This window comes from Miniopterus natalensis, chromosome 14 (assembly GCF_054644295.1).
Source record: "Miniopterus natalensis isolate mMinNat1 chromosome 14, mMinNat1.hap1, whole genome shotgun sequence".
NCBI lineage: Eukaryota > Metazoa > Chordata > Mammalia > Chiroptera > Miniopteridae > Miniopterus > Miniopterus natalensis.
Window position 1 is genome coordinate 19,845,811 of NC_142094.1, and position 237,781 is coordinate 20,083,591.

Here is a 237,781-nt window from a genome sequence, read left to right on the forward strand (position 1 = left end):
CCGATCAATCACTCATCATTGGTGTTTCTATCTCTCTCTCCCTTCCTCTCTCTGAAATCAATAAAAACATATAAAAAATTTAAAAAGGACTATGAGAGAAGGGACCTTGTCTATTTTGTTCATTGCTGAATCCTCAGTGCCTACTGTCAATATTTGTTAAGTGAACAAATGTTTGGAATATTTTTGTAAGTATCCAACTTTATCATGCTCACCACAGAAATAAACCAAGCAGAAGACACTGTTTAAAAATAAGCTATTTATTATACAAAAGGAAACCTGAGAAAACAGAAAATAGCAACACTTGAAGTAATAAAAGTATCAACCCCATGCTCTACCCCCTCTCCAGCAGCACAAGTAAAACTGATTTCTATCAGAAACTTCTACCGCCAATAAAACCCCAAGCTTGCTGCTGTATACAGAGCAGGCTGTGCTCCAAACCAGAGAAAATTCACATTGCTTGCTTTCTCCATAGGGAAAGTGAAGCCTTTAGTTGATAAGTTCCACGTGGCTATTCCTGGTTCTGCTTTCCCTTATGGAAATATAGCACCTGGTTTACCCTGCTCTTTTGTGAATACTTTTATGGCAATAGGAATAAAGGAAAAAAGTCTGGGAAGTACTGACCACAAAGTAGGCATGAGTCTCTAGTCACAATAATTCATAAACAACTAGCCCACTTTGTACATAAAAGTGCTAAGGAATGCCAATGTGAACTGGTGTAATTAGACAGGAAAGGTAAGGATAATTCTACACCTTGCCTAACCATCACTTATCCTTTTTACTGCCCATAATGAAATTTAAGTCCTAACCTTAGTCTGCAGTTGGGTACTAGTATTTTGCACTATAAGTCAGCATTTGTATTTGAATAGATTGCAAACTTAGAAATCAGAGCCCTGAATTTGACTTCTTTTGTGGGTCCCTACAGTATCAAATTTTAATGTATTTAAAAAAAATTTTTTTTTGATTTATTGATTTTAGAGAGGGGAAGGGAGGGACGGAGAGAGAGAGAACAAGAGAAACATAGATTTGTTGTTCCACTTATTTGTGCATTCATTGGTTGATTGTTATATGTGCCCTGACTGGGGATCAAACCCCAAACCTTGGTGTATTGGGACGATGCTCTAACTAACTGGGCTACCCAGCCAGGGCTAATGTAAGTATTTTTGAAGGTCTGTCCTTAACTCTTTTTCTTTTCTGCAAAAGAGCAAATAGGTTAAGCAAATTTTCCATGCTGTTATGAAGGGCATTTTTAATTAAAGAATAGAATGAAAAAAGAAGCACCCTGCCAGTAAAATCCAGCCTAAATAATACCTTTCCTTGGCCACATCCTTAGATGTTACAATATTAAAGGTAGGACCCTAGTTGTTGAGGCATCTACATATATATGTATTTTTATATGTGGTGATAAATATATACATACATTCAAACTAATTTTCCACCAGATATATTGATAAGCTGTGGAACTTCTGTGGTGATAATTCATTAATACAACTTTACAACCAGGGAGCTCTAAGGGCCAAGTTATTCTTCCCTGTTCTACTGCCCCAGAAAAAACTAATGACCTCCCTGCCCATTAAGCTGTGTCTTCAAATCAGCAATAGAAGGGTTTGGCTACACCCCCAAATCTAACAGCTTTTTATTTAGCCAGCCACTGTGGTGGCTTAAATCTCTTGCCTCACTTCTCATCCCCTTGACCTTGGGTGGGCTCCACAAAATGTAGTCTCAGAAATACTATAAAGTTGTATAAAAGGGTATCAGTAATAGAATGAATGAAGCCAGAATATTCATCCCAATTAAAATGAAAAGTGCTACAGAATACGAGGTAATTACTAGAGCTATATTGCTGGGCTGCTTTTTCCACCATAATTTCATGACTCTCTGGCGGAAATGGGACTTTTGTAACATATAAAAATAATAAAACAGGGAAGACTTCATTAGACAGAAAAGAACAAAGACCTATAAAATGTTTCACTTTGATTCACACTTGCCTATTTTAATATTTCAAAATCATTATATATATAAAGCTGTCAAGTCTATAGCTAGTTTAATGCAAGAAAGAATGTGGGAATGGTGGGAAGGCTGCTGCATCTTCATCAGTAATTGTGGAAAACTAGGAAAGAAAAAAACATTTAAAATAAAAAGTTTGACATGAAAGTCCTGGTAAATGATATAAAAAATACAACTCCAGAGAACCAGAATACAACCCACCAGGAGTTTTGCTTCACCACCAGCATAACAGTTTATAAAGCAGAAGATCTGGAAAAAAGAAAGCATACTAAATAATCAGGGGTTTGAGGAGCAGCGCACAAGCAGTCTTACCTCATCTGGGGCCAGTATTAAGGTGCTGTTCTAATCATAATCGAGATGAAATGACTAGGACATAAGTCGTGCCTTAAAAATTCTGTTGATCAGCTCCTTCAATCAAATGGGTGTTTCAGGCTTGTTTTCCACTGTCCAAGAACTGGATGCCTTCATCTCTCCTTGAGGAGAGGCCCTGTTACCACAGGCTGAGACCCCGGCTACACTTCATTAGGATAAAATGTCAGTGGATATAACTGGAATCCCTTGAATTCATGATAAGACTATGTTCATTAGGGGTTCGTGCAGCAGATGCCCCTCGTGTCCTGTGGTAGAATGACTTCCATCTCCTTAACTCGACCAAGTTAAAAGCTCTTGTGGGATATTTAGAGATTTTGGTTCCTTTTCAGGAAGATCTCATGTAGGTAATCCCAAAATTTCCTCTGTTGTGTCTCGTTGTTGTGGATCATGGCAGTGAGAGCTTCCCCCTGGTCCAGACCTTGCCAATAATCTTGCAGCCACATCTCCTTCCAGCTGAAATATCAAAATGGGGGGTGGGTTATGCAACCTCAGCACAACTATGGAGCCAACAAAATGTTGAGATACAGTGGTCTCTGGCTAGCACAGGGCTCTGCTTCAAACGGAAGGAATGTGAAGTAAATCCAGTACTAGTTCAGGTGACAGTAAACCACAAACACGAATATATCACACAGCCCAATTAATGAGTTCAGCTTCCCAAATGTGGAGGGAGTTCAAAGGCAGCGGCAGGGGCCAGATTAGGGAAGCAGTTGTTATTTAGATGGTTGCCTTTAAAAAATATATTTTTATTGATTTCAGAGATAGGAAGGGAAAGAGAATCATCAGTGATGAGTCATTATCAGCTGCCTCCTGGCGTGCCCTCTTCTGGGGATCAAGCCAGCAGTCCCATGCCTGGGAATCATTCTGAGATCTCCTGGATCAGATGGTTGGTTGCCTTTTAGGTTGCACCTTTGTTTCAATAATCAAAATGAAGGTGCAACAGCATCCAGGGTCCAGATTAAGACACACCTGAATTTATTAAATGTTTACATTGTTTTACACTTTTCCTCTAGTAAATCATAATACTATGTTCAGCATAAACTAGATACAAATTACTTGATGGAGGACTTCATTTCCATGACCAAACTGTGCCAGTAGCACATATAAACAGCCCTCTGCTGCCATCTACTGTCAATGTCAGTCTCTGCAGGCCAATCTAGCAACCAAATTTAATTATCTTTTACTGCCTCTCCCCTAACAGGTGTGTTTTGCTGCAAGTGGCTTCAATAATTTCCCGCTCCACCTCCCATGCTGACCTTGTTCCCCCCACTGCTACCACATTCTGCCATCTACTGCAGTAGCCTCACTTCCCTTCTGATGCACATTGCCCACCATTGTTAATTCTCTTTTTGAAAGAATTTCCCCTATTCTGTCTAGGGTTTACGTAAAATTTATCATCCAAATCAGCATACTTTTAAGAGTGAAAGGACGTGCTATTAGTAATTATGCCAGGTTAACGTGTGTGACCCTGACTATTGCAGATATTCTTCCCTCAAAATACTCACCTTTGCATTCCTCATCCCCACCCCTACCATATATACAAATACAAAAGGTGCCCAATAAATAGCTGAATTGATTTTCAGGACAGTACAATTCCTGAGCTTGGTATTCGGGCTATGTATATCCTGGCCCCACTTTATCTGCCCAACTTTGTCTCTCCCTCATGACTTCTCTGAACAAGCCCTCTGCTCTGGTTGAAACCTTTTTTAAGTTACTATTGCAAAGGTCCACATAAGCTGATTTTCATATGTTGTTGCCTTGAATTATATTCTACATCTTTACTGAGCTTTTTTAGTTTGTTTTATATCCTCAGCTAGACTCTTGACACTTTAAAGACAGAGTGAGCCCTTCTCATAATTTCCTTATACAACAGCCCCTCAGCACCTAGTGCCAATTCATTGCCCACAGAAGCAAGTAAATAAATCATTTTATTTGATGGCTGCAGGGAATCCCTTACCTGTCACTCTCAGGAATCTCTTCCATACTGCCAAAGCCAGGTGTTGGCATTGGGCAGTCCATGTGTGAGGGCTGGGCAATGTGAGGCTCAGGGAAAGGGATGTCCCCAGGAGAGGCTGCGTGGGCTTTCTCGGCATCCAGCCTAGCCAGTTCATGATCACAAACGAAACACTCGAAGCCATTGAGATAGTTGGGCAATAAAGGATCATTCACTCCCCACTCCCGATGCTTCAGACTATTCAGAAGGAACTGGTTGGTGATGCCCCCAGGATGTTTGTATGCCAGATATTTCATATATTCCTCATCATTCTTGTCCAGAAAGTCAATAAACTCTGCCAGCTTCTGAGGTGACTCAAAGTCATCAATGAGGATGATGGAGTGATTGTTGGGCATCCAGTCCCTCACAGAGGGAGAGCCGCGATACACAGGCACAGCACCAAGGTGCATGGGGCGCCACAGTTTTTCTGTCATGTAGTCGTCACAGATAGCATTTTCGAGGGCCAAATGGAACTTATAGCGGGACAAGAAGGCCAAGAGCTCTGGATCCTCGGTGGTGGCTGTGGCTGTGTCCTGTAACCGTGGAGTGGGCAGCTCCCGATTTTGCAGGCATTTCCCGTATGAGTCCACCTGAGCAGGGTAGAATACAGGTCAAGAGGGGTCGGCACGTCGGCCCGGACACCAGGGGTCCTGGCCTCAGCCCGGCGCGCCCCCACCCCTCCCAGTCCCGCCACGCCCGCACCCACCGGGATGTAGCGCATGAGCTCGCGCACGTAGCGGTCCCGGTCCGCAGGCACATCACAGTGCGACTGCAGATAGAGCAGCGGCGCGTAGCCGCGGCGGCGCCACTCCGCACGCTCCTGGAGCGGAGGCGCCGGGCGGCGCAGATAAGCAGTCCCGGGCAGCCACTGCAAGGGCAGCGGGTAGTCCGAGTGGCGGCTGAAGGTGGCGGTGATATTAAAGAGGCGGATGCCTGGGCCGTGGCTCAGCACGAAGTTGTTGAGGGGCGACTCCTCGTGCAGCAGCGCCCAGCTCTGATGCCCCAGACGGGGCAGTGGCGCCTCAGACGCGCGAAAGTCGGTGCCATAGAAGAGCAGCGCGCGCGTGCGCAAGTCCTTCCGCACCCGTCGGTCCCGGGACGCCACGCACGCGCCGCGCGCACACTCGATGCGCTCCGAGTCACCCGGGAAGTGGGGAAACAGCCCTGGGCTCCACCACAGCAGCACCGGCAAGTCCGCTGCTTCCCCCCTCCCTGGCCACGGGGTCTCCGGACTGCGCGCCACCCCCACTGAGCCCAGCGCCGAGGGCGGCCGGAAAACCGTGCCATCCCACGGCTCCGCCCACTCCGCCTCCCCACCGGTCTCCCCCTCAGTCATGGGCCCAGAGCGGCTGGGCGCACAGACACTAAGCACTCCCAGAGCGGCAAGCACAGCCCGGTTGCGGCCAACCGCCATGTCCACTCTGGCAGCCAAATCCCTTCAGACAGCACTAGACACCGCCCCGCGCTAAGTCGTGACCGGAACCAGGCAGTAGGCTGCTGCTGGGGGATTGTGGCGCATGCGCAGTTCCTCTCAGCCGTCCACTTCCTGGGAGCGACTCCGCTAAGTAGAAAGGACCGGAGGGCAAGTGATACGTTGCCGGTAAAAATGAGGCTGCTGGTTACATCTTAATTTAGTTTATTTCTTTACAAATTAAAGATGCATTGAAAAATAAACCAATGAAGAGAATGAGAGGTCCAGAGCAGGGGCATCGCAGGCTGGGAGCAGGCAATTCTGGCCAACATCAAACCTAGCCCTTGTCCTGCTCCAGCCAGTTCGGGTTGGAAGATAACTGTCAGCCACTCTATCAATACGAAAGCCCGAGTGGTGTCCCGGGAGGAGAGAACAGAGCTCTGGCCACCTCTGTCTCTCTCCCCAACAACCCCCAGCTTGGAGAAGCAGTTTCCAGTGGGAGCTCAGAGTGGGATGTGGGCTGGCTCTGTGAGGTATTGCAAGTTGATTACCGAGCTTCCTACAGAACCATCCAGTGCTGGGGCTTCTCCAGCTGGAAAGGAGGCTGGTACCTCTCTCCCAGGTGTTAATATACTTTGCAACTCAGTTCCCAGGCTCATTCACCTCTGACAACTTGCCTCTATCGACGGAGTGATCAATCATTGCAGGAGAACAAAAGCAGTGGAAGCTGAGAAAGCTAATCAACCACCCTCAATAATTTTGACTTGGCTGCTGACTTCCAGGCCCAAGAAGGACCAACCAATTTTCTCTCCACTACCTAAGGTCTATACCCCAGCTCTTGTGCATCTGTATGTTTTATCCCTAATATAGGAAGTTGTTGATGGCACTGAGCTGAATTAGCCTCTCCAGCCATAGTAACCCTGGGATCCCCGCTCTTTCCTGCCTGTTCCCTCTTCTTGGAGGTTGGTACAAAGGGACATGATATCGCCCAGGGTCTGGGTGCCTCCAAATCCCCCAACACCAAATCATATACAGTGAACTTAGAAACTACATTCATTACAACAGGATTAGCAGGAAAAGAAGGGCAAAGTGAGGAGATAGGGGCACCTTCCATCAGCAGGACATGACAGAGTAGGAGATACTTGAGCCCAGAAAGAAGGTGTCTCTTTATACCTCTCCCTCCCCCCAAATAGACTGAGGTCAGCTTACATGACTTATAAGATATGGAACTGTCCTGGTTTCCCTGCTACCCTGGGGTACTTTCTGGAAGCTGGCCTGGGAACCTATGCCATTTACCCACTTGCTCTAGCTCAGTAGCTGCCGAATCTCCTTGTGCATATGACAGAGAAAGTCCACATAGGATGCTCCCCCACTCAGGCTCTTGTCTTCCACCAGGAAGTGTTTGAACAGCATCTCCAGCTTGTCCTCCTGTTTCACCACGATAAGCTATGGCCAGAACACAGGGTCATGAGGCAGAGCCAGTGGGAAGTCAACATCCCCTGAAATCCCATTACCCAGCCACTTACTCTCCACCCCCCTTCCAGGTGAGGACCTGACAAGGTAAAAAAAATCCAACATTCAGATCAGTGTTACCTTCATGTACCGCGATCTCTGTGCCCTTAAGCTATCAATGAGGCCTCGCACCTTCTTGGACAGCGGATTATCCAGAACTGGCAGAATACTCTGGAACACAAAATTCATTTATCCTTATGGCAAAGTACTCTGAGTCCAGTCAATATGGGGCAGCACAGATTTATGCATTATGAAACAAGGAAGCCTGGGAAGAATGACAGCACCCTCCCTGCCCTCCTAGTGTTCCCCGCTGTTTAAGGGGACTAGCACAATAACTTTATTGGTTCCTACACAAAACACATTTCCACACCCACATTCTCCTTGATGCCCTGCCCTTACCAAGCCACTGGTGATCTGACTGAAGGAGGAGACACTGAAAAGACTCTGGACAACACCCTGTTGGACACCTGCTCCCACCCAGATGAAAAGGTTGAGCCCATTCTCCAACAAATATATATCCCCGTTGCTTAGACGCTCTTCTGATGCTCTAATTGCTGGTGGTTCAGTGGTACTCTCAATGGGAGACTTTGTCTAGACAAAAGGAAGGGGGGAGAATATTACTGAAGACCCTAAGACACATTTACTGCCCACCCTCCCACACACAAAAATTTCAGAAAGCTAAAGTGCCTCAGTAATTCTATCTGTGAAAATTATATCAGATAACAGGTAAAAACAAATTCATTAATGTCAGACACAGATAATATGAATCTTTCCTGTCCTTCTATGATGCCCCTTTATCAGTACAATTTCTCACACTCTAGCCCTCAGTCGCACCAAAGGTAGGAGCCGAGGATAGAAGAAGACATTGGTCTCAGCCACGTCCATGGAGGTAACCAGCTGTCGGACATAGGCACGGTCATCAGTAGTGACTTCAGCTCCAGGCTGCAGGACATCACTCTTCAACACACAGTTCAGGTAAACTGGGAGTAGCTTCATGCACTCAGGAAGGATCAACTGAAGGGGGTTATCAAAATAAAATCAATAATGATGAGAAATCCCTCCCAAATGCAAACATTTATCCCAATAACTCTTCCAACATGCTTGCCCCACCTGTCCTGCAGAGGAGGGACTGGCACAGTTCTTTCTGTAACAAGCCAGGATCTGGGCACACTGGGTGATAAGAGTGTCACGAACAGTCTTCACAGGGCTGTTCAAGACTCCCCGGTATGCTGGATGGGAAACAGAAATAGCACAGTCACTGGTCAGGCACTCCATTACATGTACCTTCCTACCATCACATCTATCTGGGAATGCCGAACCGTTGACCATCACCTTTTTCAGCCCAAATCCCACCCTGCCCTGCCTCTATCCTCACCAAACTTGGCCATGTAGTTGATGAGTGTGTCAGTCTCACAGTTTCGATACAGATCAGCTAGCTGGGTGCAGCAGTTCAGGGCCAAGTTGTGTATGCGGAGCCGTCGCTGCCCTGCACAGCTGGTATAGAGCAGAGCACACTAGGGGAAGAGAGAAAAGGGGAGCTCACATTCCTCCCTCACCAAAGCCCTCTGGAAAACCGCCCCTTTGCTATATCATTAAACTAGAGGAAAGACATAAGCCATCCCTTCCCATGCCTCTTCTAGTTCTCTCTACCCACCTCTCACCCTCTTCCCTGTAGCCTTTTTATATCCAGTGAAATGACACCTGAGACTTCCTCCCCAGCCCCTGCCTCCCGCCTGCCACCTGCAGGAGGGCTCCACTCTCTTCATTAAGCCGATCATCATGCTTGAATTCCACGGTCACCGTCTTGTCTCCATCCAGTCCAGCCAGCTCCACATCTGTTGTATTGCTCATGTAGAAAGCCCCAAAGAAATCTACAGCACGGATACCTGAGGCCACATGGACAGGGTCAGGGCTAAAGGTATGACAAGTGCCACTTACCTCCCTCCCAGATTTAGCCCCCCACCTGCTCTTCTTCAACCAGGACTGACCGGTGCTCGTCCGGACTCGCATCACAGCATCAAAGCCAACAACCTTCTGTACATCCCGACGCAGATCACTCATGAACCGCTCCTGGTCATTCTCTACCTGCAGCCCCCAAGGCCCAAAGTCACATCACATAATATCCTGCAGACAAGCTCCCTATACCCCCTCCACTCTACAAACTGCTGAATCATAATAACAATAACAGTGAAGATGATAATAATAATAGCTCTTAAGCACATTACATTCCAGGTACCACACCAAATGCTTTATATATAATTACTTAATCCTGATGACAAGTCCTAATTAATAAGTATTAAAATCCCATTTTACAGATAAAACAAAGGATAAAATATAAGTAATTTCCCTGAGGTCATATAGCTAGCTAGTAAGTGGTGGGACCAGAATATTAACCCAGGACTGATTCTAAGCCCCACACTCTCAACCACTACACTCATGGCTCTCTTCTTTACACCTTGCGGTCTTCTCCTCTAACACTATTCCTATTAATGAGTCAATAGCTAAAGACATGTAGGCAAACATTCCCAGTCCTGCTTCCACGTGCCACCCAGAGTCCCATGCCATACCTGAAAGCAAGCATATTTGTAGACAGAGCCACCAGTGAGCTGGGGTACAACAGAGAGCGTGGCCACATCCACATACTGGTTAGGGAAGAGGAAGAGGTCTACACAGCAACCTTGGGCCACACACTCTTTGGCCAGGGTCTGATAAGCACCTGTCTGAGGCTGGAACAGAGTCTGGGGAGCAACAGAAGAAAATTTTCCAATATCTCAACTCCACCCTATTTGAGAACTGAATATGTTATATGGGGTAATGAAATGTAAACTTCAGATCTACTCATAGGAGTTTGTAATAGAAGGAGAATGGTCTCTTTTTTAAAAAATAAAAAAAAAAGAGAGATTCTACCTAGGACTTTGGGATGAGGTGGGATAGAAAGGTGGGGAGCAGTGGAGAAGGTTGGTAGTCATGGATGTGACATGTGAAAGGGTAGAGTATCGAGTGCGAGTCCCCCTCAAGAAAATTAAGATTATATTGCACTGTGAAGAGTTAACACCCTCCTCCCCGTCTCCCAGTCCCATACCTTCTCCTTGTCTGTGTTGATCAACTTCCTGTCATCTCTATTCTTCAGTTTCCCTGGGGCCTCTGCAATGGGCAGGGAGGTGTGGAATAGAAACAGCTTCCCTGCACATTCGGCAGCCTAGGAAAGAAGAGAGGACTACTTGTTTATTCTGTCCCTTATTCATCTATTATTCATTCATCCCCTCCCTTGTCATTTATTTAGTGCCAGCTATGTCAGACAGGCTGACTCACTGGACAGTCGTCAATCACTGAAGAAAAGGGTTGTATCGCAGAGAATACAATGGCCAGAGGAAAGTGAGGCAGAGGAGGTTGCTGGGGACTCTAGCCTTACCTTCAGTGCCTCCATCCCAGCCTGGATAACTGGGGCAAATACTGTCTCTGTCTCTCTTGTGTCTGCAAACATTTCTGGAATCTGATCCAATAAGCTGAAGAGACAGGTGATGAGAGGCAATCAAAATTGCTATCCAGATTCCAGAGTTCTCAAAATTCCCTGAAGAGTTATCTGGCCCCCAGACTCTGAAAACTCCTGAAGCACAGCTCCTGTCCTTCTGCTGACCTCCCCTGCTCAACTCTCTGGCTTTCTATGGTGGTACCCACCCCACCCCCACAATCTGGCTCTTACCTGGTGATGACTGCCCGAGACTCATTGACATTGACCAGGAAGCCATCCAGTAGTGGCACAAACATGTCAGCCACATCAGATACAACCATCATCTGTGGCTGGGCCAATGAGCTCTTCACATTGTAGAAGTGGAGCACCTTATTATAGGTGACAAACCCAACTCGGATTGCTGACTCTTCTGCTCCACTCTCCCTGTAGAAGGTGACATTGTTACCCAGATCTGTCACCTCCACCACTGAGTTTCATGACATCAGGCTCCACCTGCTGTCAACCAAGACACCCAACCACCCCAAATCATTATGCAAAGGAAGCACCTGAGCTCCCTCTCACCTAGGTAGAAAGTCTAACAGTGACTTGAGCTCCTCACAGAGGAGCCTAACAAGACCACTCCTGATGGCATTGTAGGAGACATCAATCATGAAGATGAAGGCAGGAGGGCTGGGGAACTTATTGTTCTGCAAAGGAAAGAAATGTTGGGGGGAGAGGAGTATTGGTAAGCAGGCCAGTTGATTAGAGAGAAGTCGACATCAAGGGGAGAAAGAAGGGGTAAGGGAAATGATCACAGCAATTCTTAGCTGTCTCATTGTCCTCCATCCACTGCTCCTCCCCATGTTATCTTCTCTCACCTTGCAGTAATCTACAGTGGCCAAGAATTCATAAGAGCCCAGGGATAGCTCAGGACGGTCATAAGCATCCACACGTTTGCCGGTATGATCCAGATGTTGAAAATACTGGGGGGGAACTGTGGGGAGCATGGCAGAGTATTATTCAGAGGTCCACTCTCAATCTTAGTAAGTCTGGCCCTGACTGAGCTCATTCTACTGCTCCATATCCCCTTATGTGTCCTACTTCCCCAGTTCCTAGATAACAGATCCTCATCTATCTAACTAGAAAGAGAACACTGAAGATGCAATCCAGATCTTTCCCCAGTCCAAGCCACTGTGAACATACCATCATTGATACAGCTGCAAAAACAGCACTGGAAGCGCCTCCCTCCCTCAATGAACTGCATGAAAGGGCACATGTATGCTTTGCAGCGATTGCAGCGCAAAGGGCCAGATTCCCCATGGTCGACAACATACGGTGAAGCCTAAGGAGCAAAGGGAAGTGCTCAGACATACAGGGAAGATACAGTGGGTTTAGATATGTGGCAATAGATGAGAAAGAACCATCTGGAGGGAGAAGTCATGGCTCAGATATTTGACCTGGGGAGGGAGTCCAGTTAAGGGGAATGAAGACAAATGATGAGGGTACTAGTCACAGAAATATCCCTGAGTCTAAATTCCATAGTTCCCTCTCCTTACTCCCCATCTCCAAAATGTCACTTCTTGAAGGAGAAAGGACTGTGAAACTAGCCCTACTAAGCCAGGGGCTGCCATGGGCCTATGAGGAGAAAGCCAAAAAATTACCTAGGATTCTCATTTCTGGCCCTATCTTCAGTCCCCTTCACTCTTGCCTAGGGATCTTGACTCCTGCTTCCTTCCTCAGCCAAGTATCTATGACACTTGTCCTCCTCATCCCTGGGTTTATATGATACATACTGATGCCCCAGGCAGATGTCACCCTACATATAAATACCAGCAGCCAAGTGTCCAAGCATTCCCATTGAGATCCAGAAAGAGAAAAACACAGTAAGACAGAGAAGCAGGATATAAAGTGAGCCTTGAGCTTCCAGTAATAGAGAAATCCACCCTAAGCTTGATAAGCTAGGCATGAACATGAGGGTAGAGCAGTTGCCAAACACTTTCTTTTTTCATGCTGATTTCAAGAGCTGTGGTGACAGATCAGGGCCCATGCCAGGTAAGAGAAGGACTAATGGATCCTAATTTACCTTTTTTTCTTATATGCTGTCCTAACATCCCTAACCTACCAGGGATGATAGGATAGCATGTAAGAAAAAATAGAATGATGTGCTTCAGAGGCTCCTCTATCCAGCTGTCTCCTCAATCCAGCTGTCTCTTCCCCGACAAGTTGACCCTGTCTCTTTTCATATTGTTTGTTTCCCCTATGGACCCTGCTCCCATTCAGAAATTTCTTGGGCTTTTGCTCTTATCCCTACCACCCTCTTAAGGCATGAGCCCTGGGATAGAAAGCTATTGAAGATAGTCTCCCATCCCACCCAACCAAGACTTCTTCTATTTTGACTTCCAGAATCTTATCTAGGAAGAAGTCTTATTCCCCTTCCCTCCCTCCCTTTTGTTATATCCTGACTTACCTCTTCTGGGGGCAGCCTTGCCAACGGCTTGATGACAGCTGCCAGGGGCACCTGAGCCTGCTTAGCCATGTCAGATGTGCAAGGTATATTATAGGATGTGCATCGAATGTATCGGGGACTTGCATTTCCTGAAGGAGGTAGAAAACCTGAGTCAGATCACAGAATCCCTCCAGTTAACCAGCTCTCCATTGCTGACCCACCCCATCACCCCCATAAACGCTAGAGCTGAGGGTGGCTTTTTTCCCCCTAGAGACCAATGAGGGACTGGTCTTTGATTAAAGACTGACAAAAACCCCATCTGTAAGTTGATAATCTTGGAGTAAAAGTCCCTACAGGGAGGAGTTAATGCCCTTCTCACCTTGGTCTTTCACTAGGAAGTTGGTGGTAACTAAGGGTGGCACCTGGCCCCGTACTCCAGTAACAAATGGCTCTGAACCCCGGTTGTTCCTGTCATCCTCAATAACCTGAATCTGTAGGGAAAAGTGAACTGAGTGAGGTGACAGAAGAAAAGGGAGTACCAGGTCCCAGAGAGCCAGGACAAAGGGTGAAGCTGCAGCACAGAAACAAGTAATTTGCCAAGGAACACCTCATGCACCAAGCCTGCTCTCCTTCTGGAGACCATATAAAATGCTATAATGCCAATCTTCTGCTCTACAATTAGCAGCAAAATGCTGGACAGGCAACACCAAGAATGGGCTGCTTTATTAATCGCCCAAACTCTCAATCAATAATAATCACCCCTTTTCCCCCCTAACTCCAGGACAGCTTCCCCCCTAACTCCAGAAACCTTCAAACATGATCAGATTTCATTTCCCTCCCCCATCAAGCCTACCCCATTCCCCTTTGCCCCCAAGACACATTCTGAGTCAGAGCAGGAAAACAGACAACAATAACCATGTAAAAATGAATCTACCTGGAATGACTCTACATTCAATGGAAATAGAAGGGACAGGGTAAGGAGAGGATTAAACAGCCAGAAATGATCAGGTAAGGTGAGGAAGTGGGTGCTGCCTGTGTTCAGGTGAGCATCAATGTATAACTATGGGAGAAGAGGGTAAGTACCCATTCCTTACAGCCCAATTCTCAGTCTCCCACATTTTGACAACCCAGCAAAGCGGGGGGGAAATTTTTTCTGCAAAGCTGGTAATCAGATCTTTGTGTAGGCTGATGACCTTGGTCAATTCCTTCAAGATGAGTTTGGTAAAACCAGAAAAAGTAAAGGGGGAATATCCCATAACAGAAGGAGTTGAAGCTTAGAAACATATCAGAGCCAAACAGACTCTCCACATGAGAAGTGGCTCACACCTTCCCAAACCAGCAGTCCCTTTCCCCGTAAGAAATGCCAGTATCCCAAACTTGTACACTCATAGCCACCTACACAAATGTTTCTCCACAAGCTGTAGACAGTTCAAACCCAAAGGGGGAGGGTTTACTGCTCACCTTTGTCCTGTTCCATCAAATGCCACATGCAGGCTCCTGGAGGAGCCAGCAGGACAAACACCAAAGCTGAACATGCCACCTGACCCCACCCTTAGAGCCTGACCTTCCACCACCCCATACGGAAGGCACCGCTAGCAGCTTGCTACTTCTTCATTACATGGTGAATTGGGGCATGCACATCCTTCTAGTTTATAAAAGCGAGGTCTAAAAGGACTAAGGGAAAAGAGGCTGGAGAGGGATGGACATGGTGGATGAGGTGAAGATGAGGTCACAGGCATGCATGGGTGGCACTAACACAGGATGACACGCGCACACACACCCCCACCCTCTGCACTTACGGGACTAGGAATGGCATCAGGGTCTATTCTGTGCCTGGTTTTCTGCTGAGGAGGCAGCTCATTGAGTTGCTTTTTAGTATTTTAATAATAAAGGCAGCAGGGGAATGCAGGGAGGGAGACAAAAGAACAAGAAGCAGATGTTACTTCTCTCAACCCTGTGAGTTAGACATGAAGAGCTGGAGCCCAGCTCGTCCTGCTGAAATCAGGCTCTCTCTAGATCAGAAATTCCAAATCTTTCTGGCCCAGCAGAGGCCTTAATGGCTTAGACTACGATGTAGAAAAATAGGGAGAAGGGCATAGAGGAGGCAAGCAGGGGTTATACAGAAGGGTTGACTGGGATAAATCTTAAGGAAGAAGGGGATATTCCCTCCAAAAGGCCAAACCTCCCACCTAAGGACTATTCTAATGCTGAAAGAAGCCTCCCTTCACATGCGCCAGACTCTCCTTCTCACTAAAGGACGGGAAAGGAAGGGGGCTGCTTAATCCTTTCAGGTCCCCCATAGCCAACAAGTTCCCTCACCCTACTATTCCCCAAAGGAAGAGGGAAGAGAACAGAATGGAATATGACAATGGCTAAGCATGGTGAGGTAACTGACATAGCAAATGTTGCAGACAGCACTATAAAGTGGCCCCCACTTGGGAGTACAGTCCCAGCCTCTATTCTGAGTATGATAAGGCAGGCCTGAGGATTCTGATGGCTCTAAGGATGAGATTCACCCTCTTCCTGGAGAAGCCGCTTCCCCAAACTGCCCTTGTAAACTGTAGATCACTTTTCTCACACAGGAGCCTAGCAAACAAAACTACTAAAGGCTTTCTCCTAAAACTGTCCAAGTAGGGGCAGAGAGAAAACAGTGAGGCTTTCCTTCTCTTAACATCTAACACCAGATAATACCCACTAGCTCTACCTATTAAGAAGGCTGCTGTCCTACTATATCTAAGAGGACAAGACCTGGACACAGCCTCTACTCCACAGAAGGGGCAGAGGTTACCACGCTATGTCCAATAATTGACAGAATGCAGCGCTCAACCCAGAGCTCTACTGACACTGCTGATCACTCCTGGCTTCCCTTCCTTTCTTGTCCAGCTATGCAGTAGAAGTGCCACAAAAGACTTCTGGGGCCCCAAGTTGCAATTCAGAGTCAAAAATTACACCTAGTTTCTACACCTATAAGATGAATGAACAGGGAAAATAATCAGAAAATGCTGGCAAACATCTCATCTAGGTTGAGTCACTTATCTGGCAGCCACAAACTCCCTGCCCAGGACCACATAAGTATCTACTTACCGGGCTAGGGATGGCATCAGGATCCAGGCGCTTAGGAGGCAGTGGCTGAGGAGGCCCAGGTTGATTGCCAAAAGTGGGTGCTCCTGGGTAGGGACTTCCATAATTGGGCTGAGGGCCCCGGGGTGGTCCAAAGGAACCTGAGAGACAAGGACACAAGGTTGATGAACTAAAAATCCCCTCTCTTGCCCGGCCAGCGTGGCTCAGCAGTTGAGCATCGACCTATGATCCAGGAGATCGAGGTTGAATTCCCGGTCAGTGTACACGCCTGGGTTGCAAGCTCGATCCCCAGTGGGGTGTGTGCAGGAGGCAGCCCATCAATGACTCTCTCATCACTGATGTTTCTATGTCTCTCTCCCCCTCTCCCTTCCTCTCTCTGAAATCAATAAAGATTTTTTTTTTTTTTTTAAATCCCCTCTCTTCTTAAGGCCTCAGGTAAATGACTAGACTCCTATAAATGTAGACTTATGAGGCAGAGTAATGACTGTTCAAAGAAAAACCACACTGTCTGAACTGTGAGAATAAATAATGTCTTACAACCTCTATATCCTAGTAATAATACCCTGAAGCTGTCCATACAGTTCACCACTTAGCAAGCAATACTAAAAGCAAACAAACAAACAAACATCTGAATAGCTGAAACCTTTGGCTCCTAGACAGAAGTTGGGAAAAACTCACCATTTTGTTGTAGCTGATAGCCTGGCTGCTGGGAGGAGTGCATAGGGGGCGGTGGTCCTGGGGGCCCAGCCATCTGGGTACCAGGGTGCAGAGTTTGAGGAGGAGGTGAGGACACATGGTTGGGCTGGTTCACTGGGGGTCCCCCAAAACTCTGTCCAGACAGGGGTGGACCAGTCATCGAAGGCATCCGAGGACCCCCTGAAGCTTGGGGTGTGAAGCTGGAGGCCTGCTGTGGGGCAGATCGCTGGGGAGGCTGGGCCCCAGAATGACCTTGGGCCTGGCTAAGGGGAGGAGCCTGGCCTTGAGGATAGGAACCATACAGACCAGAGTTAGGGAAACTTCCTGAGGCTGAGGCCAGTGATGTTGGTGGGCCTGAAAAGTAGAAAAGGTAGAATCAGAACCCCCATCATTCTGCCTCCTTGTTTAGTAAATCACATACCGGAGCAGGAGGTGGGGGGAAGCAGGAATGCCTGTCCCAGTTACTCAGAAACAAGGAATAAAAGGGATTAACATATACCCTCACAGCCTGATGCTTCCAAAAAAAGGGAAAACAGTAACACTCCTATTGTGACAGCTACTCACCATAGCCCAACCCTGAAGGGGGAGGGGCTGGGGTCGCAGCACCACTGATCTGCATTCCAGCCAGCTGAGCAGTCACCTGTGCACTTGTTGGGGGAGGGCCATACGGCTGAAGCACAGTTGGCTGGCTGACCACAGGGGCCAATGGGGCTGACCCAAATGGCTGAGACCCAGGGAGCCTGTGAAGAGAAGGCAGGCAGTTAAGGACTAGTGGGCTGGGACACTCTTCAAAGTTGGCAGGAACTCCACATCATATAGGAAGCTATATTGTTTTACAGTATCTTACTCTCATCCTGGTCTCTTTTACAGCTTCATACTTTTGTATATTTGCAGATAAATTACATTCCTGATGATCTATTCTGTGATTATTCATGACAAATCTTGTTTTCCATTAGGTTCACTCCACAAACACATGCCAACCACCCTCAGATCAAATATTATTTACTCTGCTCCTTAGAGTATCACCTCCTTTGCCTCAAACCTTTGTTGACCAACCACCTCAGTTTTGTAATTAGAAGCCCTAAAGGAGCTGAAAGGGAAGGTGCACAGAAGTATTAACACAAAAGACATTTAATAAATGTGGGATCAAATGAATGAAGTTTGATTAACTTTTTTTAATATATTTTTTTATTGAGTTCAGAGAGAAGAGAGAGGGAGAGAGAAAGATAGAAACATCAATGAGAGTCATTGGTCAGCTGCCTCCTGCACACCCCCCACTGGGGATGGAGCCACCAACCCCGGCAGGTGTTCTGACTGGGAATCGAACTGTAACTTCCTGGTTCATAGGTCAATGCTCAACCACTAAGCCATGCTGGCTGGGCTGATTGTTTAAGTTTTAAACCAAAGTATTTATTACTTTATCCTGGGAAAGGTGTTAGAAAGATCTATAAGATTAGAGGAGCACGTCTGCTAGTTTGGCATTCTGTACTAATCATAAAGATGTGCAAACTCCACCAGGAAAGGACTAGAGAAACAGGACATAAACCAGGTAGACTTCTAGCTGGGTCAATCTAGCAAAGCTTCATTACTTGGATAGCTATGTTGGACAGTCCCATGGTATCAGATAGCACATTAAAATATAAATACAGGCCCTGGCCAGTGTGGCTCAGTTGTTTGGAGCATTGTCCTGTACACCAAAGGGTTGCGGGTTTAATTCCTGGTCAGGGCGCATCCCCAGGTTGCAGATCCTGGGATTGTGGGTTCAATCCCTGGTCAGGGTGTGTATGGGACGCAACTGATCGATGTTTCTCTCTCTCTCCTTCCCTCTCTTTCTAAAATCAATTTTTAAAACTCTTTTAATATAAATACAAAATCATTCCAATATCACTGCATACCAAATAGCAACTTGCACTACAGAAATTTACAACATAAAGTATTATACGCAAGCTCCTGGGATTTCAAGAATGAATCAAATTCTTCACAATGGTTTATTATACTGAAATTCTGATTTATCCTTCTTGTTTATTTTGTCTCTACTGAATAACTGGTACTTTATTATATTTGGTCAGCTTCTATTAGTCCTGTAGTTTAACACTTTTTATTCATTCATTCAAGTAGTATTTTCTAAGTGTTATGCTAGTGAATCTTACCTCCTTAAGCTCTTTTTGGGGCTTTGCAGTTTTGTCTTCCATGGCACCAAACATACTGTTAGCCCCATGGCAGATGCTCATAAGTCCTTGTCAGAATAATCATGTGCCACAGTCCTACTCCATTAATAATTATGTGCCACAGTCCTACTCTATCAACTACCCAATGTTATTGTCACATGCCCTAGTAATAATAAACCAACATCTGTACATGTATTTGTATATAGCTTTACAACTTACAAAGCATTTCTAAGTGCTTTAATATAATCCTCACAATAAAATAATGAGGGAGATAAAGCAGATAAAAAACTAAGAATACAGTGGCAGAGCAAGCTAAAACTAGAGCCCAGACCTGATTCTTAGTCCAAAGTACTTTATTTTTAAATTGTGAAATATAACATATATAGAAAAAATACATTAAACATATATGTACTGTTGAATAATTGTAATTCAAACACCCATGTAACCAAAATGAAATCAAGAAATAGATGCCTGGCCGGGCGTGGCTCAGCAGTTGAGCGTCGACCTAGGATCCAGGAGATCAGGGTTTGATTCCTGGTCAGGGCACATGCCCAGGTTGTGGGCTCGATCAATGACTCTCTCATCATTGATGTTTCTGTCTCTCTCTCTCCCTCTCCTTTCTTTTTTCTGAAATCAATAAAGATATATTAAAAAAGAAAAAAAAGAAATAGAATACACTAGCATTCAAAGGCCCTCTGTGTCTCTCCTCCATCATAGCCCTCTCTCTTATCCCAGAGGTAACTACTTTCCTAACTTCCTAATAATCATTCCCTTGTCTTTAAAACAATATAGTGCAGTTTTGTCAGTTTTTTCAACTTTTCTAAACAGAATCACATCATATGTACTCTGGGTTTTGCTTCCTTTGTTCAACCATATGCTTATGAAATTCATCTATGCTGTAATTCATCACTAAATGTTATTCCACTAAATAAACATGCTACAATTTACTTAAGCATTTTAATATAGATGGGTACTTGGGTCTTCCCAATTTTTGGGTATTACAAATCATGTTGCTATGAACAAATATACAATTAACTTGTTTACATGTGTGAGTTTTTCTAAGGCATATAATTATGAGTGAAATTACTGGATTATAGAGTATGCACATCTTCAGTTTTAACAGATAATTCCAAATTATTTTCCCAAAGTTGTACTTATTTGCATCTGAACACTAGTGGATAAGAGTTCCTGTTACCCCATATCTGTAGTAATATCTTGTATTGTCAGACTTTTTAATTTTGCCAGTCTGATGGACACACAAGAGAATCCTGCTGTGGTTTTTAAATTTGTGTATGTGTGTGTTTTCATCATTTATGAGGTTCAAAGTGTGGGCTTTTATTTTATTTCCCATTGACATACAATATTATATTAGTTTCAGGTATACAACACAGTGATTAGACATTTATATACCTTAGGAGTGATCAGCCTGGTAAGTCTAGTACCATATATAGGTATTACAATATTGACTATATTCCCTATGCTGTATATACTTTATATCCTGTAACTGTTTTTATAACTGGCAATTTGTACTTCTTAATCCCTTTCACCTTTTTCACCCATCCTCCCAACCCCCCTCCCATCTGGCAATCATCAGTGAACAGCCTTTTAATATGTTCTTTGGCCATTAGTATCTCTTCTTTTGTAAAATACCTATTCTGATTTTTGTCTATTATTTTTTCAACTGGATTGACTTTTTCTTTTTGATTAAGAAGTTGGAGCCCGGCCGGGCATGGCTCAGCTATTGAGCGTCGACCTAGGATCCAGGGGATCAGGGTTCGATTCCCAGTCAGGGCACATGCCCGGGTTGCGGGCTACAGCTGATCACTGACTCTCTCATCGCTGATGTTTCTATCCCTCTCTCTCCCTCTCCTTTCCTCTCTCTGAAATCAATAAAGATATATTAAAAAAAAAAAAAGAAGTTGGAGTTCTTTACATACTCTAGACACTATTTTATGTGTTTATGACTATTTTTTAAAAATATGTCTTTATTGATTTTAGAGAGAAGAAGGGAGAGGAGGAGAGAGAAAGAAACATCAATGATGAGAGAGTCATTGAGGCAACCTGGGCATATGCCCTGACTGGGAATTGAACCTCCATCTCCTGGATCATAGGTCGATGTTCAACCGCTGAGCCACGCCAACTGGGCTATGTCTATTTTATGTGTAAATATCTTTTTTCCATTCTGGAACTTGTCTTTAGAATGCACTTTCCATTCAATGTCTCTCTCCTTCTGATCATTCCCATCAGCACAAAAACATACCAATATCTCAAAAAATAACCAATATGGTGAAAACAACCCAAATGTCCACCAGGGGATAAATGGATAAACAAAATGTGGTATTATATCCACATAATGAAATATTAGTTGGCCATAAAAAGGAAAGAAGTACTGATACATACTGCAATATAGATAAACATTGAAAACATTATGCTAAATGAAAGAAGTCAGTTACAAAGTATCACATAGTATATGATTCCAGTCATATGAATGTCCAAATAGGGAAATCAATAGAGACAGAAAATAATTAATGGTTACTTAGAGTTGGGGGTGTGGGGAATTGCAGGAATAGCTACACAGTTGTAGCTACTTAGCTAAAGGATATGGTGTTTCTTCTTGACATGAAAAAAATGTTCTAAAACTGGCTGTGATGATAGTTGCACATAACTGTGAATACAGTAAAAACCTGAATTGTACACTTTAAATTCACATGGTATGTAAATTATCTCCATGAAGTTGTGTTTTTTTAAATCCAATCAAATAAAATTGCCCTAAAACCTCACACCCACCTCAAGCTTCTGCACCTCTTTTTAGCCAAACATTACAAAAGAATTGCTGTCTCTACTTTAATTACTATTTCTCTGCCTCTTTAAAGCTCCTTCTTTCTGGGTTCATTTTTCTTTTTTTCCTTAGCAGTTTTCTCAACCAGAGTCTATACACTGTAAACTCTCAATCTTTGTCTGAAAATGTCTGTATTGGCCCTCTCTTTTAGCTAGGTATGTAATTCCTCGTTGATAATTATATTCCCTTAATGCTTTCAAGGTACTATTCTACTATCTGCTCTCCTTGAATAGTCTCTATTTATTCTAATCAATATTGTTTTTCCTGAGAATCTCTTACAGACTGGGTTGAAGGAGTGTGGTTGTTTCACATTTGCTTCTGGAAGGTATTCCAATGATATTGCCATCCAAGATCTTTTCTTTTTATTAAAAAAAAGCTTTGAGATATAATTTTCATACCATCAAATTCACTCCTTTTAAGTGTACAATTCACAATTTTTAGTAAATTTATAGTGTTGTGCAACCATCACCAAAATCCACCTTTAGAACATTCTCACGACTCCAAAAAGATACCTTACATCCATTTGCAGTCCCAAAATACCCCCCACCCCTCACCCCAAGTTATCCACAGCCAGCCAGAAGAAACAGGATTCTCCCTCTTCCAATGTGCAGATTATATTCTAGTCTCTCTGTTCATGGAAGGTGCAGCCCAGGTCCAGACTTCATAAACAAGGTCTTCATTCCAAACCTCAGCTCAGAAAAGCAAAAAGATTGATCCCTCATCCCCAGTACCTGCTTAAACTTAAGTCCCCAGATCTCAAGATGATAATTCCCACCCTCTGCCAAGGCAACCACAGTGTCAGCTTACCACTCTCATTTTCAGTCCCCACTTGGAGTGTCTAGCACTTGAGAGTTTCACTTTCTTTCTTTTAAGCTTGATTATGGACTTGAAAAAAAATTTTGTTTCTCTTTCTTTTCTCCTTTCTAGATGTTTGTAGCAAATGGCTTTTCAGGTTATATTAATCTACTACCTAGCTGAAACTCTTTGACCCACTCAACTAAACAGCGTCTTCATATCTCCACTGAAACTACATATGTCAGTGACACCAAACCTTGCCAGACCCAATGGCTAATCCTTAGTCTGCATCTTAGCTTTCAGCAGCAAATGACACAGCTAATTACTCTTGCTTTCCTGAAATTCTTTCTTCATCTAGTTTCAAGATGCCACACTCTCCTGGCTAATCTCCTACCTCACTACTGTTCTTTCTCACTATCCTCTGACTTCTTTTTAAATGCTGATAAGCTCCAAGGTTCAGTATTCAATTCTATTCTTTACTCTCAATGTTCATTTTCTAAGTGATTTCATCTAGTCCCATAGCTTTAAATAATATATCTATACTGAAGACCTCTAAATGTGTATCTTGTCCTGACATCATTCCTGAGCTGCAGTATATACAACTGCCCACTCATTATCTCTACTTGGTAACTAGTAGCTTTTTCTTTTTATTTCTATATATTTCAAAATCTACTCTGCTGTCTTGCCAGAAGTCTCCCAGCTATTAGCTTTCTTAAATCTATAATGTACAAAATAAAACCCCTGATTCCCCCCCACAAAAATCTGCTCCTTCTCAAGTATTTCTCACTTCAGTAAATACCACCCAGTTTCTTAAGCCAACAAGAGACATCCAGAATTCCCCTTTTTCTATCTAACTGACTCTGCCTTCAAAATGTATCCCAAATCTATTTCTCACACCTCTAACACTACCATCCTAAACCAAACCAAAATCATCTCTTACCTGAATTACTGCAACAACCTAACAGGACTTTCTACTTCTACTATTGAATCCAGGAAAGTGACCTCTTTTTTAAAATAAATAAGGTAAAACATATATATACCCATATATATAATTAAAAAAATATTTTTCAAAAATTATTAGAGAATGGGAAAAGCATATGCAAAATTTTTCAAGTAATTTTTTTTCAAGTAATATTTTTAGTAATCACATTTGTGATAGTGTTAGTATTGTTGTACTAAGACTGTTGTGTGTAACAGGGGTAAAATAAATAAGAAACTGTGGTATATTCTAATATTCTAATTCCATCATCCCTATGGCCTTAAGAACCAAGATTCCTGGTGTGGAAGAAGAGATATAGATATAATACAGAGGTCAAGTAAAGGCTCTGTAGTCTGCAGTTTGAATTGGAAGTACAAATTTAAAATAATGAGGTATTTTACCTTTAATATATGTAAATATGTATTTCTTTACTATGTCCACTGAAAAGGCCTAGAAAGCGACTAATCAGGTAGCAATGAACACTCCTAGTGCCCAGATTACAGTAAAAAATATCATTTCTGCTCTGACTGGTGTGGCTCAGTGGTAGAGCGTCTGCCCATACACCAAAGGGTCACAGGTTCAATTCCCCGTCAAGGGCACATACCTGGACTGCACATTCATTCCCGAGGTCAGGGCATGTGTGGGAGGCAACCAATTGATATGTTTCTCTCACATCGATGTTTCTCTTTCTCTTTCACTGTCCCCCCACCCCTCCCTCCCTTTCACTGTATCTCAAAATCAATGGGAAAAAATATCCTTGGATGATAAATATCCTTTATTAACAATATACATATATATCATCTCTCACCCACAAAATAAAGGATTTCTTGGGAAAATGGCTAATTCCTGGTCTCGGGCATAACATGTATAAGCCTGGAACATCTTATCATACTTAAAGATTGCTAGGATCATGTCAAAATCGGTCAAAGATGGAACATTTTCAACTTCAATAATGATGATGATTACAGTGAATTGAAACCCATCAAATATGTCTAAATCTATAAATTCATAATGATATTAAAAAGAATTGGTCACCTTCAGTAGATAACAGTGTACCAATTCACTCTCTCGAAAACTGGTAAATAAAGGTAAAGAATCAAGCATTTATCCTACATGAGTTGCACAGCTGGTAACCAAATAACAGATGACAAGAATTGTCTATAATGGTAGTCAAACAAATAAGTGAAAAAGAAACAAAGGAATTAGAGTATCACCATTTTGTAAATCCAACAAATTAATATACCTAGGCATTAAGCATCAACAATTCCTAACATCACAAAACAAGAAAGACAAGATATTATATGCCTCCTGTAGTCTTGCCCCACACTATCCAAAGGGATAAAACTTGGATCCAGTCTCTATATTCAGCTTCCAATTTGCAGGAAATACAGAGGAAAGAGGAACACATTCAACTGCAACATGAATATACAACCAGGAGAATCCAGACTGTGGGAAACTCTTCAGGTCAATTGGCTTAGGTTCTTCAATGATAAACAGTAAGAAAAAGATAGAGTAGTAACCTACAGACTTAAAAGACACATCAAGTTGCTTTTCTTGTTTGCGTGTTGATTTTTTTTGTTAATCTTCACTGGAGGAGATATATATATATATTTTAGAGAGAGTGGAAGGGAGGGAGGGAGAGGTGTACGAAGAGAGTAAAAGAGAGAGAGAAACACAGAGAGGGAGAGAGACATCCATGTGAGACACATCAATTGGTTGCATCCTGCAGGAATCAAACCTTGACCCTTTGGTGCGCAGATCAACAAACTCTAACCACTGAGCCACACCAGCCATGGCTTGTTTTTGTTTTTAATAGGCAAAATTAAACTGTGGTATCTAGGAAAAGTCCCTTTAAGTGTAAACTGTTTTTAAAAACACAAGAAAATGGTTACCATAAAAGTTAGGATAATGGTTATTTAGTGGGGGAGGGAGAGTTATGATTTAATTGGGCACATGGAATGGGCTTTTGGGTATGTGGCAGAGTTCTATTTCTTAATCTGGGTTGCAGTTACAAGGGGGTTCACTTTATAATTTATTAAGCCATACATTTGTCTTAATAATGTATGGCTTAAGACAACAAACAAACATAAAAACTTTTTTGTATGTTTTATATTACAGTGAAAATATACAATGCATAAATAAACAAATAGTGGGAACATTACTACCAGCTTAAAACTCTCCAATGGCTTCTCACAGCAACTAAAATCAAATTTAAACTTCTTAATATGGCTTACAAAGCACTGCATAATATGGCTCCTGCCTATGTTTCCACTTTCTCTCCTCTACTCTCCACTATTGCTAGCCACATTGGCCTTCTTGCTCTTCCTCACATCCACCAAATTAATTTCTCCATCGAGACCTTTGCACTTGTTGTGCCCTCTATGACACTCTTCCTCCAGACCTTTGGAGAGCTCCCTTCATCATTTCACTGAGGTTTCAAATATCACTTCAGAGAGGCTCTCCTTGATGAATGTATTTAAAACAGCTTCCTACTTCCTCACCAGTCATTCTTTATATCCTTACTCTGTTTTATTTCTTATTTATATTTGTCTACTTGTCACCTCCTGTGTACTCCACTAGATAGTAAGCTCAATGAAGGCATAGACTTATTCTGTTTTGTTTACTGCTTCATCTCCAGCTTCTAGAATAATGTCTGACACATAATAGTACAAAATAAATACTTTTTGAGTGGATGAATGAATGAATGAATTCCCTATACTGCTCCCAGAGTATTCCAACATACAGGGTTAGGGAGAACTTCTCAAGATCTTTCTCCAAGCTTGCATTCAATGCTAAAAATGTACATTCTAGATGCCCAATAAAAATGTCAGAAAGCGACTCTTCCATTACTACACATCCTACCCACAGTTATACAGATCATGCACCACCAGTTTTCATCATTTAAATGGTTTCCCCTGCCCCTTTTTAAATGATTATAATAACAATATACTGGCCTTGATGAATAATGAAAGCTTTCAAAGAATGACATATATGGTTTTGAGTATCTTTTCTTTCATAACTGGTCACACCTGAACTTAGCCAATAAGTCCTACCAAATACCTGATCTAGAGGAAAGGGGGAAGGAAGTCAGAGGAGACAAATAATCCTGAGGTCCCTTCTTCCTGTTTCTCCCTTAGGGTAGGCTCAGTAGAGCTGAAATAATTATTAAAGATATATGTCTAGTCAGGAAAAAAACTCAGGTTCAAAGAAAGAGAAAGAATATGTAAAAGAACACAAGTACTAAGACAGGTCAATAACCCACAGAGTGGACTGTAGCAGCACCTATAACCCAGAAAAATAAAAACAAAATGCAAAAAGGTGGAGGAAAGAGAAAAAGGGATCTAAAAAGAAAGGCAAAGAGAAGGGATTACACAAAACAAAAACAAAACTCATAAACACAGACAATAATATGGTGATTATAAGAGGGAAAGGTGTGTGGGGGTGGGGTAGAAGAGGGTAAAGGGGGGATAATAAATGGTGATAGACTGAGACCTGACTTGGGGTGGTGGGCACATAATACAATATAAAGCTGATGTATTATAGAACTGTACACCTGAAGCCTATATAATTTTATTAACCAATGTCACCCCAATAAATTCAATAAAAAAGAAAAAAGATTGTTAAATTCACAGAGAAAAAAATAAGGTGAAATAAATAAATAAAAGGCAAAGAAAAGGAAATGGGCCCTCATACATTCCTAATCTTTCCAGTTTCATCAGACCAATTTTAGGTTGACCCAAGTACATACCTTTGCATTTGAACAGTGGAGCTAGGCCCATTCTGTACATCTCCTTGGCCAAACTGGCCATATGCACCCTGGCCACAAGAGGCCTGTGCTGTTGAGGCTGGAGGGGCCCCTGAAGAAGGTGGAGCTCTTGACATACCTGAGGGTAAAGGACAGAAACTAAGTGATTGGGAAATAACTTTCTCCTCTACCCTGATCAATGAGTGCAAAGCAAGAATCAATAAGCACAGAACTTCAGTAGCCCAATACCATAGCTTTGTAATTAAAAGGACACCATCAACATGCAAACTACAGCAGATTCTGAACACTGACGACCAATCAGAGAGCCTCCACTCTCCTAGACAGGTTATACTACAAGTGAAGCTGTAGTCAGGGCTACAGAATGTAGGGCCTTCCTATGATCACCATATACTTACTCTCACTTAATCCAGGACAGCCTAATGTTCTCACCTTAGACTAAAAGTCAATCCTTTTAAGGAAAAAGATCATACTCCAAAAATTAGAAACTTAGAAGATATATGAGAAAAGTGGCTCAGAAAATGACCGAGTAATACACTGAACTAGGCTGTCAAGAAAGGCACCTCTTGGGGAGACTATTCTGCCAACCTCCTCTTCATATATTCTACTTATCCTAATCTTCTTCTTTTCATCCACTTCTCCCAACAGCACATGGCTCAGGAAAGTGTTCCAATAGGTTGGAGACTTTGTTTCCACCCAACAGTTCAGTCAGGTGGCCCGCCCTCCCATTAGTGCTGCCACCTATGTCTTCACAAAAACTGGACTCCATCCTTTCTGCTCATCAGAGCTGCCATCACAGCTATTTCTACTAGCCCCAATCATCCTTCCTGCATACTGTCCCCAACCATCCTTCCCACATGAAATGCAGGAACAAAGCAATTAGTTACTTGACATATCACTTTGGAAACAATGCTGACCCCTGTACAAACATTGGTTTTTCTTTTGCTCTGCCCTCGGCAGAGATTATACACTACAGAACCTGCCTACAGGAACATTACTAATCTGAACCTGCTCACTAGGAATCACAAACCAGGTACATTTTCCTCTCAATAACAAAGCTTCCTCTCGAGGCAATGCCAAACTCCATCTTGATAAACCAGGACTTGACAGATCAGAGGTGGACTCTGTTCAGCCAAAGTCCCAACCCAGAGTAAGTGTCTCTGGAAACCTGAGACGTAATCTCACCATTTCATGATTTTTCCCCCAAAGTTATAATTTAAATGGTAATGTTTCTTTTCCCAAATCTCACCTATGCCTCCTTGGTCCCATATCCCTTCACGAGATTTACTTTCTTAAAAAGCATAAAGCGTTTGGCATACCCTAAGTCCTCAACTAGCCTAACCAAAGATATACTGCTAACAGTTTTCTAAAAGTCCTTATGGCCTGGCCAGGCGTGGCTCAGCGGTTGAGCATCCACCTAGGAGCCAGGCGATCAGGGTTCGATTCCCGGGTTGTGGGCTCGATCAATGACTCTCTCATCATTGATGTTTCTATCTCTCTCTCCCTCTCCTTTCCTCCCTCTGAAATCAATAAAGATATATTTAAAAATAAATAAATAAATAAATAAATAAATAAATAAATAAATATAAAAGTCCTTATGGATAATCTGTAGAGTACTAGAGTAATCTGTAAAGTAAAAGACAAAATACTGATTTTAAGGCAGAACCAGATAAAGTCTTCTCTTATTGCCCTAATATTATAGAACCTCTCAGTTTTCTGTTATTGCCTTGATATTACAGAGCCTCTAAGAATCAGAGGAAATTCAAGCAAAGGGAAGGAATGGTGTCAGCAAAGATATGACAGGCACAAAAACTCAGGCACACAAACACCATACTTTTCATCCATGAACTAGCTTCCCATGTCCCAACAGAACAGTCCGTCCAATGAGAGGTATTATCAATACATATGAGGAACGTCCAGCGAGAGTGGCTCGGTTGAGCATCACCCTATGCACCTTTCACTGAAAGGTTGCTGGTTCAATCCCAGTCAGGGCACATAACCTGGGTTGTGGGTTCGATCCCCAGTTAGGGCAAGTGTGGAAGGCAGCTAAAGGATCTTTCTCCTTCTCCCTCCTTCTCTCCCCCACTCCCTCCCTTCCTCTCTCTATAAGCATGTCCTCCGGTGAGGATTAAAATATATATATATGGAACAAGTGATTTCAGGTAGACTTTAGGTCAACAGGAAATATTCAGTCCTGGTCATAGGCTCTGAAGAAGCTGTAACCATAACCCTTCCATCCATCTGTAAACAACGCAGCCAGGTGAGGTTGCACAGGGTGACACCCTCAGGAAATGAACTGCCTTTGAGCATGGAAGATGTGTTCCCACTTGATGTCTTAAGACAGGAAGACAGTCACCTTATGTAAAAACAGGGAAGGGCAGACTACCCAGGGAGGGGCTCTCAGTGACCAAGAGCCAGATTCATGTTCCTCAATCCGTCACCCCAACTCTCTAGACAATTTTGGTAGGGCAATACAACCCAACCTAAAGACTACTGATTCCCCTCCTTACATCAAAGGAAACTTGGAAACAAACCTGGGGGAGGTGCTTGCTGATAGCCTGGTACTGGCCCATTGTAGGCTCCATATGAGTTGGGAGGGGCTGTGGACCCTGGTTGCCCACCATAGCTGGATTGATGATACCCTGGGTAGACAGGCTGGGGCTGCCCAAACGGTGGCACAGGTGGAGCTGACTGGTTGACGTTCATTATGAGAGCATCCCCAACTTGGTCTCACCTATTAGATAAGAGAGAAGAAATTAGTCAAAATCAAATCTCGAAACAGATCAGCTATAGAGAGTAGGAAGTAGAGACAAAAAAAGGACTGACATTATTACGCAGTGATCAGCCTAATCATTCCCACACTCCACAGGATCTTTGTAATTTTCTGCCCCAACCAGTAGCCAGATTACCTCCCCAAAGTAAGGATTTTGTTACTCTGAACCCCATGCTTTGTCACTGCCAAGAGGGTATAAATTTCAACTTCAGATAAGTCCACTGGAATGGAACAGCAGCCTCCATGCCCCAGTGGTATAATTTCTAGTGTCTAGACATACAAGGAGTCCTGCCACTGATGAACTATTGTGATATTACAGGTAAATGAAACAGTGTTCCCACTTTCCATTCATTCACTCTAGCATCCTTTCATTCAACAAACACTGAATGCCCTCCAATGTGCTAGTCATTTTTAATCACTCAGGCTACATGTCTAAAGCAGATCAGATAAATTCCGTGCCCTTCAAAAGGCAAATTTCAGAGGAACTGACTAAAGAAATGACATTCTTTGGCTAAACTACAAAAATCCAAATGCTACTCCATCTCCAATCTTCCCCCAAAAAGAATGTGTGTACCTTAGAACTGAAGCATTAGAATAACTAAATGTAAAGGACATCTGAAAACTCTAGCAAGGTACCAGGTCAGAACTGAGTGGAGGCCAGGCACAAAAAACTTCTCACAATAACCTAGGAAAATAATTCAAGGATCAGCAGCAAGGTTAGATTTCATGGAAAAAAGATCATTCACCTTATCCATGAAGCAGAGGGACTAGGAGTATTCCAAATCCCAATGCACTCCTCCAACTCTCCTGTTTCTGCTCTCTATATACTTGTCATGAATCTAGGCTACCACCAAAATTATTACGATCTTGCCCAGCAACAGAAGGATGAATTAGAGGCCCTTTTTTGGGTCCTTCCAAGAACAGGACTACTGGATCACATCTACTTTAAACAGCCTTGTCATTCCAACTATCCTATTGACAGAAGGGACCCAGGAAGCAGGAGAGCTCACAGCTACTGCAGTGGAACGATGAACCTCTTCCCTTTGCTAGGAAATATCATCTTGAGTAAAGAAAAGCTGAGATGGTCCTGGACTAGAATTCTTTAAACTCAGAGCCATCTCAGGCGTTGTTCTTCCAAATCCTAAACCTTACACAGGTCACAAGACTAAGCTTGACAGGTTTTTCCCTCCCTTCATCTTCCTAAAGTCAGTGTAGGGCTGGGGGTGGGAGGAAAGGAGCTTCTTCTCCGGGAAATAATTCCCTCAAACACACCCAAGAGTTTTGGAGCAGGCTCAGGTTTCCACTCCCCTCTGGGTGGACGGTCGAGGGTGACAACCCAGGGGGCGGGGCAAGCTTTCTAGAAGTCTGAAAGGAGTCGAGCTGCGGAGGCTGGGGGCGCCGGGGACCAAGACCGAGAAGCCAAGGGAGGCTCTCGGGCCACGAAGAAGGGGATGATCCACTAAGCACGAAGATGGAGCGTCTTGCGCCCTTCAGCAGGCTCCGGGCAGGAAGCGGGAGCCGGAATCTGGGCCGGGAGGTGAGAAAGGAGGGTACGGTCTAAGACTGATCCTGGATTGCGGATGCGTGAGGTGAGGGTCTCTCACCCGGCCCCGCCCCCGGGCTCCTCCCTTCCTTCTCAGACAGAACTCCGATCTGGCAGAACCCTGGCCTCTCCTCTTCATTCCTACCCACCAACCTCCCGATGCCACTCCTCACCCGGCTCCAGATCCAGGCTCGACTTCGTTCCTAACGTCAAGGCTCCCAGGCTCCACTTCCGGTTCCGAGGGGCTGCAGTGTCGCCCCCGGAAGTTCCACCCCCACGCTCCGGGACCGGTCCACTCCTTCTGCCACGTCTGCACCGGCATGCGCCCAGGAACCCGGATGCTGCGCATGCGCCACTTCCTTTACTCAGCAGGACCGCCCCTTGGGCGGCTCCGCAGATTCTTACTCTTTTGCGCCCTTTTTTTTTTTTTTTTTTTCCCCCACCCAAATGTCCTGGTCGCTTTACGGTCCCACCAGCTGAGAAGCGATTGAAAAGACTAAGTCAAACTATCTTTAGTAACAACCCCTCAATGGCCTATGACATGGTAGTGACCTCCGATCTAGAGTCCGTAGCCACTTCCTGCCGACCCTTGACCCCACTGATTTCCGTCTTCGGGGTGGTTCTCACCCTTGACCTTTGCCAGACTTCATGTGTTCGAGTTCTGGCTCTGCAATTCGCTCTCTTGGGCAACTTAATCTCTCCCTCAGTTTCTTTCTTCTGTAAAATGGAGAGAATATTAAATGCTCTTCTAATAGCTTGTTGCCCTTCAATAGTCACGTAGATTTCCTGGCACCGGAGTAAGCACTCAGGGAAAGTCAGCTGTTATTAACCACTTTTACACAGCGCCTTGGTTCAGATGCAGAGCTGTGGAGGAGCCAGGTGGTCTCTGCTCTCAGAATGCCCTCAGCATGGGGAAGAGCTACCGTTTCTGGAGTAATTATTATTACCCCGAAGGTGTAACAACAATTGTAGCTAATATTCCTACGATTTTTAGAAATATACATGACCTCATTTAATCCTTTCAACAATGCTCATTCATTTAATAATTATCTTTGCGCACTGCTGTACACAAAAGTTATTCTCTCATATTGTTGATGGTAAATATTAGTTATTCTGAGACACAGAGTGGTTCATACATTGAAAAATTGCACTTGTAGCCTGTGCTGGAAGCTGTACTCGTCACTGAGCGTGCTTTAGTAAATGAGCAGATTGTTCCTGTCGTTTATAGTCGAGGTCAGTGATTCTCAAAGTGTGATCCTGGGATCAATGGTATCAGGACCACCTGACAACCTGTTAGAAATGCAAACCTCAGACCCACCCTAGACATATAGAATCAGAAAGTCTGGAGGCGGGCCCAGCGAGCTATGGTTCAGCAGGCTCCCCAGAGGATTCCTTTCACACTCTGAAGATTGAGACCCACTTGCACAAAGGCACCCTAGGCTGGGACCTTTGCTAAGCATTTTACATACAAGTTTATCCCATTTAACTCACATCAGCATATGCAAGTTGGTATCCTCCATGTTAAGTAAGGTTGCACCCCTACCCCTTAGGTAGGAGTCCTAAGTTTGGTTTCTTGATGGAGGCTGACCCGTTGCATTTTACTGCTTTCTGTATCCTGCTATGGTTCTCAATCTTGGTTACATATTAGAATAATCTGTGGTGCTTTTTATTTATTTGTTAGTTTGTTTTTTAAATTTTTTAAATTGATTTTTAGAGAGAGAGGAAGGAAGAGGGACAGAGAGTGAGAAAAACAAACATCGATGTGAAAACAAAACATCAATTGGCTGCCTCCTGCACACCCCCTACCTGAGATCGAACCTGAAACCTGGGCATGTGCCCTGACCAGGAATCAAACCAGCAACTTTTCCGTACACAGGAGGATGCCCAACCAACTGAAGCACACCAGCCAGGGTATCTGTGGTGCTTTTTAAACTTTTTTTTTTTTTTTTTAATATATCTTTATTGATTTCAGAGAGAGGAAAGGAGAGGGAGAGAGAGAGATAGAAACATCAATGATGAGAGAGTCACTAATCGGCTGCCCCCTGCACTCCCCCCCCCCCAACTGGGGATCGAGCCCACAACCCAGGCATGTGCCCTGACCGGGAATCAAACCCTGATCGCCTGGATCCTAGATCCTGGCTCAACCAATGAGCCATGCCCGGCCGGGCTGTGGTGCTTTTTAAAATGTCGATATCAGGAACCAGACCATTAAAATCAGAATCCCTAAGGCTGAGGCCTAAGAAAAATACACACACACACACACATATATATATATAGATTGATAGACTTTTTTCATTACACAATCATCTAATTCTATATGCTGTCTTATTTTAGGGAACCAGTAGCTTTAAAAGTTTTCCAGGTGATTCCAATGTGCATTGAGGGTTAAATTAAAGCCACTGGTATAGCACTATGGCTTACATGTAGCTAACATGTAATAAATGTTTGAATAGTGAATGAATGGATATTTAGATACTCTTTTTACTGATGAGGTAAAGTAATTGCCCAAGGTCACTCCAAGTCCAGATCTGATTCTGTATCCCAGGTGTTTTCTATGACTACATACACCAAGGCAAACAGCATTTGACACACTAGCAGAACAGCTATTCCAGGAAACGCTGTAGCCTTTAATAATTACAGCACCATAACATTATGTTTTATAACAGAGATCTCGTAACATAGGGCACATTCATGTAATGGAAACCTAAAAATAAGTAGGGATTTTATTATTACCATGGGTTGGCATGTTTATGCACACCTATCTGTATTCACCTTTCCATGACCACCTATGTATTGTAAGAGGTAATTTAATTTAGCAAACATTTATTGAGCACTATTTACATCTGTCATTGTTCTGTGGGCTGTTAATTGGCTGTTGCACACAGTCTTTGCCTTCAAGTTTCTCACAATCTAAGAGAGAGACAGGCATATAAACAAACTATAATATTGGCTGAGAAATACAACAATAGAAATATGTTGATACATCTGTTGCCCAGAAAAGAAAGGCCTATTGTATAGGTAGGGAGTCAGAAGATGGGCATGAAAGGCTTTATGGAACAGTCAACAGTTCAGCTGGGGCAAAGCTGATCAGAATTCCCCTAAATTGCACCCAGCACTGCAGTGGGATATAGATCTCCATTTTGATTAATAGGTAGATTCACGTAGGAAGGGGCACTCTTTTCTTGGAAACTTGAGAACTTGTGGGACAAACCCAGCCATTCCTCGCTCTGGAATTGAAGCCCCTGCTGCTCCCACTTTGAAATGAGCTTTGGGGGAAAGCAGTTGGAATTAGCCCATGATCCTATCAGGGAAGCCACAGTCCCTGAAAAGGTGTACATGAGTTATAGAGCCCCGAGAGCTAGTACTCGGAGTCCTGAGTGAAAGGCCCCTGCAGGAGAATGGGGGACAGGAGAGGGCAGAAGTTTTTACTATAATTAGCTCTGGGAGTAGTTCAGCTGAGGGAGGGAGAGGAGTACAGCCGGCAACTATTTTGAGCACAACTTCGATTGACAGGACACGTGTGCTGGACTGTACTGATCCCAGGGCCAAGCTGCCTGCCTGTGGTGTGTGGTGTGTGGTGTGTGGTGTGGGGGGGAAGGCCTGGGGCAGCAGGAGCAGGACAGCCAGACAGGCCGGACGGGGTACCAGCACCTCTACTTCTCTCCCTGGGACACTGTCCAGACTCTTAGGGCCATAGGCCAACCTGAGCGATGGGTGCGGAGAAGGAGGTGCTGGTCACACTGTCAGGGGGAGCCCCCTGGGGCTTCCGACTTCAGGGTGGGGCCGAGCAGAGGAAACCCTTACAGGTGTCCAAGGTAAGGGAAAGTCCCTACATTGAGGTTTCAGGGAAAGGGGGAACCCAAGGGAACCTGGGAAGAGTCCTGTGGTGGCATATGGGGGAGAAGTGGGGAGCTGTGAAGAGGAGTGGGGGTGGGCAGGTGGGCAGGGAAGCATGCTAAAGTTCGGCGGGGGGACCAGCGTGTGAGCACAGGCTTCCTGTGGGGGTGGGGGCTATTGGAAAAGGCTATTGGTTTTTGGCAGCAAAGAAAGACTGTCTCAGTTCCCTGCAGCACCTTAGCAGCAGAGGCCCAGGCCTGGCCACCCAGTCTTGACTCTCCTGGGTCTGTGCCTCTACCACAAACTCCAGGAATGTAGGGAAGGTTCTAATTTCTCTCTAACTAAACTGATATGTGATGAGCTGATGCTGTCTTGCCCAGCCCAGCCCAGCCCAGCCCAGCCTAGCCCTGCCCTGCCCTGCCCTGCCCTGCCCTGCCCAGCCCATGCCTTCAGTACTCCTCTTTTCCTACGCCAGATCCTTTCTCACTAGGCAAGACTCTTTTTTTGGTGCTAGGAGGGTAATGGCAAGATCTGTCCTGTCAGATGAAGTTGCTATCCTTTTGGTTTCACCGTACAGGCTTACTTTTCTCAGCTGTAAAATGTGGGTAATAATGGCACCTACTTCATAGAACCATTCTAAGGATTAAATGCAATAATACATGTAGAGTGCTTAGCACCATGCCTAACATTTAGTAAGCGCTCAGTAAATGATAGCCACCAGGGCACACACGCACACACACAATCACAGTCTCCCAGAATTTGCAGGACTCCCTCCACTCTGGAATACTGTTCTAAAATTGTGACTATGTAGATAGATAAGAGTGCCTCGGATTCCAAGGCCTGGGAGAGAACTACTGGCTAGTATAGATACTGCCCTTAGAGGAAAACCTTGTAAAGCCACCATTTCTGGTTCCTGGCCCTTCCCCCCTAGCCCTCTCATTCGGTGATTACCCTACTTCCCCTCATGTAATGTATTACTCCCTCCACTCTGCACCTTCTGCCCTCTAGGAAGGCCCCTGAACTGCAGTCCCATACCCCCTCCACCCTTTCTTAGCCTGCGAAGTAAAATCCCTCCCACACATGGCTCCTTCCTGTCCTAACTCCTTGCATTCTGCATCTCCTTGGAGCCCCCCTCACCTACAGTCTCTCCTCCAACACCTTCTCAGATCCGAAGACGGAGCCAGGCTGGCAGAGCAGGACTCCGAGAGAGGGACCAGCTTTTGGCCATCAATGGGGTCTCCTGCACCAGTCTCTCTCATGCCAGCGCCATGAGCCTCATTGATGCCTCAGGGAATCAACTTGTCCTCACTGTGCAGAGGTATGGACTCCTCTCAACCCAACCCACCCGGTCCCCCTCGTCCAGAGCTCCCACTGCCTGACTTTCCTCTGTGTATCCCTGGCCTGGCTTCAGCGACTAACAAGAACCTGTTTCTGCTTATGAGTTAGTGATGCAGTATAGATGTTAGTGTGGGCCTCCCAAACGGCTTGGGTGTATCTGTAACCTAGGGATGGGTGTCAAGTGGGTATCTGAGTGTGGGGGCCTCCTTCAACCCCTGCCTGTCTCATTACCATCTCCCTGAAAGCCATTTCCACTCACAGCCCTCCGAGCACATCTTGTCTCCTTCCCAGTTTGTCTTCAGATCGCCACTCTTCCCAGCTCATTCCACCTACATCCCCTCTCTCCCCGAACCTCGCCCCCCCCACCAGGCCGCTCTAGCTGTGGGCCGTGCAGCCCATTTCTCAAGTTCTCTCATCTCCCCAGGGTAGAAGATGAAGGGCCTTTGAGGTCTCCACCCCCCGGTGAGCTTCAGGTGCTGTCACCCTTGTCTCCGCTGAGTCCTGAGCCCCCTGGTGCTCCAGTTCCCCAGCCTCTTCAGCCCGGGAGCCTCCTCTCACCCCCTGACAGTGAGGCTTACTACGGAGAAACAGACAGCGATGCTGATGGCCCTGCCACCCAGGAGAAGCCCCGCCGCCCCCGCCGCCGAGGCCCCGCAAGGCCCTCCCCTCCGGGAGCCCCACCTGATGAGGTCTACCTGTCTGACAGCCCTGCAGAGCTGGCACTTGCTGTGCCTGGTCCTTCCAACCAGGGTGACAGCCGTGTGAGCTCCCCATCTTCGGAGAATGGGACAGCCCTTAAGCCACCCCCAGCTGAGGCCCTGCTGTTGCCCCATGGTCCCCTCCGGCCTGGCCCTCATCTCATCCCTATGGTGGGGCCTGTTTCCCACCCGGTGGCAGAAGATCTTACTACCACCTACACCGAGAAGGCCAAGCAAGCCAGTGAGTGCCTGAACCCTTTTTCCCTAGCCAGGATCTTTTAATCTGAGCCCTAAATCTCCCCCTTCATAACCTTGGATATAGTCTTGGGGACAAGTGGAGAAGACTGATGAGTAGGAGAGGGAAATCATTATTCTGCTGTTTGAACTAGTGGGGTAAAAAGGTACAGGTGGTTCCACCCAACCCAGAAACAGGGTAAGTAGGGAAGTTGGAAAGGGACATGAATCACTGAGGGGTTTGCTTGTTGCTGCTATAATTTTGCTGGGTGCCAGATATAGGGCAGGGAAGTATTTTGAAGCAGGGTATGGCTTCAGGGGCTCTTTGGTGTTAATTGTAGGCATAAAGTCAGAGCTACCTTTGACATCTGTAAGTTCAATCAGGACTCCTGGGGCTGGGAGGCTATGAGATAGTCATGAGTTCCTAGGAAGTGGTAGAGGGAGGGATCTTCAACTCTTTATCTCAGGCAAGATTGTATAGGCCTGGGCAGAAAAAAACCAGTTCCGCTTATCTCAAGCTCTCTGCTATTTTTGATGTGAGCTACAGAACGAGGTCTAAGAGTGAACCTTCTCCCTGTCCTGTGCCTCCCATGCCTCTCCCCAGAGCCCTTTCTTGTCTCCTTGGAAATCTCAGGATCACCCCTGTAGTTCTTATCTCTCATTCCTCCCCTCCGCCATTCTGACTCATGATCCATAGAATTTTGTGTCTCTAAGTCTGGACTAGAGGCTAAGGACAGGACAGTTTAGAGTCTGACATCCCTGAGAATGTCCAATAGACCACAAAGAAATTCCAGATGCATGCCCAGGATCCCATGCTTATCCCCAATTCTCATTTTAGCAATCTCCCTTTCCATCATGCTGGGTGAGACTGTAGTTAGTGACTTAGGGATATTTTTATCCAAGCAGACCTCATTGTCCAGTGGGGTGGAGTGGGGGGAAGGGTAGGCAGGTGCCCACGTCTATCACACCGGGGCTTGTGGAGCAGGCCAGAGAAGGGAGGGGGACAGGCTCCAAAAATAGCATAGTGAGCTCATTCAGCTGCCAGCTCTGGGGACAAGACAAAGGGGCTTTAAAAGGCATGGGGGGTGGCTCAAGCTGGTCCTGCTCCAGCCAACACTGCCTTTCTCAGCATGGAAACCTTTGAGCCCATCAGCCAAGAGCCCCTCAGCCAAGCCAGCTCCAACAAAGCCCCAGGCCCAGTTCCTGAGCTACAGGATCCATTCTATGCAGGTACCACCCTCCCATAGCCAAGAGAGTTCTGGCTTCTAGAATGCAGGGGAAGACATCAGCAGTTTAGGAAGGGAGATCCCTGGGAAGGGTCTTACTCCCTTAGCTGTTTCTCCTTTTTGCCTTCCTCTTCTATCCTTTCTAAGGAAAATTTCACAAACCCTTTCTCAGAATGGGCTGATGCTATGGTCACGTGCCAGAGGGGTTTGTGACCACATGAGCTACAGAAGACTCAAGGGGAGAGAGTGTGTATGAGAGAGAAGTGTGAATAATCTATGAATATATTAAGGCCTGTATGTGGGAGCCTATGGGAGAAAATGTGTGAGCAAGGAAGTGGCTGTATACAGGTGTAGCTCGTGTCAAGAGTTTTGATAGTAATGGTTACTCACAGTGGAACTTATGGCTACTGTTAAATGCTAAATTTACCTACATTATCTCACTTAATCCGCATAGCAACCCTATGAGGTAGCTGTTATCATTCTCACTTACAGATGAGGAAACTGAACTTCAATGAAGTGAAGTAATTCTCCCCAAACCGAACACCTAAGCCGAACTCTGGCTCTAACGTGTCTCTCTCATTCACAGTACTCTTCTGTGGTATAAATGTCGGGATGGGCACAATTGAGAGCCCTAGTTGGAAAGGAGCTTGGTATCTTGAGTAAAAATTAGATGGAATTTTGAGAATTTTTTTAGGAGGAACTGGGGATCATGGGTCAGAGAGTCCAAGGCAGGGTCCCAGCAGCAGGGCAGCCTCTCTCACTTCCGGGCTCCACCTCCCAGGCCCCACATGGCATGGGAAGCCCTGCCCTGCCTCCCCCTTAGTATATAATTCTTTCGTGCCTGCCTGGTAGTGGCTACCTGAGCTCTCTACCTAGAAGGCTGGCCCCTAAAGGAGACTACCCCACTCCCACCCTCGGCTGGGGGAAAAGGTGAATATATTTAGTCTGTGACCTTGAGGTAGCCTAATGATTTGGGGGACTGCCTCGGAGAGCAGCACTCTGGCTTTTCCCGCATCTCGGATCTGACGCTAACCTTGGCTGTAAGTAGCAGGGGTGTGAGGCCCAGAGGAGTGAGCGGCAGGGGTGTGAGGTACAGAAGAGTGCCTGGCACTTGGAAGGCCAACATCGGCTCTAAAATTTTGTTCAAACTGTTAGGAAAGGGGGAACTTTGGGAAAAACGGTCACCTGGAGTGTGCATGCGTGTGAATATATTTAAGTGACTCTATGTGTTTTTGTGTAAATACACGTGTGGACCGAACTAGGGCATATATAACCTGGGGATCCATAAATGAGAGAGAAAAGTACAGGAGAAAATATGCCCACAGCTGGCTTTTACTAGCCCCATAGTCTTGTTGAAATGATGTGTAGTGGGAGTTATTTTTATGAATGTATATAATGTGGACTGCATGATGGAGGTGGAATTGTGAATGAAGATCCTCGTTGCTAAGGATCCTTTGTGTCCTTATCATAGGGGTAAGGGAGTAAGTCCCAGACTTTCTGAGAGGCGCCCTAATGTGGTCTCTGTGGTGAGAGAAAAGTGTCCCTTCTCATCTTTTCTCTCCCTGGAACCTGCCCCATTTTTCTGCCTGGGAAGTGGACCCCCCAACCCCACCCCACCCCTCCATTGTCAGCCAGGAACAGAGGGAGGCAGGGGAGGAATGGGGGGGGGGTAGGAGCCCATCTCTGGGGAGATGGGAGCAGCGTAGGGGGAGGAGAGGGGAACTGTGGTCGCAGTGGTGTGCCTTCCTTTTAACTGTCCTTGGCTTCACCTTTCACCCTCCAATCTGCTCCCGAGTCAGAGGACTTCGCACAGGCAGGAGACGCCGTGGGTCGGGCCAGTGAGAAGGCAGGAGGTGGGGGGCCGGGGGCGGGAGCCCTGGGAAACAGGACGGGGGGGCTCACCGCACTTTCCCCCGGCCCCCTCAGAACTGCAGCGGGCAGAGAGCCTTCAAGAGAAGAGTGTGAAGGAGGCCAAGACCAAATGCCGAACGATCGCATCCCTGCTAACCGCGGCCCCCAACCCCCACTCCAAGGGCGTGCTTATGTTTAAGAAAAGGCGGCAGAGGGCCAAGAAGTACACCCTGGTGAGCTTCGGGTCTGCGGCTGGGACGGGCGCCGAGGAGGAAGAGGACGGGGTCCCCCCGACGAGCGAGTCCGAGCTGGACGAGGAGGCCTTCTCCGACGCCCGCAGCCTCACCAACCAGTCCGACTGGGACAGCCCCTATCTGGACATGGAGCTGGCCAGGCCGGGCTCGGGCGCGGCGGAGGGCCGGGGCCAGGGCGCGGGCCCGGCCGGGCAGCTGACCGAGGCCTCGGGCAGGGGCGTCCAGCTCTTCGAGCAGCAGCGCCAGCGCGCGGCCTCCAGCTCCCAGGAGCCGGCGGGGGGCGGTCCGGCCGCCGAGCTCGACGGGCGGGGCCCGCAGTCGCCCCCTAGGGCCCGGAGCGCTCCGCCCGAGGCGGCGGCGCTGCCCCCGTCGCCGGGCCCTTTAGCCAGCCCCAGGCCCCTCCTCCCCGGCGGTGGAGCCCCTTCCCCAGCCCCGAGCATCTTCAACAGGTCAGCCAGGCCCTTTACCCCGGGCTTGCAGGTGCAGCGGCCAGGTACCACCTCGGTTATTTTCCGGCCCGTGGCCCCCAAGAGGACGAACGAAAGCCTGGGAAGCCTCAGCCCCGCCCCGCCCCCTTTCCTGTCCTCTCCTCAGGGCTCCGCCCCTCTGCCCAGCTTCACCTCGGGGGTCCCCAGCCACCTGTCAGCCTCCAGTTCCCCCAGCACCCCACGCTCTTCAGGTCCCGTGACGGCCACCAGCTCCCTGTATATCCCAGCCCCCAATCGTCCCGTGACGCCAGGCGGGGCCGCAGAGCCCCCCGCTCCCCCTAGCACGGCTGCCATGACCTCCACCGCTTCCATCTTCCTGTCGGCGCCTCCGCGACCCGCTGCGCGCCCCGAGGCGCCCGCCGCAGGCCCCGCGGCCGCCGAGCCCCCCAGCGCTCGCGAGCAGCGCATCTCGGTGCCCGCCGTGCGCACGGGCATCCTCCAGGAGGCGCGGCGGCGGGGCACCCGGAAGCAGATGTTCCGGCCGGGAAACGAGGAGACGAGGAACTCGCCCAACCCCGAGCTCCTGTCGCTGGTGCAGAACCTGGATGAAAAACCCCGGGCCGGGGGCGCGGAATCGGGCCCTGAGGAGGATGCGCTGAGCCTCGGGGCCGAAGCCTGCAACTTCATGCAGCCACCAGGGGGCAGGAGTTACAAGACCCCGCCTCACGTGGCACCGAAAACCCCGCCCCCCGTGGCTCCCAAGACCCCGCCCCCGATGCCTCCTAAGACTCCACCCCCCGTGGCTCCTAAGCCCTCGGCGCGGGGGTTCCCTGATGGGCTGGTGAACGGGGCGGCCCCCTCTGCGGGGATCCCTGAGCCGCCCAGGCTGCAGGGAAGGGGTGGGGAGTTATTTGCCAAGCGGCAAAGCCGAGCAGACAGGTATGTGGTGGAAGCTACGCCCAGTCCCGGCCTTGGCCCTCGGCCCCGCAGCCCTTCTCCTACTCCCTCGCTGCCCCCTTCCTGGAAATACTCACCCAACATCCGTGCCCCACCGCCTATTGCCTACAACCCACTGCTCTCACCTTTTTTCCCCCAAGCTGCCCGAACTCTCCCTAATAAGGCCCAATCCCAGGGGCCGCGGGCAACCCCCAAGCAGGGCATCAAGGCTCTGGATTTCATGCGGCACCAGCCCTACCAACTTAAAACTGCAATGTTCTGTTTTGATGAGGCTCCCCAGACTCCTGGCCCCACCTCCTCAGGGCCCCCCAAAACTGCCCGAATCCAGGAGATCCGCCGATTTTCCACTCCAGCACCCCAGCCCACTGCAGAGCCCCTGGCCCCCACTGTGCTTGCCCCTCGAGCAGCCACTACATTGGATGAGCCCATCTGGAGGGCAGAGCTGGCCTCAGTCCCTGTCCTGAGCCCAGCCCCTCCTCCAGAATCTCCCAGGGGTCTTGGGGCCTCCCCCAGCTCCTGTGGCTTCCAGGTAGCCAGGCCTCGTTTTTCAGCCACCAAAACGGGATTGCAGGCTCATGTGTGGAGGCCTGGGGCAGGCCACCACTGAGCAGGGCACAGCTCCCAGGACCAAGGAGAGGTGGAACATCCAGTTCCTAAAGTCGCTTCTCCTGCCCAATGCACCGCCCCTCTCAGGCATCTGGAGGTTAAATTCCCTCCTGCCAGAGATAGTTTTGGAGTTGGTATCCCATCCCCCACTTCTTCCAGACTCCCAACCTCTCTGTTGCTTTCCAACCTAATATTTCTGCTTTGGTATCTGTGTTTCTCTTTGTCTCTGTAGTTTCTTGCCCAGATCTCTGTCTCTATCTCTAGGTCTCTCCACCCATATTCCCCCACTGGTCTCTATTTCTCTACTCTGTTCTGTTCTCTGTGAGCCTCATAACATTCAATGAGAGGCACAGGGAGAAGCTACCACTGAGAGCTCAAGCAAGAAGCTCCCCACCAGGCCGGCAGCAAAGGAACTGAATTGATTCTTGTTTGCACAGTTACTCTCTACTCACCTTTCCCAAACTTGGTTGGCATATACCTAGGCGTGTATGTGTGCCAGTGTGTGTGTGTGTGCGTGCACAGATGTGCTCTTCTGTCTGAGGCAAGAGTAAGAGGAGAGATCTAAATAAAGATCTAGTGTGGGTCTCACCCTTGCGCTGACGAAAGCAGGGTGAGATAACCCCGCAGGCAGAGTCTAGTGGGGAGAAAGATTCACTAGAGTTAAAAACTAGCATCTGTAGCTGGTATACAGCATCTTGTGAAAGTTATGGAGTATGAGAAGGCTTGAAGGACCAAGGCAGTTTGTATGGGCTGAGTTATACCCGCTAGATCAGGAATTGAACTCAGAATTCTGTTCTGCCGGATTTCAGACAGCAACTTGAGAGGCCCATGATGAGCAGCAAGCACCCAAGGAGTGAACAAAAAGAAAAAGTTCTTCTGAGAGTGAACAAATCATGGGCTTCATTTCCTCATAAACCTAAGACAGACAGAAAGAAGAGAGCCATGGGGTGGAAACTGAGGCAGAACTGGGAGCAGAGCAGAAGTTAATGAAATTGATTGAGCCACAAAGAAGAGCATGGTGAGAGAGTGAGAATGCAGTGTTGGCAGAGAGTAAATTTAGGTAACAAGAAACCAACTGTGTACAAGAGGAGGGTTGGGGGAAATGTGATGGAGAAGAATGTATTTGTTAGGGTGAAGTGGATGATGGTGGGGGGATGTGAGAGTATATGCTGAGTGTTGAAAAAACAGTTGGAATCTGTGCTACCTCCTTTGAGCCTATCCCTCTGTCTTCTGCACCGTGTCCTGACTACCAGGGAAAGGGCAAGGAAACACCCAGAGCCAAACCTCTTTGTATTCCTAATCCATCCCTCACACCCTAGCTCTTGTTCCTTTCCAGCTTCAGGTCCTGACCCCTGATCCTAGAGGAGTGTAGACTCCCCTCTCACCCATGACTACCAAGGGTCACATTTGCTGCTTGATCTGGAAACTGATCATTTCCTTTGCATATTGGGTGTGAGTCACAGTACTTTTGTTTGTGCACAAGAATAAACTTATACCCCACACTTTCTGTTGCTGTCATCTCTTCTAGGTTTATACCCAAATCCTGATCTCTTCTTGATCGGTCACTCCTTCCCCTGATCTCCTGATTCCTGATCTCCTTCTCCATTCCTGCCCTCCTGTTTTCACCCTTTTCCCTTTACCCCAGATTTCTTGCTCTTCTTTACCAATTCTGTCCCATTTCTGTTTAGCCACTTCCACCACTCCCCTTGATTCCCTCTCCCCACATTCCCCATCCAGAGTCTCCCCCTTTCAATCTCCTGCTCCATACTTCCCAAGCTAAGAGAAGTTGGAAAGGCCTTCTGAGCCTTTGCCATCAACATTTCCTAGCTCCCTGGAGGACGCAACCATGTTTCCATGGGAAAACAATGGTTGGAGGTGAAGGTGGGGTGGGAGGGGGAATAACAACAGAGAGGACAGATAGTGAGGATTGAGACTAATAAAGAAGAGAAGGCACGAGAGGCAAACTAGAATTAAAGATTTCTGAGAAGGAAAGTGCCTTTGCTTCGATTTTACCAGCAGGGGGCAAATTTGTGCCATTAACCAGGCTCAGGACCCAGATGCTCCTAAGTACACAGAATTCCAAAGGAAGGGCCCAGAGAGCACAAGGTGAGTATTCTGTCTTTCGCCCACTTGGCAGTTTTAGGTAATCAGTCACAGGAGACCAAAATTTTAGTTTGTTTTTGTTTTTGAGAGGAGGATGGTAGTGATGATGAAGTCACTGTTTACTATTTATGTTTTTTCTTCTAATTGCTTCTTTGGGTTGGGAGGAAATGGAGAAGGAAGACAAAAGATGAGGGATCTAGAGGCTAAACTGGTCTGGAAAGAGGCCAACTACAGAAAACTGGAAGCCCTTTCAGCCCCTAGCCTGAACCTGAAAAGTTTAGGATGGGAAAAGGGCATGTCAGGAGGAATGGAGAGTTCACAGAGGGACAGGGGAGTATTCTGGGAGCTACCAAAGCCACTTCTTAAAGCAGCCACAACAGGGTGGCTCCAGGACCTAAGCAGGAGGTAGAGAAGGATCAAGGGTGTTCATGGAGCGACTGAGGGAGGGGCTGGGCAAATGACAGGCTTCTCACAAGAGGGCTCTAAAGCTAGTGCTCCTGCCCAGACGTTCTTCTGGAACAATGCACACGGGACAGTCCAGATCCTATGGGGGGGGGTGTTCCTTTGAAGAAAAGTCTAAGTAGGAATCTCAGAGAGTAAGGCCTTGGCAGATCAGAGCCTTCATGGACTTCTCAGAGAGATATCAACATCTATCCTGCAGAGTAGGCTGAACTGAGCACCCCAACAGCAAATGGGGGTGAAAAGGCAGAAGTCGGTCAAGTCTTTCCCACATCTTCTCTTACAGCTTAAGAAGCACTGGGTTTGGTTAATTTTGTCCCTTAATCTGCTAAGATCTGGCCCTTCCAGAGGAAAGATCAACCCACCCAGGAACTTTCAAAGAGTAGTTCCACTGTGAACAGACTTCCCTTTCCCAAACACAGAGCCATAAGCGTTCCCACCCCCAAAATGCACCCACATGTCCTTCCAGCTGTGGCCTAGATGGGCTCTGAGTGGCTCTCCGGACATGTTCTCCCACTCTGAATTCCTGTCTACCACTTGCTGCCTGCCTCCTCTCTCCTCAGTTTTCAATTTCTCCCTCAATGCTTCTGTGGATCTCAGACTCTATGTGTCAAGCGAAAGGGAGTCCCTGGGCAGATTGATCCAGGGAGATTAGTGGGAGAATCCCAAAGGCCTTTCCTACGTTCCTGAGCCTCTGGGCAAAGAGGGCGGGATCTTGGTTCCAGGGTCTCAGTACCCCGTGCCATTTGAGCTGCTTGCGCTCATCATCTCTATTAATAACCACCCCCCTCCCCCACGGCCAGTGCTTCCCCCACGCCTGCCCAGCTCGGGTTCTCCAGTCACAGCGCTCAGTCCTCCTGAGCTGCTGGGCCCCAGGGAGAGCTGACCACCGCCTGAGCAACCGGTAAGTCTCCAACTCTATGACCAGAGGGGCTGGAGACCATTCTGTTGGCTGTTGTGTCTGTGCGGAATAGTGACCCTTGATCCTGGGGTGGTTGCCCTCTCCCCCGTCTATGCTCAGCTCCCAGCTGTCCAGTTCAGGGGAGCCACAGAGAGTTGGAAGGAGAGGGGCCCAGGAGGATGGGGTGAATAGAGATATTGGGGAGGCACTGGAGGAATGAGAAGGGGGTCTAAGGGGCTGGATAGAAGAAAACCTCGTTGAGGCTGAGAGGTACCGGGGGAGTCCATTTAGCAGTTCCTGGACTCTGACCTCAGCAGACCCCACTAAGTTAGTGAACTGCAGATGTGTTGTGAGACAGGACTCTGCAGAAGACAACATTTTTGCTGGTCGCCAACTTCTGTCAAGGAGGAACTGGTCCGTATCTTTCCCAGCTTGTCCCCCTTCACTGCCAGATGCCATTATTATGTTCCTGTCCTCTCTCAAATTCCCACTGCTATGGTATTGCTGAGTTGACATGCATCGAGGTTCAAATGTCCTCTGACCCACCCCCCTTCTCCAATTCTGGGGTCTGGGGCAGGAGTGACTGAACAGGAACAGGGAGCACTGCTGTGACCTCCCAGGCCACATTCCAGCTGGCCCAATGGAGGAGCAACAACCTCTCCTTCCTATGGAGAATGTTTCTGGCTGGATCTCAAGCCTGGCAGAACATTTTTCTGCCCCCTTGGGGACTGGGGAAGACTGAGGAGAGACCAGAGCTCGGGATGACAGCCCTAATCTGAGATCCCCATGCAAATAAAAACTTCAGATCATGCCGATGAAACCTGGGTGCATTGTCCTGCCTATGTGTTATTTGTTTTAGCCCCTGGCCCCCCATACACACTGTGTTCCGAATGCGTGCACCAGCACTTTGTAAAACAGCTGCAAAGAGGTTGGGAGAAAGTAGGAGCAAAGGCTTCATCCATAGTTTCTGCCCCGCCTCCCAAGAGAAGAAAACTCCCTAAAGCAGTGAGTTTTCGCCATTTGAGGGAATATATATTTCTTTGAAAATCTAATGAAATTTTGTTCCCTGGAGCTCTTGACTCCAGGTTAAGCAGTGCTGCCTTACTGTAGACACTCACCCTTCCCAATCACCCTTCTCTGTTCATCTTTCGACTCCCCCTTCCCCTCCCATCCAGGCTGAATCCACCTCCACAATGCCACTCTCAGGAACCCCAGCCCCCAATAAAAAGAGGAAACCTAGCAAGCTGATCATGGAACTCACTGGAGGTATGGCATGTTTGCACCTGCCTAGCATGGGGCTTCTTATTAAGGGTATCAGTCCCAGAAATATCATAAGATTATATATATCTTAGGGTGAAGAGATAAGAGGGATTCAGGGGTAGGGTGGGGTGAGGGATGGTGTGGTGGGACAGGAGAAAGTATTCAACATTAACTACTCACCTTTCCACACTTTTCACCTTGTAATATGAGACAATAATATCCCTGCCATATTACCCAGTGTAAGTCCAGGACTACGGGACCCACAGGTCAGTGAGGTATGTTTAAGGAAGAAAATATATACAATGGAAACTGGCACAGAGTTAGGTCTCAATAAATGGTTAATCTCCTTACTTATTTCCCCAAAGCTAGGAAGCCTGTGTATGTATTTAAAATGGAAAACTGCACAGACTGTTTGCAGCCAGAGTTCACTGAGGGGAAGAGTAGGGAAGGGAGGTAAGGCAGGAGTCTATACTATGGTGGCCAATTCCACACGGTGTTGGCCTTTGGACTTTCCCCCAGGCTACAGTTTCCCCAGTGGCTTCCATCTATGATGTACTTTATCTGCCCTATAACGCCATGCCAATGTCCCCTTCACTCCATTCATTTTCTCTAGTATTTCCACTATCTCCACTCTGTACCCCAGTTCCCATGCATTGTCTCCAACTTCAAACCCAGGAAATCAAAATCCCTCACAAACTAGACAGAGTTTGATCGGACATCGCGGACAGCATCTGCTTCCCTTAGCAGTCTCTGCTGGGACACACACACTTAGTTATGGATGGCATCTGTATTCTGAGCCCAGAAAACCCTACTTTCCTCTTTCCCTTGCCTCTTCCTCCCCACCTCCCTAAAAGGTGGACAGGAGAGCTCGGGCCTGAACCTGGGCAAGAAGATCAGTGTCCCAAGGGATGTGATGTTGGAGGAGCTGTCACTGCTCACTAACCGGGGCTCTAAGATGTTCAAACTGCGGCAGATGCGGGTGGAGAAATTTATCTATGAAAACCACCCCGATGTCTTCTCTGACAGCTCAATGGTGAGTTCGGAACTTTACTACTCTCAAAGCCTAGTGCCCCTCCTGAAAGTTTCTTGGTAGGCCCTGAGTCTCCAAAATACCACCAACCTTCCCTTCCTGCCAATTTAAAAGCCCATCAAAACCCCCAGATATAGTGAGTCCCCAACAGCTCCAGGGTGAGTTACAGCCCACCTCTGGAACTCAGTCTCTATCTCAGAGCTAATGAAGGTGGGTGGGGAGTACCACACCCTCAGGGAGAAAATTCCTTCCCAGTATGGGTTAGTGTTAAAGATAGGGTTGCCAGATAAAACAGAGGAAGCCCAGCCCTGTGTTTTAAAGTTGAGATACACACAAATAATTTTTTAGTAAAGCATGTCCCATTCAATATTTTAGACATAAGCATAAAAATTTTTTTAAAAACCCTAGACACTTAAATTAAAATTTCAGATACACAATAAATGCTTTTTTTAGTATAAGTATGTCCTCCAAAAGAATTGGGACATAAAAATTAAATTAAAATTTAAAATATAGGACACTCATTTAAATTTGAATTTCCGATATACAATGGATACTCTCATATATAAATATGTCCCATGCAATATTTGTGGCATATTTATACTAAAAAAGTATTTGTTGTGTATCTAAGATTCAAATTTAGCCAGTGTCCTATAACCTTATATGCTAAATCTGGAGACCCTAGAAAGAGTTAAATGAATTTTTATAGCCATCCCTTCTTGAGCCACTCTTTTATCTAAGGACCCCAGCTGTGGGGACTGACACTATCCTTGAGACCCTATGTTCCCTAATCAGGATCCTTCAGAGAAAGAGAAGTCGGGATTGGAGAGGGGCCAGGCACAAGATGTTATAGCCGAGAAGGAGGGCATCTTCTCCATTTCCTTTCCCCTCTACCTTTCCTGGGCAGCCAGGGGAGAGTGGAAATAGATGTCATTGGCCTTTATGTAGAAGCAGAGTAAAAATGCTGAGCCAGTTATATCTAACTTTAGGAGACCAAAAGCCCTCCTTCCTGCCTGGGTCTGGTTACACTGGGTGGAGCAAGGAGATGTGCACGATGGGTGGCCAGTAGAGCCTCCTGAAGGAGTTGGTGGGTTATTTTTAGGCTTAGGAACTGAATCTAGTGTTGCTCTTTTGGCCACCCTTCTTTCCCACTATAGTTTCACCGCCAGGAAGTCCTGGTCCAATAGGCACCAAGAGGAGAGAGGGAGAGGAAGAGAGAAAAGAATTCTATCTGTTAGACAAGATGAGGAGGGGGAGGGGACAGAGATCTCTGTAGTTCTTCAAAATAAGGCTGGGCTCTCCATGCCAAAGCTATATCTCAAATTTTAGTTGGTCAGAAGTCTTGGTCCTCTTTGGCTTGGTAAGGATGGGACAGAGGAGTCTTGAGAATGAGTTGTCACCATCCTAAGTTATAACTGGAGGAACTGAGCCCAGGGGTTCCTACCCCTTACGGAGGGTTTCATTCCTCCTAGGCAGGCTATCCACTATCCATCTATTGGACGGGAGAACCTTAGAGGATTCAGTGTCTTCTGGTTGGCCATTGTCTCTGATCATATCTTCCTTGGTGTGCAAGCCTGTGTCTTTGTATATTTCCCATACTCATTGTTAACATGCCCTTCACTCTGTCCTTGTCTTTCAGGATCACTTCCAGAAGTTCCTTCCCACAGTGGGGGGACAGCTGGGCACAGCTGGTGAGGGATTCTCCTACAGCAAGGGCAGTGGTGGAGGCGAGGCAATGGGAAGTGGCTCTGCTGGACAGTATGGCTCTGACCAACAGCACCATCAGGGCCCTGGGTCTGGATCTGGATCTGGGGGTACAGGTGGCCTGGGGGCCCAGACTGGCAGAGGAGGAGCTGATGGAACAGCAGGGGTTGGCGATACAGGAACAGGCAAGTATTCTCACCCAAGAGTAATGTGTCTGGTCCCTAGACCAGTGGTATCCCTAGGAATGAGGCCTCGATTGGGTGTAGGGAGAAGGGGAGCCTGACACATCTTAATGGACTTTCTGGGCCCAGGAAAATAGAAAGATGTGTCTATTTCACCCAGAAGCCTTGTTTCTTAGTCACCTTTCTGGTTTTTCAGTTTAAGAGACAGATCTGACTCCAGGCTTTCATTATTCCACAAACCTCATACAATTACCAGGAGGACTTTATACCTTTGGCCCCTGGCCTCAGCAGCTTCCCTTGTGCAGGGGTGTGAAACTAACTTCCCTTGGTTACTAACTGCTATTATTTGACTTCCTTTTCTCTCCCATGGCTGCTAGGAGACCAGGCAGGTGGAGAAGGAAAACATATCACCGTGTTCAAGACCTATATTTCCCCATGGGAGAGAGCCATGGGGGTTGACCCCCAGCAAAAAGTAGAACTTGGCATTGACCTGCTGGCTTATGGGGCCAAAGCTGAACTCCCCCAATATAAGTCCTTCAACAGGTAGGGGTGATGGGGAAGGAACTGGTTGCATCTCAGTGTGTGGCACTGTGTCCTTAGTTGGGATGAAGACTTGGCTTCAAATGTTTCAGGAGGCATGGGAAGAACATGGGAGACCTAACTGAAGGCCTTTGCTCTTTTCACTCTAGCTCAGAGAAACAGCAAAATATGATGAAAGAAAAATTTGCCAAGAGGCAGGGCTTGAATTTTTGTTCATAGGCCTCTTATTAGCTGTGTGGACATGGGAAAGTCGCCCTTCTTCTGAGCCTTGGTTGCCTTGACTATAAATACTATATTATACATTTAAAGTCCTATTGAGGCTTCTTTTATTCAAGGTTAGGATTCCATTGCTGTTCCTGCAGTATGGTTCTAGTCCTTTATACCCTACTTTAATAAGGCTTAAGTATCTGTTCTTTTGACATTGGGCTTCTCTAGAGCATGGATAGTAAATTTGTGTGAAAGCAAGATAGGGAAGTGCTAGAAAAGCGCTTTTTCATTTGGTCCCAAGGAGCCTGGACTTTCCAGGAAATGTTCATTCCTCTCATCTAGACCATGTATTATCCACTGAAGGTAAGGTAGGGGTTCTATGTTGAAATTTAAGGTAGCCTCAGACCCTTGGGTCTACGGTGTTTGGGGTTACTTTCTCTAAAATGCTGGTTTGGGTTACAACTACTCATGAGGCTATCTAGTACCTAGACTCCTTTTCTCATATTAGCTTTGGGAAACCAGGAAAACCAAGAGCGGGAATGAGAGGCTAATGGAGGAGAACAGGAGTGCAGAAGCAACCTCAAACTAGAACCATAGACTCCCCCATCTTCAAACAGAGTAACTTCTCACTGGTAAAGCTCTGTCCCTTTTGTTCTGGTGTTTAATGAAATAATGTGTTCCTTTTCAGGACAGCAATGCCTTATGGAGGATATGAGAAGGCATCCAAACGCATGACCTTCCAGATGCCCAAGTTTGACCTGGGGCCCCTGCTGAATGAACCCTTGGTCCTCTACAACCAGAGCTTCTCCAACAGGCCTTCTTTCAATCGAACCCCTATTCCCTGGCTGAGCTCCGGAGAGCCTGTAGACTACAGTGTGGATATTGGAATTCCCTTGGATGGAGAAACAGAGGAGCTGTGAGGTGTTTCCTCCTCTACTTTGCACCAAGTTTCCCCTCTCTGGTTCCAATTTGGAGAGGGAATGCTGGGCAGGATACCTCCGCCTCCATACCTTTTGGGAATGGAGGGTGAAAGGAGGGAGAAATCTGCCTTTCCATCTTTCACTCTGAGTCCTACTCCAAGCGTCCGTCCTCACCAACTCAGAGCTCCCCTTCCACTTGCTCTGTATGAAACATGCTCTTTCATGGAATTTGCTCTGCCACCGGTAATGGTCAATAAACTTCAAGGAAATGAACTCATTTTTCCTCTGATATTTGAGTGCAGACGAAAACAATGCACAAAGACTAATTAAAGTTACATACTAAACACTCATTCAAATTTCAAAACCAAACCTGAGCTCTGGTTACTTACACACCCACACCCACACCCACGAAACCACATTCATAGGTGTCTACGAAGACATACTTATTCAATAGTGCATAAAGCAAATAATCATGCACGAACACATGTGCTAGCCTATACATGGGCACAGCTAAGAAGCTATTGTGTGCTGTGGTTAGGGAATAGGTGTTGGTGACCTTGCTCTTAGTTTTCTTTATGTAGCTGATTAGGAATTGGGATAATCAGGATTACCCAATTTTACAGAACTAGAACATGCCATAAAATTTCCAGATGACACCAGAGTGGGTTTAGAAATATATGTGTCAAAGGTTATAGATTCCCAAAAGGATGAGATAGAATAGGGAGCCATGGTGGAATCCAGAAAGAAGCAGGAGAAACCAGCTGCAGTTATCGTATGCGTGGCTCTGGATGAACACAGCAAGAAAAGACCTAAGGGTCACAGGGGCACAGCGGTGGTGCCGAGAAAGTGCTATAACTGGGAAGAAACAATGAGAGCCAATAGGAATGAGTAATAGTACTCTTTGGCTTTACTTTTTTTTTCTTTTCAATTACAGTTTACGTTCAACATTATTTTGTATTAGTTCAGGAGTATAGCATAGTGGTTAGACACTCATATACTTCACAAAGTGTTCCCCCAATATTTCCAGTAGCCACCTGGTACCATACATAGTTATTATGATATTACTGACTCTTTCCTATGCTGTACTTTACATCCCTGGGACTACTAACATTACTCTTTTTATTGATTTCAAGCATGGGGTTTCTTTAGAATCCCAGGACTTACTACTATGTTCCACAAAGTGAGAGTGATGCAAACCAGGACAAATAAATGACTTAGCCCTGGGTGGTTTGGCTCAGTAGTTGGAGAGTTGGCCCATGGGTTGAAGGGTCCAGGGTTTGATTCCAGTCAGGGGCACATACCTTGGTTGCAGGCTCAATCTCCAGCCCTGGCTAGGGCATGTGCGGAGGCAACCAATCGATGTGTCTCTCTCATGTTGATGTTTCTCTCTGTTTCCCTCCCTCCCCCTTCTGCTCTCTCTGAAAAGCAATGGAAAAATTGTCCTTGGGTGAGGATTTTAAAAAAAAGAAAAAGAAATGACCTAATAAGTTCTGGGAAAATAAATTCTGAGAGCTGGTTGAAGTCAGCCAACTTCTTGTGCCATTAAAGATTGTATTAAGTTGCTAGACTCTGCATAAGCTGATTCAATTTTCATAAATCTTGGGTCACGTGACACTTACCCTGGTAACTTTCCTTTACAACCTAAATAACTTCCAGGGGATTCATACTTTCTGTAAAGTTGTACACAAAACTCTTCCTGTATGCATTTTTCTAAGGAATGTGTTGTCATAGTTTGGATTTCTCCCCAAAGAGACCCTGAAACAAAAATTTGGATGCTAATAGTTAATTTGGGAGGTGATCCCAGAATTCAAGAAGTGTAACGGAGTGAGACGATCACCAAAAAAAGGTGGCCTGGGGCAATTAGGGCTGAATCCCATTGGGGACTCAGAAAAATATGGTTCAAAGTGTGGTCCATGGACTGGCAGCATGATTATCTCTTGGGAGCTTGGTTAAAAGTACAAACTCAAGAATCGATGGCTTATTAAGCTCTTGAGATGATTCCTATGTGTTGGTAAATTTTGAGAAACACTATAGTAGATCATACTTCAGAATTGCCCCATTGAGGGGGTAGGGAACTGGAGTTTTTAGCCTCCAAATCCCATCTCTCATTGGTTGCAGATTGCTATCAGGAATGTTAACTCTGCTGGCAATTCCAGACAAAGGTGAAGTTGGAAGCTACGGGCTTGTTCAAGATCTGTCTACCAAAGCTGTAGTAAAGTCTGAGGTGGATTGAGGGAATATGGGTAGGGAAAGAATCTGGCTAAGGGCCATAGCTTTCATCAAATTTTCATGTTTAAAAGTCTGTGAGCCCACCCCAAAATTAAGGACAAATGTTTGTTGAGTGCCTCTATATACCAGGTATTAGGTCAGACATCGGAGGTACAAAGACAAATAACACATGCGACAAAGAGACTTCACAGCCAACCATAAAATAATTATTAAATGCCTACTCTTAAGGTTGGGATAAAAAGAAAATTCCAGGGTCTGCTAGTAAACAACTCTAAAAACCTAGAAACGTAATTTTTCCAAGCTGAGAATGTCTGAAATCTTAAATATAACAACAACAAAAAAATCATGATACAAGTTTACTAATTTACAGGGAGCCCAGGTTGGTTGTGAAATTATTTCCTTAGTAGAAAAGTCTACTTGAAAGTCAAATTATTATCAGAAGTTGCAATGGTGGTCTAATGCATTAAAGTGCATACTTGTACAGGATCCAGCTGGAAATCCAGTCAAATCCTCAAGCTTTGCATTTGCCTGGACATTATTCTTCTGTTAAAACACTTTCTTCACAAATGGTTCATACATTTGAATACCACAGTTCACAGAAGCCACACATTGGCAGCAGAGCTATCTGTCTATTCTGCTCATGCACATCTTCTGTTTGCCATTGCTGTTTTAAACCTCAGGAGAGTTTTAAACTCAGGAGCTCAGGAGAGCTCCCTTTTAGATATGAGCATGTGCTCTCTAGTGGGTCCTAGTCCCCAATACTACCTATTGTTTTACACCAGGCCATCTTTTTTTTGTTACTTGCCTAGCCTCTGCAGTCATTCGAGTTAGCAACTCCAATGGTTCCTTTTACATAAACCATATGCCCATAATACTGTGTCCCTAAAATAACCCAGATAGCTCATTCCCTAGCTGAGGGTCCAGGGCTTTGCTGCCTAATACTGTTGTCACTAGCTACATATGGCTGGCTACCGAGTGCTTAAAATGTGCCTAGTCCGAATTGAGATGCTCTGTAAATATAAACACTGGATTTTGAGAACTTAGTATGAAAAAAAAAGAATGGAAATTACCCAATTAATAATTAAAATATTGCTTACATGTTGAAATGATATTTTGACTATGTTGGGTTAAAAATAACTAAAATTAATTTCATATTTATTACTTTTTAAAAATGAAGCTGAGATTTTTAAGTTGCATAGTGGGGCTCATAATATATTTCTACTGGATAGCACTGGTCTAGACTATGAGAGCTATTCAGGGGCTTTGAGAAAAGAAAATGAATTCTCTATTTATTTCTATTTCCTTATTTGTTCCCCTCTGTTTTATTCTTCCTTGTCGACCAACGTTAAGTCCACCTTCTGTTCCCAGATGCTACTCAGTCTGCGTATAAAGTTGTCTGAGAGCCCCGCGGGTGTCGCTCAGGGGTTGAGCGCGGACCCACGACCCACCCCATCCGGGCTTAGGGCTGGAGACCCTGGTCAGGGCACATGCGAGTTTCAGGCCCGATCCCCGAAAGGGGGCTGCAGGAGGCAGCCGATGGATGATTCAGCATTGTTTCTTTCTCTTGCTCCCTCTTCCTTCCTCTCTTTGAAATAAATAAAAACATATTTTAAAAAATAATAAAAAACCCCCAGCCGGGTGGCTCAGGGGTTGAGCATCCACCTATGACCCAGGAGGCTGAGGTTGATTTCGGGTCAGGGCACATGCCCGGGTTGCAGGCTCCATCCCCAGTAGGGGGCGTGCAGGAGGCAGCCCATCAATGACTCTCATCACTGACGTTTCTATCCCTCTCCCTTCTCCCTGTCTCTGAAATCAATAGACATATTAAAAATAATAATAATAATAAAGTTGTCTGAGAGCCGAGAGACAAAGCCCTACAGCTGTGTTGAGTCACTAAGGACGTGTCGGCCGGGCAGCAAGCAACACGTGCGAAGTTGAAACGACCCAAGGAGATCCCCTTCCGCATTCAAACACCTGTGTTTATGTTCCACTAAAAACGCACACCCACGTTTATTTCCTATTTTGGTCCGGCAAACTGATGGGGGTGTGGCCCTCGCGGATAATCATAAACATTTCTGTGGAACCAAGTGCCATTTGCAAATCGGTGTAGGGGAAGAACGGATGAAAACTTCCTGAAGGAAGGGAACGAGGAGATGGGAAGGTCGATTTCGGTCTCGCTCGTTCCATCTCTACTCGGCCTGCAGAAGGGAACTGCCGGGTAAACGGGGCTTCAGCTAAAGGCGACACTGCTCTAAGTTTGAGGCACTTGGGAAAAGAAGGCCACATCCCTAAAGTTATTACAGGGCGGGGTTCCCTATACTAACACCCCCCACCCCAGCCCGCCCAGCCCGCCCAGCCCGCTGTAGTTTCCCGACTCTTCCGCCAGCTCAAGATGCCAACTAGCTCTCGCCCACTATCAGCCCTACGCACGCCATCCCTGAAACGCCGCGCGGCCGCCATTTTACAGTAACTATCGCGAGATAAACTTCGCGGCCTGGAGCCTGACTCATTTACTTTCCTGCGAGAGGCTCCTCTAGGGTGTTCTCGCCGTAGTGGTGGAAAGTGTCGCGAGAGCTGGTTGCCTTGGCTCCCTGTAGCTATAGCAGCCGCGGCGGTTGAGGATGCGGCGGCAGAAGCGGTGAGTGCGACACCCTCAGGGGGGCGGGGCTGGAGGTAATGGGGTGCAGGGGGTAGAGCCTGGGGGGTGGTGGGGAAGGTCAGGTCGCGGGAGGAATGGGCCCGAGTGTGACGTTTGGGGAAGGACCCGGGTCCAGTGGGTCCAGGGACAGGCGCCGGTCTGCGCTCGGGCACTCGGGGAGGGCTGCTCCGCTGGGAAGTCCAGAGGGAGGGACCCGGGTGTAGCAGGGTTCAAGGAGCAGGGACCGGGGCGTGGAAGCTTGTCTGTGGTGGGAGTCGTGGGGCTCAAGGGACTGAGAATTGGATAGAGGGCAGGAATAAGTGGGCAGAAATGGGGTACAGCTAGGAGGAGGGCATGTTGAATGGGAGCACAGAGGTTGGGCCCGGTGTACTTTGCAGTGTGTGCGTGAGTGTGAGACACACCTTCGCAGGTCCCGGGGGTCCGCCTGAGGCTGGTCCCAGACTTGAACGGCGCCAGGACCTAGGTCCTAAGTGGCTTGGCGGGAATGGTGACGTCCCGGACCTTCACCATCCCCCCGCCCCTCCAGCGAAACGCGCCGCGGGCTCTGAGCTGTGAAAGGAGGTTCCTGGTGAGCTAGTGTTAGTCGGTGCAGAGACCGTGAGTGGGGTAATGAATGATTGCTGCTCTGAAATGAAGTGTGGGGTGGGAGCCGGAGAGACATTTTTGAGAAGAAAAAAAAACAAAAACGCACAGAACACTCAGGATGTTCTTCTTCTAGAGCGTATTGAGTTGGAGGAAGGGGGTGTGTGCTGAGATCACATTTCTTCCCAGATTCATTCAAGTGCAGGATCCTTTACGGTGCATTTATTAAATTACGTACGCAGAGTAAAATCCGTTTAGATGACACAGTGAAAGAATGTGCAGCAGGACACTTAAACCTTCCACGAATGTAATTTAAAAACGAAGAAAAGTGTTTTTTTATTGCCGCAGTACCAGGCTCAACACTAGGGATAGTTTTAGTTACTTGAATATAAAACCTAGCAGTGTGTTCCCTAAGTGTACCTAGTCAGGTTATTTGCCTTTTAAGAAATGGATGAGGGTGTATTTTAGAAGACCGCACATGTTTTGAATATCTATCAATCTGAAGTAAAAGGAGTCAGTCTCCCAGGAGTTAAAATAACCAAGAGGGCAAAACATTAGTCTCTGAGTCTCAAGGACTGTTTTCTGGAAACAGGTTTGAACTGCTTTTCTCATTAACTCGTATTTCTAGTGAAAACAATGAAATCATAAAAATGATTTCAATCTACAGACACAGCTTTCTGATAATTTTGCTCACTATCTTTTGTAGGTATAAATTTGCAGGGGAGAAACCCCTCTTTTGATTATGTAACTGGATTTTTCCATATTGAGGTTCACAAATTCATTAATTAGAATAATGGCTTTTAAATCCTTCTAGAGCTAGCCTTGATGTGGTCATTGAAGCTATTTATTTGATTTGTGTTGGACTAAAACTTTTAATTTGTAGCTTTAGCAGCTACACTTTAAAGTGCTTTTTTGAGGCAAGAGAAAGCTTATGTGGCTGGGTTCAAGAGATTTCTGCATGAATCCATTAACAAGCTTTACTGAGTTCTTATTATGTGTAGAGCACTGTGTGTAAGACATTGCGGAGTGGGGGTGGGGGCGTGGGGGGAGATTAATTCATTTATCCATTCCACAAACATTTATTGAGACCTATTTTGTGTTTGATTACTAAGCCTTCAGGATACCGATACAAGTAAGCCTTGCTCTGCCTTGAAATTGCCCAGAGCCTAGAAAGGGAGAGTGATAGAGAAACAAATAATTACAATGTAATAAAACACAATATATGAACACAGACTCATGCAACAAGGTTTTGGCCATGAGTAGTTTACATACTATAGTTGACAAGACTAAAAAGAAACAAAGAATTTAAAACATTACAAAATATTAAGCAAATTCTGAACTCTCTGATGGATCAGTAAAACATATAACATTTCTCAGAAGAAATAAAAGATTGGAAGCTTGAGAAAATTCACAGGGCAGCTTATAATTTAATAGTCTTTTAAAAGTACTCTTTAAACATAAATATCACTGAACATTCTTAAGTCAATAATAATAATAAGCATAATAGCTGACATTTATTGAGTGATTATTAATATGCCAGGCACATTATCTCATTTTATTTTCATAGCACTCGACTCTTCAGCTGGTACTAATACTTCAATTTTAAAGATAAGAAAACTGAAGATAAAAAAATTAAAGAAGTTGCCAAAGATCACAGAACTAGTAAATGTCAGATTAGGGATTAGAGTTAGAAATATATGTGATTGGAAAAGCCTAAGCAAGATTCCTTTCTTTTGCAAGGGGGCAGCCTTGAGATGGGGAAAGGAGGGCAGAGGTTGAAGGTGGAATTGGCCAGAAGACCAGAATTTAATCTGTGTCTTTATTCATAGATTTTCCTTTCTCAAATATTTGCACTACATATGGGGAATGAATTTGAATATTACTGGGATGCTAAATATGAAGTTTAAGTTGAGTAAGTTACCATATTCATGTTGTATATAATTGCCTAGGGAGCAATGCTTGGGAAAATAATTATAACAAGCAATTGTTAACATTTGTAGGCTTCCAGAAAGTGATCATTTTTTATTCTTTATTTAAAAAATTTTTTTATCTTAATTGTTGGAAGTATTACTGATGTCCCCCTTTTTCCCCCCATTGACCTCTTCCACCCCACATCCCCCCCCCCCCAGCCTTCACCACACTATTGTTTGTGTCCATGGGTTATGCATATATGCATAAAAGTTCTTTGATTAATCTCTCCCCACCCTCTCCCCTGCCCCCACCTTCCCTCTGAGATTCATCATTCTGTTTCATGCTTCTATGTCTCTGGATCTATTTTGTTCCTCAGTCTATTTTGTTTATTAGATTCCACATATGAGTGAGATAATGTAAAACTGAATTGGGAAGAATCAGAGAACCTGAATAGGCCAATAACAACTGATGAAATTGAAGCAGTAATAAAAAAACTCCCAGGAAACAAAAGCCCTGGTCTGGATGGCTTCATAGGGAAGCTTTCTAATTCTTTCAGTTGTAGGGTTAGATAGTTTACTAAAAATTTTTCTTGCTTTTTGAGGTAGGCCTGCAGTGCTATGAACTTCCCTCTTAGGACTGCTTTCACTGTGTTCCATAGATTTTGGGTTGTTGTGTGTAAATTTTCATTTGTTTCCAGGAAGTTTTTGATTTCTTTCTTGATCTTATTGGTAACCCATTCATTGTTTAATAACATGCTATTTAGCCTCCATGTGTTTGAATGTTTTTGAGTGTTTTTACTGTAGTTGATTTCTAATGTCATGCCATTGTGATCTGAGATGCTTGATAAGATTTCAATCTTCTTGAACTTGTAGAGACTGGTTTTGTGTCCTAACATGTGGTCTATCTTTGCGAATGACCCATATGCATTTGAGAGGAATGTATATTCTGCAGCCTTGGGGTGAAAAGCTCTATAAATATCAATTAAATCCATCTGATCTAGTGTGCTATTTAGAGTCATGATTTCTGTGTTGCCTTTTTGTCTGGAACATCTATCCAGTGAAGTCAGTAAGGTGTTAAAGTCCATGACTATGACTGTTGATCGCTCCCTTAAAGTCCTTAAGGTTATTATTGATAGGTCCTTATTTATTGCCATTTTAATTCTTTATGCCTATGTTTCTCTCTCTCATTTCTTCTTATTACAGCAGTCCCTTTAACATTTCCTGCAATGCTGGTTTGGTGGTGATAAACTCCTTTAGCCTTTTTTTGTCTGGAAAGCTCTTTATTTCACCATCTATTTTGAATGATAACCTTGCTGGAGAGAGTAGTCTTGGTTTCAGAACTTTGTTTTGTATTACCTTGAATACTTCATGCCATTCCCTTCTGGCCTGTAGAGTTTCTGATGAGAAGTCAGCTGACAGCTTTATGGGAGCTCCTTTGTAGTTAACAGATTGATTTTCTCTTGCTGCCTTTAATATTCTCTCTTTGTCTTGAATTTTTGGCATTTTAATTATGATGTGTCTGGGCTTGGGCCTCTTTGGATTCTTCTTGCTTGGGACTCTCTGTGTCTCCTGAACTTGTGTGACTTTTTCCTTCACCAGGTTAGGGAAATTTTCTTCCACTATTTCTTTAAACAGGTTCTCTAACCCTTGTTTACTTTCGACCTCCTCTGGCATTCCTATGACATGAACACTGTTACGTTTCATGTTGTCCCACAGCTCCCTTAGACTGTCCTTCTATTTTTCAATTGTTTTTTCTTTTTGGATCTCTAATTGAGTGATTTTTTTCTTCCCTGTCTTTTAATTCCCTGATCCGATCCTCAGTTTCCTCTAATCTGCTGTTTATTCCTTCCAGTGTATTCTTTATTTCTGCTATGTCATTCTTCATTTCTGACTGGTCATTTTGCATAGTTTCCATATCTTTGTTCATGCTGTTGAGCATCCTTACAATCAGTATCCTGAACTCTATATCTGATAGATTGCTTATCTCCGTTTCAATTTAGCTCTTTTTCTGGAAACTTCTCTTGTTCCTTCATTTGGGGCTTGTTTTTTTGTCTCCCCATTTTGTCTGCCTGTTTGGGTTTGTTTCTATGAATTAGGTAGGCCTGCTAGGACTCTCAGTCTTTTTGTAAGGCCTCTGGTGCAGGCCAGTGTCAGACGCTGTTTGTGACTAGCTTTGAATACTGTTTCGAGCTATTAACAACCCTCGGCTTGAGGTCTCCTCTCCTGGGACTGGGTTTGGACAGGACCAAGACATACACCAAAGTGTGCTCTTCCAACCCCCAGGTCCAGAAGCAGATCAGGCAAAGACTCAAAGCACTCTGAGGTCTGCCTCTGTCTGCAGGCTGATTGATCTGATTCTCTTAATGAGCCTCAGGCTGTAGAAACTCCATGGGATAGGAAGAGAGGTTTTCCAGCAGGGTGGGCCAGTTGCTTCCCCCACCCCAGGTGAAAGCAGCAAAATGTCTGCCTGAGAAAGGTGTCCTCTGCAGTATGGGGGGATCACTCTGCACAGGAATCCAGAGGGATGCCCTCTGAGCTCTCTTTCAAGAGCCCACCACCGTAGATTCTCCTCACACAGCTCCAGTCCACTCTGCCCTCCCTCTGCTGGAGCCCAAGACAAGTGGCTGAGTATGAAACTTTGTGGGTTGGCTCTTTAAGAGGGTGCCTGCATTTCTGGCTATCTCTCCCTGGCCGACAGAAACCTGGCTGCTTTTCACAGCCAGATGTTATGTGGGCTCATTCTCAGTTCTAGTGCTTTTGGAGATTTAGACCCCAGAGTCCTCAGTGGGAACCCCCCACAGCTGAGATATCCCTGTGGACTTTCAGCTGCTGCCTGTGGGAGCCCAGCCAGCCTTCGCACCTCCGCACTTCCTACTGGTCTCTATGTGGTCTCCACTTTTCCTCCTTGCTTATGAGGGGTGCTCTCCAGCTCATCTTCGGTTGCAGTTGATTATTCAGGATGGCTTTTCTATATTTTATTTGTAATTCCAGTTTGGTCCTGGGAGAGTGTCAGTGTAGCTTCCACTCAGTCTGCTGCTATCTGAAAGTGATTATTTTAACAGTGAAAATGGTTATCTATATTCATATATATAGCAAATGTTATCATAGAAGACTTTAAGGGATTAAGTCATTTTATTATACTGTAGTTTTATGTATTGAGAAAAATGTATATACGTATCATATATTTATATATTTGTTTTCAGATATGTATTTGTATATTTACTTCTTTAAGCTCCTGTTTCAAAACCTAAAATGTGATTTCTGGTTGAAATTCAAATTTTATATCTTAGTACATGGTTTCTTTAAAAATCTAAGTGAGAATAAGAAATACCATCAGTGAACTTTTGATACTTAGTTCTAGACTTAGTTGAATGCTTAGAGGTTAACCAGTACAATTCATTCCTTGTATGTTCAGGAAACTAAATCCTAGAGAATATTTAAATGACTTGCCCAAAGTCACACAGCTACAGTGTTCCAGATGTCTTGATTGCCACTTAAGTGTTTCTTCTACTGTACCACATTGCCAAATTATATTTAATAATTGCTGTACATAGAGTTTTAGATGCTCTCAGCTAATTTTGGGAAACCAGTGTTGTCAGGAGGCTATTGATGGATGGCAGAGTACAAACTGATTACTTGTTTCCCTTATATTGTACATTTACTCCTACTTATATTAGGATAAATGCATTCAGGTAAATTATTCAAATGCTTCTGACATTTGGTTTGTTGTAGTATTACTGTTTCATTTTTCTGTATCCAGCTGCATTGGCTGGCTCATTTAATAAATATTTGTGTGTCTTATAAAAAAAGTGGAGAGGGTTATAACAATGTTGTAATACATAATATTCCTAAGAAATACATGCAGATTTGAAGGTGAATCTGAGATGTAGTTTTATTTCATTGAGTTGACTTTGTGCAGGCCCTTATAGTAGGCTGGGCGCTTATGGGTGTTTTTTTTTTGGGGGGGGGCACGACTTATTTTTGAGGCATTGAGACATTTTTCCAAGAAAGGTTTAGAGCAAGAGAATGAGATAAAGGGAAGAGTCTTGAGGGCTGAAAATGGAACTTACTCTCCAGGAGGGTTTAAAACTGAAAGAGCAGTTAACGTGTGAAGAGGGATAATGGTCTACAATCATTCTTGAACTTTCACCCTCCTCAAGAGAGCCTGAAGACCTTTCTTCTACTTTGATACACATACCATCTGGAAAGATTCTATCCATTTACACTCCTCCAGGGATGGGTGGGAAAAGTATTATTTTCTCAGCACTTATATTAGCAATAGTAAATAGACATTGAACAAACCAAAAACAATTTACATGATAGGTGAAAACTGGCATCTCGTTTTAAATTTCCATATCTTTTTTTTTTTTTTTTTAATGTTTTTATTGATTTCAGAGAGAGGAAGGGAGAGGGAGAGAGAAATAGAAACATCAATGATGAGAGTCATTGATAGGCTGCCTCCTACACGCCCCCACTGGGGACCTAGCCTGAAACCTGGGCATGTACCCTGACTGGGAATCTAACCACGACCTCCTGCATGGCTGGGCCCATTTCTTTTCTTCTTTTTTAAAAATTTCTTTTAATTTTTTAACCCTCACCCAAGGATATGTTTACTGATTTTTAGAGGAAGGGAGGGAGAGAGAGAGGGAGAGAGAGACAGAGAGAGAAACACCTATGCGAGAGAGAAACATCTGTTGCCTCCGCTACGCACCCCAACCTGGGATGGAACCTTATTTATTGAATATCCCATCCCTTTCTTCACTGATGTGAAATCATATCTTCATCGTGCTCTAAAATGCCATGTATACATATGTATGTGTATTTGTTTCTGACTCTCCCTGTTCTTTTCAGTTGATCTATCTGTTTATTTCTGGGCCAATATCACCCAGTTTTAATTATTGTTGATTTATAATGTGTTTGAAGGTCCGGTTTCTTCTGTCTTAGAACATATGTAGTAACAGATTTTTTTTTTCTTTCAGAAACAGGCTTTTAAGTTTCATCACAAACAAAAATTCTGTTGGGATTGTAATTGAGATTTATCACAACAAACAGATTACTTTATGGGAACATTTATAATGTCAATACTTTCCACTTAGAAAAGCATATTCTCTTTATTCACCTTAAAAAAATTCTTCAGAAAAGTCTATAATTATCTTCATATTGATCTTGTACATGTTTAATTTCTATGTATTTTTTAATTCATTAAAGTTGGGATCTTTTACCTCATGACATTTAAAAAATTGATTATTGCTGGCATATAGAACAGTTATTGATTCTTCTATGTTGATCCTGAATTGGGTTACCTTGCTAAAATTTTAAATTAAGTATAATAATTTTTCATTTGATTTTTTTGGATTTTCAAGATTTTCTAGCTATTCATATCTTTGCCAGTTTTCATTTTGGCATATGCAGTGCTTCCTGATTTGGACATGTTTTAAAGCTATAATAAAAATATTAATCCTTTATCATCTAGCTTGCAATGTTTTTTATTTTTCTATTTGTTTTTATGGGACACCTCTTGACAATCAGTGAGTAACATTAGAATGGGCTAATGATTTGATGTGATGTTATCTTAACAATAGGAAAGTTCTAAGAGGGTTAGAATTCTTTAAACCAAGTCTTATGAATAAAACTATGAATTAAAATGAGAGAGGGAAAATCCCACTTCTGGTACAAATGAGATTTGATTATAAAATCTAAAAACTCATTTAATCTTATTTAGAGTGATTTGCCATCTGAGTTAAAGGAGTTGAATTTAAAGTTGGGGATAAGATAGCTTAATAAAATGATCAGATTGAAAATCTACAATAGAATATATAAATAATAATTGTATCTCATTTAATCATATATAGAGAGAAAACTAGTTTTTCTGATTATTGTTATGCTTGGGGGAAAAATTCTTTAGGAGCAATGTCCCCTCACAGCTCTCTTCTCAAGGGAAACCCTGACATGTGGACATTCCTGAGGTTAGCGTTATGAGGGAGGCTGGTATAATAGAACATGGGCACTGGAATGAAAGAAAACTTGGGTTCCATTCCCTTTGTCAGTTATTGGCACTGTGATCTTCAGCTCATTAAGTCATATCCTCATCTGTAAAATAAGGTGTTCAAAAATGGTAGCTATTATTAATTTTCAGACTATGATATATCACATCAAATAGTATCTACTGCTCAAAATTGATATTGCTGTAAAGCTCCATTACATGGTACAAATATTCGATGAAAACGAATGCATGCTATAACTTAAAGGGTCAGAATTCATCTGTTTGCTGCTGAATCAGTAATACAGACCCAGTCAGATTAGGGGTTAAGACAACTAAGCACCTAGTATGGAGGCTAAAAAAATATATAATACTTTTCCTTCTCCTTTCTCAGTTCTTCTAGCTGGGCTAATCAAATCAACAGAGACAGATTAACAGGAGAAAATAAAATTTTAGTACATGCACATGGGGAATTCATATAAGCATGAAAATTCCAAAGACAGTGAGGTAAAATTGGGTATATATGGCATTTTGGACAAAGGAGAAAAGAGAGGGAATAGGGTCTTGGATTTCAAAAGTAAGAATGGCCATTTATAGGTAATTGAGGAAGAGCAGAACATACATGGCAGGTCAGTTTTTGCTAGGCCACTCAGAAACAATGGGACAATGGAGGTGTGGGGGTGTGGGGGAATGGTATACAGCTAATAGACCCAGCCTGAAGCCCTCCCTCCTATTTACCATGCTCAGTTCAAATTAGGCTGAGGCGAACATCCTAAGATTTCTTTCCTGAAGCAGGTTTTTCTATCTGAATCTCTTGGGTAGAAAGGGAAGAGGGTCAAAGATTTTTTTCTGAGTCTTTTGTTTCTTAATAACCAGCTTGAAATCAATATCCCAAAAGGCAAAACTTTTGGTCCCCTTCACTAGGATTAGGACCACCTAGAAGCATGTTAGAAATGCAGAATTAGAATCTGCATTTTTAATTAGATCCCCAGGTGATTCATATACACCTTAAAGTCTGTAAAGCAGCGATGTGATGTACAGTATCTAAAGGAATGTGGTAACTTCTAGATCAAAGGTCCAGTTAGCAGTTCTGATGAAACAGCAGCAGGAGTTGAGATGATAGGAGCTATAGAAAATTAAGCAGGTTGTCCCAGTGTGGTTTATTCACCTAGGACCTACTCAACAAAGTGAGGGATACAGGGGATATCAAGGAGAGAGGGCTGGCAAAATCCTGCTTGGGTGTCTGGCTACCAGTCAAGGGGCTTGGCATCTAGAGCAACAGCTTTAGTCTCTGCAGGAATCTAGACTGGCTGTGTGTTGAATATGGAGGCCACTAGCCACATGTGGCTATTAAAATTAAATAAAAGTAAAAATTCAGTTCCTCAGTCATACTAGCCATGTTTTGGGTGCACAATAGTCACCTTTGGTTGCTATATTGCACAGCTCAGATATCAAATATTTCCATCGTTGCAGAAAGTTCTGAGAGGAATAGGCAGAGATACCAAGATGGGATGTCTGCCTTAAAGGCTGGGTCAAAATGGCTATGTATAGAAGGTAGGGGAAATTCATGAGTTGCTACTGGTCACACACCTAACTCTGCACCCCATTCCAGATCCTTTCCATTGCTGATAGCCGCTAAGTTCCCTGTCCTATTTAGGTTTGGATGTGCCTGCAAGTGAAAGCCATCAACTGAAAGGTAAGGGAAGGCAGAGGCTGACAAGGAAAATGTCTGGGAACTGTGAGTTGAAAGGGGTTTTCCAGACATAAAAGAACATTGGGAAAGGTAGGAATGGTTGGATATGGAGTTGGGAAAATGACATGACTTGCTAAAAGGAGCAGTTAGTTGTTAGAAAAACCATATTGCTCCCAGAAGAAAAAATACTGAAAATTAATTCTAATGTTCAAGTTAATGCAAAGCGAGTCACCAACTTGATCACATCTTCACTAAAATTTTTAAGTTGGCCTATCAATATAAAAAATATGGACACATTTTACACTATTTAATGAGAATTAATTGAAAACTAGAATTTATTTTGAGGTTCACTTTTCAGTCTTTTCCCCCAGAGAGTACATCTATAGAAAAGGCTATCCAAATTCTATTTATTTTTGTTTTGGAGATAGTGCTGTATAGTAAATTTGTGTGTTTCTCTCTCTTTCTCCCTCTCCCTTTCCCTCCCTTTCCCTCTCTCCTCTCTCTCTCTCCCTCCCCCGCCCCTCTTTTTTTAAAAAAATATTTTTATTGGTTTCAGAGAGAGAGAAAGGGAGAGGGAGAGAGAGAGATAGAAACATCAATGATGAGAATCATTGATTGGTTGTCTCCTGCACACCCCCTACTGGGGATCAAGCCTGCAACCCAGGCATGTGTCCTGGCTGGGAATCGAACCATGATCTCCTGGATCATAGGCTGATGATCAACCACTGAGCCACACCAGCTGGCTCCCTCTTTCTCTTTATTGATGATTTATATTAGATACATACATGAATATTTATATGAATGGAGTATGTACACAAATGTTTTTAATCTTCTGTTCTTCTCTAAGAGTTTCTCTTATTTCTTTAAGTTTGGCTATATAAATGTTCATTATAGACAAGTGGCATTTAAGAAAAAGTTATTACATTCATTACTTAGTTTTTTGCAAATTGCAAGTATAGACCTGTCATTGTTGGTATGCAACAAATGAATTTTTCTGAAATCCATGTTTCAGTATTTTAGCACTTTCTGTTAGCAGTACCTTCCTGTACCATATTGAAAGCAAGAAACATGTTCTACAAAGCACATTTTTCAAATAGCATTTGAGTTTTTAAATTAAAAGAGAAGCCAAGGATAAGACTATCATTGGACTCATGCAAAATATATTTTTGTCAGTCTTATTTTGACCTGTGTGTAGGTTCATTTTTTTCTAAGATGTGAAACAAAGGTTTTCAATATAAAGTAGGTAGGAAGTCAATAACTTATTTGCAATTTCCAGAAAAAATAAATTTTATTTTCTCCTGAAAAGAAATTTCTGAATAAATATCTTTGAGATAATTTAGTAGTTTCATAGTCAGATTTGTAGAAAAATTCATTCACTGTAAAAACAGAACTTTCTTCCTTATTTGTGTTCCATTGTCTCATTCCTGACTTGGGCTCAGCTCTTGATTCTCTGTGAAGATCCGTTTCCTTTTGGATGTTGACCCCAGGTCAAAGCTGTATGATGCCAAAAGGAGATAAATTCCTTAATCCTCTTTTGCCATTTCTTTTAGCCCCTTATTTATCTCAACTTGTGGTCATTTAAGGCCAGAAAGGTGTGAACAATTGAGAATTTCATCATGTGTTCTTTCAGTGTTGGAGAACCCAGAGAGAGGCAATATCATTTTAGTCTTGGAGTTTCACTCTTCTTGGGGCTCACCCAGTCTAAGGAAACCAATAGTTATTTGATAGAATTAAAATAAGAAATTTCGTAATTACAAAGGTAAGTTTTAGACACCTCAGAGTTTTAAGAGTATCTACTGATATTGAGAACACATGTTTATTGAAAGGTTAAGGTTGTTGGTGCGCAGGTAGGCTAAATAGCCATCTCAGATGGGTGAATAAAGAAAATTTATTAAAAGAGGATGGGGATATCCAAAGGGAAGGGCTACACAGCACTGAGCCAAAGGGTAGTGGGTCCGTGATGGCAGCAAAAATATACGTGGGACAGTGGAACAAGAAAGAACATAGAAGCCACAGGAGAACCTAGGCCGGGCTGCTTTGGCTCTCTGAGAAGTCAGAGAGAGAGAAGGGGGACTTAGAGACGCATTCAGGGGGTAAGCTCGGAACAAGCTGCCACTGCCCATTGCTCCCCTGGTTGCAAATCTCCTGGGGTTTCCTCTGAGGGATGGAGATGGCGCTGGGTCCTTTGTCCTGAGCCTATTTATCTCTTTATTGCAGGCAGGAATCTTAGAGGAGGTCTCAGGCGAGTGTCTCAATAGAATATTCATCAGCTTCCCAGGTGTGCTCTTTCAGGGTCGTGGTCTCCACTGATTGGTGGGTGCCAGGGCAGGGGTCATTAGTCACTGTATCTGTTCCCGAGGCAGCCACTTGTCTGGTTTCCATGCTTATCTGGGCCTAGAACTGAAGTACAACTGAGGCCTAGATGTTATCTTTAGGGAGGAAACGCTCAGAGGGTCTAAACCACATGACTAGGGATATGCTGGGGGAGGATAGGTTACCCTGGGACAAGGTTCTTGTTTTCCCAGTTTCCCCCTTGCTAGGCACCCAGGGCATCCTGCCCTGGTGAGTCTCTGTACCTGGGTTTCTGTTACCCAACTCTGTTACCTGGGTTTCTGTATCTGGCCTATCTAACATTTCTATTATTTGTGCTTTATCAATCAACCAATGTTTAAACTGCGATTTTCTACATAGCAAGTTATTTAGAGTAGGAAATCTGTATGAACCAAACTCTGGCCATGATTTTAATTGAGAGAAGTATAGAAGTCTGAATTAGTGTTGTCTTTTTCTACTTCTCCTCTAAAAAGTCATGAAAATAAATAACTCCCTTTTTAAGTTCACTTTGGAGTTCTTATTTCACAATGATTTCCATCCTTTTTATTCCTTTCAGTAGATAGTTACTAAGCACATGTTTTAAAAATAACAGTTTTGTTGAGATGTAATTCATATGCTATACAATTCACCCCTTTAAAGTGTACAGTTAAAAAGTTCTTATTTTATTTATGAAGTTGTTCAACTGTCATTATAATCAATTTTATTACATTTTTATCTCCCCACAAGGAAATCGTATATCCATTAACAGTCACTCTGCATTCCCACCCCCAGCCCTTGGAAACCACTCTTTTATTTCTTTCTCTAGATTTACCTATTTCTAGATATTTCATATAAATGGAATCATAAAATATCAATATGTGGTCTTCTGTGACTGTCATCTTTCACTCATTATAATATTTTCAAAGTTCATCCATGCAATGGCATGTATCAGTATTTTGTTCCTGATATGGCCAAAAAAATTCTGTACTACATTTTATGAATATAACATATTATATTTATCCATTCATCAGTTGATAGATATTTGGGTTGTTTCCATTTTTTTGGCTGTTGTTAATAATGCTGCTATGAACATGGGTATACAATGATCTGAGACCCTGCTTTCAATTCTTTTGGATATATACCCAGAAGTAGAATTGCTGAATCATATTTGAAATTTCTTGAGGAATTTCCATACCATTTTCCATAGTGACTAACCCATTTTACATTCCCACCAGCAGTGCACAGGTGTTTCAGTTTGTCCACATCCTCATCAACAGTTGTTACATTATTTATTTATTTATTTATTTATTTATTTATTTATTAAATATATCTTTATTGATTTCAGAGAGAGGAAAGGAGAGGGAGAGAGATAGAAACATCAATGATGAGAGTCACTGATCGAGCCCGCAACCCAGGCATGTGCCGTGACCCGGAGTCGAACCCTGATCACCTGGATCCTAGGTCGACACTCAATCGCTGAGCCACGCCCGGCACATTTATTTTTTTGATAGTAGCCATCCTAATGGATATGAGATAGTATCTCATTGTGGTTTTGCCTTGCATTTCCCTAATGACTTGTGATGTTGAGCATCTTTTCATGTGCTTATTGGCCATTTGTATATCTTCTTTGGAGAAAAGTCTATTCAAGTTGTTTGTGCACTTTTAAATTGGTTGATGTTAAGTTGTTGGAGTTCTTTATATATTCTGGATATTAACTCCTTATCAGACAACTGATTGACAAATATTTTCTCCTATTCTGTGGGTTGCCTTCTCACTGTGTTGATTGTGTCTTTGATGTGCAGAAGTTCTCTTTTTTTGTTTTTAAAATTTTATTATTATTTAAGTCATTTAAAAAGAACAATACAGTAAGCTTTCTTGTATTCACTATCCAGGAAACTAAACATTATTAAATTAGTTGAAAGCTCCTAGCTTTCCCATTCTTCTCTTTTTTTAATCCTAAACCGAGGATATGTTTATTGATTTTTTTTTTAGAGAGAAAGAGAGAGAGAGAAACATTGATATGAGAAACAGCCATCGGTTGCCTCCAATGCTTGCCCCAGCAGGGGTTTGAACCAGCAACCTAGATATGTGCCCTGACTGGGAATCAAACCTGCAACCTTTGGTGCATGGGATGATGCGTCCAGCCATCTGAGCCACCCATCCAGGGAAGGTTTCCCCTTCTTAATTGCAAGTCCCTTGCTATCTCTCGAAGGTAACCACTAATGAATCTGATGTTTCTCTGACTAGTTTATACTCCTTAGTCATCCTGTTAATGTGTTAGAAGCTTATCATAGAAGTAAAAACACCACAGAAGTCCTGTGGAAGATTAATGTGGGAAGGATTCTTTCTCAGGTTTTATTTTATTTATTTATTTTAGTTTAAAGCCCAGTTCAGCACCCTATTAAAGATTGTTGTATATAATAGGTGCACAAAAATATCTGTTGAATGATTGTTTGGTACATAGATACTTCTGATTGAAGATATCTAGTACCAATATTACATCATTTGAAATGAAGTCTGCACATCTTTTGGGTTAGGATTATTATGTGCTTTACCAATAAACAGACAACTATGGCAGAGTAAATGATTACTTAGAAGCAGTGAAACTGAGGAGCAAACTTGTGTTTGCAGGATTTAGCTCTAACTACGTGGCACATTTAGCTGGCTGGGTTAGTTGAGATGTGTAGACAGGACAAACAGTAAGAGAGATGTGGAAGCATTATGTTCCTGGTTCAGGAGAATGAGTTGTAAACTCTGAGAAGGGGGGTGATTCTGGGCAAGGACTTGTTGAAACAAACAATGCAATGTCCACAAGGTAGTGGCGAAGAGTCCGAGCTCTATTATAGCTGGAAATTAAATCCTTCTCTAGTGACGTTATCATAGGAGAAGCAGCTGCTGCTGCAGCCACTGCCGCCTGAACTTGGCTGTGTGAAGAGGCAAGAGCAGGAAATGATTATATGGCACTGGGCGTGTAGGGAAGGGCCTGTTCTGGCTCTGGGCAAGTGGCTGCACAGGTTGTAGGTGTCACTTTAAACACACAAAAACCTGCTTGCTGGGGGAGGAGCACCTTCCTGAGGATCAGGTGCGCGTCTGAAGGGATGAGCTCATCCTTCTAACCAGACCTGCTCTAGACGCTGAGTGAGTGTTTTCTTAACTGCGAGTCCTACAGCTGGGAGAAGCAGGAAATGGTTGAAGCTTCAGGTACTTTGTGAGTAGCAAAAAATATGGACGCTTTTTTGGGACCCTTGAAATGTGTGGCTGTGAATATCAGGTTGAAGGTGACACACATGCACACTCAGTCTTTCTCTCAATTGAGGATTGCAGTGAAGTGTATGGTGGGTTGAAGAAAGCTTTGGTGGTTCTAACTTTATTCCAGTGATTCTTTTTGAGGTGACTTAATAATTTGTTTCCTATACTGTCTTGTTTGGTTTTGCTGTTTTGGAAAATAAGAATCCTGGGGGTTTACCCTGGCTGGGTAGTTCAGTTGGTTAGAGTGTTGTCCACATATGCAAAGGTTGCCGGTTCGATCCCTGGTTAGGGTACATACAATAATCAACCAATGAATGTATAAATAAGTGGAACAACAAATCGATGTCTCTCTCTCTCTCTCTCTTTCTCTCTCTCTCTCTGGGTCTCTCTGTCTCTGTCTCTCTCAAATCAATCAATTAAAAAAATTTAAAAGAGAATCCTGGGGGCTCTTTTTCAATTTCCAAGTATCTTTATGACTTTTTTTGAGCTTTGGTTGATGGTACTTACCCCCCTTTTGAAGTCCACTGTGCTGGATTTCATAGCCCTATTCATGATTCTATTTTGTTTTGTTTTAATTTACCTAAACTATTCACTTTAAGTAAGCCCCTTTTAAATGAAATCAGTTTTAAAAAGAAATATCAATTATTTGTTATTTTTTATTAAATGTTTACTTTGAGATAATTCTAGATTCACATGGAGTTAGAGAGATCTGTTGTATGCCTTACCCAGTTTCCCCAGTGGTAACATCTTGCAAAACTGAAGCGCAATACAACAAGGATATTGACATTGATACAGTGAAGGCACAGAATATTTTCATCACAGGATCTATATTATTGCTCTTTTATAGCCACACCCATTTCTTTTGTACCTCACCCCCTCCTTAACCCCTGTCAACCACTAAAAAAAATAAATAAATTTTTAAGCAAGAAATTTTAAGTGCAATTTTCAGTAGTTTTGTATTGGAGTCCAAATGGCTTATGAAAGAAGCCCTAGACTGCAATAAGAGATTTTGGTTCATTGTAGCTCTCTGACCTTGGGCAAAGAACTTTAATTTTTCTGTGCTTCAGTTTCCTTATGTATAAAATGGGATAATGGTATATTAATTTTTATCTTATTTATAAGGTTTTTTTTAGAAATTATAAAGTTCTTTTAAAAAATAAGTACTATGTATATACAACAAAGAATTCCAGAAGGATTATGGATTTAAAACATGCATTGTAAAATAATAAAGCTTCTAGAAAAAATGTGAGACAATATCCTCATGACCTTTGGAAGAAAAAAAAAGTACTATGTAGATTATTATTGGCAGCAAGAACAATAGTTTTCAAAATCAAAAGTATATTCCAAATTGTAAACTAGAAATTATAGCCCATTATGGTAAGACTGAGCATTTAAAAATAAATTTAAGTCTTAAGTTTCAATTGAACTTCAGAGTGCTGAATTAACTAGCTAATGATCTCAGAGCCACTGTTGTTAATCTTTGAGAAATGATAAAAACCAGAGAGACAAATGTTCTGATATACAAAATGAGGAAAGTAGTTGGAAAACTACAAACCTGTAAAAATTGATATTAATTCCTGGGAAAATTCAATTACAAATGATTAAACAGATGATTTGGAGTATTAAACAAAAAGAGTTAGCATGAGCCCTGGCCAGTGTGGCTCAGTTGGTTGAGTGTCATCCCATGCACTGAAAGGTTGCCGGTTTGATCCTGGTCAGGGCACATACCCAGCTTGTGGGTTCGATCCCCACTCAGGTGCCTCCCGATTTGTGTTTCTCTCTCACATCGATGTTTCTCTCCCTCCCTCCTTCTCCTCCCTTCCCCTCTCTCTAAAAAGTCAATAAAAAAATACTTTTAAAAGTATCTTAAAAAAAAGAGCATGGGTTTATTTATCATAACAAATTCCTTCTGTTTCTATTCTTGAATCCTATACTTCTATTTCTATTTAGAATTATGAGGTTAGTAGATCAGGGGATTGTTCTAGTTATAGATATAATCCTGCCGTTTCATATTCCTTCATGATACATTTGTGGTTGATGTATAATAAAATATGGTTTGGTTGATTAAATGAATGCATAAAAGATTGAATAACTGTCCCCACTTAGACTCGTAATTTCACCAGGAAAGTCTCTGGTGGATTATCTTTGGACTTTGGATAGAGTATAAATTTAAAAAAACATGTTAATCAGATATGTAATTTGCAAAGCTGTAAGTGTAGTTAATATGACAGATGATGAATAAAGCCTAACAGTTATATCCATAGGATGAAATCATGGGCTCAAATTGAAATTAAATTTAACAGGGATAAGCCCTATGTTTAAGTTCAAAATCTCAAATGCTTAAGAACAGCATGAGGAAGAGCTGGTTGGGCAGCAGTTCATATGAAAAATAGCTGGGAAGTTTGGTTAATCACAAATGTAGCAGGAACTGCCTATGCGATATGGCTGCTAAAAACACCTTCAGCTATAGTAACAGGAGTTTATTCAGGTCACAAAAGCATTGGTTCCAATATATTTTTGTACTAGATTGGAAACACATTTTGCATATTGGTTTATTTAAATGGACACTGACAAAGTTGAGAGCATTCCAAGGAAGGCACACAGAACCATAAATGGTCTGAAAATCATTTGTATAGGAAACTGTTGGGATTTGGGGAAGGGAGTGTTAAGAAATTTTAAAACATCAAAAAAATATATGACAAATACTCATAGTCCTACTAGAATTAACCACATTAACATCTGTTTTTCTTCTCCTCTGTCTTAGAAATAAAACACTACAGATAAAGCCAAACCCCCTTCCCTCTCCTTCCCTACAAGGAACTCTTATTTTTATCAAAGAAATACATGTGCATAGTTTAAAAAATTCAAATAGTGTTATGCCCTGGCTGGGTGGCTCAGTTGGTTGGAGCCTTCTGTACATCAAAAGGTTGAGGGTTTGGTTCCCGGTCAGGGTACATACTTAGGTTGTGGGTTCCATCCCTGGTTGGGGCATGTAGGATTCCATCCAGGATTCCGTTCCACATTACATTTACTTGTCATATCTCCTAGGTTCCTCTTGGCTGTGACAATTTCTTAGACTTGCCTTGTTTATGTTTTGAGGAAATTGGTCAAGTATTTATAGGGTGCCCCTCTATTGGGATTTATCTGATGTTTTTCTCATGATTAGACTGGAGTTATGAGGTTTTGGGTGGAAAATTACAGAAATACAGTGTCAATCTCATTACATCATATCAAAGGTACATATTATTGACATGATTTATCATTATTGATAATGATCTTGATTGGCTGACTGAGGTTGTCCACTAAAGTTACTCTTCCCCTACCCCTCTTCCATACTATATATACTCTTCGGAAGGAAGTCTTCATGCACAGCCCACACTTAAGGAGTGAGATTTATGTTCCCCATGCTAGAGGTGGAGTATCTGTATATCTTATTTGGAATTCTTCTTCAAGGGAGATTTGTTTATCTTCCCTATTTATATATTTAATATTTTCTTTATATCAGTATGGACTTGTAGATATTTATGTGTTAGGTTATAATTCAATATTAATTTTGTTTTTGCTCAAGTTGTTTCAGATTTGTCCATTGGGATCTCCTTTTATCATCTTCTGTGTTCTTTGACATACCTCTATCAATTTAAGATTTTTGTTTTGTTTTTAGCATTTCATTACTTTCTGACGTTAGAAGATGCTTTGTATATCTCATATATTTCCTGTCCCAGTCCTAGAATCGGCCATTTTCCCTAGGAACCTTGGTTCCTTTTATTGAAGAATAGTATTAGAAACTAAGATCTTGGCTCTGTGTGTGCTTGTTGCAACTGGGGTGTCATTGATTCTAAGAACTCTCAGCTGACAGAGTAAGTAAATATATCTATATATCTATATCTGTATCTATATCATCTATGTCTATATATCTATATCCATGTCCATGTCCATATCTATATCCATATCCATCTATATCATCTATCTGTAAATATTTCCATGTGTAACCATCTGTATCTATATTGAGCTAGAACAATTTCATATTTTAGCTCTAATTCATTACCACGTGGATCATTTTAGCCTTTTCTCTCTGCTTATCTGTAACCTCCCATTTCAAAAGTGAGAAACCTTCCCTCATCTGCCATTCACTGACTTAATTGCTCAGTTCCTGTACACATGTTTAGTGATTTCAGAATTGTTAACCTGTACACCTGTGGGAAACAGCTTTATTAGCTAGAGTTAAGTGCTAGTGTATAGTTCCTTGTGCCTTTAGTCTTACAGACTCCAGGCATTTCCAAAGTTGCTTAGGTCAGTACCTTTATCTACTACCCCCTTCAGTGAGGTTATTTCATACATTTATATTTTTTAATATGGAAAACTTCAAACATAAAGTAAGGAGAAGAATATAATGAACCTACATGTACTCATCACCAGCTTCATGAATTTTTAAATACATGGTCAATCGTGTTTCATTTATACTCCCTCCTATTCTCTACCCTACTCAACCCATTATTATTTTGAAGTAAATCCCATACATATTATTTTACCTGTAACTATTCCCAAGTGAGATTTACTATAATTTAACCAGTTCCTTATTGACAGATACTTAGTTTTTATTTGTTACAAACAGTGTAGCTAGACATTGCATTGTACATTTATGTTTGAAAACTGCAGGGTAAATTTCTAGAAGTTGAATTGTTGAAACAAAGGGTATAAGCATTTAAAAATTGAGAAATACTGTCAAATTTATTCATTTATTATAAATATATCTTTATTGATTCCAGAGAGAAGGGGAGAGAGAGAGAGATAGAGAGAGAGAGAGAGAAACATCAATGATGAGAGAGTCGTCATTGATTGGTTGCCTCCTGTACGCCCCCAGCTGGGGATCGATCCCACAACACGGGAATGTGTCCTGACCTGGAATGGAACTGTGATCTCCTAGATCCTAGGTCGATGCTCAACCACTAAGCCATGCCTGGCTGGGCTGTCAAATTTATTTTATGCCTACCAAGAGTGAGTGAGATGTCCGGCTTGCTCGGCATGACTCAGCAGTTGAGCATCGACCTAGGATCCAGGAGATCGGGGTTCGATTCCCGGTCAGGACACATGCCCGGGTTGCAGGCTAGGCAGCCAATCAATGACTCTCCCATCATTGATGTTTCTATCTCTCTCTCTCCCTCTCCTTTCCTCTCTCTGAAATCAATAAAGATATGTTAAAAAATAAATAAATAAAATTTATTAAAAAAAAAAAAAGTGAATGAGAATTTACCCCTCTTTACACCATCACCTTATCATCCAGCTTTTAAATTGGCAATCTGAGATATAAAAAACAATATGTATTTTTCTTTTGCATTTCTTTAATTATGAATGCGATAGGACATTTTTTCTGTCTTTATTGGTTATCTATTTTTTTCTTTCTGTGAATTGCACATTTAAATTTTTGCTTGTTTAAGAAAAGAAAAGAAATTGTTACAAAAAACCAATTTCTTTTCCCAAAACCATTAATACTATGCTGTCATGGACCCCCAACCTCTACTCCCAGTTTAGATCACTAACTCAGGAGTGGTGCTTAAGTCTTTTTAATGAAGGTAAATACTGGCTCATTTCTCCCCCTTTCCTTTGGCTCCCTTTTTACCCACCAAAGGTTCATTAGCTCTCTGTTTCTGTATTTTCAGATTGTTTATCAAACAGATGGTTTTAAGTCAGCTTCTAAGTAAGTACTCTAGGGAAACATGCCCAGAAAGTAACAGGAAGGATTTCTACAGATATGTGGGGGAATGTTTGTAATTATTTAGCCAAGGGTGTGCCCAGCTAGTATCACTTCAGCCTGCCTTGTTCATCTGTTCTGTCTTTTCAGCCAAACACAGACATGTACTCTGAGTTTTGCTGCTGTGCCATTTTGGTGGCATTTTCAACCTTATTTTTGTCAAAGTGAGTTATCTGTGTCCATATACTTTGGACATATGTACAATCAGTAGTATTACTGTTGGCTTCTTGATTAGGGAGATGGTGATTGCATTCTGTCCTGAATTAAATGACAATGCACTGACAGCCTGATTTTCTTTGCTTATGTATTTTTAAAAACTATTCAAAATCTGTATGCACAGAAGTTGAATGCCAAGCATTTGAAGCCATCTAGTTTTACCAGGTGGCAGCTGCTGTTGTTTATGGGGACCTAATTTAAACCACACACATGAAACAGGGTGGCCTTGTTTTGCAAAAAGGAAAACTGTGATTTTTTAAAAAAATAACAGCTTTATTGAGATATGATTTACAAATCGTACAATTCATCCATTTAAAGTGTACAATTCAATGGTTATTAATATATTCACAGAGTTGAACAGCCATCACCACAATCAATTTTAGAACATTTCTATTACCCCCAAAAGAAACACTGTACCTATTAGCAGTTATTTTCCATTTTCTTTACACCTCCTCTCACCCCTAGGCAAACACTAATCTACTTTCTGTCTATAATTTGCCTATTCTAGACATTTCATATAATTTTAATCATATAACAGGTGGTCTTTTGTGATCAGCTTCTTTCACTTAGCATAATGTTTTCAAGGTTCATATTTGTTGTAGCATGTATTATTCTTCATTCTTATTATGGCTGAATGATATTCCACCATATGAATAACCACATTTTATTTATCCATCAGTTGATATATATTTGAATTTCCACTTTTTGGCTTCATGAATAATGCTGCTATGCACATTGGTGTGTAAGTTTCTGAGTGAACATAAGTTTTAATTTCTCTTAGCATATATCTAGGAGTAGCATTGCTGGGTTATATGGTAACTCTATGTTTAATCATTTGAACATTTGCCAGACTGTTTTCAAAAGTGGCTGCACCATTTTACATTTTCACCAGCAGTATAGGAGGGTTCAGATTTCTCCACATTCGTGTCAACATTGCGGTTTTGATTTTCATTGCGTTGTTTTAATTTAATTAACCTGTTTGTTTATTATTATTGTGGGGGAGGAAGAAATTTTCCTTTACCCTTATAGCTTCTTCCATAAGAATTGACAAAAGGCAGATTGATAAATATTAATTAAATTAACCAAATTTAATTGCATATGTACATTTGGAAACCCCCTATTTATGAGAGGTTCAGAGACAAAAAGTTAAAATGAGATATACTTGGCAGTCTGAGCTTAAGGATGAGGTAAGGCTCCTGAGGCTCCAGAGGGCAGGAATGTCATTCTTAGGACAATAAGAAGAGCAGAAGTTCAGTAATTAGATGTTTGCCCTGCCCTATAGATAGGTCATAAAAAGTTATTTCTCATAATAACCCTTACTATGAGCAAGGCCCCCAATTGAAATTCTTTAAGGGAGAGGTAAAATTCCTCTTGGGCCTTCAGGGTCTTGACTGCCTTCAGCTCAAAATAATCCAATGCCAAGGTAGCACATCTTGGGGAGGCCTGTTCTGAACCCCTTCATTATTAATAGACTATTTTTTAGAACCATTTTAGATATACAGAAAAATTGAGTGGATAGCAGAGAGAGTTCCCATATGCCCCCATTCCAACAGTTTCCCTTATTATTAACATCTTACATTAGCATGATATATTTGTTGCAATTAAGGAACCATATTGATATGTTATTACTAGCTAAAGTCCGTAGTTTATTCAGATTTCTTCTGTTTTTACCTAATGTCTTTTTTCTGTTCTAAGTTTCCATCTAAAATTCCACATTACTTGTCATGTCTCCTTAGGCTCCTCTTAGCTATAGCAGTTTCTCACACTTTGTTTTTGATGACTCTGACAGTTTTGAGAAGTACTGGTCAAACATTTTGTAGGATACCCCTCTGTTGGAGTTTATCTGATATTTCTCTCATGATTAGACTAGGGTTATCAGTTTTCGGGAGGAAGATCACAGAGATACAATGCCATTCTCACCACATCATATCAAGGGTACATATTATCAACATGATTTATTATTGTTAATATTGACCTTGATAGCCTGGCTAAAGCACTAGTTGTTAGGATTCTCTACTATAAAGTCACTCTTCCTGCCTCTCTTCATACTCTGCTGTTGAGCAGCTTTTCATGTGCATGTTATCCATTTGTATATCTTTGGAGAAATCTATGTTAAGATCCTTTTTTTAATTGGGGTTTTTAAAAATACCAACTTTATTTATTTATTTATTTATTTATTTATTTATTTATTTTTATTTATTTATTAAAAAAATACCAACTTTAAAATTGGGCTGTTTTTATTATTTAATGTGAGAGTTCTTTATATATTCTAAATACAAGTTCCTTACAAGATATACAATTTGCAAATATTTCTTCCCATTATCTGGGGTGTCTTATTACTTTTTGATGGTATCTGTTGAAGCATAAAAGTTTTAATTTTGATGAAGTAAAATTTATCTATTTTTTCTTTTGCTGCTTGTGTCATATCTAAGACTTTACGTAAACCAAGGTCATGAAGATACATGCTTATATTTTCTTTATTTTTTAAAATATATTTTTATTGATTTTAGAGAGAGAGAAAGGGAGAGGGAGAGAGATATATTGATGTGAGAGAGAAGCATCTATTAGTTGCCTCCCACATGCACCCTGACTGGGGATGGAACCCACAACCTGGATATGTGCCCTGGCCAGGAGTCGAACCAGTGACCTTTCAGTACATAGGACGATGCTCAACCAAATGAGCCACACCGGCCAGGGCTTTTATTTTCTTCTACAAGTTTTATAGTTTTAGCTCTTTCATTTGGATTTAATTTTCCAATTTGACTTCTGCTGTGGAGCCACTCAGCTCCTGTCTTTACTGCCAAAACAAGCATTATCATTAGCATTTCAGAAATAAAACCCAATAATAATGGTTTTGCTTTGGGCTTACTCCAGGAGGGAGTCACCTTTGTTTTTCCTAGAGAAATTCTGTTTGTCTTTTAAGCAAAATGTTCTTTCATTAAACTGAACATTCTGCAGTATCCTGCCCTGCTTGCTAATGGAGACCAATAATGAAAGGTTGTGGGAATCTGACCAGGTAGGACTTTTTAGCCTGTGTTCTTTCATTCCCCCTCTCCATTTCTCTTAATTGCTTTATTTAAGTCTTAGAGGTAGTTTCTTCCTGCTAATATTATTTATATTTTTTCAGAGGCCTTTGTCTATTATAGTCAAAAGTGGGCTATTAGGGTATAACACTGCCTGCAAAGTACTTGAAATAATATGAAAAGTTTTGTTGAAGCACAGTTGTTTCAAAGTACTGCTGTAATTAGTAATCCAACTTTAGAATCCCTGGACATTTAAACATGACATCTTTAGACTGAGCATAAATGAGTCAGGAGGCTTTGCTAAAATGAAAAATAGCCAAGTTTTATTCACAGGTCTTAGGATTTGCAAATCAAAAACAATACCTGGTAACTAACACCCAGAAGGCTCTGAAGGAAAAAGAAAAGTTGAAATTTCTTATAGTTAGAAAATACACTGTTAAGAAGAATCAGTCCTGCATTCTTAGCCTTTGGATTAGTCTGAGATGGTAATCTTTCAGATGTCCAGTGGTCTGAATAATAGATGCTAGGTGGTCCGGACACATGGACATTTTTCCCTAGGTTCTCCATAGGTTTATCTATAGGATTTATATGTATCTCCACGCATTGATGTGTGAACAACAAAGGGACTACATGGCAGGCCTGAGAAGCTCAGTAACCAAAAGTAATTACACAGGATGATATGATTATAAATTCCTAACTGGGCAGGTCATGTTGGGTAGTCATGTCCCAGGTATATGCTTCCTTAGAAAAGGTTAATCTTTACCTTAAGTGAGCACTGTCCATTGTTTTTGTGCATCTAAGATTACATACTCTTGGAATGTCAGTAATTACCTTTTCCAGACTTTTCTGAGGCATAAATGTTGGTGGTTAAATGGCACCAGGTGTTAGACCTCTGTTCAGCAACCTTGGTACTTGAGTTCTGGCTAAGACAGAATTCAGAGCCAAGACTCAAACTATAAGAGAAATTTTATTTAGAAAGTCAAAGAGGTAGAAGAAGTGAGCCACAGAAGAAGTGGGCTCAGGAAACAAGTTACAGAAAGAAGGGCCCTTGGAGCTTAGGAGAGACGGAGATATGCACCTTGAGAGATGAAAGAGGGAGGAAAAGCACAGGCATGCTCTGGAAAAAGAGTTTGAGGACACCCTGTGTCCCTGTCTTAAGGGCTTTTACCTGGAGGTCTCAGGGGAGGATCTCAATAGAATAGTCACCAGCTTTCCAGGTGTGCCTCCCGAGGGTCATGGTCTCCACTGGTTGGTTGGTGCCAGGACAGGGGGTCATTAGTTAATGCAGCTGGTCCTGATGTCGGCCATGGTGTTACTCTGTCTGATTTTGCTGCTTCTCTGGGTATGGACCTGAAACACAGCTGCGGCCTAGATGTTATCTTCAGGGGTTAATGTTTAAGGGAGTGGTCCTACAAGGGCTTGTAGTTTTGCCCATTGCTAGGCACCCGGGGCTCTTCATCCTGGTGACCCTCTGCACCTGGCCTGTGGTTCCTACTCTGTTCATGCCTATCTACCTGCCTACTACATAACCACCTGTGCAAGGACTCCTCATTGTTATCTTGCTGCCCCATACCATCTCTATTTACTATAAATGTTAAATGTTAACTATCCCTACCCACCAGTGTAAAACAAGCATGTATCTTTCCATTTTAGAGATTTCCCCACTTTGCTTTCTCCCACCTCCTTAATCTTAATTAATCTTAACTACCAATGGATAGCATGTAACCTTCCTTATGTTTTCCCCTTTGATTCTAAATGTATAAAATGAACTGCAAAACTGCCATTCTCTAGAGCATTTTCTCAATTCCTTGAGATTTTGCTTCCAGGCCAGTCCTTAATGTATTTGTTTTTTAGTTCTTTTTGTTTGTTTGTTTGTTTTTTGTTTTGGTTTGTTTTCTGCTGACACATGTATAACTGAGAAGTTCAAATGTTTAAGACCTCAGGCTGGTTAAAGTAAAATAGAATCTGTTCCTCATGCTTTAGCCCTTTCAGCCAATTTTATTGGGCTGACTATACAGGCTCCAGTTTAAGTCAGCTTAGCTATACTGATTTCATCTTATTTCCTTCACTCATTACTTTAATCTAAAACCATATATATCACTCTCCCTCCTGACCTACCAGTCATGCCCACAAAAACTTCCCTAAAGGCAGTTTGGCAAGTTGGCACTTACCTAGCACAGATCTCCAGTTACTCTATTTTGGGTGCAGAGGCTCAGTGCTTGATGCAGAGTTCTCTCTATATATGAGACAGAATCTGCTGTACAGTCTTAAAAAGGAAATAAGAAATGTCCCGAAATAACTTATGCAAGGAAGAATGTATGAGAGTTTTATGTGAAGTATTTTCTGAGGGGCTTCAAAAGAGATTATAGTATATTAGGGTGAGATTTCCCTGTGGGTCACCTACCTTGCTTGGCTGAGATTTGGAAAGTCGTGTTACCTAGTTGCATTGTAACCAGAGTTGAAGCTCTGTAACTGCCCCAGTACTCTAGTTTTATTTGATTAGTTGTATAAAAAATATATAACCATCTATTAATGACTTGGAGAGCTTGACATTTTTCTTTGCATTTAGCACTGATCAGTAGAGATCCTGTGTTTCACACTTTGAAATGGCAGTAATAGCCTCATCCCCACCCAGCCCTAGACCTGAGTTAAGAATGCTAATGTTAGTGAAAGAAAAGGAATAATATCCTCTTTAAAAATATATTTTTATTTATTTTTACTTATTGACTTTAGAGACAGAGAGAAAGGGAGAGAGAGAGAAAGAGAAACATCGATTTGTTGTTCCACTTATTTATCCATTCATTGGTTGATTCCTGTATGTGCCCTGCCCACAACCTTGGCATATCGGGACGATGTTCTAACCAACTGAGCTACCTGGCCAGGGCTTCTTTTTCCTTTAAAAAAAAATTTGGGGGGGATATTTCTTTGTTGCCAAAGGACTACTTTAATTTAATATATTGTTAAAATGTAAGAGCTTAATTAGTTTTGGGGCAGTGCCTATATCTGTTTAATTTTACCAATAAATCTTAATTAAATCTTTTTTAAAAATCATATATATATTTTTTTAACCTATAGAAATACAACAGACCTTCATATTTGGCAAGGATTCTGCTGTTGAGTTTTTTCATCAGTATGCTTATAAAACAACTCCTTTCAATAAAGCTGTTTTATAATTGGGAGTGATACATAGAAGGGTGTGTGTTGGTCCTCTGGGGCCTTTGTGCTCTGCCTACAAATGTAAGTTCTGGGCTGACTGATCACATGTTTGGGGGCAGGACCCTGCCTGCTGTTTGTTTTTGGTGATATAACTTGGCCTCTTCCCTGAGAGAGGGGTGGAGATCTTTCACTGTCCTCGCCTTTGGGACTGGGAACATTTGACATCCTATGCATTTAAAAATTGATTCTTGAACCCAACAGCTCAGTTTACACACTATTTTTCGTTGAGTGTGTCTTGTTTAAGAGAGTTGGGGAAATTTTGCCTGTTAAAATGATTTAAGTCCTGACAGTCTTGGAATTCTGAATTAAGGATTCAAATAATGACTTTGTTTTAGTTACTCGCCAAAGCACTGTGAAAGTGTCTTTTAGTGCGCCTTTTGACTGCAGTGTAAAGGACTGTTTTTACTGCTGGCCCTCCTTTTGGAAGCAGCTGCCACCCTGCAAACCTTATTGTTATACTGCTGACCTTTGTCATCAGGAATGCTTCTGGAGGAAACAGCCTCCTAATTGTTTTTGTTAAGCCTCTATGAAGTTTGTGATATGTCCTTTCAAGTTACTTTTGGTTAGTTTCTTAAGTTTACTTTGTTTGCATTTAATTGGGGGCTCCACCTTTTTAGTTTTATCATGAATTGTCAGTGCCAGTTCCTGGTAGATGGTAAAAAGAATTGCTCTCTCCCTGTTACCCTGTTCTGTGGGAAACCTTTGTGGTTTAGATTCACAGTTTCCCATTGTTGCTAGCTGCAGTTGTCTCCTCCCTCCCTACCCTTCCCTCCCCACAGCTCTAGCTCTTCTCTTGTTCCTCCCCATTCCTGTATCCCTTGCCCCACAGATGCCCTTGTGAGTGCTGGAGCCTTTTGCTGGAGGTTATGTGCTTTAAGGTAAATATCTTTCTTGTGGTAAAACTGGGTCAACGAGTAATGTAGGGAACTCGTCAGTTTTTGTGAAGTGTTGCTTTTAACACCAACATTTCAAAATTTGAAACTGAAGTTTTAGGACTCTCTTAACTTTCAGGAGGCTTCTTCATGCTGACTGTTGTTTCCGCTCTTTTCTTTTCTGTTTCAATTATTAAGGCTTTGGTAATTTGATTTTTATTGTTGGTTTAAAAAGCCCTTCCCATAGATTTTCTTGAGCTTGTTACATTTAAAGGCAAGGGTTTGGGGGTTTAGTATTTTAAATTTCCTTCAAATTGAAGGTTATTTGTGATTTCTTTATACTTATTTTCAGTATTAACATACTGATAAAAGTAATAACAAAGAAAAGATCTTATTTTGTGGCTAAGGTGGAAAGTAGCATTTATTTCCAGAATCAGAATGATTCTTTTTTCCTCTTAGCAGAATGTTGTTGGCAAAATTCACTAAGATTTTGGCAATATGTTGTCAAGTCTGGGAAATGGTTTTCTGAGTACTTCAGGATAACAGATGCTTCTGGGAATTATTTTTCGGAAGTTAGATTTGTTCATTAGCACATGCTCCCTTGAGGCGTGAGATCTATAATCCTTTTGAAAGTTAAATATTTAATGTTTGGTGTTCAGATTAAGTCAAATAACACTTTCATGTCATTCTGTTTTCTTGGATTACATGTTTTGATCCTCAGCTAAAACAGAAACTGTGTGTGTGTTATTTTTGACGTAGAATGGATGGTACTGTGGTATTTCAAGGAGTTGTAAGTTGGAGCCTTGGGTTCTCCAGAAGTACTGCTAATTAAATGCCATTTTCATGGTAGACATTGTAAGAGAAAACTTGTTTATGGGATTTTATTGCTGTTCAATAGTGATTTCCTAAGCTCCTATGTGGCAGGTATTAGTTCCTATGCTAAGTGCTTTGCTTCTAATTCCCACTACAGCCCTGCCAGGTAGGCAGTATTATCCCTCTAAAAAGCAGTCATGCATAGTAGAAAGAACATGGGGTGTTCTTTTTTTCAAAATGAGGAAAATAATCCCTGTTTGGTAGATTAACTGTGAGAATTAAAGGATATACCATTTGTCTAGTGCCTAGCACTGAGTTGGTGGTCACTAAATGGTGGCTACTATTATTATAATTTTACAGCTGAAAGAGCTGGAGAGGCTAAGTAACTTGCTAAAGGTCTCTTGGTTTTAAGTGATAGAGCTAGGATTTGAACTGGCTCAAAAGCTGGAATCTGGTATGTTTTTGCTTGAGTATTGTGAAGGCTTTTAGAGTAGATTTCAATGGATCCTGCCCATCATTCTACCTCCTTCTCCTACAGAGGAGGGTTTTTTTCTAGATGCCCTTCTTTCCCTGGTATCCCCTATCACCTTCCCAGTCATGTGCTTGGTGTGTCACACTGGGGTTGCTTGTGCCATTCAGTACCAGTGTTCTCCCAGCAGAAATGAGTCAAGCCAGTGCAGTCAGTGGCTTCCCTTCCTATTTTCCTCTTGTAGAGCCATCATGCTTTCATTATTGTTTGAGATGAAATAATTTGGGTAGTGATGTGTTTATAATGATTCATAAATAGTGCATAGTTGCAACCAAGCGTTTAAATTAAAAAGCCTTAGTGGTTTAAATATTAGGAAAAAAATCTCTTGTTCTAAATTATTGAACCAGAGGATAATATAGGGCAATGTTATGGAACTCAGTTATCATTTTGCTATCCTGGGGCCTAATATAGTTACTATTGATTTGCTTTCTTTTAACCACAGCTGTTAACTGGTTTTCTGGTATTAGCAATCTGTTTGAGAAAAAATGTTGTGTTTGTCCTACTGGTCATAGAGTATCTTTCTTCCATAGACCTTTTGGAAACACAAGATACTGAATTAGGTATGATATGAATCAGACAGTAGATTAATGGAAGAGAGAGAGAGATGACTGATCATGCTTATAAACTAAGTTATCTCTAAACCAACAAATGTGTTTCACAACATGTAGTTCTCCATTTATTCTTTTATTGAACAAGTATTGAGCCTCTGTTGAGTGTAGTCTACGCTGTAGTCTAATAAAGTACTGATTAATAAAGTTCCTGGGAGGGAGAGGTTACCCAGTTGGTGGGTGAGTGGTATTTAGACAATCCTTTGGAAAATGAATTGACTATTCCTTCCTGCTAGAGTATGACTATCATTAATATCTATTACTATAAGTTGCCAGCAGAATGGCTTCTTCAAACAGGTTTGCTGAGTGAAAAAGATTACTAGAATTTGGTAGGACTGGGAAGATTGGGGTGGGGAACAAGGTAATATAGACAGAACAAAACTTTTTCTGTGTTTTAAGGGGAATAGTGGTAGATGAAATTGGAAATGTGCATGGGTTAAGGTTGTGGAAGGCCAAGGAGGTTTTTTGTTTGTTTTTTTGTTTGTTTGTTTTTTAAGATATTTTTATTGATTTCAGAGAGAGGAAAGGAGAGGGATAGAAAGATAGAAACATCAATGATGAGAGAGTCATTGATCGGCTGCCTCCTGCACACTCCTGACTGGGGATCCAGCCCGCAGCCTGGGCATGTGCCTTGACTGGAAATCGAACCGCAATCTCCTGGATCTTAGGTCGATGCTCAACCACTGAGCCATGCCCTGCTGGGCTGTTTGTTTTTAATAATTAAAATTCTGTTGTTGTTGATTTTAGAGAGAGGAAGGGGGGAAGAGAGAGAGAGAGACATCGATCACCCCAACCAGGGATCAAACTTGCAACCTGGGTATGTGTCCTGACCAGGAATTGAACCCGTCACCTTTTGGTGTATAGGACAATGCTCCAACCAACAGAGCCACACTAGCCAGGGCAAGGCCAAGGAGTTTTGACAGTATTTCATCACTAAAGTTTTCTGAGCTAAATAGTGATTGATTAGCATTTGCTCTTGGCAGTATTTTACTTTATTTATTTTATTTTTATTTTTTAAAATATATCTTTATTGATTTCAGAGAGAGGAAAGGAGAAGGAGAGAGAGAGATAGAAACATCAATGATGAGAGAGTCATTGATGGAGCCCACAACCCGGGCATGTGCCCTGACCAGGAATCGAACCCGGATCACCTGGATCCTAGGTTGACACTCAACCGCTGAGCCACACCCGGCCAGGCTCTTGGCAGTATTTTATAGATAGGATTAAAAGAGGAAGAACAGTTTGGAAATTATCTTAATACTCTAGATGAATTGTATTGAGACTGCATTATTTTTAGAATACATTTTCCCTTATTTAGATATTGCTTTGGGTTCATGCTATCAATTATAGTTTAATTTTATGGAATTTGTATGGTAAGTTTATGGATGTGTTTGTAAGAGAAAGGGAGAAGAAGGGAGAAAGGATGGGGATAGGGGTGGCCAGTCATCATACTCATAGCTGCTCTTTATGGAGCTCTTCTTTTGTACCTGGCCCTAAGTATTTTGCACATATAATTTGTTGACTATGCTTAACAAATTGCATTTATTATAGATAGTAAGTGACCTGAAAGTGATGGAGCAGGATTGGAATACAGATGATGATAATGATTCTTCTGCTGCTTCTTCGTCATCATCGTCATTGTCAAAACATTTAAGCCTCACTAAATACCAGGCACTGGGCTAACTATGCATATGCTATACATTATTTCATAAATTTGCATAATAATCTTATGAGATGGGTCTTATTTACTAGTCCTACTTTGCTGATGTAGTACCTGAGAGACTTCAATGCTGATTCAATAACTTGGTTAAGATGACACGATTATTAGGTGATAGAGTCCAGACCTGTTCTACTTTGCTAACTCTGAGTCCCTAATTCTAACTCTGGGTTCCTAAGTTGTATAATTCACATTATGTTCTTTGGGAATGTACACCTTGGATCTCCACTGTAAGCATGGTGTTTCCTGAGGCTATGCAATATGGTTGGCCCTGCAGAGGCTGCACTTTTTTTTTATTATTTTTTAAAATTTTTATTTATTGATTTGGGAGAGAGAGTTATCAATTTGTTGTTCCACTTATTTATGCATTCATTGGTTGAGGCTTGTCTGTGCCCTGACTGGGGATCGAACCCACAGCCTTGAGGTATTGGGATGTTCTAACCAACTGAGCTACCCAGCCAGGGCCTCAGAGGTTGCACTTTTAACCATATGCTCTTTCTACTATCATGGTGCCTTCCTTAGATAAGTCAGTAAATTATCTACAGCTCTGGATCTTCATAAGGAGGGGCTAAGTAGCCTCCAATTGTCATTTCTTAGTTCTTAAAGTTTGTCACTTGTAACAAAGTGAAACATGTCTTGTTTTTTAATTTTGTTTTTCTAATTAGTTTTGGACAAATTTGTTGTAAATGAGGCATTTTTCTAAGTTCTTATAGAAGGAAAAATAAACCTTTCTGTCCTTTATCAGTATACAATTCTTTTTTTTTTTTTTTTTTTAGCATACAATTCTTGTTGTACATGATGTAATAATCTGAAGCTGCCAAAGACCAGTCCTCAGGAAATCATTTGAGTTGAGTAACTGTGTTCAGTGGAGAGTTTGAGATAACCAGCCCATGAATCAACAAATCACTTAGGTTTTTTTATGGTTGTAGATGCTTATCTCTCTTTATTTTCAAGCTTGAATCAGAAGGAAGTATTGATTCAGTTGATATAATCTCCATTAGAAACATTTGTCTGCAGTATCTCAAACCAAATATGGACATTTTGGGGCCTCTTTTATTTATGAAGAGTCACAATTTATCGGGATGTTGGAATTGGTTTTTCTAGGTACTTACCCCTCAAACAGAAAGTTTTCTCTTTTAGTTAAACTTTTAAGATTCAATGTCTATTATATTCAACCTTTTTGGAATAAAAGGATGCTCTTAAGGAATATGTAATGTTATATAATCTAGTCCATGTACACAGATAACTGTAACATGGGGGAGGATGGGAATGCTGTAATGTAAGCCCCACATGCACTGAGAGCACAGAAGATGACATAAATGAAGAAAATGGGAAGGTGAGAGGGAGAGAATCTGAGAACGCTTTTGGTGCAGCTGTTCCTTGTATGATATTATTTTTAAAAAGAAAAGGAGAGGAAAGGCACTCCAGGTAGAGGCACTATTAGAGCCAAAGCACTGAGGAAATAGAGGGCAGAGTGTATTGATTATACAAAAAAGAGCTGAGTGTACCTGGTGTGGAGGATGAGTGAGAGGCACATTATAGGTGCTAGGTGAAATGTCTGATCAATGAGTGAGTGAGTAGAAGATGTAGCTAGAAATGGAGGTAATGTCTAATGATTCTCACATTTGTGCAGGTGCTAGACATTTAATTCAATCTGATAGAATATGTGAATATAAAAAATATGTGAATGTAAAAAACTCAAGAACATGAGTCAGTTTTTTAAAAAGCTGTCAAAATAGGTCTGATTGACTGCTTTGGTTTTTTTTTCTTCCTTTAAGTTTGTTATTTGTTTATGTTTTTGCCCTGTTAGCAGTAGAATAGGTGGACATGAAAAAATTTTGAAAAAGAAACTTGTGAAAAATCTATCCATTGCCCTGGCCAGGTGGCTCGGTTGGTTGGAGCATCGTCCCGAACACCAGAAAGGTTGCAAGTTTGACTCCCAGTCAGGGCACATACCTAAGTTGTGGGTTTGATCCTGGTCAGGGTGTGTACAGGGAGGCAGCCAATCAATGTTTTTCTCTCACATTGATGTTTCTCTCTCTGTCTCTGTCTCTGTCTCCCCCCCCCCCCTTCCTCTCTCTCTGAAAAAAACAATAAACATATATCCTCAGGTGAGGATTAAAAAACAAACAAACAAATAAATAAATAAAGCATGCATATTTTAAAACTCCATCCATTAATATCCCCCCTTGTGAAGATTTTTGAAAAGGGGAGTGACATGGTATTTTAGGAGTCCTCTGGTAGTCACATGTAGGATTGGAGGCCTGGCAAAGTCGGTAATATAGTGTAGTACTCCAGAGGAGGTGAGGATTAGGACCTTAGCAGCGGCAGCAGTGAGGATTGAATAGAAATCCCTATCTGGTCCCTTATTACTAAATAGGAAATAGTTACCTGTTAAACAGCTTTCATATTGTTAGGATATTAGGTGTCTCGATGATTGGTTACCTCTGGTCCAGAGTCCTTCCATCTATTTTTAGGGACAATGAGTTTAAATTCCAATTTTAGTTTTACTTTCAGTAAGGAAATTATAAATTATAGATAATTTATCTATGAATTATAGATAATTTAGAAAATAGAGAAAAGGGAACAAAATCCATAATTCCCTCAACCTAATGAGATCCCTGTTTTTTACATTTACTTATTGTTGATCTTGTAGATTTAAAAACTTTTCTAACAGTTCATTCTAGGTACAGCAAGTTCTGTAAAACAGGCTACTGAACTAATAACACTTAACCCATTAACTGCTGTTCTGTGATATTAAACATGATAAACCCAGAGATTTCATACGAAGCCTTCACTGGACTGTAGTTTACCACTGTCAATGTCTCCTCTTTTCCTATAAATCTTAGTCTACTTACTTTTATACATTTAGATATTAATTTCCTAAATTCCTCTATTTTTTATTTTTTTATCCAGAAGTGTATTTTATTTTATTTTTTAAAATTTATCTTTATTGTTGAAAGTATTACAAATGTCCCTCACTATCTCCATTTCTGTGTTTCCTACCTCTTTGTTAAAGTTCTCACTAAGTTTCTCTGTTCATCCCGAGTTCATCGAACATCCTCATAGCCAGTGTTTTGAACTCCGCATCTGATAGATTGCTTGTCTCCAATTTGTTTAGTTCTGTTTTTGAAGGTTTGTTGCGTTCTTTCATTTGGAACCTGTTTCTTTCTCTTCTCATTTTGGCTGCCTCCCTGTGTTTGTTTTATGTATTAGGTAGAACTGCTATGTCTTCTGGTCTTGGTAGAGGGGCTTTGTGTAATAGATGTCCTATAGGGCCCAATGGCACAGCCTCCCTAGTCACCTGAGCTGGGTGCTTCAAGTGTGCCCCTCCTGTGAGCTATGTGCACCCATCTCTTGTAGTTGAGCCTTGATTGCTGTTGGCATGTGAATGGGAGGAATTCACCCCTAGGTTGATGGGCTGCGAGGACTGGCCAGGACTACCAGGAGGAGCAGGACTTGCTTCAGTAGGGCTCTGGTACCTGATAAATCCACCCCCTTGAGTGTGTCACTCGTGGAGGTGGTTGAGTGGCACTCCAGCGTGGTCTGAATCTGACCACCTGGTCTGCTGCCTATGGGGCCTCCTGGGAGATGCAGACCAAAGTCAGCCGCTGTTTGTGCCCTGCTCGAGGCCACCCTGCATGAGCTACAGAGTGATTTGTAGATGGCTGCTACTTGTGCTGGGCTTGGAGATGCCCGGGAGAGACACCAAGCTATAAACTGAGGCCAGCTGCCACTAGCACCAGGCCTGGGCCACTTAGCAAGAGGCACTGGGGTATACTGAGGCCAGATACTGAGGGCATACTTATTTGGGGTTTGTAAACCTTTGAGAGATTTTAGTAAAGTCCAAAGCATGAGCCAAGAAAGGTTATTTGTATGGGAAAGCCACTGGAAACTGCTTGGGTAGACCTGCCAGTTGGGTGAGGCGGGGTCTCAGGAATCACCAGGGCTGGCAAACAGTGTTAACCAGGTTGATGAAGACTCAGACATGGCGCCCGCCTGCCAGCTCTGTTGGAAGAGAGCTAAGCATAGGAACAATGGCCCCTGCCAGCACTTCTGTCTGGGAGAAAGCCATCCCTGGAGCCCTCACTCCAGAGCCAGACTATTCAGTTCTTCCCTGTATGTCCTTCATGCCTTTCAACCTGCTGCCTGAGCGCTGGAGCTCAGAGGGAGTGAGTCCAAGTAAGTCCATATGTGGTCCCTGTAAGAAAAAGGCCTGGGATTCAGCAGCCCTTGTCTTATTCAGCCACCATCCCTCTTGGTATTCTCAGCCAGAAGTTATGGGGACTACTCTTCCTGGTGTTGGAACCCTAGGCTGGAACCCTTTGCTCCTCAGTTGGGGACCTCTGCAGCAGAGATAACCACCACACGTGGATGTGGGACCAGCCCCTTCCAAGTCTGCACCCCTTCTACCAGTCTCCACGTAGCTGCTGCTTTATATTTGTAGTCATAGGACTTTTGTTCAGCTAGACTTCATGTGGTTCTGAATGATGGTTGTTCTGTAGGTTAGTTGTAATTTAGATGTGGTTGTGGGAGGATAGGAGTACACATTACCTATGTTGCCATCTTGACTGGAAGTCTGTATATCTTCTTTAGTGACTTCAGTGTCTGTTCAAATGTTTTCCCTACTTAAGAATATTGAACAATTTTTCTTATTAAGTTTTGAGGAATCTGTGTATATTTTGGATACAAGTCATTTATCCATTATGTGATTTGAAAACATGGTGTTGGCAAAAGTAGGTTTACAGTTGTTCGTATGGAAAATACAATAATTAATAAATAAATAGTACTACAAAGAATAAACTGTGTTTTGCAGACTCACAAATATAAGTCTACTTTTTCTCATCCCCGTGTTTTCTTCCAGTATTTCATTTGTATTCTCATTCTCTCAGCAGTGTCTTACAAAGCATAGATATTCTTAGTAATGAAGTCCAAGTCTATACTTTTTTTTATGGGTTGTGCTTTTGTTGTATTTAAGGAATCTTTGCATAACCAAAGGTCACAAAATTTTCTTCTGTCTTTTAAAACTTTTAGTTTAGGTTTTCCATTTAGGACTAGGACCTAGCCCGGCTGGGCGTGGCTCAGTGGTTGAGCATCGACCTAGGATCTAGGCAGTCTGGGTTCGATTCCCGGTCAGGGCACATGCCCGGGTTGTGGGCTGCAGCCGATCAATGACTCTCATCATTGATGTTTTTATCTCTCTCTCTCCCTCTCCTTTCCTCTCTCTGAAAGCAATAAAGATATATTTAAAAAAAAAAAATAGGACTAGGACCTAAATGATTTCTTTCACTAGTGTTTTGTAGTTTTCAACATATAGGTCCTACATATATTTTGTTACATTTATACCTAGATATTTTATATTTTGTGGTATTGTTGTAAATGGTACTTTAAAAGAATTTCAGTTTCCAGTTGTTCATTGCCAGCATATAGAAACACAATTGACTTTTTAAAAATACTGACTTTGTATTTGGTGACCTTACTGACCTCACTTACTAGTTCTTAGAGGTTATTTTATTTTATTATTTGTGGATTCCTTGGAATTTTAAAATGTAGAACATCATATTGTCTGTAAATAAAAGTAGTTTTATCTCCCATTCCAATATATATTTTTAAAATTTGTTTTTCTTGTCTATTGCACAGGCTAGGGCCTTCGGTGTGGTGTTGAATAGGAGTGGTAATGTTCCCGGAGAATTGAATTTCTGTCACTAGTGGGAGTGGGGTTCTTGGGGTGCCACTGGAATAAGCATTTTCAGAGGCCCCCATGGGAGGATGAGATGTGGTAAAAGGCTTTATTTTCATGGAGTTACATTTTCAGGTTCCAAAGTCCTATTTCCCTTAATCCAGTCCTATAAAAGGTGCAGCTGGGGCTTTAGCAAAGCTAAAAGCAAAGCCATTGTCCAGAGTTTCCGTTCCATGGTGGAGCTGGGTTCGATGTAGCATCAGGCTAGTTAAAGTCCATTAGTCCATTGTGTGGAGTCCACCTGGCTGTCGACCTTGTGGGTTAATGCAGAGCTTGAGAGCCCTGCAAGCCAGGAGTCAAGGGCAAGCAGCAAGAGAGAGAGGGAACTTTCTTTGTTCAGGAGTTAAATATCAAATCTTCCTGGGTGTGCAGAGGCCACATCTATTTTGGCCAGTGACCTGCTCCCAGGTGTGATTGACAGGCAAGCACCTTCCCACATCACCCGGACCTTACTGGGCATGTGTCTAAATTGCAGCTTCCCTTGGCTCCTTTACAGTTATTAATTAATAACTAGGTTATTACAACCTTATCATAAGAGCAGACTTTACCTTGCTTGGGACGTGAAAAAGGTGGAAGTAATCCTATCAAAAACTTATTTTGACTGGCAGCTGATATTGTTCTGCTAAGGAACAATTTAAGCTTTTTACCTTTTAATGTGTAAAATGTACACAAATAAATAATGGTGCATGTTAAAGAGAAATATTATTTAAAAAACTATATCAATGATTTGGAATGGCAAGGGACAGGAAGCCAGAAAAACTTATCTATCCTAATGGTCTAAATGGGGGGTAATTGTGGTATAAACTGGGGTGAAAACAGTTGAAGTAAAAAAGAAGGCTCAATACAGAGCTTTTGAAGGGAGAATTGACAGGCCTTTGTGATGTAGATAGGAAAGGGAGAGAGGGATAGGAAGAAATAAAACACTACAGGTGTTTTAAACCTGGGTATTTGGGGATGCCATTAGTATAGATAAATAAAAATAAATAAATAAATAAATAAATAAATAAATAAATAAATAAATAGTAGAGTCAGAGGAGGAACTATTTTGGAGGTGGGGGGGGTACAGGTAGGGGGAAGGAGATGACCAGATTTGGACATGTTGAACTTGTTACAAAAGTGGGACAATTTGCAGGTAGTTGGTAATTTGGTTTCGGCTTCATAAGATTTGTGATTTATCAGACCAGAAATGATGGTTGAAGCTCTGACAGAGAAGTGGATAAGAACACCATGGGAAGTACTCTAGAAAAGACCAGGAAGGTCTGATTTAAACTTTGGGGAATGCCCACTTTTAATAAAGTAGCAAAGGAAAGGGAAAATGAGCTGTCGCAATAGATCTACTGTCCATTTGTCATTCTTTCATTTTATTCATTCTCTTGTTTTCTTAATTCACCCAATGAATCCAAGACTGTATAGTATCAGGGTAGCCAGAGTTAGGCGCTGCAGGAAAGTTAAGAAGAGGCCTATGGAAAAAAGCCAGTAGGTTTTGAAATTAGGTTTCTTTAGAAAGTGAGTGTTCCATGAAGTAAAAGTGTGCAGTACATGTTCTGATGGTACACAAGGAGAGGCAGCAATTGTAAATTATTAATTGTAGAGACATTTAATAGTGAAAGGTTGAAAAAAATTGTAGGACTGTAGTTATAGGCATTAAGGTCAAGGTGGCCTTTGTTGTTGCTGTTTTGTTTTTTTTAAAGAATATCAGATTATCTCTCTGTGGTTATCTTTAAAGGGAAAAGAGCCCGTAAGGAGGAATGTTTGAAAGGTAATAATAACAATAATTTATATAGCAATTACTGTGTGCAAGCCATTGATATTAGCATTTTGTATCTATTAACTAATTTCAATCCACATAATAAACAATAAGATACTATAGATATGGTTTGGAATTGTTATTGGTGGAAGTGGAGTTCTTGGGGTGCCACGTGGAAAAGAATTTCCTGAGGTCCCCCTGGGAGGATGAGATTTCATGGAAAGCTTTATTGATGGTGTAAAATTAGGGGGGGTTCACCTCCAAGGTCCCATCTCTGTCTGGCTCATCATGGAAGAAGTCCAATCTTGTCTTCAGCAGGGCCAGAATTAGGGTTACTTCCCAGAATTTCTGCTCCACATTAAAGCCCAATCCAGTCTAGCATCCTGTGTGTAGAGTCTGTATGGCCATGGGCCATATGGCTGCTTAAGGCCTCATGGCTGTAGAGGTGAGTGCAGGGTGAGTGTGGTGGGTCACGGAGTAAGAGAAAGAAAGAACAAGAGCATGAGAGTAGGGAACTCATTGGGGATTTTAACCTTCTAAGATTTTGCGGGCTTGTATTTGGGTCTACCCACTAGCCAACCCATTGTTCCCCAGGCTAGAATGACAGACAAGCACCCACCCTAGGTCACCCCAACTTTACTGCGCATGTGTCCATCACCCACTTTGATCCCTTCCCACAGTGACCTGCTTGGAATGGACCAGTGGTTCCCTGGGGAGTAGGAAGCTGTAGCTTCCTGTGGGAGCTGCCCAGGTGACCATGCTTATAATGTGTGGCCTCCACTTTGCTCTCTTCCTGTTATCGATATTAATAACCTAGCTAATTATGACAATAACATAATTATTGACATGTGGAGTGTACCAAGGAATTTAGGTAATTGCCTGTTGATTTATCAGGCAAATATAGTTTCTTAAGTAGATTACAAGTAAACTGCTATATAGAATAACAGAAACTAGAAATGTGAGCAACTTTCCTGGTTAAACTGTTTGGGTATCTCATAGTAAACTTTGACTTCTAACTTTAGGGTTACTTTTGGCTTTAATCACTAGTAATGGGATTACTTACTGTTCCTTCGTTAGAAACTGAGATACTCTTCATGGTTTTTCCGTTTGAATCATTGATTAGTTGAACACGGTCATTCTTTGTTGACCTAAAATGTTACCCTATTCCTTGTAATAGGCTCAGTTGTTTGCCTTTTTTTTTTTTTTTTTAAATATGGAACTCTTCACGAATTTGCATGTCATCCTTGCTCAGGGGCTATGCTAATCCTCCCTGTATCATTCTATTTTTTTTTTTTTTAGTATGTGTGCTGCCGAAGCAAGCACTCAGTTGTTTGCCTTTTTAAGTTAAACTGTTCTTTATGGGTTGATTGATTGATTTTAGAGAAATAGAGAGAGGAAGGGAGAGAGGGAGAAGAGGGAAAAGGGGGGAAAGAGAGAAACATCAATTTGTTGTTCCACTTATTTATTCATTCATTGGTTGATTTCTGTATGTGCCCTGACCAGGGATTGAACCTGAAACCTTGTATCAGGACGATGCTCTAACCAACTGAGCTACTCTGCCAGGGTCTAAACTTCGTATTGTTAAAATAGTTGTAAAATTCAAATGTTTCTCCAAGCACTTGGCTAAATTGTGCTGACATATCACTTATCCTATGTGAGGTCTATTCTTTTCATACAATTAGAAGACTTATTCCTGGTAATTCACAACTTTCAGGAGTCCTGAGGTCCCCAAACCAAAATTTACTTTTTTACTCTTACGGATAGCAGTTCACTCATTAAGTGAGCTTATTTATTGCTTATTTTAAAAACTTGCTAGTAGTTTCACGTGCCTATTGCATTAAATCTCAGCCACTGTGTGAAATAGGTATTGTGCCACTGTTTTACAGACCTGGAAAACCAAGTTCAGGACACCTAAGTAGTTTGGGATTTTACAAAGTAGTAAAAATGTGGAAATTGAACTCACGTCTTCTAACTCTAAGTCTGGTACTAGCCCTCTTTGTATAATATCACTTACTCCTTATAACAGCTTGACATTATACTCTATTTTGAGCTGTCCTTTTCATAGAAATGTATTCAAGTTTTATTCCATTTTTATTTTGTCCTTATATCTATATATTTTTATATATGTTTTTTCTTTCTCTTTTTTAGTTTGGGCTTGCCAGTATCACCTGGCATAATATTATTATCTACCAGGTTAGTAATTTTAGTTATAATTTTGCATTGAATCACTAGTATACATATTGTACAAGGTAATTTTTACATAATTTTAAATTTTTTTATTTTTCAGATATCATTTCCTTGTCAGTTTAAAAACATATAATTTAAAACTCAGAGAAATTGTAAGAAATGGTTCAAAGAATTCCCATATACCCTTTAGCCAGATTTGCCTATTGTTAATGTTTTGCTATATTGATTTGCTTTACCATTTCCTTTTTCTCTCCCTCTTCATATATACATATGAATACATACACCTTCCATATATACTTAAAACACTTTTTTCTTCTGAACCATTTATGAGTAAGCTACTGACATTATGCTTTTTTACCCCTAAATACTTGAGTATTAAGAAGTTCTTTCTCTTCTTCTTTTTAATATGTTTTTAAATTGATTTTTAGAGAGAGAGGAAGGGAGAGGGAGAGAGAGAGAAACATCGATGTGAGAGAGACACAATGATCGGCTGCTTCCCTGATAGGGGAAACAAACCCGAAACCTGGGCATATGCCCTGACCAGGAATTGAACCAGTGACCTTTCTGTGCATGGGACGACGCTCAACCAACTGAGCCACAACGGCCAGGGCATCTTTTTCTTCTTTTAAATAGGTTGTTAGAGCCATATGGGTAGAACTCTTAATTTATTTTCCCATATGTCTTTAGTAGATGACATTGGAAAAGAATTATGTTGTTTGGTGCTAGACCTGCAACTTAAGTGAAATATTTTGTCATCGGTACTTCTTTGGACCATTTGTTACTGCCTCTTCTCTTGGCTTTGTTCTTTTTGGCTCTCACCCATAGTTTCTGACACACCTAGAGCAAATGTGAGAGCTTATTGCCTTACCCTACATAATACTGCCATTCAGAGCCTGAGAATCTTTTTTTTCTGCTACTGCCTATTTTCCCTCTGCTCCCTAAACTCAGGGGTGTGTACATAGGGCAGGCTGAGTTTCAGTAAGCTCCTAATGTGGACACTGGAAACCCCACCTGCCTGCCAAGTCCTTTTGGCTGTGAGCAAAGTGGAGGCTTGGTACTTGTCATTCCTCTGCAGCAGTTGAGCTGAAAGAATGCTGCAGGGCTTGTTGGAAGTTGCTTAGCGGCCTTGAGTGGGGGTGGTGTGAGGGTGTGTGTGTAGAGTTGAGGGTCTTGTGTAGTCTATGTAGGAGACCTGAAATCCTTCCTGGTGCCATGCCAATCATTACGCAGTATTTATTGAGTACTCCTTATGACCAGCACTATGATAGAAACTCTTGGAATAGTATAATAAAATACATAATTAAATCACAATATAATAGGCAAACAATTCTAGCTCTGCCACTTACCAGCTTTGATTTGGGCAAGTTAATGTCTTTAAGCCCCACTTTACTTTCTGTAAAATAAAACTATTAAATCCTACATGATAGGGCTGTTGTGGAGATTGAGTAAAGAATGTAAGTATAGTGTTTAGCACATGTCTGCCACCTGATAGTATTTTATTTCATACAGTCATATTTAGGATTTATGACTGACACCATATAAAACAAATAGAGTAATAAAACAAATAGAGAATAATATGACTCTACAGTGTATAATCAAATACTTAAATTATGGCATGTAAATTATAAATAGTCTGGGAATTTGGAGAAGAGAAAAAACAGTCTTGTGCAACCATTTAATGTTCCTGTGCCTCAATTTTTCCAGTGGACACACTGTTTAAATGCTATGTGATATCCCAGAGAATGCTTAAGGTATTATAGCTTTTTTGGGTTTTTAGGTGGTCTATATGGTGGTGGGAAGGAAGGGAGAAGCTTGGGGAGCTGTTAGAAACCAAATTTGACACTCTTAATTTTTTCCTTATGTGGTCATGGCAGCCTTATAGGAAAGTTTGAAGCTGGAGATTAGAAGCATTACCTTCCAAGGAAGGTGCCTGCTTTGGTATTTTTCCCTGTTGCCTCACTGGCATTTTAATTAGTGAGAAGTAATGTTGGTCAATGGATGCCTCTGATTATAAGCGCCTCAGGTTTAATCTGAGGATTAAGTGATTTGTAGGCCAAATTATCTCTCTGATTTTCTGGCAAAAATATAACATACAAATTGACATGGCAGGAGAAGATTTAGTTCTCTTGGACTAATGTTAAGGACATATGATTTACTTACCATGAGTGTTTTTCTGGGATGGGACATCTTTACTCTGAACAGAGTCCACACTGATAACTTGGCCCTCTTAACTTTAAATAGCCATGAATATGTAAAATACCTTAAAACTTTTCTTTTCTTTACTTACAATATCCAAAATGAACTGTTTCAATTCCTTGTTTGGTATGTACTGACTTGGTAATTTTTTGTAAGCCTGATTTTGGAAAATTTGTATTTGGTTTTTATTTTTGGCCAGATCAACTCTCTTCTCCTTCTAGAAAATTTCAGAGAAGTTTCCCATGAAAGTAAACCTGCTAATACCTTGTTTTCCCCCTCTTTGGTTTCTCCTTTTTGTTGTTGTTAGTTTTTTTCCCCTTGGAATTGTTTGCCAAGGTTTCAGGTTTATAGTGAGAGGTGAGGCAACGTTGATCTTGGCAGAACAGCACAAAGCCAGTAGAGTCATTAAGTGACGCAAGCTTTTGATTTTTTTCTTTCTGTTAAAGCTCTCTGGCACAGCTGGCTATTCTAGTCACAGAGGAAGAGAGGAGAAGAAGTTCTGGGTGGAATGATAGAAGATGTTTGGAGCATATTAAAAAACAGCAGCAGCAACAGCAAATAACCCCACATAATTCAAACAAGCTTCTTAGTTTTTTGGAATCTATGTCAGTTGCTTAGAACTTGAATTTCTACTTCAGAGGATGATGGGACAAGGAATAGAAGGCGAGGAGGGTTGTGTTGGATTCTTGCTTATCTGTCTGCCTCTCCTTCCAGTTGGAAAAATCTTCAATCCACAAGAAGCATTATTAACAAGCCTAAGGAACACATCCTACCCTGATCCTGGATTCTGTTGGAGTTGAGGAGTACAGCCACTTCACCAAGATTTTATGGACGCAGTTCAAGAAAAATAGAAGGAAACAGTACTCAGGAATTTGAGTTTGTATTAGTCCTGTGCCATGTTAAATTTTGGGCATTGTTTGGAGCTCTGTCATGTGGATCTAAGTGGATACCTGCATTCCTTGAACTACATATATATGATGTTTGGAAGGTTGTAAATTCAAAATCTTTCAACATATATTCATTAAATTCTGGATTCTCTTACTGTTAAAGACTTCAGCAGACAGAAACTCCCTCTCCAAAAGACACAAAACCTCCTTTGTGTTTTCAGGCTAAATGTGAACAAATAATGTCTTGGAAGAGAAATTATTTTTCAGGGGGCCGTGGTAGTGTCCAAGGGATGTTTGCTCCTAGAAGCTCAACCTCTATAGCCCCCAGCAAAGGCCTCAGCAATGAGCCTGGACAAAACAGTTGCTTCCTCAATAGTGCCTTGCAGGTAAGGGCAATTTCTTTCTTTTTGGTAAACTTTGACTTTTAGTTGCTGGTGCTGTATTTCTGATAACTCTTTTAAATATAAGACTTGACAGTGTCTGTTTGAGGTCAGCAACCTGAGATCATTTTTAAAGTTTATCTGTGTGATCTTAGGCACGTCACTTTATCTCTTCGAGTCTCAGTGACCTCATTGGTAAAAAGGGGATTAATGTGATAGTGAAATAATAACTGTAACTACTGCTACTTACTTGCCTAAAGGGGAAGAGGTACATGGAGTAGATGATATTACTACTTGTTTATTGATTCTTTTCCTGAACAGGTTCTTCTGTTTCTTTTTTTCTCTTTTGACACTGAGGTGTCTTATCACTCCAGTTGCTTTCCTCTAGTATAGAAAGCAAAATTCTTTCCACAATTCAAAACTTTCTTGTTTCATAATATTATGCTTGTCTCGTTATATTCAGGCTTTCAGCACACACAGAGTCCAGTCTTTGTCCACTCTTCATCTCCTTCTTCTGAGATCACACGTAGTAGCTCATAATTGGTGTCTGGTCAAATATGCTTGAACAGAGCTAGTAGAAAGTAAATTTTCCCTTCTGTTGTTGCTTGCCACCTCAGTGGTCTCAGAATCCCAAAGCTTCTGCCTGCCTGCCTGGTCTGCCTAGTCAGGCCCATGTACCTACCTTGTCTAACTTTCAAGTAATCCCTTTCCTCTCCTTCATGCTTTTCAGAGTAAAAGTAAATGAAAATTTCCACCCAAGATAATTATGCTTTGGTTAAATATTAGTTTTATACCTCAGATTTAATGAGAAAATAAGTTTCAAATGTGAGAAGAAAAGACAAAAGTATTTGATATAAAAAGCATTAGATTTAGGAGACCTGGATTCTGCTTTTTGGCCTTCTCTATACTAGTCTTGTGACCTTGTACAGGTAATAGTATTTCAGTTTCCTCATGCATAATAAAAGAATCTTGTAAAAAAAAAATATTGTCAAGCTTATTTGTTTAATCAAAGTTTCATACTCTGTTTCCAAATTTTTATTTGAAAACATTAAAAAATCCTTTGCTGTGAAAGCCTGTAGAAAGAGTTTAAGTACTTTCACTAATTACTACCACAAATTTCTTGCAATTGAGTGGGGTTGGTTAGTGTTTTTTCCAGGTGATGCATATTAGGTTTTTGAGTGACTTTACAACAATACTTTTGTAAGTTAGAAGCAGGCAAAAAGGGTGTTGATTTAGGTGTGTTTTTGTTTACCTCCTTCCTGGCCATAGTCCTATTTTTATAATTCTGTTTCTTTCTATATTTTCTATCTATACTGTCAGTTGAAACAGTATTTATGACTTTCTGTTCTAATTTCCAGTGCTATATGCTATATGTATACACACATAGATATTTCTACATCCATACTTAAGGATTGTGTCATTGATGGTTTTGGAGTACATACTATAATCATGTTACAAAATTGAAAATAATTGTTTCTCTGAGCTAATATTCTAACTTTTGATGTGAAAGCTGTGTTCGCCACAGCTGTGTTGAACTCATTACATTTGTTTAAAAAGTTGTTACTTACTTGGGAGCAGAGTGTGTTTCAAAAAACTTTTGATGTATATACCTTGAGACACCTGAGTAAGAAGCTCCAGAGGTATTCTGTGATCTGGGGCTCCAGAAGTATAGTGCCTTTTAAATGTTTTCCAGGCAAGAGGAACTCCCTAAGGTATTATGCTATATATTACACCATATCTATTTTAACTGAAGTCCATAGTTTATTCAAATTTCCTTAGTTTTTACCTAGTGTCTGTTTCTATTCCTGGATCCCATCCAGGACACCACATTTACATTTACTTGTCCTGTTTCCTTAGACGCCCCTTGGCTGTGACAGTTTCTTAAAATTTCCTTGTTTTTGATGACCTTGACAATTTTGAAGAGTACTAGTCAAGTATTTCATAGGATGTCATACTGTTTGAACTTGTCTGATGTTTTCCTCATGATTAAAATTGGGGTTATGGGTTTTTAAGAAGAAGGCCATAAAAGTAAAGTGGTTAGAGCATCAGCCTGTGAACTGAAGAGTCCTGTGTTCAATTCCAACCAAGGGCACATGCCTGGGTTGCAGTCTGGATCCCTGACCCCTGTTGGGGCACATGTGATTGGCAACCAATCGATGTGTCTCTCTCACATCGATGTTAATCTCTCTCTCTCTTTCTCTCCCTCCCTCCCTCCCCCTCCCACTCTCTCTGAAAAGCAATGGAAAAAATATCCTCTAGTGAGGATTAAGAAAAAAAAAGTAAAATGCCATTTTCATCACATCATATCAAGGTTATGATTTATCATTGTTGATATCACCTTTATTTTTAATCTATTGACTTAAGGAGGTTACAACTCTCTCCAAAAATTGAGAAGTCTAACAAAGACAAAATTCCACACTGTAATTCATGCTTCTAAATAAGTTTTAAAAATATTCTTGCTTTTTTTGTGGACCATTAAAATAAACTCTTATTCTGCAGCTATTAACACATAAATTTCCTTTTCAGGATCACATTTGATGTATGTCATGCCATATTTTCTGTGTGACTTTCCTTCATGTTCAAATTAATGTCTTTTCCAGAATATGGTCATCTATCCCTCTTGTTAGATGCCTCCTCACCTTTTTTGACACTTAATATACCAGAATGAGCTTTTCTCTTGGGAATAAAGATATCTTCTGCATTCATTACCTATGTTTGTTTGAACTGTTGAATTTAAAATTAAATGGTGGCTCTTTATAGAGTAATGTATTTTCTCTTCTTTGCCAGGTTTTATGGCACTTGGACATCTTCCGACGTAGTTTTAGGCAGCTTACAACTCACAAATGCATGGGAGATTCCTGCATTTTTTGTGCTCTCAAGGTAAGTACTTCAAATTTGTTTCTTCTCACTACCATTAGGTTGTCAAATGACTGATATTGAAGAGGTTTTTGATTAATTAAGGTGATGCTAAAGATTTTGTTACTGAGTTACCTGCTTGTGGTTTAGTGCAAAGGAGGAAACTATGATTAGTTAGTTTTGTTTTTTTTTCATTCAAAGAATTACTACTTGGCTTGAGTAGTCTGTTTTTTAACCTTTTTGCCCATGCAAAAAGGTGACAGGATACTATTCAAATGTGCTTAGGTTTTGAATGTTTAACTAAAAAGTTAATTCTAAATTTTCATTTTGAAAGCATAAAGAACCCAAGTATTCTTAATGTAATTAACTATTGTCTGTCAAATCTAAATTTAGCAACAAATTCTTCCTACTAAAAAAAGCCAGTATTAAAATTTTCCCATTCCGTAATGTTTCCCATTATCACATTTAATAGATTCTTAATACCAGTATTCTACCCCACCTCTGACTGCAAGTTTTTCATTTCTAAATAAAATAAAACTGGGGATTCATTTAGAAACAAAGGAAACAGCCTAAAGTGAGATTTCTGACTTGGAGATTTTAGGTATACTGCTAAAGAGGAAGAAATAGGATGGGTAAGCGGCCAATTTTCCATTACTGTCTCTTTTCCAACATGTAGCTTCTCTGAGTTTTCTTGGTCCAGATATACAGTAGATTATTTGTGGTTGGATGAGTCTGCTTGAGCTCTGAATAAGCTTCCAGAGTCATTTTTCAATCTCATAAAGTCTGAATTCTTGGTTTGTCACAGGGATAGTTGGATGTGATGATTATATGTTTAGTTGCTTTTACATCTTAGAGTAGGAATTGTGACCACAAAATTCAGGAGAATTTCCCAGTAATATTGGTTATTTGCAACAACTGACTCAAAACAATTTTTTGACCAGCATGAGTTTTAAGCCCATGATAAATAGATATCTTTAGAAAGAAATAACTGAGTCTTCTCAACTTTTTGCTACTTGAGTCATAAATATCTTTTTTCTCCACCCTTTGTTTAGAACCACTGTAACTTTTAGCAAAATATAGAATATGCATTATTGGTTAATTGGGAGTTTAAGTATGAAATTTTAATAAAATCAAGTATTTTACAAGTTGTAAGATCTCTTACTATGCCCATTCAGACAGAATTCTATCCAAAAGAGCATTTGGCTTGATTTTCTGTAAGGTACATTGACATTAAATATCTAATTTTAGGTAAACAAGAAATATAGTGGTCCTTTGGTCAGCAAGTCAAAGGGAAGTTTGGTTCATGGCATTAAAACCAAAAAACTAAGACACAATACTTGCTAGAGAGGTTTGACTCCTGAAGAAATCCCTGGTAGAAGAATCTCCTGAAACTAGAAATTCTTTTCTGTACCAGGAAGGGATAATGGAATTTATATGAACCCCTGACATGACTTTGATTAGTCAGGACTATGCCATACTCTCTTCATTGACACTTGTGGGACTTGGGAGAACTGGCTGTCAGTCTTATTATGTTTCATTTTCCAGAGGGACAAATTGTTACGCTAATATAAATCAATATCATTTTATAAGCCAGAGAGATGAAGAAAACCAACCACTAGACTTTATGGGACGCCTGAGATACCCAATACAGAAAGGAAGTTGTTTTCCAACCTGTAGGGGCTGAGGATATATATGGGAGTCTTTGAGAGAAGCAGTTGCTTATGATAGATGGATAAATGGGTTTAGGGGATCAAAGGCTGTATTTTGTGTCTTTGTTCCTTTGAGGATATGTTGGAATACTGGCACTTTCCTCATCACATCACTGTCTATCCATTAGATTTCTTTTTCTTCACTGTCTCTTTTGTTATATTGGGAGTATATTAAAATTTTGATTTCCCCCCCTCCAAAGTGCTTTTCAGTCCCTCAGTGTTATATAAATGTTAAATAATTAGGATCTAGTTTGCTCATACTTCATGTTTTAGATGGCATTGTTTGCATTCTTTTAATTATTATATACTTAATTTGAAAAATTTAAATAGATTTATAATGCAGATGGATTAATTTGACATATAGATGAGCTGAACTTCGTTCTAATAACTGAGAAATTGTAGTTGTTAGAATAGCCATGGTTTCTAAGACATATTTCTTTATTCATACTGGAGGGCTTCATTTTCTGAGAGAAGAGAAAGGATGATGAGAGTATGGAGAAGTAACCCTGGGATGGGCCATCAGCACCTTGGTCCTCCTAACTTTTTAAAAAATATATATTGATTTCAGAGAGAGGGAGGGAGAGGGAGAGGGAGAGAAAGAGTTGAAACATCAATGATGAGAGTCATTGATCGGCAGCCTCCTGCACATCCCCAACTGGGGATCGAGCCCGCAACCCGGGATGTGCCCTGACCGGGAATCAAACTGTGATCCCCTGGATCTTAGGTCAATGCTCAACCGCTGAGCCATGCCCGGCTGGGATAGGATATATCTTTTGTTCCCTACTTTAGAACATGAAAAGAATATATCTATTATTAAACTAGGCTCAAATCAGTATAATAAGGCAAGAAAAACAAAGGAAGGATAAATATTAGAAAGAAAGTTGTTATTTGTAGATGATGTGACTGGCTATTTTAAAAAATATCAGAGAATCTACTGATAAATCAGTAGAGTCAGTAAAGAATTTAGCAGGTGGTTGCTTTTAAGATCAAGGTCTAATATTCAGTTGCATTTCTATATATGTACTGGCAACTAACAGAAAATGCAATTTAAAAAGCTTTTATAGTAGCAACAAAAGATATAAAGTAGATATAAATAAATCTAACAAAAAAGTTACATGACATAAAACCCCAACAGAGATCCAATATAATCATCATCATCATCATCAAGACAACATCCTTGTAACAACTATTTAGGTCAAAATAGAATATCGCCAGTACCATAGACATTCACCCTCTTTTCTTCTCAATCACATCTCCTTTCTCCCAGAGGTAACCACTTTCCTAGTGTTTGTGGTAATCACTTCCTTGTTTTATTTGACAGTTGTACTACCTATGTATCCATTCTTAAGAAATCTAATTTAAAAATTACCTGTTTTTGCCCGGCTGGGCGTGGCTCAGCGGCTGAGCGTCGACCTAGGATCCAAGCGATCGGGCTTTGATTCCTGGTTGGGGCACATGCCCAGGTTGTGGGCTCGATCAATGACTCGCTCATCATTGATGTTTCTATCTCTCTCCCTCCCTCTCCTTTCCTCTCTCTGAAATCAATAAAAATATATTAAAAAAAAAATTGCCTGTTTTTGAAACTTTATTGTAAATGGAATCATTCTGTATAAATTTGTGTGAGTATGTGTATTATTTAGCTCAGTAATATGTTTATAAGATTACCATGTTTGTGCAGGTTGAGTTTGTTCATTTTCATTATTATATGGTATTTTCATTGTGTAAAATAAACCAGCGTTTGTTTATCCATTCTATTGCCAGTAGTCATTTGGATTATTTCCAGTTTTTAATTTTAATTTTATATTTTATTATATTTTATTTAATTATTTTATTTTTTGTTAATTCTTACCTGAGAATATGTTTTTCATTGATTTTTAGAGAGAGTGGAAAGGAGGGAGAGAGAGAGAGAAAGAGAAAGAAACATCGATGTGAGAGAGACACATCAATTGGTTGCTTCCCACACGTGCCCTGACTGGGGTGGGGAACAAACCCAGGCATGTGCCCTTGACTGGGAACTGAACTCGTGACCCTTTGGTTCTCAGGCCAATGTCCTAACCATTGAGCAACACCATCCAGGGCTCCAGTTTTTCTATTTTTTATAAACAATATTGACAAGAACATTCTTATACACATGTACAAATGTGTACACATTTCTATTTCATACATACCCAGGAATGGAATTACTGGATCATAGGTTATGTATATCTTCAACTTTTTAAGATAATGCCAGCTGTTTTCCAATATTTCCACATGTTTTCCAAAGTTGTGGTACTAATGTATACTCTGACCAGCAGGTTTTTCCTGGAAGCTGAGAAAATTCAATTCTGAAATTCATGACAAACAGTGAAGAATAGAGAGGACGCTCTTGAAGAATGACAGCAAAATGAACAACTTCCCTTGTGTTCAGTCAGAGTAGGCTAAGTTATGTTGTGGCAACAAACTAAAATCTCAGTGATAAACATGCAAAAGGTTTATTTCACTCACGTTACTTGTCCACTGCAGGTTAGTAGGAAAACCCTACAGATTATAGTCATTCAGGAATTTAGGGGCCAAAGTAACAACCAAGGTGAATATTCCTAGTTGCTAAGCCAAAGGGAAAAAGAGCTCTGGAGGGCCTCGCATAGGCAGCTTCGTCTGCTTAGCAGGCCACTTCTGCTCATAACTCATTGACCAGAGCTAATCATGCGGCTTTAATGGATCACAAGGGGACCAGGAGTGTGATCCTATTATAATTTTTGAGAGAAGGGAGAGCCAGAAATATTTGGCAAGCAATATTAATGACTACCATACTTTATCAAATATCAAGACATATACACCTGTAGTCATTAAGACAATCTGGTACCAACACAGTATGACTAATAAACCAATGGAACAAAATCAAGACTTCAGAAACAGACATAAGGAAACTTGCTCTTTGCCCTGCCAATCAAAGAAAAAAGTGGACTTTTCAATAAATGGAGCTTAGATAATTGGTTATCCACATGGGGGGGGGGGGGGAGAAAGGAAATTAGATCCCTACCTCATATTATACCAAAATTAAGAATTTCAGATGAATCGAGGACAAAATGTGAAAGGCAAAATTTTTCAAGTTGTAAAAGGAAATATGAGAAAATAACATGACTTCAGGGATAGAGAGGATTTATTAAATAAGTATTAGTACATGCAGATCCAGGGAAAAGCCCTGAGACTGAAAATCTACCTCCATAAGCAGAGGGCAGGGAAAGACCGACGAAAAAGATTGGCCACTCCAGGGAAGTATTTAATAGAGCTTATTAAGGAAACTAACATGTGAGGCATATCTTGGTGGCTGCAAGATGAAATGTATCCGCGTGCCACTTGGCAGGCACCAAATAATTATGTAGGGTAAGAAGGGAGGGATAGTCACAGGCACTAGTACATGAATGCTACCAGGTATGGGAAATTACTTTACATGCTTGACCAGGTCACGACAACAACCTGTTCCAGAAACGAGTACACAGCAGGAGGCAAGGGAGGAGTGCCGATCTATGTCAGAATGAACGTCAATTATAATTAGTCTCTAAGTGGGCTTTGCTGAAAGCAACCTTCTTTCTGGGCCGGGTCCAGCTTGTGGGACAGACAGCGGTCATGTCATGGAACAGCCTTTCCCCCACAATAAGACATGAAAAATACAAAGTGAAAAGTATTGATACATTTTACTACAAAAAAAAAATTCAAAAACTTCTTTTCATCAGATGACTCCATAAAGAGAGTAAAGACAGAAGGCTACAAGCTGGGAGAAAATATCTGCAGTACATATAACCAACAAAGGGCTGGTCCTGAGCACAGAACTTCGGAGAAGAAACCCTATAAGGAATAAGTAAAGGATAAATGTGTCAACAGGAAAATGGGCGAAAGACATAAACAGGCATTAAAAGAAGGATCTGAAAGATGCTTACCCTCTTTAGTAATATAAGAAATGTAAATTAAACCATACCCTTCAGATTAGTAGAGATTTAAAAATCAGATAAAACTGTTACCTAAAAGGCGGAATGAGAATTTACATACGTTGCTGGTTGGAATATAAACTGATGCCACTACTTAGTAAAACAGTTTGTCATTACACTTGTCCAGTAAAATTGAACTAGCATATACCCTACCACTCCATAATTGCACTCCTACATGTATGCTGTGGAAAACTTCCTTGTACATGCATATATACATGCATATATACCAGAAGATATATTTGAGAATGTGCAAAGTAGTAGTAGTTTTTGTGATTACAAAAAAATGAAAACAACCCATTCCAACTATGATCGAATAGATTAAAAAATTATGTTTTATTCCTAGAGTAAAATACTACATAGTAGTGAAAATGAACAGTCTGCAGCTACATGTCAACTTGGATTAATCACAAAACCATTATGCTGAGTGAAAAAAGCAAGTCATGGAAAACTACATAAATTATTATTCCATTAATATACTAATCAAAAACAGGTAAAAATACAGAGCATATTGTTCAGGGATATATACATCTGATAAAACTAGAGAAAAAGGGAGTAATTCACAAAATTCATGATAGTGTTTACCTCTGGAAGATGGGGTGCGGAGGATTAATCAACGGGGGGCCTCAAACTCATTGCTAATTTTTCTGTTTCTCTTTTTTCTTATCCTCACCTGAGGATATTTTTTCCATTGATTTTATAGAGAGAGTAGAAGGGAGGGGAAGAGACAGAGAAAGAGAAACGTTGATGTGAGAGAGACACATTGATTGGTTGCCTCCTGCACGTGCCTGGACCAGGGCCGGGATCCAGCCTGCAACGGAGGTACGTGCCCTTGACAGGAATCAAACCCGGGACCCTTCAGTCCACAGGCTGATGCTCTATCCACTGAGCCAAATAGGCTAGGGCTAATTTTTCTATTTCTTAAATTGGGTGGTGGGCACATGGGCATTTATTTATTATTCTTCGGCTGTATACATGTCATGTTTGTTCTTTATTTCAATGATTATTTTATTATAAATATAAAAACAAGTACTGCCATCATTCTAGAAAGCACACTAAAGTGTAGAGAAAAACCGAAGATTTCCTAATTCTGCCGCAGAGATTGTCATTTCTCTTTATGTTTCCTCTCTGGTCTATTTCTAGTAATAAGTCTTTTTGCTCACTGTTTTAGTAAAAAGAATACTTTTTAAAAGACTCCTAAATTGCTTCTCTGTCTCTAGTGTCTTCCTATTTCATTTGTTCTAACAATACCCTAGAGTTACTCCCTTCTTAAAACCTTAAAGTGGCTCCTAATTGTCCCGTAAATCACTTGAAAATGCATGATTACAGACATTAAAAAAACTTCGTTCTTTTCCCTATTCTTTTCCTTCCCCAGGCACTCTCCATTTCAGCTGTGATAGCAGATGGCGCAGTTGCTGTGGCTACCTCTTAGACATTACGGATGTCATTTACTTTGCCTGGATCCCTTGGCACCCAAGACCATAACCTAATGATAAACAAAACAGTAACACGTTCCTTTTGATCAAACTACACTCACCTTTCAAAACTCCACTTTAGAAATTTATCTTCTTCATGAAGTTTTAAAAATACCGTCTCTGTCCAGATCCATGCTTGTTTGACTTCACAGTGGTTACCATGGCTGGATGAGTTTTTGGGAAGGTGCCTCAGCTTTTCTTCCCTCTTGGTGTTCCTCACAGTGCCTGGACCATAATAAAAACACTTAACTTTTCTGGGTCCATATATTGTTTTAGTAGGTCTTGGGTTTCAGTTATGGAGTTTTGGGTACTTGCCCGTTTCTTCTCTTTCTCTCTGTCGTTTATGCTCTCTTATTCTTGTTCTAAGAGATTGTCATATAGTGACTTTTGGTCTCATATTTTTTAGTAGGTCTACTAATCTAGGCTTTCATGCCTCATTTAGTAATGGAAGGGTGAGAAGTGTGTGGGGGTGGTGTGTGCAGGGTGGATGGTGGAAAAGATATGCTGAAGGAAAAAGCCTGGGAGTCTGTCAGCAGAGGAGTTATCTGATATCTTGTAGTTAGGTTACATGTTGACTTTGGGGTGTCATAGTGTGGGTGTAATTCTATATATTTTTTCTCTGTAGATGTAATTCTGTATTTTTTTCTCATTTTTTCTCTGCCTCCTATTTAAAAATTAGAGGAATGTTTGATGAGGCTAGTAAGTATTCCTTTTTGCTGGTACTTCATGACCTGTTTGCATTCTTTAATGGTAAGTTTGATACATAAAATATTTATTTCAAAGATTTTTTTCAAAACGGGATACTCCAATCTAATCACCCTTTCCCATATATTATATTACTATTCAAGAGGCTGAATGGTCTGAGTGTCCTTCAGATAATTACATCATAGTGGCATTCTTTTATGAGTTGTTGGATAAAAGTATTCTGTAGTACAGGAACACAATAAACGTAACAACAACAAAACACCCAGGAAACTCCAAAATTCCTGAACTTGAAGTACTTTGTTAAAAACTTGCCAATTCTATGAAGTCTGAATTATTTATGTTAGATCATAATATTTTAGTTCTAAAACCCACTATTAAGGACAAAAAGAAACTCAAACATGTTCTTAGATGAATCAGAAGCTAGACAACTTTCCCTTAATCTGATGTTTGGATGAAGGATTTGCTCTTGCAAGTCTGGTTGAAACCCGTATTCATATATTCCTGCTTTGTCTTTAGTTGTTTACTTTCCTTTGCACCAACCCTTAAAATGCATTGACTGTTGGCCTTATGTGACCACCTTTTGGTTCATGTCTTTATTTAATTTTTTTTTTTCCTTCTGCTCTGTGTGAATGTCTGTCAGTACTCTTGTGGTCTTCACCAAGAACCATAGTATCTGTTGTATCCAGTGCTTGTAATTGCTTTTTGGTAGTTTGTACACAATATTACTGATAATCCATTTCTTTTGGTTCTACAAAATGTACTGGGGGTTTTTCTGTGTTATCTGATACTAAGTCCCTAGAGTACTTTCAGCTGCAGAATCTTGCATAGGAATTTTTAATGATGACTTTCATTAAAAAGACTTTGTGTCAGTATGTCTTTCTGCTTGCTTTGAACTACAGTGCTTTCAACTTTGCCTTAGCAAATAGAAGAGATTCGTGTGCTAATTACCCTGTCCCTTCTAAAATCCTAAATTTATTTCCGACTAGTGTTACTGAAAGATTTTTCCTGACCTCAACTGTTGTCATGCCCTATGGCCCAGAGCTCATAGTTATTATTCATAATGAATGTGCTCTTACACCCCCCCATCCCCAGGGTATCACTTTGCTTTGGTGTTGGCTTATTTCTTTACCTCTGCCGGGGAGGAAATCCGTCCTCTGTACTTAGCATGCCGCAAAGATTTTGTTCTCCTTCCAGGGATTGTGCTAGAGGCTTTGCAGCGCCAGGATGTAGGACACAGTGGTTTTTGTTATAGGCAAAGAAGAATGCTGCATTGATTGATTAAATTCAACACATCTTCTCAATTAGTGATTTTTCTTTTAAGAATGCTAGTGTAAGGCACAAATCCCAGGGAATGGTGGTGGGAGGAAATAGGTTTTCGTATATAAAGTCTCCTGGAACATAAGTCCGTATCTGTAGAACAGTAAGACTGTTCTGAAGGGGCAGGAAAGTCTGTGTTCTGCTGATAGCCCACCTGTTAATTGGGGGGAAATTTGAAAGTTCAGGGAACAAATCCCTCAATATTTTTGAGCATGTTCCATGTAGCTGTTCCTCTATTGGGTACTGAAGCATAAGCACAGGGAGTAAAGTAGTATAAGAAATTATTCACCATTCATGATCAATCCAGTCCTTTTTTTTTTTTTTTTTTTGTAGATTATAGGTATGGAAGGCTCTTCATTATCCTGTGCTCATGACCAGTATCAGAGAAGAGTGGACCCATTATCCTGGACTATTTAAAGCAAGAAATTAGATTTCTAGTATGTTCCCTGGAAATTTTAGCTAGTAATTAACAGTCCTCACAGTATTATGCTAAGTGAAATAAATCAGGCAGAGAAAGACAAATACCATATGATTTCATTTATATGTGGAATCTAAAGAACAAAATAAATGAACAAACAAAACAGAAACAGACTTATAGATACAGAGAACAAACTGAGGGTTGCTAGATGGGAGGGGAATTGGGGGAATGGGTGAAAAAAGTGAAGGAATTAAGAAGCACAAATTGGTAGTTACAAAATAGTCACGGGGATGTAAAGTTCAGCACAGGGAATACAGTCAATAATAACGTAATAACTATGTATGGTGCCAGGTGGGTACTAGAATTATTGGGGGATCACTTTGTAAATTATATAATTGTCTAACTACTATTCTCCACACCTGAAACTAATATAAAATAATATTGAATGTAAACTGTAATTGAAAAATTAAGAATGTAAAACACACACACACACACACACACACAAAACCAGTCTTCACATAAGGAAGATATGTCCTTATGTCTAATGAACATATGACCTGCTTGAGTTGAACTTCCTTGTCTTGCTTACCTATGGGATACAAGCATGTGTGTGTGTGTGTGTGTGTGTGTGTGTGTGTGTGTGTGTGTGTGTGTGTGTGTTTGTGTGTTTGGCTAAGCTTTCTTAGTCTTACAGTCCTAGGAAGCTGTGCCTAAACATTTTCAGCTAATTTAAGCACTGACATAGCTGGGATAATATGAATCTGCGTCCTTTATCCTGTTTAAAATTTGGAGTCCAGGATTCCTCATGACACTCAGAGGGAGGGTATTACTGCAAGGAAAAAATAATAGAGCATCATGATTCTTTCCTTCCCAGAGTTTATGGCAGAACCTGAAACTTACATGATCTCAAAATCTCCGTGTTTGTCCAGAAGGCCCCCTTTTTATTTTTCCTGGGGTAGTGGTTATGGTATTGATTCTCAGAATTTGATGTGAATGCTGTTGGTAATCTATAAGGTCCTTCACTTTTTATCTTAGCAAAAATTAGCAAACTGAATATTATATTTTGTAAAAATATCTACATTAGTTTATGATTTCCCACTAAAAGCAATACCATTCTCTGGTGCATTTGGCTTGTCTCTGCCTTTGTGTGTCTCTGTTCAGTGTCTTGGAGTCTTGGTGTTTCTCTCTACCTGTGTCTATGTCTTTGTGTGTATGTGAGTGTCTGTTTTTTATTGGTAGCAGGAATGAGTGTGATCAGTAGCTTATGATGGTCTTTAACTTCACCATGGCAAGTCCAAAGTATTGGGTTATGAACTGGGTGCAAATAAAGTCCTAAACTCATGGGGAGATATGGCATTGATAACTGAACTGAATTTAATTTAAAGGGACTGAAAGATGATGTGTGGGCAATTTTCTAATCAGAAAGTCCAGAAGGTAGCTATTTTTAGATATAAGGTTAAAGAGTCCTAAGAGAGAAACTAGCCAGCTGTTTTCTGCCTTCCCCAAAGTTGGAGCACAAATTTCTATTAAACTGACTGGATATTTGATGATATTAAGGAATTACTATTACCTTTTTCTGTGTATTGTAATGATATTATGGTTATGTTTTAAATAAAAGAAGTTCTTAGGTTTCAGAGGCGTATTCTCAAATATTTACAGATGAATACCATCTGCAATTTGCTTCAAAATGATCTGGGAGTGGGGTAAATGGGAGGGTGGTATATATGAAATGAGATTGGCCCCTGGCTGATAATTGTTGAGGATGGATGGTAGGTGCATGGGAGTTTATTGTGCTATTTACCCTTGTGAGTTTGAAATTTTTTGCAATAAAATGTTGAATATCCAGTGTTATTGTTTTAGATGCCAAAATGTTAAACAGTTACATATTTTTTCCTCTTGAAAGAGAACATTTAACATTCTTTAGAACACACAAAACTAATGTGAAAGTTCTCTTCCAGGAGTCAGTGACACTGAGGGATTAGCTCCTTTATCTTCTTTTCAGAGGGTTGTGTTTACAGACAGGTTTGACTGGCCACATTTAGGTTTATAATATTTAGGTCTGCGATTTCCAGGAGTTGTGGAGAAAAGGACTAGTTATGAAGCCAAAATGATGAGAGGTTTGGGAAGCCCAGATCAAGAAGAAACCCCTAAGAACTGAATAGAGCGGTGCGTAAAGTGTGTCATGCCTTGCAGAAGGCATTGCTGACACCTTTCGGGGATGAGTTGGACTGCTGACTAGGGCACTTTCCAAACACCTCAGGCCCATACGGCGTCCAATTTAGTGACTGCCCTTCTCCCCATCCTCTGTAATCATGATTTCTTTTAGTTGCAAGGCTGGGAAATTCTGGGATAGAAATAAACAGCTGTTCCCTGCCTAAAGATAAAAGTCTGTGTTTTAGGGGGAAAAACCCCAAAACATAAGCAACAGCTGCATTTGTAGTTGCCAAAGCACAAAGACTTATTTACATGTTTTTTTGCTAATCCAAATAATTATGTGCTCATGTGGGTAGAATTGTTTGTTACTTGATCCGAGAGAGATGGGTGGGGCAGCACCTGCTTTTAGTAATTAAAGTCTTGTTGCTTTTGCACTGCATCCAAGAAAATAGTTAACAAAAAGTAACTTGCCTTTTCCTACAAATGAAAAGGAAGACCTCTTTGGTTTCATCCTGTGAAGAAGAGTAGAGAGAAACCTCAAAGGTGAATTTTCTCTCTTTATTGAAATGAAACCATCAGGGACCCCACAGGCAAAATTCCTTGGTTTTGGTTCTTCCTGCCCTCTCTTCCTCCCTCCATAGGACTCAGCAATTGGAAGAATACCAGTTTTTGTTCCTTATTGGTGCTACCACCTGTTCTTACTGCTGAACTAAATGTTCTTGGCTTTCTTTGGTGTGAACAGGATCTCCCTCTGGGAAAGGTGGGAGGAGGGTGAAAAAGGGAACAGGAGGAGGCCCGTTCCAGCCCTGTGCTCATGTGAGAGGGACACACAGGGGTTAGTGTGCTGCCCTAACAGAGGGGCTTTGTGCTACGGCTTCCTCCAGAGCCGCAGCCCCACAGATGCATGCTGGGCAGGCGCAGGCTGCGTCATCCCTGATACACTCGCTTCTTTCTGACAATAGCAGAGCAAGACCGATAACAAAAATTACCATAAAAAAATAAAGAAGATGCAGGCAGAGCCATTCTGAATGCATCCACATACTCAGTGTGTATGGAAGAAGCTGCCCGTAATTAAGAGGCAAAGCAAGAGTATAGCATGGAGACCATGATGCCAGTGAACACAGGAGCCGGATCTGTTGTTGCATATCCACTGTGGGTGCAGGCAGAGCTCTTAGGTTAGGTTTTCCCCTGTCTGTGCTGAAACCCTTGTTATCTGGGTCATGGGAAATCTTCCTTCCTTGAATAGCAGCAACAGAATGAGAAGACGTTGGTCCTTCCCACCCAGATCTCAGAGACTGGGGAGGCAGCTGAAGTAGAAGCATTTCTGACTCAAGGCCCTTCTTCAGCATAGGTCAGTGGCGGACATGCTCCTTAGTAACCTAAAGTGGCTCTAAAATAAAAATAGCTAACCCTGAGATAGTACTTATCATACTGCCAGGCATTAGTGTAAGATGGAGATATACAGATAACTTATTTAATCCTTAAATAACCCAAGGAGGTAAATACTATTATTAATTCTCTTTTAAAAGAAGAAACTAAAGCCTAGAGAAGATAGGTAACTTGTCCAAGATCATATAAATGGAAGTAATAGGGTTGGGATTTTTAAAATTTTTTAAACTTTTTAAATCCTCACCCGAGGACATTTTTTCCATTGCTTTTCGGGGGGGGGGGGGTTGTCTCCTGCTCGTGTGATGACAGGGGGCGGGGATTGAGTCTACAGCCCACCTACGTCCCCTCGGCCAGAATTGAACCTGGACCCTTCAGTCCGTGGGTAGACACTCTAACTGCTGGTCCAGACCAGCTAGGACTAGGGTTGGGATTTTGAACCCAGATAGTCTGGTTCCAGAGTTCATCCTCTTAACTGTTACACTACACCATCTCTCAGTGGAGCCCTGTTCTTTCTCAAACAGGTTCATCTGAACCGGAGAACACAGAAAGTGATTCAAGTGACTATTTTCTCAATTCTCTTGAGAATGGTAACATAACTAGTACTGTACATGCGAGAGAAGTTAACTCATTAGGAACTGTTGATGCCTTAGAGTATCAGGGCTTGCTTCTTGAGGAAACCCAGTTGAGAAAGACTAAAGGAACTGTAGTTTGCAAATATATTTGTACAGAACTGTTCTGGAACTACTTTACCATTGGTTCATTTTGGAACCAGTTTTGGACTCTGAACAAAAAGGACCAAACCTCACACATCCCTGGCCCTAGAGACAGAGCCTTCATCAGCAGTAATGTTGTACCATTAGCAATTGAGAAGAGCAGCTGGTGGGGATATGACAGTGGTTACTAAGACTTGCCAAGCTTGTGTGACTTTGAGCAGATCAAGTGGTCAGACCACCATCTACTTACAGAAGTAGTTGCTGCTGCTTTCTTGCCTTCATTTCTTTTGTTTGTTCATATTCTCCCAAGTTTCAAAGTCCCGTAGGTCACTTGGCAGATGTCCAGTTGCCCTCTGGGAGCGTTTAACTATAGACCTCGACCTTTCCTTTTGGCCTAGTTTAAGAAGTCACTCATAGATATTCTACTTCCAGCAAAAAATGATGGAAGGCCCTGCCCTGCCTTTATCTGATCTTACAATAGACTTGTGACAAATTTTTAGGTTAATCCAAAATAACTTCGGAGTAATTATAATAGATTTCCCTCCCAGCTCTTAGCTTATTAAATAATACTAAATATGTATTGCTGGTACTGCTTCCTCCACACCATATGAAGTCATTTGTAGGGAAGTAATAGCAGGTTACATAGTAAATGATTCTTGAGCTGCTGTAGGGATGGAAGTTCAGTGTATGAGGAGAAGTGATGCTGGTAAGATAGAACAAGGAAAACTGTGCCTACTTGCAATGAGCAGAATGAGGTTTAGTCCCATTTTGCTCTAACCAGTTACATTACCTTAAGAAAAATGTTCACCTTTTCTAGCTATTTTTTTATCTCCTTAAAAAAAAAGAGAGGGACTTAATAGTATCTTTTCTTAATAAGATCTACCCACATCACATGGTTGATTAATTTGTTCATTCATTCATTTAGGTATTTAAAACTAGTTATTGGTTGCCCTCTGTATGCCAGTACCTTTCAAGGTTCTGGAAATATAGCAGTGAATTAAAGGACAAAAAATTCTGTTCTCATGTCTATATTCTAGAGGGTGCAATCAGACAATAAATGTGTAAAATACATGTCATGGCAGATGGTAATAAGTGCCACAGGGAAAAATAAAACTGGCAAGAGTCGGAGGTATGGGAAGAGGGGTTGGAGTTTGCAATTTTAAATAGGCTGATTGGGAAATACTGTATTGAGAAGATAATATTTGGATAAAAACCTGAAGGGAATGAGTGATTGAGCTACTGAAGGTCAAAATGAGGACTGAAAAATGACCATTCTAGGTGGTGGGCCTTCTATTCTTAGATCACATAGGTAGGTTTATGAAATGGTCTCATTTCTGATCTCATTAGTAAGTCTGAAAAATGACCTTGAGATTTTTTTATATGAAGAATTTCAAGTGAATGACATTGTTTGGCCTGTTGATATGTAGCTCATTGTTGAGTGAGTTGTTAATCTGGATGGTTTAGTGAGGATCTGGGCCATGAGCTGCTGCTGTCAAGGAGCACATTCTAGTTTCTCTGGGTAAGATTCAATACCACTTGAGAACGGGTCATCAAGCCAGGTGCCACTTGTTGCTACTCTTTGTTTCCATTCTGCAGACATAACACTCATCATTGTTTCAGATGTAGGTAAAGATGGAGAAGATTGATACATTTAATTACACCCAAATAAAAAACTGCTTCACATAAAGGACACCAGAGACTGGAATAAGATATTTGCCACAGTAATACTCAGAAAGACCTAGAAAAACCAAATGTAGCTAGAAAGACTAAAATGAATCAGTCTGATCGTATTAATTGCTGACAAGGATATATTTATTTATATTCATTCCCTGGTGGAAGTATAAGTTTGCACAGACTCTCTATAACAGCAAAAAATTGGAAACTGTCAAAATGTGAACCAATGAAGAAGTGGATAAATAGATGTGGGTGGTATCATCACCAGGTAAAATACTATCCTGCAGGGAGAAAGGATAAACCAGGTATATACATTATATCATTATAGGTAGATCTCAAAACAATGCTGAATTTTTAAAAAAGTAAAATTCAGTGTGATATTTTGTACATAAACAAAAAAGTATGTGTGTATACAGGTTGGGGTAAAAGTAGGTTTACAGTCATGAGTATGCAAAACACACTTGTATTTTTATTTATTAATTATTGTATTATTTTCCATACAAAAAACTGTAATCCTACTTTTGCCCACCCTGTATATATATCCCTAAATATACATAGTGTATAGATATGTATATGTATATATGTAAAAGTATTAAAAACAAAAGATTATGCAACAAACTCATGATAGTGAGTGGATGGTAGAGAGTAGGCAGTCTTAAATGGGACTACAGCTTTATCTGTAGATTGGAAGTAAAAATGATGGAATGTTTATTTCTTGGTGTTAGACATGTAGGTGTTTGTTATATTAGTATTTCTACTTTTGAGTAATTTTGTATTAGCTAAACAATTTAAAATAAGGGGCCAAGTTTCATAGAATGAGTCCTCTGAGAATAATTTACCAATCTGCTTACATATCATTTATCTTTATTTACTGTAGACCATCCATCTGTCTTTATCAGAGGAAATGGGGTGACTGAATTATATTAACTCATGACAATGGTCTCTCCTAATGTGTCCTTGATGGTATCATACTCGGTTGGAAGAGCAAAGATCCTAATTCTTATTAGCACAGGATCATGCCCTTTATTCTGATTCTGCATTTTTTACTTTTTTATTACTAACTGCAAGCATATTAACCTGTAGGAGGTACATTTGGTTCCATAACTATGAGCATGGAGATGCTAGCATGACACCGGGATGTTTAGAAGCTTAATAACAGCACTGTGCTTTTTCCCTTGTCTAACCCTTCCCTACAGGGAATCTTTAACCAGTTTCAGTGCAGCAGTGAAAAAGTGCTTCCATCTGACACTCTCCGCAGTGCTCTGGCAAAGACTTTCCAGGATGAACAGCGTTTCCAGCTGGGAATTATGGATGATGCTGCGGAGTGCTTTGTAAGTGCTGGCCTCTGGCCTTCTTTGATCTGGGGTGGAACTGTTGATGGTCTCCGTCAGGGACTGGCTACTGTACTGTGGTTATTTACAGCGCCCCTGATTTCTACAGTTAGAACTAGAAATTTCCCTAGTTTCTCAGAGCTCTAGGGTATCTCTGCTAATGCAGTATGAATAGCCTCACAGGTTTACTCTTTTTCCTTCAGGCTTAGGGTAGTTTTGTGCTTGCCACTGCATAAAACGGGTTGTCACCTTCCGAGGAGACAGGGCTCATTAAAATACAAATTGCTGGACTCAATTCCCTTGAGTTTTTGATTCAGTAGTTCTGGAATAAGGTCCAAGAATATCTACCTCTGACAAGTTCCCAGGTGATGCTAATACCAATGCTACTGGTTTGAGAATAACTTGAGTTCCTAGCACAACTGTAGGGTGCTATTTAGATAACCGTATTTCTCCCAGTGACTGTTAGTGGAAGACCCTAACTCTTCTGAACTCTGGGTTCTATCCATCAGCCTTCAAAAGACTGCATTCATTAAAAAACTCAGAAAGTGATATACATCCCATTACAGGGTAAAATGTAGGCCACAATCAGAGGTACTCCTGAGAATCTGGATCACTGCTCTATTACCGGTGGGACTATAAAATGGTAATACTACCTTGGAAAAGTTTGGCAGTTTCTTAAAAAACAGAACCTGCAAACTACCATATGATTCAGCAGTTGCCTTCCTGGACCTGTAGCCCAGAGAAATGAAAATTTATGTTCCTACAAAAACCTGTACATAAATATTTATAGAAGCTTTATTCATAATAGCCCAAAACTGGAAACAACCCAAATGCCTTTAATGGGTAATGGGTAAATGGTGCTACAAACTGGTACTTCCATACTGTGGAATACTATGCAGAAATAAAAAGGAATGAACTCTTGATTTATATATTCTTTAGAATGGATCTAAAGGGAATTTTGCTGAGCCCTGGTTAGGTAGCTCAGTCGGTTAGAGCATTGTCCCAATACGCCAAGGTTGCAGGTTTGCTCCCCGGTCAGGGCACACATAGGAATCAACCAATGATGCATGAATAAGTGGGACAGCAACTCAGTGTTTGTCTCTCTCTCTAAAAGTCAAATAAAAATTTTTTAAAAAGGGAATTATGCTGAGTAAAAAATGCAGTAAAAAAGATTATATATTATATGATCCCATTTATATAGCATTTAAAAAATAAAATTATAGAGCTTGGAGAATAGATTTGTGTTTGCTAGGGGTTAGGGTTGGAATTGGGTGGGTAGGACTATAAAAGGATAGCATGAGGGTGCCTTGTGGTGATGGAACAGTTTTATATCTTGATTGGGTTGTGGTTACATGACTCTGTACATGAGATAAAATTGTATGGAGCTACACACAAACACAAATGAGTGAAACCTGATGAAACCTGAATAAACTCTGGACTGTATGGATGCCCATTTCCTGGTTTGGATATTATACTATAGTTATGCAAGATGTTGCCATTGGAAGAAACTGGGTGAAAGGTATATTGACTTCCTATACAATTTTTTTGAAACTTCCTGAAAGTTTATAGTTATTTCCAATTAAAGAGTTTTAAAAAATCAGAAGTACTCCTATCTCCCAGGAGGATTGCTATTTCCCCGAGTAAACTGCCAACCAATTTGTACATTTGTCTGCTAAGTATTGTTGATATACTGCTTTTGTTCTTCCTTTGTTAGGAAAACCTGCTGATGAGACTTCACTTCCATATTGCTGATGAAACCAAAGAGGATATATGTACTGCCCAACACTGCATCTCCCACCAGAAATTTGCAATGACATTGTTTGAGCAGGTGAACTTTATTTCTGTCCCATCACTTCTTAGACCTTTTCTTCAAGAGCACTTTATCCTGGGATGTGGGGTGTCCAATGGGGGCCAAAACAGTTAATGACCATGGCTGCTTGGTTTTGCTTTTGTTCCTGGGCCTAGTGTGTATGTACTAGCTGTGGCGCCACCTCTGATCCACTGCCTTTCATCCAGATGGTGCATTACATCTCTACCACTTCCCTTTGGTGAGTCTTACAGGGGTTTTCTGTACCCTTAGGCACTCCTTCAGTTGATTGGGTTTTAACCGATGGTATCCAAATATATTCTTATTGCTGAATCTATGCTATATTGTAGGAGCTTAGAACTGTAATTTTAAAATACCCTTTTGTCTCCTTCTTTTCCATTCCTCCTTTTTTCTTAGGCTCAGTTCTGGCCAGCAGAGTGGGGGAGGAATGGGGATTCTATGAGCTGGCGATGCGGAGACAGGCAGAGGCACTCATTGTGTCTGTAGGACGCTGAGGCTGGTCAGGACTAGGGGCTTCGGTTTAGTGGGCAGAGGAAGAAAGTCAAACCTGGGAGCTAGGAGTTTACATGCATGATTTATTTCATTTAGCTGTAACTCTCACTGTCACCCCCTTTTAATTCTCATCTTGAAGCAACCAGGCTATTTGTATGCTGGAGAGACGAGAAAAACCCTCACCAAGCATGTTTGGTGAGCTGCTACAGAATGCCAGCACCATGGGGGATCTCCGGAACTGTCCAGTGAGTTGTCAGTGGTGGGGTTTGGAGTAGGGAGGGAACGCTGGGATCAGTGGAATTGAGGCAGAGCCAGTGGGAAACCTGTCAAACTTGCCTTATTTATGTATTTCAGAGCAACTGTGGAGAGAGGATTCGGATCCGCCGTGTATTGATGAATGCTCCACAGATTATCACAATTGGACTGGTATGGGACTCAGACCACTCAGACTTGGCGGAGGATGTCATTCATAGCCTGGGTACCTGCCTTAAGTTGGGTGATGTGAGTGTTAGTTTAACTCTGACTGTTATTGTGTCTTATTCTTGCTCAAGGGCATGAACCCTGAACACAAAGGTATATCCTAAATGACAAATACTATATTGTATGACAAGCATACTTGTGTACAATAGTCCCCCCTTATCCATGGTTTCCCTTTCTGTAGTTTCACTTACCCACAGTCAACTGTGGTCTAAAAATATTAAATGGAAAATTCCAGAAGTAAACAATTCACAAATTTTAAGTCACATGTGGTTCTGAGGAGTGTGATGAAATGTCACCCTGTTTTCGGTCCCTGCTCCCTGGGAGGTGAATAATCCCTTTGTCCAGCATATCCACACTGTATATGTATATGTACATGTACATATGTACATATGTATGTGTGTATACATGTACATATACAGTGACTATTGCAGTATTGCAGTGTGTTCACGTAGCCCTTAAAGTAGCCTAGTGTTACATCACAATGCCTATGTCATTCATTTCACTTCATCTTATCACATAGACATTGTATCATCTCACATCATCACAAGAAGGGTGAATACAGTCCAAAAGATTTTGAGAGAAAGAAAGACCACATTCACATAACTTTTATTACAATATATTGTTATAATTGTTCTATTTTATTATTATTGTTATTGTTAATCTCTTACTGTGACTAATTTATAAATTAAACTTCATCATAAGTATGTATGTACAGGAAAAAACATAGTATATGTTTGGTACTATCTCCAGCTTTAGGCATCCACTGGGGGGTCTTGGAGTGTATCCCCTGAGGATAAGAGGCACTACTGTATATGTGTGCACATACATGTGCATGCATGTACATGCTCACTTACCTCCTTTGGGTAGGTAGCAAAGGCTTTTTATAAGAAATGGGATGACCTTGGCCTTGAAGACAGGATAGACAGAGCTTAGGTACTGGTAAAAATCAAGCAATTTGTAGAGTTATTGTGTGCTCTACTCACTGTTAGTTTATACCAGTGTAGAACAGGGAGTTGTATTAAACCATAGGAGGCAGTAAGGTCAAAGAAGTGAGCGACCCTGACTACAGCTGCTTTGGGAGGTGAAGGAGGTAAGAGTTGGTTACTTGAGTCCTACAATACAGAATTCTCAATGAGGAACCAATATCTGTTGAGAGGGTAATGAAGTAGCTTAGAAGATAATTTAATGGGTTAGTGGTTTTCCATGAATCTATTTAGGAAAATAGACAGGGAAACAGACTTCAGACCTGGAGCCTTAACCTTGTCAGCTCCATGCCCTAGTGTAGGTACAGCCATGGTTTTCCTTCAGTTCAAGAGAAGAGCCAGAAACTCTGGTTTCCCTTCTGTTAGTTTTGCTTGCTCTGTGACTCAGGAGATCCTTTGCTGTTGTTTTTAATATCATCAGCCACTACTGAGAATAAGTGAACTATTGGGGACCTTATTTTAGGTCTGGTTCCTGAGGAATTTCTGAATGAGCAGGCTCAGCACAGCAAAATCTCCTTTTTCTAAAATTTGTAGCGTACATATTTTGTACTGGTCTAGTTTTATTTTTATGATTGTTTTCTGAACCAAATAAGTTCCTCAAGGCTAGAATAATTTTCTTTCATTTTTTTTTGCTTGTTTCTTAGCACCTAGGACAGTGATGGGCATCTAGGAATTGAAATGCTGGTAACCAGCATGGTGGTATTACTTCTCTTAAAGGCTTTCTTAACCCCTACTTAGGGTCCCAGCAGGAAATTTATATTTGTGTTTCCAGGTGACAAATAACTTTTGAGACTTGAGAGTGTTTTGGTTTGGTTTGGTTTTTCAACTTTTCCTGACTCCTGTTATGATCGGAAACATCACCACCTTACCAGTTACTGGCCACTGTCTGTCTTGTTCCACCCTACATTTTGCCTTTTTAGGTCATTTCTGATGATCAATATGGATTAGAAAAAAATCTTATACTGAAGGGCAGGGAAGCAAGATAGTACCTTAAGAAATGATGGAGTCAGTCTGCTGACGGATGATGTGAGAGAGTTATGTCACTGTACTTTCCTTTCTCTTCTTTCCCCCAGCTGTTTTTCAGAGTGACAGATGACCGGGCCAAGCAGTCTGAACTGTACTTAGTAGGAATGATCTGTTACTATGGCAAACATTATTCTACATTCTTTTTTCAAACAAAGATCCGAAAATGGATGTATTTTGATGATGCTCATGTCAAGGAGGTAGGAATATTCAAGCCCTTCTTAAAGTGTTTGGTGACTGCAACAAAAAACTAAGGATAATTATTTGTCTTTGTGTTTCATTTTCATAATTTTAATGTCTATCTGCCGATCTACTGGATTTATGAGAGTGTTAGTTGTATCTTCCCAATGAATGGCAACATCCTTGAGAACAGGATGAATATATCTATTATTTTTTCTATATGCCCTCACATGGCATTCAGCACAGTTTTATATTTATAGTTAACAAAGTATTTTTTTAATGTGTTATTTGTTTGATTTGAGTGACAACAGTCTAATTATTCAGATTAGGTTATAGGATTAGCAGAAAGTTCAGAATTCCAAATCTTGGAATTATTAGTGGGTAATACTTTGTCTCAGGGTTGCTATAAAATACTCTCTGATTGTTATCTCCCTAAAGTACCCTATCATTGATTAACATGTTTTTGAGGTAGTATAGAGAAAATAGGGCTATGATAATATTTAAATCTGGAAACTTGGTACTGTCTGAACCACAGAGTCCAGATGAAGTAGTTTAGGTGATTTGCATGAATTAGAAAGACTCTTGTGATTAGGTTAGCAGCTAGGAGACTGCTTAGACATTCTATACCAATCCATGGACCTTAAGCAGCATCTTCCACAGATAGTAGTCTTTGTCAAATTCTCTAATTCTCTTCTTGATCTCTTTTTTGCTGTTGTAATTTTGGGCAACATATAAATTCTTTGAGCTTTAGGGTTTTTAAAATTGATTTTTAGAGAGACAGGAAGGGAGAAGGAGAGAGAGAGAGAGAGAGATATCGATGTGAGAGTGAAACATGATTGGCTTCTTTCCCATGTGCCCCGACCAGGGATAGATTCCACAACCTGGATATGTGCCCTGACCAGGAATCAAACCCTCAACCTTTCGATGTACAGGACAATGCTCCAACCAACTGAACCACACTGGCCAGGGCTAGGTTATTTATTTGAATAATAATAATACATGCCTTATAAGATATTAAATAAGGTTATCTAAAAAGCATATAAATTTGTTTTAGTTAAAATAGTGAAAACGCAGTTATAAATTTACTGACCATCTATTATAAAATAAGAATTACGATAGTTGTCTGACTCTAAGAGCACACCATCTAACAATGTGACTGGTTCAAGCTTAAGAGAGGGTGAGTTTGGAGGTTTGATTGGATTGTTATTTCCATGGCTGTTCAGTCACTTTTTCCCCACTGCCGTGGCAGCACTGAATCCAGCACAAAGCTAAGGCCGAGAGGCCCAGCTGTCAGTTCTAAGCAATTTAGCACTTTATGTCCTGCCATGTGTGAACTCTGACAGAGAATGTCATTTATTCTAAAGCAGTCTGTGAGAGAGTTTCTGTCCTGAGCTTCATAAAAGTGATTTTAATATTTAGGAAAAAATTCGAGACAAGCAGATTTCAAGCAAGAGCTTTGGTTTGGTGTCTGTGAAAAGAAAGATCACCAAGGCAGCTGAAGTCCCCTCGCACAGCATACTCACCTTTGAGAACTTCTGTTCATGTTTCATAACTGAATCAATGTTTCATGGGAATAAAAGTAATTTTATTCACCATTGCTGTCTTTTACAGGCTCCTAATGCTTTCTAAAGGGCTTAACAAAAAATTCGTTATGTGTAGCTGTAAGATCTGTTTTGTTTCTTTACCCGATTCTTGTCCTTTCATCTTTTATTTTCTTTAGAAAATCAGAACAGGAAGATGTGTCTTGAATTGTGGATATGAATTATAATTGTTCTGTTCTGACTGTTTTTTTATTCAGATTGGGCCCAAATGGAAGGATGTGGTGACCAAGTGCATCAAGGGGCATTACCAGCCTTTGCTGCTGCTTTATGCAGACCCCCAGGGTACCCCAGTGTCTACCCAGGACCTGCCTCCCCAAGTTGAATTCCAGTCATACAGCAGGATGTGCTACGATAGTGAAGATTCAGGTGAGCAGCCCAGCTCTTACTTCCCCTTTCCCTCTCTAATGTGATCATTGGATATTTGGGACTCTTGACCATGAGCCTAGCAAATAACCTAGCTTGGAGAAAGAGGACCCATTAGAGAAAAGCAAGAAATGCCAACTTGTCCTGAAGCCCAACTTGCTCCAGGCTTTGTTTCCTTCCACCTCTAAGAATGTGTTTCCTATATTCAGTGTGGCCCCAGTTCCAAAGTGCAAAGGAAGTTATGTTGATTGAGACTGAGATATTAAATCTGTGAGGGAAACCTTGGTATTTAACCTTATAATATTGGTAAAGATGACTGATTCTTACTAGCAATTTAAAAGCGACTTAAGTGAGTTAAGGCCAAGAGAAATGATATGCTACTACAAAGGTAGTCATATTGTTAGGGATGAGAGATTTTTGTTTTAAAATGCCAAGTACAGTAGGGATATTCCTTCCTCAGCTTATGAATCAGTTGTTTACTTCTAATTCAGTTGTATGGAACCTGAATTATGTTTTCCTGTAGAAATAGTTTGCCACTTGATGTTTAAAGTCTCATGTTAGCCCATAGAGGTTCATAATACATTAGAAATATAACTCTTATGGTTTTGGCTTGATTTCTGAAAAGGAAGAAAAAGAAATGTTCTTTTTTACTTCTATTTTTAGGGCTATTTATATTTCTAAATATAATTTTGAAAGAGAAGACACTTGTCTTTGGACTTTTTCCCTGCCCCTTTGTATCTCCATCCTGGTTGGTAACTGATGTTCATCCCACCTTTGTAACCCACCCAGACCTGCTCTATTTCTCCCTTCAATCAAACACCAATGTCCACCACTTATCTTAGCTAGGTGTTTAGAGGAAAGTAGTCCGATTGAGCTAATTCACACTAAAGTATAAAGGACAGCCCCATAATTTCTCAGAGATATTAAAAATGCTTGTAATGCCAATTTAAAAATTTTAAGTGACATTTCCGTCACTTAAAATTATGGGATAGGGGTTATGTATGCCAGGTCGGCCTGGGACTCTAACTAAGTAGATCTTATTTTTCACAACTTTTTCCTTTCTTCCACTTTCCCCCCATAGGTTTTCTAAAAGCCCCACAGTTTTTCACAGTGGCAGGCAAAGTGAGGGCTTCAGCAAGGTAGGGGCAGGAGTGGGAAGACTTGTTTGTGTGTCTGGGTTATCTGGAAGCTGGGTGTTGGGCAGAATGGCTCTGGTATGTCCTTCTCACCGTGCCATCTAGGAATTTCCTGCCTTATGGACCTTTGTTGCCATCCAGCTCTTTGCCCCTCTATCACTGTCCTCTCTTTCCTCACTTTTGCCTATGTGTCTCCTCCTTCCCTCAGGGAGGGAGCCCTCCATCTCAAGTGATACTCGAACAGATTCCTCAACGGAGAGCTATCCCTACAAACACTCCCACCATGAGTCTGTGGTCAGTCACTTCTCTTCTGATTCTCAGGGGACAGTCATCTATAATGTGGAGAATGATTCCATGTCTCAGAGCAGTCGGGACACAGGTAGGGGCTTATGTAGTGGATCCTTCTTGTCCCTGCGTAGAGGGTGTCCAAGAAAAAAAACGGGGCAAGTCGGAAATGTTTGCCATGCAAAGGCAGGAAGACACAGAACTTGGGTAATTGAGTGGGATCAAAAGAAGCAATACAATTCTGAATAGACGGTGATGTTCCATTGCATGTATTCCTGTCCACAGTGGCATGTCAGTGAGGACCATTGTGATGTAATTACTGATGGGATTGTTTATTCTGAAAGCTGCTTTTCTCAGGCTCTGCTCCATGAGAGGGAACCCCCATCCCTCATAGTGCTTCACTGAGTCCTCGTGGTCTTGTACCTCATGATATTCTCCTGCCAGGCTTTGTCCCAAGTTAAGGGCTTTGAGAGAAGGGCCATACTGTGGGGAGGGGACACCTGCTCTCACCTTGCTTGGCTTCCTGAAGAACAGAGACACAAAAGAATGAAAACTTGCCTGTTTGTTTGTTTTTTTGTTTATCTGTGGAGAGTGTACCCGTGTCAGTGGAAAAAAATAAATATGGGGCATCAAAGGAAGAACATCACCCAAGGCATAGAACAGTGCCCATTCTCTTAGAGATTTGGCGATTAATGAGCTCATGGCTTCAGATTGGTGTTTATACTCTCTGCATGGTCTTTTAAAAATAGAGAATTTCAAACATATTCAGAGGTATATAGAATAGCATACTGCGCCTCCACATACCCGTCACCTAGACTCAGTAATTATAACTCATGGCCAATCTAGTTTCATCTGTACCTCTACCGACTTTCCCCATTCCTAGATCATTCTGAAGCAAATCCCAGACATGTCATCTTTTTCATGAATGTTTTGCTATATATCTTTAAAATATAAGAAATCATTTTTAAACACACCATTATCACACTTAAAAATATCAATAATTCCTTTAAGCCACTAAATAACCACTGAGCATTTAAATAAACAGTTTTCTTATAAATGTCAACACTTTTTAATGGTTTGTTTGTTTGACTCAGAATTGAAATGAGTTCTACACATCACAATGGGTTGATAAGTCTTTTGAGTTTCTTTTACTCTGTAGGCTTCTCCTCTGTTTTTTTCTTGCAGTTTATTGTTGAAGAAGTAGGCAGTTTAGCCCTGGCCAGTTTGGCTCAGTGGTTAGAATGTCGGCCCATGGACTGAAGGCTCCCGGGTTTGATTCTAGCCAACGGTACTTACCTTGCTTGCAGGCTCGGCCCTGGTCTGGGCCCAACCAGGAGGCAACCACTTGGTGTGTCTCTCTCACATCAATGTTTCTTTCCCTCTTTTTCTCTCCCTTTCACTCTCTCTGAAAAAGCAATGGAAGAAAAATAAAAGAACTAAGCAGTTTGTCCTATAGATTCCCCACATTCTAAATTTTGTTGTGTTTCTATGGTAAACTTTAGCATGTTTCTTTGTGCTCTGTATTTTTTGGTGCTCTGTAAGTTGGTGGTTGGATCTAGAGATTTGGTCAGATTCATGTTGGATTACTTTTGATGACTATTGCATAAATGACTACTGCAAAGTGTGATATACTTTTCTTTTTTAATCTCCACCCAAGGATATGTTTGTTGATTTTTAGAGAGAGATGAAGTGAGAGAGAGAAACATTGATGTGAGAAACATTGATTGGTTGCCTCCCATACGCGCTCCAGCCAGAACAGAACCTGCAACCTAGGTATGTGCTCTGACCAGGAACCGAACCTGCAACCCTTTTGGTATGTGGGATGACACTCCAACCAACTGATCTATCAGGCCAGGGCAGTGTGATATTTTTAAAACCCTGTTTCTGAAACTGAACCATGAAGAAGTTAAGTCACAGAATAAATAAAGCCTATTTTCCAGGAGAGTTAGGTTTATTGTTAAGGGTTTGTGAATGGCTGAGAGTAGGGGAGCATATCCCCGTTGGTTTATATTTGTAGTTCTAGTAGCTCCAAGTGATTTCCTCCTTTCTTAAATCTTTATTATGGGTCCAGATGTAGCAAAGGAGCAGATTAAAAGCAATAAAAGATTGCATTGATAAATATAACCATATCACTATATTGCTGATATCTGATTATGTATAAGGATTCTCATATACTAACATAGGAAAACAAATTTTTGTTAACTCAGTGCATTTGAGAACCTAGGGAACTTTTTTCTAAGCCTGTCTTCCAACTTAATTCAGTTGCTTAAATTCACCTCTGGCCTCCAGCAGCTTAGATGATTATGTCTTTTAGAATCTGACCTTTGCTATTGTCACATCACCCTCATCCATTCACATATGCTGGGTATGAAGTAAGTCAAGTTACACAAAACCCCAGATCTCTGCCCACCTGGTGTGGCTCAGTGGTTGAGGTTTGACCCATGAACCAGGAGGTCATGGTTCAATTCCCGATCGGGCACATGTGTGGGTTTCAGGCTCTATCCCAGTAGGGGGTGTGCGGGAGGCAGCCAATCAATGACTCTGTTTCATCATTGATGTTTCTATCTCTCCCTCTCCCTTCCTCTCTTTGAAATCAATAAAAACACATTAAAAAAAAAAAGCCCAGATCTCCTGGTTTTCTCAGCAGTTAGTATCGAGGAACTATGTAGTATAATCTCTGGGTTTTGCCAGTTTGGGTGAAGCATAGTTGGGGATGGGAATGAGAATTTATTCAAAGTTCAAATGTTCTTTTTTAAAAAATATATATATATCTTTATTGATTTTAGAGAGAGGAAGGGAGAAAGAGAGAGAGAAATGTCAATGATGAGAGAGTCGTCATTGATCAGCTGCCTCCTGCACTCCCCCACCTGGGAACTGAGCCCACAACCCGGGCATGTGCCCTGACCGGGAATCGAACCTTGATCTCCTGGATCCTAGGTCGATGCTCAACCGCTGAGCTACACCCAGCTGGGTCAAGTGTTCTTTTAATTGATTCACTTTTAAGGAATGTTTAGAACTGGGTCTTAAAGCCATATACAACCAGAGCTCTTGTGAGTAAAGGCTGAGACACCTGGGATCATACCAGACATAATAAAAATTAGGCTTTACTTGGTATGTGTTGCTAAATAAATAAAAGGAAGGCTCTGTCTTCTATTTATGAGAGTGAAAATATATTGGTACATGATATTTTTATATTTTAAAACTTTCACCTTTTAAAAAGTACCAAGTAATGTGTCCTTCAGGTTCCTGGGAAAATTTTTGAGTGGGATTGAGACTAGTAATTGCTTAGGAAATATGGTAAATTTGGAAGGTCCCATTAACTACTTGAGCTTCTTTGCATTTATCTGTTGAGAAATTCCTGCTACACTTAAATCAGGTAGCCATAGCCCTTGCAGCTTTCAACCCACGGGCACACTAAATTTGTGCCACTGCCATGAATCCCAAAAGGAGATTGGTTTCTCAAGAGGATGGAGGTCAGTCTCAGATACCAGCTTACCCCCATTTCCTTGTTTTTTAGGACACCTGACTGATAGTGAATGTAATCAGAAACTCACATCCAAGAAAGGGTCTCTGATAGAGCGCAAGAGGAGCTCTGGCCGAATTAGGAGGAAAGGCGATGAGCCCCAGGCCTCAGGGTACCACAGTGAAGGCAAGCCATTCTGCATTGCTTCTCTTTCCTAAATTAGTCTGTTAGACTTGTCACACTCCAGACCATGGCTTCTCTTTTCTGCTCAAAGGGCTTTCCTTGCTGTCTCAACTTTGGGATCTGGGTATCCATGAGCACTTTAAACATTTATATTTGTTTCATTCTTTGTGTTTTTAGGAGAAACACTGAAAGAGAAGCAGGCTCCTAGGAATGCCTCTAAACCATCCAGCAGCACCAACAGACTAAGGGATTTTAAAGAGACAGTCAGCAATATGATCCATAACAGACCATCCCTGACTTCACAGACCAACCTAGGATCTTCCTATGGGGGGAGAGGAGGAGACCAGATGGACAGAAAGCCTCCTAAGAATCTGCCTTTACACTCTCGTGACTGGGAAGTGGAGAGTACTAGCAGTGAGTCAAAATCCAGTTCTTCTAGCAAGTATCGTCCAACATGGAGACCCAAACGAGAGTCTCTGAATATTGACAGTATCTTTAGTAAGGACAAAAGGAAGCACTGTGGCTATACCCAGCTTAGCCCATTTTCTGAGGATTCAGGTGAGGAGATAATTAGGGAAGAATTGGGCTTTTGAATTAAGTTTATGTATTTAAAAAACCTGGGTTTTGTGGTATACTTCACAAGGTCTATTTTTACCACTTTGTTGGGTCTTTTGGGAATATAAATTCAGTAAATGAGTAGCTGGAGGGAGGTGTTAGTTATTTCTTAATTTGAGGCAGATGCTAAACCTACCTCCTTTTTCATACTTGTCTTTTGATCGGGATAGCTAAAGAATTTACACCAGATGACCTAAGCAAGCCACCTCCTTATGACCTTAAAACTAGTGGACCAAGCCCCCAATACAAGCCTTGGGGCCCAGCACGGCCAGGCTCTCACCTTTTAGAGCAGCACCCTCGCCTAATCCAGCGAATGGAATCTGGCTATGAGAGCAGTGAGAGGAACAGCAACAGCCCTGTCAGCCTGGATGCAGCCCTGCCTGAGAGCTCGAGTGTCTGCAGGTATTGTTTCCTCTTTGAATAGTGGCACTGTCCTGAGCAGCAGTGTAATCCACCAAGAGGCTTACCAACTCAGACAAGTGGAAAGGTGCGCTTTATTACCATCTTGTGGGCAAGCAAAGTATTGTGCTCTATCAACTTTCTATGACAGTAGCTCCCTCTGCTGGGAGAAAGAGCAAAGGCACTTGAGAAAGGAGAAAGAACATTTTTTTTTTTCAGTTGTTGACTCAATTACACATGTCCCCCATTTTCACCCCCTTTGCCTCCCTCCACCCTGCTCCTGCCCCTTTAGGCCTTCAACACATTATTGTCTGTGTCCATGGGCTATGCATATGTTCATATGAGATCTGTCAGTCTTTCATTTATCCATTAGCCTCTGGTCCTATTTTGTTCTTCAGTTTATTTTGTTCTTTATATTCCACATATAAGTGAGATCGTGTGATATTTGTCTGTCTCAGACTGGCTTATTTCACTTAGCATAATAATCTCCAGGTCCATCCATGCTGTTGCAAAGGGTAAGAGTTCCTTCCTTTTTTATAGCCTTGTAGTGTTTCATTATGTAAATGTATCACAGCTTTTTTAATCTACTGATGGGCACTTGGGCTGTTTCCAGATCTTGGCTATTGTAAATAACACTGCTATGAATATAGAGTACATATATTTTTCTGATTGGTGTTTCAGGATTCTTAGGATATATACCCCAAAGTGGGGTTGCTGGGTCAAAAAGCAGTTCTACTTTTAATTTTTTGAGGAAACTCCATACTGTTTTCCACACTGGTTATACCAGTCTGCATTCCCACCAACAGTGCACGAGGATTCCCTTTTCTCCACATACTCACCAGCACTTGTTGCTTATTGATTTATTGATAGTTACCACTCTGACCAATGTCAGGTGATACTTCATTGTAGTTTTTATTTGTATCTCTCTGATGATCAGTGACCTTGAGCATTTTTTCATGTCTACTGGCCATCTGTATGTCCTCTTTGGAGAAGTGTCTATTCAGGGCCTTTGCCCATTTTTTATAGGATTGTTTGTCTTCCTGGTGTTGAAATGTATAAATTCTTTATATATTTTGGAGATTAAATCCTTATCTGATGAATCATTGGTGAATATGTTCTCCCATATGGTGGGTTCCCTTTTTGTTTGTTGATGGTTTCTTTTGCTGTGCAGAAGCATTTTAGTCTGATGTAGTCCTGTTTATTTACTTTTTCCTGTGTTTCCCTTTCCCTTGGAGACATATTGGCAAATTATACTAGGTCAATGCTTTGTTGGTTTTTTGAGGAAATTTTGTCCTAGGAATGTTGCTAGTTATCACCCTTCTACTGCTTTCACTAGACTCTAGTTTCTCTTTTGAAGGGATCCAAGTGCTAAGAGATCAGCCGGGTTGGCACCTTCCTGGCGTCACATCCCAAAGTCTCACAGCAGTAGCATCCTGGAGGCGGACTCCAGAGCATCCAGGAGCGGCTGGACAAAGAATCAGACCCTATCAGGTGAGCAAAAGGACAGTGGATTTGGAGGACTTGATTTGTCTGCCAGTTTTGTTTGGGAAACAGCCTTACCTCAGAACATTTGAAATTAGAGGACAGTTGCACTTTGAGCATCTTTGGATTATCTATTTTTGGTTTATCATGGCTTGCCTGGTTGTTATTTTCTACCTTGGAAAACCCCTTGTGGGATCAAGAAGGAACAGAAATTTGGTGAGCAATGTCAGTAGCATCTGCATTCTGCAGTAGAATGAGTTCTAGGGCTTTCCTTGGTATAGAGGCAGCCTCTTGGGAATGTATTTCTTATTGTTTAGTACCATGAATTGAGATAACAAAGGAGGACATGTAGACAGTGGACAAAGCTGGGACCTAAGTAGGTCAAACCTACCCTTACCTCTGCCTCCAAACCCTGCCCAGTCTCCTCCTTTTGTTTTTTCCTTCTTGAATGTGCTTTGTTTCCACATACTCCCTCCTCAAAACAAGCTCTGAAGGAATGATCTGGCTCCTTCACACTAGACATAAGTGACTGAAGATAGTTTAAAGTATGCTTTCTCTAAGAGAAATTAGCATTTTAACAAGTCAAAATCTGAAGATAAAGGAATAGTGGAATTTCAGGTATAGATTTGAGGTAATCATAGGTTTTAGCTCCTTTTTACATTTCTCTCACAACACATATATACTTCCAGTGCCTTTTCCACTTATGTAGAGACCCAGTGCAAATAGGTCAAAATAAATTCTTTACTTAGAGCTGAAAATTGTGATAAGTAGGCATTCTCCCCAACAGGGAGACTTTGGAATGCCTGAGGGAAGATGGTGCGTATACAGCATCTTCTAGTCTGCTGAGGAGTTCTGGGAGCTGCTAACTTAGAAATCAACATTATCTGAAAAATGTGTTCATCCCCCCCTTTTTTTCTGGTCTGTTAGATCAATTGGGAGTAAGGTGTGTGGCAGAAACCTAACTATGGCCCTATTTAATGAGCTTCTGGATATAGATCTGGCCAGCTTACTAGAGAAAGAACAGAATACTATGTGCTACCGTGTAGAGATGAGACCAGGAACATTACTAGTCTGACCACCAGTTCTCTTGATAGCCACTTAAAGTTCTTAGAGAGCTGGAAGGGAGGTATGCAGCAGTACTGAAAAGGCATGAACTCTTTTACCTGTGAGTGCCATAGGTAGCTCACATCTGGTAGAGCAAAACAATGCCTATAGAAGCAGGTATCTCTGAAATCCTGGGCTGGAGTAGGTTATAATTAGAAACCTATAGAAGAAATTCATGCTTTCTAATGAAGTCATACATTTGGTTTACTCCTTCCATTTTAATTTATTTTGTGTTGACTAACTTTGCTTTGAGAAACTTGTGGTTGTGCATGAGGCTACTCCCCCTTCTCTTTTCTTCAGGTAGCCAATGCTCTTTCTAAAGACCAAGTCTCATGATTTCTCTAAAAGTCCTAATTCTGGACTGGCTGGATAGAATTCACCAATAGGATTCTTCAACTGGTAAAAGATATTTAGCAAGGACTTACACCAGATTTCTCACACACCACACATCCTCTGTGTACAGTGAACCCTACTTATGCCTCACGATTGGATGCAATCATATTAGCCTGTTACAGGCTAACAAATATTTTTATCTGGTGACTTTGACCACTCCTTAAAAAAATTACATAAGTAAAATTAATCCATCAATTCAGTAACCTGACCACTGCCTCTTCAAATTGATCATGGTATATATCTTTCTGCATCTTTCTCTATGCCAATACAGGTATATAGATAAGTTTATTACTACCATTTCTTAAAAAAATAAAATGAAGTCATACTATACCTGTTACTCTGTTACTTGATTTTTCACTTAATATAACATGGGCATCCTTTTAGGTCTATGAACACTGATAAGATTAAAATTTTACTACTATGGTCATTTTCCAAACTCATTAAAGAGAAGATAAAAATTAAGGGTGAGGGATTGACTTGCTCGAAGCTTCCCAATGCATCAGTGGCAGCACGTGGTAGGGAATGCTCCCTAATGGTTAAGATTATGAATTTAACTTATTTGACTGTAATTCAGCTCCACCACTTACCATGTGTGTTACCTTGGGAACTTACCCTCTTACTCAGTTTCTTCATTCCTAAAATGTGGGCAATAACACTATTTACCTCATAGGTTGTTGTGAGAATTAAATGAAATAATATATGTAAAAGTTCTTAAAACTGTGCCTGTTACAAGGTAAATGCCCAACAAATGTTAGTTGTCATGTTGTTACAGTTGTTATAAAGCACTCAATAAATATTTGTTATGATTATGATTGTGATTGTGATTACTCACAGGCCAGGTCTCACCCTGAAGCTGATATGGAAAGCAATATTCAAAACACGGACTTCAAATTGAGCCAAGAGTTCCAAGGGAAAAGCGGGGCAGTGGCCGTAACTGAAGCAGAGGCTTAGTCTTGGTTGTGGAAATGTGGTCATCTCTCCTTCCTTGCTTGCATTCCAGGTGGGGAAATACCTTCCAAAAGTGAACTGGATGAATTGCAGGAAGAGGTGGCCAGGAGGGCCCAGGAACAGGAACTTCGGAAGAAACGGGAAAAGGAATTAGAGGCAGCTAAAGGCTTTAACCCGCATCCCAGCCGCTTTATGGACTTGGATGAACTGCAGAATCAGGGTAATTGTTGTATTAGATTATTGGTGATGGGGACAGCGAGAGAGGAAAGAAAAAAAATTCAAGCTTATAAATTCCCTGTCTTTGCTTTATTAGCGAAGTTGAATTTTATCTTAATTCAGCCATTTTGGTGAGAGATAGTGGAAGTAGGAGGTAACTAGCCTATTGATTGCAGACAGACATTGATTTGGGGCCCATCTATTTAAAGCTTATAGATTAGAGATAGTATAGTGTTCATGAAAAATATTTCACCTGAACATCTATAGAAGGTGTAAATAAAACTAGTCACAATTCAGAACCAGCACGAAAGCGCAGGGAGCAAGCCACACTGACAGGTGAATTCTACTTGCTGGGCAGAAAAATACTCTCAAGATTTCCCACCTGGAGCTCTAGGGAAGTCAATCTATCAAACAGATTCTAAGAACATGGAACCCAATTGCCTTCTGGTCCTCTGATGATCTATTTCCCAATCTCATATGATTTTCATGGACTTTACTTAAGCTCCCTTAACTGCCCCACATCAGTCACTTTTTTCCTTCAATTGCTTTGGGATGTCACTTTGTACTAGAAGAGACTAGCCTTCAAAATAGGAGTTCAAAAAAGCTGAGCTACCTATCTTAAGCAGGCCCTGAAACCTTTATCTCTGTTGGCTATAAAAAAATAAAATGAATTTATTATTATTATTAAGAATTCCTGGATGTAACAAATTGTGCTAAACCAGTATAAAAAACAGGAGTCAGTGCTTTTAGGTGACTACTTTCTGTTGATCACTTCCTTCTTTTTATCAACACATAGAGAAGCCTCCTGGGCTAACTTGGGGGCCACTTTTCTCTAATCTTGCTGTCTTTTGATTTAAGTCAGTTGTTGACTTTTATTTACTAAGGCATTGTATTTATCAGTTTTAAATTCCTAATTCCTTAGCTGCCCCTATATTTAGATAGTCTTTTCTTTCTTTTTACCCTCAGGTTATATGGCATGGGTATCTCAGGGTTACATTGCTTTTGAAAGAGGAGCCTTTTCATTTCCCTCCCTTGCCTTCCCCCACCCCTTCTGTCTGTAGGGTAGTAAGTACATAAAGTTGAGAAGGAAGCCCTCTGGCTACATTTCATTGTCAATTCTCCATGCAGTTTGGTTCAGTATCTTCTGGAAAAGCAAGAACTGGAGTGCTAAGAGTCTAGAAGATAAGAATTAAAATCTAGTACAGTGATTGGTCAACTATAGTTTACCTATATCTCTGAGAGAACTTAGGTTTAATGACTGTAGCCACCACCTGTTGTTATAAAGGTTGTATAGAGCCCGTTGATTTCAAATATTATGAGAAAATTTCAGACCTGGAATGGCGGGGGGCTACATCTCTGGAGCTGGCATAGAACCTGAATGCCAAGTTCTTCAGAACCCACTGGCTACTTCCCCAACCTTCCCGTTACTCTTCAAGAGCCATGGTGAGTTAGGGAGAGTGAGGGGTGCAAGAGTCTTTCTTACCATGTCCAGGCAAAGGTAAGTGGAGGACTGAGACACTATGGGAGAACTACTGACATTTCAGGTTTTATTCTTGTGAGCTTGGGGAAGTTCACCACTAATCCCAACTGGAGGTGAACTTGTATTACAGCTTACTACCAGTTGATGGTTATGAGTGAGTACAGGGCAAAGGGGTACATAAACTTGAGTCTTTTGAAGAAGTTGCCCTTATAGAACTGTTTTGCCTTTTCATCTGGCTCTGTACATGGACTCTGCTGCACCTGCTTTGGCACACATTCACTTTTGGGGGGGAAAGAATACCCCATACTCTCTGCATGGGAAGGTGACTTTTGTGAGGTAGATTTGGTGAGCAAGGGCATGATAAAAGTAAATATTTAGCAGTGCCTATGAAAGGTATGTGCACGCAAACCAACAACAAAGGCAGTTCAGCAGATATATTGAGGTCAGGAACTGTTGACCCCTGTGCCCAAGAGATGTACTGGTTTTCCAGTTGAGGGTGGTACAGAGAGGACTGTGGATTGATGTGGGAATGGAGTGTCAACAGATGGCTTTCCACAGAGTAGTGAAGCCACTTTTGTCTTAACACAGCACTTGAGGTCTCAGTGGAGATCTGGGGCATTCTGATACTGGTTGGCAGGATGTATCTTGCACTGCGGAAAAGCAGGTGAGTTCAGGCTTAAGAACCCACCCTTCTGCTGTAGACAGTGCTTTGTTCTTTCCTTGAGGGATCCCCTAAGAGGTCTCGGAGTTGGAATATGTGGTGAACAGTGGCATACTTTCGTGACCGTGGGTAAGACCTCAGTGAAGGCAAAAATGGATGTCCTACATGTTTCCGAGAGTCCTTAATAGCAGTGCACAGTTGGAGTAAGGGTTAGACCAAAGGCTCAGCAGCAAGGATCTATGTGTACTGAAGGGAAACAACAGCACATAGGAGAAGCTGGAACCAATTGTAATGAAAATGAAAAGTGCTGGCCCTTTCAGGGAGGAGTGACGGCTTTGAGAGGCCCCTGCAAGAGGCAGATTCAGTATTTGAAGAGTCGTTGCACCTGGAACAGAAGGGAGACTGTGCTGCAGCTTTGGCTCTCTGTAACGAAGCTATCTGTAAGTAACTCTAACCACTCTGCCTATGGCACTTTTGATTAACTTCATAACAGGTATTATTAGTATCGTCCCTCAGATGGGATAAAAACAGCGTTTATGTCTCCTCACTCATTCTCCCAAAGCGAGAAGCCCTTAGCTATCTTTGCTGTTCGGATTTCTAAGTGTGCCAGGCACTGTCACTGTGGCCTACGGATGTTGACTGGAATAACCTCAGCAGGAGCCCACAGATGAATTACCCAGCCGTGCCTTTCTTCTTATTCCAGGATAAATTAGACCTCAGATGTGAGGTTGGTTTGCTCTTTCTCTAGTCACTGACTGGTGAGGTGCAGCTCATGGCAGGAAGAAAGGAATGAATTGGCTGTGACTTCCCAGGCCTGTGACTTTGCACTGCATATCTGATTCTTTGTTTCTCCCCTGCCTTTCTGGTGTGCAGCACCATTAGGTTACAGAAAGGGACTAAGGCTTAGAATTTGTATCTGGTTCTTAAGTGTGACCCACAAGAAGCTGTGTTCTGTAAAGACACATGCAGGTTTGGATCTTATTTCTGCTGCTGGCGGTCGGAAAGGGGGAGTTGGGAGAAGAATGTGGAGACCAGAGTCAGACACATCAGTTGCAAAAGACAAGAATGGCAGCCTCGAAGATGGAAACACTAGTTTATCTTCCTAACTCATTTTAGTTTAGCTTTTTGTTTGTTTGTTTTTAAAATTTGAATTAACCTGTTTAGCCTCCATGGCTTCTGTGAATGTTCCTTACAGCCAGAGCCAGCTCTGTGCCCTGACAGCATATGCATGGTCCACGCCTTACATTCCTGCTGCACATTTTGAGTTTTACTGCATATCTTTGCTCATTTTTTGGTTCAATTTTATTCTTTTTATTTTTGTTTGTATTTTGTGTTCTGTTTCTGCTATATTTTCTTTTGCATTTTAGCTAAACTAAGACTTGCCCTGCATGGTGCCAGCTCTAGCACGCACAGCAGAGCCCTAGTCGATAAGAAGCTGCAAATCAGTATTCGAAAAGCACGGAGCCTGCAGGATCGCATGCAGCAGCAGCAGTCATCGCAGCAACCGTCGCAACCCTCAGCCTGCCCTCCCTCACAGGCAGGGGCCCTCCCTCAGCCAACAAGGTAGTGCCTGGGAACCACAGTAGTTTATGTATGCCAGGGGAGGAAGTGACCATGGGTGCTCCATGGCCAGAGCTCTCATTGTCTTGGCAACTACAGAGGAGAGAAGACTCTTCTGAAAAAATTTCTTCTCTCAGGTCGGACATACGGTGAAAGCTGATCCCACTGCTGGTTGTTTTCTTAAGAGTTCCTAGAAAGAAGCAGAAAGTATAGCACGATAAATAGACGACTTGTTCATATTTCCTACGGGGGAGTTTGTCCCTGGACTTGTGTAATTACACAATTACTAAATTTGCACATATGAAGTTCTTAGACATGGCAGTCCGAGCCTCATTTCACACTGCAGAAGAAGCCATGTGAATTATTTTGGGGTTTACTGTCCCTCATGGAAGCAGAGAAAGCAGTCTTCCTTGCTCTGATGAAACCATAGAGAAGAGACACGAAGGTTCCCTTTGTTTTGCTTTGCCGTGGCCGTGGTTGGGACTAGGAAAAAGTCCTGTGGCCATTGGTGTAGTTCTCACGTTTTAGCCCTTGAATTTGGCTGTTCCTTAGAATAGATAGATTTAAGTAAAAGTAAATATTGGCTGTTAATAAACCTGAGTAGTTTTCAGAATATAAATATTATAAAAGCAGCTAACATTTTTTGAACATCTGCCTATGCCCAGGCACTAAGCTTAAACACCTTATGTTTTATTTTATTTAATTCTCACAATAACCTTAGGATAAGGACTATTATTTAGTGATACTATATAAATAAGGAAATCAGGCTTAGAGGATGAGATAAGTAAGGTACTACTCAGCTAGTAAGTGGAAGAAAGGTGGAATTCAAATCCAGGCAGGTCTATTTGACTCCATTAGGTTTCCCATATAAGTGTAATATCATACTTCTCATAATGTAAGGGTGACTGAGTGATCGTACCGACTGAAGTTTATAGTATGTTATCATTCAATGTAATCCTCATAACTAGGATCTTCCATTTTCTCCTGTTGTGTGCTCCACCAGTTGAATACTGATCTGAGAATCTGATCAGATATGTTTTGAATATACGCAATTTAGGCAGCTAAACTCTTTCCAGAAAACTTATGGCACTTAATGTATGTGAGTGGTTGAGGTTTTATTTTAGTGATTCTAACACAATTTTTAGGTCAGAAATATAAAAAAATTAGTGAGAAACCAACTAAATGCACTTGATCCTGACTCCCACTCCCAAATTCCAAGACAGTTACAGTGCATTACTTTGGGGAAACATCTCGGTGAGTAATACAACCAAATCTGGATTATGAAAACATACTTGAAATGGTTGATTTTTATGTAATCCCATGAGCCCAAATCAACCTGTACTCTGTAAATATGGTCTTTTGGGGTTTTTTGTTTTTGTTTTTGGCTGTGCTGCCTCTCAGGACCCCAGGTATGAGTGATTTCTAGGCTTTGCTTACTTTCCAGGTCATCTGCATGTGGGACTAGCAATTTTTTTTTAAACTTGCAAGTAAAATATGATTGGAATAGGACTTTATGGGTAGTAAAGAATATTGGCAAAGGCTTTACTTAATATTACTGAGTGCAACTTTGGTGAGGGTATGTAATAAAGAGGATTAACATTACCTATTAATTGGGTGTGAGCAGACCATGTGCCTTCTCTTGTGAGCCTCTGAACTGTTGACTCTACTTATGCTTGTCTTTCCATTTATTTTCACCATTCCCTCTGTGGATAGCTAGAAATGGGAACTAAATGAATAGTTTTTTTGTAAGTGATCTTGTCAATCAAGACAGCTCATGACTGGCTCTCTCCATTTATTTCAGTGAACAGCCTGTCCCGGTCCAAGTATTGTTAAGCCGGGAGGCCCAACCGGATCCCTACACGAATACAGAGTTTGGAGCCAGTCCTTCTTTCGTCTACTCATCTGCTTCCTGCCATGAGTCACACTCATCACTATTCTCAGAGTCATCTGCCCTGTCCGCCCCACAGCATAATTCCCCCAGTAGGTCTGCCTCGAACCTTCCTACTTCAGTTGAGGTGGATAGCATTGACCCCTCTGTGTTCCACAGGCAGGGCTTACCTAAAACACCAGGCAGGACTGAGAAGAACTCTCATAATGTTTGGGAACCATTGGATGTACCAGAGGGTAAGCTGCAAGACTACAGGGATAACAACAGCAGCTTCAACAGGCTCTCCCCTCCAGAAGAAAGAGGCATTGATCAAGAAGAACTCTTTCAAGAAAAGAGGAATCCTGCTGATTCATCCCATGTGATGCCTTGGTCACACCCCGCTGGAACAGCCACCTGTGAGAGAGGAGATGCACACACCCTTGGCTGTAGTCCTGCAAGTTCATCAGCTCAACCCGGCCTTCCCCTTTACAGAGCCTGCCACCCCACAATGCCTGCTGCTTCCTTAACAGTGTTTCACTCTCCTGACACCGTGCAGAAAACTAACCAATGCCTCCAAGCCAAAAGCCTCAAAACTTTGTTGACTTCAAAAGTGGATGGAAGCAGTGAGGAGCCCTATAGGCCAGAGTTTCCTGGCACAAAGGGGCTTGTTCGCTCTCTGACAGAACAGTTCCAGAAGATGCAAGGCACCACCACAAGGAATGGCTCAGGTTCCCAGGATAGAAGTTTTCCAAATAGTCTAAAGAAGAACTCTTCCCCTTCTGATTCTAAGCCTCCATTCCCACAGGGTCAAGGGAAAGGCCACTGGGCTTGGGCAAAACAGCAACCCTCTGTGGATGGTAGGGACAGACTGCCTTCCTGGGAGGAATCTCCTGATCATTCTTCTCATGGCGTGAACTCTGGGCTGCCTAATGGTGAAATTTCTTGGGGAGGACAGCCCAGGTTGGCAGAGCCAGGTATGTACCAAGGGAAGCCAGCTGAAGTAAGAGATGCTAGGCCTAAAGAGTTGGGCAGCAATGTTGACTTGGGGACTCCCTTGCCTTTGGATTCCTGGGTGAATGTCACAAGGCTCTGTGATTCTCAGCTTAAACATGGCGCCCCTGGGCCAGGAATGAAGTCTTTCCCCAATGATCCCCATACCTGTGTAGCCTATCCAGACAGAAACCACATCCTTTTGCATCCACATTGGAACCAAGACACAGAACAGGAGACCTCAGAATTGGAGTCTCTCTACCAGGCCAGTCTTCAGGCTCCTCAAACTGGCTGTTCTGGATGGGGGCAGCAGGATGTGGCCTGGCACCCACTTAGCCAAACAGGTAAGAATGCTTAGCTGAACAGGTAAGAGATGGGGGAGTGGGGGTCATATAAAAGCTGAAGGGATGAGGACAAGATCAGAAGTGGAGTGGTGGTCTGTCCAAATAATATCCCCAGTTTAGGAGGTGTTAGTAAAACTTTTGACTTTATTCATAAAGACTTCAGGACAAGGGCTAGACATTTTCTGGCTGGAGTGAATGATGGGGACAGATCATCACCCATGGGCCAGTTCCCTCCTTCTAATGAGAGAAACTGACGAGTATATGCCCGCGGCTTCTTCAATATACCAGTGCTAAGGGATGGCTCACGGGTCTTTGAGAGTGACTCAGCATGACATGGGTGAGGCTGAGAGGAAAAGTCATCCTCCCATGGCTTAGGAGCTAAACTAACCCCAAGATCCAGCTTCCAGGTGCAACTTGCCAAGAGGATGTCCACACTGAGCCAAGTCTGCAAAGGGCATTTCCTGATCATTCCGAACCAGCAATAACAGGACCGTCCCTGACCCCTTCGGGAACTGCCAGGTGTAGAATTTTCAAGGTGGTGTGCATGCGAGGCATCCGCTCACTGATTTTCATGAGTTTATTGTGAAGGATGAAATTTGCAGATGCACATCACAGACCTAGTTCTGGAAATTGAATAAACAAAGAATATTTATAACTTAGATTGACGCACTTAAGAATTTCAAAGCCTGAACTATTGTCCTGGTTCCATCATGAACTGTCTGTATAAATTGGACAAGTCACTTAATATCCCAGTGAGTGCCAGGTTTTTACCTGTAAAAAGAGAAAATTAGTTCAATGATTTTTTTTTTTTAAAGATACCTTCCAATTCTTACAATATATATGATTCTGTGAAATTGAACTCAGAGAACTTTATCTTCAACTCTGGCATAGCTGTTTCTATAATGGTATGAGTTCCTTGCATGCTGCCAACCAATGCTTAATTACAGCCAAATAAGTGTTTAGTGAGTACCTACTATGTTCCAAGGAGCTGTGGGGTAGATATCACATAAATATGAGATTTGGTATTACCATATGTTTTTTAGGATGTGCATCCTAGTGTAGACTTTGCAATAACATTTATTAAGTGCTCCTTAGGTACACAGGGGCAGGTTAGTAAGGGAAGATTCTAAAGAATGAGGGAAAGCTGGAGTGTGCCTCCGTTAGCTTCCCGTTTAATATAAGAGAGAAAGACTACACAAATGTCAAGTGTTTTAATAATAATAAATACATATAAAAGAATACATTGCAATTAAAATATCATTAACTAATGACTGTCAAAAAGCAAAACATATTACAAAAGCAAAACAAAACAAAACAAAACCTTTTTATTACCCAAAATAGCAACATTTTTTATTGTGGATAGTTTTAAAATATATAAAGTAATAAAAATTTTTGATAGTTCTACTCTTAAAATTTCATGAGTTTACTTCTGGCTTTGTTATTTATACATATTTACTATATATTTTGTTTTATTTTACAAAAAGTAGGATCATTATGATATGGTTGAATATTTAGGCTGCTTTCAACTTTTTATAATATTATCCTGTGTTGAATATCTTTAAACTTAAGTGTTTGACCACATTTCTGATAAGCTCCTTAGAATAAACTTTTAGAAGAGTTAATAACTAGTTGAAGGTTATAAACTTTAAAAAAATCTCTTGATATATATTGGCAAATTAGCCTTCTGGAAGATTTATACCCCTAAAATCAATATGACAGGGTACCTACCAACCATTGATTTTGTCTTTAACAGTGAACAAAAACTAATTTTAAAAATCCATCTAATGAATCAGTTCTCAAAATACTTGTCAAACCAAACTAGCCTTTATTCTGTTAGAGTCTGTTTTAAATTGACTCAATTTAAAGTCTTTAAGAATTGACATGTGCGCTGGCTGGTGTGGTTCAGTTGGTTGGAGCATTGTCCCATATACCGAAAGGTTACAGGTTCAATTCTCAGTCGGGGCACATACCCAGGTTGGACATTTGATCCCTGACCAGGGCCATGCATGAGGCAAGGACTGATGTTTCATTCTCACATCGATGTTTCTTTCTCTCTCTCCCCCTCCCTTCCTTTCTCTCTCAAGTCCATAAAAGCCTGTCCTCATGTGAGGACAAAAAGAAAAAGAAAGTTCAAGTGTTTTAAAAAAAAGAACTGACATGACATAAAATAATGAAGTGATCAAGTGGAATAAATTAGGTAAATGATGATGAAGGAAAATGCCAATTAGCATCCATGTATGACAGAATATATTTCAGGAGTCCTTTATCTTATTGTAAAGCATTTATTAAGCACCAAATTACTTTTTCCCCCACATCTTTATTGATACATAAAATGAAAAATGACATTGTGTACATTTAAGGTGTACAGTGTGATTGATACATGTATATATTGCTAAATGATTACCACAATAAGGTTAGTTAACAAAGCATCACTGCACATAATTACAATGTCTTTTGTGATGAAAACATTTAAGATCTACTCTTAGCAACTTTCAGGTATATAATACAATATGGTTAACTACAGTCATGATCTCCAGAGCTTATAACTGAAAGTTTATACCTTTTGACTAACATCTCCCCAATTCCCCCACCCTCTCCCCAGCACCTGGCAACTACCATTCTGTTCTCTTTTTCTGTGAGTTTGCTTATTTTAGATTCCACATATGAGGTCATATAGTATTTTTTTTCCTCTGTCTGACTTATTTTTTTTAAGTTTTATTGGCATGTAATTTACATATCATACAATTCACTTCAACTGTACAATTCAGAGGTTTTTATTGTATTCACAGAGTTGTCCATCCATCACCACAATCAATTTTAAAGTGTTTTCATCACCCCAAAAAGAAAGCCTGTCCCCATTAGTAGTCACTCCCCATTTCCTCCTACCCCTTTCCCCCAGCCCCATGCAACCTCTATTTTCTGTCTATAGATCTGCCTATCTGGGACATTTTATATAAATGGGATCATATAGTATACCATGTTTGTAACCAGACTAATTTTGGCATGGTTATAGTACCTAAAGAGTTACACAAACACTGCCCCTGACCTATATTCTAAATTTCGTAATACTTTGAAGTTGGGCAGACATCATCTTAAAAATAAAAAAACAACTTTGTCAGGGAAGATCTTCAAATATATTCAAGTTAAGAGTAAGAATAAATGTTATAATGTCCTCCCTCCCCCAACGTACTTATCACTAACCTGCATGGTGATTCTTTTGGCCAGTTATTAACATATGGCCAATTGATTTAGCCATAGCATCCTCCTCTTTCCCTTTCCCACTGGATTATTTTAAAGCAAGTCTCAGATGTTATATCATTTCATCCATAAGTAGTTTAGAATCTATTTCAAAGAAATAAAGACTATTTTACAAGGCAAAACTATAACATTATTACACCTAAAAAATTAACAATAATTTCTTAATATAATGCAGTAACCAGTATTCATATTTTCTCAGTTGTCCCATAGATGTCTTTTCACAGTTGGTTTATTTCAAATTAGGATCCAAACAAGATTCTCACATTGCATTTTGTTGATATGCTTCAAGGCATTGGTTTTTAAGCCCGTAAGATTCCTCTCTTTTATCCCCTTGCCATTTATTTGTTGAAGAAATTTGGTCATTTGTCTTCCTCATTCTAAATTTTACTGATTATATTCTAGTAGAGCTTTGTTTTTATTTTCTAAACATGTCCTTCTAGCCCCTGTAGGCTTGATTAAAATCAGGTTCAATTTTTTAAAAATAAGACTATTTCATAGGTAGTACTTTGAACTTCTTATATCAGGAAGTACATAATGTCTAGTAGTCTTTCTTGTTATTCTTGATCAGTAGTAGACATTTTAATTCTACCTTCTATCAAATCCAGAAATCCCCTCAACAGTACTCTTTGCAGATGGCGACCTCCACCTCTGCTTATCTTTAAAGGAATCAGAATCTACTCCCTTCGGGAGGTTTCAATGGCCAGCTCGTTTAGGGAATCACGCGGGACTCATTAGAGGGGCACCAGTCTAATCACTGCAGCTGTGATTCTTAAACCTGACCACCCATCTTAGTCACCTGAGGAGTAGCCTTTAAAAAAACAAATTTATATAAATGGGATCATAGCACACATGCTGTTTTTATTATGGGCAATTTTACTGTTTCTCTCTCCTCCCCTCACGTTAATCCGCACCTTTATTCCCCACCTTCCCAGGTAATAACATAAGGTGCATGTTTCTGTATTTTTCTGTGTATAAAATCTTACGTAGATCTACATATAGTATTTTGGGGAGGATAATACAGGTGTGTGTTTTCCCTCTTAACAGTACTTCATGAAAATCCCTCCAGGTCAATTGGTTTAACTCAGTTCATCCTTTGTCGCGGTGGGCAGTGCTTGATCCTGAGGATAGTGACGTCCTTGGTGCTTCTGCTGCAGATAGGGTTGCTTTCTTTCTTGCTCTGGCCACTGCCAACAGTACCACGTAAACAGATGTGCTTGCCCTTTGTTCCCAGGAGTAAAGTTGGTGAATAAGTGGACGCAGACGTTTCCAGTGTTCTGGCACTTCCAGATTGCTTTCCGGGAGACTGTGCCTTTTACACTCACAAGCTCTGTCTGAGTATATTCTCCCACGCGTTTGGAGGAAGCCTCTTAAAAACAAATATTCCTATGCTCCAGCCACAGAGATTCCGATTCTGTAGGTCTGTGGAGAGGCACAGCAAGCTGCATTTTTTAAAGCTCCTAGATGAATCGGGTGGTTTTAGAACCACTGTGTTTAAGCTCCAAGAAACATTAAAAATAATAGGTCTTCTAGCTTAATATCAGCAATATCACACTTTAGCTTGATAACGTGTATTAGAATCAAAATGCAAATGAAGACATGAATTGGTGATAGGCATAGATATATAAAATACAGGTCAAGGGCATGTGTATCTTCAGGATGGAAGGCTTAATTAGTGGTATTGGGGCAAGCCCCTTGAGAGTCACGGATCCAGTTTGGAGCAGCTCTTAACAGTCTAGCAAGATTCTGAGGAAGAGATAAAGCATTTAGTGATTGTTTAGAATTTAAGTGATTGAGAGAAGCTAATGGAAATAAAAGTGTTACACATACAAAATGTTGCCGAAGAGCTCCTGTTCATAATAGGAAGTGAAAAATGAGAGACTTTTAGAAGAGAATGAGAGAATTTTAATACTGGTTAAGCTACTTACAACCTGTCAGACCATGGGACTCACTTTTCTTTTATGTAAAATGAGGCAGTTTGATAGATGATTACTTGATCATTTCAGTTTTTAACTAGACTGGAGGTCGTTTCTTTGTCATCACAGACACCTTAGAGAATCACTGTCAGAAAATGTCCTCTGTATATAAGTCTTGGGGCCAAGTCTGACAAAAGCAAAGTTAATTGTGTTTACAAAACTGAAAAGAGGCAAGTTGGGGACTTCAGCCATCTCTCCACAGAGCCCCTTCTCTACAAGGTTCTTCAAGGCCTATGCTGAGACACTTGTGGCCTGTAAGAAACTACCCATATTCTGAAACTCCTGTTTTACATTCCAGAAGCACATCCTCAATTAAATTCAGGGATGCATGTTTGTTATTTAATGAAACAACTCCTGAGTTTTATGCTGCCAGGCTCAAAGAGAAGGGATGACTTCAACTCATATCTGTCTTTTCCTCCTCAGGCTCTGCAGATGGCGTGGGAAGGAGGTTGCACTCAGCCCCTGGCCTTGGCCTCTCAAAGACCCCAACAGCAGAAATGGAGCAGAGTCTCCATGAAGCCAGCACAGTGCCTGCTTCTCAGGTAGCAGTCTCCAGTGCTCAAGTACTGGGCGTGGGGTGGTGTTTTGGGGAAGAAATTGTGGAGAGAGGAATGCTTGGATTAGTGGTAAGGCAGGGGCATGGTAACGTGGGGCATTAGATGAAAACAAGGTCTGCGACTGAGCTTCTTTTGAATGAGGAGATTGCAACTTGAGCACTACTTTCAGATATATCTAATTCAGGCTTCTACTAGTGAGTCTTCCCCTATTCTCTCCCACATCCCTGGGGACAGGGTCTGTGGGTAAACCACAGGTCTGCTGTTATGTGTTTGCCTGTGTGTGTCTGTGCATTTGAAGGCTATACCTTGCCAAGGCCCCAGCAGGGAGTAAGGGGAAGATGGTGAGTACAGTGCAGAGAAGTTTTGCTGCATCTCATGCAGTCTTGGTGGCACTGTTGTCTTAAGAGAGGGAGGAGGCCCCAGTCTCTTCCCACAGTTTTGTAAGTAGGCTCAGTGTCTGTCTATTCAGAGCACCCTCTTTCTCTTGGTAGGTGAAATACTGTGCAAGTGAAGGAGAAGAAGAAACTGAAGGTTGTAATTGGGGGGAAAGCCATGTGCACTCGGCAAAAATGAGGACACACAGTCATTATTTTATTGACACACATTTAGTTAGAGCCCAGAGGAATGTCCCTTCCCTGTGGCAGTTCTGCAAGATGTATTATAGGGTTCCCCAGGGCAAGAGGAGTCCTAGTAGCCTTGAGAGGAGTCTCTGAGAAGAAATGGCTCCTGATTTGGGTCAGAACTCATTTTACTAATCAAAGGAAGAGATGGGATGGAATGTCGTTTTGCCTTTTCCTCTCCACCCCAGTACATGACTGAGTGAGGTCCAGTGTGCTTTCAAGCTGAAATGAAGCAAAAAAAGAAAAATGATTTTAAAATCCTCCTTCTGAGGCCGTTCTTACATAATTAATGCAGTAATTTGTAGGTGAAAGGGACAGGGACACCCAAGTCAGCAGAGATCAACAAACTCAAACAGTTTCAGTGGTGGGCTTATTGTGCCTTTTGAGAATTTCACACACTTGCCCAACGCAAGTTGAGTTTTCATCACAATAGAGATCAGCAAGCAAAACACCAGTGCATTGAAACTTATTCACCAGGTTAGTTCAATAAAAATTTAAAAACAGCTTTTAAATATGTGGTATAAAAATTAAAAGGCACTAAAGGATATAGAGTGAAAACAAAGTCTCTGTTCTACCAGTCCTTCAGATCCAGTTTCATTAGTTCCTGAACTCTGAACAGTTTGCCATTCTTTTTGGAAAAGGTGGTCTTTGTGCCCAGCATTTCTTCTACACCTTTAATGCATGTAATGGCAAACTGTTATTGTCCTAGGAGATTTGGCTTTCTTTCTTTTGACTTCTGTATTATTTATTCATTCATTCTTTCTTTTAAACAAATGCTTATTGGGCTTATATTCTAGGTACAGTGCCAGGTGCTGGGGATACAGTGGCTAGTAAGTTAGATGTAGTCCCTGCTCTCATGGGCTTTATAGTCTACTGGAGGAGACAGAAAAATAAACAATTCTAAGATAATATGATAGGATTTAATGCTATTGAAGTATAATAGAAGGAAATCAAAACTAGGCTTGAGGGATCAGAGGAGGCTTCCTAGAAGAAGGACATATATATATGTAATAGGTAAAGGGCCCTGAAGCATATGTTAACGGAATTAAAAGAAGCCACGTTTGTATGGTCAGGTTAGAGTCTGGCAAGGGAAGGATGGAGAGAGTATGAACAAGGGTTGTGTCGTGAACCACAGTAAGGAGTCTGGGAGGGCAGAGGGAAGTGAACACACTGCAGGGCCATTCAGCAAGCAAAGATCAGGGGGGCTTGGTGCCTGCTGCCTGCATGTGGGGAAAGGAGAAGCAAAGATCCAATCCCGGAATTATGAGTTGACTGATGATATATTTGAGGGAAGAAATGTATACAACTTTGGATGTACACGGTGGGGTAAAAGTAGGTTTAAAGCCTAGCTGGTGTGGCTCAGTTGGCTGAGTGTCCTCCGTGTGCCAGGAGGTCGTCAGTTTGATTCCTGGTTGGTGCACATGCCCAGGTTGTGGGCTTGATGCCCAGTAGGGGGCGTGCAGGAGGCAGCTCATGGATGTTTCTCTCTCTCCCTCTCCTTCCTCTCTCTGAAATCAATAAAAGCATATTTTTTAAAAAGTAGGTTTACCATTCATACAAAAAATAATACAGTAATTAATAAATAATAATACAAGAATAAGCTGTTTTGTGTACTCATAACTGTAAACCTACTTTTGCCCCCTCCTGTATTAAGCTTGAGTGGAGATATCTTAGGCTTTTGGATGTGAGACATACAGGCTTGAAATTGAAGTTTGGGAATCACAGCCACTGAAAAGAGGAAAAGAGTAATTGCAAAAGAGAGGAGCCAGGACACAGCTGTGAACAGCATCAGACGGAAGGTGGTTCTTCTGAGGAACTCTAAAAGGAGACTTAGTAAAAAAGACCAGAGACAGAAGGGAAAACAGGGAAGTGTGGTGTCACTTTCTTCTGCCCAGAAGAAAGGAATACTTGGCTGTGTCACATGCTGAAAGGACCTGGTCCTCAGGCTGTATGGTAAATGCCTTTTGTGGGCCATGAGTATACTGATGAAACAACACAAATTCTGTCCTTGAATAGCTTGCAACCTTCTAAAGGAAATAAGATATACTGGCATATAGATTATTTTATTTACTACTTATTAAGTGCCTGTAATGTTCCAGGTGCTGTTCAAGGTGCTGGGGACACTGGAGTGAAAAGAAATGTATTCTACTAGGAGAAAAGACAATAAACAAGTTAATCCTAGACAATGTGTGAGGAAGAAGAATAAAACAGCAAGAGGATGAGGAGTCACGAGGTAACGATCACTCTCAGGGCTACGTGACAGAGTAGGGAGGGAGTCAGTGCCAAGAGGTAACACTCGAGCACAGGCCTGAGATGTGAAGGTGCGAGCCATGGGGAGAACATGCCAGGTAATAGGAGCAGTAAGTGTAAAGGGCCGGAGGCGAATCGAGCTTGGTGTGTTTGAGGAACATGAAGGTTAGCGTGTAAAAGGTGCAGGAATGGTAGGAGATGAGTGAGAAGGACTGGCATCGCCTTACCCATAGGAACTTGCAGGCCACAGTCCGGAGGTCATGGGCTGGAGTGGAGACAGGGAGATCAGATCGGAGGTTGTTGAAATATGAAATCTGAGTAGAAATGACAGTACTTGGCAAAAGCAACTAATGGAATTGTGGATGAAAAGTGCAAGATCAAGTTTCCCTGCACCCTTTTATGTCAACATTTGAGCCTGGGTGACTTAAAAAAATGTGGTACCTGGAGGAGGAGTTTGGAAGAATGTTGGTTCAATTGTGGACATATTAGCGTTTCAAATGTTAAAGGGGAAGTTTCTGAGATTTTGGCACAAAAGGGAATGACTAATGGAGTATAGAACAGGACATAAGCATCAGTGGGTGCAAACTTGACGGGCACACAAGGATAAGTGGAATGTAGCAGCGACAGGAGAGAAAATCTAGTAGTAGAGTTCTTGACTGTACAGCTAAGGAGATATATTTTGGTTCCCAATATTTAGAGAGAGCATAGAATTTTTCTTTCTCAACCTCTCAGGCGTTCTGAATTTCTCTCTTATTTCTTCTCTATTTTTAAATTTCTATCTCTATTCTCTAATTCCACTGTTAGCATTAAGGAGTTTGCTAAAAACTTACATGGTCGGGCTGGGAAAGTGAAGGCTCTGGGGAAGATAGGTTAAGAGGAGGACCTACGCTTTGGCATCTCCAGTTACAGTGATCAGGATGTTTCCTAGAGGGGCTGACAGGAGTGACTGAGTAAACTGAGTCCTTTCCAGAACAAGGTACGTTTGTACTCTAGTTCCCTCTGTCTCCCCTCCTAGCCTCTGTGTTTACCCAACCACATCCTGCTGTGTTAATTCTCATCTCTGTGCTTTTTGTCGTCTCATTATAAGGATTCATCAAACGCGAGGAAAAAGGCTTTGGAAACCGGGCACCGTTGTTCCAGCTCCTCTTCCCTCTCTATCATCCATGACCCTCCTGTGTTTCTCCTTGGTCCCCAACTCTACCCACCCCAACCACAGCTCCTGTCCCCAGAAGTCTTGATGCCCAGCATGGCAGGGGAGCCCCATAGACCCCCAGGTAACTCTCCCCAATCTAATATTGTATGCCAGAATATGGTACCTTTCCAGGGACCTAAAGGTTCAAATTAGTACACCTATGGGGTGTGTGTGTGTGTGTGTGTGTGTGTGTGTGTGTGTGTGTGTGTGTGTGTCCCAAGGTGGGATTGTAAAGGGATATGAATTACTGCTTTAAGGTCAAGCATTGACCTAGATGAACTGGATTGAATCATTTCTTGGGTAACATGGTTCTTAGACTAAGGTTCTAAAACCAGAGTTCCTAGAGTCTAACTACCTGTGAAAATGAACTGCTTAGTCACGATAGGATAAGCTTTTAAGTGACCAAGGGTAGTTAATACCCAGTCTTTAGGATCCCTCCAAAACAGAAAGTATCATCTCTGTTAGTTTTCTCTCCTTCTATCCCCTAAGTCTCAGTTGAGGGATGGTGTAGGAGGACAAGGAGTGAATAGGAGACTTGGGAAGATGCTGTCCCTGGAATACCCACTGCCACATACACAGATCCAGACAATGCCGGGGAAGGTGGGCAGCTTCCTCCACAGTGAGATTTGCTGCTTGTCTTCCTCATGGGCTGACTGCAGTTTAAGGTAGTAATTCTCAATGGGAAAGGGGAGGTGATACTAGCATCTAGTTGGTAGAGGCCAGGGATGTTGCTAAACATCCTGCAATGCACAGGGCAGTCTCCATGCACTCCTTTATCCCCCAAAGAATTATCGGCCCAAAATATCTGAAGTTCCAAGGTTGAGAAACCTCGGCTTATGGATATAAATGCCCCAGGGTAGGGGGTGGTTGTGGTTGTGGTTGTAGAACAGAAGGTAGAGTAATTGTTGATATTTGTGTCCAAATTTTAGGGAACTTTGGACAAGCAGGTCTTCTGGATAGAGGACTTTCCATTACTCTGTGTAGCAGCCAGCTAGCCAGCTTCCTTGGACAGTTGTTAGGGGTGTCTGATCATATAGTCAGCATTTGCTGTAGCCTGTTCTGCACTAATGCTGCAGTGAATACAGAGAAGGAAGGCAGCTCTCTCTTCTTGTATAGAAAAGGCATTTCACATTGTATGCATGGGAGGAGTGGTATGAGTAAAAGCAGAGACCTCAGAATGTGCAGGAATGTAAGCAGAGACAGCTTAACTGGAGTGAAAGTACCATGTTGAGAAAATGAGTGATGTTTTAGAGGGTTGGCTCTTAGGAGGAGAGAGAGAGAAAGTGTGTGTGTGTTGAAGGATTATAGTGGAATGAGGATGAAGTATGGCAGCATCCAGGAGACAATTTTATTTGCCCAGGTGGGAGGTAAGATACTTGATTTTGATGTATATTAAGATTTTTTTAAAATGAAATTAAAAGCTAAGCTAGGCTCCTTCTTTCCCTGGTGGGTATGGTCTTAGAGGAATGGAAAGTTGGGAGGAATAGCCAGGAATGGTCCTCTGGGAAGGAGAATGGTTTACTGAAGATGCTCAATCTTTGGGTTTCTTTTGTCTTCCCAGGAACTTCAAGGAGTGTCCAGCCGTTTCTGGCTATGTGTGACAGGGGTGAAACTTCCCAAGGGGTCAAGTACGCAGGAACAACTTTGAACTACCGGAGTCTCCCCCATCGTACCAGAACAGATGCCTCTTGGGGACCATGGTCAGAGGCCAACCAGCATATTGGGGCTAGGTTCCTAACTACTCCAGGGTACAAACCTCAGCTAACCCACTCTGCCACACTACCAGAAAGACACCAGGGCCTTCATGTTCCTCATGCTCAGTCCTGGGGGGATCTTTTCCATTCACCCTCCCATCCTCCCATTGTTCACCCTGTGTCCCCACCATTAAGCAGTCTTCATGTACCCCTAAGGTCCGCTTGGAATTTGGGTCCTGTTCCAGGGTCTCGACCCCCTGGTCCTCGGAGAGTAGATATGCCCCCAGATGATGACTGGAGGCAAAGCAGTTATGCCCCACAATCTGGGCACAGGAGGACAGGAAGACAGGAGTTTCTGTTTGTTTTAGCAGATGCCCCTGGAAGAGAGCAGATCAGGGCTAGAGCCCTGCAGCACAGCAGGTGGTAAGGGTCACCCCTGTCCCTTCCTAGAGCCACAGCTTTCTCTGTAAACTGTACTGTGGCAGAGTTCGTACCCAACATCCCTGCCAGGGTTGTGCAAGTCTCATCTCATCACAGAGTTGGCAGTTTCTCCTAGGGGTGCCAGGAAACTTTAATGTGACGTGGCTCTTTGAGAAGGAATATTTGAAATTCCAATTTCCATCTACCTAGCAAAAGGAAGCAGCTGCTAGTTAGGGCTTTATTTGAGCCACTTTAAAGATGAATCCATGTTATTCTGGACACTGCCCATTCCTTAGGTCACCACTTTATTCCTGGATACTTTATGCCCCTACCTGTACCTGAGCCCTCATCCTGTTCCTCTACTATATTACCAAGTTCTATCCTTCGCTTTATCCACCTATGCCTATTACATGACTGTCTGTCTCCCCCATCCCCCATTCTTGGAGGGATGTAGCCCTGACCACAGGGCAGCCCATCTACCCAGGTATTATAGACTGTCAACATTCCCTGTGCCCCCAAACCTTAGGCCTAGAATGCAGAGCTGCCAACATAACATTTGCTCTCTGAACAGATGGAGTCAGGCGCACTAACACACTCTCCTGTCTCAGCAGCAGAGCCATTACTGCCACTTGCTCAGTCGCCGTTGTAAACCCTCAGAGTCAGCTGAACTATTTTAGGGCCAAACATACTGTTTTTGTAAAGTATTTTCATTAATAAATCTATAAGATAGTTCTATTTAATTCCTTGTCATTTAATTGTCTTTTTAAGCCCTTTTGTATGCTCTTGTTCTTTTGTATTGGGGTGGACTGGCCTGGATAAGCAAGAAATACCCATTCCCAGTGGCCTGGGCTCCCAAAGAGTGAGTCATGGCACAAACATACATATATATGTGAGAATGTTTGTGTGAGAACATATATGAATATAAATGTATACTTGTGTGTGTGTGTTTGTGTGTATGGCTTTTGACTGAGTGAAAGTGAGGACCCAAAGAGTTGAAGGACTGAAGGATAGTTGAAAGATATATATTCAAGGTAGGAGTTAATGTGCACTAAAATGGAGTGACTTTCCTTCTTATTGTTGCTGCTAGTATATTTCATACCCCTTTCCTGCCAAGAGGCACTAAATACATTACATACACGCTATCTCCTCCCCTTCTTAGGGAGATTTTCTAGAGATTCGAACTCCTAATTCACTCTTGATCTATATACTCTTGGTGCCCTCCCTCTGTAAGTTTGTGATGTGCCTCCTCTCCCTTCCTTGCTCTCTGCCCATGGTTGCTTCTCCCTTCCCTTCCCCTGTGGAATTATTGCACTTCCATGCCAAAAAGATCCATTTTCACCCCCGTCCCACTCCCAAATTCTCCTCCCTCTAAAAGATATTTTAGGGGCCCCCTTTGCAAAGAATACCTATTGGCCATTCCCCTTCTCTTTTACCCCAGGCCTCAGGATCATTGAGACTGACAAAAAGAAGAGGTAGAATGGTGCTCTTTGAGACCTTTGGATCACCATTATGAACAGATTCAGAGCACATGCAGTTCTGGGCAGGAGGATTGGCAGGAATTTCTCACTCCCACTTGCTTCCTATGCCATCAAGATACATACATCTTAGTAGATACGCTGCTCTCTATCCACGATTCATTACATCTGCTGGTGACACACACTACTAATAATTACTGATTGATAGCCAATCAGTTCTTGTTCCACTATCCCCTTCCCCGTGAATGTCCAGCCCTATGAAGGTTTCATTAGTTCCTCGATTCTTTATGTGCACAGAAACACCCTATGAGGTATTTCTTATGAGGAACTAATTTCCAATTCCCTACTTACTCCTCTGCCTTCCAAATCTAATTTTTGAATGAATCAAGGAGGTGTGTTTTTTCAGGTGAATTCTGTAGACTCTTGGAATATCTTTGGTGTCATCCCTTCCTTTCCCCTTACCTATTTGACTTTTAACCCTTGGAGCCTGATCTTTACCTGCATTCTTAACTCTGTGCCATCAGTCTCAACAATTCCAGGCTCTAAGCACAAGGGCCGGACTCTCTCTCAAACTCCACTTTGAATGGTCACTTCTCTGTAGACCTCTATGCCTCTTCTATTTCTCTTGCCCCTCACCAACCAGAGTACCCAGATCTGACTACCAAATTGTTATACACTTGTTTTTCTACTAGTAAGAGATTCTGAGGTTTCATCACGTCATCCCATCTTACTGGGAGCACCATGAGAGCTTGTGTCATGCTTCCTACCACTTATTCACGGCAGCAACTAGCTAGGCCCCTCACTCTTTGGTTTTTGCCTGCCCAGAATTTTAACTTGATCCCTTGGCCTCGTCCTCTTTCTCTAGCCTCAGTAATTTTGACCAAGTCCCTAGAGCCTGCCCCGCCCCCGCCCCCGCACGCGCGGTGCATGCCGGTCTTAGCCCCTCTGTAGGGAAAGAGGGTCCGCCATGTTCCCCGGCGGCGGCGCCGCTTGGCTCTGGTAGCCGCCGCCCCCGCCCCCAACCCCGCCCGGCCCAACGCCTAGCCGAGCCCCGGGCCCAGCATGGCCGCCCCGGAGCCGGCCCGGGCTGCACCGCCCCCGCCCCCGCCCCCGCCGCCCCCTCCCGGTGCTGACCGCGTCGTCAAAGGTGAGAGGTGGACGAAGCCCTGGGGGCCTGGCCTGAGGAGCTATGTGTGAGGGCGGGCGGAGACCGTCCCCTCCGGAGCGGGCCCGGAAGGGCGGGCGAGTGACTGGCTGCCTCCCTTGGGGAGTGGCCCCTGGGCGGGCCCCTGCTGGGCTGGGCTGAGTTGGTGGCGGCGGCTCCGCGGTCTCTTGCTTGCCTTCAGGCGGGGACGGGGGTTTCGCTCTCGAGGTCTCCTAGCCGGAAGGTTGAGGCTGCTGGCCGCAGTTGAGCCCCTTTCGTTTCCTCCTCGGCCTGTCACAGCGGCCCAGAGGCCGCGATTAGCTTCCTGCTCTGCGACAGCTGCACGCCCGGCTTGCCGGGGCGGACCGAGGGGCTCGGAGACCTTCAGCCACGCGGGGCCGGGCGATGAGCAGTCAGAAATCACCTCGGCTTTGGCCCACGCCTGCTCCCAGTGACAGCCATGCGCCCCGTTCGCGCCCAGCTAGAGCCAGCCAGCCCCGGGGGTTCGCGCTTCGCCCTCAGGTGCCACCCTGCGCGGGGGAAGCCATATGGGATTGGACGAGGGTGAAGGGACGAGGCAGGATTTGGGGGCCCCGGCATTAATGCAGAGTAGATGGAGAAAAGGCAGCATAAAAGACGAAAACAAAACAAAACGCCTCGTGGGTAGGAGGAAGAATTTACTTAGAAAACTGTCAACACTGGTCAAAGGCCAAAAGGGGTTACCCCTTCCCTTCAAGCACACACCCATAATGCACTCCCCCTAGAAGGAGGAGTTATAAATATTTCTCACCTGGGGCAGAATTTATAGGTGTTTACCGACAACAGGTCAGCATATTAATTTAAAATTAAAGAAAAATTGAGGGCTAATTGAGAGTTACTTAAGATTTCCATGCTCTCTGGGAGAGCCCATCAACTTCAGCACCGCTGTGAAGGTGAAAAACAATTGGGAATGATTTTTCTTTACCATGTAGCTTGGTCAATAAAGTTTTTTATTGTATTATGTTTATTTTTGAAAGATATATACTTCTTTGTGTTGTGTTTTTTTTAAAATTTAGCTTCTCAAATATACTGGCACAATGTTTAAACACTGTTAGGCCCAGTGACCAGATATGTTTCCATTAAAATATTTAAAAACACGAAAACCTTTTTCCTTTGTGTTATTTTAATTTTTGAATTTGAGCCTCCTTTAATAATACTAATTTGTACCCAGGCTTCTGCAGATAATTTTTAAGAGTTAGTAGTATATCCAGCTGGGCCAGGCATTGGAATGAGTTGAATAAAGAGTTTATGGAATCCTGGTCCTGTGAAATCTTTTGAGAGAGAGAGAGAGAGAAAGAGAAAGAAAAGGAACAGGAGACATAGGCTGCCTCTTCATTTTCTGACTGTGTTATATGTTCATTTCCCTGGGCACTTTTCAACCTACTGTTAGATGGGACAACTAGTCACATTCCTGGACAATGAGTTTATGCTATCCTTATGCTTGTGAATCTTCTTGTTTCATGTCATATATATGCTAATGTTTTCCCTGTACTGCTTTAATACAGTAAAAATAAGATTTCAAACATAAGGCATATTCCTTAGGGGGTGTGAATCCTAAACAGTCATATTTGAATATGGAATAAAAGTCATTTGGTTTAGGTAAATAGGAAAGTAGCTTGTTGGTATAGAAAATACAGTTTAATATAGAGTTCATAGATAGAAGATCTCATGTACTCAGTAGTATATTCTTCACCAAGACAACTTTCATTTCGTTATGGAATATGTTAGCCAGTTGGAATGCCTGATACAGTATGTTTATAGAAATGGTTTGCAACAGACTAGTTTGCACATGGAGTCTCATCTCTGTCTTCCTCGGAAATTACTGGGAAAGTCACCTTTCATACAAAATCCACTTTTAGATTTTATCTTCAGGCTTTCTTCTTGCATTCCTCATTCAATAATTATGTACCATAATGTTACATTTGATAACAGAGAAGATGCATGACCACAATGCTAATTCAATCAAGTTTAAAGCTTGTTAAAATCCACATTTTTTTAAAAGTCCAATATGTGTTAGTTTTGCAGCTGTACCATTTCATAGTAGTAATATTATGGAGACCATCGTTGGTATTGAATACAAGTAGTCTTTTACACCCTGAAGCTTTTTCTTTTCTCAGTTTTATGCTCTTACACTTCTAGTCGGTCAGGAGGCCAGTGTTTTATGGTCGCATAGGTTTTAAAGGGGGGATATAGATCTTTCAGTATATATCAGATGCCTGAAATTCACTTCATGTGAAGTTTGAGGTATTGGAATACTGTAGGTGATTTCATGTATAAGTGTAATTAGTTCTTCACTGAAATTATTAGTGATAATTCCATATCACTAATTATGAGTGGTTAGGTTTTCTGGTTGGTTAAAGCAAATTTAGTTCTGAGGCCACTCCAGCTGATGGCTCTGGTAAAATTCTTCTCTTTTAAAGTTGATATAGCCCAAGTGCTTTAAGTGAGAATAGTATGCCCTCTTAACTATTTTTTGTCAAGCATTTTTCTATTATTTTAGCTAAGATAAGTTGGAAATAAGAAAATAGAAACAAACTAGGGAAAATACCTAACTATCTGCATAAGTGCCTTACTGCCACATCAACAAAGTTGGTATAGGTAATTAAGGCATAAACCTTGAATTTTATGTATATTGCTCTCCCTCCTTCCCCTAAAATTTGCTTGACCTGAATTGTCCAGATACTTTAAAAATGTATCCAGACTTGTAAAACTAGATTGTCCCTTGAGATTATTAAATCTGTTAGTCTCGATACAAAAATTCACCTTCATCACTTAAGAGTACACTGTCTATAGTGTGTATATGTTCACTTTTGCACACACAATGTAACTCTCTTGGATTCAATATATATTCTTTCTATTAACCTCATTTCTTAAATTATCAGATTTTCTGATTAAACCAAAACACTGAAGTGTGTGTGTGTTAAATTTTTAAAGCTGATGTATTTCTGCTGGACAGCCTTTGGATTTATTTAGGTTCTTTTGCCAGCTGCCCTGCTTAGGTCATTTGGCTAAAGTGTTTTCCAGTATCTCAGCTTTATTAGGATTGCTTATTTTTCATTACAGATTTTTAGATGAACCACATAGGTCTTGGGGTCACATAGCTTCTTCAGAGTTTCTTGCTAGTTCTATTTCACTGTATTTTAAACCAACTTGAATTTTAATTTTTGTTTACTGAAGGTATTTTGTGGACTTAACCTATGCAAAAAGATAACTCTTAAAAATGATTTTTAATTTTCTTTCTCCTCCTATTAAACTCTTAAGCATACTAAAATAAATCTTCAGTACCATGTGTCCTAGAGAAGGCAAAGGAACAGAGAAGTGTGTGTGTGTGTGTGAGAGAGAGAGAGAGAGAGAGAACACTGTGATAATAAGACATCTTAGAAGGAAAATGCCAAAGAGGAAATAGAGCTGCTCACTAGTGAAGCAAAAGCTTTGGGTTCCAGAGCTATTGAATGAATTGGCAAGAGTCATAAGGAAGAATCTTGATTTACTAAATGAGGTATGTTTTAGTGCCAATCATAAGACTATTTCATCATAAAAATGCTTATACACAGAGATGAAATAAGCTGAAGCTAATTGGGCATCCTTGTTTGATACGTAAAATTTATTTTGAAACCTAAAGTAATCAAATAGAAGATATTTATTGAATGCCTGCTGTATGCTAAAACTGTAGGGAAACAACAGAAGTGTAAAAAGATAAAATACAGTCTTGGTCCTTGGAGACATACATACTCATGAAAAGTTGTATCTGTCATAAGGATGGGTGTGTTTAATAATTTCGAGCTAAGGGGCAGAGCCAGCAAGTTTTGAGTTCAAAGGAGGTAGTGATGACTCTGGACTGGAATGGTCTAGTCTAGCAAAAGTTTGTATAGGAGGAAAGAGGCTTGAAGGATGGGTAGGTTTCAGATAGGCAGAAGACTGGGACCATTTATTTGTGCATCATTTATTAAGTACCTGCTTCGTACCAGGCATTATACTAGACATTGGGGAATTAAATATATTAAGATAGATTCTCTTGGTGTGCTGGCAATCTAGTGGAGAGACATTATTGTAATAAATAATATAATGAACTAGGTACAGAGTGCTGTTAGAACTGTAAAAAAGGAATTGACTATATTACCTGGACAGAAAGCATCACTGAGGCTTATGTTTTGAGGTGGGCCTTGAAGGATGAGTAGAATTTCTCTAGATAAAAGTTAGGGCTGGGTAGAGAAAATATTTTCTGGTAGAAAATAGCAGCAGAAGGGCTTGGAGTTTTTAAAAAAGTGTGAAATGTGTGACAGTGTGTATGTAAAGTGCTTGGCAAGTAATGACAGGCGATGAAGTTGGAAAGGATCTTTTGTACACCAGTTCAGAAGCTGGAACTTAAGCTAATAAGCAGTATAACCTCTGGATGGTTAAGAACACAGGTTCTAGAGTTAGACTGGGTTTCAGTCCTAGCTCTACCTTAATAACCTTTTCACTGTGGACAAGGTACTTAATATCACTGAGCCTCAGTTTTCTCATCTGTAAAATAGAGTTAATGAAGTAGTTACGGGGGTTTTGAAGGATTAATGAAGACAGTCCATGTAAAGTGTGTACCACAGTGTCTGGCCTGGCACATGATAAGTATTAAACCAATGGTAGCCAGCACCATTATTATTACTGAAGGTTTTAAAGTAGAGGAATGACCCCAGTGTCTTGGTTTTGAAAGCTAATGTGGTATTGTGTAGAACAAAATGTTAGAAGAGGGGAGGCTTAAATCAGGGTGTCAGAAGATTAATGGTATAGTTCAAATACAGAATGACCAAGGCATGAATTAAGGAAAAGAGAGAAACCAGATATGATATAAATTATGAGTAATATTAGAAGATAGATACATATTGAATCAGTTATTTGGTATTGGAATGAAAGAGGTGGAAGAGCAAAACTTTTTAAGGGAAACAATCAGACTGATTTTGCTGTAGGGATTGAGTAAATTGAACGATTATATTTAGAGGCAGAGATTAGAATGACATGGAAAAAACTGGGAATGGTCAAATTGAGAAGGACCTGGAAAATAAGTTTCAGGCCAAGGTTGTGGGTTCCATCCCCGGTCAGGGCACATACCAGAATCAACCAATGAGTGCATAAACAAGTGGGACAGCAAATCTATGTTTCTCTCTCTCTCTGAAAATCAGTCAATCAATAAAAAATTTTTTAAAAAGAAAAGTTTCAGACTTTTTTTTCCGCTTTATTCTTTGGTCCTTAAGAAACTACCCAAAGTTTTTGAGTATGTTAGTCTGGCTGTGCTCTGCACAATCAAGGGGGAGAAAAGTAGAGCTTAGATTCTTCTAGTACACAAAGTGGTAAGAACTCGAACTAGCTGACATTGATTGCAGTAATGGAGATGTAAGAAAATGAGCATTTGAAGAATCAATAGGACTTGGAGTACAAAAAAAGAACAGTGACACCAAAATTTTAAGTCCAGGTGATAGAGAATAGTAATACCATAACAGAAATAAGCCAGAAAAGGGAATCAGTTTTCAGGGAAAAGTACTGTATTCACAGAACCACCACAAATTAAAAGGAACCCAAGGGATAACTTGAAATTTTGAAGACAGCGCTGTAGGACTTGTTGAATCTTTCCTTAGAGCATGTGGCCTATGCATGCTTCTACCTCTAGCAATTGAAAGGGTTAAATAGTTTTTCATGATGAGGAAGGCTTCTGATGAATCTTTTAGTCACAAGAGCATTGCCATTGTGTTGGTATAAGACAGATGGTACTGGAGTAGCATTTGAAGACCTCACTTTCAACCATGGCTTTCCCGTGGTTATTAAGGTAGAGCTAGGATTCAAACCCAGTCAGTTGAAACACTGTTATTTGAACCTGCTTTCTCATTTGTAAATGGAGATAAAACATTCCCTACCAAACTCAGGGGATGTCTTTGAGAATCATACAGGATTACCTATGTGAAAATACTTTGTTAACCGTAAATAAAGCACTATAAATACATTGTTACTGCTATAATTTAGTGTCAAGATACACAAGTATTTTAGAAGCTATAGCATATCTTCAATTCAGTAAACGTTTATTAGTTACCTATATTCTAATCACTAGGTATACAGAGATGAGAGACTGCCTCTTGCCTCTACGGAACTCATAAGCTCCTGGGGGAGACATTTACAGTGAAGCTGGTAAATGCCATGATGTAGATGTGCATCAGATGTTATGCTGTGGAACCACAAAAGAGGCAGTGGCTTTAACCTAGTCTGGAAACATTAGGGAATTTTTCAATAATTGGAATACTGAAATGAGGTTTAAGGGCAAGGATAAATCAGGCAAAAGATAGGAATAGCGTACCCCCCAAACAGGCATGCAAGGTAGAGCTTTTAAGTGATGTAATTTAAAAAATGAAAATAAAGTGTAGTATGGGGTGTATGTGAGGTAGTGCAAAAGATGAGGGTTGGAAATGCAGGAAAGAGATCACGGGATCTTGTATGCCATGTTAAAGAATTTAGACACTATATACTGAAGCCTGTCTGGAAACAGGAGAATGTTGGATTTTATTGTTATTTTAAATGTTTTTATTGATTTGAGAGAGAGGAAGGGAGAGGGAGAGGGAAACATTGATGTGAGAGAATAGCATTGACTGACAGCCTCCTGTGTGCCCCCAGCTAGGGATTTAGCCTGCAAACCTGGGCATGTGCCCTGACTGAGAATCCAACCAGTGACCCTTTGGTGCATGGGGATTTGCTCAACCCGCTAAGCCACACCAGCCAGGGTGAGAGTACTGAATTTCAGAATGAGTATTTGAGTATTGTGGAGCATGGGAAAAATTAAAAAGATTGTAGTAATTCCGGGGGGGGGGGGGAGTTCTCCCTGAGTTTCCCAGGACCGAAGGGACAAAAACAGATCAAAGAATTACTTAAGACCTATTGGCCGTGTAGGGTGAGGAAGAAAGAGACTTCTAGGATAATTCCAGGTGGAAAACACAAAAAGTGAGAAAATGAAGGCACCCATTATGGAATACTTTTTCAAGAGCTTAGTCGTCAAAATAAGGGTTGGCCAACTTGATATTCCTCCCATCCAATACTAAAACGTCCTCTCTGTGCTCCGAATCCCATGTCCCACCATCCCCCCTATTCTGTTTCTTCTGCCTCTCACTCTTCACTGGGTCTTTTCCTTTGAGCAGATAAACATACTTAAGTCTCTGATCTTAAAAACAACCCCAAACAAGTAATTCTCCCTTACTGCTCATTGCTGTATATCGTGAGTTTCATATGAGAGAGAACGAAGTTTAACAAATGACAGGGGCAGGAATAAACTAAACTAGCTAGAAGGCATGACCTTTAAAGGAGGAGGTGTTTTTCTCTCTCAGTGGACTGATGGTGTTGGAAGTGATAATGGGGAGCTAAAGACTGAATTTTCTTTGCTGGGAGAAGTGGAGTGTGGAAAAAAGAGCAGTGTTCACTTTGAAAAAATGTGTTTCAGAAGTGTTGTTCTTCAGGGGAACTGAGATTTAATTAAGCTAGAGAGGTGAAGATAGCATTCTTCGAAGAGTCAAGCGTGTGGGGGGGGAAGGTTGGATATTTTTTTATTTTAATGGGAATTCTAAAGGCCTCAGTGAAAAGGATTGGGAGGAGGAGAACAGCCAGAGGATGGCATGGTGTGAGTAAAAAAAATACAGAGAAAAAATTCAGAAGTATAGATAACAGGAGGGACTTCATTTTGCATCATTGCCAATAGTAGCACCCGCATCTGAATGGTACTTTGGAGTAAAGTTGTTCATTTGGCACCTGCTGCACCCCAGTTGGTGTGGGAAGCTTCATGGGACCTAATAGTTTGCAGCCTTTGCTTAGACTTGGGGAGGAGGATTAATTTTCAGGATTCCTTACCCAGTAGTAGAAAAAGTAAGATCTCCATCTCTCCCACATCCGTGATCAGTCTGTGTTCCTGGTTTATATTTCCAGCTTCTGAAAACTTTTTTAGGCTTTGTTTCTTAGCCACCATATATTAAGTCTGAGTGAAATACCCTGTGAATGTTATTGATTACTAAAAAGATATGACCATCATGGTAAAAGTTGGGTTTAAGGAAATTTTTCAACAGGACAGTTTGGTCAAAATGAATATTACCAAATTAGGTTTTCTAGTGTCGGAAACTTGGTGATTTGAGGTGATTTTGTAAGTATTTAGATTGTTCTAGCTAATCTTCCATTTTATCATTTCAGTTATTGACCATTTACTTTACATTTATATACATTTATGTTTTGGTTTTTCCCTATCACAAATATAGAAGAGAAGGAAAAATAGTCTAAAAATAAGGAGAGGAAAATGCATAGGAAGAAAACCCTAGAAAAGCAGGAATGATGGGCCGAAGATGATTTAAAAATAAAAAAGGAAAACTCTTAAAAGCCTGAAAATAGATGGAAATGTTTTAAAATGCCTTAGGAATTGCCAAACAAAGTAGTGGTTTGAGAATATTAATTAAAATTTTTTTTTCATTTATTGATTTTAGAGAGAAAGAGGAAGGGGGGTGGAAAGAAACATTGATTTGTTCTACTTATTTATGTGTATTTGTTAGTTGATTCTTGTATGTGCCCTGACGGAGTGATTGAACTCGAAACCTGACAATGCCCTATCAGGACAATGCTTTAACCAACTGAACTACCCAGCCAGGGTGAGAATATCATTTTTTTATTATTTTTTAAAATATATTTTTATTGATTTCAGAGAGAGGAAAGGAGAGGGAGCGAGAGAGATAGAAACATCAATGATGAGTCATTGACCAGCTGCCTAACTGCAACCTAGGCATGTGCCCTGACCGGGAATCGAACCCCATCGCCTGGATCTTAGGTCGATGCTCAACCGCTGAGCCACGCCCGGCCAGGCGAGAATGTCATTTTTTGATGAAAAAATTTTAATTAACCCTCTATTGACCAACAGGGTCAATAATTAACCCCTTATTAGGCCAAATTCTATTTGGTTTGTTTTCTTTAGCCTGATTAGATCACCTGCTACAACTCCTTTTCCCAGCTGTCAAAGAGCACATACCTTTTTCCTCTTATTTTTTAATTTACTGATACATTAAAACATATTCTTTTGAAACTCCCTATTCTCTACGTTCAGTTTGTGTTGTTAGAACAACACTGATCTTCCATAATTTTCACCTGCTTTTATCTAAGATGGCATTTCTTCACTCCTCAGTCTGTGCCCATTCCTTAAAAGGTGTCCCAGCTGGTCCTGAAATGTAAAAGTGCGCCTTGAGTTGAAAAAGAAGTGAAAAAGTATAGGTCTATAGATAACTTACTGGTGGGCATGGAGGCAGTTTAAACACCCCCTCCCCCCAAATAAATAAAGACATTCCCTCTCTTGGTTAAAAAGGGGGCAGTACCTCAGTGTGACTTTCACAATATGTGTGAAAACATTCAGTGTCACTGATGACTGGCTGACTGGACAAAGATATGGGTGTGTGTGGGGGGGGGAGTTCTACCAGATGGTTTTTTAGGAAGTTCTGTATTTTGAATAAAATTCAGTTATTAGTGGAATTATGTTGTTGATCATTAGAAAGTATACATAATCTAGAATGCAGCCTCTTAAATAGTGTCTCTTTTCCTGAGTAAAGTGATTAAAAAATTCTCTTGGCCTAACCAGAAAATATGATCTTATCTTGATCTCAGAAACTTGTATTTAAGAGATGTTTAAACTTCTCATTTTTATAATATCCCCAAAGTAACTTTTGATTTATTGAGTGATCAGTTATTAAATTCTGTATGTGTGTGTGTGTGTGTAATTCTGTAGTTTTTAAACAGTTGGTTTACTGATGGGGGCACATTTGGTTATATCATATTTAATGGTTTATTTAATCTTTAGTTGAAGAAAAACATACTTTAACAGAGGTTTTTATTTTATTAGAATCTAGAAATAATATATCTGGGGGAGTAAAATGTATTCAATGCCTGTTCTAGATGTAGTAAAAAGAGATGGGAATAAATGTATTCTAATGAAGGGGAAAAGCAAGTTCAAGTTTTGTTTTACTAGGTATCAAAAAAAAGAAGAAGAAGAAAACGAGGGATTGGTGATTTCACAGTCCTTTAGAAATGGTTCACAGTCCTGCATCAGTTCTTATCTCACTTTTAAGGGATGGAGTTCTTCCTAAAATTTTTTCCCTCATACTCACTTTTAAAGGATTGAGTTCTTCCTAATTTTTCCCCCTTGTTTGAGAACGTGGTTATTTATTATTCTTCCTTAGGTAATTGATATAATTTTAACCCAGCCCCCTGTTTTTAGGTGCTCTGTTAAGAAGTGTGAAGAAGCAGTTGTTCCTAAACATCTCCAGTCTTCTATATAATAATTGTTAATCACAGTGACAACCCTGAAGCATCATGAAAATACTATATACTGTATGCCTGAATATAAAATGAGTTTTTTGCTTAAAAAAACCTTTTATTTCAGAAAAGAGGGAGCTGCCTTACATTTGAGTCTGTGTATAGACTGTTACTATAAATTTCTCTTTTATTTTCTTTATTTTGAAAAACAAAGTTCTATTTGATAAAAAGCCTAAAACAACTTTAGTGATCTTGAATACATAAAGAGGTCACTTGCTGGATTCAGTAAAAAATGAATCAAATAAACTTAACAGATATATAGTAATTTTTCCTAGACATGTAACCTCAAATTGTGCTGGGTACCATTGAAAACAGACCTTTCTGTTTTCTGTTCCATTTAACAAATATCAGTTTAATGCAATATAGTTGGTGAGATTACTCGTGTAAACTATATATGTGTAATACAGGAGTAAAAAGGCCAATTATTTCAGTAGTTAGACTGTAGCTTAGGATAAATTTGCAATGATAACTTTTTACATATATTCAAAAAGTGCTTTTTCTCAAACAATTTAAATGGAAGATAATTTGCTTTTAAAAAGTGTTAGATGACTCAAAAAGTGACTCTAATGATAAGGAATATACTAAAGTTGAAGATGTGCATAAATATTTCAAATGCATATTTTGCGAAACATAAAGGTAGAAGAAAAAGCAGTATTTCAAAATTATCATGAATTATTAATGTTTGAAATCTATACATGCTCTAAATTAATTTAAATTTCATAAGAAAGCATTTGGCTTTTATCTATATCCCTAAAAGTTTCTATTCAAGTTGGCCAGAAAACATTGTTTGTTTATTTTTTAAAATATATGTCGTTACTGAATTCAGAGAGAGGAAGGGAAAGGGAGAGAGAAACATCAGTGATGAGAGTCATTGATCAGCTGCCTCTTGCACGCCCCCTACTGGGGATGGAGCCCGAAACCCCGGGCATGTGCCCTGACCGGGAAATCGAACCTCGATCTCCTGGATCATAGGCCAATGCTCAACTGCTGAGCTATGCAGCCATGCAAAACATTGGTTTTTTTATGTTCTTATTGGGAACATGGTGGTCCACCTTATATTTGGGAATTCTTTATATTCAGGCTTATGTGGTATTAAGTTACATTTAATGTATTTCATATAAGGTGAAGAGTGTATGGCATGTTTTGAGAGTTCTGTGAAAAATGTTTTAGCTTAAAGAAAAAAGCTTTAATTATCCTGAAAGAACTTTAATTTTGTGAGATAATTCATTTCTCTAATAAGTCTCAACAAAGAAAATGTGATATACAGATTAATAAAAAGAAGTATAATTTGATTACTTTTTTAAAAAAGGCTTTTTAAAAATTAATACATCTATCCAATGAATGAACAAAAACCAGCTTTTTATTTTTTACTGTTACTTACCTAGATCCATTGATTAGTTTTATGTTAATATATTATAATATATAGTGATTTATTTTTTCTCAATTAAAAAACAATTGCAGCTGTCCCTTTCCCCCCAACACATCGCTTGACATCTGAAGAAGTATTTGATATGGATGGGATACCCAGGGTTGATGTTCTGAAGAACCACTTAGTAAAAGAAGGTCGGGTAGATGAAGAAATTGCACTTAGAATTATCAATGAAGGTGCTGCCATCCTTCGGAGAGAGAAAACCATGATAGAAGTAGAGGCTCCAATTACAGGTACATTTATTTATGTTTGGATATTATTTTTTTTATCACACCATTATTTAGTGGTCTTGATATATAGCTGTCTTCTCTTTAATCATAGCATATACTAAATTAATATTACATGGGCATTATATTGAAATTTTAAATTATTTTTTTTTAAGTTTTTTAAGTTTTTGCCTGTTTTCAGTGAATAAACATAATCCTAAATAATCTGAGTGCAGAAGTTAGTCTAATATGCTATTTTGAAGGTTTCATTAGTTGTGTTGGCCATAATTCAGTTTGATTCAACAAATACTTATTTACTTTGCTTTCAGTCATTAGGGACAAATACCTATATATCATCAGATACCAAAGGTAATTATTTAGAAGTCTGCAGAAAGTGTTGAGTTAGATTGGCATATTTACTGCCATCATTATAATTTTGTCATCCTAAGACACACGTGGTTGGTTTTCTAAAGAGGAGCTTTATAAGTTTAGATGAAAATTTTGTTACTGGCTACAGGTTTCATTACTTTTGTTACATCTTGTTCTAGATCTTGAACACATGAACACTTGGGTACACATCATCCCTGTCATGACTCTTCATAGAACGACTTCCTTCTCAGACATTTCTTGATAGAATTTGCACTATCTCTTATGTAATATAAATTAGACTTTAAGTAAAATTTGTTATTTCAGAGGGTTTTTTTTCATATCTCATAATCTTCTTGTTTCAGTGTGTGGTGACATCCATGGCCAATTTTTTGATCTGATGAAACTTTTTGAAGTAGGAGGATCACCTGCTAATACACGATACCTTTTTCTTGGTGATTATGTGGACAGAGGTTATTTTAGTATAGAGGTAATAATCATATACTGTCATTTGATTTGCTTTTAAGTGTTATCATAGATGATTTCCATTAATTCCTAGTAAAATAAGTTCCTTAAAGTACCTGTATTGGGTTCTTTTTAATACCTCTGTATTTTTTGAAGTTTTTAGGTAAAGCAACTATTTATTCCTCTTCTGTTATTCAAACTATTCTATTAATTTTCCCTGTATTACTCTGTTTATGTAATTGCCATTTTTTCCCCAGTGGAAATTATAAGCAAACAGAGGGGTCTGTATTGCCCTGTTATCTAGTGGCCTTAAGGAGTTAGTGCTATTTATCTCTCTTACCCCTGGAGGTATTAACTTATGTGAAAAAGGATTAATTGAATTTTCTCTGATTAAATAAAGCACATTATAATGCTTTTATTGCTTAAACCCTAGTGCTTCTATTCCTCCTTCTGTAGCTATTAAGACCCTAGTATATCATATGGAATCCTTGTGTATTCCGAAATTATTCATTTGTTTTTAAAAACTTAAGAGGCATTAAAATGACCTGTTAATTGTCACTTAATCGTAGATGGTTCTTTTTTTTCTTTTACTTTTCTAATTATATAAATAAAATAAGATAAATATAGAACAATTTGTATTTTCTAACATATACATCTTTTTTAAAATATTTAAAAATTGGTTTACAAGATTATATATTTCAGGCATATAACATAATTTGATATTTATATACTCTCCTTTTTAATGAAAATGAGATCATATTATAATCTTTTTCTGTAACTAGCATTTTTTCACACATCCTTATACTGTGATGTATTCCAAGTCAGTAAATATAAATTTACAGCATCATTTTTAATAGCTGCATTGTATTCCATTGAATAAACAAACCACAGTTGATTTAGTCAATCCCTTATTGTCAGATACCTAAGGTGTTTGAAGTTTTTTTCCATTATAAATGATGCTTCATTAAGCCATGTTATTTATGCATCTTTGCATACTTGCCCAAATATTTCTATAGGACAGATTCCTAAAGGTAAAATTGCTGAATAAAAGGTCTACCAATAGATACTTGTGTTGAGCATTTAATATGTTTCAAACATGTTCTAAGCACTTAACACACATTGATTAATTTAATCCTCACAACAGTGTTATGAGGTGAGTACTGTTATTTTATCCATTTTAGAGATAAGGAACCTAAGGCTTGGAAAGGTTAAGTAAACTTGCCCAAGGTCACATTGTTGGTAACCGGTGCAGCCAGGCAGTCTGACTCCAAGCCTGTGCTCTTAACCCACCTCTCCTGGTAAATATTGCATACTTACCTAGTGACTTCCCATGCTGGTTACTATTGTTTATATCCCTTTCTTCAGTGTTTTTGTCAACCTCCCTTGAAGTATGCTAGGATTCCAGTGGCAAAGAGAGTTCAACGCTCTGTCCACTGAAATTTGCTTAGGAATTTTATTATCCTGAGTACTTCCTTCCATTCATAGTTTCATCATCAACCCCCTCAACCTTCCCTCAAGGTTTCAAGAAAATAGTCCTTCTTAACAAAAAGACTGGGGGCTTTGACAAAAACAATAATTTTAAGAAGCTTAGCTGGTAACTGAACGTGTTGGTGTGTATGCCCTTGTAGCTGACTCTTAATACATTTTATTGTTATATAAGGACAATAACAATCAAAATAAGCAGGAAGGGCAGGTAGTCCTTTAATAAGTATTTTCCTGGTTTAATTACTTTTGTGTGTGAATAAAATGAAGGTGTGAATAGTTATGTTTCAGTTACTTTAACTTGTTAAAAATAAAGTTTGTTATAAATGATTATATAAACCAAGCTTATTTCCATAGGAAATAGTCCTTTTTAAAAAAAAAAAATATTGATTTCAGAAAGAGGAAGGGAGAGAGAGAGAGAGAGATAAAAACATCAATGATGAGGGTCATTGATTGACTGCCTCCTGCACTCCCCCTTCTGGGGATGAAGCCCCCCCCCCACCACCACCACCCCTCCACCCCACCCCCACCCCGCGTGCCCTAACCGCAGTCTCCTGGGTCATAGGTCAATGCTCAACTGCTGAGCCACGCCCCTTGGGCCCTTCCCTTTTTTTAACCAAATAAGTAAAATGTGACTGATTCTTATGTTAAATCTATTTAGAGAAAAGCATCTATTTGTTTATTACAAAATAAATATAAACGAGGCTATTTCCTTCATTAGGCAGTATGGCCTAATGCTTAACATCAGAGAATCAGAATCCTATCTCCATTACTTACAAGTTTCATGATTTTGGACAGGTTACTTAAATTCTTTGCTTTAGTTTCCGCATTCATAAAATAGAGATAATAATGTATACTTCATAGGGTTGGAGAAATAAATGAGGGGGATTAATTTTATAGTGCTTGACACATTGTAAGTACTCAATAAATGTTAGCTGCTATAATTTCTTACATTATTATTTATTGATCTCGCTAAGGAGGAGACCAATTTGCTAATTGTTTTTACAGCAAACAATCTGTAAATTTGAAGTAAATAGATTATGTGACTCATTCATTCAACAAATATTTATTGCTCTTACTGTTTGCTAGGTACTTTCCTAGGAGTGAAGAATAAGAAATAAATAAGATGACAAAGTACATGGTTTCATGGAGCTTACATTTTAGTTAGGGACAAAGAGAAAAAATAATAATGAATAATAGAGAATGTAAGGGTAATAGGGTTAGAGGGAAAGGAGCAAAGATCAAGCACGTAAGTTAAACAAAAATACAAGGTAAATTCACTGGAAACGTTTTCTTTTGCAGTGTGTCTTATATTTATGGGTCCTGAAGATTCTGTACCCAAGCACATTATTTCTTCTGAGAGGCAATCATGAATGCAGACACCTTACTGAGTATTTTACCTTTAAGCAGGAATGTGAGTACTGCCATCAGAAATATTTTCACTTCCTCAGTATTCTTTTAGAGTGATGTGGGTAGTGAGAATTTGAAGATTTTGCAGTATAACATATACAAGAACAGATTTTGTGTACAAACATGTAAAGAATTGAGGAAGATTGCTAAGAAGTCTCTACTGTTTAATGACATTTTATTCTAGCATATGTACTTAACAGTTTTGAGTTTTATATATAGTTATTTGTATATAGTAATGTTAACAGGAAGGATAAAAGTAAAATAAAATTGTTGTTGCATTGGAAATTTTTGTTCCCTAACGTTGAGGCATTCCCATGAAGGTTCTTAACAAATGATTCATCCTGTCATCATTGCAGATGGTTTGAAACATGCTATTAATGAATTGAAGTTCTTAGCCTATAATGTGTACCTCATTTCTCTTAAATTATTATAGCAATAATAATCAAATAGCTATAAGCAACCACATGATATAGAGTAATATTTGGCCATGTTTCACGCCTCATAGCTGTGTGGTTGTTAGTTAATAATTAAGTCTTAGAGTTAGGTTCTAAAAATTGGTAATTTCAGAATTAGTGAGACTCAAAATATGATCCAGTAAAGATCATATTAGTAGTGACTTCCAGGCAAAGTAGAAAAATACAGTTATGGGTAATGGCAGATGTAGCAAACTCATATAACTCCAAGGATCAGGCAGGTAACCTAAATGAATATAAGATGAGAAAGTGTATGCTTGATCTAAAAGCAATCAAGCAATGAAATTAAAATTTTTATTAAACCACAGTGCTGGAAAACAGGTCTGTTAAGACTATCAGTTTAGGACCTTTGGTTGCTGGCTACAGATTTTCTCATTTGAATGTTACAATATTAAAAAGGAAAATAGAAACTAAGCTTTCCCCCACTTAGATAATTAACAAACCACCCACCAAAATCCCACCAAAAACAAAATATGTAAGAATTCAAAGGTATAAAAAAGTATCAGAATGTGTGGGGTATCTCCTTAAAAGTAAATGAAAAGTTTGATTTGGTGGAGTTTTGTCTTGTGTTATATTGACTTCTGGCTTTACTGCCCATTTTAAGCATTTGTTACAGCCTTAAGGTACCCCTCTGCTTCTCCAACATATGAAAAAGATATTTTATTTATTTTTTAGTTGGATGGGTGTTGAGTTTTGTAGTGATGGTATAGTATTCTTGCCTGTAACAACAAAACAGTCACTGACTCTTAGATTAAAATAAAGTATTAAAACTATTTTAGCTTTAAGTATAGTTCTCACTTTGCCTTACTTGGCCTAAAGGTAAAGGGTTGAGCTGTTTTTAGAGATTTAATTTATTTTTAGTAATTTTTTTATGACTATCTGCTGCATACCCAAAATAAATTTAGAAGAGCAAATATTTTGTCTTCCTAAGACTGATAACATTGCTTATCTGTGTTGATTTTTATAGAGCAAGATACTTGCCTTTAAAAAAGATTGTTTCCAGTAGAATTCACTCTTTATGGTCTTTAATTCTGAGATTTGGCAAATGCATAGAGCTGCTCATCACCATGGTCATGATACAGAAAGTTTTATTTCATAAATTCCTCTTGCTGCGTTTTTATAGTCACCCCTTCACCCCTTCTCAACCTCTGGCCACCACTTGGCTATTTTCTGTATCTGTGGTTTTCTTGCCTTTGTGTTAATAGTCAACTATGTATATGTTTTCAAAATGATCTACTAGTAATATAATTTTCAATTTAATTTTTTCTTTTTCTAGGTAAAATTAAATATTCAGAAAGAGTCTATGAAGCTTGTATGGAAGCTTTTGATAGTCTCCCTCTTGCTGCACTTTTAAACCAACAATTTCTTTGTGTTCATGGTGGACTTTCACCAGAAATCCACACACTGGATGATATTAGGAGAGTGAGTACACATTTTAGTTTCAAGGTTGATTCCTATTTATGGTACTTTGTTGGGTAGAGAGTAGACACTTCAAACTTCTCTTCACTACCTAATATGGTAAAAATTAATATACTGATATTTTAAGGCAATGTCTTCTAACCGTTCAAAACAATGTAGTATGGACAGTATTCAAAGTTGGTATCACTTTCCTATGTCTGTTCTGTTCTCACTTTTTGACAGGTTATTTCTGTTCTTTGTTTCTTTTCTTTCTTTCACAGTTAGATAGATTCAAAGAGCCACCTGCATTTGGACCAATGTGTGACTTGTTATGGTCCGATCCTTCTGAAGATTTTGGAAATGAAAAATCACAGGAACATTTTAGTCACAATACAGTTCGAGGATGTTCTTATTTTTATAAGTAAGGAAAAACTATCCAAGATTAATCACATTTTAGTTGTTAAAATAGAATATGCTTCACCTAGAAAACCATTATTTTACTTAATTTACTCTTTTCCCCCCACAGCTATCCAGCAGTGTGTGAATTTTTGCAAAACAATAATTTGTTATCGATTATTAGAGCTCATGAAGCTCAAGATGCAGGGTAAGAATTCTGTTTCCCTGACCCAAATTAACACCTTATGTACAAATCAAACTTAGTAACAATGATTGATGCTTTACGATGCATATTAAGCTATTTGTTTTGCAGCTATAGAATGTACAGAAAAAGTCAAACTACAGGGTTCCCTTCATTAATAACAATTTTTTCGGCACCTAATTACTTAGATGTCTACAATAATAAAGGTAAGATGTTGTTGATAAAAAATTGTTAAACAACTTAGCATTTTAATTGACTTATTTTTTGAACATATAATAGAAAAGGGGCATTATTTGAATCTATAACTATCCAAATCTCCTTATAAAAAAGTATAAGATATAAGGGAGGGGAGAGATCAAGAATGAAAAATCCAAAATGTAAAACTTAAGTCATATGTAACCTTTCCACAACTTGTCACTTACAAAAGCTGTCTTGTAAAAGAATGCTGAGTTAAGTACGTCAAGCAAAACCAAACATGATTTTCTCAAACTCCCCTTTCTTAAATCTTTCCCCTTATAATCAAGAAAATGTTTCCTTGTTTACATAAAGCTATTGCTGCTGCTTTGACCATTTTGTGTATTTATACTGTATAGTTGTTTAGTTTATCATGTTTCTTGTTTTATGTTCACTGATCTAGGTTCTCTTTCCCTTTCTTATTTCTTTCTTCTACCACTACATGAAGATTTGTAGTTGAGCCTTCTTTGGTTAATTTGCTCTGACCTCCTTTCAGGGATACAGTCTTCCCTTTCTTTTTACTGTTCTGTCTTCCTTTTTTCTTACATCTTTTTTTCTTTACCTTCTGTTCCATTTGTTTTCATTCTCCCTCCTTCCCTCCAAATTTTATCTATGGGTAATAGTAATTGGGTTTCATTTAACTTGGAACATAGCTTATTGACAGATGGTATCAAAGGATTTTAATCTAGTTAAGTGTATACCAAGGTCGGTGAAGATGAGCTTGGGTATGTTTATGTAGTTCATATTTTCAGAAGACGGTATTAAGTCAGCTCCTATTCTGTCTTGATGTGTCTGGAATTCAGTTGACTATGCCATAGTTTCAAGGGTCAGACTGGAGTGGATGTGCCAGGAAGAAAGAACAGACTATAAAAGTATATTTAAAGAGATAATGAGGTCATTGTTAAATATGGGTTGTGGTATGAGTCCAGAAGAGGAGCAGAGTAAGAAAGAGTTCTTTGGATGATTGGAGGTGATGGTTAAAAGATTAAAACATTTGCCAGAGGTCAAACAGTAGTATGCTATATAATAACTTTGATTATAAAATATGCTTCAGGAATTTAATACTATGTTAATTACAAAAACAGCGAAACTATTGATGTTGACTGAGTTGCTAATCTTTAGAAGCTGCTATCAATGCAGCCTCGAACAGTTATGCCAGTGATAAAATACTTAAAACTGTATTTTGGTTTGTAAATTTTTAAACTTTTGTAAAGATACCTAATGAGGTGTGCCTTCATTTTTTAGGAGAAACAGATCTTAAATTAACTACATTCTCAAGAACAGAATCAAATGCTACATTTAACTTCCTACTAGTGCTCTCATTTCTCAACTGTGACCTCCCCTTGTCAGTATTAATGAAGCTAGTGTTGAGTGTACATTTGACTAGTGCCTTACCGTTGTTCTTTGCCAGTTTGACTTAGGAGGTTAAGGGATCACTTTTCTTAGTACTCAGAAAAGAAACTCAAGCCATTGAATCTGTCGTGTGAAAATCAAATGTCTCTTGGTAGTTCTGAGTCTGTACATAGTGTTAATGATTTGAGTGCTTATGTGGTATGCGTACGTTTGTAATGTTTCATTCTATATGTAAGACAATTTTCTAGATTCTTTTTTTTAAGAAAAGCTGAATGCGTGGTATCAGCCTTTAATTTCTGAGGCTAAATTTAAAATACTTTTATTTCATGGGAACTTCATAAAAGAAATAAACATATTACTTGTAACTCTGTATTAATCAGAATCTCAAATCCTGGAATTTAACATCTACATTTTAGTGCTTTTTATTAAAATGGGGGAAAAAAGTAACCACATAATTACAATATTTGCAAAGCATTTTATACTTTTATGTACTTTCATGTGAAATACATTCTTTGTTCTTAAACTTCTGAGGTAGGCAGGTCGGACATATTAATCCTTTTTATAAATGAGAAATAGATTAGTTAAATGATTTACCAAGCATTACGAAGCTAGTATGTGCTGTATTTTAGATTAGAATCTAGCCCATCTAACTTACGTCAATTAATTTAAGATATTATTTATATCAACATATTGAAACATCAGAAAGATATCTAAAATTGAGATGAGTATGTTATCTTTGGGTTATTTGGCTATAATATTCCCTCTTTTGGTACTCTAATGGAATTTTTTTCTAAATGAAGTAAAATATTTCTTTGTAGTAGTTTCACTTGATTTCCCATATTAAATGAAATATATTCATATATTTATAAATAATACGTTTCACATTGTGTTTTTTCTTTTTTGTTTGTTTTCTGTTGTTGTGTTTTGTTGTGTTTTTCTTTATTACCATTCAGCTATCCTTTTTAGATTGCATACAACTAAGAAGACCCTCTTAAATTCCTGTAACTTTTGTGAACTTTTAAACCTAGAAAATTGTTCATTGCCATTTTGTGTTTCCTCTATAAATGGAGTTTTCACAATTTTGGATTTAGTTTAAGTGTATATTTATCATTGGATTATAAAGTAAAACAAACATTTTAGAATAGAAGTTTTATTAATAATAACAAGATCTGGTTATGCTCTACATAAAAGTGTATTAAAAAACAAAAAGTGCCTTCAAAATTAGTTCTTACCTCCCTCTACTAGCCCTCATTTCACTCATCCCTTGATTCCTCACCCTGTTAAAAAGATAGTTTTCTGCTTTTATGTGTTTTAGACTTTTGGAGCTAAAGACAACTTGTTACATTGACATTCATACTTATCTTGCAGCTGCTGTATTAAAGTATGAAAATAATGTGATGAATATTCGACAGTTTAACTGTTCTCCACATCCTTACTGGTTGCCCAATTTTATGGATGTCTTCACATGGTCTTTACCATTTGTTGGAGAAAAAGGTATAATTTTAATTTTTTAAAAATTGTTTTATTACTGTTACATTTACTCCAGTGTACTGTCACAGGTACATACTTGCTAAAGGAAGCTGAAGTCTAGTTTCACTGTGGGTACAGCTCTACTTGTGTCAGTGGGTGTGGATATGAGGGCCTCAAAGATATTTTAGTTAGCTGTTTACAGCCCCCATGTGAGTATGTCTGGGACACTGGAAGAAGACTTATAAATAGCCTGATGTTGTCTTCAGCTGTTAGGTTTTCTTTCTTTTTTTCTTTAGTTTAAATCTTTTATGAAGGTGTAAAGGGATAGCTTTGCTTTGTAAAGGACACTTTCGTATGTTTTTAATACCAATTTTGGGGGTGTCACAGCAATTCATGGGAGAATTTAATAGGCCTTGTTTTGGGCAATGTTAGTCATTTTATGGCAGTTCTATACTCTTGAGAAAAATAAAGAAAAATTCAGGTTCTAACTTAATATTCTATATAAAAATATGTAAGCAATTTTAGTGGTGCTTCTCTAATAATTTAGAGGGATACTTATTAGTATATAGTTAGTAGGCTTTTAAAGAGAACATAAATGCTATTTAAGAAGGTTTCTTTCATTATTTTGTCCTCGTTCTATAGAATTCTTAAGCTTACTTTATCTCGTTCTCCTTTTCCAGTTTTGTGTTAATTTGTCCCCAAGGCAATGCCGTAGTTTCCATACGTGGGGAAGTAAGAGAGTACAGAAATTATTGTAAACATTTTGTGTTATATCCTTATCTGACCTTCCTCACCTCTTCCATGTTGCAAAATGTCTCTTTCTGTTTTAGATATGTTACTTCTGCCAAGGCAATTTTGGTTCTAAAATTTAGCCTTAATATGTAAACCTCGCATGTTAAACAGGTTTTTGTTTTTTTTAGATTGCCTTCAGTCTTCGTCAGTTACTCAATAGGTCAACATTCAGTTAATATGGGGATAGAATTACTCACTTTAGCATTTGAGAAGGGGGCCAGTAAAGGGCTTACGTGCAAGGAATGCATTACACTACAACCTATCTTTGGTATATGAGAAATAGTTCAATCATAGCATCATCAGGCGAAAGGTAATTTAAGAATTCATCTTGCTCATTCTCCTATCTCCAGGCTAGGCTGCGACTCAGCTACTTTAATATGAGTAGAATGGAGGGTAGAGCAGACAGGGAGGGTAAAGTAAAAGGAATATGGGCATTTCAGAAATTCTAATTTGATTATCTGATACTTCTACAGTAAGGAAAGATTTAATTGTACCTAATTTAAATGGTTTTTGTTTTTTCAAGAGGCTTGATAGTTTTTATTATGGTGTTTGATTAAAAATGAAATTTATAGTTCAGACAGGTACTTTTCATATTTAAAAAGGAAGTCTTAAAGTATCAATTTATCTTATTTTTTAAAATGTATCTGAAAACGACAGTTTATTTGGAGACTATCAAACACGTTATTTAGGTGTTAGGAAGCTTTTAAGAATGTAAGTGCTTACAAGAAAAAATTTCATGAAAATGTTCTAGTTTCTTCTCTAATTTAAATGTTTTGTTGTAAGTGTTTAAACAAAGACAGAAATAGTTGTGAATAGTATTTCTCAACTAATGAACCTGTTAAAAGCCAAGACATCACAGAATTTTAGAGCTCATGATGAACTTAGTAATCATGTAGTCTAACTCGTTTTAAAAGATGAGAAAATTTAATATACTTTCAGTTGATCTTTCATTAATGAAGTTGGAGAAGAGATTTCTGTCAGTATTTCTACATTTGAAGTCTGCTACTAAGTGATCTTTTGTTCTTCCTTTGCCACTCTAATTTTTTTAATTTTAGATTTAGAGAGAGAGAAACATCGATGTGAGAGAGAAAAATCAATTGGTTGCCCCCCACATGCACCCTGACTAGGTATTGAACCTGCAACCTGGGTCTGGAATCAAACCCACCACCTTTGGTGTATGGGATGACGCTCCAACCAACTGAGCCACACCGTCTAGGGCCTTCTTTTGCCACTCTGAACCATCTTATCTATCATAAGATGAGGAAGTATTCAAACCTTTTGACTGTTTTTGTTGTATATCTATAAACCTTCTCTAAATTACCTCTTTCTAAAAATGTGAAGCTCAGGCCCTGGCTGGTGTGGCTCAGTTGGTTGGGCATCATCCCATGTCCCAAAAGGTTACTGGTTCTATTCTCAGTCAGGGCACGTGCCTGGGTTGCAGGCTCAATCCCTGGTAGGGGGCATGCAGGAGGCAGCCAATCAATGCTTCTCTCCCTCTCCTTTTCTCTCTCTCAAAGTCAATAAAAATATTAAAAATAAAAATGTGAGGCTCAGATTTCAATATTATATGCAAATAGAATCCTAACCAGTGTTGAGCACATTAAGAGATTTTCTCAAACTCATTGCATATTTTTCCATTTTAATACATGTTAATTGTTTAGAAAGCCTAACTACTTCTTGATTCTAGTAAAAATTTTCTTTTGGTGTGGAAAGGAGCAAATGATATCTCATTTGTTCTACTTCAAATAAGCCAGTTTGACTTTGATCTATTACTTGGGAAGCAACTAACATAAGCCAGAGCTTCCTGAGAGGCTCGTTTAATCCTAAAGTTTGATAAAAGCAGTGTTTTTAACCTTTTGGGGGCTTTTTATTTCATTAAAAAAAAAAAAAGTTGGAATTTCCAACATATACAAAGGTAGATGACCAATAAGATGAGTTCCCATGAATCAATTACTCAGCTTCAACAATTATCAAATCATGGCTGATACTGTGTCATTTATATCCCTCTCCACCGCTCCCCACCCCACACCTTAAATATTTTGAATCAAATCTCAGCTGGGTTTTTGGTACCAATAAATGTTTTAGAAAATCGGAAAACATATGGTAAGGACCCTTTTTAAATTAAGGTAACTGCACAAAAACATTAATTTTTAAATATGAACCCTTTTGAGAATCTGATGAAAATTATGGACTTTTGCCTCAGAAAAGTTTCATGTACAAATATGTTTACATTTTCAGGACACTCATAGGTCTGAAGTCAATTGGTTAGCCCTCTCAGATTTATTGGCCCCAATTTAAGAACTTCTGTTCTAGAGGATCCAATATGCTATGATCTTCCGTAGAAGGTCATACATGGAAGATTTATTCATTTATTAGATTTTTAAAGTGTGTTTATTCAGGGTATTTAGAGAACAAAAAATATAAGTAAGATATAGGTCTTTGCAGATTAATAGGGGACTAAGCTACATAAATAATTATAAAATGTAATACAGTGAGCATTCGAAGGCAAGCATAGTTTTATAGAAGTTGAGAGAGAGGAGATTATATCTGGCAGAGGGATTATAGTAGCATTTGATTTGGGGCGTAAAGAATGGTGGAATTGTGCTGGTACACAGGGGCATGAGAATTCTAGGTAAGAGAACTTTTCAAGCCTGAATCTGAAAGCAAGAAAGCATAAGGTCACTGACAAATGGTTGAGTTCAGTTTGATTAGCTAGTAAGATGTATGGAGGACAGTAGTAGAAAAAGAATGAAAAGCTAAGTCATGGCTAGATCATGAGGCTCTTGATCACCATATAGATAATTTGGAACTTTCATAAATGGTGGAGAGCAACTGAAACAGAATATGACCAGTATGGTCATTTAGAAAAATTATTTTGGTTAAATAGGCTGGAAGGAAGACTAAAGGTTGGGAGACCTCTTATGAAGCTATAGCAAGAGTCAAATGGAAACATAATGAAGCTCTGGTAGGATTAGGAATGGAAAGCAGAGGAGAACTGCAAGAACTATAGAAATAGAATCAGTGAGACTTAACAGGATTGCATGTTTAAGGGGAGGGAATGGTTAAAGATAACTTGGATGTTTTTAGTCTGGTAATGATATGGCACTGTCATTAAACCCTCTGATGAAAACCCCTGTAATTCTAGCAATCCCTCATTCTGATTATAGCTGCTCTTAACCTTCATTGGAATTGCTAGGCCTTTGACCAGTCTATTCTTATTAGTCAATTCCTCCTTCCCTCTCTTCCTTTTTTTTTTTTTTTTATTTTTAAATATATCTTTATTGATTTCAGAGAGGGATTGGGAGACAGAGAGAGAGAGAGAAACATCAATGATGAGAGAGAGTCACTGATCGGCTGCCTCCTGCACGCCCCCGACTGGGGATCGAGCCCGCAATCCGAACATGTGCCCTGACCGGGAATCGAACCCCCATCTCCTGGGATCCTAGGTCGATGCTCAACTGCTGAGCCACGCTGGCTGGGCCCCTCTCTTTCTTCTTAAGACATCCTCATACTTTTTTATCTCTTGTTTTTCTATTTCGCTTATCCTATAATTCAGCCCCAGTAAAATCCAGTCATCCATTTCTCTGTTCTTATAGCCAGGATATAGAGCACTGCTGAAGATATTTATACAGCCTTAAAAATAGGTACCACCCTTTGATTTCTAGCATTAGCTGGGCTCTTAACAGCACTCAAACATCCTTCATGTCATTCAGCTTCCTCTCCCAGTTCCTTTGGGGGGTAGTCTAAATTTTCACCCTTTTTTCTCAATGTCTTTTTCCAGTACCTTCCCTCACTCTGAGAGAAAATACAAAACAGTAGTGGGAGCTTTCTCTACTTGCTGTTCCCCTGCTTCATAAGCTGCACTCATCTTGAATTCTTTTACTGTTGTCCCTGGATTCTATTACCCTTCTGCTTTACCATAAACTTGCTTCATCAGTCAGTTCCTCTATATCTTCAAACTTTCTCTACTAAGCTCTTTTTTAAATTGTTCAAATCTATCTGATCTTTAACTAAAAAATAAATAACATTTTCCCCCACCTGATACCTTTGACTACTACCTTGACGTTACTCTCTTGCATTTTCTTCACAGCTAAGCTTTTGGATGAAAAGGACTATATACTTAAAAGCTGCTATTTAGTATCCTTAAATGGCTTCTGTTAGCTTTCAAGATAGACCTTAACTTGTCACACAAGGTTTTTGGACTTTCCCTACTTTGTCTTTAGCCTCATTTCTTGAATTCTCTTTCGTATTCTTTGTGTTCTAGTCATAACACAGCATAGCATAGCCAATCTTCTAAATGTGTTGTGCTCTTTAAGTTTCATGTCTTCATACTTTTTCTTTATTTTTTCATAACAGTTTTATTTTAGATAATTCGTATGCTGTACAGTTAACCTGTTCAAATTAAATAATTCAGTGTTTTTTCAATGTATTCATAGAATTGTGCATCTATTACCACAATCAATTTTTAAACATTTTCATCATCCGTCCAAAGAAACTCTGTGCCCATTAGCAGTCACTCCCCATTTCCCCCACCTCTCCTTGCCAGCCCGAAGCAACCACTAATCTACTTTCTGTCTCCATAGATTTGCCTATTCTGGACATTTTATATAAATGGAATCATACAGTCAATATGTGGTCTTTTGTGACTGGCTTCTTTCCATAATGTTTTCAAGGTTCACCGATTTGTAGCATGAATAAATACTTCATTCCATTTTGTGACCAAGTGATATTCTGTTGTATGGCTGTAACACATTTTGTTTATCCATTCATCAGCTGATGGGCTTTTGGTTGTTTCCACTTTTTGACTATTATGAATAATGCTGTGATGAACATTTGTATACAAGTTTTTGTGTGGACATATGTTTTCACTTCTCTCAGGTATAGAACTGGGAGTAGAACTCCTGGGTCATATGGATGGATGTTTAACCTTTTGAGGATTGACCAAACTTCTTCTCAAGCAGCTGTACCATTTTACAGTCCCTCCAGCAGTGTATAATGGTTCCAATATTTTCATTTCCTTGCCAACTGTTACTTATTATGTATCTTTATTACAGCCATCATATTGGATATGAAATTGCCTGTCATTGTAGCTTTGATTTGTATTTCCCTAATAATGATGTTGAGTATATTTTTATGTGTTTATTGGCCATTGGCATATTTTCTTTTGAAGAAATGTTTATTTGAATCCTTTATTCGTTTTAAATGTATTATTTTTCTTTTTATTATTTAGTTGTAAGAATTATTTTTATAGTCTAGATGCAAGTCCCTCATCAGATATATGATTTGCCAATATTTCCCCCTGTTTTGTGGGTTTGTCTTTTCCATTTCTTGATGGAATCCTTTGAAACATAAGAGTTTTAAATTTTGATGTTTTATTTATTTTTTCTTTTGTTGCTCATGCTTTTGGTGTCACATTTAAGAAACTGTTCCCTAATCCAAGTTCATGAAGATTCACCCCTATATTTCCTTCTAAGAGTTTTATAGTTTTAGCTCTTACATTTAGGTCTTTGATCCATTTTGAGTAAATTTTGTATATGGTGTAAAGTGGGAAGTGTGTCCAACTTCATTCTTTGCATGCGGATATCCAGTTTCTCCACACCATTTGTTGAAAAGACTATTCTTTCTCCACTGGATTCTTTAGCGCACCTGTCAAAAATCAGTTGACCTTAAATGTGAGGTTTGATTTCAGGACTCTCAATTGTATTTCATTGATCCATATGACTGTCTCATATTTTTCTAACTTTTGTTTTAGAATGTCTTATCTGCCCTCTCCTGGGCAAACTCCTACTTCATGATTCCTCTACCAAAAGCCTTCCTTTCCCTAGCAGATGTTTGGTTTACCTGTACATAATTATAGAATAGTATTCATCACTCTTCTGTGGCATGCAGTTGTTAGCAAGCTTTTGGAGAGTAGGGATTGGAATTTTATATCTGAATCCCAAAGCTCTCCATTTCTAGGTGCCATCAGAATATTGAATAAGCATTTTTATTTATTAATTGAAATTTATTGTACCTTTTTTATTTACTCATTTGTCAGATACTTGTTGGATGCCTGTCATGTACCAATCACTGTACTAGGCTCCTGGGATATAGCGGCAAACAAAACAATATCCTACACTCATGAAGCTTTCATCCTGGTAGGGAAGATAGACAGTATACAAATAGTTTAAGATGGTTGCCAATAAAACCAGCAAGGAAATTCAGACTTTGAAAGAGAAGTCGAGACTGGTGATACAGAATTTGGAATCATCTTCAAAAAGGCCCTAGCCAGTTTGCCTCAGTGGTTAGAGCGTTGACTCGTGAACTGAAGGGTCCTGGGTTCATTTCTGGCCAAGGGCATGTACCTCAGTTGCAGGCTTGTCCCTGGCCTTGGTCGGGATGCATGCAGGAGGCAACCAATCGATGTGTCTCTCTCACATTGATTTCTCTCTCTCCCCCTTCCCTCTCTTTGAAAAGCAATGGAAAAAATATCCTTAAGTGAGGATTAAAAAAAAAATTAAAAACAAAACAAAAAGATGGTACTTTATATAGTAATAGATGGAATCACTAAGAAATTTGAGCATATAAAAAGAATGTGACTGCAGAGAGAATCTTTAGAATATCCAAATTTGAGGGGGAAATAGACTAAAGGTAGGAAAACCGTAAGAGTAAGATTCTGGAAACCAAGGGAAAAATAGGTAGAATGATAAAGGTGGATTAAGCCTAAGAACAAATCATGGATTCAGATTGTTAGATAGTCATTAATAATCTTAAGAATTAAGTTTCAGGGGAGTTGTTGGAGCCAGTTTTTAAAAGATTGAGTCCTTGGACTTTTTTGCAACAGTGGAACTGTGCCGTGATTTTTTTCTTACTCCTTAATGCTGTACTCATAAGTGAAGAATTTAAGTGTAATATTTAGATGTTTTCCATCTCTGTTTTTATCTCTGTAGGGCTTCTTTTTTCCCCCTGAGAGACCTAAAAACTTATTCTATAAAGAATCTCTCTCAGATTTGTTATCCATTGAATTTCTTTCATTTTGAAAGCTTTTATGTCTTTTAATTCCGTCATTCCTACTATCAGAATGTGTTAGTCTTCTTGGGTTAATCATTTGACCATTTATATAAATAGTTGGTGTGCATATATATATATATATATAGAGAGAGAGAGAGTTGAATATGGGCAGCAAATGTTAACTGTTTGTTTTTCCTTTGGAATAGTGACAGAAATGTTGGTAAATGTTCTGAGTATTTGCTCTGATGATGAACTGATGACTGAAGGTGAAGACCAGTTTGATGGTATGATTATTCATTTTACTATTTTTTCATTGTGAAATGGTATCTCTTAGCTGCCAGCTTCAGCACACACTCTTGCAAAATATAGTCATTGCTCTCAAATGACTATGCTATTTGATAAGTGACAATCACTTTTTCAGATATTATTTATTTTAAGTAAGATTTTAAAATAATTTTAGTGATTTTATTTTTTTTTCTGTTTGTATGGGGAAGAAGATGAATTTTGGGAAAGGGGAAATTTGGAAGAAAGAACAGAAGGAGGGGAAAATTGAAGGTATAAAAGGATGTGGTTCTTCATGAATTATAGACACTGCTGAGAAGGATAGAATGCTTTTTGTTTCATTGCGCAGTGTTGCTTAGTGCATCAGAAACATACTTGAACCGTCAGTGCTGTTGCTATTTCTTTCCAAAAACAAAAGTAGGCTGTCCCAACTTATGAGTTGTTGTGTTCTAAGAAACCACGTTAGTTTTGTTTGAGATTCAGAAAGCATATTTTCCATAGAAACAAGGTTATACGCAGTTGTTAGTTCTTATGAAAGCCAACCAGCCTATGCATCTAATGTGAATTTATAGTATAAATTAATTCCACAGAAACAAAATTTATTTTTTATGTTTTGAAATTTTTATTTTAAACTTTTAAATTTAAATATTTATTTAAATTTAATTCACTGAGTAAACAAGGACATAAATAACTTATAAGCTGAAAACTATTTTCTTCCATATGCCCTTCACATCTTTGTTGTAGCATACTTTTCATAGTTATAATCAGTATATAAAATGTTCCCATATATTAAATATGGTTTACGTATTGGTAAAATTTAATAGCTACTTATTTCTAAGTATATTATTATACAATAATTTTCATAGTTAATCTCATATTGTTTGGCATTTGGGTAGCTTTAAATTATCCTTATTATGAGTAACATACAGTAAACATATTTGTACAATAGTTTCTATTTTCCTTCTTAAAATAAATTTCCAGAAGAGAATTACAGAGCCAAAGAATATAAATTTTAGCTTTATTATTTTAGCTATGAATTGCCAGATTACTTGCAGAAGAATTGGACCAATAGCAAGTGCTTCCTGCTGGATTCACTGTGAATCCATAGATCTATTTCTCCACAGGCCCAGCTCATTGGATTTTCCTCATTTTTACTTATTTTGCTTGGTGGCTATATAGTAAGAAATTATAGTTAGTTTAATTTACATTTTCTTAAAGTTAAGGGAAAAAATTACTGTCTACTTTTCCAACTCTGTGAATTGTCCATTTCAGTTGACCACTTACCAAGTAAAATCTGAGTAAAAACTATTTTGACATTTCTCTACTTACAAACATGTTCAGTTCTTAAACCCTATTGTAAGCCAATTTGTTCCAAGTTACTGTGTGCAAGTGTCTACTATTGCCATCTGTTGGTGGCAGACAGAGATATGCTTTTTTTACTCTGGCTTGTTAACTGAAATAAATTATTTATATCAGGTTTTTTATTATTCAGTAAGTTTTACTGAATAATATTTATTTTTTTCTTATTTTAATTCTCTTTTTCATGTTTGTGTAGAAGTTTTTAATTCTAACCTGTTTCATCATATTTGTCTTTTCCATACAATTTTTAAATAGTTTTAATTAGATATTTCTTTTCACTGTTCTGCTACCACCTTTTTAAGAGTAGGTCTGGGTTCAGATTCTGTTCCTTATAATGGCCATGTGACCTCAGGCAAGTTACTTAGTCTTTCTGAACCTCAAGTTTCTTATCTTCCAAATGAAGATAATAGTAACTACTTGATAATGTTATAGGTATTGATATAGTGACTAAAATAATTTTGGGTACATAGCCCACTAATATTTTCAGATAAATTTTTGTGTTAATTTGCCAAATTCTGTGAAATATCAAGTAGGAGCTTTCATTGGTATTATATTGAAATTATATCTAAATCTAGGAAATTTAAAAAAAATAATATTTAGTTTTCCAAACTAAGATCAAGATCTCTTGCTCTATATAAGTAGTTCATTTACTATAATTACTTCATTTGATATATTTAATATATAATTATCCCATTTAAAATTATAGTTTTTCTTTAAAAAAATCTGCTATTACCAAGTTAAATTAATACTTTAGTATTTTATATTCTTATTACTGTTATAACTGGTATCTCGCAATGTATTTTCTAACTGTGTATAAAATAATTATGTATTTGTGAGTTTATTTTATGTTTAACAACTTGTATCAAAAATCATTTCCTATGGTAATTTTTATTTTGTTTTCCTTAACTTAAAAACATGTCATTTGCAAAAGGCGAATATTACTTATTTTCTATAATTTTACCTTTTACTTCTTTTTATTCTTTAAAAAATTGTATCAATATTGCTAATAGTATGTTAAGTAGGAGCGATGACAGGTAATGCTGTGGTCCTCTTCCTATAATGAAAAGGAAAAAAGTTTCCCTGTTAAGTCTAGTGTAGTACATGGTTTAGGTACCTATGATTTTATAGATGTAGACACTGAATCAGTTTTGGGGATTCAACAGGAAATATAAAATACTATTATAGTTCTTCTAATGAGATTTAATGTGTCTCATCAATATTTTTCCTATCCATGATAAATTGTACTTATTTATGCACTTGTTAGAATGATATAACAAGTGCATAAATAATCTACACTCAACGTTTGATTTTTAAAGAGGCAGTGTAGTTTAGTGGAAAGGATCAGTGGTCAGGTGTCTTGGCTCTACCATTATGTTAGCTGTGTAATCCTAGAAAAGTTACCTAACTTCTTAAGATCTTCTCATCCATAGATTGAGGGGAATAGACAGGATGAAAATTCTTTCCCACTTTTAAGTAACTGAAAAAATTGTTAGCACTATTTATGACAGTGTTTCTATAAGAAAATATAATGAGTTCCTCTTTTTTTCACCCTTATACTCAAGTATTAGTACTTGATTACCCTTATACTCCAAGAAAATTTTAAGAATATGGGTCTTACAGTCTACACGGAGGAATGAGAGTCGTTTACAGGATGAAGAACATTGAGGAATGGAGGAAAGGGGAGAAAATTAGGATAGATACTGGGCTGGGGGTAGGGTAGAGAGCTACTGGGACTAGGTTTATTTTTCTCCCTTATTCATATTTCTTCATTTCTTCTCCATAACTCTGTTCATCTTTTCTTCTTTCCTTTCACCATGATAGCATGCCTTCTGTCCTCTCCTCTGTTTTCTGCTCAGCAGTAGAACCATCCTATGGACTGGGCCTGGGGAGAAATCTGACTTACAAAGAAAACTTGGTGGAGTGAGATTTCTGTGGAGGCAGAATAAGGGTTTAGCTTTTCTGTGGGAAAAGGGATAGAGCAAGATTGGAGATTTCCCAGTGGCAGGAAGGAAAGAGTAATTTTTGCTTATTCAGGTTTGAAATTGGGTAAAGTAATAAGATTCTCTTCCTTCTTAAGGGATGGTCTTTGTTTTTCTGTATGTTTAATGCATGTGTGGGATTATTTATATATATATATATATTTATTGATTGATTTTAGAGGGAGAGAGAGAGAGAAACCAATGATGCCGGAGTCATTGATGGGCTGCCTCCTGCACTCCCCCTACTGGGGGTCGAGCCCGCAACACAGGCGTGTGCCGCGGGTGCCAGGAATCAAACCTCGATGTCCTGGATCATAGGTCGATGCTCAACCACTGAGCCACGCCGGCCGGGCCGTAGGGTTATTTTTAAAGGCAAATATTTGCATAAACATATTGCATATATAAATGCACACAGCATTCCTTTTAGAGGTATTTAATCATTAAATAATTTTTGAACACTGATTTCTGTGGTATCTTGAGTTTGGTAGAGAAAATACATAATCCATATGTGCTATAGTTTTACTAACCCAAAACTTTGCATTTCCTATAATGGAATCATGTATCTCACTCAGCATTAGAATGGAAGATATGGAAAGGCCAAATGAAACATCTCTACTGCCTACTCTTAGAGCTATTACTTTCTTTTAGGAACAAAAAGCATATACTATTGATCCTGAGTATGTGCAGACGTTCTGCAATTCAGATTCAGGAAATTGTGTGCTATGATGGAGTGCGGGAGGCTTAGTCTTTCCTTTTTGGGAGTGGGTGAGGTTTTCCTCTGAGGTAGTTTATAAAGTTACCTACATTTCTCTGTATATACTACAGATTTTGCAGATGTTGGTGTCCTTGAAGAACCACATGAGTTTGTATCATATTTGTGTCATTACCTTTCACTTAACATACTTCCATGGGTGATACATTTCTTTAGGGGTATCAATATAAATGTACGGTTGTTGTTAGCACAGTCTTTTACCAGTCTTATGTGTTTTCACGTGTATTTTTGTCCCTAATTTGTCTACTTTCATCGAATATTATAATCATTCTGTCCATAATTTCTTCTGCACACATATCTTTTAAGAAACCTTTCCTTTAGAGCTCTACACAGTGGCATCCCTCTTTTATTCACCGCATCCTACAGTACTGCATTTTTCAAATTTCAAATATGAGGGCCTTCATTTTTCTCTCTTTCTACATTCATCCTTCAGTACCACTGCCAAGTTAAATCTCTATCTTTTTATTTGTCTCAACCACCTTTTCTCCATCATTCACTTCCTTTTTTCTGGACTCTCCATCTGAAGAACGGCTCATATATGGCAATAAAAAAGGTACAGACCAGACAGAGTAACATTGTTTTGAAATATGACTTCATAAGTTGTCCTCATGTCCATGTAAGTTAGCACATTCATTTGAGTACTATGTATGCAGAGTCCTCTTGGGCCTTGTGAAAATTTAGTTTAAGTTTTATCTAAGTTAGAATTTGATGTTTTTAGAAGTCATATTCCAAGATATCTGTCTTTCTGTGCATGGAAATATTTTTCCCTCTTTTTCATTCCTCTTGTTTTTAAATTTCATTCTTTTGCTTATTTGTAATGTTTTGTACTTTTCCCTGCATGATTAGGGGTGTTTGATTGTCTGTCTATTCCCCAAAGTAATTTTACTGTGGAAATTTACTTTAATATTATGCATGATGTGTTTGTAGACTGATTTAAAATCCTGATTTGTCCAATGTTTTTATATTCCAGTGAATTTTTAAATTCGAAATCAGTAGAGTTTACATAGCATTCAGTTTTACAGCTATATAAATTAAGACTGAAAATATCAGTGTACTTCATTACAGCCATCTTCCCCCATCCCCATACTCCTCTCCTAGCTATGTTAAAAATTTTGTCAATTAAAACAAAATGTATATATTAATTTATTTGAGGAGAATCAGACTTACTTTATATCCTTAGACAAAATACTTAGTAAACTTGGTTTATTTGTCTATAAAATAAGGGGATTGAACTTTGCAATATCTTTAATGTCTCTTCAAATTCTAATATTCAACAATTCTGAAACTTTTAGTAATTTTGGGGCAGGGGGCATCTTAAAAATACCTGTGTGGTGCCATGGAACCAACACCATTTTGGACTTGTAAAAGCTGTAGCTTCAGTGCTCATAATATTACCCTTTATAGTACCTTAAACATAATCATGGAGCCTGTTTTCTCTAAAATATTTCTTTTGTTTTCATCTTTGAAATTGGATTTCTTTTTCTGTTTCTTTGTCATTATCCAGTCATTATCTTAGTTTTTAATTATATATATTTGTGGGATACTTGAATTTTAAATGAGATGCTCTAGCCCAGAAGACTATGGTTGTTCAGACCTCTGTATACCTTGGTCTAGTGTCTTTAGCCTTTCCTTAACCTTCTCTTCAACCATGGTGCTTCCATATATATGTTTTTATCATGTTGAAGCACAGTTCTAAGAAACCACATTCTGGGGTCCAAAGTGGTTCTAGTTGCTATATGTGAGATGATAGGACTGAGATTGTGGTGGCTCTTTCTGGAGGCTGAGGGAAGGAAGATACAAGCTTTTAATGTTTCATCAGCTAAAGATCCAGTTATTTTGGTATATTCTCTTCTGTATCAGTGATAGACAACACAGGTAACCCTTTAGAAATGAAGCATTAGAGAGCACTTGAGATCTTGCTCCCCAGCAGTTGTCCTTCATTTTAGCTTAAATAATCTCTTATAAAAATTCTCAAAAAAAGAAGGAAGGAAGGAAGGCATTAGTGATCCTTTAGCCATGTTTTTAAGGAGTTTTTTCTCATTGCTCACTCTCCTTGTGTCATACTCACCTAAGGATGCAAGAGCTTGTATATATTTGCATGCCCTTAGAAGATACCTAGTTCCTGAGGTTGAGATGTGCATTGTTGTTGAAATGCTGGTATGGCCCTTAGTTCTGGGTCACCTGCATAGTAGTGGCTTCATACTGTTGTTTTGCAAGGAAGCTTATTTTGTCATAGTATGATGGGATATTTCCAGCCTGCATGTCAAAGGCTTTTATAATAGTTAAACAGAAGACTATAGGCTATTACCAGTTTTTGTCTGTTAGTCTGCATGCCATGGGCTTTCATGAGAATTAAACAAAGACTGTAGGGTTAACATCTTCTTGTCATTTGGTTTGTGATACAGGTTGGGTTGTACTTTCTTTCCCATTGTCATTTTACTGGTTAGTCAGTAGTGAGAGAGTCCTAAAGTTTGTGAATTACTTTTCATTTGCATCTCTATCAGATCCCAGTATTAGACCAATGCTGAGCTAAACATTGAAGGAGTGAGAAGCTTTTTGGCATGAGTTCATCTAGTTTCCTCCATGTGAGCGGGTGGCAGGGGGCTTGGTGTTAACTCAGATGAGTGTGGAACAGGCTGATAGAATGGTCCAAGTGTGAATGTCCTAAACCTGAGTTTTTTATTTATTCCATTGAAAGTAGGTTCAGCTGCAGCCCGGAAAGAAATCATAAGAAACAAAATTCGAGCAATTGGCAAGATGGCAAGGGTCTTCTCTGTTCTCAGGTAATGATACATTTTCCTAAATATTTGTTTCATAGAAATTATTTGTATTGTACTTTGTTAACAAGCAATGTCCTGTTTGACATCTAAAAGCAATATGGTAGTATTCTCCCTATAAAGAAGTTCTACATTTACACATTGAAGAGGGAAACACAAGTCCCTTTGAAACTAGGGTTTTTGACCTTTGTGATTATTATTATTCACCTTTGGTATCTCTTGTCCTTTTGTGATGATAGTACTGTGTCTACTCATTGAAAATTAGAGCAGGATAAGAAGGAAGGGGGCACTTGTTAGAGTATTCCTGGTGAACTTGCTTATCTATATAGGAAGCCCCCCCCTTTTTTTTAAATAAATATGTCTTTATTGATTTCAGAAAGGGAGAGGGAGAGAGATAGAAACATCAACGATGAGTCATTGATCGGCTGTCTCCTGCACGCCCCCTACTGGGGATCGAGCCCACAACCTAGGCCTGTGCCCTCACTGGAAATTGAACCATGATCTCCTGGATCATAGGCCGATGCTCAGCTGCTGAGCTACGCTAATGGGGCGGAAGTCCCTTTCGTTGGAGCTACAAATTGTCTTCCTGGGGTTCTTTCAGGAACACCAGGGTTAAGGGTGCACATGAATGGGTCAGTCCTTTAAAATTTGTTTGCTAAAGTGATTACATGAAACATTTGATATTTAAAGGATATGAAATACCGTATTTTCTTAATTGTATAATGCCCATTGATTGTAAACCTTACCATATATTTATTTAATAAAGGTTTTCAGAAAAAACTGTATGCCTCAGTAGTAAGGTATAACCTCATATCTGAAACATTTAGAATAAGGAAAAATGCGTATTTGGAATTGAGGAAAATATGGTAATAGCAATGCATATAATAAATTATATACATGGGCTCTATCTGGGCCCATCTCCTCTTTGAAACTAAGTACTTGTTGGGAGTCCCTGATGTTTGTTATATCTTTGTGCTATAGGGAGGAGAGTGAAAGTGTGCTGACACTCAAGGGTCTGACTCCCACAGGGATGTTGCCTAGTGGAGTGTTGGCTGGAGGACGACAGACCCTGCAAAGTGGTAATGATGTTATGCAACTTGCTGTGCCTCAGATGGACTGGGGCACACCTCACTCTTTTGCTAACAATACACATAATGCATGCAGGGAATTCCTTCTGCTTTTTAGTTCCTGTCTTGGCAGCTGACACAGGCAGAATACTATAATAGGTAGTGTCTGACTAATAACCTGACTAGGGCAGAAAATTGATAGAATGGGTATTCGTTTTAATTGAAAATAGTGGTTAGTCTCTCAGCTTTTCATGAAATGATATGGGAGCAGCTCATATCATAATATCTGAATTATTTATTTATTTATTTATTTATTTATTTATTTATTTATTTATTTATTTATCTAATGCACCCTTTTCTTTTAAAAGCCCCAGTTTCAGAATGTGAGTTCAGTATATACTATATCATATTACTAAAATGGAAATGTAATTTCAGGTTTCTTATTTTTAATTTTTAAAATTTATGTAATTGTATTAGATTATGCTTTTATTATCAGATACTTAATTTTAGAATTAACAATCTGCTTGGGCCCCAGAACCTTACTTATGCACGCACTTGCCAAAAGATTTGTGCAAGGTTTTGTACCCTGGTAAATGATGCCAAAGTTTGTTCTCTGTGGTGTTTGTCAAATGTTCTATGTATAATCGACTGTCTGTAACATGCTGTTTCCTTCCTCTGCAGATGTAGCTGCTTTCCTAAATCTGTCTGTCTTTCTTTAGGTTAGCTGTATGTCTGTAAAAGTATGTTAAATTAAATTTCTCTATCAGACACTTGTTTGTCTTTTGATGTAGAAGCAACTTTGTAGCACCTTGTTTTGAGGTTTGCTGCATTCGTTACTGCACTTTGTGCATTCTGAACATGAATGTAACATTAGATATTAAGTCGTTGTTATAAGGGGTTGAATTTAAATCCTGTAAGTCAAAATCGAAAGGGTGTTATTAAGTGTGCTTTTATTTTGCATGAAAATAAAAAGAATTATACATAAAGCATTCCTGTAATCTGGCTCATTGAATATTTTATATTTAAAAAAATCACCTAACATTTTTTGGCGTAAATATTTCTGTAAATACTGGGTTAACTTTTTGAAAGCCCATTACAGATTAAGTAGAAGAGAGTGTTGTGAATGTTATAGACTGTGCACAGTAATTCAAAGTCTAGATTTCTTTCCCTTGTGGTTGGAAAGCAAAAAATGTGATATGGAAAGCTTAATTTATGTTTTATTGTAGCCACTTTTGACAGCCCTCCAAGGGTCACTGCTCTATTAAAATAGGCAGCAACAGATCTGGTGTTTTCCTTAGTCATGATTAACAGTTTCTTGTGGTGTTGTAATTAGTAAATGTTTAAAGCAAAAAAAAAAAAAGGAAATTTTAACTTAAAATTTTTAATAAATTTAAATTAGATTGACTTTTCACAATTTCATTTCACTCAGTCTCATAATAAATGCTTAAATTAATAAATAAAAGAATTTTTCCTGTAGACAAATAATTTCTACTTGTAGCCTATTTCATGTTCTATTTTATATGTTACTGTGTTGTCTGCTACCACCACTGGCATATGTGAGAAATACAACTATGTTTTGGAATTATAGTTTCAAATTTTTACTCTGAATGAGGTTTTCTTTTTTGATTTTTTAAAAATCTTTTATTTTCTTTATATTCCTTGCCCTCCATTTTTCTTATTATGTTATAAACATTAGAAAAATGAGCTAAAAAGAATTTGATTAAAACAAATTAAGATCTTAAACATTCAGTAAAACTTATAACAATGTTAATAGAAAGAAGGTGAATTCTAATAGCTTGGAAAATGTTATACCTTCCTCCTCTTTGTTCAGAAGGGAAAAAGAAAACTGAAAGGGTTTCATAAATAAATCTACACTACAGTCATCTCGCAGTTATCCTCAGATATATTATTACTTTTACATTGTTTCCGCAACAAACCTTTCCTTCAGATTTCACAAATTAGCACGTGCTAATTAATGCTTTGTTGGCAGCTCAGCACTTCTATTTATTTTTAATTTGCATGCAGCCTGAAGCTCTGTCTTCAACTTTGAAATCATCCCCAACTGCAGGGAAGGTTTGAAAGACAATTTTACTGACAATTTTACTGTCTATTCCCAGGATAGAGTGAGTTACTGATTGGTGCTGAGCTTAAGGGGTCCAATTTGGGAAACTAGACAGCTCCCTCGTTCTGCCAGTGATGGCTCATGGTACTGTGGTTTGACCATTTGGTTGAAGTGATTTCCCTAGCATAAGAAAGACTTATTTTGAAACAAATAATGAAACTCATTTGAAAGCTGCAACTTTGTGTTTTTCAAAAGTTTATCTAACATTTAAAATTTTAGTAGACATGTTTCCTGATGTGAATAACTGAGAATTAAGTATTGCAAAAATAAAGTTTTTAAATTTTAAGCCCTTAGCTCTGTTGTCAAAAAATAAAAATTGTCTTCTCAATAACTTTAAAGTTAATTTATGATATTTCTTGAGTGTTTTTACAAACTGCACAACTCCACTGGAGTAGTATTTGATATTCATATTTTATGTGCATTTTCTTCATGGAAATTTGATTGAGAGAGTCCTATATTGCTACTTTCATCAAAACCTATATGTGGCCATCTCTGTTTTTAGTCATGTCTAATTTTCTTGATCATTTATCTTACATAATATTGTGGAACACAATTTAAAACAGCACTATACTCAAACTTTTTAAGGCCATATCAAGATGTTCTAAAAACTGAAAACAAATAGAGGAAAAATAGTGCCTTCCAGATAGAATTTTGCAATTATCAGATCTATTTCTTTCCACCTTAATGTTTAAGTTTCAAATGACCTTTTAATTCTAAGTTTGACATGATATGCAGTTTTGACTATGGTAGCTATTTTGTATTCTGCAAAGGATTTAGGAGCATTTAGAGGCCCCAGGAAAGGACAGAGAATATCATTTGACCTAGAAAATGCTTTTACATATCAAATTAAAAGCTCATAGAATGATTTCAAAAGTATATTGCCTCGTATCATCATTTAAAAAATTTATTAATATACTGAAACTATTGATACACTCAAATAGATACTAATTCTTATAGCGATGTTATTTTTAATTGCCATATATGATAAAAGTTATAAAATATTTCACATAAAATCACTTCTGTTACCACAAACTCTAAAGGTACCCTTATTGGCATTTTTCCCCCCCCGTTCAGTTTCTAAATTATAAAGAAAATAGTCCACATTTTGAAGAATAGGTATTCCAGGGCTGATCAAGAAGAGATAGTTCATTTATCCCAGTTTTTCTATCTGGGAAAATTCTAAGACTATTTTCCAAATGTACAGGACTAGATTTTGCAAATGGTGATTTGTACAGTGGTATACAAGAAGCATGTCTGCTTTTATTTATAATATCTAACAGTTAAAGAGAATTAATTCTTCCCTCATTCAGTGTTCATCCTACTTCTTTTGGGTCCCCATTTCATTTTATTATCTGGTTGAGATCAACAAGCTTTTCTAATTTAGCCTACTTTAATTCCTTAGATTCATCAGTGTCCTTTCACATTAATAACTGTTTTGGATAAAATTTATTTCTGAATCATGTATACTACTAAAAGCTTATTTCAGGAAAAATTATTCTAAGTGGCCTTATTGTAGAAGAAGCAAAGTAGAAGGGTTGGGGCATTATTGTTGTAAATATTTGGAGTGTGTTTACTTTGGGTAAAGTGCAGAATTGGCAGTATTATCAGGCAGTATTGCCCTCTGCAATCTTTGATCTTGATTCTCAATGTGAGTACTTTATACAATTTGAACCCAAAAGTGAGCCAAAGGAATCTTTGACTATAAAATATATAACTAAATATGTTGAAATTCTCTGTGGGGTAGAGACAAGCTTTACCAAGAATGCATTTCTCATTTATATGACCTATGTCCATATCATGAAATAACTAGGATTTATTGCCTGTAAGATCTCGATTCTATCTCTTGATTCCTCTATAGTTGGTAGCTGGGTTTGAAAAGATGCTCAGTAGCCCTTTGTCTGTCGTCTTTACTTGAGAATGCAGGTTATTAGTACCTGAGGCAGATGTGAGTTCATGATAAACTGAACATAAGTGGATCTTTTAAAGCTATAGATGTTAATATCTAGATATTTGGAACACCAACGTTAGAATAGAAAGGACGTTCCTAGTAGACAAGAGGGTGCTTTTCTGTTACCCACAAAGAACAGAGCTACGGAACTACTCAGAGTAACTCACCAAGTTTATTGCCCCTAAATTTTATCGTAGCCACAACGACTTTTGCAGTTTATGCATTACCCTATGAATCAGAAGCAACAGGAAAAACATTGCTGACTTTTTCTAGTTTATATCTTAGGGAACCAACTGGTAATGAGTATTATTTTAGTTAGACATGAAAGTAAAGAATCTCCTGTTTGTTCTTCTGCTACAATTCTACCATCATAATTTCACGCTAGAGAATTTCCTTGTAATTGTGATGGATATGATATAATAAACATGTTGGAAAATTCTAAGGCCATCAGAATACTGAACTCAAGATGGGTAATTAATACTGGAGTGCATTTGCATGGGTGCTGAAGTGTCTGTGTTTACAGTAGGTCTGTGTGTTCTGTGCTCTGAGCAATGTTGTCATAGTGCTGCGTGTAAACTGTGCTGTATCAGGAATTGGGGGATTGGATGGGGCTCTCTAATATGGGTACTATTATGTTAAATTGTAAATGATGATGTAGTATGGGGTACTGTGTTATTTTAAGTGATCATTGCCTTTTCTGCTGTACAATATGACCCTTCTCATCTCTCTCATTCATTTTGCATGCCTCTGCTCACTTCTGTACAGCCACAGTTGAGGCTATTGAGGCTGAAAAAGGTACGATCAGAGTCCTTGCACTGGGCAGAGATCTGTGGTGTGTGGGTGGGCATCAGAGAATCCTGGGGTGTGTCTTACTCCTAGCTTGCACAACTCAAGGTGAATCAGACTCACTGACTCATCCAGTTTAAGTCACATTTCTCTCTCTCTTTCTCTCTTTGTTTTTTAATCACAAGGACTGATTTCCATAGTGACAATCTGGTTTTTCCCCTTTTATAGCATATCACCCAACTAGCATTTAATGTTCCTGAATTCTTTAGAGTACAGCATGTTATGCTATAATAATATAGCATTTAAAGTTGTATATAAACATCTATTCCATATTTTGCATGATTCTGTGCTACTCAGATTATTTTTTTTCTAAGTTAAACCCACTCTAGACATAGATTTGAGTTTGTTTTTACTCATTTTCAGTAATTCACCTAAGAGTGCAGAAGCTGTATCACTATGATTTTTTTGTTGTTGTTGCAGTTTGAGCTAGTGTTTGCTGATAATATTATATTCATGTATATCATGTATTGGCTTAAAATTACACATTACTAAATGTTTTGCTGACCAACCATTTATTTGGTTCCATATGCACAGACTCTGAATCCCAGGAATTGCACATATTAAAGCAACCAGATTTTAACCAGTAGTATGGAAATCTTTTCTATGCACATTTTAATAATGTAGGATACATCATTCCAGATGAAGTAAATGAGAAACTATAACAATTGGAGGAGAATTGCCATTTATTTTGACTTAGGTTTCCCAAGAACATGCAGTGGATGGCCAGTGAATTAAAGATGACATCTTCTAAAATAAGAAACTATAAATACTTTTTTGCTATCAGCCAAACACAGATCTAACTCCTGGAGGCATTTCCTTTTCATATTGATGGTGATTGAGTGATGATACCTTGGCCTCCAAGATAGTTCTGATCTGCTAAATTTTAACTTCACCCTTCTCCCAAGCTCTTGGCACAGATTTGTGTGTCAAGGATTAACCTGGTTTAGCCTCCTTACTTGCCCCCATTGTTGATGTTGCCTTACTGTGATAGTCACTGGTGATCTTTGGGTCTGAGGTAGGAGATAATTGGTGTAGTAGAATTCAGACTGAGACCCTGAGACCATTGCCTGAAGGTTGATTTGGGGGACATGGGAGGGTTATTTTTGTGTTTTTTTAAAGGCTACGCTAACATTTGTCATCTTTGATGCTGTCATGTTTATATTTGGGTTTAAACATTTCACATTTTAAGGGGAAGTCTGGAACGGGGATAGGATTCAGTTAACGTAAGATTTAAATGTTGCTACATACAGCTAATGTCTTCTTAAAAATCATAATTATGTTTTTGAAATCTCAGAACTGTTTTTCAATTACTGACTTATCAAATTTGCATTTTGTTAAGCAATACGAGGATTCTCTCCACCACATAGAATCTGCAGTTTTGAAGAGGCAAAGGGTTTGGATAGGATCAATGAGAGAATGCCACCCCGGAAAGATGCTGTACAGCCAGATGGTTTCAATTCTCTGAACACCGCACATGCCACTGAGAACCACGGGACTGGCAACCATAGTGCCCAGTGACCCACGGCTTCCCAGGGACTCTCGCATCTCGGGCCCCAAATGGACAGATTACCCGAGGAGCTGGAGGGGTCGGACAAGCTGACTGTAAATGTCACAGTCCCTCTGGAGAAACCATTGTGCTTTTGAGACCACAGCCCCCTTCCTGGATGGAGGCTTGAGGGCCCTGGGACATGTGCTATCTGATAAGACTGGGTCCGTTGCTGCCAAGGTGGAGAGCAGTGAGCAAGGGGCTTGGGGCAATTTCCATTGGAGGGCCACTGTACCTCCATTTATGCTTGTGGTTCACACATTTAAGTTTACAAATGAGATTTCTTTTTCCCTTCAGTAGAATTAGATTTTGTTTTTCAACCATGACTTCAAATGCAATCCTAAGAGCTAACTTGGACTTTCCCCCCTGTGAAATGTCTTTAAAGGGTGAACTAGCATGGTCTTAAAATACATTTCTGAGGTTACTAAGCTGTATTTTGAATAATGGGCTGAGAAATACTGAAAAACCCAGTTGGTGTTTATACAAAATGCTGACCTCAGGTCTATATTCTTAAATGTGGCTAATTCTGTAATATAGTCTTGGTATTTTTTAATTATGAATGCACAGCCTATTTCTAGACACACTCTCTTACTTGAACACAAATCCAAAAACTAATTTAGAATCTTTTTGTCCAGATCTTTTGAGATTTACACCCCAGAGATTTAAGAAGAAAACCTCTAAATTTCAAAATTAATACAGAATTACAGAATTACTCATTTAAGATACATTAAAAGAAATTTGTACATTGTCAAAGTAAATTTTAATTCAAATCATGTCTGTAAAACTTGACGTATTTTGTGTATGCATGTTTTCATTTTGCAAATATTTAATATATAGACCTATGATGTACAGGTACAACATGTATAAGTTACCTAGATGTTATGAGAAATTTTAGTTTATTGTGAGTACTCAAGTTGCTTAAATAGCCACCAGGGTTATTTGCTGCTGGCTTTCTATCATTTTTATGTTTTGATGCAAAGGAAATTTTAAAATGTTCTGGAAGTGTTTTTTGATTAAGCAATGCAGCATAGAAGCAACAATGGGTCTATTCAATCATTCAGGTGTTAGTGGAGGCATAAAAGTCAAGACTGCATGTTGAACATTTTCTTTTGATAGCTACAGAACTGCTTGGTTAAACTAAATGGAACCATGTGCTAATTTTTCACAATTATTGACCTGTATTGATTGCCACTGTAGTTTGGTATTTCCCTTTACTTTGGTGGCCTGCTTCCCTCATGCCCTGGAATACAACTCAGAGCTCCAGGCAGCGGAACCATCTGTTGTTTTGTTTGCCAGAAAGTGCACCCTGTATGGTCCCCTGTCTAAGTTGGAAATATTATGCATGTGCAGGACTATCTGAGTATTTTATAAACAGTAGCACACAATAAATTCCATGCATGGGCCGCTGCTCCTATCTCTGTGTTTGGTTTTATTTGGATGTAGTCTGATTTGACCTCATGCATTTCAGAAAATCCTGTTAATAGGACTGGGACATATCCTTCAGAGAAGATTATCTCATGGACAGTTCATGGCAATTTGATTAATTAAATTCTTGTCTTTATAAATTTTGCTTTTTAAAAAACTTTAGTTATTCTTGTTTTGCATGAGCAATAGTAACTGAGCACCAGAGGACTGGGATATATAAATAGGCCTTCTAAATATAATATTTAAAATCACTGTTTCACGTAACCTTTAATTAAAAGAAAATCTTACTATCTAGAATTTTGTTAGAATAGTATTGGAAATTTATTGGGTATTTTAACAGTAAGAAAAAAGATACTAGTGATACTGCATTTTTCTACCATTATATTAATTTCTTTTTTGCCATAATAAAAATTAGTATAGAATCTTGAAATTGAAGGAAATTAGGATATTACTCAACATTTTATAATAATATAATCATATAGCAGCTTTAATTACGTTTTCAACAATAATTATAATACACATTATAAAGCATTAATTTAAATCGAAAGTGTATATATTTGCCTATTTGTAGGTAGCAAACAACTCAAACTGTTGACTATTACAACTTTTTCTTTATTAACTTTATTGGGGTGACATTGATTAATAAAATTATATAGGTTTCAGGTATACAGTTCTCTAATACATCATCTGTATATTGCATTATGTGTTCACCACTCCAAATCAAGTCTCCTTCCATCACCACTTAACCCCCCTTATACAATTTTTACCTCCCCCACCCTCCTTTCCCTCTGGTAATCACCATACCATTATCTGTGTTTATGAGGGGTTTTTTTGTTTTTGTTTTTTGTTTTGGCTTAATCCCTTCACCTTTTTCACCCAGCCCTGCAACTACCCTCCCCCCTGACAGCTGTCAGTCTGTTCTCTATCTATGACTCTTTATGTTTTGTTAGTTTATTTTGTTCATTAGATTTCACATAGCATCATGCTCTCCAGGTCCATCTATGCTGTTGCAAAGGGTAAGTTTTCTTTCTTTTTTATGGCCAGGTAATATTTCACTGTAGAAATGTACCACTGCTTTATATACACTCATCTACAGATAGACATTTGGGCTGTTTCCAGATTTTGGCTATTGTAAATAATGTTGCAGTGAACATAGGAATGCATAAATTCTTTTGAATTGGTGTTTTGGGTTTCTTCGGATATATTCCCAGAAGTGGAATCTCTGGATCATAAGGCAGTTCCATTTTTAATTTTGTGAGATCATGCCATACTACTTTCCACAGTGGCTGCACCAATCTGCATTCCTATTAACAGTGCATGAACCGGGTTCCCTTTTCTACGTATTCTCGCCAGCACTTGTTTTTTTGTTGATTTATTGATGGTAGCTATTCTGATAGGTATGAGGTGATTATCTCATTGTGGTTTTAATTTGCATTTCTCTGATGACTAGTGACATTGAACCTCTTTTCATACATCTATTGGTCATCCATATGTCCTCATTGGAGAAGTGTCTGTTCACGTCTTTTGCCCATTTTTTAATTCGATGGTTTGTTTTTTTAGTGTTAAGTTATATAAGTTCTTAGTAATTTTGGATATTAACTCCTTATCAGATGTATCATTGATGAATATGTTCTTCCATTAAGTGGGTTGTCTTTTCATTTTGTTGATGGTTTCCTTTGCTGTGCAAAAATATTTTTGTTTGATGTAGTCCCGTTTGTTTATTCTTTCTTTTGTTTCTCTTACCTGAGGCAATATATCAGAAAAAATATTGCTAAAAGAAATGTTCAAGATTTTGCTGCCTATGTTTTCTTCGAGGTTTTTTATGGTTTCGTTTCAAGTCTTAACATCTAAGTCTTTAATCCATTTTTAGTTTATTCTTGTGTATGGTGTAAGAAAGTGGTTTAATTTTATTTTTTGCATGTATTTGTCCAATTTTCCCAACACCATTTATTGAATAGACTTATCTTTACTCCATTGTGTGTCTTTGCCTCCCTTGTCAAATATTAATTCACTGTAAAGGGTGGATATAGCCCAGCTTTTGTGACTTAGTGGTTGAGCATTGACCCTTGAACCTGGAGGTCACAGTTTGATTCCCGGTCAGGCACAATAAAAATTTTTTTTTAAAAAGTGGGTTTATTTCTGGCCTCTCTGTTCTGTTTCATTGACCTATATGCCCATTTTTATGCCAGTACCATACTGTTTTGATAACTATGGCCTTGTAGTATAGTTTGATGTCAGGTAGCATGATAACCTCCAACTTTGTTCTTTCTCAAGATTACTGTGGCTATTCGGGGTCTTTTGTGTTTCCATATACATTTTTGGAGTATTCGTTCTAGTTCTGTGAAATACTCCAGTGGTATCTTGTTAGGCATTGTGTTGAATCTATAGATTGCTTTGGGTAGTATGGACATTTTAATGATGTTAATTCTTCCTATCCATGAACATGGTCTATGCTTCCATTTATTTGTATCTTCAGTTTCTTTCTTTAGTGTCCTATAATTTTCAGAATACAGGTCTTTTAAATCCTTGGTTAAATTCATTCTTAGATAATTTTATTCTTTTTGTGTTTTTGTTTTTTTTAAAATATATCTTTATTGATTTCAGAGAGAGGAAGGGAGAGGGAGAGAGAGATAGAAACATCAATGATGAGAGAATCATTGATCGAGCCCACAACGCAGGCATGTGCCCTGACCGGGAATTGAACCCCGATAGCCTGGATCCTAGATCGACGCTCAACCGCTGAGCCACGCCCGGCCAGGCTATTTTATTCTTTTTGAAGCAATTGTGAATGGGTTTGTTTTCTTAGTTTTCCTTTCTGATAGTTCATTATTGGTATATAAAAATGCAACTGCCCTGGTCAGTGTGGCTTAGTTGGTTGGACATCAACTCCTGCACCAAAGGTTGCCAGTTCAATTCCTGATCAGGGCACATGCCTGAGCTGCAGGGTTGATACCCAGTAGATGGGATGCAGGAAGCATCTGATTGAAGTTTCACTTTCACATTGATGTTTCTCTCCCTCTCCCTTCCTCTCTCTCTAAATATCAGTAAAAAATATTTTTAAATAAATAAAAATGCAACTGTTTTCTGTATATTTATTTTATATCCTGCTACTTTACTGAATTCATTTATCAGTTCTAGTAGTTTTTTGGTGGAATCTTTAGGGTTCTCTATATACAGTATCATGCATCTGCAAATAATGACAATTTTACTTTTTTTTTTCCAGTTTGAATCCTTTTATTTCTTCTTGTCTGATTGCTGTGGCTAGGACTTCCAGTAATATATTGAATAAGAGTGGTGAAAGTGGACATCCCTGTCTTGTTCCTGATCTTAAGGGAAATGCTTATAGTTTTTCCCCATTCAGTATGATGTTGGCTGTGGGTTTGTCATATGTGGCCTTTATTATGTTGCGGTATATTCCCTCTATTCCCATTTTGCTGAGAGTTTTTATCATAAATGGGTGCTGGATTTTATCAGAAGCTTTTTTTGCATCTGTTGATATGATCATGTGGTTTTCATCCTTCATTTTGTTTATGTGATGTATCACGTTTATTGATTTGTGGATATTGTACCAAACCTTGCATACCCAGAATAAGTCCAACTTGATCATTGCTAGATCATATTAATATATTGCTGGATCTGGTTTGTTAATATTTTGTTGAGGATTTTAGCATCTATGGTCATCATGGATATTGCCATATGATTTTCTTTCTATGTAGTGTCTTTATCTGGTTTTGGAATTAGGATAATGCTGGCCTCATAAAATGAGTTCGGGAGTCTTCCCTCCTCTTGAATTTTTTGGAATAGTTTGAAGAGAGGTGGTTAGTTCTTTTTTATTTTATTTTTATTTATTGATTTTAGATAGAGGAAGGTGGGGGAAGAGAGTAAAAGAGAAACATTGATTTGTTGTTCCACTTATTTATGCATTCATTGGTTGATTCTTGTATGTGCACTGACCAAGGATTGAACCCACAACCTTGGTATATCAGGACGATGCTCTAACTAACTTAGCTACCCTTCCAGGGCAGTTTTTCATTGAACGTTTGGTAAAATTCACCAGTGAAGCCATCTAGTGAGGACTTTTTTTTGTTTAGAGTTTTTTATTATTGCTTCAGTTTCACTAATTGTAATCTGTCTATTCAGGTTTTCTGATTCTTCTTGATTCAGTTTTGGAAGGTTGTTTCTAGGAATTTGTCCATTTCTTCCAGATTGTCCAATTTGTTGGCATATAGATGTTCATAATATTACTTTACTATCCTTTGTATTTCTTTGGTGTCTGCTGTTACTTCTCTTTCATTTCTGATTTTGTTTATTTGGGCCCTCTCTCTTTTTTTCTTGATGAGTCTGTTTAAAGGTTTATCAATCTTATTTATCTTTTCAAAGAACCAGCTCTTGGTTTTATGGAATTTTTTAATGTTTTTTTAAACTCTATTTTGTTTATTTCTGCTCTTTATAATTTCCTTCCTTCTACTTACTTTGGGCTTTGTTCTTTTTCAAGTTCCTTTAAGTGTAAAATTAGATTGTTTATCTGAGATTTTTCTTACTTCTTGAGATAGTCCTGTTTTTCCTGTGTCCCATAGCTTTGGGGTGGTTGTGTTCTCATTTTCTTTTGTTTCAAGGTATCTTTGATTTCTTCCTTTATCTTATCATTAGCCCATTTATTATTTAGTAATATCTTACTTTGCCTCCATGCCTTTGTTTGTTTTTCAGTTTTTTGTGTGTGTGATTGATTTCTAGTTTCATACCATTATGGTCAGAGAAGATGCTTGATGTGATTTCAGTCTTCTTAAATTTATTGAGACTTGTTTTGTGTTCTAACTTGTGGCCTATCCTAGAAAATGTTCCATGTGTGTTTGAAAAGAATATATATTCTGGTGGGTGAACTTACATGCATATATGCATAACCCTTGGACACAGACAATAGTGTGGTGAAGGCCTGGGGTAGGGGGGCCAGTGCGGGATAGAAAGGGTCAGTGGGGGAAAAGAGGACATCTATAATACTTTCAACAATAAAGATAAATTTTAAAAAAAGAAAATAATGTATATTCTGCTGCTTTGAGGTGAAATGCTCTGAAGATATTAATTAAGTCCATCTGATCTAGTGTGCCATTTAAGGCCACCATTTCCTTGTTGATTTTTTGTCTGGTAGATCTATTCATTGATGTCAATGGTGCGTTAAAGTCCTCTCTTATGACTAGTATTACTGTCAGTCTATCCCTTTATGCCCATCAAGATTTGCTTTACATATTTAGGTGTCACTGTGTTGGGTGCATAAGTGTTTACAAGGGTTATATCCTGTTGTTGGATTTCTGCCTTTATTGCTATGTAGTGTTTTCCTTTGTCTCTTGCTGTAGCCTTTGTTTTAAAGTCTATTTTGTCATGTATAAGTATTGCTACCCCAACCTTTTTTTTTTTCTTTCCATTTGCATGGAATATCTTTTTCCATCCCTCTACTTTTATTGTGTGTGTATCTTTTATTCTGAGGTGGGTCTCTTGTAGACAGCATATGTAGGTACCTTATTTTCTTATCCATTCAGCTACCTTATGTCTTTTGATTGAAGCATTTAACCCATTTACATTTAAAGTGATTTTTCGTAGGTATGTATTTATTGCCATTTTATTCTTTTACCTATGTTCCCATTTTTTTGTTTGTTTTCTCCTTTTCCTCCACCCTTTTCCCCGTCTTTTTTTTTTTTTAACCCTCACCTGAGGATATTTTTTTCCATCACTTTTCAGAGAGTGGAAGGGGGAGAGAGAGAGAGAGAGAGGGAAAGAAACATCGATGTGAGAGAGATACATCAACTGGTTGCCTCCCATATGTTCCCTGACTGAGGGTGGGGAGAGAACCCACAACCCAGGTATGTGCCCTTGACTGAGAATTGAACCTGCAACCCTTTGGTACGTGGGCCAACACTGTAACCACTGAGCCACACTGGCCAGGCCTTCCTCTTAAAGCAGGCCTTTTACATTTTATTTTTTAATCCTTACCTGAGGATTTTTTTCCATTGCTTTTTGGGGGAGGAGGGGTGGAGAGAAACATCGATGTGAGAGAGAGGCATTGATTGGTCTCCTCCCACTTGAGCGCTGACCGGGGCGGGGGGGCGGGGGGGGGTTGAGCCTGCAACTGAGATACATACCCTTGGCTGGAATCGAACTCAGGATCCTTCAGTCTGTGGGCTGACACTCTAACCACTGAGTCAAATTGGCCAAGGGCCCTTTTACATTTTTTGTAATACTTTGTGTGTGTGTTTTTTATTTTGGGTTTTTTGTTTGTTGAAATGAATTCCACTTTATTTTTATTTTTAAATATATCTTTATTGATTTCAGAGAGAGGAAGGGAGAGAGGGAGAGAGATAGAAACATCAATGATGAGAGAGAATCATCAGTTGGCTGCCTCCTGCACGACCCCTACTGGGGATCGAGCCTACAACCCAGGCGTGTGCACTGACCGGGAATCGAACCTCCATCTCCTACATCATAGGTTGATGCTTAACCTTTGAGCCACTCTAACTGGGCTTCTGTAATACTGTTTTGGTGCTAACAAACTCCTTTAGTTTTTTTTCTTGTCTGGGAAGCTCTTTATTTCTACTTCCATTTTAAATGATAGCCTTGCTGGGTAAAGTAGTCTGGGTTGTAGGTCCTTGCTTTTCATTACTTTGAATATTTAATGCCAGTTCATTCTGGCCTGAAATTTTTTGTTGAGAAATCAGCTGACAGTCTTACAGGAGCTCCCTTGTAGTTACCTGCATTTCTCTTGCTGCTTTAAGATTCTCTCCTTTAACCTTTTGCATTTTAATTATGATGTGTCTTGGTGTGGGCCTCTTTGAGTTCATTTATTTTGGACTTTGCACTTCCTGGACTTCTGTGACTTTTTCCTTCATCAAGTTAGGGAGTTTTTGGTCATTCTCAGTCCCTTGCTGTCTCTCTTCTCTTTCTGTAACCCTATGATTGGGATATTATGTTTCATGTTGTCACAAAGGTCCCTTAAATGATCCTCATTTTAAAAATTCTTTTTTTTGCTGCTCTGATTGAGTGTGTTTTTCTACCTTGTCTTCCAAATTTCTGATTCAGTCCTCTGCTTCATCCAATCTGCTGTTTATTTCTCCCAGTGTATTCTTCATTCCTGACTGGTTCTTTTTTATGGTTTCTATGGCCTTTTTCATGCAGTTGAGCATCCTCATAGCCATTACTTTGAACTCTATACCTGATAAATTGCTTGCCTCTGTTTTATTTAGCTTTTTTCCTGGAGATTTCTCTTGTTCTTTCATTTGGGGCTTGTTACTTTGTCTCCCTATTTTAGCTATCTCTTTGTGTTTGTTTCCATGTAATAGATAGATCTACTATGACTCCCAGTCTTGGTAGGGTGGCCTTATGTAGTATGTGTCCTGTGGGGTCCAGTGGTGCAGTCTCCTTGATCACCTGAGCTGGCTGCTCTAGGAATGTCCTTTGTGTGGGTTATATGGGCCCTCCTATTATAATTGAGTCTTGATTGCTGTTGGCCTGTTTGTGTATGGGATCAACCCTCAGGCTGGCTGACTGTGAGGCTCAACCCCGACCATGGCATGTGAGCTACTGTGCTGTGAAGCAGCGTTTGCCTGAGGAGGGTGTGGTGCCTGCTGAGATCTCCCTTTGGATACGCTGCTGATGAAGCTTATTGTATCCTGCTCTGATTTTGTCTGAAGCTGGCCACTGGATGTTTTAGTTCTGGGCCTCATGGAAGAACTCTGGTGCAGGCCAATGTCAGATGTTGCCTGTAACTGACCCTGAGCAACCTATTTGGAGCTACAAGCGATCCACAGTTTGTGGCTGCCTCTGCTGGGCCAGGGTGTGTACGGGAAGGACCAAGCTGTGTTCCAAGGCCAGCACTGGACCTACGGGCAGGTCAGCAAGAGTCCCAAGGCACCCCAAGACCCGCCGCCCCCTACCTTTGTCTGCCAGCTGCCTGTTAGGCTCAGTCACTGAAAGAGCCTCTGACGCTACCCAAGTTACATAAAGAAGGTCCACAGTGAGTCACTGGGTAGGGGCCGGCTGTGTTCACCAGATTGATACAGGTTCAAACTCAGTGCCCATGCTGGGTCTAAGGCCACTCAGCAAAAGTCACCAGGTATACCAAGCCTAGCTGCCACCCAGTGGGTGATTGCACTCCTTTGTGTTCAGGCAGGTCACCGGGAGTTGTCAGGGTGAGGCCAGTGGAGGTTATCAAGCCCAAACAGACCAAGGTGAAGGGGAGTATGAAGGCTGGGCTCTGCCCTGCTCAGGCATGAGAAGAATAAATGGCCCCTGTTCTAGAGCCATAGAATCTGTCCCAGATTCTTCCAGGAGGAGAGAGAGCTCAGCAGGATGGAGCTACCAGGAGTCGGGAGGATGGGGCTAGTGGATCTCCCATGAGAGGGAGGTGTGGATCAGGCTTCTGGGGTGGGGCCCTCACCTGAGAGCTACACAACTCTGTCCTGGATTTTGCCCTGACCTCGGCAGAGTGGAGCCACGAGGAGTTGGGCCTGTAGTGCCTCCTGAGCCACAGCTCAGGTCTACCCAAAGCCCAGAGGGTGGTTCCAGCAGATCTGTGAGGGGGAAGCACCACCAGTCAGTTTCACGGGAAAGTGGCGCGAAGACCCCCCACCCAAAAGCTGCACAACTCAGTCACTGACACCCCCTGTGTCTGCCCAGACCTCTATACTCTAACCAAGGCAGCTAACTCTTCATCAAGGTGTAAGTTCTACAGGGTATGGTGAGAGGGAGTCCAGAGGTTGGGGCTATTGCATTCCCCCAGGCTAATGCTACAGGGAGGGAATGATCCACCCAAGAATGATGATGTCTGCCGTATGGAAGAATGACTCAGCACAGGGATCCTGGTGGCTGTCCCTGCAGCTTTCTCTCCAGAGACACAAACCCCAGACTCTTCTCACTCACATGACCTAGTCCGCTCCACCCTCCCTCTGCTAGAGCCTAGGGTGAGTATATGCAAACGAAATTTTGTGCATTGGTCGTTTAAGAGGGTGCCTGTGTCTCTGGCAGACTCCCATCTCTCCCAGGTGGACAGAAACCCTGCTGCGTTTCACAGCCAGGTGTCATGTGGGTGCTCTAGGCAGGGGAGCCTGGCTTGGAGTTTAGACCTCACACTTCTCAGAAAGCACCTTTGCACCTTCCCTCCAGAATCTCAGCTGCTGCCTTGAGATAGGGGCCAGCCCTTTTTGCATCTCTGCCCTTCCTACCAGCCTCAGTGTGGCTTCTTCTGTAAATCCTTAGTTATAAGATTTCTCTTCAGCTAGTGTTCATTTGGTTATTCAGGATGATGATTCTTGAATTTAGTTCTAATTCCAGTTTGGTCCGGGGAGGAGGTGAGTGTAGTTTCCGCCTACTCCCACCACCATTTTGGATCTCCTATTACAACCTCTACTTGCTATAATATTGACTTGCATTCTAGTTCGTGAGCCACCTTTAAAGTTATTGCTGCATACCTTAAAGATTCTTCTTGATGTTATTATCTTATGAAAACTATGCATCTCTAAATTAGGAGCTTAACTAGTATTTCTGTACTAGGACCTTTCTTCGCCCTTAGGTCTATTACTAGGGTTATAGCCTATTTGTGGGAATAATGGGTGAACATAAAGCATAAATAGCAAACTAAGGAGAATTATGCATTCATAGTAAAAGTTAAAACAGAGAAAGTAAGAGAAAGGAACGGAACTCAGAAAAAGTGGTATGTACGAAGAGTGGTAGAAGAGAGTAAACCCTCGATGTTGCAGACCTCAATTTAATGGACTTCAGATTTAATGGACAAAATTTCCTCTCTGTATGTCATATGTGAAAGTTAACACCCTGTTAATTTTAAAATGCTTTTAGCCAAGATTTGCTGATAATTAAATTGATAGGTTTTTTTAAAATATTAATTCACTGTTATTTTTAAACAAATTTTAGCAAATAGGCCATATGTTGGAAAAAAACACTGTAGTAATTTTGTAGACATAAATAAATATTACATATCTACAATTATAGTCCACATATTTAAATCCAAGGGTCACCGGTGGTAAACAATGTTGGGCAAATGATTAGCACATGATCACACCACATCACATGGTAATTGATTCTGTTGTCACGTGGCGTGACTTTCTGCAGCAAATTTAATGCCTGCTGGCAGATCACCCCAGCCATGTGCATTTGTTTACTTGTGGTGACTGGTGAATGCACACATTTACTAGACCTATTCAGTATAAATTTAAAATTACAGTAATACATATAGAAAACTTTTGTGTGAAATTAAATTTTCAACATAATTTTAATTACACAAATATGTCTACATAAATAAAAACAGGTAAACTTTTTTAACATTCGCATTTGGAAAACCTGTATTATATAATGTACTTTTGGCTTTAACAGACACCCCCTCACCCGAATTAGTCCATTATATCGAGGTTTTACTATATCACCCTGTACCTAACATACCTTTTCCTACCTGTTTGAATAGGAGCCTCTATCTAGTCTTTCTTTGTAAGTAGTTTTAAAACAAACCATAGAAGTATTTTTTTAAGTTTAAAAAATATATATCTCCCTCACCAATAAATTCCCCAATAAATTCAATAAAAAGGAAATATGTATATATGCATGTGTGTGTGTGTGTATATATATATATATATATATATATATGTCCCATGATGAATGCAAATTGTGTCTATCAGAAAAAGTAGTAGTGATGGTAAAATGTAAATTACTTTTCAATATCATTTTTTTTCTATATATATAATCTCCCTTTATATTCAAAGATGACACTTCTAAGTTAAAAAAAAGACAATCTCTGACTTTTTGTACCTTCTACAGTTCAGGCACTATTAACAGAACTTTAAATATTCTGCCAGTAACATGCAATTGACCTGAAACCTTTGCTTAAAAGGAATCACCCCTATTTTATTCAGGATTTTTGTCTGTTGCAACTGATTTTCCTTTGTCCACAGCTGTTCTACATAATGTTATATAATATTTTGTTGCTTCCTTAACTTTTTTCTTCCACCTTCCCTGCTTGTAGTTTGTACTTGCTACCGTTTGGGTTGTTTTTGGGGGGAGGGGGTCCATTCCCAGCATCTGTTCATATGCAGATTTGATTGCCACATTCCAGGTGTTCATTGGGAGTGGTCTGTTCCCCAGGCTGATGTTCACAGTGACAAGTAAGTGAGGGAACTGGGGCCAGGTATAAGCAGAAAGGCCTTACAGTCATATAGGACCACTGCTCACAAGGTTTTGGAGTTTTATAGCTCTAAGTGAAAAGCAGCTAGGAATGTGGAAATAAATTCCCTGGATCAGCATCCATTACAGGAAGGAATAAGAAAATGTCTGAGCTGATTCTTATTTTCTGTTCCTAGAAATAGTTTGCATTTTTAGTCATTAATATTTTGGTCTTTCTTACTTTAGTATTCCCGAAATATTTACAGTAGTCTCCCTGTATCCATGGTCTCGATTTCCATGGTTTCAGTGAACTGTGATCCAAAAATATTAATGGAAAATTCCAGAAATAAACAATTCATAAGTTTCAGATTCCACATAATTCTGAGTAGCATGATGAAAACTCATGCTGTCTCGCCTGGCTGGTATGGCTCAGTGGTGGAGCGTCAACCTATGAACCAGGAGGCCACTGTTTGATTCCCGGTCAGGGCACATGCCCAGGTTGTGGGCTCAGTCCCCAATAGGGAGCATGCAGGAGGCAGCTGATCAATGACCCTCTCTCATCATTGATGTTTCTCTCTCTCCCTCTCCCTTCCTCTCTCTGAAATCAATAAAAACATAAAAAAAAAAAACCCAAACAAAAAACTCACACTGTCTCGCTCCATCCTGCCCAGGAAGTGAATCATCCCTTTGTCCAGCATAATCACACTGTATACACTCCCTGCCCATTAGTCACTTAGTGGCCTTTCCTTCTTGGTTATCAGATGGACTATCGCAGTACTTGTTCAAGTAACCCTGTTATGTAATAATGGCACATTCACATAACTTTTGTTATAGTATGATGTTATAATTGTTCTATTTTGTTAGCCATTGCTGTTAATCTCTTACTGTGCCTGATTTATAAACTGTTATAGGGGTGTACGTATAGGAAAAAAACATAGCATATAAAGGGTTTGGTCCTGTCCATGGTTTTAAAACATCTGCTGAGGAACTTGGAACATGTACCCAGTGGGTAATGGGGCTACTATATTCCTCTTTTGAAATAAACAGGGGGAGTGCCCTGATGACATTCACTCAGAAAGTGCCGTGTTCTCTTTTTAAGGAAAGTGAATTTTACAAATTAATTCTGATTGTTTCCCCTATAATTGTGCCATCAAATTACCATTTCTAGTCTTTCTTTATTATTATTATTGTTATTTTAATTTTTATTGATTGGTTGATTTTAGAAAAAGAGGAAGGGACAGAGAGAAACATCAATTTGTTGTTCCACTTAATTTATGCATTCATTGGTTGATGCTTGTATGTGCCCTGACTGGAGATCGAACCTGCAACCTTGGTGTATTGGGAGGATGCTCCATCCAACTGAGCTACTTGGGCAGAGCCTTTTTTGGGTATTATACTGTACTTAAGCCTGGGTTGGTCATTGCTGGGTTGTGTTCGAGCAGTTCGTTAAGCTGAAACCAGTTTTGGTCATGAGGGAACTCATTCTGGGTCTATATTGACACCCAGAAAAACCAAGGGGTTCCTGTTGCTCTGGGCTAGTGCTTAGCCTTTCCAACCAAATACTGACTTCTGAACTAATCCCAGGGGCTTTTGCCCGATGCTGTGTACTAAGAGCAGAAATGCCGCCTTAGTGAGAGAGGTCCAGGAAATAGTAGGCTTCGTCTTTCTTCAACCTGCCTGGCCTTTGGCAAGTATGGGAGTGTTGACAGCATTCGGAGACTTCCTGGCAGAAAAGGAAGGTCAGAGAGAGAAGTCCGTGGGCAGGGGGCCAGGCCCCTCCTTACTTTCTTAGGGAGAGTGAAGCATGTCTGGTTGGCAGGGCACACGTAATCACAGAGACCCAGCATTTCAGCAGTGTGCCAAGGAAAGTGATAGGGAGGGACAGCTTCAGGTCAGCCCCAACCTAGATCTGAAGAGATCAAGCATTCACTTCACTTGGAAGAAATAGAGCAGGAAGGAAGCTGAGGGCTTAGCAGGGTAAGTAACTTTTTCATCAACCAGTTTGCTGGCTTAGTTTATAGTTGAGTTAAGCATTTCTCACCCCAGGGAGTGTTCATCACTGCTTAAGCAGCTGAATGTGGCCCTAATTGCAATGTTCCTAATGTAGTTTTCCTTTTTGTCTTTCTCTTTCTCACCCCTTTTGAGGATCCCCAATGACTAGCTCCACTCCCCTTCTCTTCCCTACCTCTCCAAGGACATTTTGCATTTGCTGGTGAATTAGAGAAAATTAGATGGGCCCTCTTGGTCTGGAAATGACAAGAAGATGACTGTGATTTGGGTGAAACTTAAGGCTTTTGGTGGTAAGGAGGGAGAAAGATGGGAGACGTAGGTCTGGGAATAGACTAATATTTTAGGGGGGTTGAAGGTGATGAAGGATAGGAGTTTTTCTAGGCCTTCCAGTTTGTCTTCTTTCCTCTCCAGTCCTTGTGGTTTTCTCTCATATATACTGGGAATAAATTAGAGTCCAAGTCACTGGGGATGGCTAGAAAAAAGTTAAAATGATTCCCTTTCTCAGTGGAGCAGACTCTGAACTCTGGAAAATTCTGAAAGCTTACTACAGTTCTTTCCAACTTCTCCCTTGTCCCATTTTTAGCCTTTCTCTCAGTAACCCTCCGCACTCCAACAACTTGAACTTGGAGGATTCTGGAGCTGGAGTACACAAACTCACACATGACTTTGTAGATGCAAGTGCAGGGACCAGGCTCCTTATTTCTACCTTCTTACCTCCCTGCCAGAAAATTAATTCATTTGTCTCATGAACCTGATGTAAACACAGGAAACTGACATCAGGGATTTCACCAGCACCACTGCTTCCCAAGCGGTGCGATCCCTGGACTTCCAGCCAGTTCAGCCAACCCCCAGGGAGCCAAGAGTTAATCTTTCATTAGAGGGAGACCTCTCTTTGCAAAGGCAGACAAGTACTTTCTGGTCTTAACTGGATTCCATTGTAGCACAAAGGCTTTTGATCGAACATCAGGAAGATATTTATTATTATTTCTATGATTTAAGACTCTTGAGTTGTCTCAAATCAAAGATACTTTTCCTCCCTACCTATAAACAAAAGATGAGCTCATTCTTTCAAGGTTTATCTTGCCCCAGGGGGCTGGGAGATAGAGCAGATAAAGCTTCTTCTAGAAATGCACTGGTTATATAGAAATGTGATGAAAATGTGTGGTCTTTAAAAGTGGAAGGGCCCTGGCCGCCGGAGTGGCTTAGTTGGGGGAGGGGGGGTGACGTCCCCTACACCGAAATGTTGCTGGCTGGACTCCCAGTCAGGGCACATACCTAGGTTGTGGGTTTGATCCCTGGTTCCAATTGATGATTCTCTCTCTCTCTCTCTCTCAAATCAATAAACATATCCTCGGGCAAGGATTGAAAAAAATAAAGTGGAGGGAAGAGTCAGGTCAGTTGGGGTCCAACGGTGTGAAGGCAATTCCCTATACCTTTAGTAAAGGGATATGACCCTTAAATCCTAAAATAATCTATCGTTAAGTCTAATTTCTTCTTTATTGGTGGGATTTTAGAAGACGGGGTATGCAGATGAGCTTAGCTGTCTCTGTTCTGTAGACTCTGAAATCATCCATTCATCTCTGGGATGAGGGGAGAGCTTAAAGAGTGGAATGAAAAGATGAGAAAAATATACAAAAGAAAATATAAACCAGTTCCTCTATTAACCTGAGGGTGGGTTTGCAAGAACCATGTTGTAAGATAATGGATATTAGCTGGGTGACTCTGGGAGGGGTTTTGTTTGTTTGTTTGGCTACCCACACCTCAGATTCTGGAGATTTTTTCCTAACAAATCTGGTCTGAAAGGGTTAAATGTCAGACCATTTTTGTAATAAAACCTGATCCCTGGTTTGAACTTTAATAGTTAGTTACCTCATTCAAACCAATCACTGTCAACATTTTTACCCTCTCATATTTCCCTGTCCCCTGAGACAGTTAACCTAGGGGTTAATAATGTTTTAGCTTCTCAATCTCTATGGATATCTTTTTTTTATAAATCAGGTGAAATTCACGTAACGAAATTAATCCTTTTAAAGTGAGCAATTAAATGGCATTTAGTACATTCGTGTTGTTGTGTAACCACCACCTCTGTTTAGTTCTGAAACATTTCCATCACCCCAAAAGAAACCCCCATATCCATTAAGCAGTTACTCCCCATGCCCCCTTCCACCCAGCCCCTGGCAACCATGATTCTGCTTTCTGTTTCTGGATTTACCTATTCTTACAATTTTTTGTTGTTGTTAATCTGCACCCAAGGATATTTTTTCCCATTGATTTTTAGAGAGCATGAAAGGGAGGGAGGGAGGAGAGAGAGGGAGAGATTTGAGAGACACATCAATTGGTTGCCTCCCACAGGTGCCCCAGCCAGGGCTGGGGACTGAACCTGCAAACCGGGTATGTGCCCTTGCCCGGGAATTGAACCCGAGACCTTTTGGTGCACACAGGCCGACCCTCTAGCCACTGAGCCACACCGGCCAGGGCTGAATTGACCTATTCTTGATATTTCATATAAATGGAATCATATAACATGACCTTTTTACGTGTGGCTTCTTTCACTTAGCATCATGTTTTTGAGATTCATCCATGTTGTAGCATGTATCAGTACTTCATTTCTTTTTATGGCTGAATAATACTCCATTGTAAACATATCCCAATGCACTGTCAAAGTAAGAAACAGCCAAACCGGCAGAGAGTTTCCGTAAGAGTTTATTTAAGCCAAACTGGGGAGCAAGATCTCAAGAGCTCCAGAGAATAAGTTTTGCAGCTGAAACTAAGGAGGCAATTAAGGAAGATTATATGAAAATGGGAAAGAAGCAAGGTAGGGATTGGATTACAGGACAGTTAACAAGATTATGTGCTCTCCTGTGGTGGTTAGGCTGATTTCATAGATGTATTAACCCAGATGCATAGGAACAATGGACAGAGATTCCTTAAAGCAAAGATAAATCTTTTGCTAAAAAGTTATATGCCTGGGAAGTGACCTACCCAGTTAGGAATTTATGATCAGGTCGCCCTGTGAGGTTACTTTCTGTAGAATCCCTGCCCTTCCCTTTTTTTTACATTATTCATTCATCTGTTGGTGGGTTTTGTGCTTTATGGATACTGTGAATAGTGGTACTGTGAACACGTGTGTACAGCATTTGTTTAAGTTCCTGTTTCCAATTGTTTGGGGTATACACTGAGTGAAACTGCTGGGTCACAAGGTAATTACGTGTTTAACTTTTTGCAGCTCCGCCCTGCTGTTTTCCATAGGGGCTGTACTATTTTCCGTCCCTACTATCAGTGCACACGTGTTCCAGTTTTCCCAGGCCTCAGCAGCGCCTGTTTTCTGTGTGTGTGATAGCCGTCCTACAGGGTGTGAGGCGGCATCTCATGGTTTTGGTTTGCATTTTCCTAATGATTAGTGTGGGTGGAAAAGGGGCCGCATACTAAACCTGACAAACTCAGGACAGGCCGGTACGGTGGGCCCTACAAACTCAAGAGGCCCGAAGTAACCACACAGGATGGTCTGAACGTAAAACTTCCTAACTGAAAGCAGGTCATGCTGGTAGGCATGTCCTGGGCCTGTAGCTTCCTTGACAAAGGTCAGTCTTTACTAAGTGAGCCTGTCTATTGTCTTTTTCATCTAAAATAACATACCTTTGAAATGTCAGAGTAATGGGCTTTTCCAGACCGAGCAGGAGACCCCCGAACCCCTCCTTGTTACCTCGTTTCCCTGAGTACCATCTCTGTGTGCTATGAATATTAGTTATTAATGATCCTGTCCCCACCAGTGTAAAAGAAGTGTGCCTCTCTGTTTTACTTTTTATCCAATTCCAGAGATTTCCCTACTTTGCTTTCTTCCTCCCCCTTAATCGAGCACTGACATCGGACACAAGAGGGTCTGCGTTGCCGCTGCTACTGAGTCCATTAAGTAGAGACCAGGGCGAATCTTTATTATGCGGTCCTTTAATCAGGTAGCTGGCACCCCGAGAGAGCGGCAGGCGTAACACCCTGGAAAGGCCGCTCTGACATCTCTGAAGCCAGCGTTATATAAGATTAATGGGTGGCGGAAAAATTTAACAACTGCGTGAGTCCCAGGGTCTGCTGTCTATCATTGTCCTCGTAAAGATTAGCTCTCAGCTGTTTGTCTCCCTGCAGGCATGTGCTGTCCTTGGTCTGCTCTCAAAATGTATCTTCTTTCTGAGTGATGGAGCCACCTGGGCTTCAAGGTCGACTTATCTTTACGACTCTGTTTTCCTTTTCCTTTTTCTTGGAGAAGTATGCATCAGTTCATTTTGTTTGGGTATTCAGTATCTTTCTATTGATTTCAGAGAGAGGAAGGGAGAGGGGGAGAAAAACATCAATGATGAGAGAGTCACTGATCGGCTGCCTCCTGAAAGCCCCCTGCTGGGGATGGAGCCCGCAACCCAGGCATGTGCCCTGACCGGGAATCGAACCCTGGCCTCCTGGTTCATGGGTCGACGCTCAACCACTGAGCCGTGCTGGCTGGGCCCTGTTTTCCTTTTCCACACTGCATTCTCCACAGTTTCCCAGAGTCTGTAAGAAAACCTCTTATGTGTATAGTTAGTAAGGTGAATAATTATTAAACAACTGTGATTCTACCCCTATTACGTGCCCTTCCCCTATCACCACCAGTGGATTCCATGCGACCCTTCTTCTGTCTCTTCCTTAAGTTCTAATGTATAAAATAAGCTGCAAAACTCATTTTCTGGAGCATTTTTTCAATCTGTTGAGATTTTGCTTCCTGGCAATTGTCCTTAGATTGGTTCAAATAAACTCTTATAAAACTTTTTCTTAGGCTGGACTTTCTTTTGTCAACATTAGCGATGTTGAACATCTTTTCAGGTCCTTTTTGGCAGTTTGTATATTTTCTTTGGAAAAATGTGTGGTCAGGTCTTTTGCCCATTTTTTAATTGGGTTATTTGGTGTTACTGTGTTTCAGGAGCTCTTCACATGTTCAGGCTATTAATCTTTTATCAGATATATGATTTGCAAATATTTTCTCCCATTCTATGGGTTTCTATTTCACTCCACCCTTTGGTGCACAAAAATTTTTTATTTTGATGTAGTCCAATTTATTTATTTTTCGTTTGTTGCCTGTACTTTTGTTGCCATACCCAAGAAATTGCCAAATCCAATATCATGAAGCTTTCCCCCTATGTATTTTTATAAGACTGTAATTTTAGCTCTTAGGTTTAGGTCTTTAGACTCAATAGTCAGGCTCAAATCATTCTATTTCATTAATTTCCCAGAATGCTCCCATCTACATTTCTGTGCTCACACTTTTCTCTGTGTTCAGAATTCCTGTTTTCATTATATTAGCTCTATTACCATCCTTCATGGTCTCTTCCAGCGATATTCAACCTTTTAAATCTACTAAAATTCTGGGGCATACCAAAAGTATATTTGCTGATCTTATAAAAAAAAAAAAAAGTATACTTTTGACTCACCCACACAGGATGGCTGTTGTATTGGCTGCTGCCATTTTTTTACTTGACAATCTAAGGGAAAAGAGATCAGTGCCCCTGACTCAGTAGTCAGGTATTGCATGTTTTTGTTGTTTTTTTAATCCTCATTAGAGGATATTTTTTCCATTGCTTTATCAGAGAGAGTAGGAGGGACAGGGAGAGAGAAACATCGATGTAAGAGGGACACATCAATTGGTTGCCTCACGCACAGCCCCGACCAGAGCTAGGGATCAAGCCTGCAACTGAGGTACATGCCCTTGGCCGGAATCGAACCCGGGACCCTTCAGTCTGCGGGTCAATGCTCTGACCTTGAGGCAAACCGGCCAGGGCCAGTATTGGCATGTTCAAAAAGGATTGTGGCACACTAGCTGAAAATTGCCGGTCTATTGCAACTGCTCCCTGCTTCATAAAGCCGTCCTATGACGAGACTCACTTCTTCTACCTCCCATTAGTGCTTTAGTTTCACTTTTCTTGGGATATATACGCGGCCTTTTACTACAGTTCACATTTAATCCCTCTATAAGACAGTTAGATGTTAAGTATATTTTTCACAATTTTTTTCATTATGGTATTTTGTAAATGACTTTAATCTGTTTATAAATAAATATTTATTGAATGATTGGATGTTTTTATTTTTTTCAATGTAGTCCCTTTTGTTTACTCAGCACTTGTGGAAAGAATGGTAAGCCAGGGAGGGAGGACATCGCAGAGTTCCTCCTGGGCGGGGGGTGGGGGTGGGGGTGCGGTTACCTCTACTTCAAAACTCACCTCCTTAGGAAATTTTTCTCACAATTTGCATAATTTGCTTTGACTACCTAACTCTTAGCATTATGGTGCTCCTTTTGTATTGCATTTAATTTTCCCTTCTTGGTTTATTGCTTATAAATGTGATGATAGGTCTTTTAAAATGAATGTTTTACTTTCCCAGCTAAATTGGATTGACTTCCTCAGTTAGATGGTAGTTATGGACAGCTAAAACTTCTGTTGCTTTTCCCTCTCTTTTAAGTTGATTTTTTTAAAAAATATATCTTTATTGATTTCAGAGAGAGGAAAGGAGAGAGAGAGATAGAGAGAGAGAGAGAGACAGAAATATCAATGAAGAGAGAGTCATTGATCTGGGGATTGAGCCCACAACCCGGGCATGTGCCCTGACCGGGACTCGAACCCTGATTGCCTGGATCCTAGGTGGACGCTCAACCTCTGAGCCCTGCCCCACCGGGCTTAAGTTGATTTTTGAAATACACTAATAATATATAAATATATTTTTTGTATATTTATATTTATATTTTTTGTAAAAAAGCCAAACATTACAGTTAAGTCTAAAGTCCCCTTTAATCCACTCAGTTCCTCTCCTAGTGCCTCTTCCCCTCAGTTAATCACTGCTACTGGTTTTAGATGAGCCCTGCCAGACCTTTTTCTATGAATTACCTACATATATATTTAGATTTTATAAAGAACTTCATATGTAATGTTTCCCCTCTGTTTTTCACAGCTGCCTGTGGTGATCAATAAACAGTAGATAAGAAATAAATCTTATTGATACCTAAGTGTGAGAGACTAGAATGAGAAGTGAAAGGTCAGGCATGAAAACACCTCATATGTATCCAGCTTGCAAAATTCCATTCTGTATCTTGTCTACATACAGTCCCCAGGTAGCAGGGGACAGGCCATGGCTCCACGGCCCCGGCGACGGAGGCACAAGAAGTCTCCCTCAACAGTGGCTCCCGCAGCTGTGACCCCTCCCGCAGCTGTGGCCCCTCCCGCAGCCGTGGCCCCTGTGCCTCTGACCCTCTCAAAACCTGGCCCTAGCATTGATGCCCTTGGCTTCTACTCCTTGGAGAGTAATGTTCCTGGCCTATCCCAGCTGATTCTTCAAAAGCTCAACATGAAAAGCTACGAAGAATACAAGTGAGTGACTAGCTCTGGAAGAGCTGTACATTGTCTCTGGTAGAAGTGATTTCAAAAGGTTGAGAGGGAGTATAGCTTGGGACTAATGGGGTACAGTAAACCCTCAATTTTGCTGACCTCGATTTAACGGACTTCAGATTTAATGGACAAAATTTCTGATCTGTGTGTCATATGTGAAAGTTAACACTGTTATTTTTAAAATGCTTTTAACCAAGATTTGCTTATAATTAAATTAATAGGGGTTTTTTTTGTTATTAATTCACTGTTATTTTTAATAAATTTTAGCAAATAAGCCATATGTTGGAAAAAACACTGTAGTAATTTCACCAACATAAATAAATATTACATATCTACAACTATAGTCTACATATCTAAATCCAAGAGTCACTGCTCGTGAACAGTGTTGGGCGAATGATTAGCACGTGATCACACTGCATCCCTCGAGGTAATTGGTTCAGTTGTACTGTGGTGTGACTTTCTGCAGCAGTTTCAATGCCTGCGAGCCTATGTTCTGACCTGGGCTAAGCCACACCACAGCCATGTGCATTTGTTTACTCGAGGTGACTGGTGAATGCACGCATTTACTAGACCTATGCACTGTAAATTTAAAATTACAGTGATACACATAGAAAACTTTTCTGTGAAATTATTTTCATACATAATTTTAATTACACAAACATGTCTACATAAGTAAAAACAGGTTAACTAATATGTCAACTTTTTAACATACACATTCAGAAAACCTACTTTATTATCTAACAGATTTTCGGCTTTAACGGACACTCCCTCACCCGAATAAGTACGTTGTATCGAGGTTTTACTGTATCTTACTACAATAAGGGAGATTTTTCTTATCCTGACTTTTGCCAGTTTATTACTATAGAAATTAAAAAATATAATTTGTGCCCTGGCTGTTGTGGCTCCATTGGAGTGTCATCCGGTACATACACCAAAAGGTGGTGGGTTCGATTCCCGGTCAGGCCTCATCACTAGGTTGTGGGTTTGACCTGGTTGGGGGCACATGCAGAGGGCAACCGATCGATATTTCTCTCTCACATCAATGTTTCTCTCCCTTCCTCTCTCTAAAAAATATCAATTAAAAAAAGTGCATGTTAAAAATATATATATATATAATCTGCTTAAGTCAGAAATGATGGGAATAGGTGGAAATACCTACGGGAATGGGTGGGCAAAAGTAGGTCTACAGTTGTGAGTATCCAAAACAGAGTTTCTTCTTTTTTTAAATGTTAGTTCATGTCTTTTATTAACCCCAATGCAATTACTTGTCTTCCCGCTTGTTGAAGCAAGAGGTCAGACAACGTTTGCCACAATAACACCTGTCACAGTGGCTGGCCCTAAACACCCCAGACCACATTCATCCGAAGGGCACTGCCGCCTTCGGTGACATTCTGCCACTCTCGTCCACTGTGTGGTATTTCAGGACAGCAGCCTGGCCTTTGTCCTGCTCGTGCGTCCTGGGGGTGGTGCACGGCCCTTCTTCAGCCTGACAAGGTGAAGGGCGGGCTCCTTGTGCGTGCTGTGGCGGGACAGAGGACACCCGTCCTCCAGCTGCCGGCCAGCGAAGATCAGCCTTTGCCTCTCGGGGGCATTCCTTCCTTACCCTGGGTCTTGGCCTTGACACTTCTGTTGTATCCAGGGGTTCAACCTGGAGAGTGACGGTCTTCCCCGCGAAGCTTTCCACGAAGTCTGCATCTTGACAGCGACTCCAGCGCAGAGGGCAGAGGGGGGAGGAAGCCAGAGTTCAGTCTCGTATCATTACTCATTAATGACTGTATTAGGTCGTGTTCCGGGTGAACAACTGTAGACGTACTTTTGCCCACTCCTGTGTGTGGGAGGCAAAGGAGGGGTCATGAGAGACTTGGGGGATCTTTTTCCTATTGCTGTCCCTTCTCATGCTCTCTGCAGGTTGGTGATAGATGGGGATACTCCTGCATCAGGCTTTGGATTTCGATGCCCTCGGGAAATGTTCCAGAAGATGGAGGACACATTCCGATTCTGCGCTCACTGCAGAGCACTCCCCAGTGGCCTTGCAGACGCCAAGGTCCTCCGGCACTGCAAGAGGTGACGAGTCAGGGGCTAATAGGGGCGACATCCTGGAATGATCCTGTTCTCAGACCTCCTTGTGGGAGGAAAGGCCTGAGCGTTTTCAGAATAACTTAAGGCCTACTCCGCCTTTTGTGTGGCCCTGGCCACAGAAAGGTTAGAAGAGGCCTGCGCTCCTGCTTCTTTTTGGTGTTGTGGGGAAGAGCCCACAGTACTGTTCTCTCTACCTTCCTCCTCTTGAGGACTCAAGGGGTAAGACCGTAATCTGTTCCGGGGAGGGTGGGATCGAGACATACCCCTGAGTAGAGGGCAGCCATAAACTCCTGGAGTTATTTTTTCTTTAAGGGACATAAAAACTAAGTTGTTGCAGAAAGAGACTGAGGTGTCATTTTGACCCAGGAGAAAAATTACATTCCCAGTCTCTCCTGCCTCCCCTTCTAAATGTAGTCCCCAAATTTGGTACATCAGCCATCATTCCTTTCCCTACCTTCCCTGCCCAGTAATCTTTCTTCCTAGGAACAGGACTATCGATTCTCTTCCCCAGGTAGTCTCCCAATCACCTATGACGTATAGGAACAAATATTTCTGGGGCTTATTCTCTCAGGTGCAGAAATGTCTATTACTGTGGTCCCGAGTGCCAGAGGTCGGATTGGCCAGCACACAGGAGGGTTTGTCAAGAGCTGCGTCTTGTAGCAGTGGACCGTCTCATGGAATGGCTTCTGGTCACAGGTGGAGTGGCGGTGGGGGAGGACTCTGCCATAATTGTCAAAGCTAGTTATACTTGGAGAGAGATAGGAAAGCATGTTGTTATGAGGGAAAAACGAGGAACTAAGTGGGGCGGGGTAGTGGCCCGTTTCTGGTCACAGGTTGGAAGAGTGAACATAGAAGGATTATTGAAGCCAGGGAAGGATCGGGTCACTTCTTTCTTGTTCCTTCTTTCTTGCAGGAGATTTTGTCCTACCCTCGGGACCTTGGCCATGGCTGGCTGAAGCTGTACAGGACTGGGACACCTGGTTTTCTATGCGGCGTTTACAGCTAGATGCTACACTGGATGCTGTGCTAGGTAGTCATGCCATGAGCACACTGTGGGCCAGTGTGGGAAGGCCAAGGCCAGACCCAGATGACCTGCAGGGCTCTTTGAAGCGACTCCTCACAGATGTCCTGTCACGGCCCTTGACGCTGGGCTTCGGGCTTCGGGCCTTGGGGATAAATGTGAAGAAGATTGGAGGAAGCACAGTGCATGTAGTTGGAGCTTCCCATGCGGAGACGTTTCTCACTCGCCCCGGGGACTATGATGAGCTTGGTTACATGTTTCCTGGACACCATGGCCTCCGTATAATAATGGTGGGTGTAGATGTTGCTTCTGGTTTTTCACAGAGCACCTCAGCTTCACCTGTGGAACCTGGCACAGTTCAGCTTAGTGGCCACAGGGGCCTGTATCATAACTTCTGGGAGGAGCAGGTAGAGACTGGGCAGACGGCCCGTCCAGATTTGGTGGTGGCCTTCCATCCAGGTAAGAGTCATTGGCTCAGGGGAGTACCGGGTGGGTCCTCTGGGAAGTTTCTATTCTGACTCTCGTATCTTCTGTCTTTGGAGCCCTGTTCATTTGATCAGGTTAAACACAGTATGATGATGACCGTGTTGGTCATCAGCCATATGGGCTACGCCTGGGCTCAGAATTTTCCATTGAAGAACGTGGGATGGGCGATAGTGGTAAATGAGCATCAGCAGTGGGCGAGGGGAAGGTTAGGGTGGACACAATCAGAGAAGTATCTTGCTTAAGGTCCACCTCAGCCTTTCCCCTTCTCTATTCCACAGGTTTTCACGCTTCCCCGGACTTGATGGAGGCTTGGCTGCCCACCCTACTGCTGTTTCGAGATTATGAGATCCCTACATTGATTACTGTTTACAGGTTTTTACCTCCTCCTATTTGTGATACCTCCCTGACCCACTCACACCTCTGTTTATGTAGATGAGCTTATTTCTCTCTCCCTAGCTCATCTTCTGCCTTCTGGTGAGGATTTCCTTCCTTCTCACACTTGGCTTTCTCTGTCCCCTTGGAAAAAAGGCCTATGTTAGTAAATTGGTAATTAGTGAGGCACTTGGGAGGGAGGGATAGCCCTTGCCTAGTCCAGCCTTAGGTAATTTGGGGGCTTGATGAGTCCAGAAATGGCCATTTCTGAGCAGTTTCTCTCCTATCTCATAATCAACAGAGCAAATTTTTTTTTTTATCTGTCTCCCATAGCTATCAGGAGTTGGCAGCCTCTTTGCAGATTCTGGTGGACCTGGATACACACATCATTGCCTATGGAGCCAACCCTTTCATGTCCCTCAAACCTGAGCAGGTCTATTCCAACCCCAACAAGCAGCCAGTATACTGCAGTGCCTACTATATCATTTTTCTTGGGAGCTCCTGCCAGCTGGATAGGAAGCAACTGGAAGAGAAAGTTGACGGTGGGGATTAAATAGCTGAGCCAGATTCTGACTAGATACCGAGAAAAGGGAGGTTGATAAAATTACCCTGCTGATGTCAATTTATTGCCAACTTGGAAACTCGCTAAATTCTAAACCTCATTGTCCAGGTAAAGCTTCTAAGCTACTATATGATGTGACTCATTTCTGAGAGGTTAGCCACAAGTAGCTTCTAGAGACAGGATTCTAGATTTAATGTGTGGCGAGAGGCCCTGGTATCAGTCTTTCTAGAGCCTAGAGTTCCTAACAGTTTTCTTTGTGCGAGAGTTATACCTTTTGACAGGAACCAGGTGGCACCAAGGAGAAGCATGGCACCTTATTTTGAAAAAGACTTTCAAAATAATACAGCAGTTTGGTCTAAAAAAAATGGAGAGGCATTAATGACTTGAAGTGGTGCAAGAATGGGCTAGTCAGAGCCCGGTGGGGCGGGGCTCAGCGGTAGAGCGTCAGCCTAGGACCCAGGAGATCAAGGTTCGATTCCCGGTCAGGGCACTCGCCCAGCAGGGGGCCTGCGGGAGGCAGCTGATCAATGACTCTCATCATTCATGTTTCTATCTCTCTGCCCTTCCTGTCTCTGAAATCAATAAAGGCATATTTAAAAAAAGAAAAGAATGGGCAACTCAGAGAAGTGGTTGGGGACCTGGGGGAGGTTGTGAGGACTAGCACACTGTTCTGTTTCCCGGCATTTTCAAGATAAATATCTCATTTCTGTATTTTCTGTTGTGGACTTCAAACCCTAGAGATAGCAGCTTTTTGCCCTGGTGTCATATTTTAGATATGCTACGTTAATTCAGACTTGATTTAAATATACTTGAGTTGTTTGTTATTACCCGGTCTATACCACAATAACCTCAGTTTGGGGCTTCGTAAGTCACTTGTTTTTATCTTATTTCTTATTCGCTGGCAAGTAGTGCTTGTCTGCACACAGAACACCTCACGCTTGGAGGTTTCTCCCTTGTCCAAGGCGTGATTAGCATCGGCTCTGTCCGGGCCTGCCACTCTGCCACGCCTGGCTCATGTGTTTCCTCTTTTGTCACTCTCAGGGCGAGGATATTCCCTGGGTGCTCGTTCCTGCAGGCCTGCCGGCACCTCAGTGCCCCACCCCGAACCCCGACACACACCTACACATTCTTATCGCCCACTCTGATAGGGTAGTGGCAGAATTTCATTCAGAACATTTAGTTAGTATCTATTATGTAAAAGGTCCTGGATTAGGACTTAGGGGAGATACCAAGTTGAATGAGACATGATCCTTATTCTTAACCTAGGAAGAGAAATAATACATATGCATAGATATCTTTATTACAGGATGTAATGTGAAATAAAAATTGGAGAGAGGCTTGTAGTGCTAAGGAAACAGAGTGAAAAGAGGGATCACTTTGCTGAGTGATAGTGAAGGTTGTGTGAATTAGAATTTTATGAGACAGATGGAGGGCAGGGCACTCAGATGGAAGGAATAATAGGAGCAGAAGTTAGGAGGCAGAAAAGCATGGGAGATATTTTAGGGTGCATTGGGGGATTAGCATAAATTAAGTCTGAAAGGTAGATTGAGACCAGATTATAGAAGGAGCATAGCCAACGGGTCAGTTTTATGTAGATCTGAGTATGAATCCTGGGGTGACCACGAAGTCTTTTGTGCCTGTGGGAAAGCTAAGCTCCTTCAAGTTTCCTTAATTTGTAAAATGGGGATAATGTCTAGTACCCAGAGTTTCATTAAGAGTTAAATGAGAGCCCGGCCGGGCGTGGCTCAGCAGTTAAGCATCGAACTAGGATGTAGGAGATGTGGTTCGATTCCCTGTCAGGGCACATGCCCGGGTTGCGGGCTCGACCCCCAGCAGAGGGAGTGCAGGAGGCAGCCGATCAATGACTCTCATTGTTGATGTTTCTATCTCTCTCCCTCTCCCTTCCTCTCTCTGAAATCAATAAAGCTTTTAAAAAAAAAGTTAAATGAGAATGTTTGCAAAGTTGGAGGACATCCACATCCCTGTTTCAAAAATTATTTCAAAGAATGGTAAGACAGTGTGGTACTGGCATAGAATAGACATGTAGAGCAATAAAATAAAATTGAAAATCAAGAAATAAATCCTTACATTATATTGATTTTTGACAAGGGTGCCAAAACAATTCAATGGGGAAAGAACAGACTTTTTAACATGGTGCTGGGACAACTGAATATCCACATGCAAAAGAATGAAGTTGGATCTTCACCTCACACGGTAAATAAAAATGAACTCAAAATGGATCAAAGATATAAAAAGCTAAAACTATAAACTCTAAGAAGGAAAGGGGTACCTCTTCATGAAGTTGGATTGGGTAATTATTTCTTAGATATGACACCAAAAGCATAAGCAACCAAAATAAAAATAGACAAATTAGATTGTATCAAAGTGTCAAACTTTGTGCTTCAAAGGACACCATCAAGAAAATGAAAAGAACGGGAAAAAATATCCATAAATCATGTATCTTAACTGGTAACTATTGAGTGCAGAGCACTTTGAATTTTTTTCAGTAACATAAACATGAACTGGCAGTACAGCGTAAGATGGTTTAATGATTGAAAAACCAACTGAGATGCTATTGTGGCTCAGATGAGATAATGCAGGTGTCAGCTTAAGTGGGCATGGAAAGGAAGAGATGATTTCTATCTATAATAAGTACAGTAAATAAATAGACGATGACATTTTATAGATAGAACATGAAAGTACAATCTTTAGGGTTTGGTTACTGATTGTGATGGATGAACCTATTTATAAACCTATTAGAGTCTAATCAGGAGACGCAAACCACACAGTAACAGGTGACACAAAAATTTCCGACTTAGCCCTGGCCAGTGTGGCTCAGTGGGCTGAGAAGCATCCTGTGCTCCAGAAGGTCCCAGGTTCAGTTCCCAGGCAGGGTACATGCTCAGGTTGAGGGCTCGATCCCCAGTTGGGGTGCAGCCCATCAATGTGTGTCTCTCTCCCTCTCCCTTCCTCTCTCTCTAAAATCAATAAAAACATTTTAAAAAACGAAGTAATACATTTTTAAAAAATATTTCAACTTAGTTGAATGGTGGTGATAGTATGTAAGAGTCTAAATACCTAGCTTCATGCTAAATGCTGAGGATTCTAAGATGGCTTTTGCCCTTAAAGGGTTTACAGTTTAACAGAAGACTGACATAGCAAGGGCAATGTAATAGTTGTATTTCTAAAGTCAGCAGATGAAGTGAAAAGAAAAACCTGTATTTTCAAAACTACATTGAAAATCCCTTAGGATAACACTACATTGGATTCTTTATCTCAACAGTCTTATCAGTTTTTCCACCAGTATTGGAAACAAATCTGTTTACTTAGTTGATTACCAGATGAAATAGTTTGCTAGGGTTTGGGGGGCCCTGTTGTAGTCAATCAAATATTTATTGAACATTTATTACTAGACTCTAGAGATATCCCTGTTCTCATGTAGCTTACATTCTAGTAGGGGGAAATAAACAGTTAACATGCAGAATTTCAGATTTGTTAAGTGCCATAAAGAAAGTTAAATAGAGTAATGAGCCATATAACTGGTAGCGGTGTCGAAGGCAGTTAATGTTACAATATTTAGGGAATAGCTGCCTCTTTGAGGAGATGCATAACATCTGAGATGATGCAAAATGTGGAGAACATTCCCAGTAGAAGCAATAACAAGTGCAGAGATCCAGAGAACCTCTGGTGTGTTTGGGCACAAGTTTGGCATGTTGGACAGAAGACCAAGCTTTGACCAGATGTGGTGACTGAGGGGAAGTTGAAGAGGGAGGAGGTCAGAGAGGTAGGCAGGGACCAGGTTACACAGGGCCTAACATACCATGGCCAGAAGTTTGGATTTTATTCTGGTTCCAGTGGGAAGCTATTGGAAGAGTTTAATCAAGGGAATGTTATGGCCTAATTTATTCTTTAGAAAGATTATCCAGGGTTATTATCCTCAGCACTATTCACATTTCCGGCTGAAATATTATTTGTTGTAGGGGGCTGTCCAGTGTATTGTAGAAAGTTTAGTAACATCCCTGGCCTCTAGTCACACCTCCCCACCACAGTCCTGGCGACCAGAAATGTCTCCAGACACTGCGCAGCGTTCCCTGGGGGACGGAATGACTGCTCCAACTGTGCAGAAAGGAGACTCTGAGGCAATGGAATGTTCACATTATGAGGAGCATAATGGCTCCTATTTCACACGAATTCTGGAGCATCTGATGACCTTCAGAGCTGTTTTGATTTGCTTTTGCGAAGTTTATGTGGTTGAAGACGGCAGGTAAGTGAAATGCTCATGTGCTATGACTCCACCGTTAAATGTGCGGCAGCGGACATCTATAAAAGGTGTAGTTTGGTACAAAAGGGGAGTGGTCAAGTCAACCCAGGGGAAGAGAAGGAACAGCAGAAAGTCAGGGAAAGTTTCTGAAGCAGGAAGAAGATGGGCAGTTGTTGAATTGTCTTCACAGACGAACAGTTGTTCAAAGGCAGGCAGCGAGCTCCAGGCAGATTCCTCCGGCGCGAGGAAAGGGCCTGGCCCTGAAGGGACCTGATGTCAGGAAAGAAGGGTGAGTTGAACGGATGACGCAGGAAGCCTAGGGGTAGTGTCTGAACAGGCTATTGGATATTTGGTTCTATAGCTCAGGAAAGTGGGCTGGAAATAAGAGGCTTGGAAAACATCCTCTTAAGGTGACAGGGCAGAGAGAGGAGTGGGGACAAGATCACCAACAGTGCAGAGCGAACATGAGTAAAGACAAGCTTTTTAGGGGCGCTTAAATTACGGAGGTCTCTGGGGGCAGATTGGTCAGAAAGGCTCCGTATTTGCCAGGCAGACAGACTGGTAAGATCTGGGGGGAGATGCTGGGTACCCAATGTGTTGTATAGTTTGTTTAAACTTGATAATGACCTTCCTCATGTATCTTTCACTTTGTTACTCTTCTGGGGACAGGTGTATCTTGCTCTTCCCCCTTACAAAATTTTTTTTTTTAAATTATAAGAGAAATTTTATTTAGAAAGTTACAGAGGTAGTAGAAGGGCCCTTGGAGCTTAGGAGAGAGAAAGGCAGAGGTAATGTGCCTGGGAGGAAAAGGGAGAGGGGGAAGGGAAAGCCTCGGATGTGCTCCTGAGAGAGAGAGATAAAGAGAGAACGAGAGAGCAAGAGAGAGCGTGCGCGCACATGCCGACTAAAAACTTTAATCCACCCTGGCCCACTCCCTTGAGAAAGCTTTTGGGTAGAAAAGCATGTAGAGTAGTGGGTTGATGGTTCTCAAATTTTAGTGTGCATCAGAGCCACCAGGAGGGCTTGTCAAAACAGATTGCTGGGCCCATGGGCCCCTGCACGGAAAGGTTGCCAGTTGGATCCCCTGGTCAGAGCACATACCCAGGTTGCAGGTTCAATCCCCCATTGGGGTGCATGGGAAGGCAAACAGTTGATGTCTCTCACTCATATCAATGTTTCTCTTCCCCTCTCCTTCCCTCTCTCTCTAAAATACACACACACACACAATATCTTTTTAAAAAAATAAAACCCCTTAAAAAAAAGATTCAGTCCCAATCAGGGCACACACAAGAATCAACCAACGAAAGCATAAATAAGTGGAACAACAAACAGATGTTTCTCTCTCTCTCTCTCTCAAATCAATCAATAGAGAAACAAAAAGCAAAACAAAACAAAGCAAAGCAAAACAAAAGCCAGCAGACCGCTGGGCTCCACCCCTGGAGTTGGATGGAGTGGATCCGAGGAGGATCCCAATAATGGGCATTTCCGTCAGGTCTCCAGGTGACCTCGCTGCGCGCGGCTGGGGGCCGCCCTGGGAACCTCTGTGACAGGCGGCGAACTGGCCTCTGCCCTGGACACAAACGCTTAACTAGCGCAAGACACTGCTCTGGGCCCTCGGAACCGCTCCGCGCGGGTGCGCGCCGGCTGATGCGCTCCCGTGCGGGGGCGCCTAGACTCCCCCACTCCCCCTGGCTGGGGTGCGCCTCTCCTGCCAGGGCACACTCCTGCCACAGAGGACTGCAGGGAGACGCCGCCTCGGTCCCTGGAAGACACCGGCGAGGGCGGCTTTTCAGAGGCGGGCGCCGCCCGGGCCGCCAGCCCCGCCCGCGCCCCCGCCCGCGCCCGCGCCCGCCACTGC

At 40.5% G+C, this 237,781-nt stretch overlaps 7 protein-coding genes and 1 non-coding gene across 14 annotated transcripts; 5 read left to right on the plus strand and 3 right to left on the minus strand.

Moving 5' to 3' along the window:
* Positions 1-236: 236 nt before the first annotated feature.
* Positions 237-5,899, minus strand: POFUT4 (protein O-fucosyltransferase 4). 2 transcript variants are annotated; one of them, XR_001604070.2, is made up of 4 exons: positions 5,073-5,899; positions 4,331-4,956; positions 2,317-2,829; positions 237-2,107 (listed from the first exon to the last, which is right to left on the minus strand). XR_001604070.2 is itself a non-coding variant. In XM_016224110.2 (3 exons), the coding sequence occupies exons 1-3, from the start codon at positions 5,778-5,780 to the stop codon at positions 2,682-2,684; spliced, it is 1,482 nt and encodes a 493-aa protein (XP_016079596.2). In that variant the 5' UTR covers positions 5,781-5,899; the 3' UTR covers positions 237-2,681. The 2 variants fall into 2 exon arrangements, 1 of the variants encoding a protein (XP_016079596.2); XM_016224110.2 differs by having other exon boundaries at positions 237-2,829.
* Positions 5,900-5,985: 86 nt separating this feature from the next.
* SEC24C (SEC24 homolog C, COPII component) lies at positions 5,986-32,044 on the minus strand. 2 transcript variants are annotated; one of them, XM_016224092.2, is made up of 23 exons: positions 31,997-32,044; positions 30,042-30,241; positions 27,493-27,628; positions 17,528-17,703; positions 16,946-17,317; positions 16,271-16,407; positions 13,566-13,677; positions 13,208-13,335; positions 11,944-12,082; positions 11,619-11,734; positions 11,323-11,447; positions 10,993-11,184; positions 10,702-10,795; positions 10,372-10,488; positions 9,857-10,027; positions 9,278-9,374; positions 9,030-9,175; positions 8,665-8,803; positions 8,400-8,518; positions 8,124-8,303; positions 7,689-7,880; positions 7,371-7,460; positions 5,986-7,223 (listed from the first exon to the last, which is right to left on the minus strand). In XM_016224092.2, the coding sequence occupies exons 2-23, from the start codon at positions 30,211-30,213 to the stop codon at positions 7,083-7,085; spliced, it is 3,291 nt and encodes a 1,096-aa protein (XP_016079578.1). In that variant the 5' UTR covers positions 30,214-30,241; positions 31,997-32,044; the 3' UTR covers positions 5,986-7,082. The 2 variants fall into 2 exon arrangements, with proteins under 2 accessions (XP_016079578.1, XP_087680465.1); XM_087824339.1 differs by having other exon boundaries at positions 9,030-9,374.
* Positions 32,045-35,457: 3,413 nt separating this feature from the next.
* On the plus strand, positions 35,458-44,754 carry SYNPO2L (synaptopodin 2 like). 2 transcript variants are annotated; one of them, XM_087824340.1, is made up of 4 exons: positions 35,458-35,638; positions 36,827-36,978; positions 37,423-37,937; positions 41,083-44,754. In XM_087824340.1, exons 1-4 carry the CDS (start codon positions 35,534-35,536, stop codon positions 43,251-43,253), a joined length of 2,943 nt encoding a protein of 980 aa, XP_087680466.1. In that variant the 5' UTR covers positions 35,458-35,533; the 3' UTR covers positions 43,254-44,754. The 2 variants fall into 2 exon arrangements, with proteins under 2 accessions (XP_087680466.1, XP_087680467.1); XM_087824341.1 differs by lacking the exons at positions 35,458-35,638; positions 36,827-36,978; positions 37,423-37,937 and adding an exon at positions 39,014-39,160.
* A 108-nt stretch (positions 44,755-44,862) lies between these two features.
* MYOZ1 (myozenin 1) lies at positions 44,863-52,816 on the plus strand. Its single transcript, XM_016224017.2, has 6 exons — positions 44,863-45,358; positions 47,891-47,981; positions 48,830-49,008; positions 50,642-50,891; positions 51,266-51,431; positions 52,324-52,816. Exons 2-6 carry the CDS (start codon positions 47,909-47,911, stop codon positions 52,553-52,555), a joined length of 900 nt encoding a protein of 299 aa, XP_016079503.1. The 5' UTR covers positions 44,863-45,358; positions 47,891-47,908; the 3' UTR covers positions 52,556-52,816.
* A 4,362-nt stretch (positions 52,817-57,178) lies between these two features.
* On the plus strand, positions 57,179-159,530 carry USP54 (ubiquitin specific peptidase 54). The gene is made up of 22 exons (XM_016224035.2): positions 57,179-57,422; positions 102,495-103,053; positions 105,835-105,927; positions 122,616-122,750; positions 124,465-124,578; positions 124,716-124,798; positions 125,210-125,315; positions 125,425-125,571; positions 127,607-127,756; positions 129,535-129,703; positions 131,045-131,215; positions 134,639-134,770; positions 134,945-135,325; positions 135,553-135,784; positions 137,139-137,272; positions 139,761-139,928; positions 142,386-142,505; positions 143,433-143,628; positions 145,427-146,826; positions 152,481-152,599; positions 156,572-156,758; positions 158,238-159,530. The coding sequence occupies exons 2-22, from the start codon at positions 102,907-102,909 to the stop codon at positions 158,795-158,797; spliced, it is 4,944 nt and encodes a 1,647-aa protein (XP_016079521.2). The 5' UTR covers positions 57,179-57,422; positions 102,495-102,906; the 3' UTR covers positions 158,798-159,530.
* On the minus strand, positions 98,605-98,712 carry LOC148091508 (U6 spliceosomal RNA). The gene has a single exon (XR_015715652.1). It is a non-coding gene; the product is annotated as a U6 spliceosomal RNA (small nuclear RNA).
* Positions 159,531-161,362: 1,832 nt separating the features above from the next.
* PPP3CB (protein phosphatase 3 catalytic subunit beta) lies at positions 161,363-206,573 on the plus strand. Of its 4 annotated transcripts, none has more exons than XM_016224040.2 (14): positions 161,363-161,412; positions 173,257-173,457; positions 174,162-174,286; positions 177,046-177,157; positions 178,903-179,048; positions 179,306-179,445; positions 179,551-179,628; positions 179,734-179,828; positions 182,578-182,703; positions 190,668-190,745; positions 197,552-197,636; positions 198,612-198,709; positions 203,533-203,562; positions 204,953-206,573. In XM_016224040.2, exons 2-14 carry the CDS (start codon positions 173,307-173,309, stop codon positions 205,129-205,131), a joined length of 1,443 nt encoding a protein of 480 aa, XP_016079526.1. In that variant the 5' UTR covers positions 161,363-161,412; positions 173,257-173,306; the 3' UTR covers positions 205,132-206,573. The 4 variants fall into 4 exon arrangements, with proteins under 4 accessions (XP_016079526.1, XP_016079528.1, XP_016079529.1 ...); XM_016224042.2 differs by having other exon boundaries at positions 197,555-197,636; XM_016224043.2 differs by lacking the exon at positions 203,533-203,562.
* A 20,311-nt stretch (positions 206,574-226,884) lies between these two features.
* MSS51 (MSS51 mitochondrial translational activator) lies at positions 226,885-231,669 on the plus strand. Its single transcript, XM_016224018.2, has 6 exons — positions 226,885-227,124; positions 229,051-229,206; positions 229,793-229,917; positions 230,135-230,701; positions 231,007-231,100; positions 231,434-231,669. The coding sequence occupies exons 1-6, from the start codon at positions 226,886-226,888 to the stop codon at positions 231,651-231,653; spliced, it is 1,401 nt and encodes a 466-aa protein (XP_016079504.2). The 5' UTR covers position 226,885; the 3' UTR covers positions 231,654-231,669.
* The last annotated feature ends 6,112 nt before the right edge of the window (positions 231,670-237,781 follow it).

What these genes read in the sequence shown, in the direction of transcription:
- POFUT4 (XM_016224110.2), bottom strand. Translation starts at nt 5,780, where the DNA reads ATGGCGGTTGGCCGCAACCGGGCTGTGCTTGCCGCTCTGGGAGTGCTT. An exon ending in AGCTCATGCGCTACATCCCG is followed by an intron (nt 4,957 to 5,072) that starts GTGGGTGCGGGC and finishes TACCCTGCTCAG; the next exon opens with GTGGACTCATACGGGAAATG. An exon ending in GAGATTCCTGAGAGTGACAG is followed by an intron (nt 2,830 to 4,330) that starts GTAAGGGATTCC and finishes TTGATATTTCAG; the next exon opens with CTGGAAGGAGATGTGGCTGC.
- SYNPO2L (XM_087824340.1), top strand. Translation starts at nt 35,534, where the DNA reads ATGGGTGCGGAGAAGGAGGTGCTGGTCACACTGTCAGGGGGAGCCCCC. An exon ending in AACCCTTACAGGTGTCCAAG is followed by an intron (nt 35,639 to 36,826) that starts GTAAGGGAAAGT and finishes ACACCTTCTCAG; the next exon opens with ATCCGAAGACGGAGCCAGGC. An exon ending in CTTGTCCTCACTGTGCAGAG is followed by an intron (nt 36,979 to 37,422) that starts GTATGGACTCCT and finishes TCATCTCCCCAG; the next exon opens with GGTAGAAGATGAAGGGCCTT.
- USP54 (XM_016224035.2), top strand. Translation starts at nt 102,907, where the DNA reads ATGTCTTGGAAGAGAAATTATTTTTCAGGGGGCCGTGGTAGTGTCCAA. An exon ending in GGATGAACTGCAGAATCAGG is followed by an intron (nt 139,929 to 142,385) that starts GTAATTGTTGTA and finishes TGGCCCTTTCAG; the next exon opens with GGAGGAGTGACGGCTTTGAG. An exon ending in TCTCTGTAACGAAGCTATCT is followed by an intron (nt 142,506 to 143,432) that starts GTAAGTAACTCT and finishes TTTGCATTTTAG; the next exon opens with CTAAACTAAGACTTGCCCTG.
- MYOZ1 (XM_016224017.2), top strand. Translation starts at nt 47,909, where the DNA reads ATGCCACTCTCAGGAACCCCAGCCCCCAATAAAAAGAGGAAACCTAGC. An exon ending in GGTTGGCGATACAGGAACAG is followed by an intron (nt 50,892 to 51,265) that starts GCAAGTATTCTC and finishes CATGGCTGCTAG; the next exon opens with GAGACCAGGCAGGTGGAGAA. An exon ending in CAATATAAGTCCTTCAACAG is followed by an intron (nt 51,432 to 52,323) that starts GTAGGGGTGATG and finishes GTTCCTTTTCAG; the next exon opens with GACAGCAATGCCTTATGGAG.
- SEC24C (XM_087824339.1), bottom strand. Translation starts at nt 30,213, where the DNA reads ATGAACGTCAACCAGTCAGCTCCACCTGTGCCACCGTTTGGGCAGCCC. An exon ending in CCCTTCAGGGTTGGGCTATG is followed by an intron (nt 17,318 to 17,527) that starts GTGAGTAGCTGT and finishes TCTACTTTTCAG; the next exon opens with GCCCACCAACATCACTGGCC. An exon ending in ATCCTCGGCTCCTACCTTTG is followed by an intron (nt 7,881 to 8,123) that starts GTGCGACTGAGG and finishes CCTTTTGTCTAG; the next exon opens with ACAAAGTCTCCCATTGAGAG.
- PPP3CB (XM_016224040.2), top strand. Translation starts at nt 173,307, where the DNA reads ATGGATGGGATACCCAGGGTTGATGTTCTGAAGAACCACTTAGTAAAA. An exon ending in GAGGTTATTTTAGTATAGAG is followed by an intron (nt 174,287 to 177,045) that starts GTAATAATCATA and finishes TTTCTTTTGCAG; the next exon opens with TGTGTCTTATATTTATGGGT. An exon ending in CATGAAGCTCAAGATGCAGG is followed by an intron (nt 179,629 to 179,733) that starts GTAAGAATTCTG and finishes TTTGTTTTGCAG; the next exon opens with CTATAGAATGTACAGAAAAA.
- MSS51 (XM_016224018.2), top strand. Translation starts at nt 226,886, where the DNA reads ATGGCTCCACGGCCCCGGCGACGGAGGCACAAGAAGTCTCCCTCAACA. An exon ending in GTCCTCCGGCACTGCAAGAG is followed by an intron (nt 229,207 to 229,792) that starts GTGACGAGTCAG and finishes TTATTCTCTCAG; the next exon opens with GTGCAGAAATGTCTATTACT. An exon ending in GGAATGGCTTCTGGTCACAG is followed by an intron (nt 229,918 to 230,134) that starts GTGGAGTGGCGG and finishes TCTTTCTTGCAG; the next exon opens with GAGATTTTGTCCTACCCTCG.